Source organism: Muntiacus reevesi, chromosome 2, assembly GCF_963930625.1.
Source record: "Muntiacus reevesi chromosome 2, mMunRee1.1, whole genome shotgun sequence".
NCBI lineage: Eukaryota > Metazoa > Chordata > Mammalia > Artiodactyla > Cervidae > Muntiacus > Muntiacus reevesi.
Genome location: NC_089250.1, coordinates 218,599,025 through 218,887,382, shown reverse-complemented (window position 1 = coordinate 218,887,382; position 288,358 = coordinate 218,599,025). Strand labels below are relative to the sequence as shown.

The 288,358-nt window shown below is 45.6% G+C and overlaps 3 protein-coding genes, 1 long non-coding RNA gene and 3 other non-coding genes across 12 annotated transcripts in view; 2 read left to right on the top strand and 5 right to left on the bottom strand.

The window, feature by feature from the left end:
- The window catches only part of WWOX (WW domain containing oxidoreductase), an 883,821-nt gene extending 871,610 nt beyond the window's left edge, over nt 1–12,211 (bottom strand). For 3 of the 6 annotated variants that reach the window (XM_065925069.1, XM_065925070.1, XM_065925071.1), the window contains exons 1-4: nt 11,911–12,209; nt 5,845–5,909; nt 4,353–4,410; nt 1,699–1,877 (exon numbers count right to left, since the gene is read on the bottom strand). In XM_065925069.1, the coding sequence (XP_065781141.1) occupies nt 1,699–1,877; nt 4,353–4,410; nt 5,845–5,909; nt 11,911–12,017 (409 nt within the window). In that variant the 5' untranslated portion in view covers nt 12,018–12,209. Of the gene's footprint in view, nt 1–1,698; nt 1,878–4,352; nt 4,411–5,844; nt 5,910–11,910 lie in introns of all 6 variants that reach the window. The other 3 variants (XM_065925072.1, XM_065925068.1, XM_065925067.1) reach the window with 2 other exon arrangements.
- Nucleotides 12,212–30,251: 18,040 nt separating this feature from the next.
- TRNAW-CCA (transfer RNA tryptophan (anticodon CCA)) lies at nt 30,252–30,323 on the bottom strand. Its single transcript has one exon. It is a non-coding gene; the product is annotated as a tRNA-Trp (tRNA).
- An 8,577-nt stretch (nt 30,324–38,900) lies between these two features.
- CLEC3A (C-type lectin domain family 3 member A) lies at nt 38,901–48,536 on the bottom strand. Its single transcript, XM_065920429.1, has 3 exons — nt 48,272–48,536; nt 42,862–42,945; nt 38,901–40,385 (listed from the first exon to the last, which is right to left on the bottom strand). The coding sequence occupies exons 1-3, from the start codon at nt 48,384–48,386 to the stop codon at nt 39,991–39,993; spliced, it is 594 nt and encodes a 197-aa protein (XP_065776501.1). The 5' UTR covers nt 48,387–48,536; the 3' UTR covers nt 38,901–39,990.
- A 32,114-nt stretch (nt 48,537–80,650) lies between these two features.
- VAT1L (vesicle amine transport 1 like) lies at nt 80,651–252,872 on the bottom strand. The gene is made up of 9 exons (XM_065920430.1): nt 252,640–252,872; nt 224,012–224,141; nt 219,615–219,830; nt 180,874–181,016; nt 170,716–170,819; nt 168,427–168,482; nt 164,229–164,423; nt 83,384–83,467; nt 80,651–80,817 (listed from the first exon to the last, which is right to left on the bottom strand). Exons 1-9 carry the CDS (start codon nt 252,870–252,872, stop codon nt 80,719–80,721), a joined length of 1,260 nt encoding a protein of 419 aa, XP_065776502.1. The 3' UTR covers nt 80,651–80,718.
- On the top strand, nt 87,969–89,439 carry LOC136159050 (uncharacterized). Its single transcript, XR_010661389.1, has 3 exons — nt 87,969–88,032; nt 89,158–89,233; nt 89,351–89,439. It is a non-coding gene; the product is annotated as an uncharacterized lncRNA (long non-coding RNA).
- LOC136162256 (small nucleolar RNA SNORA15) lies at nt 220,511–220,667 on the top strand. The gene has a single exon (XR_010662064.1). It is a non-coding gene; the product is annotated as a small nucleolar RNA SNORA15 (small nucleolar RNA).
- Nucleotides 252,873–262,936: 10,064 nt separating the features above from the next.
- Nucleotides 262,937–263,071, bottom strand: LOC136162278 (small nucleolar RNA SNORA52). The gene has a single exon (XR_010662084.1). It is a non-coding gene; the product is annotated as a small nucleolar RNA SNORA52 (small nucleolar RNA).
- Nucleotides 263,072–288,358: the final 25,287 nt, after the last annotated feature.

Sequence of the window (288,358 nt, the reverse complement as noted above, 5' to 3'; positions counted from 1 at the left end):
ACTGGGTGTTACACAGATTTGACTTAAGTCCTTATTTTTTTCTTAATTATTCTACGCTGTCTTAGTCCACGCCCTCACAAAGAGTGGTCAACACAATCAACACGACACAGTGTTTCTTGGATAACTGAGGATCTAGCAATTATTTTTAATATAGCATCATCAGTTTTTTCTATCGATGACAAATATGTAGAATTGATGCCAATGCGATTCAGAAAATTGGACTGAACACATTCTCAGTCCAAGATGAGGTCCGAGAGTTGATTTTTAAATAAGTCCCTTTCAACTAAAAAAAAAAAAAAGTTTCCATTTGCTTCTTTGTCTTAATAGACACGTGACAGTCAAAAGTTCTGCTCTGAGGCGTCCCTGGTTAAGAGTTGGCCTCGGAACGCAGGGAACACCTACTTGATGCCTGGCCAGGAAGACCCCACCTGCCATAGAGTAACTGAGCCCACACGAAACTCCTGATCCCCCCATGCTGCAGAGCCGGTGCTTCACGAGAAGCGCTGCAGCGAGAGGCCTGCACACCGCAAGGAAGCGCGGCCCCTGCTCATCACAGCCAGAGACAGCCCGCGCACATGCAGCAGCAAAGACCCAGGGCAACCAAAAAGCAACTGAATGAATAAATAAAACTATAAATTAAAGGAGGATGTCCAGTCTTATTTCAAAAGGAAAAAAAAAAAAATTCTGCTCTGGGACTGTAGCTTGTTAGATTTTTGACCCTGCACTCTGAAACAACTGAAGCTCTAAGAAAATGTCACCACCTGGACTTGCCCTGATGATACCAGGAAATGTTTCTGCAAGTTCAAGAAGGGGTCACCAAAAATTATGGAAGCTGGAGAAAGAAGACCTGGAGAGGCACAGAAGGCTGAGGACCCAGAGCTGGTCAGAGGCGGCTGGGAGGAGGCAGGGCGGGAAGGGGCTGGGGCTGCGTAGGGTCAGAGGACAGAGAGCCTGCCAGAAGACAGCTGAGCACAGTTCCACGTCCTGCTCCTGTAAGCCAACCTGAGGCTGCGCGTCCTCACTCCGGGCAGCGGCTCCTACAGACTCAGACGCTCACGTCACCGGACCAAAGGGAGACGAGATCACGTGGGGAGTGACGGCGGGGCCATCTGCGCGGCCTCAGTTTCTCTTCCAGCCTGTGACACCCCCGGGAGCCCTGCCCTCGTGACAGTCACCGTGGGGCAACACAGGCCACCGAGAGGTCAAGACAAGGACGGATTCTGCCGCTCTGCAGAGAAACAAGATCCTGCTCTCCAAGGAAAGGGATATTCTCAGCAACCAGCGGCCACCCGCTGTGCCCTGTCCCGCAAGCACCACACACTGCAGCCTCCGAGAGCCCGCTACCAACCAACGTCAGGCTCAAGGGACCAGGTGACTGGACTGTCTCTGCAGAGCACGCAGACCAGGTCAGAAAATCCCAAACAGAGCCTGCCGCCTCTCTTAAGAACCAAAATAACCACTGTCTCCTATGACTGCAGCATTCAGAGAATCCAGGGTCAGCCCCTCCGTGGCCTTCCTTCCGCAGAAACGCCGGGACGGAAAAAGCACCCGGGACTTTTAATAACCCGAAGGCTGAAGAGCCTACAAGTATCTTTTAAATCAGTGAATCACTGAACAAAACTACCCCCGGCTAGAGTGGATCTCATCATGCACGCGACAGAACAGCAGCAACCATCACGACTGCCGGCTGACACCCACCAATCCCCGAGTTCGCCCCAGTCACCACGACCACTTTGCCGCTGAGGTCTCTGCCCTGGAGGATCTCCATGGCCGTGGTGCTGCCATCGTATCTCTGTCTGGTGGTCGGCTTCGTGGGATTGTCATCCACGGTGAATGCCAGTCTTGGGTCCAAGTAGGTGGTTCTTTTGTTTATGTGGCTGCAGAGGAAAGGAGAAAGCAGTGAACCCACAGCAGTGGACGGAGGCGTTTATGACCACAGGACAATCCTCCGGTGTAGGCTAGACAAACTCCATTTTTCAGGGACTAGACAGGCTCTTTCTTAACCCTGGAGAGACCTGGGGTCTGTTTGATCTATGTCCTGGGCTCCAGAAGGATTACCGTCCTGCCTAGGAAGATAGGCATCCAAGCTTTTTCTTTGGAACTGCCTGTAAAAGAGGTTGTAATGTACAATAAGCGCTGCCTTGTATCCTCAGGTCTCAAAAACACAGCAGGCTTGGGGCTCTTTAATAAAGTCACGCAAACATGGCTATAAGATCTGTCAGTCACTCTTGTCGGCATATTTCAGTTAAATCTCTTATATTCAAGGGCCTAAGCACTTTGGCCCACTCATGTGAAGAGCTGACTCATTGGAGAAGACCCTGATGCTGGGAGGGATTGGGGACACGAGGAGAAGGGGACAACAGAGGATGAGATGGCTGGATGGCATCACCGACTCGATGAACATGGGTTTGAGTAAACTCCGGGAGCTGCTGATGGACAGGGAGGCCTGGCGTGCTGAGATTCATGGGATCGCAAAGAGTCGGACACAACTGAGAGACTGAACTGAACTGAAGAAGATTCTGAGTAGGAAACTCAAAGCTACAACAATAAATATGAAAGTGGTCAACTACTAAAATTTCTAAACATTTTCATTTTAAGACTATACCTGCACATTCTAAGTTTGATTTGGAGTGGATCTAAATCTTGTAGAAACAACAATTAAATATATCGATACTGTAAACGATGTATTAAAACACACTGGTACATCCTATTCATACAGAAAGACTGGTTGCTCCCACTGAATAGGATTTCCTTTACACATTTTAAGTGTAACCTTGGGATTCGAGGTATGCCTCAACATATCTTGAAAGCTATGACAAACTCGCCAGAAAGAAAAATTTCACGACTGAAAATGTATTTGTGGGAGTTCCCTGGCGGCCCAGTGGCTAGGACCCAGGGCTTTCACTGCCCTGGCCTGGGTTTTGATCCCTGGTCTGGAAACTAAGATCCCAAAAGCCTTGCAGTGCAGCAAAAAAAAAAAAAAAAAAAATATATATATATATATATAATGTGTATGTGTGTGTAAAACTAAATAGATTAAAAATCTATACTCGTCACCCCATAAACACTAAGACCCGAGAATAACCCGACTTCCATTTGACTGTTAACCACAGTTGCCAGGTAAGCATTCTGACTCCAGCCATGCAGACGACAGAGCTCCCCAGAGACCCGGTCACCCTGGCTCACAAACATGCATCCCTCTCCCAGTCCCTCGGTAGCTCCACCCCAGTAACCAGAAATAACCTATGGTGAAGTCCTCACACCATGGAAACAAGCCTGGGCTCTTCCCACAGGGAACTGCTGCTAAGTCTATCAGCTCTCTAACAGGATCAGAGCGGGGCGATGACTGGCCAGGCAGCTGAGCGCTGGCCTGCCTTAGAGCATTTTGGGAACTGAATGAGTTAACACCACAAGTATAAGGTAATTAGAAACACACCTGGATCATGCTAGGTGCTAGACACATGGTTACTGTTGCTGTTTGTTATTGTAATTTATTCTGAAGATAATGTTACAGACAAGGATGCTCAAAACATTATAATTATGGGCACACCTTGGAGATGTTGCATAGTGGGGTCAGTTCCAGGCCAATGGAACAAAATGAATGTTGCATGCAATAAAATGAGTCATACAAATTTTGTGGTTTCCAGTGCATGTCAAAGTTACGTTTACACTACAGTCTACTAAATGTGCAATGGCATCGTGTCTAAAAAAACATACATTCCTTAATTAACAAATATTTTATTGCTAAAAAATACTAACCATCATCTGAGTCTTCAGTGAGTCATAACCTATATGCCACTGGAGGGTTTGAAATAGTGCAAAAATCACCAAAATGTGACAAAGACACTAACTGAGCAAATGTTATTGGAAAAATGGGGCCAAAAGGCACTCAGGGTAGGGTTGCCACAAATCTTCAATTTAAAAAAAGAAAAAAAGAAAAATAACATCTGTGAAGTGCAATATGACAAGGTCTGCTTGTACGGATGCCACATCACAGAAATTTAACAGCATCAATGCCCAGTAGGTAATTTGATATATTACAGTATATTTATACAAAATGATACAATATACAATACAAGAAAATAAACATCATTTTCTTGAAAACTTTCTAAGGATATGAGAAAATGCTCACAAGAATTATGTGCCAAAAACAGTTAACCAAACAGTTCACCCAATACATTATTTTTTAAGTATATATACAGAAAACATTGAAGAAAAAAATTCAAAAATTGTTAACAGTAGTTACTCTTGCTGGTAAGATTACAATTACATACTACATAATATTTTTCTACAATGTATACACTTATTATAAAAGCAAGAAGGCCAAGAATAGTTTCTTTGTAGACACTTACTCGACAAAAAACACTTGTCCATTCTCATCGGTTTCTTGTTCCCATCCGTAGGGCAAATCTGAAAAACAGGGAGACAGGTCTGCCTGGGGGAAGGGTGGGATGAACTGAAGCCCCGCCCTTTCAGCCACAGTCCCAGTCTCCCACCGGACCAGCAGGTCGCAGGTTCCAACTACGGCAGGTACTGAAGGCCTGTTACCCCAACCAGACTCCACATTTCTGTCTCTTGCTTGGAAAGTAAGACTATTTCATTCTTTTTAGTTTTATTGATGTATGCTTGAGTGACAATATTGTGTTAATTTCTACTGTACAGCAGAGTGACTTAAGTTTTATATATATATATATTCTTTTTCCTATTCTTTTCCATTGTGGTTTAATCACAGGATACTGAATACAGTTCCCTATGCTGCACAGTAGGACCTTCTTTTTCATCTATCTTATACACGGTAATGTGTATCTCTTCCTCTCAAGCTTCCCTGTGGAAGTCACAAGCCTCTTCTCCATGTCTGTGAGCCTGTTTGTTTCACAGTCCTGTTCATGTGTCGTGTTTCAGATTCCACATTTAAATCATATCACATGGTATTTGCCTCTTTCTGACTTCTTTCCTTAGCATGACAAACCCTAGGTCCACCATACTGTTGCAAATGACATTTCACTCTGTTTATGGCTGAACAGGATTCTGCTGTACACACACACCTCTGTCCATTCATCTGCTGAGGAACATGCAGGTTGCTTCCATGTTTTGACTGTCATGAATGCTGCTACAGTGAGCACAGGGGTGCATGTATCTTTTCAAAACAGAGTATTATATGGGTATATGCTCAGGACTGGGACCGCTAGGTCACATGGTAACTCTATTTTTAAGACTATTTCATTCTTCATCATTCTTCAACACTCCCTTCAGCTCCTGCTTTTCACGAAATCCTTACTGGTTGCTCTAATCAACGTGAATTCTCCCTTGAATGAATTCCCAGAATGTATCTACACTACAGGAGGCAGCCAGTACCATTTGTATGCTGACTTGTGATGACTCCTATTACAGAGCAGTTTCATTTTTTCTTCCGCGGGTACATGCTGTCTTTTCAAACAGACCCTCAACCTCCTAAAGGCAGGGACCTTCTTACGTTTCCACTCCATGGATGACACACATACTCAGAAACACCTACAAGTCACCACAAGCTTCGTGGGATTCCATGAAACACTGGTAAGTTTAATTCCTGGGTAGGAACCAATAACATTTTCACAAACAGTGCAACCACGGAAAGACCTAATGAACTGTGAGTTCAAGAGCCCTGTTATTTTAACACTTTATTTTTAAGGCCAGTAAGAAATCAGCACTCCACTCAAAACTCTCATCACTTCCTTCTACCGAATCCTACAAGCTCCCGAGAGGGAAAGTCCAGTTCCTCAGCAGACCCTCTGCCTGTGACAGTGTTCCCATGTGAACCATGCCTAACATACAAGGTTCTCTGCTTTATGACAACAACATACAAACCTCCTGCAATTCGCTTTCTTTTCCCAGTCTTTGGATGTTCCCACTGGGTCTTCTCCTCAGTGTGACTGTTTAAAAAAAAATCCAGAGAACAATAAGAAAAGTTACACTTCTAAAATTCCAAAATACACTTCTAAAATTAATCCATGGCATTAGACTTTTCTCTCCCCAACATAATTCTCTCTCAAGAGTAGTCAAGTTAGACGTTCACAAAGAAATATTCAGAATGTAACATAGCTATTTGCAACAGGTCAAATTCTCTAGGCTGCAAGCAGCAGCAGTCTGGTAAAAGCCTGCATTTATGAACCCGTGGTGAAGACAGAGGAAGAAGATGGGACCGGACCCCGGTTGTGGGTCAACTCTAGAAATCTTGCTGAATATCTCAAAATATCTAGAGAGGTATTCTGCTTTGTACTTGTTTCAGTTTTAATCCAGGATAGATTGAAAATTTTCAGTCTAGTTTATAATGCTGACATGTAGATATAATTTAGATACAACCTTAATCTTAGTGGTTTCCCTGGTGGCTCAGACAGTCAAGAATCTTCCTACAATGCAGGAGACCCAAGTCAACCCCTGGGCTGGGAAGACCCCCTGGAGAAGGGAAAGGCTACCCACTCCAGTATTCTTGCCCTAACCCTGGTGGGCTATAGTCCATGGGGTCACGAATCTTCTTCAATGTTTATTCTGTCCCTAGATTTAACTTCAAAGTGTCTTTTAAGTGCTGATTCCTAATTTCATCCAAGAGGAAATTAAGAAGTGGCAAGATAGCCCCAAAGGTCAAGTTACTTAGCTCTGGAGCCTCAACCTCCTCATTGGCAAAATGGAAATAATCTCAGTACTGATCTCAGGACAATGTTATGAGGATACTGTACAAAAAGGGTTGGACACGGTACCTGACATATAAAAAGCCCTCAAAAGGTCTACTATTTTGAACAAATCAAATATACAAGCTGGTCTGACTCCCATGCCAAACTAGCCTTTCATCTCAGGAGAGCATATACAGTTATCATTCAAATTCAAACCACAAGCCAATAACAGACTAGAGACACCTGTCAACAGGTGACCTAGTGTCAAGAAAAACATAAAATTACTTAATGCCAGAAAAAGCTGCATGCTGCAAGAAGCATTCCAAGTTCACATGCTCAGGCCAAAGTAGAAAATAACACTAAATCACTGACAACCAGATGACAGAACAGTTCTCCTGGAGTCATTATTTTAAAGAGAATAAATACAGAGAGCAAGTAAATGCTCCTGGAAGACGCTGACGTCAAAAGCAGGGTCTTTCTAGGAACTGCCGGCTTCTAGTGTTTTGCAAACTCTCAGTGGCCAGCGCAGGGACACTGTGGACTTTGAATTCAGAGGGCCACACACCCGAGTTCCCGCACTGCATACATCCAGTGAGCCAGTCTCCCCAGCAGCACAGGGAAGCTGAGAGACTGGACCCGGGACAGCGACTGGTGATGGGTCAGATCCCTGCACAGAGGGCATGGGCAGTCCTGCTAGGAGAGAGGAAGCCCCGACTCCCTAGGAAGGGTAACCCCGCTCCCGCCCCGGCTCTCCTGAACGGGGGGACCACGCTCTGCAGCAGGGACCATCCTCGGCACTAGAGGGTGATGAACGGCATCCCTGGTCTCTACCCACCAGACGCCAACACAGCTGTGGCAACGGCAAGGCTCTGCAGACACTGCCTCATCTCCCACAGACTCAGGGTCCCAGTCCTGACGCCCACATTTCCTGGTCCTCCCGCTCACCAACCTCGTGCCCTTGGAGAAGTTACTAAACCTCCCTGAGCCTCAGTTTTCCCATCAGTACAAAGAGAGTAATAACAGCCCCACTTCCTGGGGTCAGAGAAGCCTCAGTCAGTCTACATGTGTGAAGAACTAAGAACTGTGCCTTTGACAGAAAAGGATTATTTTGAAATAAATTTCATATAAAAGTTAATTAAAAGCTGTTCCCTTTCCACTGTAACCTAAAATGACTTTTTAATGAACAGAAGATTACAACATGTCCCCACTGTTATCTTATTCTCCTTCAAAAAGATGTCCTCTTTTATTTTTCTTTTCATTCAGCAAGCTTTCTCTTTTTTTTTGTCATTTAAAGAGATAATTAACACTGATCTTAATGTAAAACAAAGGGATCAAAATTAAATTCACACCACATTACATGGCTATCACTTTCAAGTATGCTCTTCTAAGGTTTTGGGGTTTTTTTGAAGCTCAACAGGGAGACCCAGAGCCTCCTGCAGACAGGGACCCACCTCCCACTGGGCAGGCCGGCCATCCTTCTTCAGGAGCAAAGGGGGACGGGGCGAAGGCCCCAAAGACCCCGGTGACTGCGCCAGGGCCCCCAGCACAGAGCCCCCACCCCCGGTTAAGGCAGAGGGACTGCCCTGGACGGTGTCAGGGCAGCGAGCAACGCCCCCAGCTCACTCTGGTGACCAGGCTGCCCTCCGCCACAATACTGGCCCTCCCTGGGGGCATGTGAGCCTTTGAGGTCTGCTAGTGGGGAGGCCGAGGGGCTGACAGATCCCACACGGGAAAGAAGGAGCAAGGCTGCTAGGGGCTTTCCCACGAGACCCCAGAGATCAGGCTGGGAGCTGCGGCCTCAGTCCTTGGCTGGGGTGGGGGGCAGCCCACAGCAGTGGGAGGAAGGCCTTGGGCAAAGGGAAGGACTCTGAGGGCAACCTTCTGAGAGACCGGCCAGGTTCCCCAAACCCCGAGGGACAAGTGACTCTCCAGAATTGGGAGTGAACAAAGGCTCGGGATGCTTGCAGGTCGGCAGAGCCCAGGGGGACTGCTGGGAATGCAGGGCCGGGGTCATTCTGGGCATCCTTCACCTCGAGCAAAGACCAGAGGGCTGGGAGGAGAGGAGAGCATCTGGAGAGAGGCACCCACCACCCCAGCTGGGAGCCTGCCAAGCTCTATCACCCCAGTCAGTGTCAACAGGGCCAACTACCACTGGGGGGCCCTGGGGTGTCTTCCAGGGACCACACAGGCACCACGGAGTCCCCCAACCCGTGGGCTCCTGGAAGCCCTCAGTGGAGCCGGCGGGAGCCTGCAGGCCTTACTGAGCGAAGGAGGTGGACACCTTCCAGGAAGGTAGCGGAGGGAGAGGTCACCCGGCAGAAGGCGAGGCGCAGGGGGTGAGAGGCAGATGGGCAGGCAAGCAGGGGTCCCCACATGGAGGGAAGAGGCTGCAAGTAGCAGACATTTTTTCTCTCTCCCTTAAGCGGCAGGAGGAAACCAACTACAAGTGTCAGATTTTTTTCTCTTAAAATTCTGTGTTGCCACATCACCACCTGGTTCCACCTGAACTTAACTTTTCTCAAACCTTGAGCTCACCAATGTGTTTTTCTTACGAAATGTCTTTCTTAAGCTAAGTTAATGAAACTATGTATTTGATTCGGAATTTGCCTTTCTTCAAAATGGTTCCACCTAAGACTTTTTTTTCTTTTCTCAAACCTTGGGCTGATAATAGTTCAACAAACCAGTATTCATATCAATTGTTTTATGGCTGGGGGATGAACACCTCATGCCATCCTATCTCAAAAATGCATATTGTGGAAGAGGGGCCTGGTGAAACTCCTTCAGCCTTGAGGTGTCTCCCTTATCTGATTGGTGATAGTTTAGTCGCTAAGTCGTATCCAACTCTTGTGACCCCATGAACTATAGCCCAACAAGCTATTCTGTCCATGAGATTCTCCAGGCAAGAATACTGGAGTAGGTTGCCATGCCCTCCTCCAGGGGATCTTCCCAACCCAGGAATCGGACCCAGGTCTCCTACACTGTAGGCAGATGATTTACTGACTGAGCTACTTACCTGATTAATAGCTTCTAACAGACATAAAATATCCGGCTAAAGACTAGCAGGGGGGCACTCTTTCTGCCCCCTTCTGATGTCTATGTCAGAAGCTTTCTCTGTCTCTTTTATACTTTAATAAAACTTTATCACACAAAAGCTCTGAGTTATCAAGCCACATCACTGGCCCCAGATTGAATTCTTCTCCTCCAAAGGCCAAGAATCCTGGCATCTTTCACGGCTCAGCAACAACCTTTCAGGGAGACAGCAGAGTGACCACAGCCACAGGAGCCTCCGGACCGAGCATGAGGCCCCAGGTGAAACCTGAAAGGGAGCTCTGGGGACAGAGGCCAGAACAGGGACAGGCCCAACCCAGAGCAGGGGAGGCCCCGGAAGCCAGGAGGCAGGCCCTGTGCATCTTCACAGCCCCGGGGCCCAGAAGGCCACCCGCCCAGGGAGGCCCAGAAGACCTTTGCTTGATGAGCTCATTTCCTTACTCCCTGTGGACTGATCTTACACCTCCGTGATGCTAAGCATGGGGGACGGAGGGGAACGAGGAACGGTCCCTGCCTTCACGACGCTGACAGTCTGGGCAGGGACAGACAGCAGGCATGGCCGAGTGGAGCACAGAGAACTACAGATAGGGGTGCACGAGATGCTGGGAGGAGAAGGCAGGGCCCGTGCACGGGGACGCCCTCGTGGGCAGAGACACTGAAGATCAGCTCCGAGGTATCAAAGAGCCCTTCAGGCAGAGGCCACAGCAACAGCCAATGCCCATCCAGGAGCCGCCCGGAGTCCCTGGCTCCCTCCGGTCCTTCAGAGCAGAAATCATCCTTCTAAAGACACACAGCCGAGCTCACTGCCTGGCCACAAGGCTTCAGTGGACCCTGGGGTCCTGACCATGGAGCCCAGCTCCTCTGAGGCACAGCAGGGCCCTTCCTCCTCACCGGGGTTCAGGTTCCTGCAGCACCACGGCACAGTCCGGGCCTCGGTCTCTTCTACCTGAGCTGCCCCTAGACCCGCCCACTTCTACCTATGCCCTAAGGCAGGGCTCAGGGGCCAACTACCCCAGGCACCTTACCACCTGCCCGCACAGGTCATGCTGGGCACACCGCCACTCATCACACACACTGTGTGAGGACCACCTTTTTTATTTTTTGGCCATAACAGGCATCTTGCAGATGTCAGTCCTAACCACTGGACCACCAAGTGTAAGTCCCATCAAGCGGTCTTATTTATCTCAGTAAAACCAGCTCTCAGCAAAGGGCCTGGCGCAGGATACCTTCCCAACGTGTCTTCAAAGAATTAAGCAAAGTGTTTTCCTCCTGCTTTTCTTTCTAGAAAGCCACCAAAGGCAGCCAGTGTGGCTCACAACCTAGGGCAGATCAGATTCACCTGGGAAAGATTTCACAAACTACCAGTAGGGACGGGAGGCGGAGCAAGCAAATGAAGGGAGAAGAATCACCTGCTGGTGGAAGCCGGGAGCAGAGCCCAGTCAGTTTCCCAAGAGTAGAAAATCACTGATTTACTTCCGTGTTTCTCAAAACCATAACCTGCCTTAGCTTGGAAGCTTAAAAAATAGAGACAGTCCCTATGTGGGGTGTCTGCTGAGACCCCAAATCTACAGTTATGACGGTCCTCAAGTGATTCTAGGGTCAGGCCGAGATGGTGCTGTCAGCTGCCAAGCGTGGGACCCGGCAGAGTTTGATCAGGCCTCAAATAAAACTCTTCAACCAACCTCTTAACAGATGAGTAACCCGTGAGAGTTATTTCCACGGCCCAAGGGCACACAGTAAGAGGCGGGAGAGAGGGCCTCCTGGGGCTTTCAAAACTTTCCCGAGAACTGCAGTAAAGCTGTATTAGCTACATTTTATATACAGCCATATACACGCACGCACGCACACACACACACACACACACCCCCACTAGGACGTTTGTCGCAAATACACACTCCCAGGTGGCCCTTCTAGACCCCTGAGAAGGAGCAGAGCGCGCTCATTTTTCCTGATGTTGGGGAAAGGAGATGCAAGCGAATGCATCCCCGCACCGCAGGGCACTGCCGCCTCCTGGGCAGCAGAGGGCGTGTCTGGGCGCCGCCAGGTGACCCCACGCTGGACAGCAGGGCCAGAAAGCAGGATGGGGCCCGTCCTCAGGAGGCCAGCAGCCCTCACTGCGCAGGCCTTCCCCGCGCGGGCAGGGGTCCGGAGGCAGCGTGCGTCCCGGGGCACGGAGTGGTCAGGGTCCTCCGCGCGACCCGGACGGCCACCTTACTTGGCATAGTAAACCCAGCCGTCCTTGGTGGTCCTCTGCTCCCAGCCCGGGGGCAGCTCGTCTTCGCTGTCGGTGTCATCCAGGCCCGCGTAGCGCAGGGCTGCCATGGCTGTGGGGGAAGCGGTCGCTTGCCCGCCGGCCGCCGGGTCTCCGCGCCCAGGAACTCACTCCGGCTTCAACCGCGCGCCGCGCGCCCGCACGCTCGCGCCTGCGCACCGCGCCGCCCGGGGCCTCTCGGCCGCCCGAGCCGCTGAATCCGGGGCCCGCACTTTCGCAGCTGCCGGAGCAAAGGAGGGCGGGGCCTCAGGTTAACGCAGTGGGAAGAGCGGAGCGACGCGCACGGCCGCTCGGCTGAAAGTAAAAGCCGGCGAGCGCCCCGTTGCTCCGGAGGCGGGGTCGAGCGCCTAACCCCGCCCCGCCCCGGCCGGGGGCGGGAGCATCCAATCTCGAGTCAGGGCTCCGCCCCCGTTGCTGGGCGACCCGTAATCACTTCCGCGTGGTTCTGGCCTATCCCGCAGGCGCTCCCGCCACTGTGCATCCTGGGAAATGTAGTCCGCGACCTGGCCGGACTAGCACACCGCGCGGGAAAGGGAGGAGGCAGATGATACTGGCTTTCTAAGGCTATGTCGCCTGTCTGGTGTTAACGGCAGGAAGTGAAGGGTCTTGCTCAGAAACCTTCCAGAGCTTTCCCAGCCTGAGTCACAGATTTTGTTATGCGTGTAAACTCAACGCTATACCACGCTATAAAAAAGCAAATTCCCACGCACCTGTTGATGCCCCAGTCCTGGAGAAGTTTCTTCCAGTTCCAGCATGGTTCTGTTGTTACAAATGCCTGCCGTTTATAGACTTTTCCAGAACATTCCCTGCTTAGAACTTGCTCCTAAGCTGAACATTACAGGAAAATCTGACTGTGATTTCTCTGGCCCTAGTTTACAGAAGAATACAAGACTCCACTTGTTTTAAAGTGAGGAAAATGGGGAGAAGAGAGTTTTATTTTTTATCTTCAAATCCTTTTATCAGGACTTTTATCTTCAAATCTTGGAACTGATGTTGCTTTGGGATTCCTGCTCTGCCTGCTCTTTAGGAGAGAGACTTGCTTTCCTGGGAAGTTACCCAACTGAAAGCTAACCTAAGGTAAGCACGTTTTAGTTTTCACAAACCCACTATCCCATCTCAGATCCATCACATCACTCTTTCCAAATCCCTGTACATTTATGTGAGCTACTATTAATCTGACAGCTTCTGCTCACCCCAGTTTAACCCCTTGCCCCTGTCATCCAAGCCAACTTATTCCTTTGATGTGAATAGGAAATTAGATTCCCAAATCCGTTAGTGGTGAGGAAGGGGATGAATAGAATCAATCTCCTTAGCCTCAGTTTCTCCAATCATCTATAGCCTCTGCTCAGCTTCTCAAGGACTTGCTGCTTAGACTTATCTCAGGTTTCCCTCATTGGATCCTCTACTGGCACCTGTTGCACATGACTTGGCATCTTCCACAGATGGTGATATAGTATGGTGTCTTCTCCAAGCTGGGTAGTACTCCCCTTGGCAGGATTCTCAACTTCTCGGTCGAACCTCTGCTCTTCCTACCACTTTAAAACTTCCTCTAGGTTTCTCTGCCACGGACACCAGGGTTCCTCAACCTCAACACTGCTGACATTTGGGGATCCCATAATTCTTTGTTGCAGGGTTCTCCTGTGCACTGTGGAATGTTTAGCAGCAGCTCTGTCCTCTACCAACTAGATCCAGTAGCATCTCCTTTCCTGCAGCTGCAACAACCAAAAATGTCTCCGGGCATTGCCAGTTGTTCCTGGAGTTAAGAATGGCTGATCTGCACTGACAGTAAATCTGGAAGTTACTAGCCTGTGAATCAAATGCTGATTTGATGATTTGATGAGATTTACTGAAGGCATTTAAGAGCCCATTTCTGGCCAGAGATTCACGAGGTGGTATCTAAAGCCTACCAGTTCTAGATTGCTGAGTTCTCTAGCATCATCTGAGGCCATTTGCCTCTCTAATTCCTGGACCATCCTTAGGTGAAAGACAGGAGCTGACAAGTCTGGCTGGGTGGCCCAGACTACCCATCATGGTCCCAAATGGTTATGATGACCTCATTTTATTCCTCTCTTCCTGCCTCTGTTGGCCTTGATCAGAGGTCAATGAAGAAAGACATTCAGGCATTTGGGGAATTGTGCAATTAAGCAAGTGAGATTTAGCATTTGGACTAAAGTCTTTGTACTATTTAAGTCTTTGGACTTGACTGAAACTAATGTTGTTTTAGTTACGCTTATTAGATTGCAAGCAGCAGAGACTCACTCAAAAGTTTATGATCAGGATATAAATGAGCTAAATTAGAATACTGTCATGACCTGCAGGAGCCCAAGGACAAACCTGATGTTTTTCTCTCATGGGTTTCACGGTCTCTTGTTCCTGCTTTGTGTTCATGGGCAAGCTTTTTTTTTTTTTTTCCGGTTTCCTTACTAGCTTTCTTTATTTATAGTTCTGCTCCCCTTGGACTTCAGCTTGGATGTGATCTTGATTTGGGATCTGTCAGAGAGTGAACCCTGTTTAGCTTGAAGGATTATTATGGGTTTGCAGAGTCTTAAGCTTGGGAATGAGCCAAGATCCTCAGCATGTGCTTAACAAAAGCCTAAAGAATGGTTTCTTAGTGTAAAGCCAGCTGAATCCATTGATTATTACATTGATTAAAAAAAAAAAAAAAATTCACTGTGTGGTTATACAACTACACACCAGATGGTGCTATTACCCACAATTTTAGGGCTAAAACCCAATTTGAGACAAGGATTTCTACATTTGAAGTTTTCTTTCTGACTTCTGCGATAACTGACAATTTACAAACAGAAGACTGGTAAGTTTTCTGCCGAAAGCAATTTGACATTACTCATACAGTGGGCACAAGTTTCATTGTAACGTTCCTGAGAGCCACATTTCTTTAGTTCATTGTTATTTCTAGGATGATGGTCATTTCCTTTCCCTTTAGACACACAAATGCCCCAACAATTCTGCAAACCTGCTATAATTAATAAGCAAGAATATTGAACAGGATTCTCAGGGAAAACTCTCCTGGTTAATGTGGACTTAGTTAGAAAGTGTTTTTGTATTTCGATTATTCATTCAAACACACAGGTAACAAAAAATTGTATTGGATCTCTTAGAAAAGTCAAGAAAAATGAAATACCTCTTGCATCCAGAAATCAGTCAGTTAGAATAAAACCAACAGACATAGAATGATGAAGGTTCTGAGAGCAGTTCCAACCAAGACCTAGAGGTATGCGGAGATGGGGGAAAGTTTTGGTGACAGGCTTTCCTATCATTTATCTTGGGAACCAAACTCAGTTACTGTCACTTGCAAGCTGTGTGTGACAGTGGCAAAGACACTTACCTGATTCCATGATTATCAGCCCAGTTTCTACAGAGGAGGCAAATGGGGCACAAAGAATTGAAGTAGCATGTCCACGGTCACTGGGTGAGCAAAAGCCAGCAAGGTCTGGAATAGAACACAAACAAGGTCACTTACCCCAAACTCATCCTCTCAACCCACCACCCCATGAGCTGCCTTTCCAGAACAGGGATCCCCAGTGCTGGTTCTCAAGTGAATGCCCAGGGGGTGTAGATCCTCCATGGGAAAGTGAGAAAAGTGTACAAAAGAAGCGAATTTTTTGTAAAGGTAAATATGTTCCAGTTAAAGTACTGGGTTTTTCTTTCTATGAGATTACTTCTGTTCTTTTATTTTTGTGGTAATCTGTTATTTTCCTTTTTTCCAACATGTTTTATAATGACACTTTTCAGACATCCAGAAATGTTGAGAGATGAGCACAATGAATATCCATACTACCCCACCCCTGACACACACACATAGGTGTAGTCACACTTAATCTTCTGCTGTATTTGTTTTAATCAGAGGGAACTTGAGTGCCTGTAACTTTAGGAGAGAGTGATTTTGTTTTATTTTGGAAGTTCTCTGGAATAGGTACGAATGGACTAAGAAAAATCTCCTGGGCCACAGGTAGGCACTCTCTCCTGGAGACCTCATCACAACCATTGCAGTGACTTCCAGAAGTTAGACCCTTACATTTGGAAACATCACTCATTTAATTTATGTGTATAGGCCCCAAGTGTCAGTGTGGCTGTACTTGCTAACTTGTCAACATTCACGAAATTCTATTTCAGCCTAACTACTTTCCTGGCTCTTTTCTGTCCTGCAGGGAGAAGGCCCCCCCCTCCTGGGGGCAGTCATGTTGCCATGAGAAGTTCATTCTGTTTAAAATCTTCCACCACCTGTTTAGAGTGTTGTGTTTTTACAGCCAGAGCTTTTCAGACGTGGCTCTGATCTGCAGCTGTCATGAACTTGCAAATAATTCTTCCAAAGACTTTGTATCCTGGAGCCCAAGATTCACCCCATATCCTGCCAGACTGTGCATGTAAATATGCCAGGGGAAAATAAAAACAAAAAATAAAATTATTGTGTGTGTGTATACATATATATACTTCCCTGGTGACTCAGATGGTAAAGAGTCTGCCTGCAATACAGGAGACCCGGGTTCAATCCCTGGGTTGGAAAGATCCCCTAGAGAAGGGAACAACTACCCAGTCCAGTATTCTTGCCTAGAGAATTCCATGGACAGAGGAGCCTTGTGGGCTATATACACACATACACACCAGGGGCAGAATGGGGGGAGAGGCATAAAGAAAAAGAAAAAAAAAAACAGAAGTGATGACTCCAAAACACTAAGCATAGCGCCAAGCACAAAGCTAGCTCTTATTATTAAATGTTATAGCATTAAATGTTTGCTACTGTCGTTGTTACTGGTAATTAAAACTGGACCATGAGAACTTCAAAATCCAACCATGAAGCACAACTCTGATTTTAGGTCTGACCTTCATCTAATGGGGCCGATAGTCCCCACTGTATAATAAGAGCTAACATTCACTGAGCATTTCCTATGTTAAAGCACTGTGCTAAGCACTTACCAGAAATTATATATAACTCTACCAGTCACACTGTACAGTAGGTGCAATTATTAACCACCTTACGGATGAGGAAATTGAGGCTCAGGGAGGTAAAACCTGCTTCCAAATCAGAGAAGCAGTGGTATTGCCATAGATGCTAGTTTTCTGACTCTTCGCCATGGTACTGTATACATCACAGGGTTCAAAAGAGATCGTGGTTATGAACTTGGCAATTGTAAAAGACTGTTTCAAACAGAGTCCTTACTGCCCTTGACCAACGTGCTATACTCCTAGGAACCCCCTCAGAGGGTGAAGGAATGACAGGAAATTGACAGTTGGGAGCCACTGATTAGAGAAGGGTCTTTCTCCTCTATTATGCTGACTAAGGAGCATAAAACAGTGCCCAAGACTAAGGAATTAAATCGCGTGGCTATGGTTCTGCACCCCATAGCCTCATTCTGAAGTCCTCACTCCTAAAAAGTCCTTAGCACAGTGTGTTTCATACTCCAAAGTTGTACTCAGGTACAGTATTTGTTTAATAAATGTCAGTTCATTTTGGCGGCGATGGTGGTTCAGTCACTGTCAGTTCATTAGACTTGATTAACCATAGAGATAGATATTAAAATAGCTTACTAAACCTAGATAACGTCTGTCTCTAATAGAGATTGCTATTGCAGGTGAAAGACATGTGATAAAAACCTGAAAGAAGTGTCTTCAAAGTGATGTGCATACCTCTTCCACCCAACTTTCCTCCTTACTGCCATCTGGAAAAAATGATGTAATGCACAGAGCTCAAGCAGTCACATTGGACCATGAGATGAGAGTCACACCCAGAGACTGGGGTTAGGGCTACAAAGTTGCTAGGTCCCTGGCAAATTTATGGAATTCTCATATTTACTCTTTACTCCCCAAATCCCATACTTACGTGCAAGAAATAGACCTCATGTGTTTAAACCATTGTTGAGTTGGCTGTTCTGCCACTTGAGTTGAACCTAATCCCAAAGGTTATGCCCTTTTTACTTTTTACTTTCTTTTTCTTTATATCTTTTTACTTTCCAGATTCCAAAATGTCCTTTCTATAAACTTTTCTCCTGTCCTCCTTGTTCTTAAGTATTTATTTACCAAATGAAATAAAAAGTACTGCTTTTTGATATTTTGAGCTTTTGGGAGAAAGTGGCTATAAATATGTGTCCAGTCTACCATCTTTATTCAGAAGTCTGCCCACTTTTTTTTCAGACAATTAAACAGCACAGTGAATAGAAAGTTCCTAGTCTAGTGCCTAATACAGGGCCAACACTCAATAAACAACAGTAATCACTGTGTCTCTCTCATCATCATTGTTATAATTGCTATTATTTTAAATGCTTTATCTAAAGGTCCCACTAAAATGCTGATTGAAAAACAAATGCTATGCCCTGTATGTATTTTGTAGGTGTGCTAATCTAAATCACACATTTATTGAACATTTTTTTCATAAATCAAGAGAATATTTGTAGTGACAGGGGATTTAAACAGCCTGATTTAGCTCCTCTAGGCAACAAAGCATGTTTTGTTGACCTAGCAGAAAGAAAATGTGTCGTAAGCCAAAAAAAAGTCGTTGCTCTGCCATCTCATTTCCTCTTGGGCTAGGTTCTTGAAACTACAATCCAATTCTTATGATAAAGTTCAGAGAGAGACAGAGGCATGCTAGGTTAGGTCTGTTCCTTATTGCTCTGTGAGTTTGTGTGCATGTGTGTGAAGGAGGAGGTGATGTGGGCCGTGAGGATGCCATGGATTCTGCTGATAGAGTTTGATGGAACAAGCAATAACTTGAACTTTCATTTCACCTCCTGTTTCCACTGGGTGCTTGGGAAAGAATCTTAACTTGGCCCTCCAGCTCTTCAGCTCAGAATATGAGGATCATTTATTGTTCCTCTTTGAATCTCCAAGTCTCTCTTTTTTTAGAATGTTCTGGTCTTACCTGATGGTTAAGAATCCGCCTGGCAATGCAGGGGAAACTGGTTTAATCCCTGGTCCAGGAAGATCCCACCTGCCCCGGGGCAACTGAGTCACAACTACTGAGCCAGTGCTCCAGAGACCCTACCCTGAAACAGGAGATACCACCGCGGTGAGAAGCCTGTGCACCACAATAAAATGTGGCTCCCACTCGCCGAAACTAGAGGATAAGCCCATGGGCACTAACGATGACCCAGCGCAGCCTCAAATTAAATAATTAGATGTTCAACCGGGACTTCCCTGGCAGTCCGGTGGTCAGGACGCCATGTTTCCACAGCAGGGGAACACGGGTTCGATCCCTGGTTGGGGAACTAAGATCCCACATGCTGCCTGACCAAATAAAAAAACCGTAAAAGAAAACAACAACAACACTGCTCTACAGCGATGGTCCCTAACCTTTTTGGCACCAAATACCGCTTTCGTGGAAGACAATTTTACCACAGACAGGAGGGGAGAGTGGGCGTTGGGGATGGTGGAGGTGGTTCCGGTGGTGAGGTGAGCTCGGGAGCCGTGGGGAGGCGTGGGGGAGCGGCAGGTGACGCCAGGCGGGCTGGCCCGCCGACCACCTCAAGAACCAGTCAGCGGTGGGGCGCTGGGGGCCCCGGCTCCGCAGCACTTTCTTCTATCCTTCGACTTTTGGATTCAATTGCTAACACACTAACTCTCGCCTAGACCATGGTTCTGTTTTCCAGCTGCGCTTACCTGCGGTCAATTGTGTCTTCTTAAAGTATTAAATGGAAAATTCCAGAAAGAAACAACCCTGGCGTTTTAAATTGCTGCACCATTTCGAATAGCGAGGCGAAATCTCGTGATATCCTGCGTCGTCCCACTCGGGACGAGAATCCCATTTGTCCTGCATATCCGGATCGACTGCCCTGGATATCCCAGTGCTCCAGTTCAGATAATCCTCATTTTACTTAAAAAAATGGCCCCAAAGTGCACGAGGAGTGATGCTGGCTATTTGAATATGATAAGGAGAAGCCATAAAGTGTTTCCTTTAAGAGAAAAGGTGGAAGTTCTCCACCTGGTGAGGGAAGAAAACAATCCTATGCTGAGGTTACTAAGATCCACGGTAAGAACAAATCTTCTATCCATGAAATTATGAAGAAAGAAATTTCTAACAGTTTTGCTGTCGCCCCTCAGGCGGCAAAAGTCACAGCCACAGTGTGTGTTAAATGCTTAGTTAAAATGGAGAAGGCATTGCATTTGTACAATAAGGTATTTTTAGAGACAGACTGCATTCTCATAACTTTTATCACAGTATATTGTTATAATTTGTCTATTTTATTATTAGTGATTGTTGTTAATCTCTGACGGTGTCAAATGTAAGTTAAGTTTTATCAGAGGGATGTATATACAGGAAAAAAAAGTGTGTATATACATGGGCCAGTACTATCCCTGGTTTCAGGCATCTGTTGGGGGCCTCGGAATGTATCTTCCATGAATAAGAGGGACAACTATATATATATTTCCACCCAGGGCTGCAGAGATGGGGTTTTAATAATGACAGCTGATAGTTATCAAACATTTAATAGGTACTGCTGCACTGGCCACGTCTTTCACACGTATTATCCAACCTAAATTTTGACACAGGTACTAATATCAGTGACGGTTACAGTGAGGGAGTTGAGAAGTGGTGGAGTAAGGTAAACAATTTGGAGTGCTTAGTATGGATCAGGAATGATTGTTCAGGAGACTTCCCTGGCCGTCCTGGGAACCTCTGCAACTAGAGAAAACCCTCGCACAGCAATGAAGGATCAGCTCAGTCAAAAATAAATAAATATTTTAAAAACCTAGAAAAAAAATTTTTAAACAGGGAAAACAACAGCTAACATTTTTGGGTATTTGCCACATGGCCAGCTCCGTCTCACCCTTTATAAGCAACGACTTTAGCTCATTTAATTCTGGCAAGAACAGTCATGAAATAGGTAGTGGGATATTGAATACACAGACAATGGCTGGACCATCTATGACAGTAGAACTCTGACCCACAACCTCTGCAGCTGCCAGTCCAAGAAGCCAAACCACAATGTCTGCAACAATTGGCCCAGACTGGCCAGGATTTGATGAATGACAGCCAAGTGCCCTGTATTTTCTTTCTACTTCCAACTCAGGACCAAACAGAAGAAGGCAAATACGAGCCCCAAACCCACAGCAAAGTATGCCCCAATTCTAGTTAGCCACACTCCCTCCACTTTCCCAGCCAATACTCTGCAATCAGGGCACACCTGATTCTCTTCTTACTAGAAAGTTAACACAAGTGGTGGTGGTTGATTCCACTGACTAGCAAGCTCTGAGTCAGTTACTCTGCTCGTTCTCACTAGGGTTGGCTCAGCTCATTTCTACAGTAGGACAGTTTAGGGCCCTTTTGCAGAAGACAAGAGGCACAGAGAGGCTAGGAAGCAGATACCTAAGTCACAAGGATGGTAATTATCGGAGCTGGGATCCCATCTCTGACTGCAGACTTCCCTGGAACTCCACCTACTGACCAAAGGCAGCCCTGGGAGCCTGAGATGGAAAGCAGGTAGGGCTCATCCAGAGCGCTGTGTGTGATTTGTGATGCGTAGATTACACCAGCACATTTACCAAAAGGCTACACTGAGCTGTTGCTGTTACTCTATTTCAGGAGTCACTATGATCCTTTAAAGAAACTACATGAAAGTCGCTAAGTCGTATCCAGCTCATTGCGACCCCATGGACTGTACAGTCCGTGGAATTCTCCAGGCCAGAATACTGGAGTGGGTAGCCTTTCCCTTCTCCAGGGGATTGACCCAACCCAGGGATCGAACCCAGGTCTCCCGCATTGCAGGTGGATTCTTTACCAGCTGAGCCACAAGGGAACCCTTAAAGAAACTAAATGGTTCCCAAATTGCTAGAGCAGAAGAATCACAATGCAGGGGGAGGGTGTACAGACTCCAGGCTCCTGCTCCACTTAGAAGGGATCAGAATCTCCCAGGTGGGTCTGAGAGGTTAAAAAAGGGCTCTTCCCCTAAGAGGAACTTAATTGAACTCTGGGAAAAGGTGAGCTCCCTGCCCTCAGGCCTAGGGTACTGAGAGGCAATTTAAAGGCAATTGTTCTATACTAGTCTAAATAGAAAGGGGGGCTCGGAGTGAGTACTTTATTGGGATGTACTACAGAAGGGATAACTTCAGGTTATTTCTGAAATCTGAGGGAGGACACCTGACTTTTGAATACTGCCAAGGAAATATACTAGCCCTCCCACCCCTTATCTGAGGGGAATGCATTCCAAGATCTCCAGTGGATGTCTGAAGCTGCATATAGTACCAAGTCCTATACAGTCTTTCTTGGTATTCATGAGCAATTGGTCAAGGACTCCCACCCCCCCAATCCCCAAATCCACCAATGCTCAAGTCCTTCATATAAAATGATGTAGTAGTTGCTTTCACATGATATGACCCTGTATACTTTACATCACCTCTAGATTACTTCTAACACCTAATACGATGTTAATACTATGTAAATATTAGCAAATACAATGTAGCAAAAAGTGTTAATCACTCAGGTGTGTCCTACTCTTTGTGACCCCATGGACTGTAGCCTTGCCAGGCTCCTCTGTCCATGGAATTCTCCAGGCAAGAATATTGGAGTGGGTTGCCATGCCCTTCTCCAGGGGAATCTTCCTGACCCAGGGATAGTACCTGGGTCTCCTGCATTGCAGGCGGATTCTTTACCATCTGAGCCACCAGGGAAGCCCAAATACAATGTAAATACTAGGTAAACAGTTGCTGGTGGGTGGCAAATTCAAGTTTTGTTTCTTTGGAATTCTCTGGAATTTCTTTTCCAGAGTATTTTGGATCTGAAGTTGGCTGAATCCAAGGATGCAGGCTCCACAGATACAAAGGACCCACTACTGCATATGCTTTTTTTCTATACTAGTGGGTGGGTAACATCTACAGCATGGATATGAGATGGCACAACTTAGATTGGGACTTGAACCCACAGGCTGGGACTCAAACCCAGACAAAACCCAGATTGAGACTTAACCCACTTTTGGGGGGGGGGGGGCTGTGCTGAGTCTTCATTGGAGATGCTCAGGCATGTCTTGCTGCAGGGCCTGAACTGTAGAGCACACGGGCTCTGTAGCCCCCACAGCATGTACCATCTTAATTCCCCAACCAGAAATCAAACCTGCCTCCCCTGCCTTGGAAGGTGGATTCTTAACCACTGGACCACCAGGGAAGTCCCGAACCCACTGTGTTTTAGTTGAAATTACACATCTGGTTTCAGGGCTTAGGGAAGCTTATACTCTTTATGTCTAACCACAGAAAGAATTCAATGAGAGACAAAGTGAAAGACAAGAAGTGGATTTATTTAGAGAGATACTCCATAGAGAGGACGTGGTCCATCGCAAAAGGCGAGCGCGGCCCTGGGAGACACATCCTCCAACAAGCAGAGTGTTGGACATCTTGGAAGGCAAGAGGCCCGGAAATATGGGGCGGTTCGGTTTCATGGGCTGGGTAATTTAATGGGCTTGGTAACCTAGGCTGATGAGTGGGAGGATTATTCCAGCTGTCTTAGAGAAGGGATAAGGATTTTCAGGAGTCGGGCCCTGCCAACCTTGCGGCCTTTTACGCTTGGTCTCCGACCCGCCCTGGCGCTGGTGGGCGTGTCCTCCAGCCCATGCTAATATATCACCACGTGCGCAAAATAAGGCTCAGGCTCCTGGAAGCCGGATCTTCCGGATCTTCCGTCAGCTCAGGCCAAGCCTGATTCCAGCCGGTGTTTGGTCTCCAGGCTCTGCCATTCCTCTCCTGTTTCACCTACGCTGAACAAAGGGGTGAGTCACCACCCAGGACGGAGGGAGGCAGCAGCAGTTTTCATCACGCTCCTCAGAATGGCACCCAATTTAACACTCAGGAATTGTTTACTTCTGGAATTTTCCGTGTAATGTTTTCTGGCTAAGTTTGACTGTGGGTAGCTGGAACCTTGGAAATCGAAGTTGAGGGTAAGAGGGGATGACTAGAATAGTGTGAAATTATGAACTCCCTGTTTACAAACAGCTCTGAGGAAATTCTGCCGCAAAAGGTAAGTATTAGTTTACAGCAGGTTAAATGAGGACAAGGAGAGCTTAGGGGACTAAAAGAGACGTGGTATTTTCTTTGCTGTTTGAACTGGTTCTTTGGTTGGTTGTTATTGGGCAAATTTGAATTTTTCTCTCTCCCCCATCAACAACTGTTACCTTTTTTTTTTTTTTTTGGCCATTTGTACAGCATGCAGGATCTTAGTTCCCTGATCAGGGATTGAACCTGGGGCCCTGATAGTGAGAGCACTGAGTTCTAACCATTGGTCTGCCAGGGAATTCCTGACTTCTGAAGTTTTAAAACTGCCCAAACTTAAAAAAATGTACCAGCTACACCTGAATTCTGAGCAGTACAAAGTTATCTGGCAGCAGCAAAAGGGTGTTGGCACAAAATTAACCAGTCAATCTAGGAAAGAATTGGTATATTTTATTCAAACCAAATTTGAGGATTATAATAACCTGAGGAGAGTATCTCAGAAATCTCTGAGAACTCTTTCACCCATTAGAAGTCAAAACACAGTTTACAAAAGTTTTGTTTCTGTTTTGTTTTTTTTTTTCTTAACAGAAGGCTGTACCTTAAATTTTACTTTGGAGATGGGGGCGCTGAGCCATGCAGCTTGCAGGATCTATCTTAGTTCCCCTACCAGAGATTGAACCCAGGCTCTCAGCAATGAAAGTGCAGGGCCTTAATTACCTGGAACTCCCAAAATGAGCTGTCTTGTTGATGCTAGAAGAATGTTGCTGTTTATGGTTGAGCAGCAGATGTTCCTGGTAATGGGGGAGGTTTTGGCCAATGCATGGTGTGGACATATGCATAGTTGGAGGAGAGATGAAACCAAAAGAGAATTTTTAAATTGTTTAAATTTTTCTTACTTTGTCATAAAATGCAAATTTTATTTCACAAAGAGAAAAGGGCACATCCTATGACCACTCCAGAAAACCAGCCAACTCCTCGTAACTTCTACTAATAAAAGATAAGGGGAAGGAATCTTGTTGGAAATGATTCCTCTGACAATGTGTTTCTTTTATGAAGGGTGCTGATTGCCTTCATTCAGTATGGTCCCAGGGATCGAACCTGGGCCTCTTGAGTCTGCAGGCAGGTTCTTTACCATCTGAGCCACCAGGGAAGCCCATTCAGTGTGGGTGGGGGAGATAATTAGAAATACAACTTCTTAGACCCCATCCCAGTAAGAATCTGAATTTTAGCAGGATGCCAGGTGATTTGTCTGAACTTTAAAGTTTGAAGACCACTGCTTTAGAAAGCCACTGCTATCTTCCAAAAAAGCAGCCCACTCTAGATATTTATAAGTAAACTTTTAATTATAGAATTGTTTTAGATTTGCAGAAAAATTACAAAAAATTTGCATACCCTGACACCCAATTAATATTTTGTATTAACATTTCCCCCATTAACATCTTAAATTAATATGGTGCATTTTATTTTATGATTAATAAATCAATATGGATATGATATTATCACTGAAAGTCCAGAGTTTATTCATATTTCCTCAGTGTTCCCCAATGTCCTTTCTCTCACCTGTGATTCCACCAAGGACAATTTAGTCCTCATGTCTCCTTAGGTCCTTTAGATTGTGACTTTTTTGTTTTAATGACCTTGATGATTTTGAGGAGTGCTGGTCAGGTATTTTGCAGGATGTCCCTCAGCTGGGATTTCTCTGCCATTTTTCTCATGATTCATCCGGGGTTACGGGTGTTTGGGAAAAAGACCACAGAGACACAGTGCCACTCTTATCACATCAAATCAAAGGTGTCTGACATCCCCATGACTTATCAGAGTTGAGGCTGACCTTGATCATCTGGCTGAGGTCCTGTTCATCAGCTTTTAATTTTTTTTAATATCCCGATTTAGTGCATATTAACTAAAATTGGTATGAGGAAGGGAACTGAAGGAGACCCCAGACAGCCGCCAGGAGCCCCAGCACGCAGGAGCTGAGTCCTTGGAGCGCCTGTTCTCTCACTGTCCCTGGAGGTGCTAGGCCAGTCCTCCCGGTCCTGGGTCCCCAGCTTCCACCTCATGAGCTTCCAGACTTTTTGAGCATGTGTTTTTCTGGCCTGGATCCAGACGCCTGCTGGAGGCTAATTGGGTCCAAGAAACTGGATCGGATCTGGAATCACACTGGGTCTGACTTAAACTGGAATGGAGTCAGTGTAATGTTGCTGGTGAATAAAATTTTTCAGGCTGAGCTAATAGGTTAAGTTACTAAAGAGAATCAGGAATTGCAGTGTCCTCAGTGGGGATACTTAACCGTCTTAGATAAGCTTATCCATCTGTGAGATGCTAGAGAAGGGGTTCTCAGCCAGGCACTCTATAACAGACAGAGGAATAATAACTTTACCTCCTCTACAGTATCTGGAGACCAGCATGGAACCCCCTGGAACACCCTACTCATGCCAGGACCCACAGACAGCATCCTGGGAAAGCTAGCAGAAGCCGACAAAGGGTGAGAATTGTTACCAAAGTCAGCTCTCGCAGATGGCAGTCCGTGGTGTCTGGTTGATCCAAATTCAGATTGGCAGGACAAACATTGGTTATCCTCCTTTCTTTCCCAGGAGAGCTACCGCCTTCTTGTCTCATTTTGTGTCCTGAGAACTTGGCTTGACAACCATCAGGTTGTGACCCCCAAAATATGGCCAAAATATGGTCTGCATTGCAGCTCTATTTGTGGTTGGGGTCCTACTGACTGTTGCCACCTCTCGGTAGAATCGTCTAAGTCTTTCTTCCTTTTGGCTGTCTTTGGGAGTGACTCTGGATCTGCAGAGGGCAGTAGCTTTTGCCCTCTCTTTGGGGACGTCTCTTGTATCCAATCAGTTGTTCGGTACTGCCAGGCGTATTTACTGCTGTCTCAGCTGAAACCTGACAACATATTTGAGAGGATTTTTTTTTTTTTTAAGTAACTCTGTGGTCATACAGGAGTGGAAAACTTCTTTTCTTCCATTCTAAGTTCTTTGACTGATCTGATAATTAAAATGACATAAGACAGATTAACAGAAGAAAAACAAATGTCGTACATCAGGATACCCCACAACAACATGAGGTTCTCTGGCAATCAGGTAGCTCAGGCTTACACACCTAGCTAAGGAGAAAGGGGTGGAAGATGGTTCACAAGAAGATAAGAAGAACAGATGTTTGGTAAACAAATATTTGCCTTGCCATGCTGATAACACTTTCTGATGTTTGAGAGTTGTGAGTTAAGCTTTATTTGGGGCAAGATGAGGACTGCAGATAGCGCTGAGAAACTGCTCTGAAGAGGCAGGAAGTGGGGTGGTACGGGGCGGCAGGGAGGTCAGTATACATGTGATTTTGGCGAAGTGGGGCTATGTGCAATCAAGCTCATATTTTTTGCAGAATATTTCTGCTAGTCATGAGGACCAGTCATCACCATGAAGGAGTTTAGTGCTTTTCTAAATATGAGGAGATACAAGAATTGGGCTCATAAAATCAGCTCCTGAAAATATCTAACTATAAGAACCTGTCCTGCCAATTTTTCCCTGGAGCACAGAGTACCTCATTTCTGTCCTCTACCCTGAACTCCTTTTGGAGATTTTGAAAATCAGCAGCTACGGAACCACGTGATTTAATCCTTATAGAGGTGGATGGCAAGTGCCAAGTTGTGATTGACACTGTGTAAAAAGTTATCTCTGGTGATAGTTCTCTTCCTGGTACCAGCCCCCTATCTAAACTCTTCAAGGCAGTTGAGAGGGAGGGGAGAAGTCCAAAGCCTTTGACTGTGTGGATCACAACAAACTGTGGAAAATTTTAAAGAGACAGGAATACCAGACCATCTGACCAAGATTCCTGAGAAATCTGTATGCAGGTCAAGAAGCAACAGTTAGAACTGGACATGGAACAACAGACTGGTTCCAAATCAGGAAAAGGGTATGTCAAGGCTGTATGTTGTCACCCTGCTTATTTGACTTATATGCAGAGTACATCATGCGAAATGTGGGGCTGGATGAAGCACAAACTGAAATCAAGGTTGTTGGGAGAAATATCAATAACCTCAGATATATAGATGACATCACCCTTATGGCAGAAACCAAAGAAGAACTAAAGAGCCTCTTGATGAAAGTGAAAGAGGAGAGTGAAAAAGTTGACTTCAAACTCAACATTCAGAAAACTAGATCATGGCATCTGGTCCCATCACTTCATGGCAAATAGATGGGGAAACAACAGAAACAGTGAGAGACCTTATTTTCTTGAGCTCCAAAATCACTGCAGATGATGACTGCAGCCATGAAATTAAAAGACGCTTGCTCCTTGGAAGGAAAGCTATGACTGACCTAGACAGCATATTAAAAAGCAGAGACATTGCCAACAAAGGTCCATCTAGTCAAAACTATGGTTTTTCCAGTAGTCATGCATGGATGTGAGAGTTGGACTATAGAGAAAGTTGAACACCAAAGAATTGATGCTTTTGAACTTTCTGTGGTGTTGGAGAAGACTCTTGAGAGCCCCTTGGACTGCAAGGAGATCCAACCAGTCCATCCTAAAGGAAATCAGTCCTGAATATTCATTGCAAGGACTGATGTTGAAGCTGAAACTCCAATACTTTGGCCACCTGATGTAAAGAACTGATTCATTGGAAAAGACCCTGATGCTAGGAAAGATTGAAGGCAGGAGGAGGAGGGGATGACAGAGGATGAACTGGTTGGATGGCATCACCAACTCGATGGACATGAGTTTGAGTAAATTCCGGAGGTTGGTGATGGACAGGGAAGCCTTGCGTGCTGCAGTCCATGGGGTCGCAAAGAGTCAGACACGATTGAGCGACTGAACTGAACTGAGGGAGGGAAAAAATTATTCTTAGATCTGCTGGATCTATTTGTTTTAGCTCAAAATAACCCTCGTGCCAAAGTGCACATACTGGGATAGCATATTCTCCTCCCCTTAGTCAGAAGTTGCCCAAATTGGAAGGTGATATTCAGAGACTCAGAAACTGTTTTTTAGTCCTTCTCTCTTACACTAAAGTGAAACTAAGACCCAGAGAAAAAGAAAAATATCCCAAAGCCTTCAGGGAAGTATTTACTAAAGGATTCTAAAGACACACAGCTCTAAGGTCTAGAATAGAGGAATTTTTTGATGTCCATCTTGGTAGAAGGTCTGGGCTTTCCTGGTGGCTCAGACTGTGTCTGCCTGCAGTGTGGGAGACTGGGGTTCGATCCCTGGGTCGGGAAGATCCCCTGGAGCAGGAAATGGCAACCCACTCCAGTATTCTTGCCTGGAAAATCCCATAGACAGAGGAGGCTGGTAGGCTACAGTCCATGGGGTCGCAAAGAGTTGGACACGACCGAGTGACTTCACTTTCACTTTCACTTGGTGGAAGGTCTACTTCCTGATAAGAAAAAATGAGGATAATGTCTTTGAATGACTGGGTTAGCTTCATGATATGGTATCATTCAGGTTGCAAACCAGTTCTTTGAAGAATTAAAAATAACTGTGTACTTGTCATGGGGCTTCCCTGGTGGCTCAGATGGTAAAAGAATCTGCCTGCAATGCAGGAGACCTGAGTTGAGTCCCTGGGTCGGGAAGATCCCCTGAAGAAGAGGATGAAAGTTGTATAGTTCCTCAATGTTTTATTGTTATAGAGACAGAAGGAAGTCTTGTTACTAAGGTGCTTTTGTTGGGGATGACGGAGACACCCAAACAGTTGTCTCAGGACTGCTATTAAGACAAGCATAGAAGTTAGACTGACACATCTCCACCCCAGTTCCCTTGGATGATGTGAACTCCTGTGATTCCTAGAAACTTGTGAGGCTATAAAAGGGAGGTTTCAAGAGGGAGATTGTTGATAAGGCAGGTAAGTTTAAGTAACTCATGTTTGGAATGAAACATTGACTTTCTTTTGGTCATGAATGGTTGTGTGCACTCTGTCTCTTATATTAGACCACTCTGGTTACTGCCTAATGTGCGTAAGATGATCAGACAGTTCCTAAAAGAGAGGGTAATGAATTCTCTGACCAATATTATTTGAGATAATCAATGTTTTGCCCAAAGACTGATTGTTGTGTTTTTTTTTTTAAATATTAGATGCTTAACTATCTATTTATTTATTTAATTGAAGTATAGTTCATCTACAGTGTGTTAGCTGAAGCAGTTTCAGGTATATAGCAAAGTGATTCAGATATATCTACATATAATGTATATACATTCTTTTCAGATTCTTTTTCTTTATGTGAAAGTGAAAGTGAAGTCGCTCAGTTGTGTCCGACTCTTTGCGACCCCGTGGACTGTAGTCTGCCAGGCTCCTCTGTCCATGGGATTCTCCAGGCAAGAATACTGGAGTGGGTTACCATTTCCTTCTGCAGGGGATCTTCCCAACCCAGGGATCGAACCCGGGTCTCCCGCATTGGAGGCAGACGCTTTAACCTCTGAGCCAGCAGGGAAGCCCTATTGCAAATATTAAGCGTAGTTCTGTGTTACACAGTAGGTCCTTGTCCGTTATCTATTTTGTATATAGTATTGTGTATGTGTTCATCCCAAACTCCTAATTTATTCCTCCCTACCCCTTCCCCTTTGGTAACCATAAGTTTGCTCTTATGTCTGTGGGCCTTATTCTGTTTTGTATGTAAGTTCATTTGATTTTTTTAAGATTCCACATATAAGCCATATCACATGATGATCATCTTTCTTGGTCCAGCTGACTTCACTTGGTGTGATACTCTCTAGGCCATCCATGTTGCAGAAAACTGCATTGTTTTATTCTCTTTATGGCTGAGTAATGTTTCACTGTAGGTATGTAGCGCATCTTTTCCGTTCACCGGTCAGTCAGCGTTTAGGTTGATCTAGGTCTCGGCCGTTGTGCATAATGCTGTACAATACACTGGGGTACATGTATCATTTTGAATTATAGTTTTTTCCCCAGATATATGCCTGGGAGTGGGACTGTGGCATCATATACTAAGCCCACTTTTAGTTTTTTTAAAGAAACCTCCATACTGTTCTCCATAATGGCTACACCAGTTTACCCCCCCATTAACAGTGTAGGAGGTAGATGGTCACTCCTTTTTCTCTACATTCTTTCCTGCATTTATTATTTGTAGACTTTCTGATGATGGCCATTGCGATTGGAATGAAATGATACCTCAAGCATTCTGGGTCTATGTCAGGTCATGTTCACTGCATCATTAGCACAAATTGACTAGAGAAGTCACAGTCCCTAACACTCCCCGTGCTGATGACCCCAGCCATGGAGTTGCCATCGTGCAGTCCAGTAGGACGGTCACTTGGACAGTGTGTCCTGGAAGCCATCCACAAGTACGCTTTGTAAACAGCTTTCCAGAGGCAGAACAGACTAGTCTGTAGACAATAAATGAGCTGATAATCAACTTTCTGGTTTAGAATGAGAGCTTCCCTGGTGGTTCAAATGGTAAAGAATCCACCTGCAATCTGGAGACATAGGTTCGATCTCTGTGTCAAGAAGATCCCCTGAAGAAGGGACTAGCTACCCACTCTAGTATTCTTGGCTGGAAAATTCCATGGACAGAGAAGTCTGGCAGGCTTCCATGGGATCACAAAGAGTCAGACATGACTGAGCTACTAACACTTTCACTTTTACTGGTTTGGACTGAAATGAGTGGGGAAAACAGAATGTAAAAGACCCTCCATGGCTTACCTGTCTCTGGTCGAGTCTTGTGATGGCAACATTAGCCCCATAAGCCTTGCAGAAGGCCACCACACAGTCTGTACTGAGCACATAGCAGGTCTCCCCAAGGGAGCTATCAACCAACACAAAGATTTTGGGCCAGACTGGTACTATCACCATTCTCATGAAGTCATCCCTAAACTAAGATTATGCTATGGGACAACTAAGCCTGTGTCCCACAACTCCTGAGCCCACAAGCTACAACTAAAGAAAGCCCAAGCACCACGACAGAGACGGCACAGCCACAATTTAAAAAATTAAAGAAGCATAATTTTATTTGTCACAATAATTTTATTCACTCTTAGGATTATAGCTACAACTTACAATAATGCTAGTTATTATCCTAGGCATTGTGCTAAAAGGTTGACATGCATTCTTACATTCAGTCTCCGAAATTCCATGAAGTAGGTATTATTACTAGGCCCATTTTATAGATGAGAAAGATGAGGATTGAAGAAGTGAAGTGACTTGTTCAGTATCAAAGGACTAGTTAAGTGTCAGAGTCATAATGGAAGCATAGGTCTCCTGCTGAAGCCAGTGCTTTTGCCTCTCCTTTGGTAGGTGCTGGAGCTGCAGAAAGGAATAAAACACAATGTTTGCCCTCAAACCTGGAAAGTTAAGGGACTCCTGTGCAGAAAGAATTGTTGAAGTAGAATGTAATCTTTTGCCCATTTTTAAATTGGATGATATTTTTATTGTTGACTTGTAAATAGGTATCTGTGTAGTCTAGATACAAATCTGTTATCAGATGCATGGCTTACAAATATTTTATCCCATTCTGTTGGTTGTCTTTTCATTTTTTTCATAGTGGACTGTGAAAAATCAGAAGCTTAAATTTTTTTTTTAATTAGTTTTAGTTTTGATGAAGGTCAACTTATCTGTTGTTTTCATTGTTGCTTGAACTGTTGTCTATTCCAAGTCACAAAGATTTGCACCTATATCTTCTTCTAAGATTTTTATTGTTTTAGCTCTTCCAATGAGGTTTTGGATCTCTTTTTTAGTTAATCTACTATACAGTGGAAGGAAATGTTCCAAATTGATTCTGACGTATGTTGACTATCCAATTGTCCTAGCATCCTTTATTGAAAAGATTATTTTCCCCCATTGAATGATCTTAGCACTCTAGTCAAAAATCACTTGCCCATAAGTATACAAGTTTATTGCTGAATTCTATTCCACTGATATTATGTCCATGCTTATACCAATATCACACTATCTGGGTTACTCCAGCTTTGTAGTAACTTTTGAGGTCAAGGTATGTAAGTTCTCCAATTTTGTTCTTTTTCCAGATTGTTTTGTATGTTCTGATTGTGGGCATTGCCATATGCATCTTAGAACCAGCTTGTCAACTTCTATATGTCTTTTTGCTTCTGCCAAGAAGCCAACTTGGATTTTGATCCTGATTGCACTGATTCTCTAGATCCATCTGGGGATTCGGGGTAAGGGGAACTCAGTCTATGTCAGACTCCAAGCTAGGCACTCTACTGGTATTATTTCATTGCATTCTCCAAGAACCCTATGATGTAGTGATTACCATGTGCATTTTACAGATGAGAATAGTGAGGCTTTTAGAGTGTCAGAAGTCAGGTTTCTCAAGAAATAAATTCAGAAATGAGATTTTCATGCTGCAGTTTTGTTGGGGGCAGGTGAAGGGGATGTCTCCAGGACCAGCACCAAGAGGGAAGAGGAAGAAGTTGAAATTGAGGAAGAAGTTGAAATTGAATGCAGTTACAACAGAGGCTTCAACTGACCCTGTGCAAAGAGCTAAAGTTGGGATGTCCCGCAAGGCCCAGAATTGAGGCAAGGGGCCAGGTCTTTGTCTCTCATCATTATGAGGTGCCCCAGGACATGGTGTAAACCTTAGTGGAGGGCAGTTGCTCAGAAGGGCTTCATCTGTGAGCAGCTGGGAGTCAACACTCCCAGCAGCTGGGGTGAGTGCCTGCATCCCAGAAGGGAGTCTGGGTGCACCGTGGCATCTACTGGAAGGCTGTTCTCTCTCATCCTAGGCCATCAAGATAGTCAGTGCCAAAGGGTAACATTGGAAGTCCACCAACCTCTCTCCAGACTGTGAACTGGAGTGGAGACTTTATTCCCACATATGTTAATTTACCCATATCATTTGCTTCCATAATCAGCCGACTTAACATATAGTTTGGACCTAAGAATATAAGTAGATCTTATAAGAAGAAATTTAACTCAAAAATTACAATAGTAATTGAAATTGTCTTTAACATCATGCTAAAAGACCGCACATGTTAAAAGTGAGTGTTCACTGTTAAAAAAGAATCTCTAGGACTGATTTTGGTTGCTTATTCTGGCTAAATCTATACCTTGGGAAAAATATTCCTGTCATTTTAACCTTCTTCTCATTGTTCTCTGAATACTCAGGAAATTTCTTTTCTCAGAGCCACCTAATATTTGAGTTTTGAATACTTACCTCTAAAAAGATGAGGGCCCACCCATCCCCAGGTCTCAGAATTCGGTTTGCAGCTGATGGTGATGCTTTTCATCTTCTGAGCATCTCCTATGAGCAACAAACTGGAGCAGTGTCCTTCTGCCTGCACTATCTCATGAAATCACCACACAACTTCAATTGAGTGGGAATATTAATTTCATTTTCTAGATGGCCTCAAATGTTATCTGCATTTTACAGATGAGAAAACCGAGTCAGCTTGTGGGTTGCTTCCTCCCTGTCAAAAAGGTGACTTGATAATCAGCTTTGCCATTACAAGGCAAGGCAATAGGACAGTCATGTCCGTCACCTGTCACTGCACCCCTGTGGTCAGCTGGTGTTGGGAGTCAAAAGGGTAAGGCAAGGAGCAGTGGATTTCCCAGACCCCTCCTCCCTCACCTTGGTGCCCAGAAGAAGGCAGAAGCCAGACCGCTGCCCTTTCCTCCCCAGGAAACAGGTGCTCCTGGAAGACTCAGACCTGGATGAAAAAGTGGCCTGGTTGTTGGGCCAGCAGCTCTCTGTCGTTGAAGTCCACTCCCAGTGGCGGGAGGTGCCGCTGACAGATGCGCGCTGCGCGGGTGTCCTGAACAATCGACTTCAGCACCCGGCCCAGGTGGACAGCGACGAGCGCAGCAGCCCGCCCCAGCCTCCCGGCGCCCACCCCTGGTAGGGCCGGTGCTCGCGCCTCCACCGCCGCCAGCAGCGTGCCCAGCGCCATGTCCAGCGCCCGCACCTTGGCGCTGTCGGGCCACGCGATCGCCTTGCACATCGCCTTGTGCCTCCTTGCCCAGGTCTGCCGGGGGCTGTGTACGCGTGTCCAGAGCTGCAGCTGCTCCCCAAAGCAGGGTTCCCTATGCGGCCCCCCTTGTCGCCCCTCTCAGGGCTTCTAGGCACGTCAGGGGGGAGGCAGCCAGAACATGTAAAAACTTCCCCAAGCGGGTGCTGATAACTATACCTCTTCACAGGCTAAGGGCTCTAGTCCCCGTTAAAGTCTGTCTTGCTTCTGGAGATTTTCTAAAACCCTACTTAGTTTTAAAATGCAGTCATCCTGGTTTGTAATTATATGTATTTCTGGTAACTTTTTATTTAATGCTGGTCTCCACTCCCAGTTTTTAGCGCAGCTTGAATTTGTGTAACTCAAATGAAGACAAAGTAAAAGTGAAAGTTACTCAGTTGCCTTCAACTCTTTGTGACCCCCACGGACTATACAGTCCATGGAATTCTCCAGGGCAGAATACTGGAGTGGGTAGCCTTTCCCTTCTCCAGGGGATCTTCCCAACCCAGGGATTGAATCCAGGTCTTTCACGTTGCAGGCAGTTCTTTACCAGCTGGGCCGCAAGGGAAGCCAAATGAATATAACAAAAACAATAATATTACCTGGTACCTGTGAAGCTTCTTCCAAGTACTTCTCTCACCTCCACCATCCCACTCTTTTTATTAACTTAACTGAATAGTTAATATATCTGAAATCAACTATTACCAACTGTTAACTCTGTGTTTATTTTTATTTATTTTTTTTTATTTTTAATTCTAACAATTTTCTAAGGGATTCTATTAAGAATCCCTTCACATTGTTTTACTTTTATTGTTTATTGATAAATTAGCAATGTATTCAGCCAGGTAGAATAATTTGTTCCAGGTCATAGAGCATTCATGCTGGTATTCAAACCCAGGACCAGCTGACTCCAAATTTAGTGGTGTTACAGGGCATGCTGCGTCTTCAGTTTGCACATCCTTTCAGAAAGCAGTTTCACACCATGATCCAAAGTGGCTAAAATTATTCCTATCCTTTGATTTAACAATTCCACTTCTGGAAGTCTGTCTTTCTTTGCTTGGTTTATTTTTATTTTGTTTTTGGCTGCTCAGCACTGCATGCAGAGATTTTAGCTCCCCAACAAGGATTGAACCCTTGCCCCTGCAGTGGAAAAGTGGAGTCTTAACTACTGGACCACCTGGAAATCTATCTTAACAAGGGAGAAAAGTCTACAGTCAAAAAGAAAAAAAATCGCCAAAAAGTATTCATTAGAGCACTACAGAAGAAAAATGAAAAGCAAAATTTCCATTTATTTACAGAAAGTTAGAACTTTAAGTGAAATTCCACTCATAAATGGCACAGTCGTAAAGAATCCACCTACCACTGCAGGAGATGCCAGAGATGTGGGTTTGATTCCTGGAGGAGGAAATGGCAACCCACTTCAGTCTTCTTGCCTGGAGAATCCCATGGACAGAGGAGGCTGGTGGGCTACAGTCCATGAGGTCTCTAAGAGTCAAACATGACTTAGCGACTGAGCCTTCGTTCATTCATGTGCTCAATTAATAACACATTGGAATATTATGGAGCCATAGAAAGTACATTATGGAAAAGCTAGGAAAATGGTTATAAGTAAAATAAAGCAGGATATAACATTGCCTAATGATGTAACCTCTACAACCTTGCATGGAAGGTGGTAAAAAGACACTGCTGGATACATGTGTTCAATAACTGTTAACTGGATAAATGAATGAAAAAGACCAAGATAAAGGATAATTTCTAAATTTTTTCCCCTACTCTTCAGATTTTTCTGTTGTGAGATGTTTTGGTTATTTAATGGAACAAAGCTCTTCATTTTTTTAAAGATGTGATATCCCGAGTGCTTGCTTGCTCAGCAATTATATTTTCAGATTTCTGTGGGTGATCTATCATTTCTATTGAGAGATGAGTAAGTGAGGACCCAAATGTTTATTCTTGCCTGAAATCACACATGTAGTGAGTGTGGAGTCTAGGTCTTCTGACTCCAGGTCCCTTGAACTTAACTGACCTTGACCTAGGCTGGCATTGGGAGACAGGAAATTGAATTCCAGTCCCTGCTTTGTCCACAGCTTGCTGGGTGATTTGGGGTTAGTCACTTCTCTTGGGGTCTCTCTTGGACTTTTGCCTGAAGATTCATGGATCACTTTCTTTTCCATCCTCTTTCAATGGGCGGGGGAGTGTATTACTCCCTCTAGTCACTCCATCTTTCATCTCCTTGTTTAATTTCCTTCCTTTGTCATTTTAATTGTGTCATTTGTTATGCCATTTTGTCATGTCAGTCCTTTGACATTTCGTCATATTTTCTGAAATGATCTTGTTTTTTTCTTTGCTTGTTTACTGTTTGTTTGCCTCTCTAAATGTAAGCTCTACAAAGTCATAACCTAGGCTATCTTGGTTGATATGCCAACTCCAGCTAGCTCAAATGCAAAAGGAAAGGGATTGTAGAGTAGCTCAGAGAATTTGCAGAAATAAAAACCAGGGCTTAAAGAATGTTAAACTCAGCATTTTGTGAAAACACACACGTTTCCTCTCTCTCCGTCTCTTCCCTTCCTGTTTTCTCTCTCCACCCTGTCATTTCTCATCACTGCTTGTCTATGTTTGGCTTCATTCTCACATTGCATCCAAATGGAAAGGAAGAATTCCATCAGAACCCTAAATTCTCTTTGTTCCTGTTTAATGTTTCTAGCAAAAATAAAATAACAAAAAGCGTTTCATGACTCCCAGTGGCATTGGCAATCACTGGGAAAGATTCTGAATGGGTTTGCCTGGAATATACATGCCTCTCTGAACCAGTAGACATGTCAGCCCTGCTTGTTGAATGTGGCCACATTTTCTCTTACTATTAGTGTATGTTCAATGTGGTGTTTCTTTCTGAGAATCTGTTTAAATCAATGCCCATTTTGTGGGTTTTAGTTTAGGTTAAACTAGATAGTAATAATCTGTAAATTCAGAATTTCCATATGTACTTGGAGCTACTAGTGTTTTTTCTTAGACTCCAGTGGCAAGTCTTGCTCTCCTCCTGTGAGCGAGTGTAGATATCATCACTTACTTCCTTTCTGTCCTTACGTTCTATGTAACATGGTGCTTTATAGTTAGTAGGTGTCCTTTAAATCTCTGACATCAGATTAAATTAATAACTTAAATAGTTAAAATTAGTGGGCTTCTTTATTTGATAGATGTACTTAATTTGGTGAGAATACGAAAGTTCTCTGTAATCAGAGAGCAGGAAAAACTTCATATCTTTATTTTTAGTGTAAGAACTTCTCTGCAGCTTAAGACTTTGAGCCTTGAGGTATGTTTTCCTTCAGATTACTAAGTTGAGTCTCAATTACTGTTTCCTTTAACTAATTGATTTTTATTTTGTAGATCATATAATGATATGGCTGGAAGCATCTGTGATGGATAGAAAAGTTGCTCTCAGTATTGTTCTTCACACAGATTAACTGTAGGTCCTACCCTTGACTTGAGTTAAAGGGGAACAGACCTGCTAGAATCAGCAGAGACTGTCTCTGGGCAAGTAGTTACAGGTTTAGACCCTTGTTCTCAGACTGCCGTGTGTGGTCTAGCCCTGTTGGCTTCGACTAGATGCTTTTAGAAGTGAAGAATCTGGGGGTCTCAGCCCAGACCTTATCAAGTTGTGATCTGCAATTTGATAAGATTCCCATGTGGAGACTGTGGTTGCCTTGGAAGAGGAAATTGATCAGGGTCAACCAAAAACAATGGCAGGTACAACTTCTTAAAAGTGCTCTTCCTCCGTCTCCACTTTACTTCTTTCTTCTCAAGTAAAACTATCCTTATAGTACATCTAAATCACCAGTTTGATCAAATCTAGTGCATTTCTCCCCCAATTTATTCAAGTCTGATTTAAACCAACATAGTTTGAATAACTACAGACGATACGCATATACATTCACATTGATCAGAATTCAGGCTTTATTATTGTTGTGCAGTGTGAAGAACTAAAGCTTAATTCCAAGCATACATAATTAAGCTTATAAAGAAGGATTTTGTTTCCAAAACATATTCAACATTTAAAGGGAAAAAAAGATGTTTATTTGAAGAACAGAATATACCTAGAATTGTTTGCTTCTAAAAAACCCATTTCCCCCAAGCTTTAACTTCATAATTTCCTATTAAGCAATGACATTACATTACACAATCTAAACAATTTAGTGGGAGCAGCACTTGGCAGAATAAAAAAATAGTATAGATGTACATGTAACTCAAAAAATATTATTTAAATCCAACTTCCAACTTTTGATTTAAATATAGATTTTTCTCCAACAGACTTAAATATATGATTGTTAATATATATATAAGTGTGTAGAATATGTTTTTTAAAAAAGGAAACAAAGATGTATAATATCCACTGTTGATTTCATAAAAGAGGGTACACTAAAGCAGGGGAAAAAGGAGACCTTAAAAAATTTCTCTTTTTCTGTACAGTCTGCTACTCTGTTCTGCCTTAGGTTTACCTATTCAAGTTGGAAACTGTAATGTAATACTGGGGTGGAAATTGACCAAATATGCTGCCTTAACATTTCCTTTCAGATCTTTACTGGGAACTTAAAAAAAAAAAAAAGATGTGTATATCACTGGGGGCAGGGGCAGGAGTGGGGTGTGTTTGAAGAAAACAGAGTTAAGCCAGAACCTATACAAGACTTCCATGTATCTACGGACGGAGCAGTTACATGTCCCACCAGGGGATGCTGCAACTCAAAGGGTGACGGGCTAATAAGATGCTATCACGAGGAGGGAGCGGACTGAGCATCAGACGGAAAAGATTTGGGATTATGTAGCACCTCATCACTCAAATACATACGAAACCTTTAACAGAAAATCTTCAGGTAGCCTACAGCTTGCTTTTCTGACTATTGTCTTTTCAATACACACCTGGTCTGTACAAGAAGAGGGACCAGAAATGAGAAAGGTCTAATAGCCCATTTTACAGAAGCTACTTGAGCAGTGTGTACATGACGGAATGGTTATTTTCCGATCCCCCATTCCCCATGGAGGGCAAAAATCACAATACAATTTGGTAGCAAACTTGGCTGTCTCGTATTCCTAGGGACATAGCCTCCCCTATGACGATTTTGACTCATTCTTGAGAACCATCAGCCTGTAAACCATGACCGATCCTTCTGGGAAGATGCACCTGAGAAGGGTCTATTGAGGGATGGTGAACTCACATATGTACCTCTTGCTGCTACGACAGTCCTCGTCACTCCACTTGCCCTGAGCTGACTGGGAGAAGAGGGCACAATTTTCCCGCTTGCCACCGTTAGGCTGTGCCTGGTCCCAGTTGAGGAAGGAGATGGCAAGCCCATTGACGTCGACAAACTTGCCTTCTGTGACCATGTCGTTGATGCCCAGCCAAAAGTCATTGACCCCCGGCAGGCTCCTTTTACCATAGTCTCGGAGGGCGTTGATTTCATCAGCACTTCTGGGGACAGCCAGGGTCCCGCCCTTGGAAATGCAGTCTTCATTGGCTTCATGGAAGTGCTTCAAGCCTTCCGCAGCAAGGAAGCACTTCTTGTGAAATTTTGTGCCTCGGAGACAGACTGTAAAGATGTGAGATTTGACATATTAACATGCTGTGGGAGTATAATAATCTAGACCTGGCCCTGGCCAATAGCAGTAAGTAGTTGTGGAAAGGACGATGCATAGAGATAATGGTGAGTCAGCGTGTAAGAAAACTCTGTGTACAGAGTCAGGCACTGTGCCAAGCATTTTACATAAATGAACCCATCTCATAATCACAACTGTCCCATGATGTGGGATTTTTATTACACCTGTCCTTACATATCAGGATAGTAAAGCCTGGGGCTTCCCTGTGGCTCAGTGGTAAAGAATCTGCCGGCCAATGCAGGAGACACGTGTTCAGTTCTTGGGTCCCGAAGGTTCCCTGGAGCAGGAAATAGCTACTCACTCCAGTATTCTTGCCTGGAGGATCCCATGGATAGAGGAGCCTGGTGGGCTACAGTCCATGGGGTCACAGAGTCAGACATGACTGAAGCAACAGAGGACAGAATATAATGAAGCTTAAAAGAGTTGTTAGTATGTAAGAAGGTGACTCACATTGCATGTAAGATCACAGCAGATAACTGAGCCCACAGCAGATAACAATGAGCTAAATATTGTTTATCTTATCCAGGGTATGAGCCAAATATAAAGATAGTTCTAAGGCATAGCATTGGAGAATCAGGCTTCAGGCTGTAGTGCCTCAGCTTGGTATCAGTTCTGATATTTACTATCTGTGTTAGCCTTGGACAAGTTATTTAATTTCCCCATGCCTCCATTTCCTCATATGTAAACTGCGAACAATTATAGCAGCATCTGTCTCATAAATTACTGAAGGAGTAATGTGTTGATGATGGACATGAGTTTGAGCAAGCTCCGGGAGTTGGTGATGGACAGGAAAGCCTGGCGTGCTGCAGTCCATGGGGTCGCAAAGAGTCAGACACGACTGAGCGACTGAACTGTGTTGATGTTTATAAAGTATTATAGCCCCCAACTGTGGCTGAAGGGTTAACCAAGCTCTTTCCCCTTCTGCAAACGCATTTGACCTTCCTTTAACTTTATAACTCTGTTCCCCGGGAAACTTGATAAAGGGCCCTGCCGGCAGTGTAACTAGGCAATATTGATTAGGGTCAAAATGGCTCAAGACTGGCAACATACAGCTGGCCTGGGAGCTATCAATGTGCCGTGCTCAATCGCTCAGGTGGTCTGACTTTTTTGTGACCCCATGGACTGGACTGCAGCCCTCCAGGATCCTCTGTCCATGGGGTTTCCTAGGCACGAAGACTGGAGTGAGTTGCTATTTCCTTCTGCAGGGAATCTTTCTGACCCAGGGACCGAACCCATGTCTTCCATGTCTCCTGCACTGTAGGTGGATTCTTTACCACTGAGCCCCCTGGGGAGCCCTGGGGGCCATAAATAGCTGATGGAAAAGCCATAACTTTGGTCTTCCTTGAAGGCATTAACTCTTGTAATTGGGCAGCTCTCTTCTGGGACCCTCGAATCTCTGCCTTTGGAGTGGCTGTGTCAGTATTCCTACCTGAGGATGTGAACCTTGCAAGCCAGGGGTGTTCCTGAGACTGCCCAGCGTGGCTCTCATATCCTCGCCCTGGGAGCTTCATAGGCTGCTGGGAGGTCTGCTCTCTGATAAAGGAACACTCACTGCTGTCCTCTGCTGGCAAGCTGTGGTTCTAACCCGGCTCTTCTCCAGAGCATCTGACCTACTCAGTGTGGCCAGAGCTGAGTCCTGTGACCCTGGGTTTAGTTCCACCTCGGCTGAGCTCTCAGTGGGTTATTTTGTTGCCGTTGTTTAGTTGCTAAGTCCTGTCCGACTCTTGTGACCCCATGGACTGTAGTCTGCCAGGCTTCTCAGTCCATGGGATCTCCCAGGCAAGAATACTGGAGTGGGTTGCCATTTCCTCCTCCAGGGGGTCTTCCTGACCCAGGGATCAAACTCAGGTCTCTTGCATTGGCAGGCAGATTCTTTACCACTGAGTCACCTGGGGACCTCAGCATCTTAGTAAACAGCTAAGGAATGCTGGTTATTGTATCTAGTTAATACTTGCTTCAATTTTCTTCCATTGCCTAATAAAGAAAGATTGTGGGGACTTCCTGGTGGTCCAGTGGTTAAGGCCCTGTGCTCCCAAAGCAGGGGGAAAGAGTTCCATCCTAGGTCAGGAAACTAAGATCAGGCATCTCGCATGTTGCACAGCACAGCCAAAAAAAAAAAAAAAAAAAAAAAAATTATGGATGGACTTCTAAAAGGTATTATTGAAATGCCTGATTTGATTTTTATTCTACTCATTGAGAGGTGAAGGAAGTGGAAAATCAAGCTGATTTCCCAAAACATTCATCCTCCCAGCTTTTGAATCCTTTGTCCTGGACACATCTCTGACTTGTCAATGTCTCTCTCTCTCTTTTTTTAATGTTACCTGGAATAACATGTACTCTCAATGTGGTTTGAATTGCTGGCTAATCACAATTTCTTTTCCTATCTTGTTGAGATAAGACGAGTCTCACCTGTCTGCAGGGCTTGCATTTCCTTCAGGGCATTGACTTCTCTCCAGAGCTTTTCCACTTGAATCTTCAAGTCTCCATCCTTTTCTGAGGATTTTTTAGAGTGGGGTGGGATAGGATGAATTAAAAAAATATGATTAAAATAAAGTAAATAAAATAAGATAAAGTTTCAGAATACAGAACGTAAGTTGAGGGTGATTTTGATGAAACTGAACCCAGAGTACATGAAAAACAGTGAATGAAAGCAAGTTGTTCAGGAAGATTTGTAAGGGTTTGGTGGGGGTAATAATACTGGAAGTTTCTTCTGAGAGGTGGGACATCTGTGTATCTCTCCAGCCCTATCCTGTGTGACTCACTCTCCATCACTAGACTGCAGACTGGTTGATTTTCCATGCATTCTAGAACAAGCTGCCTCATCTCAGGACCCTTCGAGTGTGTTCTTTCTGCCTGAAACACTCTTGGCCCAGGTCTTATCCTTTTTCTTTTTCTTAAGACTTCAGTTTTATTTTGTTTTGGCCCCACAGCGTGTGGGATCTTAGTTCCCCAACCAAGGATCAAACTCTCATGCTCTGCACTGGAGGCATGGAGTCTTAACCACTGGACTGCCAGGGAGCTCCCTATCCATCTTCTTATCAAACTTAAACATCTCTTCTTCTGAGAAGACTTGCTGATCACCCTCTCTACATCTCCCTGGCTGGTCTCTTTCCTTGAACCTTTGTTTTTCTTCCAGACACTTTCTCCAGTCTGTAATCATGTTTCTTTACTTACTTAGTTTTATCTCTCTGGTTGTCCATGGTATTCCTGATGCTTCACATGATGCTTGGCACATAATCAATTTCATAATATTTATTGAGTGAATAAACACACGATGGCATACAAAATACTTTCATGTTATTTTTACTTACTCTTCAAAGATAGTTAGGCATGGAGGAAAATGAGATTCCCATTGAAGAGTGAGAATGAACTCAATGAGCTAAATTGGCAAGTAAGTGGTGGAACTCATACTCAGACTTAAGTGGCTCTCCAAGTCCCCTGTCCTCAATACCCCTACTCAACTGATGCTCCAGGTATAATGGCTCTTAGCAGAGCTAAGTGATTTTCATGGAGAAGTATGGAAAGGCAGTGATAAAGAGCCTTATAAAAATACTTCTGTATTAAGGACTAGCAATTTACTTAGTCTTGGATGTCCCCTGATTAGGCTCATCTTCGTGGCTTTCCTTGGGTATAAGTAAGGAGTAGGAAATTAGTAACTTTGACTAATCAAAAATCCAGACCTGATGGGCAGTGTCTTAGAAACTGACAACTTGTGAGCTCTTCAAAAGCAGGAATTATAATAAATCTTAATACACATTTAAAAATATTAAAGCCACCATACACTGTGTACCAGGAGCTTAATTCTTTCAATGTTACTATGAAATAGACAATATCATTTCAGGAAAAAAGAGAGGCACAGAAAACTGAATTAACCTGTCAAAGATCACCCAGCTAGTAAGGTGCAGAGTTGGGATTTGAATCTTGCTGTCTTCAAATCTGTTCTCTTTCCACCCCTCCCGTCTGTTTCTGGACAGTGATCACCTTTACCTGCCTTGTTCCTAGTACGTAGCCTCAAGCAGCTAAGATGCTTAAAGCTTGATATGGCTGTTCGCAGCTGCCTCTTTGTGGGGATACCACATGGAGAATCTGTGTTCTGTCTTGGGTGTTTTCAGGACAGGCCAGTATCCAAGCATGGCTGATTCATTTCCCCCTTAAACATGTGCTTTTCAAGTCAGGTGTTTCCACATTCGGGTTAGGAAATGCCTTCTGGGGTATCCAGGCACGGATAGCCATTCTCAAGGCATCCAATAGCTCAGCTGAGAAGCACAATAACTCAAGGGTTTCCTCAACAGGACCATTCAATCCAGAATAAATATAGGGGTACATTCAGTATGCAAAGCCAGTGGCTGTTGGGGGTCAGACTTGCAAAGACTGCTAAGTTTTCTTCCAGGTTACAAGTTGTGAGCCAGACAAATGTCACCGCAGTTCCTCTCAGCTTCCTGCTCCACACTATTTAAGTAAATGGCCTCCACAGGGGAGTTGTAAACATTGTAATTAACATGAAGACACATGAATTAATATTAGGCTCCTGGGAGACCATTATGGAAATCGTTATCCAGGTGGCTTGGAGTCTGCTTCTATCCTTTGTGAGAAATGTGGTTGTGTTTTGTCGAAATGAATACAGGGAACAACTATTTCACTAAATAGAGATTATATTTAATTCATTACTACAACATAACTTGCATTGTTCAACCTAATTTGTTGAGGCCTGTGAAGTGAATAGCAGGAGAAACTTGTTTTTGGAGCTAAATCACTCCATTACCATTTTGAGTTTTTTGGTTTTATTTTTTAAAGGCTCCCTTTCATTTTATTATTGTTGTTCTCCAAAAATAGGTACAGGATAAGAATGCAAAAATAATTGCTGGAAGAAATGACCAGTAAATACATGAAAAAAATATCTCAACCTCGTTAATAAGCAAAGAGATGCAAATTAAGTCTTTTTGGGTTTTGTTAAGCCAACACAGCTTAAACTGGTGATGGGTCAGTTTGTCAAGGTGTGCGTTGGTGTTAGTCGCCCAGTCGCGTTTGACTCTGAGACTCTCTGAAGTGTAGCCCACCAGTGTCCTCTGCCCTTGGGATTTTCCATGCAGGAATACTGGAATGAGTTGCCATTTCCTTCTCCAGGGGGTCTTTCTGACCCGGGAATTGAACCTGGGTCTCCTGCACTGCAGGCAGATTCTTTAACTTTTGAGCCACAAGAGAAACTCGGTGGGTGTTCTCGTATACTGAAGTTGAGAACAGGAGTACATGCTACTGTTTTGAAAGACAGGTAGTGTAATTAACTTACAATTTTACTTCTAGAGAAGTATCATCATGATATTCTAGCATGGGGATCAGTATCTGTGTACAAAGCAATCCACTGAGGCACTGGATCAAAAAGAGAGAGATATGATGAACATGAAAGTTCACCAAGAAAGAACAGATTAAATAAGCCATAACCCATCCACACATGGAATGTTACACAGCTTTTAAAAGGGCTGAGGAATGCTTTATATGTAAGGTTATCCAAGAGTTAACAGATAAAATCAATTAATTTGTCTGCCAAGTACTTTAGACAGCCAACACTTACTTTGTTAAAAGTAGGGCTTCCCAGGTGGCAGAGTAGTAAAGAATCCACCTGCTAAGTGGGAGACTCGGGTTTGTTTCCTGGGTTGAGAAGATCCCCTGGAAAAGGAAATGGCAACCCACTCCAGTATTCTTGCTTGGAAAATCCCATGGACAGAGGAGGCTGGTGGGGCTACAGTCCATGGGGTCGCAAAGAGTCAGACACAACTTAAAAACTAAACAACAACAAATCAATTTTTAATTGGGCATCAAAGAAAACTCTGGGAATATTATCTCTTAGCAGTTAATCATGGTTCATTCTATGGAAAGAATTGAGAGAGAAAAAAAATGACTTTTGCTTTTGATTTTATAAGATTTGGTATTATTTTCAGGCAGTTAAAATGTATGGGGGAAAAGAACTGTTTAACAGGTTTAGGCTAATGGCTTTGCATATTGTAGAATCTACTTTCTTGGATCTCACAGCAAAAAATGAGCAAAACTGCTTTGGAAGGATGATATCTAGGATTGGACCCAGTCGGCTAAAAGGCAAACAAAAGCATGTGTGTACGCTTGTGTGTGTGTGCCTTGGAGGATAGAACATAATGCCCTGAACTGCAGTTATTTCAGGAACACACACACACATTCACATATTCATACCCCTCCCCACATCCCTGCTGGGTGGTCACCAGCTGACCACTCCTTCTTCATGGCAAAGAGATGCTGGCTACAAAACATGCCGCATCACCCAGAAGAAATGCCACATCTTTCCCCTTCTTTCCCCTGCCCTCATCTTCCACTGGATACTTCATCGCTCATGAGAAATGTTTTAATTTCTCTTTAAATGCGGTAACAGAGAAGTGTAGTATTTCATTAAGAAAAAAAAATTCCATTTAAGAGGGATGGGCTGGGGTGGGCCATTGGAGGGGAGTTAAGAAGGGAGGGGACATACGTATACCTGGCTGATTCATGGTGATGTATGGCAGAGGCCAGCACAGTGTTATAAAGCAATTATCAAAAAAAGAAAAAAAAAAAAAAAAAAAACACCTTACCTCAGACCTAAAGTAGGGCACTTCGTAATCTTAAAAACATGACCCAACAAGAGAAGCTCCCTTTTCACCAGCCAGCTATTCGTGTTGTGTTAAATCAAGACTTTAACTGTTGATATTATTGTTTGTGTTTTGTTACTAATGAAGTGAAATTGATGAGGAAATAGTGTCAATATTTATCTTGAAATATCCTATATGAGAGTAACTCAGAATGAGATACACATCACACCACGCCTTTCTTGATGATTTAGTTTTGATTTAGTTTCAGTGTGTTCCATGTACATTGCCATTATCTCTGTCCCTTGCAAGATTTTTTATCTTTCTTAAACCAATTCAGGACTTCCCTGGTGGCTTAGTGGTAAAGAATCTGCCTGCAAAGCCGGAGACCCTGGTTCAATCCCTGAGACAGGAAGATCTCCTGGAGAAGGGAATGGCAACCCACTCTAGTATTCTTGCCTGGAGAATTCCAAGGACAGAGGAACCTGGTGGGCTACAGTCCATGGGGTCATAAAGAGCTGGACACAACTGAGTGACTGACACTTTCACTTTTTCAACCCAATTCAAGCCACTGCAAATTGGGATTGCTTGGAGATTGTTTTGCATTAACATGTCTTCAAATGCTATATGACTTGTGTGCTGAAATATTTTTAAGTGAAAGACTTAAAACTCCTCTATGACATGAAGAAGCTTAAACATATAATACAGACTGTCCCTATATTCCCAGGGATACGAGAATATATCTATTGATGAAACGGAAGTCACATTACCAATAGCTCTGTCCTCTACGACACATTGGATAAGATTATAGTTATCTTGCAGATAAATTTGAACAGCTGTACAGTATCTATGAGTGAAACAGTATACTCTATTAATTGGTTTGTCCTACTCGATTCGGGTTTCCAAATAGCAGACGCTGTGTCCAGGTTGTCACACTCTAATGACATCCTCTTGCCCAAGCTCACCTGATAAAGGGCATACAGTACAGAAAGTCTTTTTGCAAAAGCCTTTCTTGTCCTACAAAACCCAAATCCTATCATATGACTCCTTTAAACGTCAAACAGCCCCAGAGAACTAAGAGGTCACTCGGTCCCCTGAAAATGCCATATCCACATGAAGCCATGGTACTGCCACCAGAAATAGTCTCCTGGGGGAGTCTGGAAATGAACATCGTCCAACTCCTCCCCACTCTGAGCAAGCCTAGAGTTCTGTGGACAGAGGCACCGTGTTACCTTTCACTCGGCGTTTGCTGTGCTTCCTGGCTTTGAACTTGGACGCGTGGCAGCTGGTCTGGTCCAGGAGCAAGGTGATAACCAGGATGTAAATTACAAGTCCATTCTTTGCCATGGCTCTGGGGCGAGTCTGACAGCCACCGTGCCAGCACCTCCGGAGTACCAAGGGCCGAGTAGACTTCACAGCCACATCTTGCCCTGAGATGCCTGGGGCCAGCTTTATAAAAGCGCGCTGTGCAGCTTGGCTGGGATCCTGCTGACGGAATGTTTGAGTGCCTCTGCTGGCTGCAACATAAGGTAGCCCCTGTTCTCATGTCTCGTTGAGGCATTTAAAAAAAAAATTTCCCGTGAAGAAAAATTTTCCTACTTGACTTGCCTTTTCAGAGCATATCAGAGTTTATGAAGGGACTAAAAGTCTTATCTTTCTTTTTTTTCCTTTTTCAATCTGAAGTCCAGAAAGCATGGGGTCTCTGTGAAGACTCTGTTATTTAAGTCTCTGGTTTGGAGCTCTGAAGTTCACTTAATATTCTGAGAAGTGCATTCAATGACATACACACATCTAGGAAAGTTACTGTGTGGGAGTATGTGTACGTTATGCCAGAGCACCGCCTGTGTGTCTACACACACTTATGTGTCTACACAGCTCATATGGAGCTTGGGAAGGGTTTAGTCACACGGAGTAATGGAGATGGTCAAAGGGCCACAAAATTAGGATTTTGTGGGATTAGCAAGAGTTCAATTCTTGGGGAAACACACCTTAGAAAGAAAAGAAAGACTGAATTTTTTCCATAAAAATTAATGTAAAATATCAACCGTCACTATCTTGCAGGTCTCTACCAACTAACACTTTATTCCTTTGAAATTATCTCAAATGCTTAAAAAACACTTTCAAAGGAAATACAGAAATAACAGAGAAATATAGTGAAAGACTTGTAATTATTCTTACCTGGACAATAAATGGGCTTTAGGAAAAGTACTGAGAACCAGGGACTTACCAGGTGGTTAAGAATCCGCCTGCCAAGCAGTAGACTTGGATGCAATCCCTGGGTTGGGAAGATCCTCTGGAGGAGGAAATGGCAACCCACTCCAGTATTCTTGCCAGGGAGATCCCATGGACAGAGGAGCCTGGTGGGCTACAAACCATGAGGTCACAGAGAGTCAGACATGACTTAGTGACTAAACAAAAGTAGCAACAGCTGAGAACCAGGTAGACTCTTAGGACAAAATAAGGACCTTCCAGAAGTGTGACCAAGTTAGACCCTGGGGAAAGACCTCCATCCTGACTAAGTGACAACACTATCTGGATGACCAGGTGCAGATGGAGGGCAGGGTTTGTAGATTTTGGAAGGTCCCAAGGATCAAACTCATTGTATCTTTTTTTTTTTTCTTTTGGAGACAATAAAGGAAGAATCAAGGGGTGATTAATTTCTTCTGATTCTTAGTGAGAAAAACCAGTGTAATTCATCTTCATTTCCCTCCTGCTGAAGCCACCTTGTAGACTGCCTACAATATTGACGTCCAAGTAAGACCAGTGACGTAGTAAAGTCTAACATAATGTAATGCATGAAATAAAATGTGTGAGTTTAAGAATAAAGATTTTACTTATAATGTAAACTTGTACTGATGTTGGCAGTCTATATATAGGCCACTGAGAGCATCTTGGAAACAAACTTGAGCTGGGTTCATATTTTACTCTCAACTGTTTAGCAGCTGTGTGATCTTAGGCAAGTTACTGAACCTCTCTGTGTCTTTTCTCATCTTAATAATGGGTTAGTTAGGGATGCTAACTTTACAGGGTTGTTGGAGAGAGTCAACAAAGTTATGACAATAAGCATTCAGTGTGATGTCCAATGCTTAATAATAATAGTGATGATGATAATAGTAATAATACCTGTAATTTCCTTAACATAATTCGTAATAGTACAGTAATGCCAGATGTTTTTAGTCTTCACAGCAAGCGTATGGTATAAACATTCTCTGCATTTTACGGATGACTGAAACTGAGTCTCAGAAAATTGAAGTGGATTTGTTCAGTGTCACTCAGGTCCCAAGAGTGGGAGTTGAATTTAAAATCTATTTCTGATTGACCCAGAAGATATTTCTTTTGATCTGGGGAACATGCGTTTTGATTTGAAAAGGGAAAAAGGATCGATGTTTTACAACTATCTTGTGATTGATCCAAAAGCTTTCTGCCAGCTTCTCAAATCCTTTACTCTGAGAAGAGATTTCACGTTACAGAACAGTGGTGGATAGCTAGTGATTCCTCTTAGGTCTTTGGTCTGTCCTGTGCTAAAGCTAGGCTTATAAGAACACATATCTTAAAAAAAAATCCATATTGTTTTAAGCTGTTTTCCCTTTTCAGGAAAGCCTCTGACACCTTCCTGATTTGTTTTTTGTTAGCCAGATCTGAAAGCCCATGCTTGCTTCTAAAATTAGCAAACTATTTTTAGAGCATTTTTTTTTGTCATAAATAAATCCAGGTTTATTTCTTATCATCCATTTTTATTTTAATTGAAGTATAGTTAATTTACAATTCTGTGTTAGTTTCAAGTGTACAGCAAGTGGTTCAGTTATACATGTTAGTTAGCGTTAGTCACTCAGTCGTGTCTGACTCTTTGTGACACCATGGATTGTAGCCCACCAGGCTCCTTTTGTCATGGAATTCTCCAGGCAAGGATACTGGCGTGGGTTGCCATTCCCTTCTCCAGGGTCTCTTCCCAACCCAGGGATCAAACCCAGGTCTCTAGCATTGCAAGCACATTCTTTACTATCTGAGTCCCAAGAGAAGCCCTCAGTAAATGTACATATATTCTTTAGCAGATTCTTTTCCATTATAGGTTATTACAAGGTTTTGAGTATATTTTCCTATGCTATACAGTAGTAATAGTAGTTATCTATTTTATATAGAGTAGTATGTATATGTTAATCCCAAAGTCCTAATTTATCTCCTTTTCCCTTTGATAACTGTAAGTTTGTTTTCTATGTCTGCGAGTCTGTTTCTGTTTTATAAATAAGTTCATTTATATCTGGAGCAGTTTTAGATTTACAGAAAAGTTGAGCAGAGACTATTGAGAATTCCCATAGATCTCCTCTTCCCACCCTGCCCCACAACCCCAGTTTCTCTTATTATTACCACCTTGCATGTGTGTGTGGTATGGTTCCTCTGTCCATGGGAGTCTCCAGGCAAGAATACTGGAGTGGGTTGCCATGCCCTCCTCTAGGGGATCTTCTCAAACCAGGGATCGAACCCATGTCTCATTATATCTCTCACTTTGGCAGACAGGTTCTTTACCACTAGCGCCAACTGGGAAGCTCATGTTATTAACTGAAGTCTGTAGTTTATATTAGGATTCACTTTTTCTCTTGGAGAGTTTGGCAGGTTTGGGTAAATAAATGTATAACATTGCAGCCACCATTACAGTAGCGTGGAGGATAGTTTCATGAAAGCACACAATTGTTGTTCTAACTAAATATTTGAGTATTCACCTCTTCCTCACTGCTATTGCCTGAGACTGCTTAGGACTCCCTCCTGTCTGCCCTGATCTCCTGCGCCCACTCCTGAGATGGCCGTGTTCCTTCTCCAGGCTTCAGGCTCTGTCTGGGACTCTCCACTCTTACCTCTCCACCTGGAACTCCTCCTTCAGCCTCACAGCTCTACTGATCATGCAGTGCTTCCAGTTGGATCTCCAAACACAGCTTAAACTCATGATGCTTTAAATGCAGTTCTGCATTCTTTCCCTATTCGTGTCCCACGGTTTTTAAATTTACTTTCATTTATTTGTTTTTCTGTGTGTGCTGCACCTCAAGGCTTGCAGGATCTTAGTTCTCAGATCAGGGATTGAACCCAGGCCACCACTATAAAACTGCCAAGTCTTCTTAACCCCTGGACCACCAGGGGATTCCCCCATGAATTTTAAAAGGTCTCATTCTTCCTGAGCCACCCGTATCAGAGTTAATGTTCCATCATGTGCCGGTTCCAAAACCTGGGTGTCGTCTTGGAGCCATTGGCACTCACTGTTGCCCTCCACACCCCTCTCCACAACCGGGTCAACAGCACGTGCTGCTGTGGTTCCTGCCTCCACATGCCTTTGTCATCTCTCCTGCCGTCATCCCTCCCCGAGTCACTAAGAGCTCCCACCCTAGCTCGTCTCATCCCTGAGATGAAGCTGGGCTCCCGCCCAACCCACAGGAACTAGCCACAGGTCACTGACATGATCATCACTCTCCTACTGAAAACCCTCCACGTCTTTCCATGGAAGCTTAGACTTCTCGCCATAGTTTCCAAGGCCCTCTTACCTGGCAAGAACTTACCTGGTTCTTCCTGCTGACTTTCTCCAGTCATCAAGACCTTTTTTCAGCCTTGACTTATTTTCAATTCCTCCATCCACCCCACCATTCCTTTCCACGTATATTTTTTCCTGTCACCCTGTCCCATCCCTAGGGCTTCCCAGGTGGCTCAGTGGGTAAAGAACCCACCTGCCAAGGCAGAGATGGGGGTTCAATCCCAGGGTTGGGAAGACCCCCTGGAGAAGGGCATGGCAACCCATGCCAGTCTTCTGGCCTGGAGATTCCCATGGACAGATGAGCCTGGCGGGCTACAGTCCATGGGGTTGCAGAGTCAGACATGAATGAAGCAGCTGAGCATGCACGTACACATGCATACCATCCCTTCCCAAACTTGGCATGTGTCCAGATCAGGGACATTTAGTGTATGGCTTCCTGTTTCCAGGTCTGAACTCCCAGACACGTCTTCTCTAACTGCACAGTCTAGGAAGGTCCTGCCCTGCTTTCTCCACCAAAGGACTCTGCTTCTTTTATAGCCCTTATCACAATTTGGGACTTATTGCTAAATATTTTTACTTCATGGATCTCCTGCAGGATGTCAGTCTCACCAGCTAGTCTGTAAACTCCCAGAGGGCTGGGGCTGGGTCGAATTGACTCGACTTTGCACGTGGTGTAGTATTTGCCCAATAAACGTTTACTCATGTTCGGCAGGACAGTTTTGCTTTGCTTCCCTGCCTTCCCGCCTCTCCTCCGAGGCTCCCATAGCAAGGCAGTTGACCCAGGAAACAGCATTTCAACTCATGGAAGAGCAAAGAGCCCGAGGCTCTTATTTGGAGGAATAACACCTGGAGTCATGCTAAGAAACCACCCGTCTCAGCACTGGGGACGTTGCAGGTGCTTGGCCTTGAGACCAGACAGGGATGGGAACTTTCCTTTCCTCCTGGAGAGACGCCCAGTCCAGGGGAAAACAGTGGAAACTCAATGTTTGCACAATTGGCTAGAAGAAGAGGGGGAGGGTGGGGGTAGGGGGAGAGTCGGATCTGAGGATATTCTCAAGGTAAGGATTTGTGTCCCTGTCCCCAGTGTGATTCACATCAGACATGGCCCACCCCTTGAGGTGGACCCCCACCCCTCAAGACTGCCAAAGGAAAAGCAGGAAGAGAGATGACAGTGATTTGGAAAGAAGCCCGTTATGAGGCACACACACATCAAAGTAACGAGGCGGGCGGGGCAGGCAGGGGCGGGGTGGACGGGGTGGGATCTGGCCCTCCCCGACCTGGCCCTTGGGAAAGACAGGCCTCGCTGAGTTTTCTTGGAGGCCGAACAATTGCTCTTTTGTGGAGCAGCATGTTGTCATCAGCTTGTCCCCTGGGCTACACCTGGGCCTCTGAAAGGACTATTTAAGAGAAAGCCGACATTTATAGCCAGGGAATAGGAGCTATAAAAATATTGCCTTTAGTCCCAAAGTGTTTGGTGAGGATTTTAAAACTGTCACCAGGGTTTTATTTTCTTTATTAAGTTGCTGTTTACAACAGGTCCCCTGGTTACCCAGTGTCACTGGTGTGTTGCTATTTTAAAGTCGCTTCAGGCTGTTTTTCCGAAGATCATATTCTAGCAAATGTCCATCTGGCCCTGTTGCTGTTTGCTGTTCATCCTCAAGGTGGAACACACGCGAGGGCTGCATTCAGAACCTGGGGCAACACTCGGGGGAAGTGATGGAATGAACACGGGAATAGCAGGAGCAAAGCTGGGCTGTGTGGGGGGACTGGTGACGGTGGGTGTGCAAGCTGCCTTCTTCCCATGCAGGGCTCCTGTCTGCAGCTGGGGCCCGTGGCCCTGGACTCTGAAGAGGAGGCTGGGGACAGCTCTGGAGACAGTAAAGGCTCCAGCGTTGAACAAAGATAAAGAGCAAGGGCACTGACAGTTTTAGGGTTAAAACTTCAGATCTGGGACTTCCCTGAGGGTCCAGCAGATAAGACTCTGTGCATCCGCTGCAAGGGTGCAAGTTTGATTCCTGGTTGGGGAACCAAGATCCCACAGGCCTCATGGCGCAACCAAAAAAAAAAAATTTTTCATATAAGTTGTTAGTTATATGACAATGGTCAGACTTTGTCAACTCTCTGACCCTTGGTTTCTTCATCTGTCTTGTGGAATGGTTGAGAAAACCAGAGCATGTGTATAAAACATACAAGCCACAACTTGTCACAACAGGTGATGGATGAAAGCGCTTCCCTCACTCATGTCCTATAGATGCTTGAGGCACCAGCCCCGTCCCAACCCCAGCCCTCCATACAGATTTGGTCCCCTTTGTTCTTGCACAGAACATACTTCTATCTGAGGACTTCTGCACACTTTATGCTTATCTTGTGTTTGTCTCCCCCACGCGTGTTATCTCGGACAAGGACCCTGTCCTGTCCCCTTCCGGTTTCCTAGACCTGCGCTGTTGATGTAAGTGTTCAGTGGCCACTTGCACCTAGTAGCTGCCAGGTGGGATAGCACAACTTTGGAGCCTCAAAACTGGCTGATGCTTCGTGGACACTTACAAGCGTGCATTGCATGAAATGATCCAACCAAGAGGGTTTGGAGTAAAGAGATGAGTGATTTATATTCCTTCAATCCTATCTAATCTCTGGGTCAGGAAGGTCCCCCGGAGAAGGCAGTGACTACCCACCCCAGTATTCTTGCCTTGAGAATCCCATGGACAGAGGAGCCTGGCAGCCCATGGGGTTGCAACAGAGTCAGGCACAACTGAGCATGCAACACACAACCTTATCTGAACTATTGGGCTAAGATTTTTTTTTCCTAAATACAGTAAGGAAGGGCCTTTTCAGGTGGGGCTAGTGGTAAAGAACCTGCCCACCATTGCAAGAGACATAAGAGATGAAGGTTCAATCCCTGGGTCGGGAAGATCCCCTGGAGGAGGGCATGGCAACCCGCTCCAGTATTCTTGCCTGGAGAATCCCATGGACAGAGGAGCCTGGCGGGCTACAGTCCACGGGGTCACAAAAAGTCCGATATGACCGAAGCGACTTAGCACACATGCACGCATGCAGTAAGGAAGGCATTGTTATCCTTGTCTTGTAGAAGATGAGACCTAGTCTTAGAGAGTGAAACGGTTTTTCTTAGCACCCTCGGTTTCTAAGCGTCCGTCAAACGGGGGTCTCCCACTCAGGAATCAGCAGGGGGTGAGGTCCACCTGGCAGTGAAGGGGGACTTTGGGCTTCACGGGCTTACCTAGGAGATCAGTGTGAAAATTTCTGGTAAAGTTGGGGTAGTGGAATCTCAAGTTTAGGAGACACTTGTAGTCATATATTTGAACTTGAGGCGTGAGTCCCAGTCCAATCTACTTTGAATGCTTCTCATGATGGAGGACTCATTACCCAGCAGGGCAGCTGGTTCTTCCGCTAGAAAGTCCTGCCTTTCCTTCCTCCATGCCTTCTCCCATCTGTTGTGGCCAGTTTTCTTTCTTGGATGCCTGCCCCAGTTTAGTTCATAAAGGACCCTGAGGTTGCTATATCTCTCCTGCCCATTTGCCACTATTCCTCCATTGCCCCAAGTTCCCGGGATTCTCCCTGATGTTGGTTGGATGGCCCCTCCTGAGGCCGAGTCCCTCTGCTCTGCCCCAGGCCTGTGGGAGTCACTCCTCTGGGCCAGTGTGTGGTGTGTGATCTCATTTCCAACCAGCTCCCTCCCCTCTTGCAGGACTGAGTGTTCTGGCTCTATCCACCCTGCCTCCGTGTGGAGCCTCTCAGATGGTGGCTGAGGCCACCGCATCCTTGGCCCCAAACAGACACCTCACTGTGTCCTTGCTTCCCACGCCAGCGTGCAGTCGTGCAAAGTGTGCAGACGATCTCACCCCAACCTGGGGATGAATCGTGGCAGCTCACTCATTTGCTCGCTCTGTGATTTGGGCCAGCTCATTAACCTCTCTGATCCTCACGTTCCTGTAATTAGGGGACCATAATGACTATATGCCAACATGATTGGAAAGATTAAAAAGATGCCCTAGAAGCAATCAACAGAGTGGCTGATACAGAAGAGAGATTTCATGTGCGGGCTTGCTATTAATAAATTATTCGTCATTATTACACTGTCCCAGCTTTTAACGACTTCACCCTGAAGTCACCCACCCTGCCCCCCGCCCTGGCCACCCCCACCGCCGTCCCATCCTCCAAGTACTCACTGTAGCAAACAGTGCACTTTTCATGGAAGCAAACATTGGTCTGTCAGTCTGTTTTTCCTAGGTATACCGATGGTCCAGATTTATTGTGAGCTGTGCCTGGCCCTGCTGCCAAGGCAGTTTGAGAACACAAATAAGTCAGTCTTCCCCTCCCGCCCACTGAGGACAAGGTGGGTCCACAGTGGGCAGAGTTTTCACAGCTCCTCTCTGTGGGTCTCCCAGGGTGGGCTCCATGGAGATCGTGCTCAGCCTTGGCGGTGGGGGCAACAGTGAGGCCCTTATCCTCCCTCGGAGTTCAGGGGCTTGTGACTCCGCCTGTGCTCCAAGCAAGATGACAGCAGGTTGCAGGGTGACCCTCTGAGAAGGCCCGCCTTTCTGGAAAATTAACTCAGTTCCCAACTTTAAATCCATGACATCTTACTGGCAGAAACTTAGTGACCGAAGTCCAGTCACCTCGTGTACCCGTTCCGTAGGCTTGAGTAAACAGTCAAGCTATTCCTGTTGGTTGAGATGACATAAAAAGGATGGCGTTTGAGGTCACTTTTCCAGCACATGCTGCCTGAGACTGAAACCCTCAGTGGGTAACCAGAGGAAACTAGGTCCATGGGATCTGATTCTCAGAAAGAATAGGAAAAGGAAAAAAACCTGGGTGGATTATAGGGGCAAGGCGTTACTTATACTTCTTTTGACTCTGAGTGATTGTGAGGAAGAGAAGCAGCAGATGGTGAAGACATGAAAGTCAGTCGTGTCCAACTCTTTGCAACCCCATGGTCTATACAGTCCAAGGAATTCACCAGGTCAGAATATTGGAGTGGGTAGCCTATCCCTTCTCCAGGGGATCTTCTCAACCCAGGGATGGAACTGGGGTCTCCTGCTTTGCAGGCGGATTCTTTACCAGCTGAGCCACCAGGGAAACAGATGGAGGGGGAGAAAACCAGTTTGATGTTGGACGAGTCAGTCTTAAGGTTTTCATGGGACACTCAGCTGCGTCTGTCTCATTGATGATTGGAAATGATAGTTGGACACTTGAATGAGGTAGAAAAAGAGAGCTCCTTGAGCGCATCAATCATTTGTTAATAGAGAATCAAAGACATGTTAATAGTGGGAAATTGATGACGGAGATGAAGCCAGGATACTCAAATGGTGAAAAGAGTAGAATCAGAGGCAAGTCCATTGGGTCCCAGATGTTGACGGGGTAAGAAGAGACAGGAAAGGGCTTCAGGGGCCAGAAAAGCCAGAGAAAACCTGCATTTCCTCTGCTGAGTCAACAGACCGCGTTTTAAAAGTCTCAGATGACGTTTCCTAGGGAAGAGAGAGAAAGAACTGGCAAATAGGTCAGAGAAGCAAAAGAGAAAAAAGACTAAAATAAACACTGGTCTTGGGAGTAAGAAAATGACTTGAAGCAATTTCTGTAATGCATTAGACATGGAAGCCAGACTGCAGCTAAGTAGAGATTAAAAAGTTAATTTTTTAAATAGACTTTTTATGAAAGAGGAGTTTTAGGTTCACAGCAAAATTGACTGAGAGGTACAGAGATTTTCCCATACACCCTGCATAGGTCTCCACTTGTGTGCTGGGTTAGATGGGGAGGATATGTTGGTGTGCAAGAGGACAGGGGGATCTGGCTCTCCATCCACAGGCTCCCACCCGGGCTGGGCTTCTCCCTCATCCCCTGCGCCACCCAGATCCAACCCCACAGTCCTGCACAGACCTCACTCCTGGTGCAGGAATGTGCTGGCCACAGGGCCACACGCATCCATGCCCACAGGCTGCTGACCAGGGGGCAGCCCCACTGCAAGCTCTGTGCTGGGAGGGACTGTGAAGGCCACAGACTCTGGAAACAAACGGCCTTGGTTTGAATCCCGGCTTTGACTTTTCACTTGTGTGTTGTTGCTGCAAGAGAAGGTAGAACAGCAGTACCTACCTCTTAGGTAGGGATTAAATTAATCACAACACAGAAAATACTTAGAACAGTGCCTGTGCACTGTTAGTGCAAGTGCTAACAGCGCTTATTAAGTAGGTGGAATGTTGACTGATTCTAACCCTGGGCTGAAGTTTTTATCTCAGAGTGAGGCTGATTGTCCATTTACTGAGTTTTCTCAGACCCTCGGCAGGAACCTGGCCTCCAGATTCTCCCCTAATATTATAGGGGCAGGAGGACGCTGGCTGACAGCTCAGAGAAACCCTGAGAAGCCTCGTGTGGGTCTGCAACAACCCGATGACTCAAGTTATTACACAGTGTTTTAATGGATACATTAAAATGCAAAGGTAGAAGTTGGGAAACACCTGGAGTAACAGGCAAATTTGACCTTGGAGTATGGAATGAAGCAGGGCAAAAGCTAATAGAGTTTTTCCAAGAGACCGCACTGGTCATAGCAAACACCCTCTTCCAACAACACAAGAGAACACTATCACCAGATGGCCAACACCGAAATCAGATTGATTATATTCTTTGCAGCTAAAGATGGAGAAGCTCTATACAGTCGGCAAAAACAAGACTGGGAGCTGACTCTGGCTCAGATCGTGAACTCCTCATTGCCAAATTCAGACTTAAATTGGAGAAAGTAGGGGAAACCACTAGACCATTCAGGTATGACCTAAATCAAATCCCTTACGATTATACAGTGGAAGTGACAAATACATTTAAGGGACTAGACCTGGTAGATGGAGTACCTGATGAACTATGGATGGAGGTTTGTGACATTGTACAGGAGACAGGGATCAAGACCATCCCCAAGAAAAAGAAATGCAAAAAAGCAAAATGGCTGCCTGAGGAGGCCTTACAAACAGCTGTGAAAAGAAAGAGAAGATAAAAGCAAAGGAGAAAAGAAAAGATATACCCATTTGAATGCAGAGTTCTAAAGAATAGCAAAGAGAGATAAGAAAGCCTTCCTCAGTGATCAGTGCAAAGAAATAGAGGGAAATAATAGAATGGGAAAGACTAGAGATCTCTTCAAGAAAATCAGAGATACCAAAGGAACATTTCATGCAAAGATGGGCTCAATAGAGGACAGAAATGGTATGAACCTAACAGAAACAGAAGATATTAAGAAGAGGTGGCAAGAATACACAGAAGAACTGTACAAAAAAGATCTTCATGACCCAGATAATCATGATGGTGTGATCACTCAGAGCCAAACACCCTGGAATTCAAAGTCAAGTGGGTCTTAGGAAGTATCACTACAAACAAAGCTAGTGGAGGTGATGGAATTCCAGTTGAGCGATTTCAAATCCTATAAGATGATGCTGTGAAAGTGCTGCACTCAATATGCCAGCAAACTTGGGAAACTCAGCAGTGGCCACAGGACTGGAAAAGGTCAGTTTTCATTCCAGTTCCTAAGAAAGGCAATCCCAAAGAATACTCAAACTACCGCACAATTGCACTTATCTCACACACTAGTAAAGTAATGCTCAAAATTCTCCAAGCCAGGCTTCAGCAATACATGAATCGTGAACTTCCAGATGTTCAAGCTGGTTTTAGAAAAAGCAGAGGAACCAGATATCAATTCTCCAACATCTGTTGGATCATCAAAAAAGCGAGAGTTCCAGAAAAACATCTATTTCTGCTTTATTGACTATGTGAAAGCCTTTGATTCTGTGGATCACAATAAACTGTGGAAAATTCTGAAAGAGATGGGAATACCAGACCACCTGACCTGCCTCTTGAGAAATCTGTAGGCAGGTCAGGAAGCAACAGTTAGAACTGGACATGGAACAACAGACTGGTTCCAAATAGGAAAAGGAGTATGTCAAGACTGTATATTGTCACCCTGGTTATTTAACTTATATGCAGAGTACATCATGAGAAACACTGGGCTGGATGAAGCGCAAGCTGGAATCAAGATTGCAGGGAGAAATATCAATAACCTCAGATATGCATATGACACCACCCTTATGGCAGAACGTGAAGAAAAACTAAAAGGCGTCTTGATGAAAGTGAAGAGGAGAGTGAAAAAGTTGGCTTAAAGCTCAACATTCAGAAAACTAAGCATCTGGTCCCATCACTTCATGGCAAATAGATAGGGAAACAGTGGCTGACTTTATTATTTTGGTCTCCAAAATCACTGCAGATGGTAACTGCAGCCATGAAATTAAAAGATGCTTACTCCTTGGAAGGAAAGTTATGACCAACCTAGACAGCATATTAAAAAGCAGAGATATTAGTTTGCCAACAAAGGTCCGTCTAGTCAAGGCTGTGGTTTTTCCAGTAGTCATGTTTGGATGTGAGAGTTGGACTATAAAGAAAGTGGAGCATTTAAGAATTGATGCTTTTGAACTGTGGTATTGGAGAAGACTGTTGAGAGTCCTTGGACTGCAAGGAATTCCAACCAGTCCATCCTAAAGGAGATCAGTCCTGGGTGTTCATTGGAAGGAGTGATGTTGAAGCTGAAACTCCATTTCTTGGGCCACCTGATATGAAGAGCTGACTCATTTGAAAAGAACCTGATGCTGGGAAAGATTGAGGGCAGGAGGAGAAGGGGATGACATAGTATGAGATGGTTGGATGGCATCACCGACTCAAAAGACATGAGTTTGAGTAAACTCTGGGAGTTGGTGATGGACAGGGAGGCCTGGCATGCTGCGGTCCATGTGGTCGCAAAGAGCCAGACACGACTGAGGGACTGAACTGAACTGAGTATTTCATGTGCCCTACTTCAGTGGAACTTCTTCACTTGTTTTAATTTCCAATTTTTCCTTTATTGTAGATAATCATGAGATGAGCATCTTTGTGTGTTAACCTTTTTTGTCTATATCCAGTCCTTGTCTTAGGACGCACAGTTCTGTCCCTGATTTACTGAAAGGCAGTAGAGTCTGCCGCTTAACAGCACAGTCTAGAGCCTGGCTGCCTGGGCTCACATCTGGGCTCCACCACCAGCTCTCCGGTCATGGGCCGTCTTCTGAGCTGTTCCACGTCTTTGTCTCCCCATCTTTAAAAAGGACGATGTGTGTTAGTCGCTCAGTCATGTCCGACTCCTCGAAACCCCATGAAATGTAGCCCGCCAGGCTCCTCTGTCCATGGGATTCTCCAGGCAAGGATACTGGAGCAGATTGCCATTCCCTTCTCAGAGGATCTTTCCAACCCAGGGATCGAATCCTGGTCTCCTGCATCTCAGGCAGATTCTTTACCATTTGAACTAAAAAGGACAATAGTAGTACTTAAAATGCAAGTTTATTGTGGAGCTTAAGTTAGTACTTTTAAAGCACTTACTTAGAATGATGTTTAGCAATACTGCTGGACTAAAGGGATTGAATACTCTAAGATTCTTAATACATATCGCTGATTATGTCCATGGGAAAGAGGAGTGGGTCTTAACTATTCTCCTTCCCAGCAGGCAGGGACAGTGATTGGATCGGGTCAGCTTCAGGACAGATCAGGCCACGTGGCTCAGCCTCAGGGTTGTTAGCTCCTGGAAGGGCCGCATAGAAATGGCTAGCTCTTTCTTTTTGCCTCTTCCTGTGAGCATTCCCTCTCATGGTCCTAAAGCCCTGAGGTGTGGATCTAGACAAACAGAGAGACAGAGGCTCTTAATTTTGGGATAGCTTTCTGTGTTCCGGCTCAGGACACTGTGGGGTGCTCTGTAGTAGAGTCTGAGCCTCCGGCTCTGTTCTAACCATTCACCACTGTCCCTCGTGCATGGGGGAGGAGGGCTGGGTGGGTCGAGGCAGGATTCAGGTATTTGTACGCTCTCTGACCATAATATCATCTAATAGTGCCCCAGTGCCGTCATTCTTAGCTCTATTTTAACAGGGCGTGTCCATTTTCCCACTAGGAAAAAATCTGTGAGAAGTGGATTTCAATTTTATATTTTTTCTTAGTGGTGCAGAGAGGTTCTTCAAGTTAGGGAGCAAGATGGCTGGGCATAATGGGGAGTGGTGCTGGCATCCAGAAAATACTGATCTTATTCTCAGAGTCAAAGATTTGGGGCTTTAGAATATGAACCAGCTTTTCTTTCCTTTCAGGAAACCACTTGCACATCCATTCTGAAAACCTGGTAAACATGAAGGAGTCAGTGTTTTATGAGTGTCTAGTGTTCATCTCGGGACATCCAGTTTGCATTGGATGCTGTTCCTTGCTGAAGGGTTCCTTCCAGTGGAAACCAGACAGGAAATGTTCCCAGAGCCTGGCCGCTTGGGTGTGGAGACAGTAAGTCCAGGGTACTGTCTGATGTTTTTCAAAGACCCACATTCACCACGCCTGCTTCCTTCTGTAATTTGTTTCTGCCCAAAGCGACCAGGCCATCCTCCAAAATATATAACAGATAGCTGGAATTGTTGAAAAACCCAGTACTTGCCTTGAGTATCCCTTATTGGAAATAAAGGATAAACAGTCTCTGGCTTGCATCTATTGACAGTAGTTTAGAAGGAATAAACAAAACAATTTTTTCTAATGCCCCAAATTGAAAGGGGAATACTCAAAGGGGAATTAGTCTACTGGACTTTTAAACCATCCTTAAAATTCTGCTATAAAAGAGTATTGATCAACATGGAAAATTCCTATAGTATATTTCTAAAAGGGAAAAGGCAGTTATAAAACAGAACTTACAGGCACTGTAATTTGGGTGGTTTGTTATTTGACAACACGTGTATGTCTTATTAGAGTTCTAGTTCGTACTCAAGGATGCAGGTTTTGGAACAAGTGATTCCACAAAGTTCATTCTTATGCCTCCTCAGTCTCTCTTGTTTCTTTCTTTCTTTCTTTTTTTTTTTTTTTTTTTTGCTATTTCTGATCAATAGAAACCACTGTAAGAAGATTATTTTTCAGTTTTCCACTGACTTTTATTTGTAAATCTGTCCCAGGGATGTTCAATTGACTTGTTGGGCATAACCACTTAATGAAACAAGATGTTGGATATTTAGCAAGTGGAATGTTCTGCTATGAATGGTAAATCCCACGACAGGGGAATTGTGCTTCTCCTTTCTTTTATTTAACTGACAGGGCTTGATTAAATATTAATTGATTCTCCTGGAAACAGGGCCAGAGTTTAGTGCTATAATTGAGGCTCATCTTCATAACTTAGGATTCATGCTCCTTACTGCTTTGTCCAGAATGATAATGCCATTTCCCCCAAGGCTTGTCGGGTCAGGGAGGATAGATAGAGCAGAGGGAGGAGGGAGATGATATGTGTCACACCTGGTTTGCTGGACCACTGATTGGTTTTGGCTGGAGTATGGTGCTGGTCTGCATACCGCTTTCAGACTTGTCTGTTTGTTAAGGTTCAGTTGAATCCTTCCAGAAGGGATTCTGGGTACAAGGGTACAAGAGGAAACACAGACAAAACCTCTGCCCACGTAGAACTTAAATTTCAATATTTCCTGATGCCGGCTATTTTGAGAATTATTATGTATTTTCTCAATGCTCACAATTACTAAATAAAATTTTTAAATACACTAGCTAGCAGCTGGCTGTATAGGCTCAGTCCTCTAATCTTGGCCTCCTGCATCCTCTTGTCCAAACAGCGGTCCAGGGGCAGCTTAATATAGCAGAAAGCAATGGGATTTGGAATCGGTCAGAACCTGGATTGGGGGTCCCGCCTTACCACTGATGAGCTATATGACCCTGGAGGATTAATCTGTTGAGTCCAGTTCCCTCCTCTGCAAGATGGAGATTATGCTTGCAGCGTGTTATGTGATGATCAAAGGCAATAATGGATTTGAAGGGAGTTTGTAAATGGTAAAGTACCACATAAACAATGATCATCATCACACGGAAAATTGGATAATAGCCTAGTGATCTAAAAATGTTTTCAACTTGGTGTGTGTACATAAGAAATAAACATCTGTGGAGCTTAAAAAAATATATTCACAATGAGGGAGCCCATCCTAGGCTCTTAGAATCTGAAACTCCAACATTGAGCCCCTCCCTGGACAGGTGAGGGCTTCCCTAGTGGCTCAGACGGCAAAGCATCCACCTGTAATATGGGAGACCTGGGTTCCAGCCCTGGGTTGGGAAGATCCCTTGAAGAAGGGAATGGCTACCCACTCCAGTTTGCTGGCCTGGAGAATTTCATGGACAGAGGAGTCTGGCAGGCAATAGTCACAGGGGTCACAAAGAGTTGGACACGACTGAGTGACTTTCACTTTCACTGGACAGGTGTGGTGTCAAAAGGCCCCATAGATGTTTCTGAGGAATATATACCCTGTATCGTGTGGAGTAAGGAATGTTTGAGATGAGCTATAAGAGGAGTTGACGTGGGATCTTGTGTAAGTCACTCCCCTGCTCCTGGGGGCTCAGTTTCACCATTGGGAATGACTTAAGAAAAGGATTGTTAGGGTTCCTTCCAGCTCTACAAGACAGAGCCCAGCAAGGTCCTGGAATCACCGTAGGAGCCTGATGTTGATGCTGGAACTGTGGATCAGAGCCAGGTGGAGGCCGAGATAGAGTGTTTGCATGTCTCTGGTGGACCACTGGGTGGCAGGAGCATGAAGGGCAAGTCCAAGCCCAGTGCGGCTGTTCTGGGGAGGGGAGGATAGGAGGGGGACTGGGGCGGGGCTCGGGGGCTGCCTGGAAGGCTTCCTTGGCTAGCCTTGAATGTCCTTCCAGGCTGAAGCTTGTTATGGGGTAATGGGTGGGGAGAAGTGGAGGGGGCCTCTTTCACAAAAGGCCTTGCACTTTGACTTTTCACCTTATCTTCAAATGCACGTATTTCCACTGTCATAGAAATTCATAGATAGGATTGGGGAAAAAAATCATACAACTACAGATCTGGAGACTCTTGAGAGTCCCTTGGACAGCAAGGAGATCAAACCAGTCAATCCTAAAGGAAATCAATCCTGAATATTCATTAGAAGGACTGATGCTGAAGCTGAAACTCCCATACTCTGGCCACCTGATATAAAGACCTGACTCATTAGAAAAGACCCTGATGCTGGAAAAAATTAATGGCAGGAGGAGAAGGGGATGACAGAGGATGAGACAGTTGGATGGCACCATCAACTCAATGGACATGGCATGAGTTTGAGCCAACTCTGGGAAATGGTGAAGGACAGGGAAGCCCGGTGTGCTGCAGTCCATGGGGTTGCAAAGAGTCAGACACAACCTAGTGACTGAACAACAGCTACAACGGATCTATGTATTTTTGTAAATGTAGCCTTTCTTACAGTCTTTAAATGTATGACTAGTCTCAAGAACAGCAGTGGCAAGCTTTCCTTTGTCTCTTCCTACACTCTCCCCAAACCACTGCACTTGAGAGGTCCTGCGCCCCTGACCTGCAGAGCCAAGTGTGGACAGGGCTTCCTGGGGGTAAGATGACACTGGACGTTCCAGCGTCAGAGCCTGCTTCCATTGCAGGAGGAGCACTGTTTGGTAACACTGAATTTCAGCCCCTTCAGGGTACTTGGGCTATCTTCGGGAGCCATTTGAAGGTTTCTGTCTCCATCTTGGGTCTACAGGTGCTAGGAAGGGGCTTTCGGGATGGCTGACAGATGGTCTCTCTTTCCATCTGAGTGTTCTGGTGTGGAGGAAACAAAACTTCTGTTGATGAGTCACTGCTGAAGCCTGCTTTAGGCAGCATTTAAGTAGGAACAGCTGGCTGTAGAAAATATTGTCACCACCCAGAAGTGAGATCTGGTTCAAAACTGTTGTCAACAAAGTGGATTTCTTACAGGCGAAACCAGGGTGTTCAGTTACGTGCACTGGTTCATCTTCTCAGTCAAGCGCTTGCAGGAAAGTCAGGCTGCCCCAGCCTCCCGCCTCCAAGGCCTCTAGCTGACGGGCAGATCAAAGCTTCTACAAACTTTTGTTTTCGGAAGGCAGGCTTCCCTGAAGTTTGGTATGCATAGCACTGGCGCGCATACATTAAAGAATGTCGGATGACACAGTGAGACAACCATTCTCTTTGCCAGCTCCCTTTCAGTCTTGATGATGGTGTCCAGAAGACAGTCTAAATTTCATGTCAGTCTGGCTTATAATTCTTCTAAGACTTGCTAATCTCTTTTTTATTGACCAGGCACTGGCCTCAAGTTCAGAGACTTAAATGGACTTTAGTTTCTTTCTTTCTTTTCTTTTTTTTTTTTTTTTTTGACCACAAGGCATGTGGAATCTTAGTCCCTGACAAAGGATCAAACCTATGTCCCCTGCAGTGGAAGCACAGAGTCTTCAACACTGAACTGCCAGGGAAGTGTCATATGGACAATAGTTTTTAACCAGATTCTACTAGTATATATTATTATATTAATCTTGTATTAGTCTTTGGGTCAATTTTTATTTTGATATAATTTCCAACTTAGAGAAAAGTTGCAAAAATAGTGTAAGGAACTCCTTTCTACCTATCACCCAGTTTCCCATACTGGTTACATTTTGCCCCACTGGCTTTGTCATTTTCTTTTTCTCAGGATGTTGTTTTGGAATTTGAGAGACATCATTCGCTTTTACACCTAAGCCTTTAAGTGTGTATTTCCTAAGAGCCAGGATGCTCTCTGACACAGACATTGTTTGCAGTGTTATTGTCTAACCTGCAGTTCACTGTTGATCTCATCCACGTTCCTGGTAGCGTCCCTTCAGGCTCTCTACTGCCCCAGTCCAGAGTCCAGCACAGGGTCACCCACCATCCTTAGCTGCTCTCTTTGTTATCTCCTTAGTCTCAGTTCGTAATAGCTCTTCAGCCTTCCTTTGACTCTCTGGACCGTTACCAAAGAATGCAGGACACTTGTTTCTTTTCTTAGAACGTTCTTCCGTTTGGGATTGTCTGCTGTCCCCTTCTGAGTAAGTTCAGTCTGCACGTTTTGGCGGGGATATCACAGAGGTGGCCCTGTGTCCTTCTCAGCACATCCTGTTAGCGTCCGTTGCCAGTCGGTCCCTTCGGGTGAGGGCGCCTTTGATCACTTGGTTAGGGTATCGCCTGCCAGGTTTCTCAACTAAAAGCTTATCACTTTTTCCCTCATTTGGGGGGAAGATATTTTGAGACTAGGTAAATAAACTGTTTCTCATCAAATTTTCACCAAGTAGCTAATTTTCTAACTCTATCATTTCTTTTGCATTCATTTGTTGGCGTTTTATTGCAGTCAGCACATTGTTTACTGATGGACTCACACAATTTTATTCATGGCTTAAATTGAATTACTATCATTATTTAGTTTGAGGTTCAAATTTCTTGATGTTTGGGCAGTGGGAGTTTGTAATCTGGCTCCATGTATTAGTGTTTATGATTGCTCTCTCTTTTCTATTCTTGGCCAGCAGTATTGATTTTCCATTAATGCTAGTAAGGGAATTTTAAAGTCCACATTTTAAATCATCAAAAGGTTGCTATGTAAATAGCTGAGATTTGGGAGATACTGCTCTCGTATTAGGAGGTATGTTGGCTCTATTTTTAAAATTTTTGAACTTTAAATATTTGATCATCGTGTCCCAATTAAGAGCTTGGAACAATTCCCAAGTGCCTACATTTGGACACTCCGTCCCTTATTGTTTATCCCCAAGTTCATCTTATCATTTACCTTTTACAGAGGGGGCAACAGAGGCCTAGAGATGATCACCTGTTCGAGGTCATGCAACTGTAAGAGTCAGGATTCCAACTCAGGGCGTCTGTCTTCAGAGTCCCTGCCTTTGGCCATCAAGATACAAGTAGGGTGGAGTAAGTTCTTGACAGGCAAAGCCTGGAGTGTGCCTTTACTTTCACTCCATGGAGACTGTCTTATCCCCAGGACAGACGCCCCCTTTCTCAGATCCGTGCCGTGCAGTCCCCGGCACCCCTCCCTCTGGGCTGCTGGCCTTTCCTGGTCAGTGGTATCCCCCTCTCACTCTGCAAGCTCTTTGCCTGGCTGTGGCCAGGCTGTATTTACCTCTGAATCCTTCAGAACACATAGAACAGGGCCATGCACTTAGGCAAAGCTTAGTAAATATTTGTAGAATTTAATTGAGTCACCTTAGTAATTTTTACCTTAGCAGAGTTAGTTTGATAGATAGATAGACAGTGATAGAGACCCTGAGTGAGAATGGGCATTCTGATGTACTCCTTTAAAAAAAGTTTTTTTATTGTGGTAAAAGTCACATAAAACATACTATTTTAACCATATTTAATTGTACAGTTCAGTGGTACTAAGTGCATTCATGTGTGTGTGTGTACATGCTAAGTTGCTTCAGCTGTGTCTGAGTCTTTGCGACTCCATGGACTGTAGCCTGTCAGGCTCCTCTGTCCGTGGGATTCTCTAGGCAAGAATACTGGAGGAGGTTGCCATGCCCTCCTCCAGGGGATCTTCCCGACCCAGGGGTCAAACCTGGGTCTCTTATATCTCCTGGTGCTAGTGGTAAAGTATGTTCACACTGTTGTACAAACCTAGTTAATAATTAAAAACTCAGTGTCGATTAGATGGTGCACTGGCTTCCTGCCTTGCTAGCCGACTAATCTCAAAGAATCGTTGGAATTTTCTGACTTCTGCTCCCAAAACAATAGACACACCAGCTCTTAACATCCGTAGTCAGCCTGAGCCAGAGCCTTGGCTCAGAAAATAGTGTTTGTGCTTGTTTTTGTCAAGGATGAAGAGATCAGCTTGACTGCCACTGTGGGATGGTCTTTCCCCTGCTTCACAGCACAGCCCTTTAACTCATCGGGGTAGCTGGGCGCCATCCTGCCGACCGTGGATAGAATGCCCCAGAGTCAGGGAGACAGCACTAATCCCTTCTTACTCCCTGGGCAGGCTTTTGAAAAGCTAAGGAGGGTTGGCCCCCAAAGTCTCTCTAATTGTCACTTGCTGTGCTTTGGAATAATTGTCTCCAACTTGTTAAGTGGTACTGTGCATTTTCAATGACTTGAGCTTTAGAGAGAGCTTAGCTTGACTTCTGGCCCAAATTCTGGAAACTCAGTTGCTATGTGTAGTTTGGGGCACTTTATTTAACTTCTCTGGCTTCATATATGTGTGCGTGTGTGTATTTATTTATTTTGTGGTGCCATGCAGCTCATTGGATCTTAGTTCTCTGACGAGGGATTGAATCTCAGCCCTTGGCAATGACAGTGCCTATTCCTAATCATTGGACCACCAGGGAATTTCCTGGCTTCATTTTCTCGTAAGTAAGGTGGGGATAGTTTCACTTACTTAGGGTTATTATGAGTATTTGGCCAAGTTAATACATGCAAAATGCTATTTTTATTTGGGTTTCCCTAAAGTAGCCCTTTGCTCCAAAGAATAGCAAGGAGAGATAAGAAAGCCTTCCTAAGTGAACAATGCAAAGAAATAGAGGAAAACAATAGAATGGGAAAGACTAGAGATCTTGTCAAGAAAATTGGAGATACCAAGGGAACATTTCATGCAAAGATGGACTCAGTAAGGGACAGAAATGGTATGGACCTAACAGAAGCTGCAGATATTAAGAAGATATGGCAAGAATACACAGAAGAATTATACAAAAAAAGATGTTAATGACTCAGATAACCACGATGGTTATCTAGATGATCACTCACCTAGAGCCAGATATCCTGGAGTGTGAAGTCAAATGGGCTTTAGGAAGCATCACTACAAACAAAGCTAATGGAGGTGATGGAATTCCAGTTGAGCTATTTCAAATCCTAAAAGATGATGTTATGAAAGTGCTACACTCAATATGCCCACAAATATGAAAAACTCAGCAGTGGCCAAGGACTGGAAAAGATCAGTTTTCACCCCAATCCCAAAGAAGTGCAATGCCAAAGAATGTTCAAACTATGGCACAATTGCACTCATTTCACATTGCTAGCAAGTAATACTCAAAATTCTCCAAGCCAGGCTTCAACAGTATGTGAACCAAGAACTTCGAGATATTCAAGCTGGATTTAGAAAAGGCAGAGGAACCAGAGATCAAATTGCCAACATCCGTTGAATCATAGAAAAAGCAAGAGAGTTCCAGAAAAATGTCTACTTTTGCTTTGTTGATTATGCTAAAGCCTTTGGCTAGTGGATCACAACAAATTGTGGAAAAATCTTAAAGAGATGGGAATGCCAGACCACCTGACCTGCCTCATGAGAACTCTGTATGCAGGTCAAGAAACAATAGTTAGAATCGTACATGGAACAACGAGCTGGCTCCAAATTGGGAAAGAAAAACTTCAAAGTTGTATGTTGTCACCCTGCTTATTTAACGTATATGCAGAGTACTTCATGCAAAATGCCAGACTGGATGAAGTACAAGCTGGAATCAAGATTGCAGGGAGAAATATCAATAACCTCAGATATACAGATGACATCACCTGTATAACCTGTATATACAGACGTATATACAGATGACATCACCTTTGCAGAAAGCGAAGAAGAACTAAAGAGCCTCTTGATGAAAGTGAAAGAGGAAAGTGAAAAAGTTGGCTTAAAACTCAACATTCAAAAAATGAAGATCATGGCATCTGGTCCCATCATTTCATGGTAAATAGATAGGGAAACAGTGGTAACAGTGACAGACTTTATTTTCTTGGACTCCAAAGTCACTGCAGATGGCAATTGCAGTCATGAAATTAAAAGACTCTTGCTTCTTGGAAGAAAAGCTATGACAAACCTAGATAGCATATTAAAAAGCAGATACTGCTTTGCTGACAAAGGTCCTGTGTATCATCAAAGCTGTGGTTTTTCCAGTAGTCATATATGGATCTGAGAGTTGGACCATAAAGAAGGCTGAACGCCAAATTAATGCTTTCGAATTGTGGTGTTGGAGAAGACTCTTGAGAGTTCCTTGGACCGCAAGGAAATCCAGCCAGTCAATCCTAAAGGAAATCAGTCCTGAATATTCTTTAGAAGGACTGATGCTGAAGCTGAAGTTCCAATACTTTGGCCACCTGATGCGAAGAACTGATTCATTAGAAAAGACCCTAATGCTGGGAAAGACTGAAGGCGAGAGGAGAAGGGGACGACAGAGGATGAGATGGTTGGATGGCATCACCGACTCAGTGGACATGGGTTAGAGCAAGCTCTGGGAGATGGTGAAGGACAGGGAAGCCTGGTGTGCTGCCGTTCATGGGGTCCCAGAGAGTTGGACATGACTGAGTGACTGAACAACAAAAGTAGCCCCCTAGGTGAGGATGTGGGTACAGTCTATTTGGTCCTGGACTCTCAAGAGGCAGGAGTGGGGGGTGTAGGGAGAGGAGATAAGGAAGGACGGAAATCCAGTTCACTTGCTAATGAGTAAGTCATAATTGTGAGCAACTTGGGGTTGACCCCCATGAGGGGACCCTTCAGACACTGTGTGGAACATGGAAAGGGAATCTGAGCACTTACCTACTGGCTGCCATTCTGCATGGCTGAGGCTGCCCCTGAGGGTGTGACTCGTCTGCCCCCAGTCCCCACCATAGTAATTCTGGGTTACCTTGGCGCACTTGTGCCCTGTGGCACTAGAGTGGAAAGAAAGCATAAAGAAGAAAGACCAAGGCAGGTGCTTGAGTGATCCGCTTGCTAGGAACTGTCCACAGGCGTAGTGGACTCTGGTGTCAGGTGAGCCAAGACAGTACAGGGGGGGAGGGGGGGTGTCAGTGGTGGGTCCCACAGGGGCTTAAAACAGAGTCCAGAAAACAAAACTAGTAAAATACCAACACAAACAAACAAAGAAACCAGTGTCTGGTATACAATAAGTGTTCAATAGACGAGCTACAAAGTAGACCCAGTTTTGACTGCCCAGCCTCCTATCCCATGAGGATCTAACTCTCTGTGACTTGAGGTGGTTCTGGTAGGACTGTCATTCGGGTTGTTTGCACCAGGTACAGGGGTGGTCCCATGACCCAGACTGACCAATCAGAATAGCCATCCCTCTGCTTTAATGATTGGTTGACGGATGGGCATGTGACCCAAGCTGGCTAATCAGAACCTTCCTCAGAGTACTTTGGTTCACACCAGAGCTAATGGAGAGGAAGTTGTCCTTCAGAGGGGGTGGTGAGGGGAGTGTGGAGGAGAATGTGCAGGGGAGGAAGGACCACCTCCCCAGGAGACTGTTAGTTTGGAACTGCTAGTCCCCATCTTCCCTAGTTTCTGGGAAGAAACCTTTCTATTACATGGAGTCCTGGACTCTAGACAGAATGGTACTCTGGGCAAGCTACCTCTCTGGAATTTAATGTCCTTGATCTGTAAGCAGGAACGATATCTACTTTTTAAGGTAATGTTTTGATTCAGTGACAGCATGTGTAAAATGCCTGGCAAAGAGCAAATCCTCAGTAAATGTTTGTTTCACTTTCATGCTTTGCCTTGATTTGATTTCGCTCTATGAAAATCTCCAAACTCTAAGGTGGGATAGTTTTTCGAAAATGATCCCAAGCGTTATGCCCATTAAGTATGGCCATTTGTGCCCAAGCTTTATGAACGTTTGTAAGTATGCCACCTGGGTCACTGTCCTATGTTGGTTTTGACTCCCAGCTCCAGTAGTGATTTATATTTGGGGGGGCACCTCTGGCCAAGTGGCCCCCCCACTTAAGGAAAAACTTACATCACCAGCCCCTCTTTGTTTCACTTCTGAAAGGAAGAGGTGTTTTTCCCCGCCCATGTTCATGCCAGTTTAGTGCTGCTGAAATTCGTGACCAAATGTGTTATGGATGGACTCTGCAGGGGACTTGCCAAAGAATAGTGATTCTGATATGACCCCTGCAATCTGATCTGCCTCCCAAAGCTAGAAGAACCTCTGTGCATGGATGCACAGTCATGTCCAACTCTTTGTGATCCCATGAACTGTAGCCCGCTAGGCTCCTCTGTCCATGGAATTCTCCAGGCAAGAATACTGAAGTGGGTTGCCATTCTCTCCGGGGATCTTCCCGACCCAGGGATTGAACCTGTGTCCCTTGAATCTCCTGCATTGGCAGGGGGATTGCTTACCACTTGAACGCCCTGGGCCATATACATAATGGTGTTCATCTGGGGGAGATTTCTCATAATCTCCTCTTACTTGAGAACATTCTCCATTAATCCCTGGGTTAATCCCTTTGCTTTTAGTACAAAATCCAGAACCTTTGAAAGGATATTAATGTATTTCTATAATTCAGCCATATTAATCATTTGTCTCTTCTCCTGATGCGTGCAGTAGCTAAATGGACCATTCCATGAACTTGGCCTGAACTTTCCCACTAATGTGCCTAAAGATAGTTCCTTCTCCTGGACCACTCTCTTCCCCTGTTCCTGATGAACATGGTTCATCAAATATAGCACTGTTGACTGCTTAGCCCACACCAGCTCTCTGTACCAAAGCAGGCTCTACAAATAGATTGCTGTTTGCACTAGAGAGAAAACTTATTTGTTGTTACATCATTCAACTGTAAACTCCTGAAGGGCTGGAAGAGACTATGTACTTCTTATTTTTCCTGCTAAAACACTAAAAATACTGTGCTGAGAGCATATTAGGTATTTAACTAGTGTTTGTTGGATGAATGAAAAAAACACCTTGTTTTGGAAGCATCTGCCATCTGATTTCCAGATTGGAACGTGTGGGTCAATGGTTTCAATCTGGTTATACAAATGCTTTACATTTCATCTTCATAACAATTCTAGGACATAGACCATATGATCATCTTCATTTCAGTAGAGGAGAGCTCAAATGCCAAGCATTTTACCCAAGTTTGATTCTTGATTTGCAGGATTCCAAGGCGTATGCGCTCGGTCGCTGCACATGTGGGAGCATATGCGTGTGGTGTGTTTGGGTTTCACTTGCTGCTTAGTCACTCCCTTGTTTGGGTGTTTGGGAGCCAATTTGAATAACTCATAGGACAAATTTCCCGGCATATTTGATTGGCTCATAATAAGAGCTTTGCTCATTCTGCTTAAGACAGAGAGGATAAAACATTTATGCCTTAGAGAATTCAAGCTGCTATAGCAAAATACCATAGACTGGGTAGCCTCTAAACAACAAAACTGTATTTTTCAGGGTGCCAGCATGGTCAAGTTTTTGAGAGAGAGTACTCTTCTGGGTTGAGGACTGCCAGTAAATGAGGGAGCAGGGGGAACCAGTTTTCTCATGACTGTTTTATCTATCTGTGTTAGGTTTCAGTCATGTCTGTTTCTTTGCAACCCCATGGACTGAGGCCTGCCAGGCTCCTCTGTCCATGGAATTCTCTAGGAAAGAATGCTGGAATGAGTAGTTATTTTCTTCTCCAGGGGATCTTCCCAACGCAGGGATGGAATCCTTCTCTCCTGCATTGCAGGCAGATTCTTTACTGTCTGAGTCACCAGACAGAAAAAGCCTCATGACCCTTATAAGGGCACTAATCCCATTCATGAGGTCCACCCTCAAGACCTCACCTAATCCTGATTACCTCCCCAAAGCCCACCTCCTAATACTATCACATGGGGAAAGGGTAGGACTTCATACTGAATTTTGGAGGGACACACTGAGTCTATAACAACTTCTTTCTTTTCCCACAAGCAAATTGGGAAGTGAAATAGTGAGATCTATGTATTATCTGTTGTTTAAGAAAAGGAAGCTACTGAGTATTTCCTAATAACCCCATTTTCCCAACCCTTGTCATGCTCACTAGGTACACTTACTCCTTGGAAGGAAAGTTATGACCAACCTAGACAGCATATTAAAAAGCAGAGACATTACTTTGCCAACAAAGGTACCATCTAGTCAAGGACATGGTTTTTCCAGTGGTCATTTATGGATGTGAGAGTTGGACTATAAAGAAAGCTGAGCACCAAAGAGTTGATGCTTTTGAACTGTGGTGTTGGAGAAGACTCTTGAGAGTCCCTTGCACTGCAAGGAGATCCAACCAGTCCATCCTAAAGGAGATGAGTCCTGAGTGTTCATTGGAAGGACTGAGGCTGAAGCTGAAGCTCCAATACTTTGGCCACCTGATGTGAAGAACTGACTCATTTGAAAAGACCCTGATGCTGGGGAAGATTGAAGGTGGGCAGAGAAGGGGACGACAGAGGATGGAGATGGTTGAATAGCATCACCGATTCAATGGACATGAGTTTGTGTGAACTCCGGGAGTTGGTGATGGACAGGGGGCCCTGGTGTGCTGCGGTTCATGGGGTCGTGAAGAGTCAGACCTGATTGAGCGACTGAACTGAACTGACCTGAAGGTACCAAGCTCTGTGCCATGTGCTTTTATACTCATGAACAACACTAAGTCAGCTTAAAAGACTGCACTCAGGACTTCCCTGGTGGTCCAGTGGTTAAGACTTTACACTGTCAATGCAGAGGGAGTGGGTCTGATCCCAGATCAAGGAACTAAGATCTCATGCTCCCTGGTACTGTCAAAAAAAAAAGAGAGAGAGAGACTAGAGACTGCACTCAGCCATCACCTCCACGTACACTTTCCTCAACATCGTCTTCCATCAGAGTCGGACCCTCTACTTTGCATCACCCTCTGCCCCGTAACATTGCCTCTTTGAATCTAATTTACGTATCTTGGTGTAACATTTCTTTTTTAAAACATTGCATTTTTTTTTAAAGTGTCTACTTGGTTGCACTGGTTCTTAGTTGTGGCCTGTGGGATCTTCAGTTGCCGCCTGTGGGATCTGGTTCCCTGACCAAGGGCTGAATGCAGGTCCTCTGCGTTGGGAGGATGGAGTCTTAGGCACCCGGCCACCAGGGAAATCCCTTGGTGTCCATTTCTGCCCTTCCTCTGGACCTGTTGCCCGAGAGGGAAGAGCATCAGGGAATCAGCACACTTGTTAGGAGTTGCTCTCATCCAGTAATACTTGGAAGTTAATGGAGAAATACATCCTCCTCCCCAGGTGAGTTAGCCGTAGGTCTCCTCCAGTAGTCACTTGCTCACAGACACGCCCGAAGTGGCATCTCCTCTTCCAGTCTTATATCCCCTCTTCCCCCATCTGTGCTTCTCGGGGTCCCCTCCCAGTTCTGCTGACTTTCAAATCCTTGTTTCAGTGTCTGATTCTGGAGGACCCAAACCAGGGTAAAGAGATCAAGGGGCTTGCTGTCTACCTCTGGTTCACCTTTAGGCTTATCTCCTATCCCTCCTCCCACTGAACCCCATGTTTACTCTTTGTAATCACCTCCCACACCCCCAGGCTTTCATGTTACCCCACTGCACACCCTTGTTCCCTCCCAGGAAATCCAGGCTTATTCATTTGGCATTCACAGACCTCTGTGACCTGTTTGGACTTCGCCTCATGCCTTTCTCCAGCCCCACACAGGGGAGCGTGTATTTCAGCTGCAGTATTGTTTCCCATCCTGCCAAAATGCCCTTCAGTGATCCCACATCCTTGCTTTTACACAGATGTTTTCCTCTGTCCCAAATGGCATGTGAGAGTTTTGCCTCCACTTCTGGTCTACCTTCATCCACGTGACTGAAGGAGTTTTGTTTCCAGTTACAGGCCCTACTCCCCACTCTCAGATTTGCAAGTGAAGACACGGGTTCTAGTTTATGTTCCAGTTTTTTGCTGAACTGTGTTTCCATGTGACAGCACACCAACACTGGCTCCATGAAGTCACGAGCCTTACATGGAGTACAGGAGCCTTCACGGAGAGCAGAATGAGAAATCCTCTGCACACTGATCTTGTAAGAACTCCACGCACAGTGTGACTAAGCTTTCTGCCTTGTTAACTCAGGTTTATGTATGTGGCATTTTACTAACATGCAACTTAGCTCTAATATTTTGGGCTTCCTACAGAGAAGGAAGGAAGAAGCCTCCCTAATCATGAACTCCTCCTTCACAAAATCTTCTTCCTTGGAGATTCACTTCTGTGCATCTCTTTGATAACCTTGAAGATATTGATTTGATCATGAAAATGAAAATGGTTGAGATGTATGAGATTTAAAATAGCACTTCACTGTATACTTGGATCATAGGCTGGACCAAAAAAAAAATGCTTCTTAATGTGCATATTATTTGTTGCAAAACAAAACAAATTGCCAAATGTATCCTTGAAATCAAAGGAAAGGGAATCCCTCAAGAGTTTCTAGTGAGAAGGGATGGTAACTTGAAGTGCATTGTATGTTACCCCTTATTTAAGCCAAGAAGCACATGGGGCAGGTAAGGGCATGGATTCTACTGTGGCTTTAAATCCTGGCTCCACTACTTCCTAGCTATGTAATCTTAGTGCACAACCTGTCTTCAGTTTTTTCACCTGTAAAATGGGCATAATGATGGACCCCACTTCTTAAGGTTGTTGGGAGGGTAAGAGAGTGTATATACGTGTGTGTGTGTGTGTGTGTGTGTGTGTGTGTGTGTGTTCAGCTTGAGGGAAGCTAAATGCCTTTTTTCAAAGCTTGTGCTTAGTTGCTCAGTCGCTCAGTCGTGTCTGACTCTTTGCAACTCTGTGGACTGGATTCTCCAGGAAAGAATACTGGAGTGGGTTGCCCTTCCCTTCTCCAGAGGATCTTTCCAACCTAGGGGTCGAACCCCAGTCTCCTGCATTGCAGGCAGATTCTTTACCATCTGAGCCACCAGGGAAGCCCCTTTAAAGGCTTGTCTCACCTCAACTCCTATTTTTTCTATGTAGCCTTTAGTTCCCTCATTGGAGGATTCTTCCCGGATGTGTTTTTTTTTTATATTTTCTTTTTTAGCCACCTGTACCTTGTGTTTTAATAGCGGGACTGTTTTTGCAACAACTATGTATGTAGAATAACTGATGTCAGGCAAGGTTAAGCTATGCTGAATACTTTTATTTATATTCTTTAATGTAAACATAATTTGCTTTGTAGGCACAATATAACAAAAGCTCTAAAGCCACAAATACATTAGACAATGTTTCAGTTCCCTCCAATCAATCTTAAATTATGGAGAAGCCTTCACAGTTCCTTTAAGGCAACCTGAGGCATTCTGTACACTTCCTTCAGGAAAATAATCATGTGACAGCAAAGATGCTTCAAGCAAGAGTGTTAAACAGTGAATTTTGGTACTTTAATTTTCCCCCCGGTCTTCATGGCATTAGTTGATCTTATTGGTCAAACACTAGTTTTCTCTTCTCATTCTGTATTTCAAGGAGACAAAAGGGTTTTCTTTAACTCATCAGCACAATTTGTGATTAAAGTTGAAAAAACAGACTTGGGGAAGAAGGTCTTCTCATGCTAATCCACTGGATGTAATGAAGGGCATTTGGCTTCTGAATGGAGAGTTCTGTCTCCCCAACCAGAGGAGAGACCTGAGATGCTCACGGGTCTGTCCTCCCCCAGCCCAAGAAAATGCCATTTCTGTCTAGCTCACCAGGAATGTCACTTGGGTAGCAGCTCTTCTTAAGACCTCATGGAACACTTGGCTGTGGGAGAAGCGGGACCAGTAGCACAGCATTTAGCAAAAGTGTTGGGAGAGGGGGGAATACAACCTCTATGTTATCTTTCTAAAGTGGCCAAGACCTGGAATACTGATGTGTCCTGGGGTAGGAAGAGAAGTTGATGTTGGCATCTTCTTTTGAGATACACGGGTCCCTTTGTTCATCAAATGGCATCACCCTTTCTCATCTTCATAGCTTACATATGTATACATACAATGAGGTGACACTTCTTTCAGATAAATATTTGGCATAAATAAGTCATCATCACAAGCTTAAGATGGGAAAAAAGCACATGCTCAGGGAGGTGACATTTGTTACACAGGGACTTAGGGAATAAAACAGGCAGTTGCTGCGATGCGTTCATTGCCATCACTTGGGGGAAGAGTGGGTTCTACCCTAAGGCTCAGTGGTGGAGAGATCGGGCAATGCGGGAGCCCTCTGGTGTCTTGCAGAAGGCAAGAGAGTCAGGGTGCTAACCATGTGGTCTCCTGTGTCTCCAGTGATGGAATCAACCCCTTAGGCCAACAGGACTGGGAGAAGGTGATGAGGAACCCTCCCCCACCCATCTCCTTGGATTCACTGACTCGCTTTCTCTTCCTCCAGAGGAATTGATCGCCTCAAGCCATGTCAAGTAGGGTGGGACTAGGGGTGGGCTCCTTAGGAATTTGGGAGCTGGAAAGTTCATCAAGGGTGTGTGATCAAGTAGTCTGGTCCCTGATTTCTGAAAAGCAGGATCTTGCAAAGAGTCTGCACCATGATTTTATATTTCAGAGGAGAGGAACACACATTTGGTATCAGATAATAAACATCAACCTTTTGTATCACTAGAGTTTGTTACATGTAGAAACATGCTTTGGCAAGAAAAAAGATACTCATTGATTTTTTTCCCCTCAAATAGGGTCCACAAAGGAGGTCTTCCCTGGGGGAAGAGGGGTATCTACCGTAAAGGTGGTTATTCAGTACCTGGAAATGAAAATAGCAAGAAGGGTAATGCCATGGCAAGTGTACAAACAGAGGCGGGTCTCAGGAATGACTTTGAAATAGCCCTACACCTGGTGCCTTTTCTTAAAATGAAATCTATAGAGTAGGGAGAGGATTTTGCTCTCGTGATGTGGTTTCAGAGGAGGAATCCCTGTGGTTGGTCATTACACTTTTGCTGTTGACTCATCTTTTGTCCTGAAAAATGCACATCTCTTCCCCTGTGTTTGTGGTTAAGAACTGGTGAAGGGATTGAGCATCAGAGGGTGGCCGGAGGATATCTCAACCTTTTGACCATGAAACACCTGAATGAAGGTGAAGAGGTTGCCTCTTCAGTGGGAAGAAGGAGAGTACGACTTGGAGAGATCCTGCAGGTAATGGGCTCGTGAAAACATCTCCCGGCCTACCCTCTTTCTGCCGGCCAAACCGGCAAGTGCTCCTGTCGGAAGCATGGGCGGCTGGCAGCAAAAAGGATCACTGGCCCGAAGAAGTCTCGGATCTGGACGGTGCTCTGTGATAACATCTTTCAACCCAAACTCGTCTTTGCCCACATCTGGCCTTTTAAGCGACGGACCCGTGGGCTCGTATCGATTTGCAAGGTTGTTCTAGAACTGTCGAGAAGGACCCAAAGATGGATGGTTTTGAAACAGAGAAGAGGGCAGAGTGTAAAATACACATGGGGGAGGGATGTAATACTGTGTGTATGAGCTTGGCACTTAATTTCAAAAACAACAGTGATCAACAACTTTTTTTTTTTTAGCTCAGCTGACAGCAGACAAACACAACACGCACTGGACTACAGCATTTGTTCACGGAAGAGTTTGGGCACAGAAGAGTTTTCTCAGCTGGATCCTCTTCTCCCAGAGCATCCCTCACATCCTCCCGCCTGGGTCACGGCTACTGGATGAAGGGCATCCTCTCCTTGTTCTCACTGTCTCCCTCGTGGTCCTCTTCCTCTTCGCCCGCCTCGCTGGTCTCCGTGCTGTCGTTGGCCATCTGTAATCCAACAGAGACAGGGGTCGGGCCCTGACTCTCAGCACCGCCCCCTCCCTCGCGGTCTAACCTGGAGCTGCACTTTCTCTCTCTGCCGCTAACAGAGGCAGGGCCTTCCCCCTGGAGCTCCTCCCCTCCACCCTCCTGCCTGCGCGATGCCTGCTTCTCCTTCAGCACACAGCCTGCCTCCTCAAGGAAGCCTTCCCAGACCTCTCTAATGGGAACAGTCCCCCTATCATGAGTGCTCCTCTGTGGCCCGGATGCATGGCTGCCGTGTCCCATTTATACACAAGGCCTGTGGACAGATGACGCCCTGCCCCGCTGTGGGAACTGCAGGCGACAGGACAGATGACCCAGTCTCCTGTTGCCTTCCATTTTCTCTTCTGCACCTAGCACAGTGCCTAACACATAGGAGGGCAATGCATGTTTTAGACCAGCGATCCCACAATGGTGAGAGTTCTTCCTTATTAGTACATATTACGTGCTCACCACCATGCCAGGCCCCTTTCTCTCTTCTCAACAGCCATGAAGTAGTGGCCAGAGCAGTAACTATTGCTGCCAGTTGTTTTGGAGTCGTGCAGAGGGAGACTCAGAGGTGACGTGTAAGCGGGAAGCCATGGGGCAGCGGAGGTCAGCAGGCTGCAGAGAAGGTCGCCAGCCCGCTCTGGGGCCGGGGGCGCCGTCTGACACCGCGGGTGTGCGGGCAGCAGCTGCATCTGGGCTCTGAACCCCTGCATGGCATCAGGTGAGCCCTGCTGCGCTCGCCCGTCCCCATCAGGAGAAGGCCCCGGCAGAGCAGATGCTCCTGCTGCTTGTCGGCCCATCTGCATCTGGAGCCGACAGCAAGGACAACCTTCTGCCAGCCTGCTGCCCCCATGCCTTGCAGCCCAGACGGTTTTGAGTGGTGGGTGTGCGCCCTGCAGTGGGTTCAGTGGGGCAGACTCAGGGCTCTGCCGGTGGCCGTTCCACCAGGAGAGCGTGCCCCTGGGAGACCCTCGCTGCCCCCCTACCCACCCACGTGCTGCGGGGCCGTGATGCGGCCCCATAGGGCCCAGACCCTGTGCTGTTTGCTCTCCCTAGAAATACCCTCACCGCTGGCTGCCTCTCCTTCAAGCCTCATCTCCATTCAGGATGGATGGGCCCCTCCCACCAAGAGATGCTCCCTGTGCCGCAGGTCTGAGTGGCCCATCTGCCGTCAGCTCAGGTCCCAGGGTGAGAGCCCCCGGAGCTCCAGCAATGAGGACAGCGACACCCACGACGGCAGGGCCTGGGCTTTTACTCGGAAAGGTGGCTCTGTAGCTCCCGCTCTGTTGAGAATCTGCCTGTGGTCAAGCAGGCCTTCCTACCAGCCCCACCGCCCAGCAGGACCTCAGGTGTGATGGGCGGGCAGGAAGCCAGGAACAACTCTGGTGCCTGAGAGCAATAGGCAGTGCAGCCGGGCGCTAGGCCCCCTGCTCTGATGGGACTGAAACAGACTTGGCCACGGGTTTAAAAACGGAATGCTGGTGCACAGAAGACTGGAGATTCTGGCCTAACTTGACCCCTATCTGCCTCCAAACACTTGCTGGTCCAGTCCTGGGACTTAGAAGGCATTTTAAAAATTATATCCAGATTGTTATCAGTCACTTACATGTTGTAAAATATCCTCTCACTAAATTGTTCTTCATTGTTTGAAATGGCCATCATACCCAAACCACATTCTGGTTACAAAAGCCAAGGAAACACTTTTTAAAGTGTACACGTTGGACTAAAACATGTCAGGATTGTAGTTCTTCCTCTTTTATCAACCATTGATGCAGCTCCAAAGCTAGACATGCGAGAAAACAAACCAAAAAACCTCCCGAGTATTTTCCTGGTTAAATTGTTCCTGGAACTTAGATTGTATGAGACGAAGTTTTATGCATGTCATTGTAACTGACTTACAAGGGCGTATTCAGCTCCAGTTTACAGACAGTGGAGTTGAAGCCAGGGTGAGAACAACTGCCCAGGTCATGCAGGGGTTCAGAGCTGGGCTCGGGATCCATGCAGTCTGCGTGTTGCCCGCCATACTGCAGAGCCCATCAAGGGACCCTTGCAAGAGGGTCTGGGATGTGTGTGTGACACTCTTCATTCCTGAGGGGCAGGGTATATGTGTGGGGGGATCCCTGCTTGTAAGGATGTTGTCCTGGTAAGGAAAAACAAAAGCCATGGGGCCAGCAGGAGGCAGCTCGGAGGCAGGTGGCATCACTCTGTTGCAGATCTGAATGTGAGTTTATGAACCTTTACCAGGAATTCCTCCCACTTGGAGCCAAGAGTGAGCTCGGGTAACAGGCATGGGCTGTGGTTTCTGTCCTCTCCCGTCTGCCCTCGGATGGCTCTGGAAATGTTCTCGCTGAAGCCTTTTCCTTTCCTTTTTGGCATTCATCCCATCTGTGACTAATCCCTCACTTGATTACCTGGGGTCTCCCCCACCAGCCCCAGCAGAGAGCTGAGAGAGCTGAGAGCAGAAAGCTCTCCTCCATCCCACGTGTGCCTGCCTCTGAAAACCCTCTCCTGCCGCAGCAAACAGATGCCTCTCCTTTGGACTCACCAGTGGAGTCGGGGTCTTTTCTACATCCAGAATTAACTTGCCGATGTTCCCTCGGTCGTGGATCCGCTGCATGGCCTCCTTCACCTAGGAGACAGGGAGAGAGAGTGATGGTGAGGTGAGAAGTCACCCAGGGGACAGGTTCAGTTCAGTAGCTCAGGCGTGTCTGACTCTTTGCGACCCCATGGACTGCAGCACGCCAGGCCTCCCTGTCCTTCACCAACTCCCGGAGCTTGCTCAGACTCATGCCCATTGAGTCGGTGATGCCATCCGGTGACAAGAGGACCTGGACAAGCCAAACCACTCGCTGTCCACCAGGGGGCGCGGCAGTCAAAGTTTAGCAGCTCAACCCGCGGTGGTACCCAACAGCGCGTGCACTTCAATTCTGGTTGTCACTCACACTCTCTGTTCTTATGCAAGCAGCTTGGTTTCCCGGGTCTAAAAAATGAGAGTGATAGCTCCAGAAATGAAAGGAGGAACGTTTCTTAAAAAAAAAAAAAAAAAGAACTGCGGTAGGAGAGTTCTGTGGAGTTCAGTGCTGCAGAAAGTGGCAGGGCCCATTAATCAGAGTAAATTTTGACCAATAAATTATAAAATTATTTTTCTAGGATCATTTGTGCCCAGCTTACTCAAATGTTACATAACCTGATTCGCAGTTTGGCTAAAATGACCCATGACCCAGGTTGAACTACATTCAGGATAAGTTTTTCCCACCCAAGTGGAGGCTTCTCCAGAACTAGCATTTTCCCCAGTGAAGGGTCTTCCCGTTTCTTCTCAAGTGATGGGAGCTTGTCAGACAAGTACATAGATGCCTCTTGGGACCCCTTCAGGCAGGTGTGTGATGGAATGTGATGGAGGCTTCCAGCGTTTCATTGTTGCTGTATGGAAAATGAACACTAGGGGGTGCTGTGGGGATTAAATAAAAGAAGGAAATGGCAACAGAAGGCCAGGGCTTGGCATGGATAAATCCTCCACATCTCTTAGTAAAATCTAAATGGAAATGCAGTATCTCTTGATTTTCTTTTTTTTAAAGAAACAACAGATCTAGTTAAAATATTTTTCCTGAAGTTTCAGTTTTAAATATCTTTGTTCATGCATTCATTCAATCCACAAACATTCACTAGTTGTTGCTTATAGGCTACATGCCATGGCATAAAAAAAAAAATTTTTTTTAAGTGAACTAGGGACTCTGCCTTTGAGGAACTCAATCTGGGGTTTATGGAGCAGTGTTTGCTTATAGAAAAACCAAAGCCAGCCTCCTATATGAATGAAAACTTGACAGAGCCACTAAAAGGTGCATATTCTAATTGCTTTTCTGGGACTTTTGTCCTAAAGACACAATTCAAATTCTGGGGAAGAAATTATCACACAAAAGATACTCAATTGCTTTCAATGACAAAACACTGGAGCAACTTATATGTCACAGAATAAGGGACAATAATCACAGAATAAGGGAATGATCAAGTAAATTGAAGTTCTGACATATATCTACCGATTGGAACTGTTTTGTAGCTGTTAAAGTGCTAATTATAAAGACTGTGCAGTAGGATTAAATGCCTTTGTAATATTGTTAAATGAGTCAAAATGGCTATTCTACCCAAAGCAATCTATAGATTCAATGCAATCCCTATCAAGTTACCAACAGTATTTTTCACAGAACTAGAACAAATAATTTCACAATTTGTATGGAAATACAAAAAACCTCGAATAGCCAGAGTAATCTTGAGAAAGAAGAATGGAACTGGAGGAATCAACCTGCCTGACTTCAGACTCTACTACAAAGCCACAGTCATCAAGACAGTATGGTACTGGCACAAAGACAGAAATATAGATCAATGGAACAGAATAGAAAGCCCAGAGATAAATCCATGAACCTATGGACACCTTATCTTTGACAAAGTAGGCAAGGATATACAATGGAAAAAAGACAATCTCTTTAACAAGTGGTGCTGGGAAAACTGGTCAACCACTTGTAAAAGAATGAAATGAGAAAGTCGAGGTGCATATCTTTACATCTCCATAAAAGCATGGGCATCCTACCATAACTGGAAATATATGATAAAACATTATGTAGGGGAAATAGGTGCCTTTCAATTCTAACGTCCAAACATTGTTATCTGGTAACCTGTTATCAAACCAGCGTTCATTATAAAGTAAATGCATCTTTAAATGCGTTCTTTGGATAAGGTAGCATTGGTTAGAATAAACCTCTTATAGACGGATAGCATCATGTGGTTGTTGCATTCCATGCCCCTCGCACGTAACCCAGGGGTCTCTCCTGTTTCTCCGATGAACACTGCTTTCCAAGTGCTTTTGTATTTCGGAGCTAACAACTACTGTTTACTGAGAATCTGTAAACATTGTGGCAGGCAGCTTCTAAAACTGCTCCCAACCCCCTCCCAGGACTCACCTCCGTGTGTATTCCCCGCCCCCATTAAATGTGAGCTGGACCCAGCAACTTGCTTCTAACAAACTGCATATAGCAGAAGTGATGGCATGCCCCTTCCTGATTAGGTTATGAAAGACTGACTTCTGTCCTGCGGTCTGTCTCTTTCTCTGACTCTTCTTGCCTCTTGAACTGATGACACAAATTGGCATGTTGTGAGCTGCCCTGTGGAGAGGTTCCCGCCTCCCCTGGCAAGGAATGGAGGGAGAGCTCCAGCCAACAGCCAATGAGAAGCTGATACCCTCCATTCAAAAGCCCCCGAGGCTCTGGATCCTGCCGACAGCCAATGAGAGGGCTTGGAAGCAGATCCTCCCTCAGTCAAGCCTTGAAATGAGACCACAGCGTTTGCTGACACCTTGACTGCAGCCAAAGGACCCAGCTAAGCCCCGCCCAGAGTCCTCACCCACAGGTACTGAGATCATGAAGTTATTTTAAGTCAGTAAGTCTTAGGGATAATTTGTCATGCAGCCACAGATAATTAATACATTGTTACCTTGAATGTATAATTCTTCCCTTGCAAGATACATATTACCCCATTCAATACCTTGGTGCTCAAAGACATAAGCAATTTGTCCAAAGATTAACATGGTTATTGGCGACAGAATCGAGTTTCTGACTTAGATTTGTCAGACTTCAAAAACCAATGCTTTTCCCTAGTACTGCCCAGAACTTGCTGCTTCCTTTGATTCTCACATAATGGTTTCCCAGAATTCAGTTGTTTATTACCCAGGCAAGTTATTAAACACCTGGAAACTCCTTGGAGATTAGGAACAGTTTTTAAACTGCTTCTCCAATAAGGCAGAGCCCAGGGAAACAGAGAAGCTGTGTTCTTACCAGTTAAAACTGATTGTGGTGCTCGGAAGAGAGCTCCCTGCGGGGCTGGCTCTAATCTGCATATTTTTTGTACATTTCTTTCTGAAATGAACTGATGCCTTGAAGTTCGTACATGGGGGATGGAGAAAGGATTAGGAATCTGATCCCCAGTCATGCTGTTTGAGTTTACAGTTCTCCTGGGCTGCTCTTGGGGGTGGGAAGAATCTTTTATGACAGCTCTCAGAGGGAAAGAAACTTGATACCATTTTTTGATCAATTCTTTATGAAGCACAGCGTGAGGCATTTTACACATGTTGCTTCATTTTATCTGCACCTCAAGCCTCTTAGATGACCATAGGCATCAGAGTTTCAACAGAGAAACCCGAAGATGAAAAATCGAAGGGGTCTGTGGCAAGTCATCCATCTGAATGGTATAGGAACCACGTGGGAATTAAGAGTGCAGCTTGCCCTTTCTAGGACTCTGGGAAAACCAGAGCAGATGGGTCTCTGGTGTGTGCACCCCAAAGCTTCCCTCCAACGACATCATCAAAAGGTAAAATCTGCAAAGAGAGATTTCGCTCCCAAGTTGCCAGTTTATGAACTGAAGCACCTGCATGGGTGACTGTGCCCAGAAGATGGAAGTGACAACATTCAGAAAGCTACTCATCTCCCCTGTGGCTGCCAAGGAGGGTTTTCTAAAGCACACCTCTGCTTAGCCCCTCTCCCCGCTGCATGCAGGAGAGAAGTCCGGCAGACGTGGCGTGGCCTGTCACAGCGACCACTCGCTGCACATGACGCTGAGCACTTGAACCATGGCCGGTCCCAGCTGTGATGCTGGGGGTGAAATACACAGCGCACTTCAGTGATTTAATCATAAGAGAAGGAGGGAAACTCTCTGTTAATGTCGGGAGGTGACCAGTGCATCTTCAGTGCATGGCAGACACCGAAAGCCGCTGCCCTGGGACAACCCAGAGGGATGGGGCGGGGAGGGAGGTGGGGGCTTCAGGATGGGGGACACATGTGTGTCCATGGCTGATTCGTGTCGCTGCATGGCAAAACCACCACAGTATTGTAAAGTAATTATCCTCCAATTAAAATAAATTAATTTAAAAATACTGAAACAATAGCATTTTAAATATCCTGGGTAAAGGAAAACATATGATTTAAATTAATTTCACCTATTTCTACATTTCTGCCTGTGAAAGTGAAAATGTTAGTTGCTCAGTCATGTCTAACTCTTTGTGATCCTATGGACTGTAGCCCACCAGGCTCCTCTGTCCATGGGACTCTCCAGGCAAGAATACTGGAGTGGGTTGCTGTGCTTTCTTCCAGGGGATCTTCCTGACCCAGGGATCGAGCCCACATCTCTTACGTCTCCTGTTTTGTTTGGCAGGTAGGTTCTTTACCACTAGCACCACCTAGGAAGCCCCAATTAAGCCCAGTAAGAAGTGTAAAAAGAAGCTGAGATTCATTTTAAAAATGTATTTTCTTTAACTAGATTATTATCTAATTATTTTATATACCTTATATCTATAATCTTGTTATCTATTATCTGTTTATTATCTATCTGAAATATTATCATTTCAATATATGCTCAATCTAATAAAGTTATGAATGAAATGTTATATATATATATATATACACACACACACATTTATATACACATATCTGTAGTGCTAAGTGTTTGGAATCCGGGGTGCATTTGACTCTTAGAGCATGTCTGAGTTCAGACCAGCTACACTTCAGTTGCTCTCGTCTGCTGTATTGGAGAGTACAGCCTGAATGGCAGGACAATGGCACCAACCTCAGGGATCCCAGTGCAGAGGAGCGTCTGGCATATGACTGCTTCCAGAACGAATGAATGAGCGAACAAGGAAGTTGATTTGTGGGGAGAGTAGGACATCACATGCTGAGCCAACCCAGAGGTTTCTGTCTGGTCCATGCCACGTCCCAGAGCCCCTGGCCCAGGCGGCCTGCTAGGCGGCCTGCCGGGGCGGCCCAGTGCAGTCTGCTCATAATCACGGCATGGTCCCCGCACCCAATCTGAGACACCCCTCCTGGCTGCGGTAGAGATGGACTGACTGGAGCCAGAATCCCAGCTGCGGGGCTGGCCAGAGCTGGTCTCAGCAGCTGGATTTTCCAGGGCTAGGGATCCTGGCTGCAGTCAGCCCATCTCTTCCAGAGCTGCTTTTCCATCCAGACGGCAGGAGGGAATCTGAGTCATGGTACTCAAACACCTCAAGAGGCCAAGATCCTGAGCACTGAGGCCATCTGAGTCTTTTCTGACACTTCTGGTCCCCGGGAGGCTACCTTGATAAACCAGCCCAAGTGGATGGTGGCAGGAGGCAGGGATGATATCCCCACTTCTCAGGCTCTGCTTTGACTAGTAACATCATTCCAGCAAGTTGCTTCACCTCTTTGCTCCCCATCTTCTTGATATGTAAAATGATAACTGTTATTCTATCCATCTGTTCGTTCAGTCTGTCACTCATCCAACAGTGCCAAATCTCCTTTCCAGGAGCTGTGTAAGGAGTAATGGTTGAAACAGACACACTTTCTGTCCAGAAGGAAACACAATTTCACTTACTAAACAGGTTAGTCATCATAAAAAGAGTTTCATGATCTAAATAACGTGCTTCTGATTTGTTTATTTCACCCCAATGGGTGACAACCCATCAGAGTTGACCCTGTACCACTGGTTTGTATTTCAGCCAAGTCCAGTAGCATTCAAGCTGGTGTTCAAGCATGACCCCTGGGGAAAATGTGATTGGCTCAGGCTGTGTTCACAGAGGAACACTAGCTGTGGTCATTCTTATTTCCTCCTGCAACGGATCTAGGAGAAGTGGTTTTCTGGAAGTTGGGGAAAATGATGATGAGCAAACCTACAAGATCCCAGCCTTCATGGTCTTACAGAGACACCGACTTAATCAAAATGACTCAAATAAATGTAGGCTTGCCACTGGGTAATTCTAAGATGGTGTCAAGAGAATGTGGATAGGGGAACTGACCTGGTTGGGAAGATCATGGAAAACTCCTCTGAAGAAGTGACAATCGAGCTGGGTTTTAAAGGATGAGTAGAACATGACTAGGAAAAGAAGGGAGAGAGGACCATCGCAAGAAGAGGGAGCCAAGTGTGAAAGCAGAGACTGCAAAGAGGCTAGCAGACAGGAGGACAGAGAACAAAAGTGAACACCGGGCAAGACGCTGGGGAAGTTGGCTGGGGATGTTGGCACTACATTCCAGAGTCTGCCAGGGTGCAGTTGTCCAGTGCAGATCACACAAATCTACAGCATCCAGTCATTTCCAGAGTGGTCAGTTCCTTCAGGCTTGAGCAATGAGGGTTAATGATGCTCCATCTTTGGGGTCTCAGTTAATGTTTCACAGTATTTCATTTCCTTTTCAGTGTTGTGAAAGGCACAAATTCATTAGAGTACAAATGATACCACTTAATAACCAAAGCATTTGGCTTGCGCTATGAATAGTAATAAGCCTAGCCATCTAAAAGAGGAAAAAAATTAAGATGGATTAGTCCATGGATCACTGTGTCTATTAGATGATAAATTAAAAGCTTTGAAAAAGAAGAAATGAGTAATACTCTAATTAAGAAGCACATCTACCCAATTCATATTTGGAAGATGACTCATATTAATGACATTCATCTTTGGGGGGGAATGAATGATTGCTTAAAATCCAAAGTGGGTGTGGAAAAGTAACACATTCATTGCAGGTAGACTTGAAATCTGGTATTTATGTTCTGTCAAGAAACTGTGAGAATCTAAAGTGAGTGAGCCCTGAGATTTTGACCTATATGGAAGAGTGACTGAAAAAGTAAAATGTCCAGAATCATGGATTGATCCACTGGGAAGGTGGAGAAAAAATTCAAACACAAGTCATGTTTGGATTAGATGCAAATGGATCTGTGCAGTGATGCAAGGCATGGGTTAGGATGGGGCATTAAGAGAGTGCTCACTCCCAGGGTCATCTGAGTGGTGGTTTAGCACCCAAGAGTGAGTGCTTCCTTAAAATTTGCACCCTAGTCACCTACCTTGACCCATTCTCGTTTTGGTACTGCATGGAAGCCAAATATTGTTAAAAGAAGGAGACAGTATGTTGTCATTTTAAAAGAAGTGTCTGCTTGGCCACAAACTAGTGTGGATGGTCCAAGAAGATTTTTAAGGGGCCATTGGTAGGAGCACTGGCTTAGAAGAGGGACAGATTATTTGGAGAGTGAGGAAGAGGGAAGACAAAAAAGCACAACAACAGAATCAGATGAAGCAACTGGTCCTTGTCTCCTTCGGAACCTGGATGACATTGACACTAATGATCAAATATGTATCGCGGTCAAGAGGAGTTCAAATGAAGTAAACATTGAGTTAAAAGCCAGAATTGTTCTTCAGAAATCTACAACCCATAATCAAGCCATACTGTATATTCTAGTCCAATTGTATTTTGAAGTAAAGCAAAAGATGAAAAAAAAATCTAGTGAATTGCCTTCAATGTTTGTTTGATTTTCTTTAACAGTGTTCCCCAGTGTCAAATTTGGATGTTGGAGTAGAATTAAACTGGACACTTCAAGGATGCTTATTCCAACATATAAGTGAAGTCTGGGGCAGGGGCAGATTAAAAAAAAAATGCGTGAAATGATTCTTGTTCCCTGCAGAAAAATATCTGCTGTACAATCTGTAAGAGAGATGTTTGAAGTGTGACGGGCACAGAAAAGGAAGCAATTGGGGTTAGGAGAAGGATGAAAATCAGGGGGAAACTCTTGGCAGGAATGAACTTACAGACTGAGACTTGAAGGTCAACTAGGAGTTTGTCACTCAGCCAAGGAGAAGGACATAGAAATATTAAGAGTTTAAGGAAATATTGCTCTACTCCAAGAATGAGTCATTGACAGCCACTAGAACTCTGAGGGCAATGGTGGTGATGATGCTTTGAAAATCCTCTTGAATTAAGATTTTCAAGTCTGCTGCAAATGGGTTACATCATTACTTGAGCTCCTGCCACTTCTGAAATCCCACACGACAGTTGCAGAACTTACAGAATATCATGTCAACTGATTCTTGCTTCAAATCCTTTAGCAAAATCCTCCAGCCAGGGAGAGAAACTCTTATTCCTGCTTGGACCTTGCCTCCAGATAATACTAGTTTTATTCATTCCCTGATGGATAATGACACCTGAAGGTTTTCCATTCCACTACACCTGAAGGATTTCCCCTGGAACAGTGCAATGGGGAAGTAATGGAAAAGGGTTAGAACTATAAGGAGGCCAAAGAAAAGACACTTCAAAATCTTGAAAGTTCTTGTTTTTCCAAAGGGATGATGGCCAGAGCTGCTGACATTTAGGAAACTACAGTTTAGAAAGCAGAGGTGACCTTTCCTTAGACTTCCAGAGAAATGGCTTGCTTGAAGGCTGTTTGGGGAGCATTTTTGTACCTAAGGGAACTGAGATAACATTGACTGTGTCATCTAGACATGGCTGTCATTTAGATAAGGGTTAGGATGTCCAGGGTGCAAAATGAGAGGTGGCTAACAGAGGCAGATATGCCTGGGACAACTGTCTGGGGATGCTCTAAAGTAAGGAATAGAAATAAAAGAGTAATTGTGTTTGTATAAGAGGCATTTGCAAGCAAAGCACTCCGGGAGAAAGCTGATCTCCACTACTTTTAAGGGGATCTGTGGATCCTCCACTAAGACAGGAAGGAAAAGAAGGTTTTAGGCTTTGGACTGCAGTAATATAACCTGCCCTCAGGTTACATTAGGAGAAGGTGAGAGTCTCAGGGAAAGAGATGAATCTAAAACTCAGGTAACTGTAAATGACAAGGCAGTGGTGGTGCATGCCCCTGGGGCTGTGGGGGACGATGCACGCTCTCATCACAGCAGCCAACACATGCAAATGCTCAGCAGGTGCTTCACCAAGCAAAGCATTTTCTACACCTGATCTCTGTGAGGTGAGCAGGAGCTTGTCCAACTGTCGATCAAGGGTACATACAAATACTCTCTTTTTTCTCCTGGAGCCCCTGTTGCTTGCGGAGGAGAGCTGAGATCACACTGAGGTTTGGCAAGGTGATGCAGCTTGTCCCAAGTCAAGCTGTGGGATGTGAAGATGTCAGCTTCAAACCGAGCCGTGCGAACCCCCAGGGGCTTGGTGCACTGTTGCCAGATGTGTGGAGCCGGGGAGGAGGCAGGAGGTGGAGAGGAGGGGCCATGGGGCACTGGGTGCTGCCCCGTGGAACCCCGTAGGATGTGTTATTTCCTCTGCACTTCCACACGCACCCTGTAGGATGTGTTATTTCCTCTGCACTTCCGCACGCACCCCGTAGGATGTGTTATTTCCTCTGCACTTCCGCACGCACCCCGTAGGATGTGTTATTTCCTCTGCACTTCCGCACGCACCCCGTAGGATGTGTTATTTCCTCTGCACTTCCGCACGCACCCCGTAGGATGTGTTATTTCCTCTGCACTTCCGCACGCACCCCGTAGGATGTGCTATTTCCTCTGCACTTCCGCACGCACCCCGTAGGATGTGCTATTTCCTCTGCACTTCCGCACACACCCCGTAGGATGTGTTATTTCCTCTGCACTTCCGCACGCACCCCGTAGGATGTGTTATTTCCTCTGCACTTCCGCACGCACCCCGTAGGATGTGCTATTTCCTCTGCACTTCCGCACGCACCCCGTAGGATGTGCTATTTCCTCTGCACTTCCGCACGCACCCCGTAGGATGTGTTATTTCCTCTGCACTTCCGCACGCACCCCGTAGGATGTGTTATTTCCTCTGCACTTCCGCACGCACCCTGTTGCTCCCGGGTTGTAACACCTAATTCCACTCTCTCTTGAAGAGTCTCTCAACCTAGGAGCACTGACTTTTGGAGGCAGAGAATTCTTGGTTGCGGGGGCTGTCCTGGGCATCACAGAGCGATGCACTGTGTGTGTGACACTCGAAAATGCACTCCCAGTGTGACAAATGAAAATGCTCCCAGGCATTTGTCAAATGTCCCCTGGAGGGAAAGAATCAGCTCTAGCTGAGACGGTGTGAGGTCTCAGTCTCCACTCCACACCTCCCATTCAAGCGCAGACGCCTGCCTCCCCCCAGCACACACAGGACGCCTTGGCCAGGGACTTGCCACCAGAGACTGGTGTCTGTTCCATCCTCAGGACTAGGAAGGGAATGTGGCACATGGCGGGTGCTGTGTGGTCTCTGACCTCAGAACACTCATTGGTTAGGTCAGGTTTTCTTAAAATGTGGACGGAAGACAGTGTTTATCAATGGGGTCACCACTAATGAACCTATGTGCAGGGAAGCAAAGGAGAGGCAGCCATAGAGAGCAGACCTGTGGACACAGTGGGGGTAGGAGAGGGAGGGGCAAACTGACAGAGTAGCATGGAAACGTACACCTTACCATGTGCAGAAATGATAACCAGTGGGTCAGGAGGAGCCAAGATGGTGGAGGAGTAGGACGGAGAAACCACTTTCTCTCCTAAAAATTCATCAAAAGAACAACTGAACGCAGAGCAAACTTCACAAAACAACTTCTGATCGCTAGCTGAGGTCATCAGGCGCCCAGAAAAGCAGCCCATTGTCTTCGAAAGGAGGTAGGACAAAATATAAAAGATAAAAAGTGAGTCAAAAGAGATAAGGACGGAGATCCGCCCCAGGAAGGGTTTTTAATAGAGGACATTTCCAGACACTGGGAAACCCTCGCACTGGCGGGCCTGGGGGAAGTGTTTGAATATCAGAGTTTGAATCTGACTGGGAGGGATACAATAAATAAAACCCACAGATTACGAGCCTAAAAGCAACTCCCAGCAGACAAGTACCCCAGACGCCCGCATCCGCAACCAGCAAGTGGGGGCGGAACGGAGAGGAGCGGGCGGCATTGCTTGGGGCAGGGTCCGGGCCTGAGTGCCCTGAGGACAATCGGAGGGAGCTTTTGTGAGTTCCCAGCTTGAACTGTGGGAGAGCAAAAGAGAGAGAGAAAATTTACCGGCCCGAACACACTGCCGGCCGTTCCAGAACAAAGGGACCGAGAAAGTCCTGAGAAGAGCTCGCAGGCTGCGGACCGGCCCAGCCCCGCCGGGGCAGGAGGCAGGGGGGAGGGGAAGGGGGCAGGCTCGGCCCCAAGGATCGCATCCCCTACCACACTGCAAACAGGCCTCCACCTTCTAATCAAAGACCTCCCGAGATTCTGGATGGTCGACATCCGCTGGGAGGGTCGTGGCTAGACACGGTACACTCGCCCAGCCCGTGCGGACAGGGATTGGGGCTGGGGACGCGGAGGGTAGAAGGCAAACGCACCCAACTGGCGTGGGCGGAAACTGAGGCTGGGATCGCGCAGGACAGAAGACGCGCCACACCCGGGGAGAGAGCGCCCGACAAGCGCCTGGCTGCCTGAGCCACTCGGGCAGCGTAGGGACTAAACACAGGCGCAGCTTTGTGTTCTGCGCTTTTGTGGATCACCCAAGGGCTGGAACCGCGCACAGCGTGGGGCGCGCTCCATGCAGAGCAGCCGGGAGCCTGAGCAGCGCAGAAGGAGAAAACAGCGCCAGCCCCTCCCCGCAGTGCGACGGAACTAGCTACCTGAATAAGAGTCCACCTCCGCCCGCCTGTGTCAGGGCGGAAATTAGGCGCGGAAGAAACCGGCAACAGAAGCCAAATAAACAAAGGGAACCGCTTCAGAAGGGACCGGTGCAACAGATTAAAATCCCTGAAGAAAACACCAACTTCACCAGAAGGGCCTGTAGATATCGAGAAGTGTAAGCTGGAACGAGGAGATATCTGAAACTGAGCCGAACCCACACTGACCGCAACAGTTCCAGAGAAATTCCTAGATGCATTTTTTTTTTTTTTAAGTAAGGAGGAAAAAAAAATTTTTTTCTTTTTTTTTCTCTTTTATTTTCCTTTAAAATTCCCTGTTACTCCCCCATTACTCCTTAACTTTCATTTTCATAGATTTTTACGATTTTTTTAATTAGGTAAAACAATTTTTTTTTCTTTTTTTCTTTTTCTTCTTCTTTTTATTTCTTTTCTTTTTTTCTTCTATTTTCTATTTTTCTTTTTCTCTTATTTCTTTTAAAGTCCTCTAGTACTCCTCTTACTACTCCTTAATTTTCATTTTCAATACACTATAACCTTACAGGAAAAAAGAAAAAAAGAAAAAAAAGAAGAAGAGAAGCCCTATTTTTAAACCAAACTTCATATATATTTCTAAACTTTTTTTTTGTATGTTTTGGTTTTTGTTTTTAATATAGTATTTTTAAGAGTCTAACCTCTACTCTAGATTTTTAATCTTTGTTTTTCAGTACATGATATAAATTGTGAACATTTAAGAATACAATATTCAGCTCCCATTTTTATTCAGGAGTGTGTTGATTATTCTCTCCCAATCTTGACTCTCTGTTTTCTACCTCAGAACACCTCTATTTCCTCCTTTCCCCTTCTCTTCCCAATCAAATTCTGTGAATCTTTGTGGGTGTCTGGGCTACGGAGAACACTCTGGGATCAGACAACTTCATAGATCTGTCTCTCTCCTCTTGAGTCCCCCTTTTTCTCCTCCTGCTCATCTCTATCTCCCTCCTCCCTCTCCCCTTCCTCATGTAACTCTGTGAACCTCTCTGGGTGTCCCTAACGGGGGAGAAACTTTTCACCATTAACCTAGAAGTTTTATTATCAGTGCTGTATGGTTGGAGAAGTCCTGAGACTACAGGAAGAATAAAACTGAAATCCAGAGGCAGGAGACTTAAGCCCAAAACCTGAGAACACCAGAAAACTCCTGAATACATGGATCTTTAAGTAATAAATGAACATCCAAAAGCCTCCATACCTACACTGAAACCAACCACCACCCAAGAGCCAATAAGTTTTAGAGCAAGACGTACCATGCAAATTCTCCAGCAACGCAGGAACATAGCCCTGAATGTCAACATAGAGACTGCCCAAGGTCACACCTAACACATAGACCCATCTCAAAACTCATTACTGGGCACTCCATTGCTCTCCAAAGAGAAGAAATCAAGATTCACGCATCAGAACACTGACGCAAGCTTCGCTAATCAGGAAACCTTGACAAGCCAATCATCTAACCCCATCCACTGGGTAAAACCTCCACAATAAAAAGGAACCACAGACCTCCAGAATACAGAAAGCCCACTCCAGACACAGCAATCTAAACAAGATGAAAAGGCAGAGAAATACCCAACAGGTAAAGGAACATGAAAAATGCCCACCAAGTCAAACAAAAGAGGAGGAGATAGGGAATCTACCTGAAAAAGAATTTAGAATAATGATAATAAAAATGATCCAAAATCTTGAAAGCAAAATGGAGTTACAGATAAATAGCCTGGAGACAAAGACTGAAAAGATGCAAGAAATGTTTAATAAAGACCTAGAAGAAATAAAAAAGAGTCAATTAAAAATGAATAATGCAATGAATGAGATCGAAAACACTCTGGAGGGAACCAAGAGTAGAATAACGGAGACAGAAGATAGGATAAGTGAGGTAGAAGATAGAATGGTGGAAATAAATGAAGCAGCGAGGAAAAAAGAAAAAAGGATCAAAAGAAATGAGGACAACCTCAGAGACCTCTGGGACAATGTGAAACGCCCCAATATTCAAATCATAGGAGTCCCAGAAGAAGACAAAAAGAAAGGCCATGAGAAAATACTTGAGGAGATAATAGCTGAAAACTTCCCTAAAATGGGGAAGGAACTAGCCACCCAAGTCCAAGAAACCCAGAGAGTCCCAAACAGGATAAACCCAAGGCGAAACACACCAAGACACATATTAATCAAATTAACAAAGATCAAACACAAAGAACAAATACTAAAAGCAGCAAGGGAGAAACAACAAATAACACACAAAGGGATTCCCATAAGGATAACAGCTGATCTATCAATAGAAACCCTCCAGGTCAGAAGGGAATGACAGGACATACTGAAAGTAATGAAAGAGAATAACCTACAACCTAGATTACTGTACCCAGCAAGGATCTCATTCAGATATGAAGGAGAATTCAAAAGCTTTACAGACAAACAAAAGCTGAGAGAATTCAGCACCACCAAACCAGCTCTTCAACAAATGCTAAAGGATCTTCTCTAGACAGGAAATGCAGAAAGGTTGTATAAACGTGAACCCAAAACAACAAAGTAAATGGCAACGGGTCCACACCTATCAATAATTACCTTAAATGTAAATGGGTTGAATGCCCCAACCAAAAGACAAAGATTGGCTGAATGGATACAAAAACATGGCCCCTATATATGCTGTCTACAACAGACCCACCTCAAAACCAGAGACACATACAGACTAAAAGTGAAGGGCTGGAAAAAAATATTTCACGCAAACGGAGACCAAAAGAAAGCAGGAGTCGCAATACTCATATCAGATAAAATAGACTTTCAAATAAAGGATGTGAAAAGAGACAAAGAAGGACACTACATAATGATCAAAGGATCAATCCAAGAAGAAGATATAACAATTATAAATATATATGCACCCAACATAGGAGCACTGCAATATGTACGGCAAACGCTAACGAGTATGAAAGAGGAAATTAATAGTAACACAATAATAGTGGGAGACTTTAATACCCCACTCACAACTATGGATAGATCAACTAAACAGAAAATCAATAAGGAAACACAAACCTTAAATGATACAATGGACCAGCTAGACCTAATTGATATCTATAGGACATTTCACCCCAAAACAATCAACTTCACCTTTTTCTCAAGTGCACAGGGAACCTTCTCCAGAATAGATCACATCCTGGGCCATAAATCTGGTCTTGGAAAATTCAAAAAAATTGAAATCATTCCAGTCAACTTTTCTGACCACAGTGCAGTAAGATTAGATCTCAATTACAGGAAAAAAATTGTTAAAAATTCCAACATATGGAGGCTAAATAAGACGCTTCTGAATAACCAACAAATCATAGAAGAAATCAAAAAATAAATCAAAATATGTATAGAAACGAATGAAAATGAAAACACAACAACCCAAAACCTATGGGACACTGTAAAAGCAGTGCTAAGGGGAAGGTTCATAGCATTACAGGCTTACATCAAGAAATAAGAAAAAAGCCAAATAAATAACCTAACTCTACACCTAAAGCAATTAGAGAAGGAAGAAATGAAGAACCCCAGGGTTAGCAGAAGGAAAGAAATCTTAAAAATTAGGGCAGAAATAAATGCAAAAAAACCTAAAGAGACCATATCAAAAATCAACAAAGCTAAAAGCTGGTTTTTTGAAAAAATAAACAAAATTGACAAACCATTAGCAAGACTCATTAAGAAACAAAGAGAGAAGAACCAAATTAACAAAATAAGAAATGAAAAGGGTGAGATCACAACAGACAACACTGAAATCCAAAGGATCATAAGAGACTACTACCAGCAGCTCTATGCCAATAAAATGGACAACTTGGATGAAATGGACAAATTCTTAGAAAAGTATAACTTTCCAAAACTGAACCAGGAAGAAATAGAAGATCTTAACAGAACCATCACAAGCAATGAAATCGAAACTATAATCAAAAATCTTCCAGCAAACAAAAGCCCAGGACCGGATGGCTTCACAGCTGAATTCTTCCAAAAATTTAGAGAAGAGCTAACACCTATCTTACTCAAACTCTTCCAGAAAATTGCAGATGTAGGTAAACTTCCAAACTCGTTCTATGAGGCCACCATCACCCTAATTCCAAAACCAGACAAAGATGCCACAAAAACATAAAACTACAGGCCAATATCACTGATGAACATAGATGCAAAAATCCTTAACAAAATTCTAGCAAACAGAATCCAACAACATATTTAAAAAGTCATACACCATGACCAAGTAGGCTTTATCCCAGGAATGCAAAGATTCTTTAATATCCGCAAATGAATCAATGTAATACACCACATTAACAAATTGGAAGATAAAAACCATATGATTCTCTCAATAGAGGCAGAGAAAGCCTTTGACAAAATTCAACACTCATTTATGATTAAAACTCTCCAGAAAGCAGGAATGGAAGGAACATACCTCAACATAATAAAAGCTATATATGACAAACCCACAGCAAGCATCACCCTCAATGGTGAAAAATTGAAAGCATTTCCTCTGAAATCAGGAACAAGACAAGGATGCCCACTCTCACCACTACTATTCAACATAGTGTTGGAAGTTTTGGCCACAGCAATCAGAGCAGAAAAAGACGTAAAAGGAATCCAGATAGGAAAAGAAGAAGTGAAACTCTCGCTGTTTGCAGATGACATGATCCTCTACATAGAAAACCCTAAAGACTCTTTCAGAAAATTACTAGAGCTAATCAATGAATATAGTAAAGTTGCAGGATATAAAATTAACACACAGAAATTCCTTGCATTCCTATATACTAACAATGAAAAAACAGAGAAATTAAGGAAACAATACCATTCACCATTGCAACAAAAAGAATAAAATACTTAGGAGTATATCTACCTAAAGAAACAAAAGACCTATACACAGAAAACTATAAAACATTGATGAAAGAAATCAAAGAGGACACAAACAGATGGAGAAACATACCGTGTTCATGGATTGGAAGAATCAATATTGTCAAAATGGCTATTCTACCCAAAGCAATCTATAGATTCAATGCAATCCCTATCAAGTTACCAACGGTATTTTTCACAGAACTAGAACAAATAATTTCACAATTTGTATGGAAAAACAAAAAGCCTCGAATAGCCAAAGTAATCTTGAGAAAGAAGAATGGAACCGGAGGAATCAACCTGCCTGACTTCAGACTCTACTACAAAGCCACAGTCATCAAGACAGTATGGTACTGGCACAAAGACAGAAACATAGATCAATGGAACAGAATAGAAAGCCCATAGATAAATCCAAGAACCTATGGACACCTTATCTTCGACAAAGTAGGCAAGGATATACAATGGAAAAATGACAATCTCTTTAATAAGTGGTGCTGGGAAAACTGGTCAGCCACTTGTAAAAGAATAAAACTAGAACAACTTTCTAACACCATACACAAAAATAAACTCAAAATGGATTAAAGATCTAAATGTAAGACCAGAAACTATAAAACTCCTAGCGGAGAACATAGGCAAAACACTCTCCGACATAAATTACAGCAAGATCTTCTATGACCCACCTCCCAGAATATTGGAAATAAAAGCAAAAATAAACAAATGGGACCTAATGAAAATTAAAAGCTTTTGCACAACAAAGGAAACTATAAGTAAGGTGAAAAGACAGCCCTCAGATTGGGAGAAAATAATAGCAAATGAGGAAACAGACAAAGGATTAATCTCAGAAATATACAAGCAACTCCTAAAGCTCAATTCCAGAAAAATAAATGACCCAATCAAAAAATGGGCCAAAGAACTAAACAGACATTTCTCCAAAGAAGACATACAAATGGGTAACAAACACATGAAAATATGCTCAACATCACTTATCATCAGAGAAGTGCAAATCAAAACCACAATGAGGTACCATTACACGCCAGTCAGGATGGCTGCTATCCAAAAGTCTACAAGCAACAAATGCTGGAGAGGGTGTGGAGAAAAGGGAACCCTCTTACACTGTTGGTGGGAATGCAAACTAGTACAGCCACTATGGAAAACAGTGTGGAGATTTCTTAAAAAACTGGAAATAGAACTGCCATATGACCCAGCAATACCACTTCTGGGCATACACACTGAGGAATCCAGATCTGAAAGAGACATGTGCACCCCAATGTTCATCGCAGCACTGTTTATAATAGCCAGGACATGGAAGCAACCTAGATGCCCATCAGCAGATGAATGGATAAGGAAGCTGTGGTACATATACACCATGGAATATTACTCAGCCGTTAAAAAGAATTCATTTGAATCAGTTCTAATGAGATGGATGAAACTGGAGCCCATTATACAGAGTGAAGTAAGCCAGAAAGATAAAGAACATCACAGTATACTAACACATATATACGGAATTTAGAAAGATGGTAACGATGGCCCTATATGCAGGGCAGAAGAAGAGATGCAGAAGTACAGAACAGACTTTTAAATTCTGTGGGAGAAGGTGAGGGTGGGTTGTTTCGAAAGAACAGCATGTATATTATCTGTGTTGAAACATACCACCAGTCCAGGTGGGATGCATGAGTCAAGTGCTCGGGCCTGGTGGGCTGGGAAGACCCAGAGGAATCGGGTGGAGAGGGAGGTGGGATGGGGGACCGGAATGGGGAATACGTGTAACTCTATGGCTGATTCATATCAATGTATGACAAAACCCACTGAAAAATTAAAAAAAAAAACAAAAACAAAAAAAACCCCAAACAAACAAAAAAAGATAACCAGTGGGAATTTGCTGTTACGACACAGAGAGTGCAAACCCTGTGCTCGGTGACAACCTAGAAGGGTGGGATGGAATGGGAGGCATGAGGGAGGTTCCAGAGGGAGGAGGGGACATGTGTATACCTACGGCTGATTCATGTTGGTGTATGGCAGGAACCAACGCAATATGGTAAATCAATTATCCTCCAATTAAATAAGTTTTTAGAAAAGTGTTGTGTTGGCTTCAGCTTAGACCTGTTTGTTGAGAATGCAGAGGCACACCACTCTGGGCGATCCTGGGGCTCTGATATTTTAGACTCTTGACCTAAGTGGTGCTTCATGTAGCAAATATCCACTGCCCACCACGGGTCTGTGCTCTGCGCTTGACTGACTCACAGCAAGAAACAAGAAAGATCAGTCCCCCCCTAGGAGTGGTAAGATCTCTCTGCGAGGGGTGGGTCTGGTGTACCATGTTTTAATATCTGGAAAGGACCTGTTTGGCACTTGGCGTCAATATTACTGCATGTCGGAAAGTAGCAGAGAGTCACAATTACAGCCCTTCTCATTCTAGGGCAAGTGAGAATGAATTTTCTCAGCTTTGATTCTGCACACCTGTGTGGACATCAAACAACCTGCTTTCTGCTCAGTACATGAAGAAAGTTTCAGGAAAGTTAAAGGCCTGAAATCAAGGTGTCAGAAGGGTGGGTTCCTGGCAAAGGCTCCAAGGAAGAATCTTTTTCCAGTTCTCTCCTAGCTTCTGGGGGTTGCTGACAATGCTTGCTGTCCTTGGCTTGTAGCCACAGCATTCCGATCTCTGCCTCCGTCATCACGTGCCCTTCTGTGTTTGTGTCTCTCCTCTTCTTACAAGGACAGCTCATATTAGATTAAGGGCTTATCCTATTCCAGGATGACCTCATCTGAACTCGACCCTCTGCAGCTCAGCTGTGTTGAAATACCTCTGCAGTGAGCCTAGTTCCACACTCACATTCTAAGGTTCAGGGAAGGACATGAAGTGAAGGACACACCTATCCAAACAGACAGGTAGTAACACCTTTAAGTTTTTCTTTTTAAACTTTTTTTTTTTTTAATTATAAAATAAAACACATACACAGACAGCCCCCATGTATAGTTTGTAAGCACGCAGGTCAAGAAACAGAACTTTGCTGGATGTCCCCAAAGCCTCTCCGTGTGTTCTGTCACAGCCCCAACTCCCTCCCCTTCTCCAGATATTACCACTGCATCCCAACTTTTAGAGCAACCACTTCCTCATATTTCTTTTGTTTTTCACCTAACTGTGCATCCCCAGGGACCAGCAATTTGTCTTGTGCCATTTGAAAAAAAATATACCTTCGGGTCCTTTTATTTTTTTTTATTTTTTAGGCTATTATTATTTTTTAAAACTTTAATTGGAGGCTAATTACTTTACAATATTGTGGTGGGTTTTGCCCATACATTCACATGAATCAGCCATGGGCACACATGTGTTCCCCATCCTGAACTCCCTTCCCCATCCTGAATCCCATCCCTCTGGGTCATCCCAGTGCACCAGCCCTGAGCACCCTGCCTCATGCATCGAACCTGGACTGGTGATCTGTTTCACATATGATAATATACACGCCTCAATGCTATTCTCTCAAATCATCCCACCCTCGCCTTCTTCCACAGAGTCCAATAGTCTGTTCTTTACATCTGTGTCTCTTTTGCTGTCTTGCATATAGGATCATTGTTATCATCTTTCTAAATTCCATCTATATGCGTTAATATACTGTATTGGTGTTTTTCTTTCTGACTTACTTTGCTCTGTATAATAGGCTCCAGTTTCATCCACCTCATTAGAACTGATTCAAGTGCATTCTTTTTAATAGCCGAGTAATATTCCATGGTGTATATGTACCACAGCTTTCTTATCCGTTCGTCAGTCGAAGGACATCTAGGTTGCTTCCATGTCCTGGCTATTGTAAACAATGCTGTGATGAACACTGGGGTACACATGTCTCTTTCAATTCTGGGTTCCTTGGTGTGTGTGCCCAGCAGTGGGATTGCTGGGTCATATGGCAGTTCTATTTCCAGTTTTTTAAGGAATCTCCACACTGTTCTCCATAGTGGCTGTACTAGTTTGCATTCCCACTGACAGTGTAAGAGGGTTCCCTTTTCTCCACACCCTCTCCAGGATTTATTGCTTGTAGACTTTTTGATAGCAGCCATTCTGACCAGCGTGAGATGGTACCTCATTGTGGTTTTGATTTGCACTTCTCTGATAATGAGTGATGTTGAGCATCTTTTCATGTGTTTGTTAGCCTTTTGTATATCTTCTTTGGAGAAATGTCTGTTTAGTTCTTTGGCCCATTTTTTATTGGGTCGCTTATTTTTCTGGGAATTGAGCTGCAGGAGCTGCTTGTATATTTTTGAGATTAATCCTTTGTCAGTTGCTTCATTTGCTATTATTTTCTCCCATTCTGAAGGCTGTCTTTTCACCTTGCTTATAGTTTCCTTTATTGTGCAAAAACTTTTAAGTTTAATTATGTCCCATTTGTTTATTTTTGCTTTTATTTCCAATATTCTGGGAGGTGGGTCATAGAGGATCTTGCTGTGATTTATGTCAGAGAGTGTTTTGCCTATGTTCTCCTCTAGGAGTTTTATAGTTTCTGGTCTTACATTTAGATCTTTAATCCATTTTGAGTTTATTTTTGTGTATGGTGTTAGAAAGTGTTCTAGTTTCATTCTTTTACAAGTGGCTGACCAGTTTTCCCAGCACCACTTGTTAAAGAGGTTGTCTTTTTTCCATTGTATATTCTTGCCTCCTTTGTCAAAGATAAGGTGTCACTAGGTGCATGGATTTATCTCTGGACTTTCTATTCTGTTCCATTGATCTATGTTTCTGTCTTTGTGACAGTACTATACTGTCTTGATGACTGTTGCTATATACTGTAGCCTGAAGTCGGGCAGCTTGATTCCTCCAGTTCCATTCTTCTTCCTCATGATTGCTTTGGCTATTCGAGGTTTTTTGTAATTCCATACAAATTGTGAAATTATTTATTCTAATTCTCTGAAAAACATTGCTGGTAGCTTGATAGGGATTGTGTTGAATCTATAGATTATTTTGGGTAGTATACTTATTTTCACTCTATTGATTCTTCTGATCCATGAACATGGTATATTTCTCCATCTATTTGTGTCATCTTTGATTTCTTTCATTAGTGTTTTATAGTTTTCTATATATAGGTCTTTTTGTTTCTTTAGGTAGATTTATTCTTAAGTATTTTATTCTTTTCTTTGCAATGGTGAATGCAATTGTTTCCTTAATTTCTCTTTGTTTTCTCAGTGTTAATGTACAGGAATGTAAGGGATTTCTGTGTTTTAATTTTATATCCTGCAACTTTACTGTATTTATTAATTAGCTCTAGTAATTTTCTGGTGGAGTCTTTAGGGTTGTCTATGTAGAGGATCATGTCATCTGCAAACAGTGAGTGTTTTACTTCTTCTTTTCCAATCTGAATTCCTTTTATTTCTTTTTCTGCTCTGATTGCTGTGGCCAAAACTTCCAAAACTGTGTTCAATAGTAGTGGTGAGAGTGGGCACTCTTGTTCCTGACTTTGGGGGAAATGCTTTCAATTTTTCACCATTGAGGATAATGTTGGCTGTGAGGTTTATCATATATGGCTTTTATTATGCTGAGGCATATTCCTTCTATGCCTGCTTTCTAGAGGGTTTTTATCATAAATGGATGTTGAATTTTGTCAAAGGCTTTCTCTGCATCTATTGTTCATGTCCTTTTAAATCTAGAGGCTCTCCCATTTTGTTATGGCTGCTGTTGTTCTTTGCAAGTGGAAAAGTCTGGCTTGCTCAGCAGTGCTTTCCCTCCTACGGTCTGGATTCTGTGATTGCAGACAACCGGTACAGTCCAGCAGGAACCCCTCTGCTCTGCATTTCCTTCCGGTTGGTAAGAGGTTTGACCAGACTGAGACCATAGGCGCTGTGTGTCCTCTGGGAGACACACAATGGCTGGTTGGCCCTCTTTTCCTGATTTTAGTGCCCAGACCCGTTAATTTAGTGGGGGCTGTGAAATTCTGATTCCAAGGCTCTGTGTTATTACCTGCCTTCATTTTATAAGGAGCCACACCCCTTCATGTATTAGTTGATTGAGTGGTGAACAGCTCCTATAGCAATGGGAAGATAAACACTTGATTCTTTCCTTGGGTTTATTGGGAGAAGCAGCCTTTTCAAAGAAGCAAAATTAAGGAACTTGAGTAAAGCTTTATGCGTAAAACATTCACTCACTGAATATTAATAAATTCTTATTTGATATTTAAAAAGAAAAAATTGGAAGCAAAACATGTCTATCAATGTCTATCAGGATGGTTAAGGGAATTATAGGATAACCCTGAAAGGTCACCTCATCCCACTTCTTATTGACATGCTAAGGAGAAAGAGTAATTATATATTCAGTGTGGTCATACCTTCATAGAATACATATTAATATAAAGAATAAATGAGAGCTTATATCAACCCAACTACCCTGGGTATATCTGTAGTAGGATTATGGCTAGTTTTTATTTTCTCCATTATACTTTTTCTGTTTTTCATTTTTAATTTTTTTTTCAATTACAATAGAGTTTATGCTGAAATACTAAGAACACAGATACAGTGTAAAAGCTACAGATCAAGCTGAAGGTAGGTTAGAGATTTGCTGTAACCACTAGAGGAGTGCCAAGACAGAGGCCATGGCTGGTGAGGAGAAGGGTTCAGAGTAACTCGGGAAGGCTTCGCAGCGGGAGGAAGACCCCGGAAGAAACGTACTATTTGGACGAGGGAAGAAAGAACCCCAGAGGTGGCGGCGTGAACACGGGCTGGGACGCAGGAATGAGGGCAGAGTGAGGCGAGGCCCCGCCCCGCCGGAGCAGCGCCCGGGCCTAGGGACGCCGCGAGCTGCGGATGCAGGGGCCCCGGGGGATGCGGCAGCGGCGGCCCAGAGCCTGGCTGCATTTCTCCTGCACAGGCTGCGCTTGCTGACGCTGGACAAGCTGCCATGGCACTTGCAGGCTTTCCCACCCACCTTACGTCCATGCAGCAGGTAGCAGAGCAGCAAGCCTCTGAGCACACAGAGGCTCGGGCAGGCCCGCAGAGGGCGTCTCCCAGACCTGCCTCAGAACTTGGGCTTTGAAAGTAAAGCCACGTGTCAGGCTTCCAGTCTGAATCCCCATCTGACATTTCGAGGCGGCATGAAGTTCTCCAAATGGAAAGAATGTGGGAGGATCCTCCCATGTAACTCAAAGTTCCTTCGGCACCAGAGGAACCACAATGGGGAGAAGCCCTTCAAGTGTAAGGAGCATGGCAAAGCTTTCAAGTCCAGTTATGCCTGTACCAGCCTTCCCTGGTGGCTCAGACACTAAAGAACCTGCCTTCAATGCAGGAGACCTGGATTCAGTCCCTGGGTTAGGAAGATCCCCTGGAGAAGGAAATGGCAACCCACTCCAGTGCTCTTGCTGGGAGAATCTCATGGATGGAGGAGCCTGGTGGGCTACAGTCCATGGAGTCATAAAGAGTCGGACACAGCTGAGCGACTTCACTTTCACTTTGACTTTTACGACTGTATGGTACACAAGAAAAATCCCCAGGGTTTCTCCTGGGTGTAGATGCACCGGTGGACGATAAAAAGTGACCTACACCGGAAACCTTTCCAACACTCCGCATTTATAGACTTTCTTCCCTGCACCTCCCGACCCTCCCCTGCCCCGTGCATAGCCTCAGGTGCTGCAGGTAGGTGGCGCTCTGACAGAAGGCCCTACCACACTCCTTGCACACATAGGGCTTCTCCCCTGTGCGGACCCTCTGATGCTGGGCCAGGGTGGTGTTGGAACTCAGACCTTCGCCATGCTCCTTACATTCATAGGGTCCTACCACCAGCTCTTCTGTCTCGATGTGGGACTTGCCACCTGTACAGTTGCCTCTCAAAACCTCTGCTTCCCAGGGATTGGGGTCCCCTGGAGCTTCCCCTCTCTCCAGGTGGGAGACCAGATCAGGTCTGGGGGAATGGAGACACTAGGGAATCTATATTTGCATAATTCCCCAGCATCACCTCCCTGCACAGGGCCCTCTGTGCAGAGTCCAGACTGGCCCACTGGTTCTGAGTAAAACACACAGCCATGTCCTCAGAGGTCACTGGCTCCTGAGGCCAAGTGGTTTGGAGCATGGCTGATGTCCATGGCTCTGTGCACTTTTCCTGGTTTGCAAAAGCAGGAACCTTAAAAGCCTCTTCCCCTCTGAGCCCCAAGAAGTGGGTCTCTCAAAGATCATGCAGAACCAAGCACTGGGGCCCAGAGCCCCTCTAGGCCTCCCATCTCGGTCTGTCTTTTTATCTTTATGTTTTAAACCACTCTATTAAAGTATAATTGCTATGTAAAAAGCTATAATAGTTAATGGTTACAACTCAATGAACTTGAGGATACGTGTACATCTGTGAAACCATCACCACCATCATGGCCATAAACATATCTGTCACCCCTCAACGTTTTCTCTCACCCTTTTTATCACAGTTATTATTTGGGGGTAAGAACAATTAGGAGATGCCGAGGATGCAGGTTTGATCCCTGAGTCGAGACGATCCCTTGGAGAAGGAAATGGCAACCCACTCCTGTATTCTTGCCGGGGAAATCCCATGGACAGAGGAGCCTGGTGGACCGCAGTCCATGGGATTGCAAGGAGTTGGACATGACTGGGCAACTGGGCACACAGACACAAGAACAATTAATATAAGCTCTACCCTTGTAACAGATGTTAAGTACACTATACAGTATTGTTAGCTATGGGCGCTACACCACATAGTAGATCTCCAAAAGTTACTTATCCTGCAGAAAACTTTGTTCCCTTTGACTATAATCTCTCCTCCCCCCGCCCCCACCAAACCCCTGGTACACACCCTTCTACTCCCTGCTTCTGTGATTTTGCCAGTTTAGATTCCACATACAAGCAAGATCACATTTTTGTGTGTGTCTTTTTTAAAAGGTTCATGGTGAGTGTGTATTCATGGAGAATAAGTTTTAAAAGTGGTGGTGGGTAAAGCACCAACTCCACTTTGATTATCAGGACAGTGAAGGGGGGTTGCAGAGCATGGGGGGAAAGGAAGCTCATGGGGGTCTGGAGCCTTTCACAGAGATGTGTAAGTGGCTTCAAAGTAAAATGAACCACCAGCTATACAAGGGAAGCCATATGCTGCCATAATCAGCAGCCTCATGTGTCACATGTCTTTCCCAGGATGTCCATCAATCAGTGCTGTAAAGACAAAGGCTCTCAGAGGAAACTTCATCATCTCACACCTTCTCCCCTCCCTTAGCTGACTCTCTTCAGGCCACCAGTATCTAAACTCAATCTTTAGTTGCAGCAAGCACCTCCCCGGAGGCCTTTGCTCTCATCTCCCTGTGAGTTCTCTCCACCTCCATCACTGTCTAGTTCAAGGCCCCATTATCTCCCTCCGGGATGATGCTTCCAGCCTCCTATTGGATATCTGAGGCTCCAGTGTCTCCATGCTCCAATCTGTTCTCCTTCAACTGCCAGAGCTATGATTAGTGGTTGATACATTTGTGTGTCTCTTGTGTCTCAAATGCTTGGGACTGGGCTGTAGATTCAGTAAGGATAATGGTAATGATGGTGATTTTAATGGTTAACACCAACCACTTAGCACACAAGCTGGGCAAATGCCAAGCATCACGTGTTTTTTTGCAGAATAGTCCATTTGCTCCTCATTATAACCCTATGATGGATGTGCCATGATTATTCTCATTTTATATACACAGAACAGGAGGATCAGGGAGGTTAATTAATCTGCCCAAGGTCACAGACAGTGTAGGTAGAAGGGGTAGGATTTTCACCTAGACAGTTGATGAAATATTGTTAGATGAAATGACATCATGTCTGGGATTTGCCTTAAAATGCTCCAGAAAAGCTGTGGGGGAGGGGAGGCAGCAAAGGAAACAAACTGACCTGGTGTTCATCACTGTGGAGGCTGCCTCCGTGGGTGCGTGGCTGGGGTGGGTCAGGATTTGCTGCTTGTTTGAAATTTCCCAAAAAATGTTCTAAAACATGAACTTTGAGTTCTGTTGCCCAAACCGCAACCCTACCAACAATCTCAGCAGCCAAATGCTCAACTGTGTATGTTGGATGCTGACGTTATGAATGAGGGGTTTGGGCTGGAGAAGGTCGAGATCTGCGCCCATTTCCCCAGATAGAATAATGTTAGTCTTTTCAGCAAACAACCCAGCTTTGTGAGGGTAATAGATTCCAGTATTGGGTACTTATCCTGCGCCAGGCAGCACTCAGCAAGATGAACACACACAGGCAGCCCCTTCCCCAGACAACACCCCCCCCCCCCCACTGGCTGCCAAGGTGGGAACTCCACCTACACACTCCATCCAGGACAGCGTGGGAAGAGCTCCTGAATGAAGAGCCCAGGGGGGTGGTAAATGATGCCACTTAGAGAAAAATGGCATTTTCCCAGGGCTTGTAAGGGTGGGAGGTGTTTTCCTGGAAGAGAAAATGCATGCAGAGTCCTGAAAGGGGAAGGTGGCTCGTGCAGGGACCTGAGAGTCAGTGACACTGTGCAGATCTGCGTCTGCGGGGCTCGGGACTCAGACCTGACTGGAAGTGAGTCTAGAGAAGACGGACCGAGAGGGATGCCCGCAGGCAAGGCAGGGGACGAGGAGAGAGGGGGAGACCAGCGGATCCTGGGAGTCAGGGCGGCTGTGAGGTGGAACTGACAAGATCCACGGTGGGATACTGCAATAGGCTGTCCATCCCACCAAACCTGTGCGATCATTTCAGGCTCTTTGGAAGTCATCTGATTCCCCAAAGGGAAGAAAGAGCCTCTAAAATGACTTATGCTTGGAAAGGTTCTCCATCAAAGCAGAGAGGAGAGCTGAGGTCATCTGATTTATCTTTGTCCATTTTAATCAGCGTCGGAAACAGATGACTCTGCTAGACCTGGAACCTTCCTTCTGTTGGAGCCTGCGTGACCCTAAAGCCAAATTTTTAATTATCTCTGCCGCTTTGCCGAGGCATGGAGGGGCATCTGGGGCTAACCTGTTCTTTCCTGCATTGTCCTGGCTTGTCTGTCAGCTGAGTTTTTTTCCTCTAAGCACCAAGGAGTATCTATTAGCCTGAGGTTGCGTTGCTATGGCAACGAGACAGAAAACAGGCTCAATACGCTGGGGGAAAAGTCTACAGATGAGGGAGGTTTTGTCTTCCAGACACTTTCCTTTCCCGCTCAGGGGCCCACCGTCTCAGCTGACAGGGCCACGCCTTGGGCTGGGGTGACCAGGTGGTCACAGGGACTGAAACCCGGGGGACAGCTTTAGGGCAACAGTCAGACCCTCGGGAGTCATGGGATGAAGAAGGTCCCATCTGGGAAGGTCCCCACAGCTAAGAGTTGGGTAGAGGTTGGGAAGGTGGGTGGTAGTTCACCCACATTTATACAAAACTGAAGTCGTATTCACACCAAGCAGCGTAGGCAATGCTTGCAGAGCCTTTACAGTCTTTAAAGCAGCTTGTAAAGTCTTTAAAATTCTCTGACCTAACTTCCACTTTTGAGAATATATCTTAAGGAAGTAGTCCTACATTTGGAATAACAAGAAGAGAAAAAAAATTTTATAGCCAAAATATTTATTGCAGTTATAACAGTAAAAATAACCTAGATATCCAGGAGTGGGGAGGGCAGTTGAATAAACCCTGACATAAACATTTGTTGGAATGATATGTGACCATGAGTTTGAGCAAACTCAGGGAGCTAGTGAAGGATGGGGAAGCCTGGCATGCTGCAGTCATGGGATCAAAAATAGCCAGACGTGATTTAGCACCTGAACAACAGTGAGGGTTAAAAATGCTGGAAGAGTCTACTAGAGGGGGAAAAAAGCAGTCAGCAAAAGTTTTTACAGTGTGATTATAATTTCTAAAAAATGTCAACCCCCTGAACAAAAGAAAATCAAAACAACCCCCTGAATGCACAAAAGAAAAATGTTGGAAGGAAAAAAAAAATAAGGTTATTTTGGATGATGGGAATTAGACAGTTTTGTCAGTGTTTCTTGTCTTGTCTTTGAAGGGGTATATTGTTAAATGTCTCCATTGAGTATGATATTTTTTGTATTGGGAGAAAACAGTTCTCCAATGGTTTTAGTGCTTTTCTTTTTTTAATTTATTTTTTATTGAAGTATAGTTGATTTACCATGTTGTGTTAGTTTCCAGTGCACAATAGTATGATTCAGCTATATATAAGGGGGGGTGGTTTATTACAGGATGTCAAATAGAGTTCCCTGTACTATCCTGGGTCCCTCTTGTTTGTATATTTTATATATGACAGCACGTATCTGTTAACCGCAAACTCCTAATTTACCCCCCTTTGCTCTCCCTTCGCAGCCACAAGCCTCCTCTCTATGTCTGTCAGTCTGTTTGTGTTTTACAGATAAGTTCATTTATGTCGTACTTTAGACTCCACAGTTAGGTGATATTATATGGTACTTGCCTTTCTCTTTCTGACTGACTTCATTTACTGTGAAAATCTCTAGGTCCGTCCCTGTAGCAGCAAATGGCATCGTGTCCTTTTTCATGGCTGAGTAGTAGTCCATTGTATATATGCACCATGTCTCCTTTATCCATTCCTCTGTCAGTGAACACCTGGGTTGTTCCATGACTTGTAAATAGTGCTGCGGTGAACACTGGGGGCATGCATTTCTTCCAGTTATGGTTGTGTCTAGATATCTTCCGGGGGGGGGGGCACTGCTGGAGCTTTATTTTTAGTTATTTTAGGGAACATCCACACTGTTCTCCATAGCAGCTGTAGCGACTTACATCCCAACCAAAGAGTAGAAGGGCTCTCTTTTCTCCACAGCCTCTCCAGTATTTGTTACTTTTGTAGGATTTTTAGTAATGGCCATTCTGACCGATGTACAGTCATTGCAGTTTGGATTTGCACTTCTCTAATAATTAGTGATGTAGAGCATCTTTTCATATGCCCATTGGCCATCTGTATGTAGAGGAAAATAACTTTTCAAAAAGGTTCTACAATCTGGAATTGGTCATGCTTCCAAGTGAATGAGTCAATAGTCTCACTGAGTACAGATCCAGAAGCCACTTATTACACTTTTTTTTAGACGCTTCTGTTGTCAACGCAATCCCAGGCATTGCTGCAAAACCAGATGATGCAGCATTTTGGCCCCCCATGGACTTGACAGAGCAGGTCTATCCACTTCCGGATGTTCTGTGATTGAGCACTCCCAACAGACCCTGACTCAGCCCAGATCCCCGGTATGAACCAGGGCAGGTGGAGTCCGTATAATCAGGCTCGTCGGTTTTCACTGCGTGGGATTCCTCACAGGTTTTAAGGAAATCATCGCGCGGAGGAAGAGAGCTTGGGAGAGGGTTCAGCTCGTGAATGCGTGTGTGCAGGTGGGACCGTGAGCAACCCGCCCCGTGGAGGACCCTTCAGCCTGGGTTGCTCTCCCCTCCTGCTGCTCAGCAGGGTACCGTCTTGGCACAAGGAAGAAGTAGGCATATGTGCCTCTCAGCCACCCACGGCTGTTTAAAACACTGAAACAGATCTAGAATAATGTGGATGAAAATAGCTACTTCAACTCTGATTATTGCAGGCAATATAATAGTAATAGATAGTCATCATTATAATGGTTATGTCTATTGAGTGCTTATAACGTGCCAGCAGTAACATGCTAACTGACATGCAGGCATCATCTCCCTTCATCTCCACATCGACTCTGTACATGGCGGGTCATTATTTCTACTTTACAGAGGACAAAACTGAGAACCCTAGGACTTAATATGCTCAAGGTGACACAGCTTAAAAAAAAAAAAGTAGAAGAGCTAGGATATAAAGATGGGAACTAGAGGACTTAAAATCTGTTCCGTCGTGACCATTTAGTCATTCAGCTTCTAACAAGTCTGGAAAATGATGCATCACTGCCATTTTAAAAGATGAGAAAACCAAAGCTAAGAGAGGTTGAATAACTTTCCCAGCATCGCACAGCTAGAAGGCCGCATAGCTGGGATTTGAACCCAGCTAGTGTCTCTGCAGTCTGCTTCCTTCCCCACTGTGACTGCATGGTGGCCCTGCCACCTAACGTGACAAATAATGTCAGGCAAATATTTCATTTCTAACACTTAACATCGGATGTAGTACAGAGCAGATGCTTAAAAAGATTTGTGGAAAGGATGAATAATGGACGTGTAGATGTCGAGATACTGAAGAAGACAAGGTGCTTCTATCCATCTCAAACCATGCAATCACCTGGCAATCACACATCTTGGAATCACTATTGAAGGAGTGTGTACATCAAAGTGTCCATCCACACCTGTGACTGCAGAGGTATAAAGAAATATGTCACCCCCTGAGTCACTGGTTTTGCTCTTCCAGAAACTGGGTGCTGCCCCATGGGGTTGCCTTGCTGGGAGGTGGCTCTGAATGTCAGATAGGAAGCAGTCACCAGGTAGGAGAAAGTGAGGTGGGAGATACAGTGGAGAGATGAAGGAAGCCCCCTTGTGACCCCAAGTAGATGGTCCCCAACCCTCCCGAGGGAGCCTGAGATTTATTTCCAACACCTGGAGGCTGTGTCGGACTTTGCTTCTCAGGATGGAAGCTGAAGGGATTTCTCTAGGATTACAGTAGAATAAAATCAGTCTCCTGAGTGGCCCAGTTCCCTAACTCCTTACAGGGGGGTTTTCAACCTCGACATTAGTGACGTTCCGGGCTGGATGACTCTCTGTTGCATGTGGGGCCGTCCTGTGTATTGCGGGACATTTAGTACCGTTCCTGCCCTCTGCTCACTCGATGCCAGCAGTGTCCTCGCAGGCATGAAGACCCAGGGTGCCTCCAGACCCTGCCAGAAGTCCCGGGAGGACAGACTCTCTCCCAGATGGGAACCCCTGCCTTGCAAGTAGGCGTTAGAAACTAGAAGCTGGAGGGGAGCCTTTCAGTCATCCTGGGCCCCCCCTTAACTTGATCCTTCTAAGCCAGGAGGTCACTAAGTGGAGAAGGGGAGGGAGAAGGCTGTGGATGCAAGGCTTCTCTTCCCCCAAGGAATTATCTCTCCTTCAAAGACTTCAAACTCCCAGATGGCTCAGCGGTAAAGAATCTGCCTGCCAATGTAGGTGGCCCAGGAGACAAGAGTTCAATTCCTGGGTTGGGAATTTCCCCTGGAGAAGGAAATGGCAACCAACTCCAATATTTTTGCCTGGAGAATCCCATGACAGAGGAGCCTGGCGGCCTGCAGTCCATGGGGTTGCAGAGTCGGACACGACTGAAGTGACTAAGGACACACACAGTTGTCACAAGTTGCCGCTGTCATTGCCACTCTGACCTCCAGAGGGCGCTGATGTTCTTCACTCTGCCGTCAACCTGCCGCTGTTCAGTTCAGCTCCTGGCAGTTCAGTCGCTGAGTCGTCTCCGACTCTCTGCGACACCATGGACTGCAGCACTCCAGGCTTCCCTGTCCTCCACTGTCTTCTGAAGCTTACTCAAACTCATGTCAGTGGAGTCGGTGATGCCATCCAACCACCCGATCGTCTGTCACCCCCTTCTCCTCCTGCCTTCAATCTTTCCCAGCATCAGGGTCTTTTTCAATGAGTCAGTTCTTCTCATCAGGTGGCCGAAGTATTGGAGTTTCAGCTTCAACATTAGTCCTTCCAAAGAATATTCATGGTTGATTTACTTTAGGATGGACTGGTTGGATCTCCTTGCAGTCCTAGGGACTCTCAAGAGTCTTCTCCAACACCACAGTTCAAAAGCATCAATTCTTCAGCGCTCAGCCTTCTTTATGGTTCACCTCTCACACCCATACATGACTACTGGAAAAATCATAGCTTTGACTAGACGGGCCTTCGTCGGCAAAGTAACGTCTCTGCTTTTTAATATGCTGTCTAGGTTGGTCAGTGCTTCCTCGGTGGCTCAGTGGTAAAGAATCCGCCTGTGATGCAGGAGACGCAGGAGACTTGCATTTGATCCCTGGATCAGGAAGATCCCCTGGAGGAGGACATGGCAACCCACTGTAGTACTCTTGCCTGGAGAATCCCAGGGACTGAAGAGTCTGGAGGGCTACCGTCGACGGGGTCACAAAGGGTTGGACACATCTGAGGCGACTGAGCACACGCATGCACACACTAGGTTTGCCATAGCTTTCCTTCCAAGGAGCAAGTGTCTTTTAATTTCATGGCTGCAATCCGAGTGCTGACTGAGACCTGGGTTTATATCTCAACTCCATCACTCGCCAGCTTTACAACCTTGGGCGTGTCCTGTAATCTCTCTGCCCCAAACCTGCTTATCTGTAGAACAGTGATAACTACCAGCAACTATAACCTTGGGGGCCAGCATGAGCTGGCATGAGAAAGCATCTTGCCTGGAAAGCATCCTTGTGACCCCAGGGACTGTAGCCCACCAGGCTCCTCTGTCCAGGGGATTCTCCAGGCCAGAATACTGGAGTGGGTTACCATGCCCTCCTCCAGGGGATCTTCCCAACCCAGGGATTGAACCCAGGTCTCCCACATTGCAGGTGGATTCTTTACCATCTGAGCCACCAGGCAAGCCCATCTTTGCCTGATGCCTTCCGTATAATCCCACAGTGACTGTAAGCGGTGGCCACAGCCAGTGTGTGCTGGAGCCACTCCTGCTGGGCCAGGGAGGCTGACTGTGTACATTTCTTTCCCAATCTCAGTTCAGTGAAGTCATGTCAGTTGCTTGAAATCAGCCACGGTGGGAATATTTACACCAGAGAAACAGGCAAACAGCAACAAATCAGCGTGTAATAGCAGATACAGCTTGAGCCTCAATCTGTGTGATTTAGATGAAGGGGGGCAGGCGCTCCCATAGACAAAGGATAACTGCTGAGGCACTCAAGCTGCCTCTGGCCCGTTCTGCCCCCAGAGGGCCCAGCAAGCAGACCCCATGAAAGGCTGGGTCTCATCTTCAAGGTGCTCAACAGCCAGTGACTTTTGCTCCATCCAGGTACCTCCTCCTAAGTACAGGGAGCATATTTAATAACACACTGAAAAGAAAACTCCGAGTTGCTTCCATAAGTGGTGTGTGTGGGGGGAGATCGGTATTGTTTGCCATTAAAAGCCAAACAGGTGGCGCAGATTCTTTACTGTCTGAGCCGCCAGGGAAGCCCTAAAGAGGTGTAAACAAGCTCAAAATAGCATGGGAGGTGTTAAGGAAGCCCCTTGCCAGTGCAGGAGACATGAGAGGAGCAGGTTCGATCCCAGGGTTGGGAAGAGCCCCTGGAGAAGAAAATGGCCACCCATTCCAGTATTCTTTGCCTGGAGAATCCCATGGACAGAGGAGCCTGCTTGGTGGTCTACAGTCCAGGGGGTCACCAAAAACTCAGACACAGCTGAGTGACTGAGCACACATGCACACACTCCTGAAAGCCAGACACAGTGAGGAAGACAAAAGGAAACATTTTATCACGTTCTAGCTTGATGCCACTGCCTCCTTGAAGAAGAGGGCCGGAGGACTGTTCTCTCTTGGTTCAAAAAGGAGAGGACACCTGTCTAGAGCCGTGGCAGCACACTGGCTCCCCGGACTGTTCTCCTGAGTAATCAGAGGACTGAGAGAGGAAACGCAAGGGTCATATTCGTCTCATTACATGATTCAGTGTGACGCTAGTTTGCGTCAAAGCCCTGCTCCACGTCATCACACATGAAAGGAGAGCTTTCTTATGGAAACACTGTGCTAGCTGATGCTAGAAGATTTGAAAACAGAAGAAAACAATCATTTAAAAAAAATGAAGCATCATTGAGCCGAGTGCAAAATTCATATTAACTTTAAAGCTAACATCAGTGGCATGTTGAAGCTGGCTTGTACTGGCTCATGGGGCTCAATGGTTAAATTTTCAGGGATTTAGCTAATCAGCTGACAGTGCATCCATTGCTTGGAATTGGCCAGGGGGGAGCTTTTACATGACAGAAATTGACAAATGCTACAAATCAGAGCTTCCCACAACCCCAAGATCTAATTATGAAAACATTCACAAGGGTGCTACTAGCTAAGGCTTTCCATGCTGTTTGAAACTTGTTTAAATCTCTTTAAGGCTTTCCTGTGGCTCAGACAGTAAAGAATCTGCCTGCAATGCAGAAGACCACCTATGATGCAGGAGACATGGGTTCAACCCCTGGGTTTGGAAAACCCCCTGGAGAAGGGAATGGCAACCCACTTCAGCATTCTTGCCTGGAGAATCCCATGGACAGAGAAACCTGGCAGGCTACAGTCCATGGGGTTGCAGTCAGATACGACTGAGTGACTAACATGCACACATACGCGCACACACACACACGCACACACCTCTTTAGGCTATAGCTTTAGACAGCCAGGAACATTCATTCCTTCTCCTACCTTAGAGAGTCTGCATGGAGCAACTTGAGATACACTGAGTAACAAACATCCTTAAAGTCTGATGAGCTCATTTCCATTATAGCATCTTAAAGAAGAGTGATAGAAACCACTGCTGAGAAATTGCCGTAATTGATTATTGTATATAAAGTACACTGACAATCCTTCTTTCCAACCCACACTCTTTAATGAGCTATTTTAGTGCTGGTTCTGCTAAATGCTTGGAATTTATAATGCCCTGGAAACTCATCAATTTCTAAGGGTGCAATCAATGACTGACTATTAGGGAAAAAACACCAACAACAAACATGCAAGATACAAGACAATAAATTGAGCGCAGAAAGCTTTCACCCTTGGCAATCCCTCATGTCACTACTATACATTTTATTCCAAGCCTTTCTGCGTATGTTTTGGTCCAGAACCTCAACTCCTTCGGTCTTTACTTGTGTGTATGCGTTTGTGCGTGTGCTCCGTCATGTCTAACTCTTTGCAACCCTGCAGACTGTATCCCGCCAGGCTCCTCTTACCATGGGATTTCCCACGCAAGGATACTGGAGTGGGTTGCCATTTCCTGCTCCAGGGGATCTTCCTGACCCAGGGATCTCTCGAGTCTCCTGAGTCCACATTGGCAGGTGGACTCTTTACCACCGTGCCATCTGGGAGGCCCAGATCTCTGTTTACCCACACACCCTGGTCACCTGATGTTAGGGGAGAGGGTTGGGCTCTGGAATGTGACTGTCTCCTTTGTAAGTGTTACCACTGCTGCGATGGTGCATGTGCAGCAACACCGTTGTTATGGATCTCACGGGTGGGGAGTGGGCGCCTGCTGATTTCTGGTGGAACTGCTCCCAACACCGCTGATCTACTCAGCACCATCACGGGGACAGAGCTGGAAGCCCTCAGGAGCCGGCAAACACAGGCTTCAGCACACACCGCCGCTAAATGCGGCTCCGAGAAATCTCTCCAACGTTTCGGAGACCGGTAGGTACTCTTTCCTTCAGAGAACTGTAGACGGTGTTGACCTCGGGAATGAACCAGCCAGTTGTTTCACCGGCAAAACGCGTTTATTCGGGAATAGCAGGGAATTGCAATGTGACGGGACAGGCGAGCTACGGTGAAATTTGCATGCGAGCTGGGAGAGACAAAGAGAAGGTTGGCTTTTCTCTGGCTTTAGGAGGAGACGGGGGAGAGTTTTGAAGGAGACGCTCACTGGAGAGAAGAGTTGGAGGCTGCGGCAGCTTCTCATTGGCTCCAAGTGGTTATTAGAGCGTTGCTGCTGGGGGCAGGGAGGGAACATCCTTTTTCTTACAAGCAGGGGATAAAATTCCACGGGTGAGAAATGTCCTTCCTTGTCAAAACAATTTCAATCTTCCTTTTCCCTGCCAGTGAGGCTGGCTGAGTGGCACTCACGTGGAAAAGCCCCCTTCAGGGTTTTCTGACTCCATTTAAAATGAGTTTTCCTTCATTTTCATGAAGGGTAGTTTGCCACTTATAAGCTTGGAAAGGTGATGGCAAAGGCCAGCCGGCAATGGACGGGTTATTCCACTGTCCAGGGTTTATTGTTCATTATTTTCCCCTCAACTCACTCACCTCCCACCTCCCCCGCATGCAGTAGAAGGTAAGCACTGAAGATTTTTTTGTGGGGGTCCATTTTGTTTACATGTAGCCAACGTGCCTAAAACAGCCTGGCAAATAAATGGAATTTCAATAAATATCTGTCAAATTAATATCCAGTAGGCAAAGATGCAAGACAGAGCTTGGAGCAGGTTCCCAGCCTGCAGTGGGCATTCGGGTCACTGGGGAGCATGATAGAATGAAAGACCCCAGACTTATCTCTAGTCTCTTCTAACTCACTGGGTTGGAGGCGGGGCCCAGGAATTGGCCCAAGGAGCGCACACCCTGGAAACCCTGCCTGTCCAAGGAGCAACTGGGGCCATTGCTGATAGGAGAAAGGCTTCTGCCCGTCGTTTAGAGGCACACTTCCCAGAGGGCGGCTCCCAGCTGGGTGGACCCACCAGTTGGTGCCTGGGCAGAGAGAAAGGAGCCAAGCTGTGTGGTCTCTGGGTGGGTCCAGACCCACTTCAATATCGGGGTTTTCCAGCACGTGGCTTCAGCATCCGGTAGACTTGGTGATGGCACCAGCACCCATCCCAGCTGCCGAGAGTCATGCTGATGTTTGGAGCTGCACGCTTTCCCAGTCCCTAAGCTTTCAGGGACTTTGCGTCGTCCTTCATGAGACTGGAGTTCCATCTCACATCTCTGGGCATGCTTTCTCGGGTGACTGTCGATTCTATACCACGGGCTTAACAGCCTCTCTGGGATTTTCACCTGGTAGGTGCGTTGGCGTGTCTCCTCAATTTGTGTGAATCTAGAGACCCAGCTCGCCTGGTCCGAGAAGCTTTCTCCTGGTGTCAGAGCTTGGCTCCTTCCCTGTGCTGCTGGATTTTACCTGAAGGTGGTAGGGGGGCTGGTGTAACGTGGTAGGAAGAGCTGCTTACGTGGTGATTTGGGAAGATTCAGGCTCTTCTCACTGGACTTTGTAATCCTGGGCGTATCATGATGCCACTCTGAGCCTCTGTTTCTTCAGCCTGAACATGGGCAATACATTGCTTCAGAGCTATAGAGGGAATTTGGCTACAGAAGTACAAGTTTTCTTTAACCTTAAGTCTCAGGATATTATGTAACCAGGAAGATCCAGTTTGGAAGCACCAACTGTACCGTGAGGTCTTTCCCCCATCAGTCTGGGGAGTTTATAAGATAAGTCATTGGTGCTATGATCTCTTTACAACCTTATCTTGCCTCCCACCTTCTTCCTACCTGCCTCCCCCCTCCACCCCCCAGACCTATGTCACTGACATTTGGAGGAGGAAGTCACGAAGTGTCAAAAAGAAGAGAGGGAGGCGGGAGGCTCTGGAGAATGAAATGGTTATTCATGAAGTAACTAGTATGCTTTAGACAGTGCAGAGCGCTCTAGATACACCATTACACCACAGGTCTAAGAGTCCTGCAAACAGGTGTTATCACTTCACTCTGATGGAGAGAAACGCTGAAGCTCAGAGGGAATGGACATCCTATCCAGGGTCCCACAGGTAGTTTATGCCAGAGATGGGCTTCAGATTCTGGTCAGCTTAACTTTATGACCAAGTATTGATTTTACTGAGCAATCCTGTCTCTGGCAATAATGACTGGAGACACAACCCAGAAGTCTAAACCTCTTTCTCATGCTTTCCACTTTTTTTTTAAAAAAACTTTTTAACTAATTTTGTTGATTCATTTCTTCTGGCTGTGCTGGGTCTTCGTTGCTCCTGCTCGGGCTTTTCTCTAGTTGCGGCGAGTGGGGGCTACTCTCTGGCCATGGCGCGTGGGCTTCTCACTGCAGGGGCTTCTCGAGGGCGCTCGGACTTCAGGGGCTGAGGCTCCCGAGCTGTAGGGTGCGCGCCCAGCAGCGGTGGCACAGGGTTTAGTTGCTCTGGGGCATGTGGGGTCCTCCCAGACCAGGCATCGAACCCATGTCTTCTGCATTGGAGGGGGCACTCTTTACCACCGAGCCACCAGGGAAGCCCTTTTCTTCTTTAAAAGTTATTTTATTTACTAATTTTGATTTAATCTTATTTATTAATTTTTAAATTGAAGTGTAGTTGGTGTACAATGCTGAATTAGTTTCAGGTGGGCAGCACAGTGGTATATACACACACACATATTGTGTGTTTCAGATTCTCTTCCCTTACAGGTTATTGTTGAGTATAGTTCTCCTGTGCTACACAGTAGGTCCTTGCTGTTTATTTTACATACTGTAGAGTGTATATGTTAATCTCAAATTTCTAATTTACCCCTCCCCCAGCCCTCTTTGGTAACCATAAGTGTCTTTTCTATGTCTGTGGGTCTATTTCTGTTTTGTAAATAAGTTCATTTGTATTATTTCCCACTCCCCTTTCTGATCTTCATTCTCCCCCACCCCTTCTCATTCACTCTCTCTCTCTGTCTCTGAGATTTGGGTAAGGTGAAGGTTTTCTCTTAAACATTACTGAATGGTCAGCAAGGAAGGACAGGGGACAAGGTTTCTTCTGATTGGCAAGTGTTAAAAAAAAATTCTTGATGCCCTGAAGAGGTGGCTTTCCCCTGGTTTCCCAAAGAGTTGTAATTCTGTAGTTCTGTTACCTGCACTGCCAATTTATTTCATTATCTGTAATAAGCAGTAATGACATTTCTTAATTGCATTCCATAAAAATCTCAATTATCACTTTAGAATTACATCAGATTAGATGAAGCGACATCTCCCACAACCGGAAAGAAATTTCACTCTTCAAATGAAACTTTGATTATTTTTTTCAGAGATGCCCTATGCTCTAGAATCAGTTGGCTGGTTTCAATTCAAAGGAAGAGCCAAGTGAAATAAACTACTTTGGTGAGGCAAAAGTAAGAGAGAAAACAAAAATTGCCTGAAGAAATGTTCTTCGGGACCATATGGAAACAGAGCATCTTGATGCATTTTTCTCTCACTCAGAAATGAGGACTAGATCAGAGTCCCTTTTGCTGGTAGTGCGAGAGGCAGGTCCATTAAGCTTCCATGAAATTGTTCCCCAGCCTGTGTTTCTCCACAAGACCTGGCCCTGCTTCCTTATACTTCCATCGCCTTATGCAGGACTTGCCATAATTGGCACCTCCTGCTTGACTTCGAAGCTCTAAGAAGCACCCAACTGCGTACTTTTCATCTTACAGTTGAACCATAAACCACCCTGTCTCTCTTTGTCCTCTCTGCTGTCATCCCTAGTTTTTCATGGTGGTTATTGTTCAGTGTTTTCAAAAGATTGTTCCACATACCATCTTAGTTCCTCTTGCTGCTGTAACCAATTACCACAAACTTAGTGGCCAAAATCAATACAGACTTATTATCTTACGGTCCTGGAGATCGGAAGTCCATGATGGCTTTCACTGGGGTAAAATTACAGTGTCCGAAGGGCAGTGTTCCTTCTGGATATCTAGGAGATCTGTTTCTTTGGATTCCACCTGCATCCCTTGGCTTGTGGCCCCTTCCTCTATCTTCAAAGCCAGTAGCATCTTCAAACCTCTCTGACCCTCATGCTCCATCTTCCAAGTACCCTTGTGATTACAACAGACCACCCTGGACAATCCAGGAAAATCTCCCCATCTCAAGATTTATACCTGAGTCACCTCTGTAAGTCTCTCTTGTCACATAACATACTCACAAGTCCCAGGAGTTAGGACGTGGACATATTTGGGGGTCATTATTCTACCTACAGGGCTTCCTCGGTGGCTCAGTGGTAAAGACTCTGCCTGCAATTTGGGAGACACAGAAGATGTGGGTTCGGTCCCTGAGCTACAGTTTCCCCATTAAAAGAGGAACTGAGACATATTGCAGGTTTGTTATAAGTTCAGATGAGACAGAGTCATGAAACCACAGGATGTGATACCTGAAGTAAGCTATCAAGTAAATTTCCATTTCTTCTTCTCCCCACTGAAATTAGCAAGAATTTAGGGGCCTGGGGTAAAGACACTTGTGCTACCCACATCTGGTTTCCCTCCCTTCCTGGACACCAAGGAAGACTACATTTCCCAGGCTCCTTGCAGTGAGGGGGGCCACATGACCAGGTTTAGCCAATGAGATTTGCTTAGGAGGAATGCCCAAGTCCTTGGAATCTCACTGACTCATCAACCATGTGGAGACTTAGCATGCGCCCGTCCTAACATTCCTTCTCCTGTGGGCCAGCTCAGTCAGCATCCCTGGTTAAGAAAGGCCCCCTTTGTCTTTCCCTTTTGGATTTCTGTGAATTCATGGAGGCAAACAAGAATGCGGGTTTGTGGGCAGAGCAAAGAGAGGAGCCTGGGGGTTCACAAGCCATGAGCTGTGACATCTCAGCCATTGCTTCACTGGTAGGAGACTACGTCCTTCTCCCTGACGCTCCCTGTCTCTTCTGTGGGCCCCAGATGATGAAGCACCGTAGTGTTCTTCCCCTCAAGTCAGAATCATTGCATCACTAGGATCTGATAGTCTGGTGGCAGAGACAGAGCTATCTGTTTGTAAAGAAATTAGTTTTCCAAGCTGTGTTCCAGGGAACACTTGTGCCTTAGGAAATTGCATTAAGTGAGCTACAAAGAAAAAGGATTCCACAGTCAAATAAGGACAGTGCAGTACATTCTCTGATCAAGGAGTCCTGTGGGAAAGAAACCTGTTGAACTTTGTTTCACCTAGCATTTTTTAAACTTTATTTCAAACTCACAGAATACATTCCCTGATTTCTCGTCCCCACCTTGCAATAAAAGAATAAGAATCCCAAAATTGCCTTACACTAAATGTCCAGGTATGGATGAATAATGAGAACCCAAGGCAAAATAATATATTGGTAACTCCATTAGTGGTGAAACAGGCAACCTAAAACATCACAGTCATGATACATTCCGCACCTCCCCCCACCACATTCAATCAGAAACTTTCTTATCAAAAATAGCAAGTTAAAATAAACATAGCTGCTTAAGTGTAGAGTTGGGTTTTCTCCCTATATTTTAAATTTAAACACATGACTACTAAGCCTGCCAGGTGCCCGCATTCACATAGCTATGTGATTTCCATGCCCTTCAGGGCTTTGTAAGGTGTAACTACATAGCTAGACTTGGCAATTTCCAACTAGGATTCCACTATACAAACACTAGAATGTATAGTTTTTTTGCATGTGTAATTTTTATCCCTCTGTGAAGTCACTTTCTAAAAAGTATAGTTAAAACTGTGATTTTGCACAAAATTTATGGCATTGCATAGCAGTTCAGTTGCTCAGACGTGTCTGACTCTTTGCAACCCCATGGACACCAGACCAGGCCTCCCTGTCCATCACCAACTCCCAGAGCTTGCTCAAACTCATGTCCATCAAGTCGGTGATGCCATCCAACCATCTCATCCTCTGTCGTCCCCCTCTCCTCCTTCCTTCAATCTTTTCCAGCATCAGGGTCTTTTCCAATGAGTCGGTTCTTCCCATCAGGTGGCCAAAGTACTGGAACTTTAGTTTCATTATCAGTCCTTCCAAAGAATATTCAGGACTGATTTCCTTTAGGATGGACTGGTTGGATCTCCTTGCAGTCCAAGGGACTCTCAAGAGTCTTCTCCAACACCACAGTTCAAAAGCATCCATTCTTTGGTGCTCAGCTTTCTTTATGGTCCAACTCTCACATCCATGCATGACTACTGGAGAAACCATAGCTTTGACTTTGGAGTCTCCAGCAGAGGCGTGGGTCGGCGGTGGCCTGCTGCAGGGTCGGGGCCCTGAGTGCAGCACTGCATGCCTGAGACCTTTTGGAGGCGGTCACCATGACCTTCATCACCTCCACCATAGTCTGGTTTCAGCTCAAACAACAGGGAGGGAACACAGCCCCGCCCATCAACAGAAAATTGGATTAAAGATTTACTGAGCATGGCCCGCCCATCAGAACAAGACCCAGTTTCCCATTCAGTCAGACTCTCCCACCAGGAAGCTTCCATAAGCCTCTTATTCTTCTCCATCAGAGCATGGACAGAGTGAAAACCACAATCACAGAAAATGAATCAAACTGATCACATGGACCACAGCCTTGTCTAAATCAATGAAACCATGAGCCATGCCATGTAGGGCCACCCAAGACAGACGGGTCATGGTGGAGAGTTCTGACAAAACATGGTCCACTGGAGAAGGGAATGGCAAACCGCTTCAGTATTCTTGCCTTGAGAACCCCATGAACAGAATAAAAATGGCATTGCATAGGTCTCATATAACTAACTGGTGAATTTTGCATAACAGCAAATATAGTATTTGACCCCAGAACCCTTTTCTTTCCCTCTGCTGAGTTACTTTTTAACATTTCCCAGGCCGTACTCTTCCATGGAACGCATGTCAGAAAATCTGATGTAAAAATTAATTCTATGTAAACTGTTGTCAGTTGTTTCACAGAAAAATGTGTGATTTTGGCAGAATTACTTCCTCCCTCTGGGCCTCAGTTAGCTTCTGTATAAAAAAGGTAGCTGTTGAAATAGTGAAAGCCCAGAATCTTCCAGCATCCTGTCGTCAGTGTTCAAGAGCATCATTTTGTATGCAGCTTAGGAATGGAGGCTTCCCTGGTGGCTCAGTGGTAAAGAACCCACCGGCCAATGCAGGAGACGTGGGTTCGATCCCTGGGTCGAGAAGATCCCCAGGAGAAGGACATGGCAACCCACTCCAGTATTCTTGCCTGGGAACTTCCATGGACAGAGGAGCCTGGTGGGTCGAGTCCATGGGGTCCCAGAGAGTTGGACACAGCTTAGCGGCTGGACAGCAACTGGACATGACTGGTCAAGGTGTCCTCCCTGTGATCCCCCAACCCCACATCTGTCTCACGGCCATGGCAGAGAGGCAGTCAGAGGACAAGATCAGACTCAAGTCCCGTGGCCCTCCTCACTGTGATGAGAGACGGCCCAGTGGACGGGGCAAGAGGAGGTGGCCCCTGTGCAGGGAAGCGCCGACCCCAATGTCCCTAAGAACACCAGTAGTGGTATTAGTGGGGGATACCTAGCGGCTGCCACTGAACAGGAAACAGAAGGAGTACAGGCTCGGGGTCGAATTTGCTGGTTCATCCCAAGAATGATGAGTATGGGCATGGGGGTGGCTGAGTGATTCACCCCAGGAAGTACGAGGAATACGGGTTGGGGGTACTGGTGATCCATGCCAAGCGCGATCAGAAATCAGGCTTGTGGGTGGAGGTGTCAATGGCTCCTGCCAAGAAGGATAAGGGGTGTGGGCAGGAGGAGGGGCTGGGCTGGTGGTTCATTCCCGAAAGGGTATAAGAGCATGGGCTCTGGACGTGGGTTGGAGGCTCATTTGGAAATACGGGGCTTTCTTCTGGAAGGACACGCAGGAAGCAGAGCGCCTTGTGCCGGGTGGGAGAGTGGCTCGGAGGGCAGCTTTTGGGTTCATTCTGCTGGCTTCAAGTCCCAGTCCTATCACTTACCAGCTGAGTCTTCTCGGATAATCTGCATAACCTCTATTTCCTCAACTACACCACGGCGTTAATTGCAGCCCCCTACCCTACGTCATCTTATGAGGATGAAAGCACTTGGGGGGGATGACGGTGGCCTTGACGTCATTCCGTTAGGGATCTCCATCCCACCAAAGAGTTCCCTTCTGATCCCCTATCTCCCACCCTTCCCGCTCTGCAGACATCAGTGGTTTGAGATAATGTGGACTGCTTGGGAAAATGGGGCTCTTTTCTTCCATTTGAAATTTACTTTTATATTTTAAATGTTCTCTGGAACACATCCACAATCTGCTAGAGCTGAGAATTGCTGCCAAGGCTTGATTTATGAAGTATTAAACACCAAAAGAAATTCAGCATGCCTTGAAACTCCTTAGGGAATAATACAAATAGATGGCCTTAAAAACACATGTATGGAGCAATCGTATAACTCCGGTTTCTATCAAAGCAGAAAAAAATGTTGCTGATCCTTCCCTCACTAAAGACTCCCATCTGGAAGAGAGCGCCCCACTGCTGAGGTGGCCCTGAGTCTAGCAAATGATTATTGACAGAGAGGGAGGAGGTTTTCTGGAAACGGAAGGATGTCATATTCCATCCATCCAGAGAAGTCAGAGCTCAAATAAGGAGCAGAGTATGTCAGTACCATGCAGCTTAAAAATAACAAGGGTATCCTGGTACAACAACTGTTGTAGAACATTGCAGACACTCATTTAAAAAAATAAACAAACTTACATTTCTGACTGCACTATTAATCAACTCTTCTTAATCAAGATAAGATGTTTTGTGCAACTGGTTTTATAACTGATTTTAGTGAATAATATCAAACTTTCACATCTTACTTCCTTGACCATAACTGTGCTTTTTTCACATGTCACCGTGGTGGAGAGAGTGAGGGACAGATGATTTAAGGGGAAAAGGTTGGATGTAAAACCCAAGATTTTCCAGGTTTCCGAGATGTCAGCGAGGGAACATTTGTACATGACTTTTGTCTCACACAAAATGTGGTGTTATAGAAAGGCTGAACACTTGATGGATGAGCTTCTAGAAGCTAAGGGACAACCTCCCTCCATCCCTGAGTCCTGCCCCATCCATGTTGGAATAATTGTTGTTCAGTCACAAAATTGTGTCTGACTCTTTGTGACCCCATGGACTGCAGCACGTCAGCCTCTTCTGTCCTTCACTATCTCCCATAGTTTGCTCAAATTCATGTCAATTGAGTTAGTGATGCCATCCACCCATCTCATCCTCTGTCACCCCCTTCTCCTTTTGCCCTCAATCTTTCCCAGCATTAGGGTCTTTTCCAATGAGTTCAAATAATAGTAAGAGAGAAATACTAGCAGTAGCAATAGTGGAATGACTGAACAATGAATGAGCTTTCATAAGTGCTCGGCACTGTGCTAGGTTATTATATAGCTTTTCTCATTGAAAATTATCTGATGCTCATTTGTCAGAAAGGAGGCTGGTGATCAGAGAAATGATGATTTCCCTGGCATCTCAAAGGTAACAAATGGTCCAGAGTCAGGTCTCACAGTCCTCAAACTTTCACAGAGGGAGGCCAACTCTGGGGTCTTTGATTGGGCTCAACATTAAAATGGCTTTGCCAATAAGTTCTGCTGTGACAATGTTCTGCTTGAGCCAAACAGACACCAAAGATATGAAATTTTGCTCTATTATTCTGATGGTGCAAAGAGGAGGCATCTCATTGTAAAGGGAAGGATTGAACTGGAGGTCAAAAGACTTGATTTTCATGAACAAAGAGAATCAGAACCAGGGGTCAGAAATGCTAAGAATTTGAAAAGAATTTTGAAAACTTGATGGCTATGGCAATTTTAATTTCTAAACTGCAGATCAGGACAGCTGACCTGATGCGAATAAGTGGGTGACCAGAGGGAGACAGCACAGGTTTGTGGCTAAGAGTGTAGCCTCTGGAGATGGACTCACTGGTTTTGATCCTGGTTCTACCTCTTACTAGCTGTTCGACCTTCATCATATGACTGAAACTTACTGGGCCTCAGTTTCTCTACTGTAAAACAGGCACAATAGCAAAACTCCTATATGCAAAGCCCACTGAACCATGCAATGGGTACTATGTTCTGCTCTCAATAAATAAATAAGACATTCCTGACTAGCAGACAGGGCTTCCCTGCTGGCTCAGCGGTAAAGAACCCACCAGCCAATGCAGAAGACTCAGGTTCAATCCCTGAGTTGGGAAGACCCCCTGGAAAAGGAAATGGCAGCCCACTCCAGTATTCTTGCCTGGGAACTTCCATGAATAGGGGAGCCTGGCAGCCTACAGTCCGTGGAGTTGCAAAAGACTCAGACACGACTTAGTAACCGAACACTCGGGAACTAGGCAGACAGCTGAAATATGTAAATATGTAGAGGACTTTGAAACTCCAGAGGAAGTGGTTGACTGATCTCTAACTTTAGGGGCAGCCAGGTTGGCGTGACCTACGGAGACAAATTCCAGGTTACACGGAGAGGGAGAGGTACCCTGCAGAAGAGACTGCAGGAAGAATGAGACAGGGTCGAGTCTCTGGGCCGAAAGCAAAGGCTCAGTCAGACCTGTAGGTTGGGAAATTGCTTAGTCAGAAAAGCCACTGGGTGTGGGAGGAAGAGGGGCTGGGGAGGGCTGTGGAGCCAACTTTATTTCTATTCTGAGATACATAAGAAAAAATCTGGCCGCATTTCCATGCGCTTAATCAACCACCGCATCTCTGAGTGTTCTATTTTTTTTTCCATTACTTTTTAATGATGGAAGGAAAGGATCAAATGAACACATACCATTGATCATCAAAGGACCAAATAAAGCATCTAGTCAATTTCATGGTCAAGGACTTTCAAAGCAAGAGGTGGGGGAGGGAATTAACGAAAGATGATGCTTCCGGCGTCTTATGTTGTTTTAAAGATTTCTCAAAGGGCACCCATCTTGTGATCTAGCAATGACTTCCTAAGTCCACGATCTATTTTATTCTTTCAATTTCCTTTACTCTCCCCTCTAGACTTTACATCATTTGCAATGCTGGGGAAAAAGCAAAATTGATTTCAGGAAGGGAAACTGTGAAAAATGGTATGGGTTAGTCTCATCTCCTGCTGAGTTCATTTTATTAAACGAAGCAGAAAAAACACCGGAGCCTGGGAAGCTGAAATGGTCCCTTTTTCTTAGATTAGTTCTGGGCAGAGACGAGCAGCATTTACTGAATGAAGAATTCTGCATCTATGGACCCCTTTCATCCCCTCAACAAACCTTTACCTTAAGGGGGTCTGAGCCTGATTTTCTATAGAGTTTAAGCAACTTGGTCGAGTTCAAATAATAACTATTTGGTTAAGCTGAGATCAGACTCAAATCAACATAAGGGACAGAGAGTGCTGTAACCAGGGCCAGAACCAGGATGAGGCGAGATGTAAGGAGGCTCTCAGAGGCTCGAGGCTGTACCTGAACCAGGAGAAAGGAAGCGTCTCTGTGCGTTACCGCGCCAACCCAGCCCGTCCATCCACCCTGCTCACCCATCCACCCAGCTGTCAGCATTGATTGATGGTGGGGGGCAGGGGAGGGCACATGAGCCTCCTGTGAGTGGGATGCTGCTGGGAACTTTATGCACACAAAGGACCGCCTGTCCTCTTAGATGCCTTACCTGCAGTGTACACACGCTTGTGAAAAAGTGCAAATGTTAGGCGCTCAGATGTATCTGACTCTGTGCGACCCGTGGACTGTAGCCCACCAGGCTCCTCTGTCCATGGGATTCTTCAGGCAAGAATCCTGGAGTGGGTAGCCATTCCCTTCTCCAGGGGATCTTCCTGAACCAGGGGTTGAACCCGGGTCTCCTGCATCGCAGGCGGATTCTTTACCGTCCGAGCCACCTGGGAAGCATGCTTAGGTACGACTGTATGCACCATAATGCCTCTTCCAGCAAGAGCGCCGTATATTTGCAAAGACATCCTTTAATTAAAAGAAACAGGACAGAGAATGAGCTGGCCTTCCCTCGGTCCAGAGCTTAGGTGTTTGCTAAGACCAAGTCTAAAGGGAGAAAAAGAAATTACTCTGTCAGCCAGAGGGAGAGGAATGGATAGTCTGGGTGGTAGGTTGAGAGGAAATAGAAACAAGAGGGATTGTGTGGCAGCTCAAAGACTGGGGCTTCTTGCCCCTTGATGTCAAATGCTCCCAAATTGCCAGCAAGTTTACCAAGGTTCAAAATGTGTGTGTGTGTATGTGTGTGTGTGTGCACACACGTGTGCAGTGGGGGCGGGGCAGCAGGTGCATTACAGGACTCAGCGAAGGTGCTGCATTGGTGCCTGTGTGATCCCAGGTGAAACAGAGACCTTGCCCATAGACACAGGGAAGACCACCAGATCCTAAGCCCCAGGAAATAGCAAATATGGAAGGAAGAGTTTCAGGCTGAGTCAATGTGGCTCTTTAAGGGGAAGTGGAGGTGCTCGACAGACATCTGAATTATGTATAAATGGAGACAGTGAGGTTCAAAGAGGCTGAGTCAAGTGCTCGGTACCCCAGAGCCAGTTGGAGGTGGGCTGCAGCCTCTGGTGGGTCCGTTTCACAGCTGCAGATATGGGCATCGTCACCCATGCTGGGCAAAGGGGAAGGGGGGCCAGGCCCAAACCTGGAGGGGACAGCAGGGCTGGCGGTGAGGGGCCAGCCTGCCACACAGGCCCAGCATGGGCCAGCGTGTGCCTGGGAAGCTCATAGCAGCTGCCCTGGACAGCTTTCTCCATGGTCACTTTTTTTTCCAGTGAAGACCGTGTGTTTTCAGAAGCTGCACCCCCAACTTGGGTAGAATCTTTGGGCCAAAAGGAGGCCTTGGTAGGTGTCCTGGCCCATCTGCTTTGTTTTACATGTCAAGAAATCGAGGCCCAGAGGAGGAAGCCCCGGTTCCAGGTGGGAGGCTGGCTTCTGAAAAATGCCAAAGGGATTCTACAGAACGGAGCAGAAAAAGCCCGGCAAGTGAGGAAGCCTGCTTAACCTGATAAAATTAACCCCACAGGGACAGGGATTTGAAGACCTGATTCCGGGCCCTGCGGTCGCTCCCTTGGGTGGGTGCTCTTGGCCGCCCAGCGGGTCCCCGACTGCCGCTCCTACTGCTGCCTGAGAACCACCCCCAGCTGCCCCCTGGCCATGGAGCTGCCCTCTGGAAGCTGAAGACCTGGGGGTCTTCAAGCTCCGCTGTGGCGGAGGGCATGGTGAGCTCGAGCTTGGGGAGCTTTCCAAAGCCCACCTCTGTGACAGGACAGTGCTGCCTTTGAGAGGCCACCAGGGCTGGTGGCGGAGTTCTCAACATGGAGCGCATGTAGAGGCTGCCCAAGATTCTGAATTGAATAGATCTGGGCTGGGCCCCCCGAATCTGCATTACAAAGCTCCCAGAAATTCCCCCTGGGTGGTTCCCAGGCCACACTTGGGCTGGGAGCCCCGTGGCTGCGTGGAGGTGGGGTAGGGGCTTGCTCCCCTCTGTGCTCTGTGAAGCGTCTCCTGCGGCTGCTGCTGCACCTTCCTCCTCTTTTTCTGCCTCTCCTCCTCCCCTCCCCTCCTCTTCCTGTTCCTCTCCTTCTCCTCCCCCACCTTTATGATCCAACTGGAAGTCCAAAATTCATTAACAGAATTTCTACTACAAAAAGTAAAATAGAAGGCTACTGACTGTCCTTAAGCTTCCTCTCTCATCACATGGGAAGTGGTTCAGGAAGTCGAGTGAGACTTAAGGAAAAGGGCCCAATAGGGCCTGGCACAGAGTAGGGAGGCACTTGGAAACACACAGACCCTTCTCCCTCTTGGCCCCTATTTTAGGGCTGAATCCTTTCCTGCTTCTCCCACGTATGACCCTTCCCTGCCAGCAAAGGCCACATCACTGCTCTTTCCATGGTGTCCCAGCCGTGATGAGCCGCCAGCAGCCGCCCGTCTTTTCATCCTAAGGAATGAATCGCCTATCCTTCTGAGGCCGAAGTGGAAGAACGTTCACTTGCAGCCATCAGTAGGCAGTGCATTTCTAACAAAGGTCCAGGCTCTCTTTGTTCAGTTGAAATCTGTCTTAGCTCGGCTGCCTTGAAGGAACTGGCCTTGGTAATTACTGTAATTTTGTGGCTCTGAATAGCTCAGCTTGAAGGTGATGCCTTTTAATTCCCAGACATTTAGAGCCACATATATTTCTTACGCACACACAGAGTTATTCTTTTTAGCAAATGCAATGTTCCACACGCTTGAATTTTCCAGGTAGTCACAACTTGTCTCAATAGATGCTAATCTGAAAAAAGTTCCTCTAAGTGTCCACAGTTCCCTAATCATTATTTATTTCATTAGGATTTGGGGGGGACTGAGGAAAATGCATATGCTCAAAGTGATCACATTAGGACAAACGAGCGGTATTAATAGAAAGATAAAATTAAGTCAGGGGTGGGATGAGCAGGTAAAACACATAGAGCTGGCCCTGTGAGGTTTACAGGGCCACCTGCGTCCAGTTCTCACCACCACTGTGAAAGGCAGACCCAGCTCATCACCGGATGTGTGGTCCCCCGATGACCAGGCCAGCCAGCCTCTTAGGAGAATCACGGTTCCGTCTCCCGCTGGATGGTTTTCTCCCCTGTGTCCTCATAACTGGGAATCTCTAGAATGGACAAGTCCTTAACACCCATAGGAGATACACAATGGAATTTCTTCTTGCTGCTATACCTCTGGCTACAGGATAGGAAAAAATGTCAGCACAGCTGAATACAAGCATTCCACGAGGACTTGGAGCAATAGGGTTTTGATTTATAACCGTGTTCTTGGGCTCTGACGTGCTCGCCAGAAAAGAGTAGAAAGACTCTCACCACTTGCTTCCCTCCCAAGTCCCATGACACACGTTATCACCTCTAAGAAGGAGCTTTTTGCTTTCTAAGGTAAGTTTTGGTCTCAGAATCCTTCCTAGCAGATTTTCAGGTAGCTACTAGCAACCTACTGACATTGGTATATGAGGTAAAATTTATGTTAAAATTTTGTGTTAACTTCTGATGGATTCACTCTGTGTGTGTGTGTATACACATTATATATATGTACATTCATATATACACATATTATATACATATAATATATAAACAGGCTTTCCAGGTGGCTCAGTGGGAAAGAATCTGCCTACCAAGCAGGAGATTCAAGTTTGATCCCTGGGCTGGGAAGATTCCCTGAAGAAGGAAATGGCAACCTGCTCCAGCATTCTTGCCTGGAAAATCCCATGAACAGAGGAGCCTGGTTGGCTGTAGTCCATGGGGTTGCAAAAGAGTTGAACACAACTTAGTGACGAAAGAACGTCAATACATATGCAGACATATTATATATACACACATATAGTTAGACACTCAGTCTTCTGAGAATCGAATTTGGATCCATTTGGACATAGCACTCAGTCTTCTGAGAAGATACAACACAAGGTCATCATTATGATGGTCAGGTTATGTCTTCAATTCTAATAAGTTAGTGGAGATTTTTCGAGCACTAATTAGGTGCATGGAATGAGTGTCAGTCACTCAGTCGTGTCCGACTCTTTGCGACCCCATGGACTGCAGCCAGCCAGGCTCCTCTATCCATGGGATTCTTCAGGCAAGAATACCGGCACGAGTAGCCATTCCCTTCTCCAGGGAATCTTCCTGACCCAGGGATCGAACCCAGGTCTCCGGCGTTGGAGGCAGATTCTTCACCACTGAGCCGCCAGGGCAGCCCTGTGGAGTTACTCTGTGCTTACTGTAAACGGCAGCTGTGTTTGGGGGTGGGCTTTGGGCAGCTTCTGGGAGGTCTACTCTGCTCTTCCCTCCCCCGTTGCCGGGCTACTGGCTATCGCTCTGGACCTGCCTCCATCTGTTTCCTCTACCTTTTGAAACTTCGGATACCACAGCAGACCAAGATGCGCAGCAGTTAGAACTGCGTGAAAAGGACACGTCCCCCGGAGCCGAGCTGGGTCCCCCTGACGAGGCAGATGCTTTCGGCCCCTCTCTGTGGTCCCAGCAGCAATCACTCTGCCATTCCATCTGGACTTCTGGCTGCGTTATTCAGATACAGTTTGCCTTTTAGATAAATGACATATATTTGGCCTGTCTTAATAGTTCCAGGTATTTCTTCTTTCTGAACTCCTGCCCTGCACACCCAAGAGCCAAGGAGATTTAGTTAGTAAGGGATATCTTATAATGCTCCTCCCTTTCCCTGTCCCAGTGCTCTTTCCTCTTTCCCGCAGAGAGATTCACTTTAGCTCGTGCTACCTAAGAGCCATCACTTGAAGAAATGAGATCTTAGCGGGCAGCTCAGACTCCCCCAAGAACCCTCACATAGCCCCACATCGTGTTCCCAAACCCCAGCTCTGCAAAGCAGGGAAGGGGGGTGTTCTGGGGGCCACATATTTGCATCTCAGATTCATTTTAAACCCTTTGCCTGGCAACACTGTTGCTGTTCCCATCCCAGCTCCAGACTCTTATTTCTGTTAATTAGAGTGTTTTGTTTCCACTTATCATCCGAGCATCCTTTCCAATCAAAACAGCATCCTGGTCCGGGTCCAACACCCATCACCGAGGGGCCTCGTCGGGTTTACCAATCAGGAAGCACAAGCAGCTTTGTGTTTCTCTCTGGGTGCCCAGGTTGTTGGCAAAGCATCTGGACACACACAGGCACGCACACACATGCTTTTCTAGAAGCTCTGAGAGGACTCTTCATTGGTGGTTGATTGGTTTCAATGCTCCTTCCCTTCCCCATTGGCATAGCCTCTACTATAAAAGAAGATACAGATGCCTGAGCATCACTTATGTAGCCAAGTCTCTCTTAAATAAACAAGAAGCTAGAGAGAGAGAGATAAACACACGTATTCCAAACATTTACTCGGACCCTGTCCTGGCCAAACATTCTGTTATGCATTCTGAACCCAGAGATGATTAAAGGAAGGTTCCCCCTCCAAGGAGCTCAAAATTGAAGGTGAAGTAGGAACTATGTCGACTGTGGTAAGAGGTAAGACAAAGTAAATCAGGGGTCCCGGGAACATGGTGGAAGGACAGTTGACTCTTGTCAGAGAGTAAACAAGGAAAGCTCCCTGGAGGAGGTGATGTTTTGTTTGAGTCTGAAAGAATTCCTGGTAGAACAAGATTTTCTTTCTCTCCTTGATCCCTTCCTCCCTACCCCTCCTCATCCATGGTGTGTGTGTGTGTGTGTGTGTGTGTGTGTGTGTGTGTGTGTGTGTGTGTGTGTGGTGGTGGGGCTAGCCTCTGGGTAAGAGACTAGCAAGAAACAGGCACCTTAGTAGAACAGTAACATACTGCAGTTGTATTCTATGGCAGGCATCAGCGTCAGTAAGAAGAAATGTGGGTGCCGTTTTGTAGTGCGCACAGGGCAACATGCCTCTCTGACTACACAGCAGGATGAAGACTGGAGTGATATGCAGCTGTGCTACTCCAGGGTGGAGCCAGGGCCCTACAGGGTGTCAGGGGAGGAGAAGGACTCAGGAGACAGTGGGGTGGACAGAAGACGAGGAGCCCCTAGGGCTCATAACTACTAGACCATCTCAGTTCGGTCGCTCAGTCGTGTCCGACTCTTTGCAACCCCATGGACTGCAGCATACCAGGCCTCCCTGTCCATCACCAACTCCCAGAGCTTACTCAAACTCATGTCCATTGAGTCAGTGATGCCATCCAACCATCTCATCCTCTGTCGTCCCCTCCTCCTCCCGCCTTCAATCTTTCCCAGCATCAGAGTCTTTTCAAATGAGTCAGTTCTTCGCAACAGGTGGCCAAAGTATTGGAGCTTCAGCTACAACATCAGTCCTTACAATGAATATTCAGAACTGATTTCCTTTAGGATGGACTGGTTGGATCTCCTTGCAGTCCAAGGGACTCTCAAGAGTCTTCTCCAACACCACAGTTCAAAAGCATCAATTCTTCAGTGCTCAGCCTTCCTTATAGTCCAACTCTCACATCCATACATGACCACTGGAAAAACCATAGCTTTGACTAGACCATTTACGGACTGGAAACTCAAGGTGCCTTGTTAGCTGTCCTGTGGGAGGCATGCTCATGGTCAGCTTATGGGGGTGGGGAAGGTAGCAGTGCAGATACACTTTCTTCCCCTTTTAAGCCTGTATTTTCAGGGATGGAGCTGGATGTTGAGGAATTATTGGAAGAGGAAGCTTCCCATCCACCCCACAGCTCTGGTTGCCCAAGTGCACCATGGGTAGCACCTAGACTCCCAGCATGCATCTGGCCCTGATGTTCTCAGGTTGGCCAGGGGAGACTGGGAGTCCAGGAACAGAGGCAGCGAGAGAGACAGCCAGTGAAAGCATCCAACTAAGGGAAAATGACAGGGGTGATGATAGCAGTGGCTGTAGGAGTGAAGAGAAAGTACTGGATTCAAGAGAAACATAGAGGGAAGAATGGGCCAAATAGTATTTGCATAGGTGTGTGCGGTGGTAGAGACATTTCTTCTGCGGCCGCTTGCGTGGACGGCAGTACCATTAAGCGGGATATAATGGGAAAAACATTTCCCAGCTTCTTGGACCCACTATATCACCTTTTCCTGATCTCTGAGACAACACAGAATAAACAGCTTGCTGGGCCAGCTGCTGTGGGGTCAGTGAGAGAACCTTCCAGCTTCTTCAGCCAATTAGTGAAGTCGTCAATGCTTCCACCTTGCATTCCCATAACTTCCCTGTTCACATGCTTACTGGGCCATGAAAGTCTTCAGAGTGTATCTTTGCATAGAAAAGATTTGGGCTTCTATCTCTGCCCTTTATTTTCCTGCCTCATTGGGGGACAAATAAATGATCATTTCCTAGGATGATGGCAGGGGGCTGCCTAGGTTCTAGAGAGTCAAATTGGTTGATTTCTCCATTCCCAAGGCTCCCTCAAGTATGAAGATGGGGAGACTGGAAATTTAGAATCCTTGCAACCCATGAGTCTCCCACTTAAAGGCAGAGCAAATCAGATGGCTTCCTCATCACTCTTTAGTGTAGTTCTGTAATAATAATGTCTCATGTGTGCTCAGTCGTGTCCGACTCTGTGTGACTCCATGGACTGTAGCCCGCCAGGCTCCTCTGTCCATGGGATTTCCCAGGCAAGAGTAGTGGAGCAGGTTGCTGTTTCCTCTTCCAGGGGATCTTCCCGACCCAGGGATCAAACCCTCATCCCTTTCGTCTCCAACACTGGCAGTCAGATTCCTAACCATTGTGCCACCTGGGAAGCCCGTTCCCAGAAACTCACTGGAACCAAAACGCAAGGCAACAGAGTAGAAAGACCTTCAGATTAGACAGAAAGGACCCGAATCGCCCTGCACGCCATCTCAGCCTTTTAGAGCCTCAGTGCTCTCCTATCCAGCCTTGTAAACAGCCTATTAATAGAAACTACAAACAAAACATAAAGAAAATGTGGTTAAGACTCTGAGCTGCACTGAAAAGTGCCTTCTTCTTCAATTCAATGATTTGAAGTTGAACAGGGGGGTCTTTGGGACTGCTTTGGGATGAATTTCATTATCTCTGTTAAATCTGGAGTGGGATCCAGCCGAGTCCCTTTAGCAATTTTTATTACCCAGTATTAAAGGTGATACGGTTAAAGGAAGTACTTTAATAAAAGGTAATATCACTGAAATTATAAAGTACAGATATGCCTTTCCCCTGTAATAGCTGTATCTTAGCACTCAAGGTAGATCACCCCTCCCTTTTTCATCTTATTCAATTCTCCTCCCCTTCTCATTCTACCTCCCATTTTAATACTTACTAGCAGATGAGCCTAGATTTCCTCTAACCTCTTCCTTCATTTTCCTCTCATCCTTTTTCCAAATTGGCTCTCAATTAATGAACTGAGTCTTCCAAGATGACTCTGAGAATCAGGTTATTTTTCAGAGGCTCCATTAGGCCAAGGAGTCGAACCACTCCTGAGTATCTCTTATCTAAATCCTTCAACTGCTGGTGGATGAATAATAAACTGTGATTCACTGGAGTAATACACAGAGTTTTGTTTTTTTTTTAAATCAAAGCAGCATCTGTTAGAGCCACTGCTTGCCTGGCTATAACAGTGAGAGTGACTAATGTCACCAGAGTGCCATCACCATGAATCAGGGGTCACTCTCTGCACAGGATGCCCACGACAAAGTGGAGGAAAGGCTGGGGTCAGTTTGGACGTATGCCTGCCTTAAAAAAAAAAAAAGAACAAAATTCAGTATGTCCTAAGAAAGATCCTCATAGGTGTAGGTTTAAAAAAAGGAAAATCTCTGCTATAGAGTCTTTTGCAAACCTCATTCTTTCTTTGAAATTTTGACAAGTGATAACAGTATCAAAATGCTAGTCTATAAAACTCCCTCACATGTATTCTTTTCACTTATTTAAATCACCTTATTTATGGACATTTGGGGCCCAAACAACAAAAATATTATTTAGAGGAAACTCTTGCAGTATTTTTAAAATCATTTTTAAAACTTTAATTGGAGGATAATTGCTTTACAACGTTGTGTTGGTTTCTGACATACAACAGCATGAATCAGCCGTAAGTATACATGCGTGCATGCTAAGTCGCTTCAGTTGTGTCCAACTCTTTTCGAATCTATGGAGTGTAGCCCGCCAGGCTCCTCTGTCCATGGGATTCTCCAGGCAAGAATACTGGAGTGGGTTGCCATGCCCTCCTCCAGGGGATCTTCCAGACACAGGGATTGAACCCGCATCCGTTATGTCTCCTGCATTGACAGGCAAGTTCTTTACCACTAGTGCAGCCTAGGAAGCCTCCTATATTTACATACATATGCTTACTAGAAACATTACTGACATAAAAAATGTATAATCCCCAATTTTCAGTTCAGTTCAGTCGCTCAGTCATGTCCGACTCTTTGCGACCCCATGAATCGCAGCACACCAGGCCTCCCAGTCCATCACCAACTCCCGGAATTTACTCAAACTCATGCCCATCAAGTTGGTGATGCCATCCAGCCATCTCATCCTCTGTCGTCCCCTTCTCCTCCTGCCCCCAATCCCTCCCAGCATCAGGGTCTTTTCCAATGAGTCAACTCTTTGCATGAGAAAAATATGTAATATATGCTTTATGAAATCTACATAATGAATTGAACCCCATAGAATGCTCTCATTGATTTTTGCCCACCCATGGTGGCCCATCTGTAGGCAACCTGTGGCCACAATTCAATCAGGATTTTACAAATTGATTTTTTGCCCTACCCTAATCCAATTACTCGCTACCCAGTAGATTTGTTGTTGTTGATCCTAATATGTGATTGATCTCTGATCTGCTGCTGAACTATTTCTTACGCTCCTATAAATTTGTACACACTCCCCTGTAACCTCTTTCCTACTCAGCACTAGACATGACACATTTTAAAAGTTTAACCTGCACTATTCACATTTTCTCTATTCCTTTCCGAAGTTTGAACAGTCGACAAAATGACCAATGAAGAATCAAGCCCTGATTTCTGTGCTGTATATGATCCCAACCAGGCTATTTTACAAGCTTCCCCAGTGATGTCACCGCAGGCAATGAGGAAGCAGTGGGCACAGCAGGTCACCGTGCAGCGCTTTCCCCGAGCAGATGAAATAAACGTAAGGAGCCCCGAGAGCACACACGGTCAAAGGCAGTAAAGTAATTAAGAAGTGATGAGTCTTAAGTATTTGTGACCTTTGTCTGCAACAGAATTTTTATTGTAAGTTTATATACTTCAGTATTTCGTATAACAGTTGTGTTGATTGATCGGCTCACCAATTTCCTGAACGTCTGACAATAGGCTCTTGTGAGCAGGTAGGAGCCAGCTCTGGCGCACCACAGCCTCAGTGTTGTAATTCCGAGTGCTGAGCATGGTCTGGGCAGCAGTCAGAGTTCTCAGTGCTTGCTGCGTGAGTGGCTTTTTAGCTCTCAAAAGGGTGGATGACCAAAGAGCTTGAGAAAATAAAGCCACCATCAGACATTTTCTCACTGAACTGCTCCAGGCAACAAGCCAGAGGAGGGGAGGGGGTGGCCCCTGGGCTGATAGTGGAGAGAAGAGTCAAGTCATGGAGGCTGTCCATCGCCTCTTGGTTCCTTGCTTATTGTATATAACCAAGGATCTTGGCTGATTAGCAGTTGGATTCCCCTGTTTTCTCCTCAACAGAGACAGGGGCCAACCAGAGCTATTGTGTATCTGAGACTGAGGTTATGTTTCTCACGGTCAGTTAACAAACTGGCATTCTGGTTTGGACACTGGTCTTACTGGGTGGTGCAGGCTGAGTTAGACGCTGGCTGGCCATTGCAAACTAGCTCGGGAGTCCTGTCCTATTGGATGATAGTAAATGTGCACATATAACTGTTACCAGCAAGGCTTCAGAGTCACACTGCTTGAGTTCAGATGCTAGTGGCTAGCCATGTGCCCCAAGGAAAGTTATTCAATTTCTCTAAGACCCTGCCTCACCATCTATAACATGGGGCAGTCACTGTACCTTATAATCTTGTAAAGATTCAATGTGAAATTGTACATTAAAGCTCTTTGCACAGTGCCGTGCAGATAGTACGAGCTCAAATGATGTAAAATGATGATAATAACAGTACTATAGTAGTATCCTAACAATTTTGGAAAATGGTAGTTCAACTACTATTAATGAGGTGTCTTTAATATAGGACTCCAAAAAGTGTTTAAGATCTAAGAATGCCTACTGTCATACTAAGAAGCGATATTGCATGCTTGTTTCCAAAACTACTTATGTTGGCATTTCTGAAACACTCCCTGAGATGCCCGTTTTCAACATTTGTTGAAATTTCCCTTCAGGAGAAAAGAGGGGCTGCTGTTCCCCAGCTTTTAATTTTCCCCTCCCTCAAGGCAGAATTCTTATCGGTACCTACATTCCAGAAGAAGGGAGTCAAGTAGAGTTATAGGGACCCTCATATTTCCTATTGAAAGGATTCACATGTCTGCAAAGAGTACTCCAACCCAGACTGAACCCAGACTGAACCCAACCCATACCCAACCCAGACTGAATTTCACCTTGTTGGTCCTCTCTTAAGACTGCCCGCTCTAGCAGTTGGGTTGTTGACATAGTTTTGACATGGCTTCCATTTGTTTTCTTCCAGAAGCCTGAGATGTTCCTGCAGGACTGCACTCAGGACAAAGGAGGGGAGGGTGAGCTGGAGGCTGGACTGACAGGCAGAAGTAGCATGCAGGCATGGGAAGAGTTAGAGTCCTGTGGTTGGGTTCACACCCACCTCCTCCACCATGCAGATGGGTAGTCTTACACCAGAGGCTGACTCTTTCTAAGCCTTCATCTCCTGAACTGCCACAGCTTGACTGGTTGTGAGTGGAATGCACAAGAAAATACAGGTAGAGTGCTCTTAGCACTTAGCTAAGAGCTTAGCAGCTTAGCACCTCAGAAGTCTTACGAGTCTTACTGCAGAGAAGTGGGGAAAAGAAGGGCAGAAGGGGATGTCCTTGGTGGTCTAATGGTTAAGAATTCACCTGCCAAAGCAGGGGTCATGGGTTCAACCCCTGGTCAGGGAAGATTCTACATGCCGCAGGACGACAAAGCCCATGCTCCACAACTACTGAGCTCGCATGCCCTAGAGCCTGTGCTCTTCAATGAAGAGTAGCCCCCCACTTGCCGCAACTAGAAAAGCCAGTGTGTACTAACCAAGACCCAATGCAGCCAAAAATAAATAAGTAAATACTTTTTAAAAAGAAATGCAGAAGGAGGCAAGGATTGGAGAAAACAGGCAACTTCATAAAGAGCTGTCATCACCTAATTTTAAAAAAAGCCTCTCTAAAAAGAAGTGATTCATCTTATCTTTCATATCTTACTGTGCGACCTTGGGCAAGTTACTTACCTCCTCTGTGTCTCATTTTCTATCCAGTTGAATATCAATAAATAATAGCGTCTACTTCCTGTGGTTATTGGTAGGATGAAATGAGGTACAGAGCATACAAAGGGGGTAGGATGGTGTCGAGTTTGTAGCAAATGTTCAAAGTGTGTTCCCACCAGCATCATCATTATTATCATTATCAGCATCCATTGCCCGGCTCCTCTTGTTTGCCCTTTCTTCTCCCTCAGCTCTACTTTCCTTTTCATTGGTTAAGCCATTAACAGAGCATCACTGTCAGAAGATGAACACCCATCCTCCTGCAGGTTCCGCAAGTGTTCTTGACTTTTTCCAAGCTCTGACAGCTCCTGTTATCTGGGCTTTCACCTGGTGATTAATCACAGAGAGCCTTCTGATGGCTCCTCTGTTGCTGTCTGAGCTGTCATCCCAGTCTTTCACTGAAACTCTATGCTTTTATTACCATTCTCTCTACACAAGCACTAAGCAATGATTTCAGGCCCTCACTCTAATTATCGATGGTGAGAAACAGCTTTCTACAGACCTAAACTGCCCAGCTCAAGGGCAAAGAGCATGTACTCTCCTGAGCACTCTTCCTCAAGGGAGAAGAGAGGAGAGGAGAGGAACAGACAGGTTCCAAATCGGGAAAGGAGTACATCAAGGCTGTATATCATCACCCTGCTTATATGCACCCTGCTTATATGCAGAATACATCATGCGAAATGCCAGGCTGAATGAAGCACAAGCTGGAATCAAGATTGCCAGGAGAAATATCAATAACCTCAGATATGCAGATGACACCACCCTTGTGGCAGAAAGTGAAGAAGAACTAATGAGCCTCTTAATGAAAGTGAAAAAGGAGACTGAAAAAGTTGAGTTAAAACTCACCATTCAGAAAACTAAGATCATGGCATCTGGTTCCATCACTTCATGGTAAGTAGAGGGAAAACAATGGAAACAGTGACAGACTTCATTTTCTTGGGTTCCAAAATCACCGCAGATGGTGACTGCAGCCATGAAATTAAAAGATGCTTGCTCCTTGAAAGAAAAGTTATGACCAACCTAGACAGCATATTAAAAAGCAAAGACATTACTTTGCCAACAAAGGTCCGTCTAGTTAAGGCTATGGTTTTTCCAGTAGTCATGTATGGATGTGAGAGTTGGACCATAAAGAAAGCTGAGCACTGAAGACTTGATGCTTTTGAACTGTGGTGTTGGAGAAGACTCTTGAGAGTCCCTTGGACTGCAAGGAGATCCAACCAGTCCATCCTAAAGGAAATCAGTCCTGAATATTCATTGGGAGGACTGATGCTGAAGCTGAAACTCCAATACTTTGGCCACCTGATGTGAAGAACTGACTCATTAGAAAAGACCCTGATGCTGGGAAAGATTGAAGGCAGGAGGAGAGAGGGCGACAGAGGATGAGATGGTTGGATGGCATTACCGACTTGGTGGACATGAGTTTGAGTAAGCTCCGGGAGTTGGTGATGGACAGGGAGGCCTGGTGTGCTGCAGTCCATGGTGCCGCAAAGAGTGGGACACGACTGAGCGACGGAACTGAACTGAGAAAAGATTAAGGAAGTTTCAGGTCCTGTGCCTGAAATCCAATGCCAGGAACATCGACTTAACACAATGTCCGCCCCGGCCTTTAGGAAGCGTAGGGTTTGGTGGGGAAACCAGACAATAAGAAGACAATGTATCTCAGTGCTGGAAGCACAGGATGTGTACAGGAGCTGGAGGTGAGAGTCTGAGTAAAGAGAGCTTAGCAGAGGCCTGAAGAACAAGGCAGAAGCAGACCCAAGGCCTGCACTGCTAAGGGAGGGAGCTTCTGCCTGGATATTGATTTTTAAAATATTTATTTGATTTCCAATATTTGTTAGTTTCAGATGTACAGCACAGTGATTCAGTTACACCAGGTATACATATGAAGTACACATGAAGTGAAAGTCACTCAGTCTTGTCCGACTGTTTGTGACCCAGTGGACTGTACAGTCCATGGAATTCTCCAGGCCAGAATCCTGGAGAGGGTAGTTGTTCCCTTCTTCAGGGGATCTTCCCAACCCAGGAACTGAACTTTGGTCCCCCATATTGCAGGCATATTCTTTACCAGCTCAGCTGGGTTGGGAAGATCCCTTGGAGAAGGGAACAACTACCCACTCCAGTGTTCTGGCCTGGAGAATTCCATGGATAGAGAGAACCTGGTGGGCTATCGTCCATAGGGTCAGAAAGAGTCAGACACAACTGAAGCGACTTAGCACCCACATATATATATTGTGAGACTTCCCTGGTAGTTCAGCAGTAAAGAACCTGCCTGCCAATGCAGAAGATGCAAGAGACGCAGTTTCCATCCCTGGGTTGAGAAGATCCCCTGAAAAAGGAAATGGCAGCCTGCTCCAGTAGTCTTGCTTGGGAAATTCTGTGGGCAGAGGAGCCTGGCAGGCTACAGTCCACAGGGTCGCAATGGAGTCAGGCATGGCTTAATAACTGAACAACAACAATACCTATCTTCTTTTACAAATTCTTTTCCCTTGGAGGGTGTGGCAGAATATTGAGTATACTTCCCTGTGCTATCCAGTAGCTGGCTGAATGTTAATTTTTTTATACAGTCTCCTAGTAAACATTCTGGAATGTTCTGAGATGGTTTTCCCAGTTGCACTGCACAAGGTGGGCAAGCCGGCACAGAGTCAGGGTTTCTCCACACAGGAGACCAGCAGAAGTGAGCTCTCTGCCTGATGGTGCTTGAGGGACCCCACCCTCCAAGCGCTATTCTATCACTGGCCAACCTGGGGGCCTTGGTACCAGGGATGTGCTTCGGGGGAGTCAGCTCTGGCAGCTGATGGCGTGCATCTCTCCCAAACTGTGCACTCATGATGGTAACTCGATCCTGGTCCTGATGGAGAGCATTTGCAACAGGGAAATTGGCAAATTCTCCCCATCAAGGAGTTCTTTTCCAAGGGGAGCTGTTAAACAGCTTCCAGTGCCCCACTGTGAGCACCTTGCACTCGAGTGCTGCCTTTTGCAAGACCTACTGCTTTCCAGGTCTCCAGATCTTATTCAGCTAAAGAAACTTTCCATCCGTTGGATTGGACCCGTCATGCACAGCACTTGAAATCTTCTGGATCCCCCTCATTCTCCAGCTACTGCTGCTGGGACCCGCACCATGCGGTGTTGACCAGCTTCACGGGGGTGCAGCTGACAGTGCTCTGGGCCCTGCCTGTACCTGGCCTTCACCTGCAGTGTACCCGATGTGTGAGCAGGGGAACCCATCCTCATACCCGCACAGTCCTGGGGGCCTGTGGGGCCACCTGGACTGATGGGGAGTGACAGTCAGTGAACACCCTGTGGTTTCCCGGGAGACAGTTCTGTGATGCATTTCCTAGGTCTCCCCAAGAACTGGGCCTTCTTCCTGTGTCTTCTCATGCCATCTACCCATCGCAGCCAGTCTGACTAAGGCAGGTAAGGAGAGGAAGGCTCGGAGAGTCAGGGACTTGTTTAAGATCACCATTCTTGGTGGTGGAGGAGGTGGGATTTGAACCCACTTCCCGGGGACAGTGTCTCTCCACGCCTGCACATTGCCTCTGCCTGTCAAGTCAGTCTTGCCAGTTGAGCCTCCCTTTCTTCCTCTTGAGAGTGGCTCCTAGGGGAATACCCAGGCTCTAGGAATTATGCTCTTGGAAACCACTATAGCAATAGCTGCCTCTGATAAGTCTTTCCCTCATGTCCTGAATGCTCTCCACTGCTTTCATTTTCCTCCCTGTGATCGCTTCTCACATAAATTCTTGCACCCAAGCCTGTACCCCAGGCTCTGCATTGAAGGGATCTCAGCCTAAGACATCGTCTGAGTCTGTTGATGCCTGTCCGTCACTCACAGGACTCTCCCCGTGTGACAGCAGTGATAAGCAGGAAGTGGTGATGGAGAACCAGGTCAAGGTGACTGACCTCCTCTTTGAAGGAAGTCTTGCCTGCTACCCCCCAAGACCTGGTCACGCTTTGTTCCCATGGGAACCACACTGCACTGGAATGGAGCGATTTATACATCAGACCTCTCCCTAGAGACTCTGGAAGATGAAACATTTTCCATTATTGTCTTCATTTACAACATCCCCTAGCACAGAGTAGGTATCAATAAATGTTTGGGGAACTTCCCTGGTCATCCAGTGGCTAAAAGTCTGTGCTCTCAATGCAGGGGGCTTGGGTTCAGTCCCCTGTTGGGGAACGAGATCCCACTTGCTGCAACTGAGAGTTTGGATGACACAGCAGAAGATCCTGCATGCTGCAGTGAAGGGGGAAGACTTCATGTGCCACAGCTAAGACCTCGCTCTGCCAAATAAATGTTTAAAAATAAATAAATAAACTTTTTGAAGAGTGAATGCAGACAGCATTCCTCTCCCCACCCCGCCCCCTGCAAAAAAAAAAAAAAAAAAAGCTTACTGTTGAGCACAAGTAAGAAAAGTCATTCATTTGACACTCATTGTTGATAGAAGGTGGGGAAGAGCATTCCTGGTGTGAACCAAGGCCATCCAAGCACCATAGAGCGATGGTGAGCAGAAACTCAAACTACAGGCAAGGAAAGGTACAAAATTAAGCCTGCAGCAAACAAGAAAATATTCAGCCAGCACCTCCTAGAGCCAATAAAATGCTCGGAATGTCAGCACGAGAAGCAGTCATCAACTAGTTTTTGTAAGTATTTTTTTAAATGTGTGACTGCCTTGGGTCTTCACTGCTGTGCGGGCTCCTCTTAGTTGCCGGGAGACGTGGCTACTCTGTCGCTGTGGTGGTTGCGCTTCTCATTGCAGTGGCTTCTCTTGTGGCTCCGGGCGCAGGCTCGGTAGCTGTGGCCCAGGGATGTAGTTTCTCTATGGCAGGTGGGATCTTCCCGGACCAGGGACTGAGCCTGCGCCTCCTTCACTGGCAGGAGGATTCTTTACCGCTGAGCACCAGGGGCAAACTATAACCACTTTTTTAGAGGCATCTTTCTCAACACTGCAGGTGTGTGATAAGTTTATAAACACTTAGGGGGAAGTGCAAACATAGGTGATGAAAGTTACAGCGAGCGAGTCCTATTTGCAGCGCTTTGAGGATGATCCCATCACACCACAAACCTAAATTGCAGCTAATGATATAAACAGAGAATAATGATGTGGGGAAGCCTGCCAGCCTAGGAACGAGAAGAAAGAAAGTCAACTGGTGGGTAAATAATAAGGCAGCGGAGGACACTGGAAAATGGCAGCCACCTGGAAACCAGGGAAACAACTTAAAAATGGATCCAAACAGGAAAACCATCCCAGCAGGGGCAGCAGAGGCTACTCCATACTTGCTCTTAGCAGCATCCTCCAAGGAGGAGCTGAAGAAATCGCCTCATCACATTTTTAAACACAAAAAATAAACATCTTGACCAAAAAAAAAAGGACAGCGTAATTTCAAGGTATCTCCTTTTAGCTCTTACTTATTCTGTCTTGACTTGCCTTAGGTTTTTTTTTTTTTCTTCCTTTTTTAAAGACAATGAAGATCTACCAACATATTAAATGCACCTTTCTTTAAAAAAAAAAAATTGGAAAATTATTTCAAGATTGAGAGCACCAAAATCTTCAGCTGTCTAACAAGTTGTCAACAAGAGGTGGATAAATGAAGACTGCAACCCTGATGGGGAGGATGTGGTTTATAAAGGGTCTCACCACCATGAGACCACTCAAGCAGAGTTGAATTCCTGCCGTTTGCCACCAGTGTTCCTCATGAATGTTCCCATCAGTGAGCTTGCAACACAATATTGTAATTGTCTGTTTACATGTCTGCCACCGGCTGGCGTTTGCTCCTCAAGGACACCTTGCTTTTCTGTCTCTTCAGGGCCTAACTCTGGGCTTTGGTAAATAGTAAGTGCTCAATAAATGCAAGCTGGCTTGAAAAACTATCATGTGCAACTCTACGGAAACTGGAAAAAAGAAACAAACACCTTAAATGAAAAACAAGTCAAGGAAGGAATCCAAAGGCACCTAAACAGTATTGGAGGCACACTTCTTTACCCCATTTTTATATTAGAAAGAAAAGAAGGATTAAACTAAATCTCTAGGTAATTTAGGGAGTGTTATGAACTGAATGCTTGTGTCCCTGCAAAATTCCTATGTGGACGCCCTAACCCTTCAATGGCCCAGAGCAAAGACCTCCATTTCGTTGTGGTTTCATGCCCCTCCTTAGACAAGCATCATAACACCCTCCTAACGTGCTCACACAGGCTCAGGAGGGAATCTGGACCGCTTACAACTGTCAGGGTGGAGGGGAAGAAGGTGTATAGAATAAAACCGAGAATGGCGCACATTAGGACAAGAGTAGCAGTTTCGTTTGTGGTTGTTTAGTTGCTCAGTTGTGCCCAACTCTTTTGTGACCCCATGGACCGTAGTCTGCCAGGCTCTTCTGTCCATGAGATTTCCATGGGATTTCCACTGGAGTGGTTCGCAATTTCCTTCTCCAGGGGATCTTCCCAACCCAGAGATCAAACCTGCATCTCCTGCATTGGCAGGTGGGTTCTTTACCGCTGGACCACCAGGGAAGCCTTAGGGTAGCACAATTATGGGTGATCTTTTTTCTTTCTCTTCTGTTTTCTAACTGGGTGTTGCGGTCATATGATATTTATATCATTTAATCTTTTAATTGCAAGAAAAAATTATGCTAGGGAAATAGGCAAAACACACATAATCACAGCACACACACAAATACACAAACATACACCTTACACACAAAGACACATATATTCACAAACACACAAACGTATACATACCAATGCACACACAAAGACACACACATCACACACACACACACACACACACACACACACACACACATAAACAAACACATACTCATGAACACACAAAGACACACGAACTCCAAAGTAAGAAACCTTGCTTGGGTTCCTGGTTCTGCTGCTTTGTACCATTTATCTTCCTCAGTCCCTCTTTATAAAAATCTGTATTATGGGCACAACTCCTGACCTGCCTATCTCTGTGGGATAACTGTGGGGCTCAGTGCCCACAAGGCAAGTAAAATGCTGTGTAGATAGAAGGGGTATGGTGGGTGCAACCTTTGTGTAGCGTCATCTTTACTTCCCACCACACCCTTGGACACAGTGACTGACCTGGATGGTAAAGAGGATCATTTGGAACATGTACACTTGCCAAGAATAAAAGTGAAATCAGCCCAAATAGCTCATAAGTCACAGCCACTGGGGCAGGGCAGAGAGGGAGCTGGTGAGACCCAAGTACTGGCCTGGGAGTCACGGGAATTTGTGCTGTCACTCAAGTCTCACGTCTCAGAGGAGAGTCAGCACCCCTCACCTGAGTCTTCTCACCTGAGACGTGGGCAGAGCAACACCCACCCCAGAAGGCTGAGGCGAGCATCATGTGCCTGAGGCTGGTTCACCACGGCCTCATCCTCACCCAAGAGCTGTTTGACAACGCGTGTGAGTGTGCCAGGGGCTGGTGTAAATGACACATGTTTGGGAGGAGACAGGGACAGGAAGAAATGAATGGAAAGTTACATGAAGCACCCACCCGAAGCATCTACATAGCACATGGTTTACTGCTGCCACATGGCTTCCCCAGACTTTAACCCTGGCAGGAAGGGTGAGGGTCATCAGCCCCATTTTACAGAGGAAGAAAACCAAGGCTCACGGTTCAGAGTCAACTGTCTGCACTCTCATAAGTTCAGGATGGATGCACAAGGGCTTTGAAAACCAGTCTCACCCCTGACTCAGGAAACATCCAACTGGGGAGTCGGGGCTACAGGACATAGGGCTGGGAAAGTCCCCCCCTTCCAGGAGGGGCTGAGATCAGACGAAGGACAGAGCCAGCCCGAGAGTGGAGGTTCATCTCCAGGGCTTCTCTGCTGTGTGACCTCGTCTGGGCCACGTAGCCCTCTCTCCATGCCTCGGTCTCCGCATCTGTGAGATGGGCGACATAATGTCTCTTTCTAGGACAGTCGGGAGTCTAGGTGAGTGACATGCTCCGTGTCGACAGCCACCTTCAGCCACCGCTCCTACTGTCCCTTGTCCAGGACTCGCAGCTGCGCATTTAGTTTATTAAATGGCCAACCAGAGCACGGCGCTCTCCTGGCAGAGCCACCCCCAACAAGCTGACAGTCTAGAAACCCGAGACGGGATGGGCGGAGGCTCCGAGGATGCCGACAGCAGCTTGTGTTTCCCGTCAGTGCTGCTCTGAGCAGCTGTTCCACGAAGCGGCTCCCGTGGGAATGAAGGGGAAGCATAAGGCCAGGGCCGTGGTTAGCCTGTCTGCATCACGCAGTGGCAAATGGAGGGGGGAATCAGCCCGGGGGTTCACCTGCGGAGGGAAAGATGGGACCCCCCCCATCCCACCCCTTGGATATGGTGACAGAGGCTGACTTTTACTCAGGGCCGGGCACTGCTCCCCTGCGTTGCCCCGACAATGACCCCACAGAGGAGGCCCTGCTATTACCCCATCTCACAGATGCAGAAAGCGAGGCCTCAGGAAGTGAAACACCTTTCTCACAAACTCACAGTTACCACTGGAGGACCTGAATGATTCAGGAATCTGTCCTTTTAAGCCTAATGTGAAATTTTGCGTCTTCAGCCCTTCATAGTTCACAAAATATTTTTCCGTTTGATCTTATCTGACTCACCATTTGTTATGGATTGAATTGTGTCCCATCCTCTCCCACCCCCTGCAAATTCCCATGCGTGCTAAGTTGCTTCAGTCGTGTCTGACTCTTGGAAACCCCACAGACTTGTAGCCCACCAGGCTCCTCTGTCCATGGGGCTCTCCAGGCAAGAACCCTGGAGTGAAGACCTCCTCCAGGGGATCTTCCTGGCCCAGGGATTGAACCCACATCTCTTACATCTCCTGCAATTAGCAGGTGGGTTCTTTACCACTAACGCCACCTGGGAAGCCCTCAACGTCCTAACTCCCCAGAACCTCAGGATGTGACCTTGTTTGGAAACAGGGTCTCTGAAGACGAAATTAGTAGGGTTCACCCTGGAGCAGGGTGGGCCTCCATCCAATATGACTGATGTCCTTCGAAGAAGGGGAAATGTGGACACACACACACACAAAGAGAACATCATGCGGAAAGGGAGGCAGAGAGGAAGGCTGCTTCTACAAGCCAAGAAATACCAAAGACAGCCAGCAAACCGCCAGACGTGGGGTGAGAGGCCCGGGACAGTCTCCCCAACAACCCTCAGATGAAACTAATTCTGTTGACACGTGGACTTCCGACTTTTGGCCCCCAGACCCGGGAGACAGTAAATGTCTGTTGTTGTTCAGTTTGGGATACTTTGTTATGCCAGCTCCAGGAAACAAACGTATAACTCTTCTGAGAAATAGGATCAGTTGTTCCTATTTTATTTTATTAAAAAATTTTTTTTAATTAAAAAAATTTTCTTGGCTGCACCTCGCAGCATGAAGGATCTTAGTTTCTTGGCCAGGGATCAAGCCTGTGCTCCATGCAGTGAAAGCAGGGCATCTTAACCACCGGATCACCAGGGAAGCCCCCAGTTGCTCCTATGTTACAGGTGAGGAAAAGGAAACTCAGAGAAAAGAAGCGTTACAGGCCAAACAGCCAAGAAGTGAGAGGGTCGGGAAACCCAACATGTTTGTTTCCTGTCTGAAAGCTTATCCCATCTGATTGGTGCTGCTCTCACATGTTATAATATGAAATTAAAAGGTGCTTGCTCCTTGGAAGAAAAGCATATGACCAACCTAGACAAACCTCGTATCAAAGAGCAGAGACATTACTTTGCCAGCAAAGGTCTGTATAGTCAAAGCTATGGTTTTTCCAGTAGTCATGTATGGATGTGAGATTTGGACTATAAAGAAAGCTGAACACGGAAGAATTGATGCTTTTGAATTGTTGTGTTGGAGGAGACTCTTGAGAGTCCCTTGGACTGCACGGAGATCCAACCAATCAATCCTAAAGGAAATCAGTCCTGAATATTCTTTGGAAGGACTGATGCTGAAGCTGAAGCTCCAATACTTTGGGTACCTGATGCAAAGAACTGACTCATAAGAAAAGACACTGATGCTGGGAAAGATTGAAGGCAGGAGGAGAAGGGGTTAACAGAGGGTGAGATGGTTGGATGGCATCACTGACTCAATGGACATGAGTTTGAGCAAGCTCTGGGAGATGGTGAAGGACAGGGAGGCCTGGCGTGCTACAGTCGATGGGATCACAGAGTAGGACATGACTGAGTAGCTGAACAACACATTGGCAGACTGCTTTACAGTTTGCAAGGTTTCAACATACATCCATTGATGGCACAAGAACCACAAAATCCTTTGCAATTACAGGGAACATGGTAGCAGCCCCATTTCCAGTGAAGGAAAAGGGTGCTTAGGAAGGAGGATGGATTTCAGAAGGTGAAATTGAAATCAACATCCACAGTGTGTTCACCTGCTGCGGTGTGACCTTTATTCCTGCATTCCCTGATTTAAATGTCTGTTCTCCTGCTCACATGATCCTGGTCTGAAGAACAGTTATTTATCCCTCTTCTCTGGTCTAGCGAATAGGCCAGAGTCTGTGATGAACACATCAGCACAGGTACCTCGAAAAATATTTGAAAACAGTCCTTTGATGCCACTTTGCAAGTAAGACATGTACCCTGATTCCCCCACCTCCTAGGAAGGCAAGCAGAAGCAAACAGCCGTGTTCCTGTCCAGTCTCTGGAAGCAGCAGAATCTCGTCCGGGTCTTGGAAGAACACAGCAAAGAGCAGCCTACACTGACTCCATCCCCGGCTCATGAGGAAATCCAGTTCTGTGACTCATGTTTTCAGCTAGACAACAGGTATGAAGGCGAGAGCAATCATTTCTTTCACAACAGACATGTTTTCGGAGCTGAGCTCCCAGATCTCTTAACAGGGAGCACCGGACTGCAAATAAACCTAATCCTGCAACACACCGGGGACTCTGGCAGAGATAAATTTATGTGGCTAGGGCCTGAGTGGCAGGGGAGGCCACTGGTGGATGCCAACCTGCCCTGAGACCCCAGGCACCTTCTGCACAGAGCATCCTTGCTTGGTACCTTGTCTGAGAGTCCCTGACCGCAAAGACCATGACCCCACCCCACGGGGAACGCACTTGTGACGGTGCTATACTAACAGCTTGCCAACTCTTGCTCCCTATCCAGCTTTGGGTGCAGTGCCTTTCAATTCCTCCAAACTGACGGAAGGTACCATTATCTTCACAGCTGACTGTCCGTGAGCGTGTCAGTGAGGGCGGCTAACCCCTGGGATCTGAAAGCAGGGATTCCTATGTGGGGGTTGGGGTCAGGACAAGGTTAGGGGGTGTTGGGGGTGTTTTTACAGAGGAGTGAACACTGCCCCTGAGTCTTGACAGGTGAGCAGGAATTTTGCAGAAGGACAAAGATGAGGGGAGGACGTGGCAGCTGGAGATAAGAGGATGGATAAAGCAAGGAGGCAGCAGAGACTCGGGTCTCTGAAGAGCACCATGGTGCGGGAGGCTGGAGTGATGGGGGTGCTGGGCGGTTGGTGGGGATTTCTCCCTACCCCGCCTCCTCCCGAGGCCGGGCTTCCTGGCCTCCCCATCTCTGCGTTCCGCCCAATGCACTCTTTTCAAGGCTTGGATGCTCCCACCTCCGTCTCACTCTAGCTTCCAGGCCCTTCTCCGGGCCAAGGTGCACACCTGGTCACGCTTCCATCCAGCTCCACCCCTCCAGGGCTCACCTCCCGCTCGTGTAATTATCTGACTGCTCCTCGAGTGTGGACCCAGCCCCTCTCAGCTCTCAGAGCCCGGCCCCTATTAAGTATCTGTTGAACGGATGGCGTGCTGATTTCCAATTGTTGCTATGGTGCATCACCGCAAACTCACAGCTTAACACAACGCAAATGTACTCTTCTACGGCTCTGCAGGTCAGAAGCTTGAACTTGGCCGAATGCATAGAAACCAAGGTGTCCACAGGACTGCTCTCTTCCGGAGATCTGGGCTTCCCTGTTTTTGCCGGTTTCCAGAGACCACCTGCCCTCCCTGGCTTGTGTCCCCTCATCACATGGCCTCGCCCCGCTCCACTTCCTTGCTCACGTCTCCTCCGACTCCCCTGACTCCCTCGTGAGGACTCTTTGGGATGGGATCAGTCTCTCCCAAAAAGTCCAGGGAAGTCTCCTCATCACATGAGCAGGGTCCCCTTGCTACATAAGGGCGCATACTCAAAGACTTCGGGGATTAGGATGTGGACATCTTGAAGGGGCTGTTATTCATCTTGCCATGGATGAGGATGCTAACTCAGGGGGCTTGATCTGCTGGACAACTAGAGTGGGGTGACAGCGGGTGCATGGCAGCGCTGGGGGCATGACGGTGCTGACACGTGTGAGGTGCACAAAACCTGTGAGGTAGGACTTCCCTGGTGGCTCAGACGGTAAAGCGTCTGCCTACAATGCAGGAGACCTGGTTTCAAGCCCTGGGTCGGGAAGATCTCTTGGAGAAGGAAATGGCAGCCCACTCCGGTACTCTTGCCTGGAAAATCCCATGGACAGAGGTAGGCTCCTCCATCCATGGAGTCGCAGAGTCGGACATGACTGAGCAACTTCACTTTCACTTTCAAACCTGTGAATAGGGCATGCCGGGAGAATGTGTGTGGAAATTAGAAAGTTGTGCGTGGGGGACTGATTATGTTAAACTGAACAGTCTAGGGTTTCACTTGAAAGAAAGGGGAACATGCTGCCAAAAAAAAAAAAAAAAAGTAAGGGACATAAAACAAACATAATGTTACTTCTGTGGCCCTGGTTTCCTCATCTAAAAACTGGGAGGATGGGCTAGGCTGAATGTCTGGTTCCATCAGGCCATGAAGCTAGGATATCAGTCAGGATGGAGACCAGGGATCTGACTCCCCAGACTGTACCTCTTTCCCTTCTCTCTTGTTCTCTTATCCCATCCTTAAATAGCCCTGCTCTCTCTCCCTCCTTCTGTGTGTGTCTGTACTGAGACACACTTTAAACACCACACGATTCCTCAGAGGGTGCAGAGCAATGGTTTTTAGTGTCTTCACAGAGCTGTACAACCGTCATTAACTTTAGAACATGTTTATCTCTCTAAACAGAAATGCCCCTGAGCCCGTGGCAACCCATGACCTACATTCTCAGCAGCCCTTCCGTGGGTCTTGCTCCTCCTGGCCATCTGCCAGTCTTTATTCTGCTCGGTGCCAAATGGGAGGCTTACGCTGGCTGTCAGCTTGTCCTACCCACGCGTTCACTTCTTGACCCTCTGCCTTCAGACTTCTGCCCACATCATTCTATTGAAAAGCTTTCTGAAAGGTCAACAGTGACCCCCGGGCCAGATTCAAAGGCTTCTCCTTGGTCCCTCCCGACTGGTCAGCAGTCTGGACACTAAGGACCTGCTGATGGTCATGGTGGTCCCTTTTACCAGCCCCCACGCCCTCCCCTGCCTGGGATGCCTCATCTTTTACAGGCAGTGTGAAGGGTGGGGATGGGGTTCTGGCCTTACCCTCTTCCTTCTTCAGTTTAAGCTAATGCCTGTGATCTGAATGCCAACTTCACCACACCCCAGCCGTGTGAGCCTGGGCAGCTTACTTCATCTAAGCCCCCTTCCCTAATTATTGGTGTCTCAGGACGAGTAACAATACCTACCCCTTGGGGTTGTCGTGAGGATTAAATGGGTTAATTCATGGAAAGTGTTTGCTTGGAGAACTCCTAGGGACATTTGTTGTTGTTTAGTCGCTCAGTTGTGTCTGACTCTTTGTGACTGACCCCCTGGACTGTAGCCCGCCGGGCTCCTGACTGTCCATGGGATTTCCCAGGCCACTGGGCACATACAAACATGCTATGCTACGTGTTTGCTAATATTATTTTGCTCCTTCTTTTATTCAATGAGTATATTCATAGCCATTTTCTTTTTCAATAACTTCTATGCATTGGACTTCCCTGGGGTTCAAATTTCCATTAAATTCAATTGTAAGCAAGGACTTTGGGCATGGGTAACTCCCCCCAAAGCCTCACTTTTGCAACCTATAAGATGAGGATCATAGTAGCTGGGTCTTAGGCTTGTTGCGTGCACAGTCTCCTGCTTAGTTTTGCAACCCCATGAACTGTAGCCCACCAGGCTCCTCTGTCACAGGATTTTCCCGGCAAGAATACTGAAGTGAGTTGCCATTTCCTTCTCCAGGGGATATTCCCTATCCAGGGATCCAGGGACATGTCTTCTGCATTGGTAGGAGGATTCTTTACCACTGTGCCACCTGGGAAGCCTTAGGATTTTTGGAGAATTTAAATAAGTTAATCCATGCAAAACCCCAAGGAGTATACAGTCCATGGAATTCTTCAGGCCAGAATACTGGCGTTAGCCTATCCCTCTCCAGGGGATCTTCCCAACCCAGGGATTGAACCCAAGTCTCCCACATTGCAGGCGGATTCTTTACCAGCTGAGCCACCAGGGAAGCTCCAGAACAATGCCCGGAATGTAGTAAATCCTCTAGAAATGTCAGTAGTAGTGGTAGTTGCAATTATCCAGGCTTCACCTCTCACGTTCAGGTGCATTTGACTTGCCCCTGGACATCACTTGCTGTTTTACCATCACTTTAAACCAAACCCACATCTGAGCTTGTTAATTTTTTCACAGCAGCTTCCATCACTGCTAACTCAAATCACACTGCTAGCAAGCTCAGTCCTGGTTTCCCAGACTGACTGATCATTGGTCATCTTGCGTCTCCTTTGTTCTTTATATTGGATTTCCATCCTTCCCAATGACTCAGATTCACTCATTCTCTCCCATTCCACAGCTTCCACTTTTGTCTGGGGCTTGTCTACCCAGGTGTAAATATTTGCAATGACCTCCTGTCTGCCCCCAGTCCATCCTCCAAACCAGTGTGTACATGACATTACATACCTAAATTAACTGCTTCAAGATGATGCTTCTAAGTACTCTCCCTACACCCAACTGTGCCTCTGAAGGGGCTCCTAAATCTTTTTATTTGTTTTTGGCTGTGTGCGGTCTTTGTCGCTGCATGCGGGCTTTCTCGAGTTGCGGCGAGCGGGGGCTCCTCTGTAGTGGAGCAAGGGCTTATTGTGGTGGCTTCTCTTGTTGCAGAGCACAGGCTCTAGGGCACTCGGGCATCAGTAGTTTCAGCACACGGACTCAGCTGCCTTACACACGTGGGACTTCCAAGACCAGGGGTCAAACCCACGTCCCCTGCATTGACAGGAGGATTCTTAACTACTGGACAACCAGGAAAGTCCCAAGAGCTTGTAAATCTTTAAAAGAGGCCTCTACCAGCCAACTGCCGTCTGCCATAATTAAGTGGGACTTTCCGTGGTTTCTTCTTCAGTCTTTACCTCTTGGTTTTGGCTTGGGTATCTGTTTCAGATAATTGGCTTCATCTTTTCTTACCTTCCCAGTCTGGTGTTGGAGCTGAAGTCTGGGACTTCTTTAAAAGTGACAACCACACCCTCACTCATCCTGTTCTCTTGAGCCATTCCACCCTCCCTATCACTGGTTCAACAGTAATCTCCCTTTTATCATGTCAACCTCTTGCTCTGTGTCAGATAAGGGTCCCTAATCAAACTCAGCATCACATTATTTGTCCTTCATTTATTCTTTTAGGCAGACCTCTATCTTTGTAGGTTTCGTGATGTCACAGAATGAAAGACACATGTATAATTAAGCCACAGCTAATAACATGAAGGGGATAATGCAGGGGACCCATAATGAGAGATTGGAGCACTTAAATCAAATAAACGACTGCATTTGGGCAGTGAACTTCACTAAAGCCAAGGCAAAGAGAGATATACAAGGAAGGGCATAATTAACTTAATTTACTAAGGGTAATCATACCAGATTGCTGGAGAAACAAATTCCTTTCCTACCTTCAAACAGGAGGATGACATCATCTCATAGAGCAGCTCCAGGAGAATTTCTGCAGTGATGGGAATGTCCTTCCACCTCTGCATGGTCCAACATGGTAGCCACTAGCCACATGCAATTACCGACCACTTGAAATGTGGCCAAGGAACTGAATTTTTCATTTGACTTAATTAAATTAAATTTGGATAGCTACCTGTGGCTAATGGTACCATAATTAGAGCATAATCACAGACTTACATGCAAATAATGTTATAAAATATCTTTAATGGAATATCATAAAATTGTCAAGACCCTCCTGCATCCTGAATCTGTTTGCTAGGGCTGCCATAACAAAATATTGCAGACTTGGAGATGGTATTAAATAACAGAAATGTATTTTCTCAAATCCTGGAGGCTGGAAGTCCAACATCAAGGCATTGGTGGGGTTGGGTTCACTCTGGGCCTCTTCCCTGGGCTTGCAGATGGCTGTCTTTTTCATGAGACCATCTCCTCACTTAGTCTGTATGCAAACATCCCCAATATCTCTCTTCAACCTAATCTCTCTTCTTATAAGGATAGCAGTTGGATGGATTCATTTTAGTTATCTCTTTAAAGGCCTATCTCTAAATACAGTCATATTCTGTGGTACTGGGGTTTGGGGCTTTAACATGTGAATTTCATGGAGTACACAATTCAGCTCATAACAGTTTTCTCTGTGTGCTATTAAACAGCAGAAAGGAAAAGGCATTTGTGATCAGAAGCCATAGCTATATACTCCAGGCGTGTATCTTTCTAGTGCCATACTTGGGGCCAAGATGTGCTTCCGGGAATTGACAGATGAAATGATGTCATATTCTTTAGGCCACAGTCTCTAAATAACAATCTTCTCACCCAGAATGTCAACTCATTCTCCTTTAAAGTGAAGTCTCTCAGTTGTGTCTGACTCTTTGCGACCCCCTGGACTGTAGCCTACCAGGCTTCTCCATCCATGGGATTTTCCAGGCAAGAATACTGGAGTGGGTTGCCATTTCTTTCTCCAGGAGATCTTCCCAACCCAGGGATTGAACCTGGGTCTCCCGCATTGCAGGCAGACGCTTTACTGTCTGAGCCTGGCAGCAAAGGCAAGGCAAGTTCAAACCCAAGATTTGAACCCCATTGACCGGATCAGCCTTATTTCCTCTCCTCCTTTGTTCCTGTTCCTCTGCTTTGTTCAGACTTCTCTACCCCAGGTACCCCATACTCACTCCCATTTCTCTGATTTTGTTCACACTGTCCCTCCTGCTGGCAATACCCTGTTTTTGTTAACCCCAACATCATCCTAAGAATCTATATTCTGCTAATCTCAGCCAAGACCTAACTCATCCTCAGAACCATCTCTGAACATTCATTCTTCCTTAACACTATTCTCTTCTGTTTTCAAATCCAGTCACACTTGAAACTGACATCCCAAAATTGAAAATGCAGTTCTTCTGTTTCATAGGTCTTAGGGATTGTTTCAGCAAAGAAATCATAAAAGTAAGGGTCAGGGAACAAGTGACCTATCCCTTCTGTAGATGTGACATCTTAATATAGTGGGAGCACACAGTAGGTGCCCAATAATGTCTCTGCTGCTTGACTGACAGATGTATTTTGTTCTCCCTTTCCCACCTCTGAACTGTTTTTCCAATTTTATGTACAGCTGCACATTTAGTATCTGGAGCCAAACCTGAGGCTGCAGCATATCACCCAAGCTATGTACAACATTTACAATAAAGTTGAAGATACATGGCTAAAAAGGAACCCTAATCATCTCTGATATTATTAAATCCTCTAGTTTGAGTTCTCAGAGAGCCCAAGAAAATTTTCTTTTAATCTCTATGGGCTTTCTGTTCCATAGATGAAGTTATAGAGCTGGCCTGAGAAGTAATTTTGTGAACTCATTTACCAAAGGGGATGGGGGAGACTCCTTGCAGTCATCCTTCAGAGGTTTGCAAGTAATAAGCATGCTCTGTTCTCTTCAAGCCCAGAAGAGCTGTGTGGGCTTGATAAATAGCCAAGCTTGGCCCGAGTGCAGCTTCTAAAACGCTGTCTGTAAATACTGCTGAAGAGAACCATCAAAAAGTTGGTGGGTGTCGCTGATGAGTGTCTGTGGGTGCTTTTGTTAGCAAACAGGGCAGCAGCCGTCTCTCTCCACTCCGTGAATGACTAGCCTGCTACAGGGACTATAATTCCTTTGCTTTCCTGGTGACTGTCTTAACTAATATGACGTCTTTGACTTTTTTTAATCAAATCAAATTAATTAGTTATTTTTGGCTATGCTGGTTCTTCACTGTGGCACGGGTTTTCTCTAACTGTGGTGCTCAGGCTTCTCATTGCAGTGGCTTCTCTTGTTGTGGAGCACAGACTCTAGGGCACACAGGCTTCAGTAGTTGCAGCTCCTGGACTCTGGAGCACAGGTTCACCAGTTGTGGTGCAAGGGCTTATTTGCTCCGAGGCATATGGGATCTTCAAGCAGGGTTTGAACCTGAATCTCCTGCACTGACAGGTGAATTCTTTACCACTGAGCCACTGGGGAAACCTCAATACACCTTTTTATGTGAGTGGTCGTTCTCAACTAGGGAAGGTTTTGCCTTCTCCTCATCCCTCCTGGGGAACATTTGACAATGGCAGGAAACAGTTTTTATTGTCATAGTTGGCAGTGGGGGCGGGGTACTATTGGTTTAGTGGGAGCAAAACCACCCCCAAAGGGGTGAAAATTGGTTCTCGGAGGATTTTTTTTTTAAGTCTTACACTTTTAATATGTGTAAAGCACAAATATACATACAGGACATAGATAGATGATAGGTGGGTAGGTAGGTAGATGGTATATCTGTGGGACTGAAGTTTCATAGAGGAGGTTAATTAAGAAAAAAGTATTTTAAAAAAACTCCATATGGGACAAAAATTTTAAACTGTTGAAAAGACTACTTTGTAGAAACTTCTCCCCCTCTCACTTACTTGCCAACATATATCCTAATTAATTCCTTCCAGAACTTACTGCAGTTGGAGAATACTCTACTTACTTTTGTTCACTTGAGTTTTTCTTTTTTTTGGGGGGGGGGTTAATTTTAAAAATTATGACAGTATGATAACACATTTACAGGAGACTTAGAAAATATGGAGTAAGGTTACATATAGTTCTGCTATATATTACAATTATTTTTTAAGTAGATAAATTAATATTTTTAGTTGGAGTTTTGATATCAAACTCTCAAAAATTAATAGAATGAATATATAGAAAAGTAGAAGGATATAGCAGACCTGAAAAGCACTATGAACCAATTCAACATGACTCAGATTTATATAATTTCACACAACAGTAGGACAACATATTCTATTCAAGTTCCCATAGACTATAAACTAGGAGACACTGGAACATATCCAGGAACATAAAACAAGGTGCAGACATTCATGTCTCAAGGTGTCCCTTGAGCTTTTCTGCCCCACCCCTCTGAACGTGAGCTTGACCCTGAGAGACCTTGGCCAGCTGCTTGCCACTGTGACCCCAGCAATGCATAGCGTTGGGCATGCAGTTGTTATTCAGCCCACATTTGGTGATTCGAGTGCACTGTAACCAAGGAATGATTTCCAACACCAGACCAAGGACCCACTGGATCAACCAGACCCCTCTTCAACTTTAAGCCTCACTTCAGTGCTACCAGATTTGTTGGATCCCTTTTGGAAATTAAGTTGAAGTCCCCTTCTTTGCTCCACGGTCAAGTTACTCTCTTATACTTGGTCTCAACTAGCCCAAGTTTACTCTTCTCCCTGACCTCTGAGACCAGTCATTCTACAGTCTAGCCCTTTTCTCTTCCAATGAGAGACCACAGTGAATACCATACAGATGTCTGACCCATTAAATTAAGACATTTTCAAGAAAAATATAACCATAGGCTAACCATCTTGGAAATTACACAGCAGAGGAAATGTATGCTTATCTGATTTGACTTAGCAATCAATAGAATTACAGTGAACATGGGCAGAAGAAAAAAGACTGGAAGTAATCCAAAATATTAACAGTGTTACCCATCTCTGGAATGTGGATTTTCAGTTTATTTTTTCCTGTGTTTTTGGCTAATTTAGGAATTTCTTATAATAAGCACACATTTCTTTTACCACAGAGAAGGGGTTTTGGTGGCTGGGTTTTTAAAGCACCATTTATGATATTGCCATGTCAAGGAGGCATATATAGGCTTGATCCACAGATCTAGGACTGATCCTATTTGATTACATGGGGACTCCCACAAAAATATTTTGGGTGGGAGGGATTTCTGTGCTCAGGAAAGCCATTGGATTTTGGCCAACCTAGTCCATTAGGCAAACAGCACCAAGTTTCATGCCAGGATGATGACTACTATTTGTCCCAAGAATATTTTATATTTGTTAGATTTTTCATAAGTGTCCATGATTCCCCAAAATACAAGACATTCATTCATGCTAAATGCAAAAACTGACCAACCAAACAAAAGAACACAAGCCTACATCTTTTACAGTATTTTCTAAGGGCTTCTTGGCTGCCTGAAGTCAAGCTCATGACATCCGGACCAAGGAAGATTTCCTAATGAAATGTCTCTTGAAACCTAGACCACATTTCTTCATTTCTTCCTCACGGGTAGCTTCCATGACTGACTTCCCAAATATCCAAAACCACTCCTGTCCTGAAAAATTTTCTAGGTACTCCCTCCTCCTAGCCCATCTCCCCTGAACCATCGCAGCCAGTTCACACTTCAGTATTTGAGGAGTTCTTGTTTTGTGTGATCAAGGAATGCTTTCAAATACTAGAACTTTGGCAGATCAGTTAATAAAAAGACTCAAACACTAGATCAGGCAATTCATGAATAATTACAGTGCCCAGGGTGAAGCTAACAATGTCTGGAAGGGGATCCAAGCACCCAGGCTTGGCACACAAATTGTTTCAGCTCTGAGTCATTGTCTGCTCTGACCTTGGTCTCATATACCCGCAAGTGAGGATGTAATTAATGCTGCAACAATGTACACGCTCTCTTGTAGTTAAGGCAAATCATACATACCCATCAAAATTTGGTGACCTACTGGGAAGGGTTCATGGCATTCATGGCACAAGAGGCATATTGACACACGTGGTTTAAGAACCACTACAAAATTTAAAGTATATCTTATATTCATAGCACTTCATACTCTAGGACAATGACTTTTAGGATCCTCTTTTAAAACAAACAAACCTGGGGGGTAAGAATCCCTTAAGAAAAGATTAGATCTGGCTACCCAAATCTGCCAGAATTAAAAGGAAGAGACTATCTGCTGGGGGAAACATCATCCTTACCTCCTCCAGGGCCCACAGAGAGTCCACCACGGGCTTGATCTTCTTCTGATTGTAGAGTGCGATGAGCTTGTCCACCACTCCCCGAATGAGGCCAGCACGGCCCTGTTTGAAGAGCAGGTTTAGAAGGGAAAACCCAGCGATGACTTTGTTCTCTTCGTATAGCTTGATGGGGTTCACCTTCTCGACTTGCCACCACTGGAAAGAGAGCAGGTGTGGGTGACAAGGAGTCAGTGCTGGGCAGGCTGGGGGGATTCCAGTGGGCCGGGAGGTACCTCTGGCTGGTGTATTTTTGTAAGTGCCTCCTAGGCTCGGCGCTGCCATGAATGCAAAGCGATGCTTCTAAGATGCCCAGGATCTAGGTTGCGGGGAGCCCTTTACGAAGACAGCCCCTAGGCCACATGTGACCAGAATGCTGAGTCACACAGTTGGAATTGTGATCTGGAGCTGGATCCCGCCTGACAATCTGCTCCCAGTCACTCTCCAGGCTTCATTTTCCTCAGTGATGGACTGTGGCAGGATACTGCCTCTGAGGTTTCTTGGGAGAATTTAGCCTAAAGCACTTGGCTTAGTGGATGCTGATGGTGCTGGTGATGGGCTGGTGAAGGGAGCAGGGGGCAGAGAAGTCCAAGCAAGATGGGGGTGGGGTGGGGTGGGGTGCCTGTGAAAGCAGCTTTCCTTACGGGGGACGGCAGCAGGGCTGGGGAGGTGGGTTGGAAAACACAAGATAAAGAAGAGAAGAGAAGCGTAACAGAGGAAGAAGGAACAGCATGGCGGAGTGATGAGGCCAGAGGGTTGGGACTAAATTGGCAGCTCTCAGCTAGGGGCAGTTTTACCCTCCCCCCTCCCAAAGGGCGTTTGGTAAATGTTTGGGGATGTTTTTTTGTTGTGATAACTCAAGGCAGGGAATGAACTGGCATCTACTGGGTAGAAGCCAGTGTGTGTGTGCTCACTCGGATCTAACTCTTTACTACCCCTTGGACTATAGCCTGCCAGCCTCCTCTGTCCATGAAATTTTCTAGCAAGAATGCTGGAGTGGGTTCCTGGAGTATTTCCTACTCCAGGAATCTTCCCAACCCAGGGGTAAAACCCATCTCTTGCATCTCCTGCATTGGCAGGTGGACTCTTTACCACTGCACCACCTGGGAATTGGGAAAAAGCCAGGGATGTTGCTAAATATCCTGCAATACACAGGGCAAGTCCTTGAGACAAAATCATCCATCCCCAAATGTCACTAGCACTAAGGTCCTAAGTGGGGAACCCACACCTGACAAGTACAGCTGCCTTATTTCCTGTCTCTCGTCTTCCACTTTAGGCATGAAAAATAAGTGAAAGTGAAAGTCGCTCAGTCGTGTCCAACTCTTTGCAGCCCCATGGACTATACAGTCCATGGAATTCTCCAGGCCAGAATACTGGAGTGGGTAGCCTTTCCCTTCTCCAGGGGATCTTCTCAACCCAGGGTTTGAACCCAGGTCTCCTGCATTGCAGGTGGATTCTTTACCAGCTGAGCTATCAGGGAAGCCATAAGTAAGAAAAAATAAGTAGATAACCCATAACAAAACACAGAAATGGTTATCCAACTGCTTTGTTCTGACTTAATTATGTCCCCTTTGGTGCTGGTTAGACTTTAGAAATTTGAAGTTCTAGTTTCCGGAGGACTCTAAGAGATTAAAATGGTTACTAGTTTAATACAGAAGGCAAAGTGCCATGTGATGGACACTTAGGAACATTTATAATTTAACGTTTTTGTTATGGTTTGTTTCCTTTACATCCTGCCCCCTTCCAGGATTGAGGAAGCTCAAAAAAGTAAAATACCTTGGCTTTTTTTTTAAAGTGGGGACATGACAAGGTTGGAAAATAAGTCTAAGAAAGACAGGTTGTCAACAGGGATAAGGTTCACGCACAACATTTTCACCAAAATACAGCCCCCAGGGGCCCAGGGCCGGCTCTAGAAGAGACATGTATTTGGCCTGGCTGCTTGCCGCAGAAGCAGAGGTGGAGAAATGATTAATAACTTGATTCATGGTGTATGCACACTGCTTCCAGCAGTGTTTGTGAAACGAAAGCTCACTGAGTCTGTAATGCTGCCCAGTCGTGGTTAAGTGAGTTCCAGAGTCCAATGCCTGGTTTTGAATCCCAGTTCTGTCACGGACTAGGTGTGCAACTGTAAGCAGATTGCTTAACCTGTCTGTGTTCAGTTTCCCTACCACACTTCGCAGGGTCGTCATGGGGAATAAGTGTGTTAATACATACAAATGACTTAGCTCAGCATCTGTAGTATGTGGTCTATAAGTATGAAATCTTTTTATCATCAGAAGCTGGAGAGATATTTTGGATTGAGTGAATAAGAGTTTGGGATCTGGAGTCAGACTGCTCTTGAAATGTTGACTTCAATTGTTATTATCATTACCCTTATGATCTAAAAACAAATGCCATGTGAACACAAACTCTGTAAGAATTTTAAGTGGGAACATCATTAAGATAGCTGCGTGAGAAATTCCTGTATGATTCCGACTGTGCCTTCGATTTCTAAGCTTTTCTCCAATGTACAGAAGAAAATGCCTTTCTAGAGCCTTCCATAGCAAAGCCATCAGTCCACTCCCTCAGCATGCCCTACCTTCAGTTTGCTTTTAACCGACCTACTAATACTGAACCCAGCCTCTGAAAGGGAATGGACTTTGTTCTTGACCTCCAACTATAAACTCTTCTGGTAATCAGGAGCCTTGTTCTGGGCAGGAGAATCTTACCCTCCATCCTGGCGCCTTCATTGAACCTGGGCACACTGCAATTATTTCATTAGCACTGTGTGTTGTGATTGTGCATGTAGGGGAGAAAGGGAAAACACTTCTTACAATTGTATGTAATTTGGGAGCAATTTGGTTCCCCACAGCAGGCCGTCAGCATCACATTAATTACAGCCACAGCAATGAAACAGCTGCCAGGGACACAAAGCCTGTCTTCAGGGGACATGATCCAGACAGCATCCTTCATTAGGCTCCATTCTTGCTCCCCTGTTTATCCTGTAGCTGCATAATCCTTGACCTGAACTTTGAAGTTCAAACGCAAGCAGAGGCCCTTTCATTCCACTCTCAGGGCAGGGAGTATTGATCATTCCGGAATCAGAGGGTGTTTGGGGATAAAGCCTTTGGCAATCAGAGTTGGCACTTTGAGGGCATCTGGATACCTCTACAGCGTCACGCTGAGAGTAAATTCTAAACCCCTTGCCCCGGCTTTGTCTGACCACCATATTCATAATGCCTCCACCCCATCCTGCTCTTCTCTGTTGCAACACCCTATCATCCCTTTCAGAGATGTTCTGAAAAGCATCTTATTAATATGTGTTATTTATTTCAGCTTGTCTCCCTCCCTCCCAAGGACATCAAATGCACCAGCCTCATTCACTGCGGTACCCAGTGCTTGGCACAGCGCCACAAACAGTAGGCGCTCAGAAGATGCTCACAGAGCGAGTGAGTCCCTTAACACCTCACTGGCTGCTGGGGAGGGTAGAGGAGAGAGGACAAAGGCAAGCTCTGATGAGACAAAGCGACTCCTTGTTGTAGGTGTGGGGGTAAAAATGCAGGTTCGAGTCCAGATTAGTTTAATTCTAGCAACTGTAGCTCTAGGTGGGAATGCAGACCTGAGTAGGTTCGTGATGCAGTGAATGTACCAGGAATGCAGCTTCTCAACTGCAGACACAGTTACCACTGTATTCAGGACATGAGCATGTAAGTTAGTGGTTCAAACACTTGCCCCTATAAAAAAAATTGCCCCAGAAGCTTGTGAAAATTTGAGGTCCCATTGTATCTCCAAGTCAGTAGAATTAGGATAAGGAGAAATGTCAGGCAGCTCTGGAGACCCGGTTCGAAAGTAGCCAAACTGAAAGACTGGTCTCTCCATGGACCAAACAGAATTCACTAATGCTAGGTTTATTTTTGACCAATGATTAAGAACACCAACAATCTCTGTTGAAACCAAAATAAAGCTTTCTGGAGTTTCTCTGACTCTCTCACCTCTCTGCTTCATTTGAACAAAAGTGCCCCAAGTCACAGTTCTGACCATGTGTAACGAGCAGGGTGGCAACACAGGCTGTCTTGCAAATGAACGATGCAGATGAAAGACAAGATTTCCATGTCCTTAGAAGAGCTTACAGCATGCCAGGCAGCACCCCACCCTCGTACGTTAGACGTGCATGGACACTTACTGATTTTGCAAAGCTGAAGAAGCTCTTGGTCTCTCCAGTCACCATGTTGGATGAACCTGCAAAAGGAAGACTCCCAAGTCAAGCTCAGGAAAATCAATCTCTTGATTCACATGGAAGAATGGCAGTTTTTGGCCCTGAACTGTCAAGAGCTTGAAAAGAAATTTAATTCAGCCTTGGAAAAATGAGGGAAATGGAGGGGGTGGGTAGTGTCAAGTTGACAATTTTAACTAAGTATCATTGGATCAAAGAGGAAGTAACATTTCTCAAGGTGACCATTTTCATCACTTGGGAAAATTGGTCCTGTGGCAAAATGTGATTTAAGCCAACATTCTAACAAAGTGATGGGCTGCCAAAATGTCTTGCTGGTTCCATTCTTGGAGACTGAGAAATGAACTCATTTGTGAGCTTCCTTTATGGTTTTAATTTGATTACTCGGTGAGTGAGAGGCTTGGGGAGATGACATTGACTGGGCGTTTAAGTGGTGGGGAGAGGTGGGGCTGGGCTAGAATTTAAATGGATGAAAATATAGGGTACAGAGCAACAGATGAGGGTGAAAACAGGCTCAGAAATCAAGGAAATGGTGTGAGTCATATGTTAGCTCCAAAGAGGTCTGGGCAGAAAGGGGAAAACCATTTGAGACCAAAGGTGTAGGTAACCAAGCTTTGCTAGTGAACTAGTGATATTCAGAGGGAAGACAGGGAGCTGAGTTAGGGAAGATTCCCTAAGATGCTCGTGCAAAAAGAAAAGACCCCTTTCTGGGTTCTGGGTTGGGTGGAGTGTGAGAGATTCTATACAATACTGGTGCCTTTTCAACAACTTCTCTGCTTTGCCCCCACAGGGACTAAGATCTTCTCAGAGAATCATTAAATGAAAAAACAATGTCTATCTTAAACTCACTTTTTTGGCATTGGTGAACTTGCTTCTTCTTTCATGGCATGGCTTTTATGAGATACAAACATCACAGCACTAGGCTTTCATTACTTAGTAGTCAATTAATTGCTATAATGAATTAGATACTTGTGATACTTGTGATATGATCAAGTTGTATTATACCAGAATCACATTGTAAAAGTAAGGCAAAAAAACAGAACTAGTACATGAGCAATGATGCATAAAGTGTTCATCTGCATTTGACTCACATGTCAGTCATAGCCAATATCTGTATGTTGTACATTGACATTCATAGCTTCTCTTATCAATAGTAATAATTTTTAAATTATGCATCCACCTCCAAAAACTTTCACTATTAATACATGGCCACTATAGATAATGCCAGAATACTCCAGCAATGAAAGCTTTTTCCTGCTGTTTCTGTCACAATGATCTGATGATGACAAGATGATGCATGACCACTTATATCTTTCACGTATCTCTTTTATAAACTTCTCAGCTAATAGTACAGAACTGAGTATTTTTTCCCTGAGTTATACAGAAGTAAGGCTTAATTTTCTACTCTATTGCCATGGAACAGAGTGCCAAAAATCTCACACACTGGAGAAGCCCAAGATCATATGGCTTTGGAATGTGACATCTGGCTTCAGATATGTTTTTTTCTTTATGGAGACTAGTGTTTAAATTGCTTTCTATGCCTGTAACAAAGAGGAGAAGAAGGGGAAGGAGGAGGAGGTGGTGTTGGAGGAGGAAGACAAGGAGGCAAGGAAGAAGAAGAGGGAGGAAAGAGAAAGAGGAGGCTCCAGGGTCTCACTTTGCTGGAGGAAATCACTCCAAGATGTCCTTCATAAATCCCCCAGACCCAAGAGCATATAAGTGAATGTACAGGCAGGCATGGACTCCGTCCCTTCAGAGCTTCTGTCTTGATTGGGACATACAGAGTAGTTTAGAGGAAGGAAATTCTGTACTTTGCAATTTCATCTTCAGTAATGAAGATCTCCCCATTTATCCCCAGCACCCCCACCACTGCCTGCATCCTATCCACTCCTCTCCATCCGCCTGTGGGTCCTTTATTGCTTCCTTTTTGGAACTCCCTATGAAGCTGTTAGTGTTTCCCTCCTGTGCCACCTACTGTGGCCGGATTTCATCTCATCACTGCCTTGGCTTGGCCTTGCTTTATTTCTTCTAGAATGAGACATGCTCATAGGATAATAGTGCAGTAGGCACTTTTATAATCGAAAATAATGAACAGCGATAGCAATATTATAGAAAACATGAAAAAACTGAGACCGCCCCCATCTTATCCTGCCAACATTTCAGCACAGCTCATCTTTCTGAGCCTTTGTAAGCACCCGTGCGGTGCTCCCTGCCCCCCCCCCACTTCTGTTGAGCACTCACCATATAAGATGTAGGTCCCCAGTGGTTTGAGAAGGCTGAGGCCTTTCCCGGTGTTGTCCCCACAGAGGCAATCCAAAACAATGTCCACTCCTTCAGCAGAGATTCTAAATGGCAAGACGACAAAGTGAAATATTATAAGCTGTCAGGGAACAAACTGTCAGGCCCTCTCCCCTCCCATGTCATACTGTTGACTCTCAGGAACACAGAGAGCTCTGAGAGCATCAAGACATACAGCAGAAGCCTGGAGGCAGAGGTATCCTCCTGAGTCTACCTCAAAGAATTGCACAAAGCTGGAGGATGCTAAGAACCCAGCTGGTGGTGCCAGCATGGAAAGTCACAGTCTGTCTAGCCACCTCAGTCAACGTCTCTGAGCCTCAGCTTTCTTCTTTGGAAAGTGAACCCAGCATGTCTTTTTGTGCTAGGAGTGAAGTGAGATGACAAATGTGATGCTTGGCCCATTGCTCACCACAAAACAGTCACTTTGTAAGTCAATCAACAACTCATATTTGTGGAGCTTGGGTCATGTGACCGACTCTGTCCAAGGTGCTGAAGACAGAGTGCTACAACCAAACAAGCTCTCTGTCTTCATGGGGCTTCCAGTTTCGCAAGGTTTGGCCTTTTCCTTCTCCACCTCCCTCCTCAGTGAATCTATAAAGGCACACTAATGTAACTTGCAAACTTCTGTTTGTCCAATCTCCAGGTTCAATGTATAAATCCACTCTCAGAGGAAGAGGGTTAAATAGAGGGGATCTTCCTACAGTGATGGAGGGTTCCAGCAAAGAGGGAATCCACATACATCCTCTATTAGGAAGATTCCTTCATCTGTTTATTTATTTAACACTTAGTAATTCACTTACTCATGCACTTAATAAACATGTACGGGCCTTCCTGGGTTAAAAGAGATTATGCAGGAGGGGCTGTAGGACTGGAACTCTCTGGGGACGTGTAGGGAAAATATTCCTGCCCACAGTGTTACCTGTTGTGGCTGGACCCTGCTCTGGTCAGACAAGAAAGGCATTTCCTCAGATTTGTCAGTTTGCAGGTGTTATCTTGTCTCAGCACATCACTCAATTTTTCTACCCCCACTCCCATCCCTCAGTGAAGTTCAGGCACTAGCTAATGTCACCAGCTAATGTCCACAGTATCACCAGCTAGGAAATTACACATGCACCTACTGGGTTCAGACGAGAAGTTGATCTTCTCATGCCCCCAAGAGCTGAGTCTTAACAAGAGTGTGCCCTTTAAAAGTCCTTGGGTCTTATCCAAAACCCAGCCCATTATAGAGGCTCTTCCAAAGTGATCAGCTTTGTTTTCTACCCAATAGAGGGCTTATCTCATAGGTGTGTCTGTTCAAGTTCCATCTGTAAATTAGCTGAGCATTGAACAATTGATGCTTTTGAACTGTGGTGTTGGAGAGGACTCTTGAGAGTCCCTTGGACTGCAAGGAGATCCAACCAGTCCATCCTAAAGGAAATCAGTCCTGAATATTCATTGGAAGGACTGATGTTGAAGCTGAAACTCCAATACTTTGGCAACCTGATTCGAAGAGCTGACTCATTTGAAAAGACCCCAATGTTGGGAAAGATTGAGGGCAAGAGAAGAGGATGACAGAGGATAAGATGATTGGATGGCATCACTGACTCGATGGACATGAGTTTGAGTAAACTCTGGGAGTTGGTGATGGACAGGGAGGCCTGGTGTGCTGCAGTCCACGGGGTCCCAGAGAGTCAGACACGACTAAGTGACTGAACTGAACTGAGAGAATTAGGCCAGTGGATCTCAAACCTGAGTGGGCCCAAGGATTTGCATTTCTAAGAAGTTCCCAGCTGCTGCTGCCGCTGCTGCTGATTTCAGATGCACACTGTGAAAGCCCCTGGTTTAAGGTCAAGGCAGCACTGTTTAATTAGTAATTGATTTGCTCATTGAATATTGAGCACTGGTACCGCCCTAGGCAGGGGGGATGTCATGGTGAACCCAAACAGATTTGATTTCTCCCCCTTTTTTTGGAGCTTACTTTAGGCAGATATAAATCAATCATTATACAAATAAAAATTAAATTGAAATCGAATGGGGTCCAGTGCCACAAAGGTGCCATGAGACCATTTACACTGAGGGTCTGCCCGATCAAGGCTGCCAGAGAACACATCCTTGGGGAAGTGATGACTGGCAGGTGGAGGAGATATGTGGGTGAAGAGAGGTGGTAACAGGGTCCCAGGCAGAGGGGACAGCATGTAGACAGGGTGCTCAGGGCTGGTGCACTGGGATGACCCTGAGGGATGGGATGGGGAGGGAGGTGAGGGCGGTGTTCAGGATGGGATGACACATGTACACTCATGGCTGATTCATATCAGTTCAGTCACTCAGTCGTGTCCAACTCTTTGTGACCCCACAAATCGCAGCACGCCAGGCCTCCCTGTCCATCACCAACTCCCGGAGTTTACTCAAACTCATGCCCATCGAGTCGGTGATGCCATCCAGCCATCTCATCCTGTCGTCCCCTTCTCCTCCTGCCCCCAATCCCTCCCAGCATCAGGGTCTTTTCTATTGAGTCAACTCTTTGCATGAGGTGGCCAAAGTACTGGAGTTTCAGCTTCAGCATCAGTCCTTCCAATGAACACCCAGGACTGATCTCCCCTAGGATGGACTGGTTGGATCTCCTTGCAGTCCAAGGGACTCTAAAGAGTCTTCTCCAACACCACAGTTCAAAAGCATCAATTCTTTGGTGCTCAGCTTTCTTCACAGTCCAACTCTCACATCCACACATGACTACTGGAAAAACCATAGTCTTGACTAGACAGACCTTTGTCGGCAAAGTAATGTCTCTGCTTTTTAATATGCTATCTAGGTTGGTCATGACTTTCCATCCAAGGAGTAAGTGTCTTTTAATTTCATGACTGCAATCACCATCTGCAGTGATTTTGCAGCCCAAAAAAATAAAGTCTGACACTGTTTCCACTGTTTCCCTTGATTCATATCAATGTACGGCAAAAACCACTACAATATTATAAAGTAATTAGCTTCCAATTAAAATAAATAAATTCATTTTTAAAATCTTTTAAAAAATTAACTCTCCATAATGATCAAAATTGATTGCTTCACGTGAAAAAAAAATGCTCAATGTTGCTAATTATTAGAGAAATGCAAATCAAAACTACAATGAGGTATCACTTCACAGCAGTCAGAATGGTCATCATTAAAACGTCTACAAACAATAAACTCCAGAGAGGGTGTGGAAAAAAAGGGAGCCCTCCTACACTTTTGGTGGCAATGTAAATTGGTGCAGCCACTGTGGAAAAACAATATGGAGGTTTCTTAAAAAACTAAAAATAGAACTACCATATGATCCAGTAATCCCACTCCTGAGCATGTATCTGGAAAAAACACAATTCAAAAGATACGTGCATCCCAATGTTCACTGCAGCACTATTTACAACAGCCAAGACATGGAAGCAAAATGTAAATGTCCACTGACAGGAATGGACAAAGAGGATGCAGTGTACACAAACAGACACACAATGCAATACTGCGCAGCCATGGAAAAGCATGCAGTGATGCCATCTGCAGCAACGTGGACGGGCCTAGAGAGTATCATGCCAACTGAGGTAAATCAGAAAGAGAAAGACAAACACCATATGATGTCACTTATATGTGGAATTTTAAAAAATGGTACAAATGAATTTATTCACAAAACAGAAACAGACTCACAGACTTATAAAACAGACTGTGGCTATCAAAGGGGAAAGGTTGGAGGAGGGATAATGGAGGAGATTGGGATTAAAAAAAAATAACAAACTGTAGTAAGGACATTTCATTTCACCAAACTTTCATTTCCATCTATGTATTTTTAAAATATGAGGGTGTGTGAGTTTATATAAACATGCAGAAGTATATGTGCATGAAACAAGTGTGTATGTAAATAAGTACTGAGTCTGAACCACTATAAGATGAATTTTTCATGGTGTGTAGTAATAGAAAAAAGGGGTTACAAACTTTCCTTGGTAAATGTTCTTTTCTTCTGGTTTGCACACTAATTGAAATAAAGCGATTTAGAATGTTAGAAAATAAAAAAATGGGAGGGAGCCTGGGGCAGGCTGGAGGGGCGGCGGGAGGCGGAGCACAGACGCTGTGAGGCCGGCTGAGCCTGCCCTGCTGGGGAGCTGCACACCTTCCTTCCTCACGTCCACCGGTCAGTTTTGCGCCCTCCCGTGGAAGTGAGAGCCTGCCCTGCCTCTCCTAGCCAGCCCTCCCGGACCAAGTCCTCCCCGTGAACTTCACTTCCCTGAGGCCCTTCCCTCGGCCTGCAGGATGCCACCCAGGGGCAGGAGTGGCCTCCCTGACACAGGCTGTGGACACCTTCTGGGGCATCCCTGCTGGCCCTGCCTGTCCTCTGCTCCCCACTTCCTGTCCGGGGCTCCTCACACCCACGTTCTGCTCATGGGCCCACAACCTCCCCTCTGCCCATCCCAGTTCCTTGCACTGGCTGCCTGGCCTCGGCCTGTGGCTCTAGCCTCTGGTCTGTGGTTCTGCAGAAATGCAGGGCATGCCCACAGAAACACGTGGCCATATGCTCTGCCCACTTCCCCATCCTCACCTCTGACTCACCACCCTAGACACCCTGACTTTCTAGCTATTCCTAAAGCCCCAAGTTCAAGGGCACCTACTGTGTGCCAGGCATAGCACAAGTCTCATCTCACGAGGCCTCGTGCCAATCCCAAGACTCAGAGCCATTTGATGGATGAGGAAACAGGCTCAGTGGGGAATAGGAGGGACTTGGTTTGAGCCGGACGCCAAGTGAGAGTCCCAGAGATGGAGTAGTTTTGTAGGGTGGATTGTGGCCAAGCTGGGGGTGACTACCACTGCCACTTATAGTTCCGTGGAGGCTGAGCAGAGAGTCAGGCAAGACAGGGTTTGCCTGTGCACAAAGCTCGAAATAAGCCACAAATTCGCTGCACGTTGCTGACATCACATCCTTTTGAAGGTCACTGGTGAAGTGGGGCTGAAGGGATGGGAGGAGATGGATTCTGAGGATGAGAAGCTGGGTAGAGGCTGGTGCCATTCCTGGGGGCCCTGAGGGTAAGAACACTCCACTGACTCAATTTGGTTGTAGAAGTCAAACCTGCGAGCAGACATTGCTCCTTTCAGGGCCAGCAATGTTCCTTCAGGTGAGAGCTGCAAAATGGAAAAGCGCTCCATCCCCTGTTTAGTCATTAGAAGCCCAGTCAGTGGATCAGACTGAACTGAACACTGGGTCTAGTTAAAATGCTCAGGCCCCGCAAGTAGGGACCTCCCTGGTGGCTCAAATGGTAAAGAATCTGCCGCAATGCAGGAGACCCAGGTTCGACTCCTGGGTCAGGAAGATCCCCTGGAGAAGGAAATGGCAACCCACTCCAGCATTCTTGCCTGGAGAATCCCATGGACAGAGGAGCCTGGCAGCCTGCAGTCCATGGGGTCACAAAGCGTCGGATATGACTGAACAACGAACACTTTCACTGCCTTTCCACAAGGAGGCTTGGGTCAGGTCCTCCCTTGCTCATCCTTCCATTGACAAGCACCTTAGCAGCATCTTTTAATGGAACAATCATGACTCTCACAAGCAGAGCTACACAGCCCGTCAGAGGCACAGAGACCATCCTCATTTCTGAGCCGCCCCCAGGGCCCCAGTTTCTTGAGTGGCCACCTTGCCTGCATAATCACATAAACACAGAGGGGGCAGAGAGTTAAAGGCAGCAGTTCCTACTTTGCTTTCTCCTGCTGTCATAAATCTCTGCAGACTTAAGAAGCAAACAGAAATAGCCCCAGCTCAGAGATCCTCTGCCAAATTCAGCAGCAAGATATTTGGGGATTGCTGACCCGAGATTTTCCTGTCTGTCTGTCCTTGGTCCCCAACCCCTGGCTCCTTTCCAGAAAGTGCCGCCTCTTTGCTTCTCGCCCACTTGGACCAGCAGGGAATTTCTCCTGAGTGGTGGCCTTTGCCATTGGGTCATTACTGGGCAAGCGGCCCTTTGACTTTGTCAATCAAGAAATCAATTCCCCTTTATCATCGTAACTTCCGTTTCCAGTTGGGCCCTTGGCTCTCCTGCACGTCTTCTCGTTCAGAATCCCCTCGTCTCTGAGAACTCATTCCTGCCATGGTTTAACCACCACCACTGAACTCGTGACAGAGGGATGAGGCGATTTCATCGAGCCCAGCACACAGTAGGCTGCTTAGTAAAGGTTCACTACCGACGCCTCCCACTGGCACTTAGCAAAACCACCTCTAGGAAGGAACCCTTTCTCTATTGTTTTCTCTCTGCTCTCTCCTGCTGGTTAGGCGTTTGTTAATTTCCACTTGGCCTCAGTTTCTTTATCTGTAAGATGTGGCATTTCCATCTTGCTGGATACACATCAAATGGTCTCACTAAGATGCTCTAAAGAGGATAGGACAGATGCACACCTGGCGTGGGATTCACTCCCCGCCCCTCTCTACGGACTAAAATACTTCCCAGTCTTCGAGCTCCCACGTGGGGGCTGGGGGGCCGTCCACCTTGGTGCTCCCTCTGGTCTTTTCTCTCCTCTTTATTTTTAAAGCCCTTACAGTCAGACACACACAATTCAAAGCTTCGAACTCATCCACTTTGTTTCCTCTCCTGAAACAAAGAGCATACTCATCTGTCTCCTCCTGAAAAGAGAAGGGGGGAGTGACATAAAGGCTATGTCTGTATTATAAATATTTTTCCCCCATTCTCTTTAAAATGTCTGGTTCTGGGCTGCAGACATGTTCAAAAGAAGCAGACTGACTGGTTGATAAAAGAATTTCCGTCCCAAGAAATTTTACGCTATTATTTTTCCTAGTTGATTACACACAGCATTGTGTAACAAATAATATCCATGGATCAGAAAAGAAGGAAAAGTCACTCTGCATTCCACTCCTGTTGCATCTTAGTGGGTGGGTCTTTTTCCCTTTCATTTTATGTCCTCACACGCCAAGGATTTATACAAAGCTGTGATCACAGTGTAGCTGGAATTTGGCATACTGCTTTTTTCACTCAATATGCTACTACAGATATTTTTTTCATTTTCTGACAGAGTCTTCATAACTAGTATGTGTTTTTTTAGGGGCTGCATAATACTCAAGTGTGTGGGTGTAGTGTAATCTACCGAGCCATTTCCCTTCTCTTGCTGCTGGGGGCTGGTTCTGAATTTTCGCTATTACAGACGATGCTGTAATTCACCCTGTCGGTCCTGGGCGCCTACAGTGAGGCAGAAACAGCTCTTGGCTCTGCAAACAGGCAACATGGACCTGTGGCTTTTATCTTCTTTTGGATTATTTCCTGAGGGTAGGATTCATGGGACAGAGAGTATAAATATACCTGTGACTTCTCAAGTCATTTTTAGGCTAATCCTAGGACCTCTACTTAAAAACTCAAGGAAGTGTTGGAGGTCATGTTTGCAGGATTGTGGTCGGAGGAGATGACCCTCAGATGCTGTTATCTTTTGCTTTTCTGACATCAGCAGAAATCGTCGATTCCGGGCTAATGGAGCAGGTCAAGTGCAGTGAGGGGATGAGGGGATGGTGCAGCTCCTGGGGCGTGGGGACCACGGAGGCTCCCTGGTATGGACTGGCACCTCGTCAGAAGAGCTGCCATCCCCTGCTTCTCTCCTACCACCTCCCAAATCCTCTGACCACGTCCTCCAGCCGCACTGGTCTCCTTGCAGATTCTGGAACTGACCAAGTCTCTCCCGACCCCGGGCCTTAGCACACGCCATTCCCCTTGGTCAGAAACGCTCTTCCTTTGGCCTAAGTCTCATCCCTCAGTTCTCAGTCCGAATCTCACCCTTTGATGGTGACACGTCTGATTTCCCCATGTGCCTGTGCTGATTTCACTAGCACCTTGCATTTCTCCACCGGAGTGCACACCAAAGTGTAAAGCAATGAACCTTTCAGTATCTTCTGTCCTGTCTTCCCCACTGAGACTCTCCGCTCCATGAAGACAGTGATTCTCACGGTGGTTTCTGCTGGACCTGCTGCCCTAGCAGAGTACCCGGCCCACCATACATAGACACTTGGTACTGACTGAGCTGGTCAGGGCAGGAACAGAGGAGAGGATGCTTGCGAAAATATCGCTTCAGAGGATGAAAGAAAAGAGGACGGGGGATCAGATGACAGCTTGAAAGATGTGAGTTAAAGAAAGGAAGTAACTTCCCTGGTGGCTACTCTCCTACCAAAGCAGGAGACTCGGGTTCAATTCCTGCTCCGGGAAGATCCTAGATGCCACAGAGCAACTAAGCCCATGCCCACAACCACTGTGCCTGAGTGCTGCAACTCCTGAAGCCTGTGCCTCACAACAAGAGAAGCCACCACGAGATGCCCGAGCACCGCAACCAGAGAGGGTCACTCCCACTCGCTGCAGCTAGAGAAAGCCTGCGAACAGCAGCATCGAAGACCCAGCGAGCTAAAAAAATAAAGAAAGAACCACCTGAGGTGTATAAAAACAGGCAAAAGTATATTCTGAAAGTCTTTCAGACTACTATACATAAAATAGATAAGCAACAAGGATTCACTGTATAGCACAGGGAATTCTATTCAATATCCTGTAAAACTATACTGGAAAATATAATCATCTATACTTAATTTTTTTACAAAATGCCTGCGATCTCTGGACATCTGAGAAATGGATGGTGAAGTTCTAATATCTAGCTTTAAAGCTCTCTTTTCACACCTCATGGGAAATACTGGGGCAACCTTAAATAGCATGTAGATCTCCCCATTCAAAATCTAAAAACAAATGGGAGAATTCAGACCATTAGAAGGCTTTCTTTTCCAAGAAACTTCCCAAGTTTCACCTAATCTGCTCCAAATCTATCACTTCAAGCAACCAGATCTCCCGTCTTGCAGCCCTTCAATTTATCATCTTAATCAGGGATGTGGAAAAAAATGGTTTCTTTGTTATGATGCTAGCTGGACAACCTAATCCTGTGTAGCTTACAGTTTTGTGCTGGAGACTGAAAATACATAAACAGTGGCTCTGGGATGTGGCTGAATCCTCCCAGGGGCTGTGGGTGGAGCAGAGCCTGGGAATCAGCCTTGAATGCTGAGAATCAGCAGGGCGGAGACCCACAGATCATCTGCAAGTGTGGCGGCAGCTGGGTGTGCCATCTGATTCCCTGTGATGGCGTGCACATGACCATGATCAATAGCTTCAGGATCACAGGTGGAATACGGATCCAATTATAAACGAAAGTCTCCCCGTGGAAACCGCAACAGCCAGCAGACTGACACCTCTGCCTTCAGGCTCCCGTCTCCTATTCATTCTCCCTGCAGCACCAGTGACTGTTGCAAACCCGTGTCCCATTTGTCCCCACCGTGGTCCTTTGGTGGCTCTCAGTCACACCCAGGTTGGAGTCCACGTTCCCTGGGGCTGTTATGTGAATGAATGAGAAACAAACTTCTCTGTGTTATGGTAGTGTTGCAGCAGTTCTCACAATTCAGCTTGGTGAGTTACTTAACTTCTCAGTTCCTTGGGTTTATCCTCTCCAAAATGGGGATAATAATAAGGCTGTTGAGAGGATTAGATGAGCGAATTACATGTGAAATAGCCCAGAGCTAGTAATATGCATGTTCATCATTATGGCATTGTGACACTGAAAGAGTGTGTGCATGCTCAGCTGCTGAGTCGTGTCTGACTCTGACCCCACGGGCTGTAGCTTGCCAGGCTCCTCTGTCCATGGGATTTCCCAGGCAAGAACACTGGAGTAGGTTGCTGCTTCCTTCTCTGGAGGATCTTCCCAACCTAGGGATCAAGCCGGAGTCTCCTGCGTTGGCAGGCAGGTTCTTTACCACTGAGCTGATGACTATTATTAGCCCTCCTCTAAATGATGCTCCTGTTCTTTAAGAGGGGGCTTCCCTGATGGCTCAGTTGGTAAAGAATCCACCAGCAATGCAGGAGACCCCGGTCTGATTCCTGGGTCAGGAAGATCCCCTGGAGGAGGGATAGGCTACCCACTCTCCAGTATTCTTGGGCTTCCCTGGGGGCTCAGCTGGTGGAGAATCCACCTGCAATGTGGGAGACCTGGGCCTATACAGTCCATGGGGTCTCGAAGAGTCAGACACGACTGAGAGAAATTCTCTAAGAGAGAAGTGCAGGGACCATTCTAGTACCTTTAGAACAAGCATCTTACCGCTTCACGTCCTGCACATAGTCTGCATTTCTGTCCAAGAGGTGGGTCACGGAGTCCTTGATGGCTTCATGCTTGAAAGTAGAAGCCGTTCCAAAGACAGTCACGCTGGGGACAGTGGAGCACAGCTGAGCCACAGCTTGGCCCTAGAAGTGAAATATCACAGACAAGTCACACAGGAGAGCCACCACCCGACAGCTAGTCTTGCTGGGCAAAAAGCAGGATTTCTCAGCCTTGGCGCTATTGACCTTTTTTTGGCTGGATTGGTCTTCATTGCAGGGGGCTGAACTGTGCATTGTGAGGTGTTTAGCAGGGTCCCTGGCCTCCACCTACTCGGTACCAGCAGCAAGCCCCCAGCTGTGACACCCAAAAATATCTCCAGTCAACATCGCTCACTATTAGAGAGATGCAAATCAAAACTACCTCACACTGGTCAAAACAGCCATCATCAAAAAATGCACAAACAATAAATTCTGGAGAGGGTGTGGAGAAAAGGGAACCCTCTTGCACTGTTGGTGGGAATGTAAATTGAAACAGCCACTATGGAGATTCCTTAAAAAAAAGTCTGGGCTGTTTCAAAACCCACTGCAATGTTGTGAAGTGACTGGCCTCCAACTAATAAAAATAAATGAAGAAAAAAAAAAACCCTACATTGAAAAATAGAAAAAAATAAATAAATAAAGTAGTCTTTGAATGACAAAAAAAAAAAAAAAAAAAAAAAACCTAGGAATAAAACTACCATAGGACCCAGCAAGTCCTACTACTGGGCATATACCCTGAGGAAACCAAACTGAAAAAGACACAGATGCCCCACTGTTCATTGCAGCACTATTTACAATAGCTAGGACATGGAAGCATCCTAGATGTCTATCAACAGATGAATGGGTAAAGAAGCTGTGGTGCATATACACAATGAGACATTACTCAGCCATAAGAAGGAACACATTTGAGTCAGTTCCAATGAGGCGGATGAACCTAGAGCCTATTACACAAAGTGAAGTAAGTCAGAAAGAGAAAAACAAGTATTGTATATTAACGCACATATATGGAATCTAGAAAGAGGTACTGATGAACCTCTGTGCGGGGCAGCAGTGGAGATGCAGACAGAGAAAGCAGACTTATGGACACAGGGGTAGGGAGGAAGGAGAAGATGGGACAAGTGGAAACATAGACATTACCGTATGAAAAATAGCCCACAGGAATTTGCCGTATGACTCAGGGAGCTCAAACTGGGGCTCTGTAACAACCTAGAAGGTTGGGATGGGGTGGGAGGTGGGGCGGAGGTTCAGAGGGAGGGGACATGTGTATATCTATGGCTGATTCATGTTGGTGTATGGCAGAAACCAATACTGCGGAGCAATTACCTTGCAGTTAAAGAATAAATGAATTAAAAAAATATCTCCAAACATTTCAAAATGTCCCCTGGGAAACACAGTCTCCCCTGGTTGAGAATCACTGGTACAGAGGAAGGAGAGCCAGCAAAACCCTGGTACCAAGACAGAACAACGATCATTTAACCATCTGGGCTTCAGGTTCTCCATCTATAAATCAGCACTAATATTACCTACACCCCAGGGATCTTGGAGGATGTCCTAGTTTGGATTCCCCAGAAGCAGATCCTGAGGCAAGGATTTTGAGAGCAAGTCCTTTATCTGGAATAGGATCACAGGAAATACCAGGGTATTGTAAGACAGAAATAGAAGGCAGTCAATAAACAAATCAACCCTGAATATTCATTGGAAGGATTGTTGCTGAAGCTTTAATACTTTGGCCACTTGATGCACAGAGTTGACTCACTGGAAAAGACCCTGATGCTGGGAAACATTGGGGGAAGGAGGAGAAGGGGGCAACAGAGGATGAGATTGTTGGATGGCATCACTGACTCAATGGACATGACTTTGAGCAAACTCCGGGAGATGGTGAAGTTCAGGGGAGCCTGGTGTGCTGCTGTCCATGGGGTCACAAAGAGTCCGACATGACTTAGTGGCTGAACAACAAACAACAACAGCCTTTGTCTGGAATAGGACTGCAGGAAACACCAGGATATCAAGACAGAAATAGGAGGCAGTCAATAAAGGGTGTGTTTATCAAGTCAACGTCCACCATGGTAACTGGAACTGGGTCCCTCTGAGGAACTTCATGAGCAAATGTAGATTACACCTGGGATTATCCGAACCAAGTGGTGAGGAAGCTGGAGTATCTGTCCACCAAATTTCCATCTGATATGGGTTCAGGGCTGCTTCTGCAGCAGTAGGCATATCTGGTTTGCCCTTAGAGACCAAACGTGCTTCCACAGCCAGTTAGGAGCCCTGAGTGAGCAAACTGCAGCACGCTGAGTGCTGAGAAGGTATGATGTGCCTGATAGCATCTGCTCCGGGGGCGTGAAATGAGGTGATGTGTAACACAGGTCAGCGCCTGGCACAAAACATGGTACTCAGTCAATGTTAACCATCCATGCCCCATAGTGGCTTATTACACCCAGAGCTGAGCTGTCCAAACATATGAAGAAAAAGCCAGTACGTGAGGTTTAAATATCAAATGGTTCAAGAGAAATCACAAAAGTAGTTAGGAATGGGTAATCTCCCCATGTCCTTTTTCAGTATGGTCAGAAGTTTGAGTCAGTGGGCAAAATACTACAATCGCATGCATTCACAAACCTTCCAGTAAAACCCAATTTGCTAATTAATTTGCATCCTAAAACCAAATGCTATCTTTTCCCAGTGTTCCATCAACCATCTTCATGAGGCAGAAACTATTAAGTAGGGAAATTATTCCACCAAAGGCATCTGTGATATGAATTACCGCCTCTCATTTTATTTACATTTTCATGTTGCTGGACTCAATCAGGCTGGCAGGTCAGTTTGTGGAAATACGATTCTTCCCAACATTTGCAATGAAAGGCAACATTGAGAGCATCAGAAAATGTCAGATTTATAAGCTCATCCAGTTACCCCCTCCTCCTCATTGTTTTACAGAGCAGGGACAGGGGACTCTGAAAGGTTAGGGTGACCCAGTTCTTCTGAGGCAGACCTGAGATGCAAAGCAAGGTCTCTTGACTCCCAGCAACTGCCATTTTCTATTATGCCATGCTGTCTACTTATTTTGACATTTCGAGCTAAGTGGACTTTTAAGTTGCCGTCTAAAATAGACACATTACTGACATGCCCGCCTGGAGGTCAACATTTTAGACCATGGCCATGAACCTGAGACTCTAGATGGGCTGTTGTTCTCTGCTCTAAGACTAGCCTTGGTATTTTGGTTAATTTCTTTAAAAATTTATTTATTTATTTATTTTTGGCTGCGTTGGGTCTTTGTTGCTGCATTTGGGCTTTCTCTAGCTGTGGCTAGCGGGGGCTACCCTCCAGCTGCAGTGTGAGGGCTTCTCATTGGGGCGGCCTCCCTGGGTGCAGAGCCGGGGCTCCCGGGCGTGCAGGATTCAGCAGTCGCACCTGTGGGCGCAGCAGTTTCGGCAGGTGGGCTCCAGAGTGCGGACTCAGTGGCTGTGGCGCACGGGCTCAGTAGCCCCGAGGCCGCTTGGTTTCCCCTTAGCTGCCCCAACCAGCGGCCGAACCCATGTCCCCTGCACTGGCAGGCAGATTCTTAATTACTCAACTACCAGGGAAGTCTGGCTCATTTCTGTATCTCCTCATTTTAGAGAACAAAAAAGGGGTTATCCTTCCTCTGTGTGCGTCCTGAGCTGCTTCAGTCGCATCCGACTGTGTGTGACCCTGTGGGCTATAGCCCATCAGAGTGTAAATGTCAGCAACCAATGTGACGATCCTTGAAAATTCGACAGGTACTGTTGGTACTGCTGGGGTGGGAGCTTAGAGCTGGTGCTCATAGCTGTGTAGTCCCTCCTGCCTTCCGTCCTTAAACAAGTGAGCGAAAGTCACTCAGTCATGTCCGACTCTTTACAACCCCATGGACTATAGCCTGCCAGGCTCCTCTGTCTACGGAATTCTCCAGGCCAGAATAGTGAAGTGGGTAGCCATTCCCTTCTCCAGGGGATCTTCCACAGATCTCCCACACTGCAGGCAGATTCTTTACCATCTGAGCCACCAGGGAAGCCCTTAAGCAAATCTGACATTTATCCACTCAACTCCGTTGCAGATTCCTACTATACGCTACCTCGTCACACTGTGTAATAGATGCTGGAGAGGCAGATTCCTGATACACCTTCATATCTCTAGTCCCACCGAGGCCCACAGTTGTGTACTGAACTACATCTTACCAGCCGTCTTCACCCGGCTCTCCAGAAACCACACATCAGACTCAAGTGATCCAAAACATAACTCATGGCTCTCTCCAAATGAGTTACTCCTTGTATGAGCTTGCGAGGGCTGCCATCACGAAATGCCACAGACTGGGTGGCTTAACCAACAGGACTTCGCTGTTTCACGGTTCTGAGGATGGAGGTCTGAACTCAGAGTGTCAGCTCCTTCCAATGACCGTGAGGGAGGGAGTGGACCCAGGCCTCCCTCCCCGCTTGCAGATGGCCGTCTTCTCCCTGGGTCTCCTCACACTGGTCTTCTCTCTCTGTGCCCGTCTGTGCCCACAGACCCCCTTCTTGTAAGGATAGCAGTCTTGTGGGTTTTACAGCTTACCCTCATGACCCTATTGTAACTCGATGACCTCTGTGAAGATCCTGCCTCCAAACAGGGGCACATTTTGAGGTGCTGGGCTTTAGGATTTTAATTTATGAACTGGATGATGGCAGAGGGACATGATCCAACCCCAAACACTCCTCCCACTGCATTTCCGGCCTCAGTGGATGGAGCGGCACCATTCACGCATTGCTAAAGACAGGAAGCGTGGAGTCGTGCTGAACCCCTCTTCCAGTTGGCACACATGTTGCTTCCACTCACCATCCCTTGTGACCGCCACTTCCTCCCCTGGACTATGACATCACCCCTCTCACCAGCCTGGCTGTTTCCACGTGGACTTTACAGTGTGAAGGGTGATTTTCCTCAAACACACCATTGAACATTTCCTCATGGGTTGCAAGGCTGCCCAACGCCTGTCCCGCCTTCCGGATGAAATGCACACCGTTTACCTGACTGCACAAGGCCAGCCCCCTGGGATCTGACCCAGTCACCTCACTAAGAGACACCCGCCGCCTTGCCAATATCCACTCCCTAGCTACACACACTTGAGCCATCACTGACAGTGGCCCTGACCCCCATCCCAGGTGTTCTGAGAACAAGCCTTCAACCTTCTTTTACTGAGGAAGGAGCTGAGGTTCCCGGGGGTCAGGAGCCTGGGCCAAGGCCACCAGGGTGCGATGTGGCAGAGCTTGACGTGCTGTGTTCACCGGCTGAGGGATCCTGAGTAACCGTTCACTCCTCTGCATTTTATAGCATGTACATCACATGGCATACTATATAAATTCTAAGATTGCTGTAGGGCATAATGCACCCACAGGCTTAGCACAGGGAACACTCAATAAGCATCTGCACTCATTACCACTAGGACTCCTATTGCCATTTTTCTCCATGTTATTATGGTTATACGGGCAGTGGGAGTAGACCCACGATCTACCCTGCAGCCCCACATGCTGTTTGCAACAGTGCTGGTTTCCCCAAATGCTTCCCCTCTCCTGTCATGACCTGGCTGTCCACTCCCTTCTGCAGCTCACAGTACTTGCTCTGAGGCTGCCCGTCTCCCCAGCATCCCAGGCAGAACCTCTGCCCTCTTCCAGGGCCGCCACTGAATGTCCTCCAGGACAGCAGCCACCACTTTCTGTGGCTGCTCGCTGACCCATCCATGCACCTCAAGGGGTCCGAGATGGTGCCTCGTGGGCTCCCTACCCCAGCGCCCAAGGCAGAGCCTGGCACGGAGCAGGTGTTTGGTAAAATGTGTTGAATCGATGCACGAGAAATAACAGGGGTTTGACGTAATGGGGAAGCCCCTTGTCACTTTGCAAATTTCTTTGTTCTTTAGCTTTGCAGAGCGGGAATAAAGCAGAGATTTAACACTCAGCATAACTAGTCTCTGGCCCAAGCAGAAATTTACCATTTCCATTTTAAAGAGAAAGATACATGTGGTAATAAAATGAAGTGACAGAAGTAACTGAGTTACCTACATATTTATATTATTATGTAATATATGTGAGCATTACATATAATATATAATACATAAATATATAATATAATTACAGTCAGCCCTCATGGATACTGATTCTGCATCTGTGGAGGCAACAATCGGTGATTTGAAAATATTCTGGAAAAATAAATTCCAGAAGGTTCCAGAAAATAAAACTTGAATTCACCTCATGCTGGCAACTATTTACATAGAATTTATCTTGTGTTAGGGCTTATAAGTAATCTTGAGATGATTTAACGTACATGAAGGATGTGCATAGGTTATATGCAAACACTACCCCATTTTATATAAAAGACTTGAGCACCCTTGGATTTTGATTTCTGTTGGGGGAGGGGTATGGCCCTGTTGATACCAAGGGACAACTGTGTATATATAATTATATATACAATCTAAAACTAGTATTATATGTATGTATGTACAGGCTTCCCAGATGGTGCTAGTGGTAAAGAACCTGCCTAATAACGCAGGAGACAGGAGAGATGTGAGTTCGATCCCTGGGTTGGGAAGAGCCCCTGGAGGAGGGCATGGCAACCCATGCCCAATATTCTTGCCTGTAGCACCCCACGGACAGGGGAGCCTTGTGGGCTACAGTCCCTGGGGTTGCAAAGAATCAGACACAACTGAGCACACATGCATGTATATAATATAAATGCACATATAGTTAGCACAGTATACAAGTAGTACATGTAGTATTATGTCTATTATTATATAAATAGTGATGGGTAGTAAACACAAGCTCAGTACACCTCTATCTGCAGCACTCCCACCCCGTCTTTTAGCTCTTAATTAATTCACTCAGGCAATGAGAGGCCCTGCAAGATCCTCAGTGATTGTCTAAAATAAATAATGCTCAGCATTCTGTATTTAAGAATAAAAGTGCTCTCCCTCACATTTATAGAAAATCTGTACCCTCCCTTCTCCAACTCCCAAGGTGAATGCAAGATCAGCATCTAATTTATCCTCGGTTTCTCCTACGTGCCTAGCAAACAGCATGGACTCAATAAACATTTGTGGAAGACGGAGTGAATTTTCAATAAAAGGATTTTGCAATTTACCTGCAGACCCAGAACATAAAATGAACAAGACAATCCAGTCTCCCAGCAACAGCAGTAAATGGAGATTTGCATGTACTTGTTTCTAATTGATTCCCCTTCCCTCTGTAGGATGTAAGAGCTCGAAGCAAGCCTCTGCCTCCCTTCCCTGCAGCTGACCGTGCAGCGGTAACAGCGGCCGTGGTTCCTGCCTCCCACCTTGTGCCAGGTACCGGGCTGAAGAGCTTCCTTAAATCCTTACATCACGTGTGGAACACTTTGTTTCTCTCTTATACCTGAAAATGGGGATTCAGAGAGGAAAAGGAACCCGTCCAGGGTTATGGCGCTTGTGCGTGGTTAGGCTGGGGTCAGACTCAGCTGTCCCCGACTCCTTGGCCGCTCTGCTCTTAGTCTTTTTGTCCATCCTGCTAAGCACTGTGAGAAGGAAATGGCAACCCACCCCAGTACTCTTGCCTAGAGAATTCCGTGGACAGAGGAGCCTGGTGGGCTGCTGCCTGTGGGGTCGCAGAGAGTCAGACACGACTGAAGCAGCTTAGCAGCAGCAGCAGCTAAACACTCAAGTTGCTGACATGGAAATCTTAGAGAAAGCCATGGGTCCTTGACATCAGTCTGGCAGGCTTCATTGATCCACTCTGGATAGCTCTGTCTCAGGTTAAGATAGGTGAACGGATTTCAACCAGTTCAGTCCTAATCCCAGGGCTGTTGAGGTCTCCTCAAGCAGAGCACAGACAGTGGGAAATCCAAGGCCAATAATTATGAGGGAGTTGTTTGGGGAGGGGGGTGGTTCCTGAAATTCAACTCTTATCAACAGACGGCAGCTCAAAGCAAGATCTTATTCCAGAAAACCTGGGCACAGAAGATGAACAATCTGAGGAGCAGGTGGTTGTTTTAGTTGCTAAGCTGTGTCCCACTCTTTGCAACCCGATGGACTGTAGCCCTCGGGGCTCCTCTGTCCATGGGATTCTCCAGGCGAGAATACTGGAGTGGGCTGACATTTCCTTCTCCAGGTGATCTTTCCACGGTTCAAACCTCCATCTCCTGCTTGGCAGGCAGGCTCTTTACCACTGTGCCACCTGGGAAGGTCAGAGGAGCAGGTACATCTGTACAAAAGGCTTCGCACATGCCTGAGACTATTCAGTATGTTAAATGACAATTTCTAACACAGCTGTCCTGGAATCAGGACTGAGCCTGGTTGAAATTCTGGTTACCCACTCCACCGGAGTTTAGAATAGATGCTCTCCCTTATATGTGGAATCTAAAAAGACATGATACAAATGAACTTATTTACAAAACAGAAGCAGATTCACAGACTTAGAGAGGGACTTATGGTTGCTGGGGAGGAGGGGGAATGAGGGAAGAGATAGTTAGGGGGTTTGGGATGGACATGTACATACTGCTATATTTAAACTGGATAACCACAAGGACCTACTGTATACCACAGGGGACTCTGCTCAATGTTATGTGGCAGCCTGGATGGGAGGGGGGTTGGGGGAGAATGGAAACATGGCTGAGTCCCTATGCTGTCCTCCGGAAACTATCACACCACTGTTAACTGGTCACGCTCCAGTACAAAGCTAAAAGTTTAATTTAAAAAAATCTAAAAAAAATAACAGACTGTTGGACTCAGTAGGGGAAGGAGAGGGTGGGATGATTTGAGAGAAAAGCATTGAAATATATGCATTACTGTACGTGAAATAGATAGCCAGTGGGAGTTTGATGGATGACACAGGGAACGCAAAGTTGGTGCTCTATGACAACTGAGAAGGGTGGGATGAGGAGGGAGGTGGGGGGGATTCAAGAGGGAGGGGACCTATGTATACCTAGGGCCGATTCATGTTGATGTATGGCAAAAACCATGACAATATTGTAAACAATTATCCTCTAATTAAAAAAAAAACCAAAAAATCTTTGATTATGGAATAGGCACTCCTGTCAGGGCACTGAGATTCAGGATGCGGCATCAGATTCTCAAGGAAGTAGGAGACAATGGAAAGATGGCTTCAAAGGGCCTCTCTGATACAGAGGTTCTCTACATCCTCATCATATACCACAACTCTAGCTTTGGACAGACCGAGCATATGGAGAAATGCCAAGTCTTTCCTAAGCACCACACCCTCTCACCACAGGACCTTTGCACATACAGGTTCCACTGCCTGTAGGCCTCTCTCCTGTCTTTTCTCTTGGCTGATTCCCAGTCATCCCTTGAACCTCAGCCGTCACTTCTTTGTCGCTCATTCCATCATTAGAGGGCTATTTCATGACTGCCTCTAGTACGTTAGACCCTAACCCTAACCCTACGGGAGTTCCTGGAAAGATAAAGGTGAACAAGTTATAAATGGTTCCTATCACTTTGGAGCTTGCATTCCTCTAAAGGCAACAGATATTAATAAAATAAAGATACTATTAAAGGTACAGTCATACACTTAAACCAATGGAGTGAGAATGCCAATTCCAACCACTGAACCTGGGATGAGACCACGTTGGCACACTGCACTCTTGCAAATGTGTGGGAAATAAGGGACATGCACTTAACTGCACGTAGACATACGAAGGGAAAGACTAGACAAACTGGGAACTTGAACTTGATCCCCGTGGTCTCTCCAGTGCCATGATTTCTAGGTCACACGGACTGGTTCTTAGCTGGTCTATAAAAAATCTATTTGAAAAGCCTCCCAAAGAGAATGAGACTTTACACAGTATCCTACATTTAGTGAAAAATGGAATTTTCTACTGCTAACTTGACATTTCTGAGATCACTTATAAAAGAGAATTAGGGTTATCTCTTCCACAAGTTGTTTTCACTTTTGAAACAGCTCCCGGAAACCACCAATCATTCTTGTGGTCAAAGAATGGAAAAGAACAAGCTTGGCGGGTATATAGAGGCGATGCCTGGAGGAAACAGTGAGGGTGGATTGTTCTGTTCTCAAGAACCATCAGTTTACTTTTTCATCTTCATCAAGGCAGAAAGGCACTTGGACCAGGAGAGATAAATGAATGTTATCACAAAATTTAGTACATTGGAGACCTGAGCCCTCGTTATGCTTTTCATATGACAATACTGACTCCCACACTGGGATTCAGACACAGGTTTAGAAACTCTTCTTTCTTCCCAGATCAGTGCTGTCATTTGCCTGTTCAACAATTCACTTGACTCAATTGTTGTAAGAAGAGCAAATTCACATCCCACTGCGTGGGCTGATCCATGTGACCCGCCATCAAAGGCAGCAAAGAACATTCTATATTTTCCCCCAGTATGTTTTCAGAATCAGCTCCTCTTTATCTTGTCCATTGCTTCAAAACTCTTGAACTACACATGACACTCCCTGTAACATGTATGTGCTGAGCATATCAACAGCAAGAAGTTCCAGGACACAATGGCTGAGGGAGAAGAGAGAGAAGGAGGAAAAAAGTGAAGATCAGTGGAGACAGGCATTTTTCAATTGCTCAAGGTCTCATGGTACTGGAGAGACAATAGAGGATGAACCGGTTGGATGGCATCACCGACTTGATGGACATGAGTTTGATCCTGCTCTGGGAGTTGGTGATGGACAGGGAGGCCTGTCGTGCTGTAGTCCATTGGATTGCAAAGAGTCAGACACGACTGAGTGACTGAACTGAACTGAAAGTCTAAATATGGATTTTTTTTTTTAATCCAAAAAAGCAGTAGACACATTTCTCTGGGAAGACCTGGTGGATGATACCTTTGATTGATGATTGATTTTATCTATTATACAGCTCAGAAGCTCACTTCACAGCTTCTCCTTGTGAGGTGCTAGTGGCGCATCACTTCATCTGGAGACTTGTTAGAAACGCAGGTTCTCAGGCCCACCCCCAGACCTGCAGAATCAGAATCCCAAGGGGGTGGAGCCTGGCACTCGGAGGTTTAACAAGTCTCCCAGGAGATCCTGATGCCACTCATCCTTCACGGCACCATTCCACTTGGCTAAGGCCCCCAGGATGCTCTGAATACCTTAATAGCGCATGTTTTCTTTCAAGCCAGGGTGGTGCCTAGTTATTTGTCTGTATTTTATGAGTTCCAGAGGGTAATTCTAATGTGTAGAGTCTGCTGAGATCCAGTGCACTATAAAGTTTCCTTCTTCTAATTTCGTCAGTTACAGCCTTGACTATGCACCTCCCGATGGCTCAGGGTGTAAAGAATCCACCTGCAAAGCAGGAGACACAGGAGACGCGGGTTCAATTCCTGGGGTGTGAAGATCCCCCAGAGGAGGAAATAAATGGCAACCCACTCCAGTATCCTTGCCTGGAGAATCCCATGGACAGAGGAGCCTTGTGGGCTACAGTCCATGAGATCGCAAAGAGTCAGACACGACTGATGACCAAGCACAGCACAGCCTTGACTACAATCCACTTCCTCCTTTCCAAGTCGAGGTTGACATCGAAGTCTGTGGGTTTAGCCTGTGAGATCCTGTAGGTGAGGATATGACTAACAGTCTTCTGTGAGTCAGAGACGCAGGAAGAGAAAACAGTCGCCCCTCCGTCAGCAGAGTCTGAAGCTCTGGAGGCCCGGAAACGCTCAGCCTCCCTGCTCCTGGGGCCTCAGTGAGGCTGCTAAACAGCCCCGGCCACCCACAGCTCTGCCCATCCATGACGGCAAGGTGAATATTTACACTTTTCCTCTGCTCAGGCTGCACTGAGCTCACGGCACAGGCTCTCAGGTGAGAAGCAGCGGGGCAAAGTGGGGAAGAGTCTAGATTTATTTATCCAGTGTCATTTGCTCAGAGCTTCCTGTGTACCGGGCAGGGTTCTCGGCTCTCTGCAAACACCAGCTCATTCCATCCATATCCCGTCCTCCATGAGGAGGGTACCACTTCATCCTCATCTTTCAGAAGAAAGAACTGAGGCGCAGAGAAGGGATGTAACCACCCAAAGGCATACAGCAACAACAGATACTAGATCTGAACCCTCGTCACCTGGCTCCAGCATCCACAGTCTTAGCCACTGCCCTGTGCTGCAGGACAGTAGTGGGCCTGGGGGCTACGAGGAGAGAAGGAAGGGGAAGCATCTCTCACTGGCCGGGTGCCCTTTGCCAAGCACTGTGCCAGGACCTTCCACACACATCTCATTTGACCCTCCCAGCAAAATACTCCCAACATGAAGACAGACTCCAAAGGATCAAGGTTATCCTGCTAGTCACGGGAAACCGAGGCTCAGAGAGGCTAATACTAATAGCAGGAAGTGATGAGATCTAAACTCAAGCCTCATTGTCACTAAACCCAAGTTCTTTGTTCTGATACCAAGACAATTGCATAGAAACGAGATCCATCCATGGTTGCAGAGCAAGCTAGGGCTCTCGGACCCCAGACTCACTTCTGTCCTGGAGCTGCTGTGTAAGTTGGTTGACCCCTAGATTCTTCTCTAATTCAGGGATGATAACATTTACTCAATGAGGTCAACTGTGGGTCAAAGGAGGCAACATGTGTGATGTGATTCACTACAGAAGACTCACAGCAGGTGGTCAATAATCAGGCTTCCAAAGTCGCCATCCTGGAGATCCCTAGTGGAGTTAATATCTCCTCATTGCTCAGTTGTGTCCACTCTTTGTGACCTCATGGACTGCAGCACGCCAGGCTTCCCTGTCCTTCACTATCTCCTGGAGTTTGCTCAAATTCATGCCCACTTAGTCAGTGATGCCATCTGTCGCCCCCTTCTCTTTCTGCCTTCAATCTTTCCCAGCATCAGGGTCTTTTCCAATGAGTCAGCTCTTCCCATCAGGTAGCCAGAGTACTGGAGCTTCAGCTTTAGCATCAGTCCTTTCAGTGAATATTCAGGGTTGATTTCCTTTAGGATTGACTGGTTTATTTCCTTGCTGTACAAGGGGCTCACAAGAGTCTTCTCCAATACCATAGTTTGAAAGCATCAAACATCTCTTGCTTTGCCCTAAAACTCATACACATCAGTCTTCAACCATCTTCCACTCTGGCTGTGAATCTCCTTCCCACCTTCTGCCTCCTCTTCCTCTTTCTTTTGAAAAATCTTTCTCTTGTGTCTCCCACTAGCCCATCAGCTCCTTTAGGGGAGGACCATGTCTTATTTACCTTTATCCACAGCAGTGAGTTGCACAGGTCTCAGTAGCTGCATGTTGAATGGGTAAAGTAGCAGAAGAGATGGAAGTTTGGTGGCAAAGAGCAAGGGGTCAAAGAGGACCCACAATGTCAGAGGGCGACTGAGGGCTGAGACTGCACATGTGTGCCCTTTCTAGACGAGGAGGCTTGGAAGGATGGTCCTAGCTGCTGCCCAGTAGGCTTCCTTGCTTTCTCCCTTGCTTGGATGTTGCTCTGTCCCACATGCCTTGGGCGGTTCTGACTTTACATTAATGATGGGAAATGGGCTGGAAAGGTATGTGCTCACTCTATGGATGGGTTGTGTGACTGTGGAAAGTTATTTCATTTCTTGGCGTCTCCATGGTCTCATCTATAAAACAGAGAAAGGGCTATCGACTCCAAATGTTGGTCTGAGATTCACACACAGACAGATGAGTACTCAGGCCAGTGCCAGGCAGAGAGCAGAAGCCCAGTACATGTTTAGTGCCCTTGTGCAATCCTTACGTGCATGCCCTGTTATCTTGCCTCTGGTTAAGCCCCAGGTGCTCTCGGACTGCAAGGCAGCAAGCTGAGCTGGAAGGGTTCAATTTAGGGCCACCACTCCCCGCTCCTCCACCTCCAAACAGACAGCTGCAAGCCTTGGCAACTGAAGTGTGGGCATCTGTATTGTAAATGTTTAAAGTTTTCTGTGTATCATGTGATGTTTTGACATGTTCAGAACCTCACTGGCTGGGGAGAGGCAGGCCCCTCCTGGGCACTCTAATTCAATAACAAAGGGCTCCCCTGGGGGCCGAGGGCACTCTTTGATATGCAAACTAATCAACCCTCTCTTCCTTCATACACCCCAGGCAACTCTCTTCTGCCTTATCTATCCCTCAGCCAGACAGGAGGCCTGTAATTGTTGTTGTTCAGTAGCTAGGTTGTGTCCCACTATTTGCGATCCCATGGACTGCCGCACGCCAGGCTTCCCTGTCGTTCACTATCTCCCGGAGTTTCCTCAAACTCATGTCCACTGAGTTGATGATGCCATCCAACCATCTCATCCTCTGTCGCCCCCTTCTCCTGCCCTCAATCTTTCCCAGCATCAGGGTCTTTTCCAATGAGTCCACTCTGCATCAGGTGGCCAAAGTACTGGGAGTTTCAGCTTCAGCATCAGTCCTTCCAAAGAATACTCAGGTTGATTAGTGACCGGCCCTATAGCCCAATTCCTGCCAAAATGATTCAAAATAGCCAGTCCTTGACTGTCCACCCAGCCCAGCCTGGCCTTTCCCACAGAAACCCCAGTAAAATCACAGCCAGTATCTGCCCCGCTCCCTCCTTCTGCCTCCTGAGCACCCTGGTGTCTTTCCTTTTCCTTGTGCGCATGCTATGCTGCTGTCTCTAGGACTAGAGAGTATAATGACCTTCGTCTTCCTGAGCCTTCCTCTGTCTCCGCCTGCAGTTGCATCAGACTGACCATCTCATAAAAGAATACAAAACAGCATCCCTCACTGTTGCCCCACGGGTTGAGCGTTTTTGTGCCTGTCCAACTGCACATGGTAACTCTGCTAACCAGCCCTCCTGGGGATACGTATCTTTCGTTGGGACTATTTTCCCATAGACACCCAGGTACCCATAGGACAATCCAGAGCCCACACTGCCTGAGAACTGGACTCTGGGAACCATGTGGCTGGAATCCTGGCCAGGGAGCCAGTCCAGGCTGCCAGATGGCAAAGACCCCTTCACAGGGCTCTAAATCGTGGTGGGTCAGAGCCACTTCCAGGCTGGCTGCCTTCCACGCGGTGCATCTGGATACATTTCCTGGATGATTACTGTTGCACAGTGGGATGCCGGATTCACGGTTCTCAGCCAAATTATAGTTTGTACTCACATTTCGGAGCTGTGGTTTTGATAAATGTGTCTGTTTCAACCCAAAACTTGTTAGGTAGGGTGAGCATATAATGCATCATCCAAAATGGGATACTCTTGGAGAGCAGGGGATGAGTGGGATGCTGTTACTAACTTTGCTCACTCAACAGGCAGAAAGTGGAAGTGCCCTAGGTAAACGGGGTGGCCACACCTATTCCTGGGCTTCCCTAGTGGCTCAGATAGTAAAGCATGTGCCTGCAATGCAGGAGACCTGGGTTCTATCCCCGAGATCCCATCCTAGTATTCTTGCCTGGAAAACGCCATGGACAGAGGAGCCTTCTGGGCTACAGTCCATGGGGTCACAAGAGTTGGACACGACTTAGCGACTAAAACACACACACACACCCCTATTGTTGTGTGAGTGCCCTAATATCACGTCAAGGACCGGAAGGAACAGGGTGGCCAGAGCGAAGGGCAAAGGTGTAGGCATTCGTTAAGACTTGGACTTTGACCCTTGATCGATGACTTACCACCCGGGGGCTATGGCCCAATGATTCTCAACTGACAGCTTGATCTCTCGAGTTGGGATGATAATACCTACCTCTCTGTGCTAAATAGGGGTTCCCAGGTGGTACTAGTGGTAAAGAACCCATGTGCTGATGCAGGAGATGCTGCAGACAAGGGTTCGATCCCTGGGTGGGGAAGATACCCTGGAAGAGAGCCTGGCAACCCACTCCAGTATTCTTGCCTGGAGAATCCCATGGACAGAGGAGCCTGGAGGGCTACAGTCCATGGGGTCAAAAAAGAAGAACATGACTGAAGCGATTTAGCACACACGCACGTGCTAAACAGACATACAGACAGGAGCGCTGCCCGCGTTCAAGCACAAGGCGGGGGCTTAGGCAGTAAAAGCTCACTTCCCGGCCCAGCGACTACACTGTCTGCCGTAACCCCGGGGTTTGTGAAGCCAACGCGTGACGGCACTTGGGATGACGGTGTCCACAGCTCAGTGCTCTGGCTCTGTGCCTTTTTCTGAGCATCCCCGCTTGTTGAAGGCACCTCATTAGTCAGGCCTCTGGGCAGGACCAAGAGCCGGACCTCGGTTTCCGCTCCTGTCAGATCTGAGGACAAGTTCACAGCAAAGCCCCCGCCCCAGGCATGAAATACTCAGACCCTCAAACCCCTGCTCCCCCCGCCAGCTCTCCTGGATCAGACGTCTGGGCCCTTTCTGTGACTGCCAATCCCCGGACTGAGATTCCGAACTCGGTGTGGGTGTAGAGCCCGTGACACCTGGAAGGTGGCATCAGACGCTTCCGGGTGAGAGTGCTTCAGGGTCAGTCCCACAGGGAAGAGAAGCGCCATCTCCAGAGAGGAACTCCCCGGGGTGTTTAGCCCTGTCCTATCCACCTTTGCTCCGTCTCCATCCCCTCGTGACCTGTTCTCTTTAAAGAGCAACTCACTTCCCAAAGCTTCATCCTGCTGTTTCATATGAACAAAAAACTTTCAAAGTTCACTGACTTTCTTTATAAATGCAATAAATGTACAGTTATTTAACTCTTAATATTGTTTATCAATCCATCTCCTTTGGGTAAACATTAATATCACCAGTTCCTACATCATGTCTTGAATCACCTCTTTATCTGGGGCCCCTGGCACAGCAATAGGCATGCAGAAGGCATTCATAAAACGTGGGAATGAATGAATGAATGAATGAATGAAAATCTCTTTGCATTTTTTCCTTCTCTGACACATCTTGAGATCAAATTGCCAACATCCATTGGATCATCAAAAAAGCAAGAGAGTTCCAGAAAAACATCTACTTCTGCTTTACTGACTATGCCAAAGACTTTGACTGTGTGGATTGCAACAAACTATGGAAAATTCTTAAAGAAATGGCCACCAGACCACCTGACTGCCTCCTGAGAAACCTGTATGCAGGTCAAGAAGCAACAGTTAGAACTGGACATGGAAAAACAGACTGGTTCCAAATAGGAAAAGGAGTACGTCAAGGTTGTATATTGTCACCCTGCTTATTTAACTTACATGCATAGTACATTATGTGAAATGCTGGGCTGGATGAAGCACAAGCTGGAATCAAGATTGTCAGGAGAAATATCAGTAACCTCAGATATGCAGATGACACCACCCTTATGGCAGAAAGTAAAGAAGAACTAAAGGGCCTCTTGATGAAGGTGAAAGAGGAGAGTGAAAAAGTTGGCTTTAAACTTAATATTCAGAAAATTAAGATCATGGCATCCAGTCCCATCACTTCATGGCAAATAGATGGGGAAACAATGGAAGCAGTGACAGACTTTATTTTCTTGGGCTCCAAAATCACTGCAGATGGTGACTGCAGCCATGAATTAAAAGATGCTTATTCCTTGGAAGAAAAGTTATGACCAACCTAGACAGCATATTAAAAAACAGAGAGACATTACTTTGCCAACAAAGGTCTGCCTAAGTCAAAGCTATGGTTTTTCCAGTAGTCATGTATGGATGTGAGAGTTGGACTATAAAGAAAGCTGAGTTCCAAAGAATTGATGCTTTTGAACTGTGGTGTTGGAGGAGACCCTTGAGAACCCCTTGGACTGCAAAGAGATTCAACCAGTCCATCCTAAAGGAAATCAGTCCTGAATATTTATTGGAAGGACTGATGCTGAAGCTGAAACTCCAATACTTTGGTCACCTGATGTGAAGAATTGACTCTTTAGAAAAGACCCTGATGCTGGGAAAGATTGAAGATAAGAGGAGAAGGGTATGACAGAGAATGAGATGGTTGGATGGCATCACTGACTCAATGGACATGAGTTTGGGTAAACTCCGGGAGTTGGTGATGGACAGGGAGGCCTGGCCTGCTGCAGTTCATGGGGTCGCAAAGAGTTGGACATGACTGAGCGACTCAACTGCACTGAACTGACACATCTTAGTAAGGGAATACCTTGTTTCTTTCCTGGTATCCTTTTCACTGCCCCATAAATTTTTCTTGTTTATTTATTGCTCTATTCAGTGGAAATGCATGTGCTGTGGACATAAATCAATGTTATGCATAGAAATCAAGCTGGTTTGTACACATTTCCTTTGTGCCACATGCCACGTTGGGCTCTAGGAATCCTTAGTGGGAGGTTCTGACCTTTGGGGTACCCTTTACCACACTCACCAGCCATCTGGAAATGGACAAGTCCTGTGCGTACTCAGAACCCTCAGCTCGTGCCCTCCTTAAGGTGGGTGTGAGGAGAGGAGCCTGTGACCCCACGGAGGGCTGGGCATCCTGCCTGGCACCAGGCAATATGACAGTTAAGGATTTCTGCACCTGTTTCTCCAGCACGATCTCCGACCAGGCAGAGATGCGGCGCTCAGGGGCTGCGGGTTCACCTGTGAGCAGCCTGGGGGACCGAGGGGGTAGGGGACAGCTGGGTTTTTGTCTCCTCCCTCCTCCCCCACACCTGCTGCTTTCGGCCACTAAGCATTTATAGACTGCAGTCAATGACAGCGCTGACAAAGGTACACAACTCTCACGGCTCCAGAGTTTCCTAAGTGCTTCTTTATTCTCTGAAAGCTCTGGGTAAGACTGAAGCTATTATTTCCCCAAGCACAGTATAAACTGATCATATTAGTAAATTCTCCTGGGAGGTGAGAGAACGCAACGGCATGTTTGGCAGAATCTATGCTGATCTCTACTAAGTTCTTTAAAAAAAACAGTATTTGAAAGCAGCACATGTTTGTGTTCCTCATAAAGAATGAAATTGGGAAAATACAGAAAACAATAAAAATATCAACCATCATGCCAGATGTCAGAGATAAATATGCTACATGATTTGACTTTTTTGTTCTAGTAGTTGTCCGACACGTACAGATTAATATCTGGTTGTCTACAGCATTGAAATCACACTGAATATACCACTGTGTAGTGTACCCTGATTATTTTTTTCTAAGCTTATATCATGAGTACATTCTTGGGTCATGAAACATTCTTTAACATCATTATGTTGACTACTTAGGGAATACTCTATTGTGTGATATACTATAATTCCTTATAACCCATCCATATCTTAGAGGAAATTATAATGCCATATTTCAGTGAATATCTTAGAATGTACATCTTTGAGGGTAAGTTTCAGATGGCACAGTCTATATCTGTTTTATCTGCCACTGCATACTTTGTGTTCATCTCAATGTTGGATAGACTGTAGATAGTCAATGTTTGAATACAGATTTGCCACTCATTTGACTAACTCCTTGAGTATTTCTTTATTAGACATTGTCAGTAGATAGGGTTCCATCCTATAGTTTATATGGCAACTCACCCAGTATAAATTATAAATTATGAGGTCCACCAGCTTAGTATAGTTCTAAAGAGGAGATGTGGGAGGCAAGGCAGGGATTCCAAACTCTGGAGTCCACAGACTGATACAGCAGAGCAAGTGGACGGACTGATAAACGAGCCCAAGCTGGCAGCCGTCTCTGCTTTGAAGATACATTTAGGGACTGGGAAATGCAATGTGGTTCCTGACTTAACAGCTGACAAGCTAGTTTAAGCCATGAAACAGCGTCTACATGTAGTTCACATTTTGACAACATAGTCATTTGTTAATTCCACATACTTAATAAATGTATCCTTCTCTGTGCAATTAGGAATCTCATTATCATTGCACAGATGCTGTCTGCCTGGAACAGGTGAAGTTAATGAATTTAATTAGATCAAACAATTAAAAATGGCCAAGCACCCACTCACTCCAACTGGACCCTACACTACATGCCAGAAGCAGAGGGATGCCTCAGACTCACTGTGAACCTCATGATCTGGACGAGAAGACTGCAGAACAATTGCAGTACCTGATACATGAAGGTCGGTGATGGGTAGATGGATGGGTAAATGGATAGATGAGGTCTGGTGAAGGCATTATCCATAATACAATTGTGAAACATTCTTTAACATCATTATTTTGAATGGCTGGGAATATTCAAACTGTTGAGGCTGTAGAAATGGAAAAGCAGGGAAGGCTTCCATGGGGAAGTGATTTTTAAATGATGAACAGGAATTTGTCAGAGAAGTAAGGGGAGCTGGCAAAGGCTGTCGGGAGTGAAAAGGCATGGTTGCAAGGGGAAGATGGACAGATGAGCATGGCTAGAGATGAACAAGTTGGTGGCAGATGATGGTGAGAGGCGCTTGAGTTCATCTTTGGCTGATCATGACTTGTTCAAAGGTTTTGGGCTTCCCCCTAAGGACACCCTAGAATGAAGATATGTGTGAGCACGTGTTTTATTTGGCAATTGATCCCAGGAAGTAAGATGAAGGAGTATGGCAGTGCGGCAGGAGAGAAAGGAAAACCTATAAACCTATAAAACGGCTTACCCCGGTGACTAGTTGGAGTGCATTTCTAGTGGGGAATCTTCTAAACCTTGTAGGACACAGGGGTAATTGTCCCAGTTCAGGTATTTATTTGCCAACTCCCATCATGCACTTGAGGACACTCCTGGGGGCATTAACTCCTAGACACTTACACCTTGCATCAAGCCAGGGCCAAGTTGCAAACCAGAAAACAACCTCAGGCAGAGAACTACAGGAATCTGAAGGCATGAGCTGGGGCCATGCAATTACCTCAGGGGGGTTGGCTGGGCAACTGGGGCATCTATGGCAAAGCCTAGTGGGTAACAAGCTAGACCTGGGAAAGACAATGCTATGATTCAGTTCAGTTCAGTTCACTCGCTCAGTCGTGTCCGGCTCTTTGTGATCCCATGGACTACAACACATCAGGCTTCCCTGTCCATCACCAACTCCCAGAGCTTACTCAAACTCATGTCCATTCACTCAGTGATGCCATCCAACCATCTCATGCTCTGTTGTCCCCTTCTCCTCCCGCCTTCAATCTTTCCCAGCATCAGGGTCTTTTCCAATGAGTCAGTTCTTCTCATCAAGTGACTAAAGTATTGGTTTCAGCTTCAGCATCAGTCCTTCCAATGAACACTCAGGACTGATTTCCTTAAGGATGGACTGGTTTATCTTCTTGCAGTCCAAGGGACTCTCAAGAGTCTTCTCCAACACCACAGTTCAAAAGCATCAATTCTTTGGCACTCAGCTTTCTTTATAGTCCAACTCTCACATCTATACACGACTACTGGAAAAACCATAGCCTTAACTAGATGGACCTTTGTTGGCAAAGTAATGTCTTTGCTTTTTAATATGCTGTCTAGGTTGGTCATAGCTTTTCTTCCAAGGAGTAAGCGTCTTTTAATTTCATGGCTGCAGTCACCATCTGCAGTGATTTTGGAGCCCAAGAAAATAAAGTCTGTCACTGTTTCCATTGTTTCCCCTTCTATTTGCCATGAAGTGATGGGACTGGATGCCATGATCTTAATTTTCTGAATGTTGAGTTTTAAGCCAACTTTTTCACTTTCCTCTTTCACTTGCGTCAAGAGGCTCTTTAGTTCTTCTTTACTTTCTGCCATAAGGGTGGTGTCATCTGCATATCTGAGTTTACTGATATTTCTCCCAACAATCATGATTAGACAAGAATAATCTTCTTCCAGCGACTTAATACTGTCAGTAATTCCTGCCTCAGGTATCCACTGTTTCCTAAAGCCTGCAATGGACTTCTTTCTTGCTTTTCATGTAATTGCAACCTGTCTCTGCTTAAATGTCACCCACTCAGTGAGGTCATCTTTGATGATTCAATCTGCAGCGCAGCTTCCTCCCTGATTATTCTATAACAGCACCTTGATCCTTTCCAGGTGTATATCATGTAATATACATGCATGTACGCATATATGCATATGCATGTTTGTGTATACATAAAGTGTGTCCACATGTGCATATATTTGTTTGATCTTTGGCTGTGTGCCCATCTCCCTTATTTGCCATTGCATTCTAGACACCTAGCGTGTTGCCTGGCACATAGTGAGTGATCAGTGAAGGTCTGCTGGGTAAAGGCGTAGGGTCAGCAACCTGCCTCCTGTACCTTCTGGCAGAGGACGTCTTCTCCACTGTCCTGGGGCTGGGGGATGGGGAAGAGCCCTGAGCAGTGGAGGGTTGCTGGGGGGATGGAGGGGAGGTCCTGGTCTCGGCACTGCACGGAGTCACTTTAGGGGATGGACTCTAGAGAACAGGGCTCCTTTCAGTTGCATCTCTTGGGGCTTAAAATATTTGCCCTCCTTAATGCATTCCTGCCTGGATGCATCCCTTAATCACCTCAAATCCAGGATTTCAGCCTCACTGGTGTAATTAGCTTCTTGGAAGGTTTAGGAGTTTTTGTGTGAGAGCTTGGGGGCCCCTGGGAGGGAAGGATTGCCAGATCAAATCTGAATTTTGCTAAATCTGGCAACCCTACTGGGATTGACCTTCTGCTGGGGCCCCAGAGAGTGGGGGGGAAAGTGCCCGCCCCTCCAAGCTGACTTGGTGCGTACCACCACCCCCTTCCCACTACCCCCGCCCTATGGACTTCACTCCTGCCCCCCACTGCCCACCTGGCTTCTCAGAGGCCAAAGTGACCCCAAACACCATCAAAAAAGACAGCTTGTGGCAAGGTCCCCTCAGTGTGCCAGAAATAGGCAGGTACGCAGCAATCCTGAGCAGATGGCTGGACCTTACCTGCTGTCTCCTTCCTCATTTTCGAACCTGCCTTAGAGGTTTAAAACACAGGCTTTGAGAAAGACCCCTCTGAGTGTGAATCCTGTTTCTGTCTTTGCCACTCATGTGGCTTTGGCTAAGGAACTTCACTTTCACACGCTGTAGTATCCTGAACCTCAAAATGGGTTGATGATAACAGTAAATACCATATAGGGTGGTTGTCAGTCAGCACACCTAAAATAATGAGTGCAAGGTACTTGGCAGCATGTGTTTTAAAAAATCAAGCAACACATACATTCCTGTGCTTAAATTTATACATGAAAATGAAGTTGCTCAGTCGTGTCTGACTCTTTGCTTGCCTGGCTCCTCTGTCCATGGGATTTTCCAGGCAAGAATACCAGAGTGGGTTGCCATTATAATTCACAAAATTTGAAAAATTGAAATTTTATAATTAAATTTAAAAACTGCTACTAGGTATTATCCTGGATCTCATTTATCCATCAGTTTGTCTATTCAAAGAGTTATGAATAAAACTCAAATAGTGGTGCTGAGAGTACGGAGTCAGGGATGATATTGCAAAGCCAACAGGACAGGCAGTTCAGGGCCCCTGTGATGGAGACTTGTCTTCCTTCCTCACTCATCACTGCCCACCCACCACGTGCAGCTCCATGCTTCCCCTGACCCTCTATGCCATGTTTTCTGGCAGCCTGGAAAACTCACCTTTGTCTGTAAGAATTCTGCTGACATAGCATCCCTCCCACATAGAGACTTAACCCATCTTTCTCCCAAGTGCTTCCACTGGTGCAGACTCCACATTCTAGTTCATGCATGCAGTTGCTTGTCCGTGTCCTCACGAGGCAGGAACTGCCTTATGCATCTTTGTCTCTGTAGGGGCCTCTCCTGGACCAAGCACAGACGGGGCACCTGTCTATATCGCTCTATTTCAATGGACCCTCAGGTTTATTCAGGCCCAGGAAAGAGTTCTCGTTCCTTAGAAAAGTGTGAGTAGCCTGATTTTGAAAGCCTTTGACAGCATCCCCTGATGGACAGTCTTGGGTATCACTTGTTATTGCTGTTGTTATTTGCTTGCTAAGTTGTGTCCGACTCTTAGCAATCACATAGGCTGCAGCACGCCAGGCTCCTCTGTCCTCCACTATCTCCTGGAGCTTGCTCAACTTCATGTCCATTGAGCGGTGATGCCATCCAACCATGTCATTCTCTGTCGTCCCCTTCTCCTCCTGCCCTCAATCTTTCCCAGCATCGGGGTCTTTTCCAATGAGTCGGCTCTTCACATCAGGTGGCCAAAGTATTGCAGCTTCAGCTTCAGCATCAGTCCTTCCAATGGATATTCAGGGTTGATTTCCTTTAGGGTGGACTGGTTGGATCTCCTTGCTGTCCCAGGGACTCTCAAGGTACCCACTGCTGCTTTCCACAAAAGCCAAGCCCAGACCTGACCTTGCATTAGCTGGACTCTTATTTTGACACCACATCCCAACCCCAGGCTGAGCCCAGCACCATCACCTCCCAAGGAAGAAGCCTCCAGGCTCCTCCCATCACCAAGGTCCCCTGCTTCTGTCTTCTTGTCAGAACAGTGAAGCCCCAGCTCGAAAAGCCTGGGTGTTCAGGACAGGCTGACAGCCCAATGGAGCTTTCTGTCAGCTCGTTGACATGCCTGGCATCCCCATATCCCTGACTCAGCCTGACCATGGCCTGGCATTTATAGTGGAGAACAGGGGGACATTAGGTGACCCTCCACTGCCCCCAAGACCACCACTGTTGGTGGGGGTGATGGTCCACAGTCAGCAAGGAGGGACTAAGAGGGCCACTACCAACTGTTGTCAGAGCTACACATGAGCAATTAGAGATGCTTGGGGAAACATGTCATGGTCATGCAAGAGGGCTTTGAGTTGATGGTTAACTTTTAAAAAAATTATTTTTAATTGAAGAATAATTAATTGCTTTACAGTATTGTGTTGGTTTCTGCCATACATCAATGTGAATCCATATAGCTCACTCCTGGTTTGAAAGTGAAGTTATCATAACCCCGATTTAGCCTGAGAATAACAAGGCAGGAAAAAAAAGTGCAAAAACAAGCATGCTTATGTAATTTGAATATCTGTCTCCTTAAATCCATGCTGGATGGTCTAACACCATTTCCAATAGTACAATTAAAAATAGCTAAGTGGGCGTCATGTGCTGTGTTGACTACTTGCATAAATACTGAATGAGTTTTCTCATTTTACAAATGGGAAAAAATGAGATTGGTAAAAGTTAGGAGATGATACATAATCAGCAAGTAGCAGGGCTGGGGTTTGAACCCATGTCCGGACGCCAAGGCCAGAGCCCTAACCTCATGAGTAGACATATTCCTTCCTTAGTGGCTGAGTATTTGGTCAGAACCTCTATTTGGTCTGCACTTCTTCTGCCAGCTCATAAAAATGAATGCCCGCTCCAGGTGGAGGAACAGGACAGGAACGCCAGACAGATTTTATGGATACAAAGTAAGCAATGAAACCACGGAGGATAAAAGCCTCCTTAGCGTCCAAATATTCCTTATGGGCTATTTTTCTTGTCATTTTACACTGAAGTTTTTCCTGATGCTCTCAAACCACAAACTTCCTCCTCTATCAAGATGTCAGTCCTTCCACTAGGCGGGCACGCAGCCCAACAAGGTGGGCATGAGAAAAGCTCAAAAATGGAAGAGTTCACAGCTTTGAGATTTTGAAAATAACCATTCATTCCGCTGTGACACAGATGGGTACCATTTCATGAGGACTTCTCTCCTCCCTACACAACAAGCTGGGTCCACGTCTGCTTTTATGAGCAAACATGGAAAAGTTACAGGATAATTATGCCATTACATCTTCTCTCTGACATAGGGCATGACTTGGAGAGAATCACAGTCGCTATTTACTGTGCTCTCACTTGGCACTGGCATTGTATGAAGGATTTCATCCTCTCCTTAACTGCATAACAATCTCAGGAGGGTTGTGCTATGATGTGAATTTTACACATGGGAATATTGAGACTTCAATTAAGCACCTTGGTTAAGACCATCCAGTAAATTATTGAAGTTGGGATGCAAATACAGTTGGCTGAGTCTAAACCTCTGAGTCCTAGTGAACCTAAACTAGTGTACACTAATACAGAAGACTGAAATGAATACTAATTCGCTCTTTAATGCATGACATTTCATGTGCATTACCCACTACAATGCACGACCACCCAAATGACAGGGATACCTAATTCCTAGTGAATTCTTCTGCGTGTCAGGCTCTATTAGAAGCCCCCTGTATCACCGCTTCTCAAACCTGACCTTGCACTGGAGTCCCTGGTGGGCTTGTTAAAACCAGGTTGCTGGCTTCCACCCCAGAGTCTCAGACTCCGTCGTTGGTCTGGGATAAGATCCAAGGATTTGCCTTTCTAACAACTTCCAGGTGATGCCAATGGTCCAGAACCATGCTGTGGAAAACCACAGCTCTATATGAATTTACTCACTGATTACTCACATCTCCACTTTCATCCTCATTGTGAAGATGAAGAAACCAAGGTCCTCGGGGTTAAGTAGCTCGCCCAAATAAAGAGAAATACACCTTTAACCTGAGCTTCTCTTCTTTAAGCCAAGCCCAGAATAGCTTTATTTCTCTCTTCTTGATACTGAAAGCAAACCCTATACCTTAAGAGATGAAAGCCCAGGGCCCAGTTTACCCAGCTCAGGGCCATGTTGCGAAGTTATTCTGATGTTTTGTCTGGTGTATATCCTGGGTTTAGTAATATCAAATGGAGCCCAAATGGTTTAGGAAAAAGAAAGTATGCACCAGCTCCGTTCTCTTCACACTTATTCAACCCATCAGCACTTATGAGCTTCTTCTGGGCACTCAGCAGCATTCTAGACAACAGGAAGGATTCTCAGAAAGGAGAGAAGATAAACTTCCAGAACTAAGCACAGGGTGGGGAAGCAAGGTCTAAAGGACAATCATCATTGAGAATTCAATCAAGGAACCAGGCAGGCAAGCAGGGGTATGATGATATGATGATAATAACTCATAATGCTCATCACAGTAACTGTCAAGAGCCAGGTTCTCTGAAAAAGGACTCTGAGTGGAGACCTGCATGCAGAGTGCTTAATGGGAAGTGCTCTTGGGAACAGCATCTGCAAAGGAGTGAGGGAAGCAGAACTGGGCAGAGAGAGAAGTTGAGCTGTGGCGCGCCTGCAAAAGATGATCAGGCCAGTCCCATCACTTTCAAAGATGGGTGAGTCCTTCAGAGTTGTCTCCATGGACGCACGGGGACCGGGTTTCTGTAGCCCTGTGTCCAACAGTGACTAGACAGGGGCTGCCCCAGTAAGGGGCAGAAACCTTGAGCAAGGCAGCTCCCTCCCCCTGACAGCTATTACTGGGGAGGGGATACAGGCATGAGTCATCAGTAGCCAAAGCTTCTGGCAGCTCGGGGAAATGCGAACCTCAGTTCTGAAGGGTGTTCTAGATGGCACAGCACAGCATCCCCTACAGTTTCATTAGGTAACGTTTGAGTACTTACTAGGTTTGGGCACTGTTTACATGTTTTACATATATTGACTTATTCAAGCCTCCCAGTACTATGAGATAAGTATAATAACTCTATTACCCACAAGGGAACTAACAAACAGCTAAGTGGTAAGTCATAGAAATCAGGACTCAAACCCAGGAAGTCTGTTCCAAAGACTGAACGTTTAACAACTGTTAACTGTTTCTCTGACTCTTACGAATTTAAAGAAGGGAATCACGGTGTGGGTGGATGAATAGGGAGGCGAGCTGGTGCTGGTGAGGAGAGTGATAGGTAAAGAAGTTTTCATCTAGGAGGTAAAGACTGGCCACATCACAAGAGAGTATGGCATCACCAATGAAGGTGGACAGGGCCTTAGAAACCATTGAGTCTAGCTCAGTTTACAGGAGAAACATCTGGTCTACCTTATTTTACAGAAGCAGCATTGCAATTACCTCATTTTACAGGAAAACCTAAGGCACGAGATGGGAAAAGCCTTACCGAGGGCTACACTGTGATGCTGTCAGACCAAAGGATAGAGCCCTGGATGCCTGAACCTCTGGCATTCAGGCATCCAGAGCTCTAATTGCTCTAAAGAGAAGCTGAAGGACACTCTGGCCATCCCTCAATCACTCAGCTTCCACCCTGACCCACTCAAATCTATTCACCCTTCAGCAATACAGAATCTTATAAAACTGTCAACCACAAGTTAAATCTGCTCAAAACCCTCCCCTGACCCCAATGGCTTTTAGGATAAGGATAAAATGGTCATCATGCTGCCCCGAGGTCATGCACCTGCCAATCACTCACTGTCCCTTCTTTCTCTCTTCTTCTCCTCTCTGGCCACACTCTGGTCAGTTTCCGGAACATACGCAGATTCCACATTGTTGATCATTCTTTTAACCGCCTAACCTCCTCCCTTCACTCTTCGCGCCTCCCCAGCTCCTCGTCATCCTTAAATAGCAGTCCTAAGTTTGGTTCCTAAGTATAGTCATCTCTGGTTCCCTAGACCAGGTGCTTAGACCTCGTATCCTACAGTCACAGCACCATTTACTCCCCGCTTGGCTCCTATCACCACTCACCGATGATTGATGTGTCCCTGGTAAAGATGTATTATATGCATGAGGCTGCAGGCTTCAGGATGGAGGCATCGGGCTTATGTTGCTCACTCTGTAACACCCAGAGACTGACACAGTTACCTATCCTCAGGGCTTGTACTAGATAGATGAAGAAAGAGAGAGGGAGGGAGGAAAAGAGAAAGAGAGAAGGGAGGAAAGATGGAAGGCAGGACAGAAAGAAGAGAGAAAGGAAGGGGAGAGAGAAAAAGACAAAGGAAAGAAAAAAGGAAGGAATGAGAAAAAGATAAAAGCAAGGAGGGAAGGCAAGAAAGAAATGGAGAGGGAAGGAGACCGAAAGATACAGAAAAAGAAAAAAAGCAAGAGATAGAGATGCAGAGAAAGGCAGATGCAAATAGAAACAAAGCCAGGCAAAGAGAGAGGAGAGAGACGGGGGCTGGCGGGGGGAGGGAAGGGAATTATGAGCAAGTGTGGGGGGTGGGTAGGAAGACCGCGGGGCGGGGTGCCAGGAGGACTCAGGCTTGTGTGAGCAAAGGTGAGGCTGAGAGTTCATCTCTCTCTCCAGTCATACAGTTGAGGAACCCAAGTGAGGTTTGAACAGGGGCTGCGTGGGGGATTCTCTGGAGTTTCTCATGGAGCAAGTCGCAGGATGGACACCATCAGAGGGACCAGTGGCCAGCCGGGGATGGGTAGAGGGCTGGGACCATGGCTGACAGCCTGGTGGGTGCCCATGAGAACAGGCAAGGCTGCTTCGTGCTGCACATCTCACACTTTCCCAGCTGAACAGTTTTTTTCTTTTCATCTTAATATGGGCAATAATATTCTGAAAAGCAAGTGTGGCCTTTCAAGTATGTTGCTGGGGAAGTGGATGGGTCCCTGGGGTTATATAAACTCAGCAAGACTAGTCTGTGTGTTTGGAGTTCTCGGCGCGTGTCCAAGGATTAGAACTACGGAGGTACATTTTTCTTCACGTCTAATTATGTCTTATGTGTTTGAGGAAAGTGATGCTTCAAAAGGGGCTTGTGTGACAGCCCAGCTAATTGATGAGATCATTGTGCAGACACCTGTCAGGCAGGATGAACAAAGGATGCTGAGATCGGCTTTACCTGCCCCTCACTCCATGTTCCAACAGCCAGCTGCCCGCTGACTGTCCGATTTGTTGCTCTCTTGCTTCTGCCCCACAGGGGCACTGAGTAGTATTTTCTAACCAGAGAGTGATAATAATAACACGAGGATAATAGTAATAATAGCAGCTGACACTTGACTTTCCTGTATGCCAGCTAGCTTGCAAAGCCCACTACATAATCCTCTTTTAAAATGCTGTACAAAAACTGAGATTGCTATTACACCCATTTTTACAGATGAAGAAATAAGATCCAAGGAAGTTAAAGCACTTATTCAAGGTCTCTCACCTGGAAAACAGAGAAGCCAGGATGAAAACCAGCTCAGACTTTGGAATTTGAGCACTTGAAGTTCTGTACTGTCTCTATAACTAATGTAAACGCTGCCTTTTCTCTCTTCATTCCTTCTGCCCCTTTCTTCCTTCATTCCATCTACAAATACTCATTAAGTAACCCCAGTGTATTGGGCACTGGGCTCTGTGCTCAGGATATAGTGTTGAGGAGTTCACACCATCCCTGCCTTCAGGGACACGACAACCTAGAGTTTATTTCCAGCTGGGAAATTAACATGAAGAGAAGCTCCAGCACTAAATCTGCCTTCCTCTTGAAAGGCTGGTTGTATCAACAGAAGATGGCCCCCTCCTCCTCCTGAAGATAGCTCAACTCTCCTGAGTAACCCCAGACTGTCCTCAGCTCCTAGGGGTGGAAGTCCACCAAGAAAACCCATAGAGAGGAATCCATTCCACTTCATTGTAAGCAGAAGCAGGGTTTCTCTGCACGTGGCCTCCCAGTACTTAAAAAACATGAGCTCTATATTCAAAGAGACCCAAGTACACATGCAAGCCCATCCTCTCTATGGCTGCTGCCGCTGTTGCTGCTAAGTCACTTCAGTAGTGTCCGACTCTGTGCAATCCCATGGATGGCAGCCCACCAGGCTCCTCTGTCCATGGGATTCTCCAGGCAAGTACACTAGAGTGGGTTGCCATTGCCTTCTCCTCTCTATGGCTGGGTGACCTGAAAGAGGTAACTCAACCTCTCTGTGTCTCAATTTCCTCTGTTATAATGGGGATGAAATACTATCTACCTCACAGCCGCTGTATGGAAATTACTGAACTCTATTTCAGCTCTTATTCCCTCGTGATATGATATATACATTCAACGAATATTGAATGAACGAAGCCTCTGTCTCAGAGGCCAAATTTAACCTTTATAATGTTTATAATAAAGATAGTTTCTTTGGTTCACTCATGACTTACTGTAAAGGAGTTAAAAGCAACTAAAAATAAAGATCAAGTGAGGCTTATCCAGACATAGACCTAGCTTGGAAGAAGTGTTTTTAGATACATTTTTCTTAATCTAAGGTATATTGCTGACTTGTGAAGAGTCAGGCAGTGGCAGCCAGCATCAGAGGTTTCCAGAAGCAGGGAGGTGGGGCCTGGTGCCACAACACATCTCTGCAGCATCTTTGACATTTAGGAGAGTGAGGGCCTGTTTCTTGGGGTCAGCGGTTACAGAATGAGGGTCTTACACATCCCAGGGGGTCCCCAGGCCACAGCCCTTCCTGCTGATGGCTGAGATACAGTTAATCCTTGTCTCTTCTATTATTCATGTATATGACATGGATATTCAAGGATATGACAGAGGCACTTTATCCTCTTAAAATTTTCAGAGATTCCATTTCCAAGTGTTGCAGGCCCCTGGGGACTTGGAGGTCTTGCTATGGTGTAGACCCTCTTATCCAGGGCCTAGGGTAGGGGGCAGACAGAAGACAGGGGCAGTGCAGACAGTTCTGAGGCCGCCTCTGTGGGGCAATCTCAAGAGCGATGGATGGGAGAGTTCCTGGCCCTGGAATTTCTAGTTCAAATTTGATCCTTCCATCTAATGAATGGTTGTGGGCTTGGAAACAACTCTGAAACTCTGGATCTGGGAAATTACAATGGCTCATTTTTACTGGGTGTTTATCATGTGCAAGTATACTGCTTCAAGTTCACAGGTACCGCCTGAGGCTGGCCATAATGCCACCCCACTTCACAAATGAGAAAGTCAACTCTCCAAAGGGCTGGAAGATGGAGCTGGTACTAAGCCCAGGGAGTCCGACTCTAGAACTCATGGTCTGAAGTCTTCACTACTACATACTCTCCCTCCCGGATGGTTGTTACAAGGGCTACATGAATTCTGTTTACAATGACTCCGGTACACAGCTGGTGTGGGACACAACCTGGTGTCTTCATCTCCTTCTGGCTCTTGAGATCTCACACATGCACCCTCTAGTTGGGGTGCTGAAGAGTACAGACAGCATAGCTGGACCGTGGCTGATGGAGGGGGATATGGGTGAAACAGTCACAGGGCCTTGAAAAGGGGGCTTCATTCAACTAATAATGCACACCAGATGCAGAGAGGAAACTCGGAACAATATCACAATGTGGGATGGCATGAGCTAGACCGCCAAAGATGGCTTACGAGACTGAAATTGACAAGATCCCTAGGAATGATTTTTTTTTTTTTGAGATTAAATCATGGATGGGACTCTTGTTAGCTCAGCAAATAACTTTTCCAGGACAGAAAAAATGGCTTGCAACAGACTTTTGTTTCACAAGTTTTTACTGCATTTATGATGTAGCAGTAACAAATCAGTGGTAAAGAACACACCTGCAGATGCAGGAGATACAGGTTTGATCCCTGGGTTAGGAAGATCCCCTGGAGAAGGAGATGGCAACCCGCTCCAGTATTCTTGCCTGGGAAATCCCATGGAGGGAAGAACCTGGTAGGTTATAGTCCATGGGGTCACAAAGAGTCAGACATGACTGAGCGACTAACAAAGATTTGGTTGGAGCTTCCCCGGTGGCACTAGTGGTAAAGAATCCAACACAGGAGATGCAAGAGACAGTGGCTCAGTCCCTGAGTCAGGAAGATCCCCTGGGGTAGGAAGTGGGCAACCCACTCCAGTATTCTTGTCTGAATTCCATGGACAGAGGAGCCTGGTGGGCTGGAGTCCATGGGGCTGCAAGGACTTGGATGTGACTGAGCACTCACAGAGATTTGGTTAGGGGCGTTACCTTCTCAGACCATCTGACTCTGCTACTGTCAGAGGAAACCAACAGCATCTTCAGAGGTGTGACTGAGCAGCGGAGGCTCAGGCAATTTCGATGAGGAAGTGACTGGCTCTGGATTGAATTATTTCCCTATATGATATTAAAGTTGCCTTCCAAATCACGTTTAGGTTGGCATTTTTCACTTCCTGCCTGCAAATTCTGCTTCATAGTCTCTGATAAAGTCAGACAGAAGAAGTCTTGGTACCACGAGGACTGCACACTTTATATGAACTCAGTTTAGGAAACTTTTTCCTAATTAGGTTGAACCTGCTTTGTCATCTGATCATCATCAAGTTAGAAACCATATACCCAGGCCACAGCCTTTCTGGTTCTTAGAAATGTCTATAGCTGGCACTAAAGTAGAAGATGAACAAATATGTGTTGAATGAATGAATAAATGAATGAATGAATGATTGAGTTGTTAAGTGGAAAGAGAAGCGTGTTTGAATCAGTCAGAGGACGATGTGAATCCTAATTTTGCAACTTATTACTGGCTTTTCACCGTGAAAAGGGAAGCAACCCAGAGAAAGAGGCTCTATGAATTCATTTCCTATTGTTGCTACAAAAAATTACCATCAAGTTCCATGGCTAAAAACAAATAAAACCAATTTATTCTGCCAGAGTTTTATCTTGTAATAGGATATATAACAATGCAGTCTGTATTACATTATATACAGAGGTGTTAGATTGCAGTTCTGGAGATCAGAAATGCAAAATGGGTTGCCCGAGGCTAAAATCAAGGTTTCAGCAGAGTTGTGTTCCTTCTGGAAGCTCCAGGGGAGTCCCTTTCTCTGTCTCTTTCAGCATCGAGGGGCTGCCCACATCCCTTGGCTTATGGTCTCTTCCTCCATCCTTGAGGCCAGCAGTGTAACATCTCTGAATCTCCTTCTGACTCTTTTTATCAGACCCACCTGGATAATCCAGAAGGGTCTCCCCATCTCGGGGTCCTTTCCTTAATCCCATCTGCACAATCCCTTTTGCTGTATAAGGGATTATGACGTGGATGTCTGGGGTGGGGTGGGGGGAGTCAGGGATGGAGAGAGAATCACCCTGCCTATCACAGCTGGGCTGTGCGCTAAGTCGCTTCAGTCACATCCGACTCTTTGCGACCCTATGGACCATAGCCCACCAGGCTCCTCTGTCCATGGGATTCTCCAGGCAAGAACACTGGAGTGAGTTGTCATGCCCTCCTCCAGGGCGTCTTCCCAACCTACGGATCGAACCTGTGTCTCTTGTCTGCTGCATGGGCAGGCAGGTTCTTTATCACTGGTGCCACCTGGGAAGCTCCCATGCCACATACCACCCATTAAATCTTGATTGGGAAAAATGCTATTTAGAGACCCATGCACCTGAGAGCTGGGCAGCCCAACCCCAACCTTCAAGTGCCCACAGATTTAGCCAAACCACATCCTTTTGGCCCCACGCTATTCACTTTCACTAAACTTTGCTTTACTTTAGTGCTATTAGACTATGTGACAAGCACATCATAAGAAACAGCATCACAGAAGAAGTTGCATTTATTGTAACTGTTTTGTGAGTGGATGTACATTACATGTCAGCATACATTTCTTATGAGAAATGACAGATAATTATCCCTGGTCTTAAAATCCAGCACTGGGATTTCCCTGATGGCTCGGTGGTTAAGACTCTGGGCTTTCACTGCAGGGGTAGGGGTTTGATACCTGGTGGAGGAACTGAGATCCCACAACCTGCATGGCCTGGCCAAAAACAAAGTAACTAACAAACAACACCCCACTACTGGCTATGGTTTCCCTAGTGACTGGTTTATTTCCATCAAATGAACACTAGTGCACATGGCTGATCATTTTTCTCCCTTTGCACAACCCACTATTCGGAAGCCAAGAACCTCAACAAAGCTACAATACATCAAAGCCTGCATTATATGCACCATTAGTTACCCACCCTCGTTGTCCCTTTTCTCCAGTTCCTTCCTGTTTCACATTTTATTTCTTCTAGGTCTTTGTTAAACATTTCTTGCATCTTCTCTATCTTTGTCTCCAGGCTATTTATCTGTAACTCCATTTTGTTTTCAAGATTTTGGATCATTTTTATTATCATTATTCTAAATTCTTTTTCAGGTAGATTCCCTATCTCCTCCTCTTTTGTTTGACTTGGTGGGCATTTTTCATGTTCCTTTACCTGTTGGGTATTTCTCTGCCTTTTCATCTTGTTTAGATTGCTGTGTCTGGAGTGGGCTTTCTGTATTCTGGAGGTCTGTGGTTCCTTTTTATTGTGGAGGTTTCACCCAGTGGGTGGGGTTGGACGATTGACTTGTCAAGGTTCCCTGGTTAGGGAAGCTTGTGTCGGTGTTCTGGTGCGTGGAACTGGATTTCTTCTCTCTGGAGAGCAATGGAGTGCCCAGTAATGAGTTTTGAGATGGGTCTATGTGTTAGGTGTGACTATGGCAGCCTGTAAGTTGACGTTCAGGGCTATGTTCCTGTGTTGCTGGAGAATTTGCGTGGTATGTCTTGCTCTGAAACTTACTGGCTCTTGGGTGGTGGTTGGTTTCAGTGTAGGTATGGAGGCTTTTGGATGGTCTCTTATTACTTAATGTTCCACGTAGTCAGTTTTCTGGTGTTCTCAGGTTTTGGGCTTAAGTCTCCTGCCTCTGGATTTCAGTTTTATTCTTCCAGTAGTCTCAAGACTTGTCCAACTATACAGCACTGATAATAAAACTTCTAGGTTAATGGTGAAAATATTCTCCACCATGAGGGACACCCAGAGAGGTTTACAGAGTTACATGAAGAAGAGGAGAGGGAGGAGGGAGATAGAGATGAGCAGGAGGAGAAAAAGGGGGACTCAAGAGGAGAGAGACCGATCCACGCAGTTCTCTATTCCCAAAGTGTTCTCCATAGCCCAGACACCCACAGAGATTCACAGAATTGGATTGGGAAGAGAAGGGGAAAGGAGGAAATAGAGGTGTTCTGAGGTAGAAAACGGACAGTCAAAAGTGGGAGAGAGTAATCAACACACTCCTGAGTAAAAATGGGAACTGAATATTGGACTCTTAAATGTCCAAAGTTTATATCACATACTGAAAAACAAAGATTAAAAATCTAGAGTAGAAGTTAGACTCTTAAAAATACAATATTAAAAATAAAAACAAAAACAAAAAATTTTAGAAATATATATGAAGTTCAGTTTAAAAATAGGGCTTCTCTCTTTTTTTTTGCAAGGTTATAGTGAAATGAAAATGAAAATTAAGGAGTAGTAGAGGAGTAATAAAGGACTTTAAAAGAAAATAAGAGAAAAAGAAAACAACAACAAAAAAAAAACAAGAAAAAAATTTTTTTCCTAATTAAGAAAATCGTAAAAATCTATGAAAATGAAAGTTAAGGAGTAATAGGGGAGTAATAGGGAATTTTAAAAGAAAATAAAAGAGAAAAAATAAAAAAGAAAAGAAAAGGGAAAAAAAAGTAAAAATATATCTAGGGATTTCTCTAGAGCTGTTGCGGTCAGTGTGGGTTCGGCTCAGTTTCAGATAGCTCCTCGTTCCAGCTTACACTTCTCGATATCTACAGGCCCCTTCCGGTGTAGTCAGTGTTACCTACAGGGATTTCAATCAGTTGCACTGGTCCCTTCTGAAGTGGTTCCCTTTGTTTATTTGGCTTCTGTTTGCTGGTCTCTTCAGGGCCTCATTTCCGCCCTGACACAGGCGGGTGGAGGTGGTCTCTTATTCAGGTTGCTAGTTCAGTCGCGCTGCGGGGAGGGACGAGCGCTGTTTTCCCCGTCTGCCCTGCTCAGGCTCCGGGCTGCTCTATATGGAGCGGGCCCTGCGTTGCGTGCAATTCCAGTTTTCGGGTACTCCACAAAAGCGCGGACTCGGCTGCGCCTGCGTTTTGTGCCTTCCCCGCCCGAGCAGCTCAGGCAGCCAGGAGCTTGACGGGCGCTCTCTCCCCGGGTGCGATGTGCCTTCTCCCCTCCGCGATCCCAGGCTCAGTTTCAGCTCGCGCCGGTCAGGTGCGTGTGCCCTGTGTTTAGCCACGACCCTCCCAACGGATGTCAACCATCCAGAATCTCAGGAAGTCTTTATTAGAAACTGGAGGCCTGTTTGCAGTGTGGTAGGGGGTGCCATCTCTGGGGCCGAGTTTGCCCCTTTCCCCTCCCCCCTGCCTCCTGCCTCTGGCGGGGCTGGGCCGGTCCACAGCCGGCTAGCTCTTCTCTGGACTTGCTCAGACCCTTTGTTCTGCAAACAGCCGGCAGCATGTTCAGGCCGGTTAATTTTCTCTCTCTTTTGCAGTCCCACAATTTAAGTTGGTTTCTCACAAAAGCTCCCTCCGATTGCCCTCAGGGCACTCAGGCCTGGTCCTTACCCTAAGCAATGCCTCCCGCTCCTCTCCGTTCTGCCCTCACTTGCTGGTGGCGGATGCGGATGTCTGGGGTACTTTTCTGCTGGGAGTTGCTTTTAGGTACGTAATCTGTGGGTTTTATTTATTTTCCTCCCAGTTAGGTTGCCCTCCGAGATTCGAAAACTTCCCCCAGACCCGCCAGTGCGAGGGTTTCCTGGTGTTTGGAAACTTCCTCTATTAAGACTCCCTTCCTGGGATGGGTCTCTGTCCCTAACTCTTTTGTCTCTCTTTTTATCTTTTATACTTTGTCCTACCTCCTTTCAAAGACAGTGGGCTGCTTTTCTGGGCGCCTGATGTCCTGTCCTTTAGTTTAGTTCAGAGTTTAGTCCTTCAGTGTCTGTGAGCCCAGAATAAGGCATGGTAAGAACTTTTGTTATTTCCCAAGACATTTTTTTCTCTTTTGTGAGACCCAGGTCCCTGATACATTTCTCTTGGTTCCAAGAAGAACAAACTCAAATGAAAAACAAAAAATCAAAACATAAAACCAAACAACGTCAATGCCAATATTTCAACCCAGACTCTCAGCAGAACTGAATCTAGCTCACTGTAGAGCCTGGCACTGAGGCTGATAAAAGGAAAACAGGTCTCTCACACTTTACATGCTGAGCACATCGAGCTCATAGATGCCAGCATTCTAAATGGCTCACTTGCTGTTAATAGATTCACTGGCACTGAAATCCATTTCTTTTCTGGGGGATATTTAACTTTTATTGTATCTTTACTCATGGTCAAAAGACATTGGCAAATTTGCTAAAGTGATCGAAGATACTCTTCTTAAAGGCATTCCTGAAGTTTTGCCTTCATATCTTTGTATTTGAGCTTGTCTTCTTGGAAAGGAAAACCAGAAATGAGCTTTATAGGATATAAGGTTTTAGTAGTTGTAGAAAGCCAAGGTTAAAAAAAAAAACCAAAAACCAACCTTAGTAGAACCACCAATGAAAAAACCTTTAAGATATACGCAACCTAAGAGTTCATCTCTGAGTGCATAAAACGACAGAATCTTTAACACTAAGAACCTGTCATATCCTACTAGATAGTGTATCCAGACCTTCTCTTTTTAATCTCTATCCCCATAGAGCCCAAGATGTAGCATGTATTCAATGCACAGTCGCTGAATTAATGAGTAACATCTCTCACTCTCTGTCCATGGAATTTCCCAGTCAAGGCCTGACTTAGTGACTGACCACAAGCACCTCTCATTCTGAAAGGTTAGAGTTCTCCTCCAACCCCAAGACACCCAGGGGAACACAGTGCTTGCTGTGGGACAGGCGGGCATTACCTGTGATGTGACTGGTACTGAGATCCATCCAAACCATGAAAGAAATCTCTGCCATTCCTCAGCTCCAGGGCAGCAATTTTAATTTCCTTTATTTCTTCCCTTGTCAAAACACACCTTACAGATGACATTCCTACAAGCAACCACTCTCATGGGTAGACTTAGATTAAAGTGTCATTCCCACTGTGCTAGTACAATCTCCGTCTACCTCTCTGCCACTCAAGAAAATATATCAGAACACAAATGAACGAGGATGCCATTACTTTGGGAAGTATCATGAATTCGTGGCAACTTATTGAAAAGAGTAAATCATCCGCCATTTTGGTTTCAGATAATATTGGTTGTACATGACCTATGAAGGATCTCACAGTGATGGACGTGAAAGTTCACCGGGATGCCAAGAATGAGAGAGTGCTTCTCTACAGAATCCACCACTGAGACACACCATCTAGGAGATCTTCCCAAACCATCTCTGAGGCTCACATTAACCCCAACACACTGGTCTGTATGAACTCTGCCATGCACGTGAGATTCAGGAGAACCACAGTGATCATCTCTACAAATGGGGACAGCTCACATGGAAACATCCGCAAACGCATGCCACGCCACTCTCTGCGCCCTGACCCCGGGGAGGAGGACGCACAGAAGCCCACTCACCACGCCGCCGCCAGCCGAGTGTATGAGCACAGACATCCCTTCTCGGAGGTTGGCGACTTCGAAGAGCATCATGTAGGCGGTGACGAAGTTCATGGGGAAAGCAGCAGCCTCAGAGAAGCTCATGTCCTCGGGGATCTTGTAGACAAATTCCACAGGTGTGCACACCACCTCTGCCCAGGCGTTGTAATTGACAAATGCCATGACACGGTCCCCGATCTGGCAAGAGGGAAGCACGGGGTTAGTGGAGGTTTCTTGGTCTTTTTTTGAGAGATTTCTCAAATACACTTAACGATCTAGCAAAAATTATAGAGTTCTTCCCAGGAAAAAAAAAAAAAAGAAACCTTAAACCCTCAAATATGCACACCTTCACCTCACCTGCCTTCTGAGGCATTTGTGGATGCTCTGAAACCAATCTCTGCAAGCTTCCCAGAGGCCATGGAAGCCAGGGTCTCTATCCCTCTTCCCGAGCATAAATATACGATGTGCACCACATCGCATGCTTTGGAATGTTAGTGTCAGAAGCTCACATTACTGATCCGACCTCTCATCTAATCTCTCTGTTTCGGGACGTGGAGGGTCAAGGGGGCAGGACTGGGAGTCAGTCTGCTCTCTTTGGCTCTCTCCCACCCCATTCTGATTCCCTGCCAGGCTAGTTCATGCAGGATTTGCATCAAAGGTTAGCACCGGACTACTGATGGCATTAGATGTGAAACGTGATGCGTCAGAAAAGTCACCTAAATGTGATTGCAGGGAATTGAATAAAAGCAACCAGGTTCAGAGAGAAATGGGAGAATGCCAGTGGGTGTGAGGAGTGACAACCAGCCTTTATTGCCCCCGTGTTATATGGCAGACGTTATCCTAAAGGTGCCACATGTTCCACCTCCTGATTAGAAGAGGCAGGGCTGAATACTGCCATCTTTTTAAAATCAGTGGTTTACATAGCCAGACACCAGGCAGAAAAGAAAAGAGTGGTCTTCCCTTTAAAGTGGTTATAATCGTGTGCTAAGTTTTTTTTTTCCCCATAGCATATCATTATTCAAGGGAAATACAAAGTAAATCATCATGAACAGCTTAGAGTTGCCAAGTACTAGTTCAATGGAACCATTCTGCTACCTGATGTTAGGCTTATACTGTGACTCTTCAATGCAATATTCAAATTGTTACAGTCATAGTGATTTCTCAGTAAACTAATGGCTTTCATATATCTGTGTTTTAGTTTACTTTTTTTTTTTAGTAATTGATTCTACTGTTTTCTTCTAGTTTAGCCTTTCTCTTTTACTTCTGTTCAACAAACAACAACAAAAGCCTCCCGTGAGACTGATTTTTTTATAGTTCCATATTACAGATGAATGATGAGAGGTTTTTGCAGACACTTAAACTGAAGCAAAACGAAGGTCACATCACTGATCTGACCCAAGAGTCATGCAGTTAGAGAGTAGCTGAACCTGGATGTGAACATAGCTAGGCTGACTCCAGATACAAATAGCTAATTCATTACACCTATGTGCTACAAAGAAGACACAGACTTATATAAGGGTGTGCAACAGGGGAAACCTATCAAGTCTGGGAATATTAGTTTAAGGTCTTTAAGTTTCAGTTTCCTTGGCTCTTACATGAGTTTAATATTAGGAACGGGTCCTTATGAGATTAAATAACACAATAGGCAAGCAGCCTATGTGGCATGGTGCATGTAAACTGAGGAAAGAACAATCAATGCTAACTCTTAAAAAGACTGGTTCCTGATCTCCCATGGAATTCACAGTTTAACGATCAAAAGCTAAATATCGACCCACTGAGTTTCATGAAGCAGAGGAAGAGCTATCTAATGAGGAAACTGATGGATAGGAGAGGCTGTCTCATGGGCAGTGAGCGCCAATCCTTGGAAGCGTTGAGAATCAAATGATGATGTCAGGAATATCATGGCCGATGCGAGGGCTTGGACCAGAGGATCGCTCAGGTCTAATATTGGCATCCTCCTTTTACAGAGTCATGCAAATCTAAAGCTCTATCATAACACCACAGAGTAGCTGATGACCTGCAGTGTGAACAGAGTGGGAAAAGAGTATCTCAACCGCCTTGACGGTGATGGTTGTGTCTGCTCCAGGCCTCTCATTTCATTATCAAGATGGCAAAAAGGGGGTCAGCCATCAGATAAACCCTAATCTCAGAGTCCAGAGGTGGTAAACTTTTAAAAATATATCTAATTCACCTCATTATTTGCTTCTGTTAGGGAAAAGAAATTAGTCCTTGGCAACGAAGCCCAAGTGATTCCTTTTCTGCAGTGCTCCCAGCAATAATTTTTCAAGGCTTCCTTGTAATCGATCAAGCCAAGAGAGCTAGCTGTTCCGTGTGTTGCTGTGTGGAATTCTATCTCCAACATGATTGAAAATCTCAAGTCAGACTTATAGAGGGCATATTAGTATTGGTTTTTCTCCCCAATCATGCCCTGACTGGAAACCTGTAGGTGGCTTCTTTTGTTTGTGCAGCTGAAAGTACTGGAGGAGGGGTGGAAGAGATGATGGATCAATCTGACAATAAGCAAGCCAGGGCTAACTAGCAAAAGAAAGATCAAACATAAGGGAAAATATATATAATCAAGCACAGTGATTCCTCCCTATAAACCAAGGTCAACCCATCCCTAAAATGATGGGTTGTTTATCCAGTGCTCAGGATTGATAGAGCAAATGGTATGATCTTTTCCTTTGGGACAATGTGGAGGAATGAAGAACAGATTGTATTTCTTATACACAGCATTTTCAGGGAGAGACGGTGCTGCCTCTGGCTATATTGCCTACCTGGGGACAGAAAATGTAAAGTCATAGAGAAGAAAAGAAAAAGCACATTTACTTCTCTCTGAACGTTTTTTTGCCGTGTTATCTGGAAACCACTGACAAAAAGACAGATGAGCTGGTTGAGGTGTTCAGACATTCATCATAATGAATTTGGAGCATATTGATATTTTCAAAGTATACTGAAGCTCCGAGCTACTGAGACCAACCAGCAGGCTCAAAATTGATTCCAAGGGGGTTTTCGCATTGCCTTTTACAGGATTTTTCTTCCTGTATTAACCATCCAATGCAGCATTTGCAGGTGGGGAGGAGGGGTAAAGATTGTAGGACTGTAGGAAGAGTCAAAATTCTCTAGTGGTTTGAATTCAGGTTCACCTTCTACTTGCTCTCATTCTGACCTCATGGAAAATTACCAAACCCTTCTGAACTTCATGTCTAAGGGGATAAGAATCTTCACCTTGCAGGGTTGTGATGGGGCTGAAAAACAGTAACTTGCCCATGTTTCCGGTTATGGTGGATTCTCAAGTGTGAGGTCTCTTTGTCTCTCCATGGGGAAGCATTAAAGTTGAGTGAGAGCTCTTATGCCTGATTTCCAACGGTTTTTCTTGCTCTCAACTATCACAGTTTTGTGTAGTTGATTTGCCCATAGGTTTTTAGTTTTTATAGACCAGATCCTATCTGATTTGCATGGTAATGGTAAAAAGGATCTTTTCAGTGATTAAAAATTTTGTTATTGGGAGTTATGTACACATACAAAAAACAGAATTATATAATAACCCTTTGTAGACTTGTCTTACTCCCTGTTCGCTTCGGCAGCACACATACTGTCTCATTGTCAGACACCTCTACCCTTGGTCTTTAAATGCCCTTTCTCAATGTCTGAAATAATAACTTATAAGTGATCACTTAAATGCATTGGTTAAATAGATACTTAAAGGCACCAAACTATAAAACACAGAGGCTATTTCTCACCAACCTTTGCATTTTGTAATTAACTTCTGAGCCTGATGTGATGGTGAAATGGGAGCCACGGGTAGAGAGAGGAGGGGTATACGCTTGGTTAATCCACGGCCAAATCCAAAATTGCATTCGTTTTAATCTTTTTAAAAAATATTTTTCTTTTTAAAAATCTTTTTAATAACTATAAAGTGAATAAAGAGGATGCTAAAGTTTCCCCTGGCCACTTCACCAGACTGTTGCCAGGAGCTGTAACAAGATGGTCCCTGAGAAAGGCATGATACATTCGGAAAGTTCTATCACTTATAAACATGTGTGAAATAGATAGCTAAGGGCAGTTGCTGATAGCACAGGGGGCTCCAGGCCACTCTGTGAAAACCTAGAGGGGTGGGGCGGGCTGGGGTGGGGGGAGGTTCAAGAGCGAGGGGACTTATGTATACCTATGACTGATTCACTCATTGTATGGCAGAAACCAACACACTACTATAAGGCAATTATCCTTCAATTGAAATAAATTTTAAAAAGCAAATAACAAGAAGACACGTTATAGATGATTTCAAACGCATTTTGCATAATATTTTGTTTAATCTTGTATTATTTCCATAGATTCCAGATAAATATCACCCTTTCAGTCAGAAGTCAAAACATTACCTCAAATCCTTTAACGCTGTCCCCCAGGGCTTCAACAATCCCAGAGCACTCAAATCCTGGCACCAGGGGGGTCTTGGGAGGGTTGTCAATGTTCCCCTGGCGCACCATCAAGTCAATGAAGTTTAAACCACTGTAAATAGCAAACGTGAAAAGAGAGAAATTCACAATGAGATGGAAAGAAAGCACTGACTTGACTCTTCTTTCCTTCCCATCCCCTCCCTCCCCTTCCTCCCCCAGTTCCTCTCTTCTTTCTTTTTTAACTTTCTGGCAAAATGTGTCTAATAGTAATGTTACTTAGACATTGTTAGACATTGTTAACATTGTTAGACAATGTTAATGTTTGGTGACTTTAGATGTCACCAAAAAAGCAAAACAACCATCACTCTAGACAACTTATGCTTTCTCAGCCCTTCAAATGGCATCTGCAGCATTCACGCTCTAATTCAAGAGAGAGCCTCTTTGTCCCCACTCACAGCCTCCTTACTCCTACTCTAAAAATGTATTGACCAGCCTGGTCATCAGCCCTTCTAGCACTTAATTCAGGGTAAAAAAATACTAGGAAGAGTTTATAAGAAGAAACATAGAAAGCAGCCAGACATAATGGCCACCCACCAATCTATGAAAAAGAAAGAGAAAAAAAGATCTAACTTAAAAGGTCTCAAAAAGACTGTCACCAGTAGCTCAGCTGGTAGACAATCCACCTGCAATGCAGGAGACCCTGGTTTGATTCCTGGGTTGGGAAGATCCCCTGGGGAAGGGAATGGCAACCCACTCCAGTATTCTGGACTGGAGAATTCCAGGGTCGCAAAGAGTCAGACATGATTGAATAACTTTCACCGTCAACCATCTCACAGACTTACACCAGCACCATGCCATTAAGGGCAGCCGTAATGGTGGCCGAGCCATTCAGAGGCCACGCTGGGTGCACCGCAGCACGGTGACTCGAAAGACAGAGGTCAAAGGGACAGGCCGGTGGTGTGGGAAGACTGGAAGGTTCGCTTCAAAAACCTGAGTTGTCTCTGGCTGAGAGAAGCCATTTGGTATTTTCTATAGACATATTACTTTTGAAATAAGGAAGTTATCACTAAACCATGTCAAAGTCATTGCCTTGGAAAACCACATACTTGATTCTAATGATGCTACCAGTGTTACAAACTATTGGTTTTGTTTTGTTTCTTAAGAGCTACAGTTGAAAATTGCGTTTAACACCCATGAAGGAATGGGGTGAGAAAGCATGTATGTGAAACATGTGAACGTGGATTTTTTTCGCACCACATGTGGCTCTAACATACTTCCTGTTTTCTCAAGCTGCCATCTAAGGAAGACGTGGGTTGGAGAAACCAAACTCCTCGGTCTGGCCCAAGGCCTATTATTCTCTGACTACAGCTTCTTTCCCAAGCAGAAGACTTGAACTCTCTCTTAAACGCAGCTTGTCTGTTTCCTCCTGGGCCTCTTTGGAGCCAAGGACACGTGGACGTCTACCTACCACCTCTGCTCTCTGCTTGCCAGTCTCGCCATAAGCAACGGATAAGGGCAAGGAGGGTAACTTCCTTGAAAGGTGGATTTGAGAGTCACCCCTTTCTCAAGGTTTTTCTAGCCACAAATGAGGTAAGATTCCCATATTCCCCCCACTGACGTATCTCTGACGTGTGCCCTTTCTGAAGACAGCTGCATGCCTCACACTTCTGGGCTCCCAGAATACCTAGCATCCCTCATACCCACAGCAACATAGTAGGTACTCAAGCAACATACACTGAATGAAGGAATATTCATGAATATTCAAAAACATGTACTGCCAGCTTGAGTACTAACTCCTTTTAGGAAACAGCCAAGGGATGCTCAGAGTCATGGACAACTTTCTGAAATATGTGTGCAGACTTCCAAAGATCCTGTTTTGGTGTTTAATAGTTTTTAGGGCCACTTATTAACCAAAATGTTCTCCAATAATGTGACTCAATAAAGTCTCAATTCCACGACTTCTCTCTGGAGAACCTTGGGTCAGTTCCTCAACCTCTCTAAGCCTCAGTTTCTTCATCTGTGAAATGGGGGTTATGAGAGCACCCATATCACAGGGTTGTTGGGAAAACTGATGAGAGTTAAGCATTGTGCCAAGTAAAAAGTATGTATTCAATAATAACAATATCTATTAAGAAGGCTGAAGTGTGAGACACATTTTGGGAAGATTCCCATTAAATGAGAGTGAAAGATCGTTTCAGAGCTGAAATGGGAAAACTTGAGCTATCTGTAAGCTTCACTTCTGTGAAATAGTCCATTTTCTGACACAATCAAATAAATAAAGCATCACTGTATAACAATAAAAAAAAAAAAATTTCTACATCCCAAATCAAACATTCCATCTCACTTCACACGTATTTCAGCTCACTGTGTTATATCCCCCATGTGAAAACTTATGATTTCCCAAGACTCTGATGGAGAAATGGCAGAAGAGATGACTTGACAGATCTGTAAACGTGCCAGCCCCTTGGATAAGGCTTCAGCCTAGGTGCTGTTGCACTGCTCCGTAGGGCAGCCTTCAATTTCCATCCGGCACGAAGCGGGTGCAATGATTATAAATGAGGAGCCAGCTACTCGACGCCAGAGAGAAGGGCTAAGACTGACCTTATAGAGCCAGTAGCACCGTTTTCTCAGTGAGGCATGCAGTGATCCCGTCAGGACGGAAACAGGAAGGAGCTGTGTCCCACGTGAGGGGGTCAGTGTTGTTTATCTCAACACAGAGGAGCTGAAGAGGCGCTTACATCAGACCTGCCGCATGATGCCTGCCCATGCGCCTCCTCCTCATACGGACCTAGCCAGCATTTACTGAGGGCTCCATTTGTGGCAGAAACTGTGATAAACACTTTCCTTCCATTGCTTAAGTCTCAACAACAATGGACTATCATACCCACTTTTCAGATGAGGAAACTTAGACTCAACAAGTTACTTGTATAAAGTCTCACCTTTGGAAACTGTCAAAGTCAGGATCCAAATCCAAGCCAAGTCCAGACCCCAGGACCTCACAGATGACACCTTATTCCCTCTTTATAGGGACTTCATCCACTGCCCTTGATGAAGGGGGCACATTCAGGGGCCATATTTATAACTTCCTATCTCTTTGCCAGCTGAATGTACCAGTGGTTGGACCCAGTGCTGGAGGAGTGGCCATTCCTAGTTTAAGCAGGAGCCCATTCAGCATAAAGTAAACGAGCTGGTCCAAGAACTGGATCTCAAAAACTATGAATTGGGAAACATGCATCAAGAGAACAATTTGGTACCAGAGAGGATGTCAAAAAACAGAACTGAGCTGGGTCGCGGAGCCAACCCAACAGCTTCCACCAGGGTTAGCTATACACACCTCACTGTGGAGTTATCAAGGATGGAAGAGACCCCTCTCTACCATCTGTGGTACCACCTAGCCCCATGTGCCTTCTCCCGTCAGATATCTAAGGGGTCCTTGGATACTTCACATGTGTGTTTATAACAGAGCCTGTCATTGGGTTACAGGTGTGGTTTCTGCCTCATGAACCCAAAATACAAATGAAAACAAATACCATAGTCAATATCCGTAAATCACCCACTGGACAACCATTAATGACCTCATTTATTTTCTTTTTCAAGCAAAACCAGTAACATTGTTTAGAGATAATAAGTTCCTTGCCCAAGATCACACAGGCAGTGAATGGTGAAGGCAGGGAATTAAACTTGGGTCTGTCAAACATGTTTTTCTTCCCACCCCCTCTGGAAAAAAAACAGGGGCATATCAAGCCATACATCGTCATTATAATAGTTTCCAATTTTCTCTAAGATTTTATTTTCAGCTGGAAATTCTGAGGGGGTGGCCATGACTATGCCTGGTGATTCAGGCCCACACCAGGGGTAACTGCCAGGGGTCTTTCTTGCTGACTTTTTATGTGGCTCTCTTAAACAGCTGAGAGCGCTGCAAAAAGAAATACTGCTGCGAGGTGCTTGATGCAAAAATGCAATCCTGTGTTTCTCCAAGACTGATATAGTTATAAACGTAAGGCTTTTTCTCCCTCCCACACTAAATTATTAGTCAAATAAGAGGCTTAAAGTGTTATGACTGAGATTTACAGGGTTTCAGGCATACAGCAAAGTGATTCAGCTTTTTATATATGTATATATACATATACATCATGTATATAGATATACACTTTTTCAGATTCTTTCCCATCATAGATTATTAAAATATATTAAACATAGCTCCTTCGCTATAGTAGGTCCTTTTTAAAATCTATTTTATAGACAGTAGTGTATATCGGCTAATCCTCAATTCCTGAATTTATCCCTCCACCCCCCCTCCCCTTTGGTAACCATATGTTCGTTTTCTTTGTGAGTCTATTTTTGTTTTTTAAATAAGCTCAACTGTATCATTTTTTAGATTCAACAGATAAATGATATTGTATGATACTTGTCTTTCTCTGTCTTGCTTACGTCACTTAGTATGATAATCTGTGATTTCATCCATGTTGTTGCAAATGGCATCATTTCATTCTTTTTTATGGCTGGGTGATCTTCCATCATACGCATGTATGTATCAGGTGTGTGTGGGTGCTCAGTCGCTTCAGTCCCGTCTGACTGTGACCCCATGGACTCTAGCCTGCCAGGCTCCTCTGTCCATGGGATACTCCAGGCAAGAATACTGGAGTGGGTTGCCATGTCCGTCTCTGGGGGATCTTTCTGACCCAGGGATCGAACCCATGACTCAAGTCTCGCAGTGGCAGGCGGGTTCTTTACCACTAGCACCACCCGGGAAGCCCATGTATGCACCACATCTTCTTTATCCATTCATCTGTCGATGGACATTTAGGTCGTTCCCATGTCTTGACTATTGAAAACAGCACTGCAATGAACATAGGGGCGCATATCTTCTCAAATTATAGTTCTATGCCCAGGAGTGGCATTGCAGGGATTTTAGGTTTTTAAGGAACCCCCCTAATGTTCTCCACAGTGGCTGTACCAGCTTACATCCCCACCAACAATGTAGGCGGCTCCCTTTTCTGTATACCCTCTCCAGCACTGATTATTTGCAGGCTTTTCAGTGATGCCATTCTGATACTTCATTGTGGGCTTGAGTTACATTTCATTACTAACTAGCAACGTTAGGCATCTTTTCATGTGCCTGTTGCCCATTTGTATGTCTTCTCTGGAGAAATGTCTGTTTAAGTCTTCTGCCCACTTTTTGATTGGATTACTTGGTTTTTTGACATTGGATTGTATAAGCTGTTTGTATTATTTGGAAATCTGTCACTTGTCAGTCGCATCATTTGCAAATATTTTTTCCAAACCTGTAGGTTGTCTTTTCACTTTGTTTATGGTTTCCTTTGCCGGGCAAAAAAGCTTCTGAGTTATTTCTTAAAGGACACCAGTAAGTGGATGACTGAAAAATCAACCCAGCTATAGTTTATTCATTTTCCAGTTTGAGAGAAAATTGGCTCAAAGAGGGATTTAGCAAAGAAGAGCAAGTAGATGTGGAGAAAGTCCCCTTTTATTTTCCAGGTGAGGGCAAGGTGAAGGCTGCTCATGGGAAAGGGTTTTGGATCTCCTGCCATCTTGTTCTTCCCAGAGGTCATCAGTGTCCTGGGCACTGACCGCAGGAACCCGACCACACAGATCACTAGACAAAGGACAGCGTGATGAAAATCTTGAAAATCTTCCAGAACCCTACTTCTCTACTAATGCAGCTCAATGGAGCCCAACCATATATTTTGATCTTGCACTCAGTAGGAATCGCTAATCTTGCCCCATCTTTGGTTCAATTGAGAGACACATGGCCACAGAAACCACATTCAGAAACACCCCCCCCCCCCCCGTTTTACTTTCTGAGGGATACTGTTGAACATATCATTTGTTACAAGATACATTCTCTTCTTTATGAAGACTGGGAATTTTCCCTCAAATTTCAACACAGAGGTTTAGTTTACCTGGGTCTCACAGGTCCAGTACAGTGTAGAAACTGATCATATTTCTTTCTTTGCATTTGCTACCAGGAAGCTCTGGGCCAAATGTGTAGCACTCCTCCCTGAAAACAGCAGCTTTCTGGAATTCATTCTCTATGTCATTCTAACACTCACCATCACCTTAACTTTCTGAATGCTTTGGAGTTTCCATTTTAAAAAATCTTAGGCTCTGTTATCTTGGATCTCAGACTTGATTGTACACCAGAATTCTGAGGAGTTCTTATTAAAACAGATGGCTGGGTCCCACTCCTGCACTGTTGACTAAGCTGGTCTGGGGGAGGGTCAAGAACCTGCATTTCTAACAAGCTTCCAGCTGCTGCTGCTGCTGCTGCTCTGGGAAGCACACTTAGAGAACTGCTGCTGTATCATTTCTTTTAAAGCTATATCAAGTTGTCTTTGGGATAAGACAAGGTAAAAATTAATAGATGATGATTAAGTAGATAAGAAAATGAAAAGCTCTCTCATAGTCCTCTAAGGCAGCTGAATTTTTTTGACCCTAGTCCAAAGAATTATATTACTTTTGTTAAATGTGGTCTTATTAGATTAGGTTCATCATTCTGATTTGTCTGGCTCTTTCCTGGATCCTAATTCTTTCATCCAAAAAATTGACTCTTCCTTTTGGACATGTAGCCTCTGAGAATGCAGTTATCAAGCCATTGACTTTTCTGTCCAAATTGCTGATAAAAATTTTGGATTGGCTGTCATACTCCTGGTTACTAAGGGTATTTGTGAAGATCACAAAGAGATGTCATGGAGGAAATTCAAGATATAGAACCAGCTGACATGTTTTAAGTTTCTTCATTTCATGAACTCTATGATTCTCTGAAAAATCTCCAAGATACTGGCTTGGCCAGTAAGTTCCTCCAGGTTTTTCCAGAGCGAACTTCTTGGCCAACCCAATATTTTGAATTCACGTTTAACAAGATCTGTGTAAGACAGTCTCACTCTTTGTGAGACTCCCCCCACAGCAGGAGTTGCTGACCATGTGGGCACAGTCTGAGTGAGTGTCAGGTACAGTAATTTTCTGGATGCATATCATCACCATCATAGCTCCCCCCTCACACACACTATATATATATATATTTATCCACCCCCCACTGGCCCACAAATCCCCGAATGTGCACACTCTGGTCCTAGCTCTGAGACCCTGTTTTACCCAGGCACACATTCTCATGTGTGATCAGCATTGAGAAAAATTGCTCTAAGTAGCCTTAAATCAGCTATTCCCACAAAGCAGACTTTTCAAGAAGAGATGGGTCCTTTCTGTGATGGGTTCTCATGTAGGGCTTTGTGATGGTTGGAGGAGCCCCCAAGAAACTAGTAGATCTCTAGAAACCCCCATTCTAATTCCTCAGATGATAGGGATGGGGAGAAAAGGAATTATTTGAGGCTAAGTCATTGTAATAGATAACATTTATGGGGTACATACTTTGTATCAGGCATGGTGTTAAATGTCTGTAAGTGTGATACTTAATTTTTACAGCAACCATAACAAGGCTAAGAGATACACATTACCCACATTTTACAGAGAACAACACGGAGGCACATCAAGGTTTATAAAGTCAAGAGGTGAAGGCAAGTGATGTCTCCAGAAGCTACTGCCCTTTGCTTTCCTTTTGAGAGACCACCACTCAATTTCTCCAGTTACAGAGAGGGGCTTTCTCAACTCACAAGTCACACTGAGCACTTACTGTATCCTGAGCGGAGACTGAGTACTGGATGTCTGCAGTTCACAGGGGGCCCGTTTCTCATGGGGAAACAGAATCGTGAAAGCTGATTACAACACAGTGGGATGAGTGGTTCAACAGAAGTGTAGCCAGAGAGCTCACCTGGCCATCAGGAGACGGACTCACAGACAAGATAACCATGGAGTTAAAACAAGGACCCTCAACAAGGGTTTCTCAAAGAACTCTTAGCTTTGGTGACACCCTTTGTGAAAGTGATGGCTTCCCTGATAGCTCAGTGGGTAAAGAATCCGCATGCAATGCAGGAGACCCCGCTTTGATTCCTGGGTTGGGAAGATCCCTGGTCTGTATAGAGTCAGACATGGGATCACAAAGAGTCAGACATGACTGAGCAACTTCCACAAGAAAGTGAAAGTGAAAGTCACTCAGTTGTGTCCGACTCTTTGTGACTCCATGGAGTTCTCCAGGCCAGAATACTGGAGGGGCTAGCCTTTCCATCCTCCAGGGGATCTTCCCAACCCAAGGATCGAACCCAGGTCTCCCACACTGCTGGTGGATTCTTCACCATCTGAGCCACCGGGGAAGCTCTATAGTCAAAGCTAAACTTAAACCCTTAGCTATTGCTTTCTGACTTTTCCACGAGGGGGTTGCTTCATCTCCCTGAACCTTAGTTTTCTCATCTCAGAAACGCACTAGGAACAGCCTCACGCTGTTGGGGTTGGCGTGGATCGCATGTGACAGGACACTGTCCTCACACAGGGATGCCTCACACACCGTAAGTGCTCAGGAAGCGCGAGCTGCTATCGTCAGCAGTACCACAAGCACCATCACCATCATCATCACACGGAGAAGCCACCATGGGTCAGGCTCCCTGGGAAGCAGACTCTGAGACTCAACTCTGCATGCAGGAGGGTCGATAGGAGGTACCCCAGAGAACAACACCTACCTGGGGGTGAGGGAAGCTGGGCTGAGTGGATGGACAGGTTGAACACTGACGTGGTAGTAAAAAAGGACACAATTTATCCGTGGAGAGTTCTAGAGCTAGGATGAGACCTCAAGTCATGATGAATCCAGGCAAGGGGACTGGACCTTTTCACCTCGTGTCAACTGCTCATTGGATGAGAGCTGTCCCTTGGAGGAGCTCTGATCTCAGGCAAGGGTACTTCCTTCTGCTGAGGGCAACTCCTCAGCAGGGACGTAGCTGCAGCTCGCAGCAGCCTGCACTCGCTATAGCTGGGGGAAGGAGCTCTTCAGTCCTAAAAGGGGGCCCTGGGTGGTGTACCCAAGCACCCACCATAAGAGGGGTGTTCCTTTGCAGGGTTTTATCTCCCTGCTGGCCCAGAGCAGCGGTGATGGTGCTCACTGATGGTGAGAATTTACAGAGGTGTCCTCTGCATGGTGGTTTCTGAGAAGGAAAGGTCTAGGATCCTCATGACCAATGCTGGGAAGGAAGGAGAGGATGATATCTTTAAACTTGGATCTAAAGGATGAGAGGGAAAGAGGCAAGAGAAAGCGACGACTTGAAGAGATCAAAGCGTCAAGGACACAACAAACTAAGAAAAAAAGAGAAGGGGAAAGGCAGACAAACTATCAACACACGTGCAGCAGTTGATCTTAAATGTTCTTACCATAGAAAAGAAACAGTGACTTCCTGAGAGCATGGAGGAGGCTAATGGGACTGGTGGTAATCATTTTGCAGTTTACAAGTGTATCAAATTAACTTTAAACTTACACAATGTTATATATCAGTCCTATCTCAGTGATGCTGGGGGAAAGAAAAAAAAAGTCTTTTACAGGGTTTGATAGATAATTTTCAGCTATGAAAAATATACATGCAGGGTTAGTAAACTGCTTGGAGAAATCCATGAAATAGTAGCTCGGGGCTTTCTCTGTGTCTGTGGGAAGGTGGGGATCACAGGATGCTGGTGGAGACCCAGACACCAGAGGAAACACAGCCAGACAGCATGCGGGGAGTCTGGAATTCCCTCTGCTTGGTGAACATCACTGCCCAGCAGCCATCACAGCCTGGATCAGAGGCTCCCAACATTTGCGTTGAGCCACCGCAGCCCGAAAGCTGTGCCCTTCCTTTTTTTTTTTTTTTTTCACATTCTAAATATTTATTTATTTGGTGGTTACCTCAAACTGCTTTGCCCTTCATTCAGCTCTCCTCTGGCTGCTGTGATGTTCATCAAAGCACTGAATTCCAAACCCAAGGGGGAGGGGCCAAAGAAACACAGGTTTGAGTCATTCCCTCATTTCCCCAGAATGAAGATTTGGTTTTGTTTCTTAATCACAGTTGATAGCTTAAAAACATCTAGGACTGTAATAACTGATCTCAGAAAATCTTGCTCCCAATTCTTCTTCTTCTTTTTTTCTCCTACATTTTGGCTTTGTTTAAGCAAAATGGCTGTCTGAGGAGGCCTTACAAATAGCTGTGAAAAGAAGAGAAGCGAAAAGCAAAGGAGAAAAGGAAAGATACACCCATTTGAATGCAGAGTTCCAAAGAATAGCCAGGAGAGATAAGAAAGCCTTCCTCAGTGAACAGTGCACAAAAATAGAGGAAAATAGAATGAGAAAGACTTGAGAGCCCTTCAAGAAAATTAGAGATACCAAGGGAACATTTCATGCAAAGATGGGCTCAATAAAGGACAGAAATGGTATGGACCTAACAGAAGCAGAAGATATTAAGAAGAGGTGACAAGAATACAGAAGAACTGTACAAAAAAGATCTTCATGACTCAGATAATCACGATGGTCTGATCACTCACCTACAGCCAGACATCCTGGAATGTGGCGTCAAGTGGGCCTTAGGAAGTATTGCTACAAACAAAGCTAGTGGAGGTGATGGAATTCCAGTTGAGCTATTTCAAATCCTAAAAGATGATACTGTGAAAGTGCTGCATTCAATATGCCAGCAAATTTGGGAAACTCAGCAGTGGCCACAGGACTGGAAAAGGTCAGTTTTCATTCCAATCCCAAAGAAAGGCAATGCCAAAGAATGCTCAAACTACTGCACAATTGCTCTCATCTCATAACACTAGTAAAGTAACGCTCAAAATTCTCCAAGCCAGGCTTCAACAATACATGAACCATGAACTTCCATATGTTCAAGCTGGTTTTAGAAAAGGCAGAGGAACCAGAAATCAAATTGCCAACATCTGCTGGATCATCAAAAAAGCAAGAGAGTTCCAGAAAAACATCTATTTCTGCTTTATTGACTATGCCAAAGCCTTTGACTGTGTGGATCACAATAAACTGTGGCAAATTCTGAAGGAGATGGGAATACCAGACCACCTGACCTGCCTCTTGAGAAACCTGTGTGCAGGTCAGGAAGCAACAGTTAGAACTGAACATAGAACAACAGACTGGTTCCAAACAGGAAAAGGAGTACGTCAAGGCTGTATATTGTCACCCTGCTTATTTAACTTATATGCAGAGTACATCATGAGAAACACTGGACTGGAAGAAGCACAAGCTGGAATCAAGATTGCCAGGAGAAATATCAATAACCTCAGATATGCAAATGACACCACCTTTATGGCGGAAACTGAAGAACTAAAGAGCCTCTTGATGAAAGTGAAAGAGAAGAGTGAAAAAGTTGGTTTAAAGCTCAACATTCAGAAAACTAAGATCATGGCATCTGGTTCCAACACTTCATGGCAAATAGATGGGGAAACAGTGGAAACAGTGTCAGACTTTATTTTTTTGGCTCCAAAATCACTGCAGATGGTGACTGCAGCCATGAAATTAAAAGACGTTTACTCCTTGAAAGGAAAGTTATGACCAACCTAGATAGCATGTTAAAAAGCAGAGACATTACTTTGCCAACAAAGGTCCGTCTAGTCAAGGCTATGGTTTTTCCAGTAGTCATGTGTGGATGTGAGAGTTGGACTATAAAGAAAGTTGAGCACCAAATAATTGATGCTTTTGAACTGTGGTGTTGGAGAAGACTCTTGAGAGTCCCTTGGACTGCAAGGAGATCCAACCAGTCCATCCTAAAGGAGATCAGTCCTGGGTGTTCATTGGAAGGACTGATGCTGAAGCTGAAACTCCAATACTTTGACCCCCTGATGCAAAGAGCTGACTCATTTGAAAAGACCCTGATGCTGGGAGGGATTGGGGGCAGGAGGAGAAGGGGACGACAGAGGATGAGATGGTTGGATGGCATCATTGACTCCATGGACATGGGTTTGGGTGGACTCCGGGAGTTGGTGATGGACAGGGAGGCCTGGCGTGCTGCAGTTCATGGGATCGCAAAGAGTCGGACATGACTGAGCGACTGAACTGAACTGAAGCACCCATTTTGTGATCTCAAGACTATGAAAACAGATTGATACAAATCTGCTATGGAAGGAAAAAGACTCTTGTCTAAAGCAAGGAGAACTTTTATGCACATCTCAAATGGCACCTTTTACTGGAGAACAGACAGAATTGTCCTGGGTGGACCTCAGCAGAGAGAAACCACCTGAGCTCCATCTGAAGTTGGAAAGAGTGTTAGGACAGATGCAGAGAACAATCTAGTGGTTATCAGTGGGGAGAGAAATGGGGAAGGGCAAGAAAGGGGTAGAGAGTAAAGAGGTAAAAACTACCATGTATGAAACAAATGGGCTTCCCAGGTGGTGCTACTGGTAAAGAATCCATCTTCCAATGCAGCAGACAAAGAAGACATGAGTTTGATTCCTGGGTTAGGAAGGTTTCCTGGAGGAGGGCATGGCAACCCTCTCCAATATTCTTGCCTGGAGAATCCCTATGGACAGAGGAGCCTGTCAGGCTATGCTTCATAGGGTCGCAGATAGTTGGAAATGACTAAAGTAACTTAGCACACACAGCACATAAAATAAATGAGCTATAAGTACATACTCTACAACACATGGAACACAGCCAATAGTTTACAGTAAGTATAAATGGAGTATACTTTTTAAAACTGTGAATCACTATGCTATATACCTGAAACATACATAATATTTACATCAACTATACCTAAATAATGCAAAAATAAAAAATTATAGAAAAGAGGGAGTAAACTCCAAACAAATAGTTTTGCTTCTGCTAAGATCTTCACCAGTGAGCATGCAGTCTACTCTTCAAATCCTTCAACCAAGAATAAACAACTAAAGTGTGACATTCAAATTGACTAAATAATTTAAGGTGATATGTAAGCAAAAGAGACAGAAGGGAAATTTTCAATTAAAAAAATATTAAAAAAAATATTCAATTCCACCATATTTTCTAAACAGACTGTCATCTTTGATACTAAAACATGGCACGGGATAGTGTTAAGAGTCCAAATTCTAAAATGAACTCCCTGGTTTAAAAATCTAACTCCTCTACTTAAAAACAACAACGCAACAAAACGCACAGAACCAGAAAACTTCAGTTACGACTCCACCATTTGCCTTCTGTCTGCAGAGGAAATAAAATATGAAGAAGAATATTTTTAAGTGTGTTATGGATGCTCAGGCTACCTTCTTCCCACCCCTGGCCATGGCTCCTGACAGCGGTCTCCTCCATGTCTGTCTCCACATATTCCTGCCTGCCTTTTTGTTTAACCATTATTTTTAGATGTGAGACCTGAAGTTCTTGGACACACCGATGTGTTTTGCGATCGACCACTTATTAAGTCAACGGTGCTGTTTCTGCCCAACCCAGATGCCTGAATCTATAACACAGAGACTGATGGTGTGGGTGACGCCGCTTGAGCTATAGTTGTACGGGTCTCTTGTTCCTCAGATAGGAAATATGTTCCCATCATAGGTCCACATTAGTATTCGAAACACCTGTCGGTTTAATATTTCAAACACAGAACAAAATGGCCAAGGAGCTACACTGAGAATCTAAATGTCAACAGCCATTCTCAACAGAAGCAGAAGAGCATGGCATGAATGCGTCCAGGAAAAATTCTCCCTGATGCCAAGACGGACGCCTCGATTTCTGGACCTGGAGGACCTTATTTACCCTCAACCTGTCCTGGGAACACAGCAGGTGTTTATTCCCAAGGAGATTCCCAGAAAGGTTAGCATTTCTGCGGTCCGGGTTAGATGCTGATGGAGTCACTGACTTCAAACAGGTGCCTGGCAAAGACTGGTTGTGCAGAGCATTCGAATGAATTTAATTTAAATTCAACAGACCTTTCACGATGTGGGGCTTGGCTCGGGACTAATGTGACAACAGTGACACTGACACCTCTGCTTCCCAAGAGTTCGGAGATCAACAAAATAAATGAGTTCACAGTACGACAGTTCCCCAGCAGGCCGTGGGACACGGGTCACAGCGAGCACAGGGCGGGCAGTTACACCTCACCACGCAGCGGTCATGAAGGTCCTACAGCCAAGTGCCACTCAAGTGTGACTGCGCCCTCTGCTCCCATTCTCCCGAGCTCTCCAGCGTCATCCCGCCTCCCCATGGAAGGAAGACGGTATCACCAGATAGCGCAAAGTGCTTCCTGCCTGACCTCTCACTGGAACCCCAGAGGTGAGGAGGACTCCCCCAGAGAAACACTCCATTTTTGCCACAACGTGACGGTTATCTCCTGTCATTGCTGCTGATAAAAGCTTTGCTCCATAAAACAGTTATGTCAGTAGGAAAACAAGCAGGTTGAAGACTAGAACAACCCAGTGCAATGGGACAGTCTACAATGGCAAAAGTATTCTGTGTGTGTTCTGTTCAGTACGGCAGCCACTGACCACATGTGATTACTGAATGCTTGAAATGTGGATAATGTGGGTGAGGAACTGGATTTTTAATTTTCCTTAATCAGTATTTAAATTTAATTAACCTTTATTAGAGACGTGCAAATCAAAGTGACCGTGAGGTACCACCTCACGCCTGTCGGAGTGGCCATGGTTAAAAGATAAGAAGCTCTGGAGAGGGTGTCGAGAAAGGGAACCTCTTACGCTGATGCTGGGAATGGAAAGTGGTGCAGACACCATGGAAAACAGTCTGAAAGGGCCCTCAAAATCTAAAAATAGAACTACCATATGATCCAGCAGTCCTACTCCTGGGCATAGAAATGGGAAAGATGAAAACTCTAATTTAAGAAGATGCGTGTACCATAGTGCTCACTGCAATTCACAATAGCAAAGCCATGGAAGCAACAGAAATGTCCACCAGCAGAAGAATGGACAAAGCGGATACATACATATAGTAGAATATCACTCAGTCATAAAAAAGAATGAAATAATGGCATTTGCAGCAACACCATGGGCTTAGAGATTATCATACCAAGTGATGTAAGTCAGACAAAGACCAATACCATATGAGATCACTTATATGTGGACTTTAAAATACTACACAAATCAACTCATGAACAGAAGTGGCCTCACAGACACAGAAACCAAACTTGTGGGTACCCCAGGGGAAAGGGGGTGAGGGAGGGACAGGTCAGGAGTTTGGAATTAGCAGATACAAACTACTGTTTACGAAATAGATAAGTGACAAGAGCCTACTCTAGAGCAAAGGGAGTATTATTCAATATCCTGTAGTGAACCGAAATGAAAGGATTTCTCTGGTAGTTCAGTAGCTAAGAATCCGCCTGCCAATGCAGGGAACGTGGATTCAATCCCTGGCCCGGGAAGATCCCATGTGCTCCTGGCAAATAAGCCTGTGTGCCGCAACTCCTGATTCTGTGCTCTGGAGCCAGAGGGCTGCAGCTACTGATCCCATGTGCAACTACCAAAGTCCGTGCGCCTAGAGCCCGCGCTCCACAGCCAGAGAGGCCTCTGCAGTGAGAAGCCCGGGCTCCACAACCAGGGAGGAGCCCCCCTCGGTGCAACTAGAGAAAGTCTGCACGTAGCTACAAAGATCCAGTGCAGCCAAAAATAAAATAAAATCTAAAACCATAATGGAAAAAATGTGAAAAATAACATATGTATATATGCAAAACTGAATTGTTGTGCTGTATATCAGAAACTAATAACATGGTAAATCAACTAAACGTCAGTAAAAAAAAAAAACTTAATTAGCTTAAGAAAGAGACAGTAGCAACATCACTACCCTGCTGTCTTCCTGGTGGACTATGCACAATTCGAAGGGGGAGTCTCCCTTAAAATCCATCTTTCGATGTTCACTGCTTAGCCCAGGGCACATTCGAGCCTTGCCAACAAGGATTCCTCCCCTGAAGGTGTTAAGTAGGAAAATACCGAGGTGTGATTCAAGCTCTTCCCTTCCTCCTGCTAAAGCGAGTTACTGGTTGGCAGCCTTGTCAGTAGTCAGGGGAAAACTGAGAAGATCAAAGACCTGCTTGATTGATGTGCTTTGGGAAGAGCAAATATTTATCCTGGAAGATAAAAGAAGAGATGTGAAAGGTGAGCAAAGATAGATGCAAAAGACAAGAGAGAATGAGGGCAGGGTTTGAGAGTCTGGGAGAGTTTAAAGAGCACAGGGAGAGAGTTTGGAGGGAAAGGAGGCATCGGGGGGATGTCTAAATGAGAAGAGAAATTTTCGAGATGTTTCCTCTGCAGCACAAATAGTTCCAGCTTTGGCATTTTCTAAAGGACTCAATAGAATTTGATAGTGCTTCTCAGTTATATTGAAAAATTGGGTTTCTATTCAAGAGTGAATCATCCCAGCTAAATCTGGGCTATAAAAGGGAAAACAGAATGGGAACAGAAATGAAAAATGTTAAAAGAGCAAAAGGAAGAGTGTCCTGTAAGCGCCATAGACTGAAGGCAGAGATGGTGACTCCAAGCCAGTGAGAGGGTGAAATTTTGCCTCTGCTATTTATTTGCTAGGAAGGAGCAGTCCCAGGGCATGGACCATCTCCTCTGTGATCAGAGAGAACAGTTCTCCAGGATCTGAAAGCGGATAAACCTGAACAGAATGTTTTGGGAAGGGGGGCACGTTTTTAGCTATATTACACATCCCGGGTTCTGGCTGCAGAAACACTGAGTCACAGCTTATTACAAGGTCCCCAGTCAGAACAATTTTAGTCAGTTTAGCTGGAGGATAAAGAGAATCCAATTACGAAATCATTGAGGCCAGTCATAGGAATGGTGGATTTAATAGCTCCCCATTAGCTGATTGAACTAGGGATAGCATAGATAAATGAAAAGCAATTCTTTCTGATCTTAGGGATTTTTTTTTTAAGTCTGTTACTTGATGGATAGTCTGTTTTAAGAAGGAGATGTGTCTGCATTGGGAGGACGGGGAGAGGGCTTTGCAGTTTGCAAGCTTCATCTGAGTTTACTGTAGAAATTAGACTGTTTGAGCTGGTGGGGTTGCCCCACTATGTGTCTATTTGTATGAAGAGCAGATAAGCCTGGGAAAGAAGAGAAACACTCCTGCTAAGGGAAATGTGAGTTGGAGAATAGGAGCCTAGATGAAGAAGCAGAAAGCTTGACTCTGAATGTGGGCTTTGGTACCACTCAGATTACCTTTCAACTTCAAGGGCTCGTGATGAGTGGGTATAAAGTGAGTGAAGAAAACCCTGGCTCAAATCCTAGCTCTTTGTCTTATGAGTTTCATCATCTTTAACAAGTTCTTTATTTCTCTGATCCTTTCCCTTCATCAGAAAATGTTTGGCATCATGCTAAGTACATGTGTGCATGCTAAATCACTTCAGTTGTGTCAGACTCTTTGTGACCCCATGGACTGCAACCCACCAGGCTCCTCCATCCATGGGATTCTCCAAGCAAGAATACTGGAGTGGGTTGCCATGCCCTCCTCCAGGGGATCTTCCTGACCCAGGGATTGAACCGGCATCTCTTGCGTCTCCTGCATTGGCAGACGGGTTCTTTACCACTAGCACCACCTGGGAAATTTCTATAAAACCCTTAACATGGTGCTGTGAGAAATCACTCAGTAAAGGTCATTGTGATAATAAAGATGATAGATAATTAATGACAAGAGTGTCTTCATTATTAGCTCCAAACAGCAGAAACAATGATAAGGAAGATGGCACATGCTGCTTTGGAACCTGCTGTAGAAAGGGGGCTGCATTCTTAGCAGAAGGCCAGGCTCCACCCGGGATGGAGAAGAAAGGGGGAAACATACTGGGTGGCTTCAGTGTACGGGAGGAGCAGAACAGAGCAACAGGAGATGGTTTCAATCCACGGGGAACCAGAACTATGTTCTGAGAGCCCAGGCCACAGCAAGTAAGATGCCCTGGCAACTATGTGGGAGGCACGGAAGATGGGGGTCCTGATACCTACAAAGGAAGGTCAGAACAGAGTCAAGGACATACCACTTGTTCTAAAAGGTTATTTCCCCCAATAGTTTGAAATATTTATTCATTTATTTTCCAGTTGTACTGAGCTGTATTTGACACATTTAATTTAAGGTGTACAGCATAATGTGTGCGTATCTTACACAAGGATTGTGACAACACTCTTTACTTTAGTGAAACGTTTGACCAGCCAGGCTGGTGGAGCCTCGGGTCCCCAGGCGTACAAGCATCGCGGGAACACTGGAGCAAGTGCTCTTGGAGTAACCGGCGCCAGAGGTAGCACCCTGGGCTCTCTCCAAGAAGCCCGGCCTGCAGCCCCCAGTGGAGCCGGATGACGGTGAGGAGGAAACCACAGAACATCTTGAGAAGTTAGAGACCCACATCTCCCAGCCTCGGGAGAGCAGTTATTAGAGGGTTCAGGAAGCAATCTTCTGGTTGCAAGAGAACAAACTGTGTCAAGGAGAAGTAAAACTCCCTGAAAACGTAGCTCCTTTGGTATTCTTTCAAATCCCTATTCAAAGACCTGCATGCTGGAGGGAGATAGACTCAAAGAAAACTAAGATGACACAGGAGAGTGCAAAGGAAGATGGGCTTGGACGGGCCTCTGTTTGTACTAGGAAAGTCACAGTTACAAGTGACACGGCCACCTCTGCCGAAAGGTACCCCCAACTCTGGGTGATATATTCGCTCACTCCCCCAGACACGGATTGCACGCCTACTGTTACAGGAGCACCGGGGATGTGTTCATCAGTTAGAGGAGAAGAGAGAGCGCTTCTGGAAAGTCCAAGATGACCAGAGATTCAAAAGACAATGGGCCTCAAAGTTGAAAACATTATATATGTTATTTAATATGATTCGATGACTCCGTGCTGAGGGACGTCAAGTCCCAAGAGGCAGCATGGAGCTGCCCTCCCCAGTGCCCCCTCTGATTCTCCACTTTTTCTGGACAAAGAAGCATCTCCCGTCAGCCATGATGGTTACCCTTTGGATCAGTCCAGTGTGTTTCTTACCTACCTGCATCATCTAATAACTGCCCTCCATTCCATTTAGAGTATCTACCCCACATTCACCACACACACAGACACACACACAGACACACACAGACACACACACATGCACACGCATACTTCATGAGTTCCTGGCCGGGCTGTCGATCACAGAGCTCCCTTCTTTTAGGTCAGAACAGGAGGGCGTGAGACACCAATATGGCCAATCATTACGCCTTACCCGCTCAGGCCAGACAGACAGAGAGACCCAAGGGCTGATATGTGATTTATGAGGGGTCAATTAGATCCCTTCCCTGGTGTATGAAAACTGGGAGAAGAAAGTTCTGTTTGCATCGGGACTTGCTAAACTCTCAGGAGGCAGCTGGGGTGAAAGGCCTCCATCTCTCCAGATCTCAGGAAGGCAGCTGAGCGCAGTGACCCCCGAGGAGGGAGAAGACAAGAGAGGGAAGGGGAGCGCCTAGGAGTCCAGGGATTGGTCCACCAAGGTGGTCGGCATGGCTGAAAGGAAGGACAGAAAGGTCGCGGCAGAAGCGACGGGCCTTCCTTCTGAAGGTCCCTGAGCTTGGCCCAGCCCCTGGAGCGGAGTAGGAGCACTGTACGTTTTGGTTCCACTCACACCCTTGTTCCCTCGGGAATGCACCTGGATGCTGGTGTTTACGCCATGCCATGGTGGCACAGCCTGTCCAGGCTGCTAGGTTTCTTTTAATCTGATGGCATTTAGTCTCAATTGCGCTGGGATCTCCTAGTTATGGCACATGGATCTCAAGTTACTTTGCAATCTAGTTCCCTGACCAGGGATCAAACCCAGGCCACCTGCATTGGAAGCTCAGAGGCTTGGCCACCTGGACCTCCAGGGAAGTCCCCCAGCTACTTTTGATTTTAGGGTCTTATACCCTTTAGGGGAGACACGTGGAATCTGAATAGGGACTCCATTCAGAAAACTTTATGGCTTAAGGAGAACTTTCTAATGTCCTACTTTTTTTTCATCTCCTTCCCACCATTAATATAGATTAAACATATACTATACAACAAGGACTTCATTCATTCAATGGATATGAAATGTGCCAACACCATTGCTAAATACTTTAGACACGATCTAAAATTACCCCATAAGGACTATAATTATACCCATATTACAGCTTAGCAAACTGAGGTTTCAAAAGAGGAAGTCATTTTCCCAAGTCATTTTCCCATTGAAAGACGTTGCTAAAATATGATCCAATTCAGCACTTGACCACATCTGTTTCACTTCAAACATTAACCCTTTTATAACCCCAAAGCATCCTGCCTCCCATCCAATTTGGATGTTTAGTCAGTGCCAGCCCCCAAAATGAATCATTATCAGTCTTTTCACAGAAGAGAATTATCCTACAATGGGCTCTGGAGGAGGGGAGAAGTCAGGATTAAGAGGACCAGCGCTTTAATTTGCAGAGGGGGTTCTGTTCGGGAAAGCAGTGGCTCGAATGTTCCTGCCCCCAGGACAGTGCTGGGGAAGGGGCTAAGGCTGAGGGGTCAAGGAGCTGGAGAACAGAATTCCCCCCGCAGGCTCTCATCTAGAAAAATATCACGTTCAAAGATGAAACAGCTCCTTTCACTGGAGTGTCTATTTTGTCTCTTGGGCCTTCAAACATTAAACATTAAATTTACTCGTTTTAATACCGTGGCTGCAACTGATGTTCTGTGTGAGATCACATACAGAGGAATCAAACTAATTTGAGATTACATGCCTGCTGCCCTTTCCTAGGAAGAGCCTCTTCTTGTTTCTAATTAAACTTTTTCTTCTATGACAAATGCCAAGATGCCAAGAAAGACCTGTATGAAGAATAAGTAGTGGCAGGAACTTGGGGTCACCAGGGTGTTCTTACCCATGCCTGGGTGAGTTTTGTTGTTGGCATGAATGTCAGCGATCTGCCCAAAGGTCATGGGATTTTGGTTCCGCTGGATGGGTGCAAACCAGACTCCAGAGGTTGGGCGGTTTTGCACACCCAGCTATCGGAGAAATCTGTGTTGTCACCCATGGATGGGTGTGCACAGAGTTGGTGTCAGGGTAGCATACATTCATCCTCGTCCATTCCCAACCCTGGGCATAAGAGTCAAAAGCCAGCACCCTACTCCAGCTGTGCATGTTGCTGGATGGGAGATGATCAGGACAGGGCACCGGAGGCGGGGATCAAGGAAAGGAGGAAGGAAAGTAACTGAGCACCCACTCATTGTGTGCAAGAAGCAGTGAGGCTGGTCAGAGACTCTCAGCCAGTCTTCATGGTAATACCAAAGGGAGGGTGTCATTCTTACCAAGGGGAGGCTGTGGGCAAGCTGTCAGTGCTATCTGCTCACCGTCAGCCTCAGTGAGGCAGGATTAGAGTCTGAACTCAGAGGTGTTGTAGTTCCTTCCTCTTCCCATTTCATCTGAGTCCCTTTTTCCTTACCTAGAAAGTAAAGATGACAGCCTCATGGGTGTGGGTAGGTGGGAAATGACAAGGATGGTAGGCTTTGTTGCTGCAAAGATGCCTCCAGTGGAGGGGAGGGTGAGCCTGAGTGTCCGTCCTCACTCCCGTTGCCCACTGTGAGACACCGCCTTTGGCTTCTGTCTAATGAAGCTCAGGCTGCTGTTTACAGAACCTGCTCTATGTCAGACATCCGATAAGATGGTCTGCGTCTCTTCTTTCTATGGAGTAGAAGAAACTCCAATCCTGGGCTTCCTTTCTTCCTCAAAGTGCTGGGGAGACAGGAAGTCCATTCCGTTATCGGATCAGAGCAGACACTGTCACCATCACCAGCCCTCCCCGGGGAGGACACAGTTAATGGAAAAATGCAAACTCGGATGGACAACAGAGACCCCTGAAGCAGCGCCTCCATCTTCTCATTCCCAAACGAGGCTCAGTGTGACTCTGGAGAGTCATCCTTTCCCGTCAAATCCTGATGACCCCGTCCAACACAGAGCACTGTGTTCCAATCTCTGTGCCAAGTGGCTTCCAGCTCGGGTACTAGGACCCTCCAAACAATTTCTCAGTTTTATAAACATCTGTGTCGCTTAACCTCATACACTCCATTTATTTATTTCAATAAACACAGAGAAGAGCATTGTTGTTGTTCAGTCGCTCAGTCGTGTCCGACTCTTTATGACCCCATTGACTACAGCATGCCAGGATCCCCTGTCCTCCACTATCTCCCAGAGCTTGCTCAAACTCATTCCATCCAGTGGGTGATGCCATCCAACCATCTCATCCTCTGTCGCCCACCCCACCCCCCCAGCCTCCTTCTCCTGCCTTCAATCTTTCCCAGCATCAGGCTCTTTTACAAAGAATTGGCTCTTTGCAACTTAACCTCATACACTCCACTTATTGATTCAAACAGACACAGGGAAGAGCACATTGGCCATATTTCCCTGGATTGACCTTTCATGCTGTGTTGTTTGGCATATCTTGCACTCAAGTTGCTGGTGTAGCCATAGCCCAGTGGAGGAGATGAGGCAGAGGAAGGAAGCGTCTTGAGTGGTGATCATGTTTAATCAGCATGGGTATTCTGGGTCAACCATAGCAATGTGATTCTAAGTGGATCCCAAAAGCATTCCAGACCCCAAAAATGGTGAGGAAGTGGATGTGGCTCAGAACCACGATGGCTGCTTTGGGAGGCAAGATGACAGCAGGCAACTTAAATAAATATATTTATTTACTTTCAATTATCTTTGGCCCGCTGGGTCTCTGTGGTTGCGCGCAGGCTTTCTCTAGCCGTGGCTCCGGGCTCTTCATTGCAGTGGCTTCTCATGGGCTTAGTTGCTCTGCCGCATGTAGGATCTTCCCGAACCAGAGATTGCACTGGTGTTCCCTGCATTGCAACATGCATTCTCAATCACTGGACCACCAGGGAAGCCCCATCATGCAGTTTTGAGTTTGATCAGTTATGCTTCAAGTCAGTCCAGTGCATCCACGGTTCTTTCCCTGTATTTTCAATTCCAGTCTTTGTGCCTGTCTGCCTCTCTGTGTCTCCTGGTTGTTCATTGCCTCTGTCCATTCTCTCTCTCTGCTCTGTGCGTTTGTCACTGTGTCCCTCAGATCATAGAGTGCAGAACAGGAAGACTTGGATTTTTATGCCGCTTGTCCACCTAAAAATTCACAATCTTAACATATCTCTGAATGCCAGTTCCCCCATTTTTAAAATGGAGAGTGTAACACTGATGTTGAATGGCCATTAGGATAAAATGAAGCAAAGTATACAGCGGGCAGCTCAGTGGCTGCCTCATCACCAGCACCTGACCCTCACGATGTATCAGGATCCCACCAATCTCTTGGTTTTCCTCTAGCGTGGCCCACCCTCAGCCCATTTTCAGATCAGCCAATGGAGCCATGACTGGCTGCAACTATTTTTCATCCAGTTGGTCTCATTCCAGCAGTTTCACGTGGCCTCTTGCTGTAAATCAGTCTGGGAAAATAAATGTCCCCAGTCCATTAGTGCCTTTCCACCACAAGCCAATCTGGGCTGCAAAACAGACAGACTTGTTAATGGCCACTTAAGTAGGCTCCTGCAGCCCAGTCTGGGGACCCTCAGCCTCAAATCCTCCCAGCTCCTGTCCAAGAGAAGCACCACTGTGGCAAGACCCCCGGCAGCAAAGGCATAGACAGGACCCTGAACAATTGCTGGGGACTGGGGGAGGGGAGACCACAAACCCTGGTTTGCCCAGAGTAGTCCAAGTTTGTCCCTACTGCCCCAGAGTAGTTATTAGCAGAGTCCCTTTCATTCTCCTAAGGGTGCTGGTATGACAACCTGTAAGGGGAACCTGTGGAAATCAAGAATAACAGTTTGAACAATACCATCTAGCATTTGTTGACCTCTTGCTCTGTGTCAGGCATCACCACAAAGGTCCTGATGCAGCGTGTCGCATTGAGACCCCCTTACAACACTCTACAGTTGTTGTTGTTCAGTTGTTAAGTTGCGTCTGACTCTTCAAAACCCCGTGGACTACGGCATGCCAGGCTCCTCTGTCCTTCATCAACTCCTGGAGTTTGCTCAAATTCATGTTCATCAAGTCAGTGATGCCATCGAACCACCTCATCCTTTGCCACCCTCCTCTCCTTTTGCCTTCAGTCTTTCCCAGCATCAGGGTTTTTGCCAACAAGTCGGCTCTTCGCATCAGGTGGTCAAAGTATTGGAGCTTCAGTACCAGTCCTTCCAGTGAATATTCAGGGTTGATCTCCTCGAGGATTGACTGGGTTGGCTCTGAAGGGCGGTGCTATTATTAATTCCATTCTATAGACCGGGAAGCCCACGTTTAGTGTGGTAAGCGACGGGGTCAAGGTCAGCCAGTGTAGAGGGCACTGTTGGCGTCTCACCCAGACCTCTGTCACCGGCAGTGCACCCGTCCCCCAGTGGCTGGGACAGCTGGCTGTCGGAGCTCAGAGCAGCCCTGATCCCCCTTCCATGAGTTACAGAGTCTCCATACCCCCACTCAGGAAGCAGCCCAGAGCCCATAACCCACCAATGACAGGGTGGGGGGCCCAGAAGGCTCCCCCACTGCTACAAGGTCAGATTGACTCTGGTACCACTCATGCTCTAGAGCTCCTGGAGGGGTCCAGCTGAGACCCAACCCTTGCTTCACTCCTTCCCCTGCCCTATCCTACTCCTGGGCTGCCCTTTTCCTGAAAGGACCCCCCTCCCATCAACCTTTTCAAACAGCATTCCTGTCTCAGGTTGTGCCTCCAGGGGATCAGTCCTAGGATAGCTGGTTAGCAGGGGGCTGAGCTAGGCTCACGTCTAGGAAGGTCTCACTCGTCATCACTAAGCAGATGTGATGTAACATTTCCTGTGTTATTACATACATGATTAAAATGATGGCCTCCAAGTCATCAAGTTGCCAGCAAATATGTTGTACAGGCATCAATGTGACAACAATCACAACAACTAATGTTTGTTGTTGTTATTATTCAGTTGCTGAGTCGTGTCTCTTTGCAACCCCATGGACTACAACACGCCAGGATTCCCTGTCCTTCACTATGTCCCAGAGTTTCCTCAGACTCATGTCCATTGAGTCAGTGATGCCATCCAACCATCTCACCCTCTGTCTCAGCCCCCTTTCTCCCCTTGCCCTCAATACTTCCCAGCATCAGGATCTTTACCCATGAGTTGGCTCATTGCATCAAGTGGCCAAAGGATTGGAGCTTCACCTTTAGCATCAATCCTTCCAATGAATATTCAGCATTGATTTCCTTTAGGATTGATTGGTTTGATCTCCTCAGTGTCCAAGGGACTCTCAAGAGTCTTCTCCAGCACCACAATTCTTGGTGCTAACCTTGAGCCCATCTCTTTCTTAAAAGATGAACACTATAATGTTCATCTTATTATCTCCATTTTGCAGTCGAGGCAAGAAAAGCTTAGAGAAGTTAAGAAAGATGTTCACCAAGATTACACAGATCTATCTTTCTCCAAAGGCCACATGCTTTTTCCACTTGACCAGTTAAATCACTTGCTATGTAAATTGTTCACTAAATGGCTGATGAAATCTGTCCCCTATCAAATATGATGTTGTGGTAACAATTCAAATGGAAAACTGGGCTACCCTTCCCACCCCATACAGCCCACAGTGGTTCTTTCTGAGCCATATTTAACCATCAAGCCTCTACTTTAGGGAGAGTGCTGGATTACTCTGGGGACAGCCAAAGAATGTTTCCTTAAGCCAGACACAAACAGATGAAAAGGGCTTCCCAGGTGGCACATAAAGAACCCGCCTGCCAATGCAGGAGACACAAGAGATTCGGGCTCCATCCCTGGGTCAGGGAGGTCCCCTGGAGGAGGGTGTGGCAACCCACTCCAGTATTCTTGCCTGGAGAATCCCACTGACAGAGAAGCCTGGCGAGCTACAGTCCATGGGGTTGCAAAGAGTCAGACACAACTGAAGTGACCGAGCACCCAGATCAAAGCCACATTCACTGAAGAAAGGGAAGAAAACAAGGCTATGTGTCAAAGGTCCGGAGGAGTAAACTACATCCCTCCTGGCTTTGCAACAGAGGGAGACAAAATAAGAGGAAAAGAGCAGAGCTTTAAGGAGAAATAAACTAGGATTCAAATCCTAGCTTCATTACCTGTGTGGTGTTTTTAGCAAATTACTCAACATCTCCAAGCCTCAGTTTGCTTTACCATAATACCTACTGTGTTAGACCAGATATGAGAGCGGGGGAAATGAGATAAAATATGTATCTCCCCCTGCCTTCTCTCTTCCATTTCCACAAAATTTATACGGTAACCAACTCGTACCCTCATTCCAGGTCTGAATGATACTAGTTCAGATGGACTGTGCTTTATTTTCCAGCAAAAAGCATATCCTATTTGATGATAAAAGGTTTCCATTAAAAATAGAGAACCGAGAGAGAATGGATAAGAGGGGAACCTTCATCCAAGAGGCCATCAGCTGATTCATAAAACTACAGAATGAGTCATCCTGGCTCCCAAGACTAATCTTACAATCAATGGGCATCTCTGCCCAGCCAATCCTAGCCCAGTGGAGAAAGAAGGGCCCAGCAGGCAATCCTCACAAACCTATTCCAATCCCTCCCTGCAAAACCGATTAACTGCTTCCAGCTTGGGTGAAATGAAAATCAACCTGGACCCTTTGCAGTACTGTTTCCCCTCCCCCATCCAGCATCATCTCCCACCCCTCGTGGCTTGTTGGCTTTCTAAACAACTGGGGCAGGGGGATCTGTGATGATTCTACTCAATGTGTGTGTGTGTGTGCCTGTGTGTGTCTGTGTGTGTCTGTGTGTGTGCGGCTCCAACGAAAAACAGGCTTCTTCTGTGTCTGGCTTTGAAAATCAATCTCCCAGCCTTCATCCTGACATTTATTATTTCCAAACCCTTCAGGTCCTCTTGGCATTTATGCAGTAAGCAAAAGGCTGGAGAATCCAGGTCTATTTGACCCGCAGATGATGATCTTTTAACAAAAAAGTAGCTTCAACATTTTTACTCTCTATATATACACTCTGACAAAGAGTCCTAGAACCCAGTCCTCAATTTGAATGGAGGGTCATAAATCATACACACACACACACACCCACACACACGTAATATTTTTGATTGGTGGTTGAGGAAGGAAAGTGAATCAATACATGGTTTTAATTTTACTAGGTAGACATACTTCCACCAGCAAGTGAAGAAAAAGAATGACTCAACAATCTCCCTCCAGGCACCTTTCCCCCATCCTTCCATCCAGCAATAACTGAGTCATTCAGCAATAGCATATTCAAGATACACTGGGTGCCAAGCTCTGGGCTGGACATTGGGAATTTATCAGTGAGCATGTATCAGAGGCACGCTCTGCCTTCTGGATCAGCCAGCTTGGTTCAGCAAGAGTTAACAAGATAGAACTGTATAGGATCCCCCAATTGGCCAAAGCCACCTCTGCCACCTGAATTCCCCTGGGAGAGGCCCCTGTGTTCAGAGTTAAACGCACCCAGCCCCATATGTGAGAAGTGAGCTGGAGACCAGTGCCTGCCTCTCTCCAGCCACCTTCCAGTCTGAAGAATGAAACCCACACCTGCTTTCAAAGTGGCGAAGCGGAGGGGAAGCCCCTCTGCACTCTTCTTGCCTCTAGACTGTTCCCAGATGCTGATTTTGGGGGTCTAAGTGGTGAGCTGGCTGCTACTTTTAGGGAGCTGGGTCTGTTGAGGGCTTTAAAGAACGGTGATGGGAAGGGAAGGGCCCATCTCAGGGTGCTAACAGAGAGTTCCCCGGAAAAGCTTTCCACACTGCAGCACACAACTCACAGCGCTGGTCCAGTGAGCCCTGGGGGGTGAGTCCTTTCCCTGGAACTCCAGGGAAATGACCATACAGTGATAGACAGCACAAGCGATGTTTGTACACTCCAGGAGGAATCCCAGCCTGGTGAGGGTCTGACGTTCCCCAGGGAGGGGTGGGGACAGGAAAGGGACTCAGGAGATGGAAGCTGGAGTTAGCAGATTCAGCTGTTTTGTTCGCTTGTGTTTTTCCTCTTCAGAGAAACACAGAAGGCGCTGGTGGGCAAGAGGGGGATGAAGTAGCAGCCTTGGCCTCACCTCTCGGGGGACTTAAATGCTGGGTCCCTAAAATGTGTCCCAGTTCCTCTCCCAGTATGAGACCACAAGGAGGGAGTGTACAGCGGTGAGCAAGAGGGACGCATTTCCCCAACCCTGCTCTCTGACCCCAGCCCCAAAGGGACAACTGCCTAGAGGTCGAAAAAGATGCCATATCAAATCCTGGCCATGCCGCTTAGCGGCAGCCGGCTGATCTTGGGCAAACCACTCTCTGAGCCCCGGTTGCCGCACCTGTGACAAGGGGACAACGATGATGCCTAACTCTCTGGGTCCCAGGAACTATTAAATAAGATCGCACACGTAAAACTCTTTAAGAACCGATGGCAGGCACGCAGTGAGTCGACGGTTATGATTTTCTAACCATGTTCCCACCAAACCTTCCTCTCCTGGCCCCTGGGTGGTCCTACTCCACGGAGAGCTCCCGTGGCGCGATCTTCCAGACCCTGAGCGCTGGGCGCCACCGGTCACTCTTCCCCTCCCCGGGACTCACAGTGTCCTCCGAACACCCCCAGATCCGGCTTGGGGAGAGCGAGGGCTTGCCTGCCAGCCTCCTCCCCAGCATCGGCAGGCCAAGGGGCGGCGGGGGAGGCTCGGAGAGCCGGCGAGGGCGCACGGGGGGCCGCCCAGGGAGGCTCTTCCCCTCGGGTAGCGTGCCCGCCGAGGCTCTGCCAGCCGCTCCCCCGGAGCTCTGAGAGCGCGCAAAGAGAGAGAGAAAGAAAGAGAGAAAGGCGCGGATACTGGACCAGGCTTTGACGCGGATCTTGAGCTCGCCGTCCTGCGGCTCGGGCATGGCCTTCCTGGTGACCCGCAGTTTGTTGAGCCCCCCGAAGCCGGCCAGCACCACGGCGCGCATCTCCTGGGCGTCCCCGAGGCGGTGAGAGCCGCCGCCGCCGCCGCCCTCGGCCGGCTCCTTGCCTGCCTCCTTTTCGATCATCTGCTCCGTCTCCTCCGCCTTCTCCACGCCTTCCTTGGCCATGGCGCGCGGGGGCGCGGGGCGCACGGGCTGCGGCGGCTGCGGCGCTGGGGGGCTCGGGGACCCTTGCTCGCGGGTTCCTCCTGTTGAATGCGGGATGCTCGGCGGCGCAATGGCTGCAGCCTCTGCGAGCCGCGCCGCGGTCCACGGCCTCTGCCGTAATCCTCCCAAGAGCCGCGCGCCCCGCCTCGCTGCCCTCCTCTCTCCTGCCCAAGCAAAGCCTCAGCTCCCGCTTCTCAGCCAGTTTCACACCAAGCTCTTGATCGTAAAACCCAGAGCCCAGATCTGCCAAAAAAAAAAACTCGTGAATAAAACACATAGAGAGGACGCCTTGTCCTCCGCCGTGGACGCAATATTTCATTATATACGGCGCGGGCTGGGCGCCTTGAAATGGACAGAGATGAATGTCTGGGCCTGGAGGACGCCTCCCGCCCCAAGGTGGCCTCCTCTCCCACCGACGTGTGGGGGCCGGGGGACTGACGCGAAACGCGGCTGCTTCCCAAACCACCGGTCCGGGTTAGAAGGACCCAGAGGTACAGGAAACTGGAAACTGGAAGTCCCACTGGCTGCCCTGAGGAGTCCAGATCCAGGTCTTTGCACTTGGGACCTCCAGAGATGCTGCTTACCCAGGATCGCGAGGAGCATTGCATGATGGCTAACTCTCACCACCCGACCCGTTTGGGGCCGTGGAAGAGGCTCCAAAATAGAGTTCAGTACCAGAAAGGGGTTGATCTGACTTAACAGAAGATCAGATCACTGCGTGCGCGCGCACGCGCGCGCACACACACACACACACACACACACACACACACACACCTGCAACGTGTGTACACACACACAAACACGCAGGGCAATACCTGGCTTCTTGTCTTCTGTTAGCGAGCCCTTTTGAAAAGAGCTCATAGAAGCACTTAGTTGTTTTTTTTTTTAAGGAACAAAGATGGGGTATTCCCTTGCAGCAGTTTAAAGAAATATGCAGTTGAGGAGTGATAGGTGTATATTCTAGTTATGAGCCAAAAAACCTAGGTCTTTGAAGAAGATCTCAGGGAGCAGGGGCCTTGAGCCAGACCTTGAAGGTGAACCAGGTTCTTCAGATAGGTGATCTCAAGCACCTTCAAACATATAGCAAGGTGGCAGGTGAAAGGGCTATTGGAGAGACACTGATTTGTTCTGATCAGCCAATGAGCTGATCATTGGCTGTGTTTGACAGTTGCTGGAGACTAGGCTTGAAAGGTTGGTTGGAACCAGCTTTTGAGGATTTTTACTTATTGTGTTATAAAAGTTAAGACATAATCATAGAGGCAGTGGGCCCCACTGGAGGCTTAAAAAAGGCGGGGGGGTGGCATCACCAGATTGTGCTTCAGGATAACAGGTTTGGAGGTAAAGTGGTGACGGTTTGGACGATAGAGTTACTGGAAGCATGGAGACCCGTTAGAGACGAGTTTGCAGACAAAAATCAATCAATCGACAAATCAGTCAGTATATAAGAGCCTCAGCTGAGGCAATGGTTGTAGGATGGAAGAGAGAGATTAGAAGGAGGCTGAATAGACAAGACTTGGCTAGTGAATTGAACATTTGATTGTAAACCAAATTGCCCAAATCATTAAGTCTGTTGACATTGTAGGGTATAATGCTTAGGCTGGATTCTATCCTGAAACGAGAATTGGAATGCCTGTTCTTTATTTGGGAGGTGTTCCCAGGAAGCCCCCCATCAGGAAGTCAGGAAGTGGGTGGGAAGCAACTGAAGCCAACGCAAGGAGCGTGACCACAGGGACGCGTGGGGCCCAAGCCCAGAGACAGTGTGGGACAAGCTCAGCGCTGTCTCGTCCAAGCTGGAAGGACATGGATGCTTTAAACTAAGCTTTCTGCTGATCTGCCGAGGGCTGTCCTGGAAGTGTTAACTCCCTGGTGCTTTCAGCCTGCCCCTCGTACCCGTGCTGAGATGCTCCAGGCAGGATGCTCTCCATAGGAAGCTGTTATCTTAGACAGGGAATGATGAGTTCAAAGGGGCTATGGGACTGGCACTGATAACGTCTTCAAGGTGCAGTCTTGATTTGCGGGTATCTACTCTTCAAGACCCTTTATGTATCTTTTGCAATTTGATTTGCAGAATATTCCTTATTAGGTAAGCATCATTATTCCCACTTTACAGAAGAGAAAAGAAGTCTTAACATGGTGACTTATCCTGCTTAAAGGAACACAGTGACTGTGGTGGGATACATAACCAGCTCCAAATGGATGCTCTTAGCTACTCACCATGCATGCTCATTTGGATGGACCAAGTGAGTTCTTCCCCTGATGGATAACACTTCATGGCATTTTATGTTCTCTGCCACTTTGTTGGCCTCCTAATGTTTCTGTCCCATTAGGACCTCTTGCCTTGATTCTGAGGGCTTTCCTTTAAGAACAGAAAGTTAATCTACTTTGCACTCAGCACACAGCATGTTTAAGAGAAGTGTTTGCCTTATAATATGTTAAAAGGAATATAATTACTCCCTCCAAGGGAATCTTCTAGCTGTTTATAAACACCAGATTATAATTGGTTTGCAGCTGATTGTCACAGCAACTAAGAGGAAACACACCACAGTCTGCTGCTGTTGGAGGAATACCTTCTTCTGAGTCCTGAGCTTTACCTGGATGGTTAAGTATTCTCAAATCTTCTCCTCTCTGGTGGAATGTGGCAAAAGCCATGCGGCAAGGCATCTGTCCAAATAAACACAATAAACCTGTTTTCAATTTATAAAATTGATTCCTTGGGCATTGGCTTTAGAACTTCAGTTGCGAAATACCTTACTGTGTAGCGCAATGTCACCACAGCGGCCACTGCTGGTGAAATGCAGTATTACAACTCAGCTCTACTAACTTGTATACGAGGTAGGAACAGGTGTGTGTACCATGGGAGGGGTGTAGGGGGTCTAAATAGGAACCCCTCACAATATAAGCCATCCTAGGGGAGTGCCACACAAAAGAAGTGAGATCTTTGGGCAATAATATACGGGAAACAATCTTAGTACGAGTTCCAAATGGTTTTTAAATAACTTGAAAAGGTTCAGTAACTTTCCAGAGAGACAGGTTACCTGGGGGCGAATAGTCAATGTCTTCAACTATATCCTCTTAATAAGATTTCTTCTATTGTATTTTCCTCAACACAATTAGAGTCGTTTATTATAATACAGTGTTTAATCTAAAAAATAACCCTGTGCCGAAGGTACAGTGTGTATACGTGAGTGTGCTCAGTCGCTCGGTCATATCTGACACTTTAAGGCCCCAGAGGCTGTAGACTGCCAGACTCCTCCATCCATGGAATTTTCCAGGCAAGAATACTGGAGTGGGTTCCAGTATTTCCTACTTCAGGGGATCTTCCCAGCCCACAAACATAGGTACTATTATCCTCATTTTACCCAGGAAAAGACTTAATAGAAGCTGAGTAGCTTTCCTAAGGTCACCGACTTTGTCTGGCAGAGCTGGGATTTGAAGTGGGAGGCATTTGACTTTAAAGTGTGGATGCTTAACCACCATGCATAATAGTTATGGTTTTATAAGCTGTTAATGGGTTTCAAAAACACCATAGAATAGATTGAGGAAGAAGACAAATTTAGAAGGTCAGCAATGAAGAACAGTTAATGGTTGATGGCCATTGAAGATCTTAGTAATATCCAAGAGCTCATATTAAAGGATGTATGCCTAATTTCTTATAGTTTGTATTGATGTAATTTAAAAATCAACGAAGCATGATTGCCACAAGGACAGCATTATCTTCAGAGAAGTACTGAATAAATGTGCAGCCCATCCTGAAGGAGGTAGGATAAACTTCCTATTTATATCTCATAGAAATAGTCACAGAGGGTTAACTCTAGACATGTCAGAGGGGAAAAGTGAGCTGATATTCTTCATCACTTTTTGAGTGCTGACCTTGTACTATTACTAAGTAGTGGAGATAGGATGGGGAATAAGACAAACATATTCTCAGTACTGGGATTCCCAGGCGGCTCCAGTGGCAAAGAATGTGCCTGCAATGTAGGAGGTTCAGGAGAGCAAGGTCTGAGCCTGGGTTGAGAAGATCCCCTGGAGGAGGAAATGGCAACCCACTCCAGTATTCTTGCCTGGAGAATTCCATGGACAGAGAAGCCTGGCAGGCTACAGTCCATATGGTCGCAAAGAGTCAGACACAACTGAAGCTACTTAGCATGCACACATTCTCAGCAGCAATGGGACTAATAGAGGAGAAATATATTGGTTTAGGTTGAGCTCCCCAGAAGCAAACCTTTTATAATTCAAATATTTGAGTGTAAATGGCTTATTTGAGTGATGATTCTGGGAAGTAGGCGTCTGTGGAGTTGATATAGGGAATGGAAAGAAGTCAGTACATGGTACATCATCTAGCAGGTTACCTCTGTCATTGACTCAGGTTCAATCGTGCTGGAGAACTGTACATGACACTATAGAACACATCTCAAAGGTATCACAGTCGAGAGGTAAGGTAAATGGACTCTCACCTCCTGTCAGTCCTTGGCCAAGGGCTGTTTCTCTGGGGTGTTAACCACCTATCCTTTCCTGGTCTGCCCTGCACATGGACTGTTTTGGAACCAAGCTATTCTGAAAGAGTTGCAGGTGTTTCAGTTTAAACCCATTGGATCACTGTGCATGGCAGTGGGGAGTTCTCAGAGGGTGTTTGTGGAACAAAGCAATCTCTCCTATTGATATGCCTCCCCTTAAAAAACACAGATAATCAGTCGTCCCTATAAGCACTGTAAAGAATAAATAGAATGTTCTCTCTGGAAGATTGGGGAAGGCTGTACTATGAAAGTGATGATAAAATATATTCAGCTATGAATAACAAAAGCCTCAAAATAAAAAGTGGCTTAAAGAAGACAGAATACACATAAGGATGGTATGGAGTCTCCCCGAAGTCATCAAGGATCAGTGTACTTTCCAGTTCTGTACTTCACCTAGCTGAGGGATTGACCCTCATTCTCATGATTCAAAATACACCCCTCACATCCATGTTCCAGGTAGCGGGAGCAAGACTTGTGGGAGGAGGGAGAAAGATCCACATGCTTCTTTTTAAAGAAATGAGGAGTCAGTTGAAATACATCTGAAAGTAAAAGTCACTCAGTTGTGTCCAACTCTTTGCGACCCCATGGACTGTAGCCCGCCAGGCTCCTCTGTCCATGCAATTCTCCAGGCCATAAAACTGAAGTGGGTAGCCATTCCCTCTCCAAGGGGTCTTCTCAACCCAGGAATCAAGCCCGGGTCTCCCACATTGCAGGCAGATTCTTTACCATCTGAGTCACCAAAGAAGCCCAAGGATACTGGAGTGGGTAGCCTAGCCCTTCTCCAGGGGATTTTACCGACCCAGGAATCAAATCAGAATCTCTTGCATTGCAGGCAGATTCTTTACCAGCTGAGCTACTAGAGAAGGCTTAACTCTTATTAACTAGAGCATAGTCACATGGCCATGCCCTGCTGCAAAGGAACCCAGGAAATGCAGGCTTTTTTCTTAAGTGACAACACTGGAGGTAAAAGTCAAAGTTCTAGTATTGATAGGGAAGAGGAGAGATTCTATTGGGAGGTATAGCTGGGGTATATAGAGATGCCACTGAAAGGCCTTCAAGAAATGAATGATAAGGAGAATACAGGTTAATTTTCATAACTTCTGAAAAGGCAACATTATCCAAGGATCTCAATTCTGTGACTCAGTCTTGCTCTCCCAACAACTCCATTTAGAGAGGTTTTCACCCTCTTGGATGTTTCTCTTCAAAGGAACTTGTCTGTAATTTTATAATGAAAGTTAATAGAACATTCAATTCTCTTCCCATAACCAAAAGATGCTGCTCCTGAGAGCATTTTAGCTCTTTATGAGCCCAATCACGTATGAATATAATTAGAAGTGTTTCACCTGCTCTTACTCATTTATCCATAAGTTGCTGCTATCCACGGAGACATGATCTTATCAGTTGTTTAGTAATATCTGGTAAACACAATCAGCTAAGTGAGGAGAACAATACACCGCACGGGACTGAGTATACTACCATAATGAGTAAGGAATCTCAATCAAGTACCTTGTGTTCCTGAAGCCTTGTTCACCCTAAAACATTTATGAGTGATTTCTTTTACCCCTCCCCCTGAATTTTATCGAGGGCTTTCCCCCTAGTGTGAGACTTTATGATTTCTTGTATGTATCATCACCAAAATGATGCTGTCTGCTTCTTTCAAGTGCTGCAGAGAGCTGTGTTTTCCCCAAAGTCCTTTGCTATAGATCATTGTGAATAATGGTAATGAGATGGGGATGTAAAATTTAGGTTCAGAAGTAAACAAAGCATTTACTCCTCAGATGGAGTCCAAGAGAAACTCAGAAGAGGGAGTATTCCCTCCCCTACTCCAATCTCACCATTTTTCTGCTTACAAGCTGAAAGCATCATACTACAAATCTGCTATGAAGTCACCCTCCAGCCAACCCAATCTCTATTTCCCTAATGTCTCTGGTTTGGGCTAAAAGCTGATTTTCCTGAGAGTTTGTTTTCATTGTTGTTGGATTGGCCCATATCCAGTTGGTTGGAGCTTTCTCAGAGCAATGACTGTGTGAAACTACAGGATCTCCATGTAAACTGAAAATACGAAATGTGACAAGGGCACATTTTGCCTTTTCTTTTCTGAGATTAGAAGGATCAAACCCCAGGAAATAGGGAAAGCTCTCTAGGAGCAAGCATCCTACCCTGTTCCTTTTAGCATGCCTCTCCACAGAATTTAGTAGGGTGCCTTACACAAAGTAAGTGGGCAAGAAATCATATTCATTCATCATCAATCCAGCCTTACATCAACCATCCATCATTCATATATACATCCATCCGTCTATCCATCAATTATCCATCACCCATCAATCACCCACCCGTTTATCCATCCATCCGCCCATCATCTCTCCAGCTCCTATATTCTCACTATACAATAAGCAAAGTGGAAGGAACACATCCCTTGTTTCCAGAACTTGTTCACATTCCAGTTTCCCGTTCACTAACTATTTGGCTTCTAGGCTCCAAGAGGTTGAGAAAATTGCCCAAATTGGATGAGAGTCAGAAGACCTAATTTTCAGGCATGATGTGATGAACCACGTGACATTCTATGTCAAATTCTTCCAAGCATTATTTAAGCACTTGATGACTGGGTAGTAGTTTCCTCTCTGCTTCCTTCATGGGTGAGGCCTGGTACGTATCCCGAGAGGGAAGCAGACACACAAACAGCATGGTACAATGTCCCGGGGAGGCAGGACAGTGTAGCCAGAGAATAAGGGCTTGGGCTGTATCCCAATCCTGGCTGGAACTCTTCCCAGCTGGGTAACCATGGGCTAACTCCTTTTCCGTTGCTTTATTGTCTATTCTGTAAGGGATGGATATTAATCACACCTATTTTACATTTTTGTAGGGGAAATTTTAAAGAAGTAATCCAAATAAATGTCTGTGCTTAGAAAAATTACTCTTTATAGGTTAGCGCTTTGTAGCTGCCTCTGTCATATGTTGCTGTTATTCCCTCACTAAGTCGTGTCCGGCTCTTTGAGATCCCATGGACTGGGCTCTTCTGCCTTTGTTGCAGCACTTAATATTTCAATGACTGTTTAATTCATAGAGTATAAAGTTCCAATATGGGCCTTGTCAAAGTATATTCTATAGAACAGTAGTTTCTTGGGTTACTGGTTGGTGCCAGGGTAAAAGAAAGTTCTGAGACCAAATCGTCTTGAGTCACTCTAGGTCAAGTGTAGTTCAGCAGCTTTCTTCAATGCAGGGCCTTTTAGATTCTCTTTAAATGGAGATACAGAATGCAGCTTCACCCCAAATTTCTTGACTTCCAGCCTTTTTACCTTGAAGACTCGCATTCTGCCAGATGTCTTTTGGGAAAAGATGCTCTAGACAAATCAACGGATAACTATTTTTGAATGTCTGCTCAGGGATAGCAGAAAATAGCAGGATCTGCCCTCAATGAGCTGAGCCATATTTGAGGGAAAAGATTTAAAACACCCAGCTGGGGTCCAGAAAGGCTATGAAATCAATACAGCGGGTCTGGTGGGGGAAACAGTAGGGAGCGGTGGGGACCGTGGCAAAGAGGGATACAGGTGGTCATCCTAAAGGCCATCAGCTCAACTTCAGTCTCGTATTGCCACATGAGGGGGTGTGCTCCATGTTGGCAGATCTTCTAAATGTTCAAAAGAAGCCAGAAGTCTGGGTTTTTATGTGAAATTACCCCAGTTTTTAAAATCCTGACAAATATTACATAGGATGAACAAAATATACCTGTGAACCAAATTTAGCCCATGCAGCACCAATTTGCTATTTTTGCTCTAAGCTCTGAGTTCGTAGCCTGGGGTGATTTTGGCCTCCTTGGGAACAACTTGACAATATCTAGAGACATTGGTGGTTGTCACAAGCGGTGCTACAGACGTCTAAGGGGCAGAGGGTAGGTATGCTGCTAAACATCCTACAAGGCACAGAACTGCCCCCAAAATAAAGAATTATTCAGCCCCACGGGTCAATCATGTGAAAGTTGACAAAGCTTGCTCTGAATCATGAATCCTTAGACCCTGGGAGCGAGGCAGCCCATGGTTTTGACTTGCTGCCTGTGTGACTTTGGAAATGTCCTTGTTCCTGTTGGTAAAAGAAGATACTCAGACTAACTGATGCTCAAGGGACTTTCCAGCTCAGGGGCTGAGGTTGCATCAGTCATCAGTGTTGGCAGTGGCCTGGCACACGGGCTCTCTCTGCAGAGACGACATTGATCAGAAATGATAGCTCCCAAAATGACACATACTGGCAGACTGTTCCCAGGCTGGGATACTGTTTGTCCTTTTGATGAGTTCAGAAGTCCGTTTCCTGCAGGTCTCACCCCAGACACTTGAGTAAATTGGAAGCTGATTTTAGAAGGCTGCTAAATCATCCTGGGCAATTTTGTTGTAGAGACCGCTCATATTTTATTGAAGGGAAAAAAATCAAAGGACACATTTTAATTTAATATACCACTGCCTTTCCAAATAAAGATAGCCCAGTGGATATTGATTGGGGGTTTTGGCGTCGCGTGAGTCTGCTTATCTAGTTGGTCATCAAGAGCAAAGTTTTTTGGTTCTTTGTTTTTATCTTGAGGGTTTAATTCAATCAAGCCCGCAGTGGAATTGAGGCAGGCTGCAGGATGAGGTTCTGGGTGCGGGGGTTGGATGCTTTGACCAGGATAACCAGTGACGGGTGGGGGATGGGACAGTGTCAATGAAGGTAATGAAGGCTGGAGTCTCCAACAATACACTCAGCACACTAATGCTAATGTCCGCTCTGACCCCATGTCCAGACTCTTGAGTCAGCCACTGCGCAGGCTGCCTGGTGTGACGTCATCCCTCCTTCCCACAAGGCACTGCGGGGTTTCTCAAAGATAAATTGCTAGGGAGAAAGGGCTTTCTGCGTCCCTGGAGAGGTAGAGGCTGGGATATAGTTTAGGACCTCCTGGACCCTGACCCTGTTTCCCATGATCCTGAGAGAGGAAGCTGTGACCTTTGATGCTACTGAACTTCAGAAACCAGGGGAGCCAAGTGTTTGCAACATTTTCTTTAACAACAATGCATGGAGATTGTTAGAGTAGGTTCCTTTTTTTTTTTTCCCCAAGGGGAGGTGAGCCCAGAGCAGGTGTTCCACCTGAACGTCATCTCAAAGTGAAGAGACACTGTCCAGCTTGTTAGGGTCCATGTAAGATTCCCATTTTCCCAGACACTGGAACCCCCCAGCACACCTGTAGGTCCACAGCGCCCTAACCGGGAGGTAAGCTGGACAAACATGCTTACGAGCAGGCAGATAAAACCCACCGTCCCAGTGTCCAGATCCTCAGCCCCAGCAGTGAGCTCACAGACAAGGCTGCCTTTGCCCTGTCATGGACCCACGGACAAAAACAGCTCCCCAAAAGCTCAACTTCCAATCAAGTCAAGCTCCAGCTGGAAAGGGCAGGGGCCTGTGGTCAGTCCTAGCCCCCCACAAAAGACTGGTGAGGCTTGTTTACAGAATCCCACCGAGAGCACAGGCGCCCTGCTGCCCTGCCTGGGAGGTTGTCTAGAAGCGCCCATGGCAGGAGCCCATAGCAACCCTGCTCACTCTTCTGGGTAAGGCTTCTAGGGTGCTCTGGTCCACAAGCGAAGCCTGGCAGGTCACAGGCTGACCAGCAGGGATTAGAATGGACCGTAGAGTAGGTTCTTATGGAAGGATGATACGAGCTTGAGGATACAAGAGCAGTGGCAAAGCCAACCCCCACCCTGCCCCCAGCTCCTTGCTGTACGGATGGTGTCATCTGCAGCCCTGCTCCTGTTAGGGGTTCTGGGGGACAGGAACTGCACCAAACATGCTCCCTCTGCCCCTTCTCTGGGTATCAATCACTCTTCCAATAACTGCCTGTCTCCTTAGCCTATTTCCTATAGGAAATCAATCTAATTGTATAGCAGGCATAAGAGTGAATGCGAAGAACCCTGGCCCATCCTAACAGACTTGATGTGCAGGTCAAGGTACAGTGCTGACTGCTGTGCAGGTGTGTTGGTTATGCTTTTCCCAACACCGACTTTTGACACTAGGATTTGATCCAAGCCGTTTATTTGGGGGAAGAACCCAGGAAACACTTGTAATGGAGTTGGGAGGGTTAGGGATTGATAACAAACAGGAAAATGGGTGCATTTTCAATCAAGTGATACCTGGGACTCATCCCCAAGGGGGAGTTACAGAAAACAGTGTAGAATATGCTTTTGAGTTGTTCTAAATGGGCATTGAGGGAGCTGGGGCATCTATCCACCAAGAGTTTGTTGCGAGCCTCTTTCAGAAGCATTGACTTTTCAGAACGGCTGGCCTGCCCTGCTTTCAGACAAGGCAGGCTCCGAGAGCAAAAGCCCTCGGGCAGAGAGTAGCAGGTGTTCACTGCTAGCAGCTTTAGGAGTGCAGAGCTAAGTGTTGAGGGCAGAGGGTGGGCAGGGCTGGCAGCTGCTGTAGCATATTGATTTAAATTATTATTATCATTCTACTACTTATATGAATGCAAGCCAACTGTAATATCCTTATGCCTACAGCTCTTATAAACAACTCCATAAAAGCCAAATATGCTTACATATTATATCTTTAAGCAGTAAAAAGCAATATAAATCAAAATGATGACAGTAACTCTGTGTGATGGGTGGTGGTGTTTGGTCAACTAAAGTCAAGCTTTGCAATACAAATGTGATCCTGACTTCCAAAGCAGCAGGTTGTTTTGAATCCAGAATTCCAGTTCAGTACAGTTCAGTTGCTCAGTCATATCTGACTCTTTGCAACCCCATGAACTACAGCACACCAGGTTTCCCTGTCCATCACCAACTCCCAGAGCTTGCTCAGACTCATGTCCATCGAGTTGGTGATGCCATCCAACCATCTCATCCTCTGTCATCCCCTACTCCTCCTGCCTTCAATCTTTCCCAGCATCAGGGTCTTTTCCAATAAGTCAGTTTTTCACATCAGGTGGCCAAAGTATTGGAGCTTCAGCTTCAGCATCAGTCTTTCCAGTGAATATTCAGGACTGATTTCCTTTGGGGTTGACTGGTTTGATCTCCTTGCAGTCCAAAGGACTCTAAACTCCAGTTACATCTTGCAATAACTGGAGTTTCCCTCCAACTTTTCTAAATTCTAGTTGCTACAAAAAGTCAGCCCTGCAGCGATGAGGTCATCTGGCCTCCATAGGACATGAGTGTATTATTTTATGTTGTCTTTTTATCAGTCAAGTATAAAACTGAAAGTGATTTAACAGAGAAAGGAAAGGAATTATTTGGAGGGTGTTGGGAAGCTCACGGGGTCCCTGGGGAGGCTGTAGAACCATGCAGGATGGTAGGCAGCCAGGACTCCAGCTGACAACAGGCCACAGACTCTGTCTGGTGAGGGCACTGCTGTAGCTATTTCTGATAAATGTGGGACCCCTTTGCTTGTGCCAACATTACCACCAACAGATGTTGGGTACCACTGCCACTCCATCATGCTGTTGCCACTGAAATCTTGACCTTGCTGCCACTGCTCCAGCCAGCCATCATCTGAATCAAACCTCCACTACCTTGCTTCAAAGCCCAGGTTGGGTGTGAGTCTGGTTGGTGGAGCTTGGACCATGAGTGTGCACCCTCACTGGGAAGGCACCCGACAAAGCAAACATCTTGAGTCATCAGGTTCTAGAGTGGGACTCAAGGTTTGCCTACCCCCAGGTTCAAGGTGGGGGTATGCCCCAGACATAGGAAGAAAGTTCAGATGCTATGGAGCCAAAAAAGAATGACTAGCGCCCACCTGGACTTCCCAGGTGGCTCAGTGGTAAAGAATCTGCCTGCCAATGCAGGAGACAAAGGAGATGCCATTTCGATCCCTAGGTCGGGAAGATCTCCTGGAATAGGAAATAGCAACCCACTCTAGTATTCTTGCTGGGAAAATGCCAGGGACAGAGGAGCCTGGTGGGCTGCAGCCCATGGGGTTGCATAGAGTCAGACATGACTGAGCCCCTGAGCAGTGTCCACTACAGTTTTTTCTTTTCCTAATTTTCTAATTTGTTGTTCAGTCACCCAGTCATGTCCAACTCTTTGTGACCCCGTGGACTGCAGCACACCAGGCCTCAGTGTCCGTCACCATCTCCCAAAATCTGCCCAAGTTCATGTTCATTGCATCGGTGATGCCATCCAACCATCTCATCCTCTGATGCCCTCTTCTTCTGCCCTCCACCTTTCCCAGCATCAGGGACTTTTACAATGAGTCGTCTGTTTGCATCAGATGACCAAAAGATTGGAGTTTCAGCTTCAGCATCAGTCCTTCCAACGAGAATTCAGGGTCGATTTCTCTTAAGATTGACTGACTTGACAGCAAGGAGATCAAACCTGTCAGTCTTAAAATTAGCATGTCACAATTAGAGAGGCTGAAGAAAAGCTTGGTGACCTGGTCACAGTCCACTGAAAGTATTCCAAAAGATTATCAAAGTGGTCAAACTTTTAAAGACTGTTTTAATGTTCCCAAAATAGAGAAATGCAAAGTGCTCAGTACATAACGGCAATGTAGTCTCAACTCTGCACCTGTTACTATAGATCATCCTAGAAGGAAAGGGTCATGTCTTATTCTTTTCTCTGTGGATAAGGATAGACATTGGCTATATTCACTCAAACCTTAGATATAGTTTCATGTATTTTGGTATCTACTATTACTGCTAAAAGTTTAGGACGTTTATTATCTTAGTGATTTAAAAAATGTTTTTTGAATTAGGTATGAAACTTCTAATCCAATTCTGAGAATATAATGAAATACTCTGTTGTAAAAAAAAAACAAAAAACAGGAAATTGACATGTGATACAGCATTACTAACTTAATTACATAGTTTGTTTAAATTTCACAAAATGTTATGCTAGTGTCCATTATTTGTCTTCATACCTTACTCAAGACTCCACATTGTATTTAATTGGTTTAAGCAGCTTCAAATTCTGGTATGCAACAAATTTGCTGCATGCAACAATTTCTGGTAAATTCTCTTTTCATTTTTATTCTATTACAAATATTTTCTAATTTTCCTTGTTATGCCTCCTTAGATACACTCATCATTTAAAAGTGGACATTCAATTTCCAAATACATGGGATTTTTTAAAAGTATCTTTTATATTAATTTCTCATTTAAATGCTTTCTTCTCGCAATCACACTAACACACACACACACAGAAGAATAGGCATTGACTAAAAGAGGGAAAGGGGTGGCAAGAGAAAGGGTAAGGAAACAGCTTGCATTAGGTTTTAAGCTCTCAAACATGAGTAGCTTGGGGCATTGAGTTAGTAGGCGCCATTTGGCTCTTTCTGTTTTGAGAAGTGCAGTTTCTAGGACAGAACAGAAGAGAATCCCACTTGATGTGGGAAAAGGGACTAAGAAAAGGTATTTTGAAGCTCAGCTATGGTTTGAAGAAAGATCCACGAGTGTAAAACCAAAGTACTTATAAGAATACCAAATATTCTAGAGAAAAACGTGATGAAGGGAACACTCAAGGGTAACTTGGCTTTCCACAGTCTTTGCCCTGGAAATGAAACTCAAAGGAAATCTCCTCATCAAGACCGCTTGAGAAGAAGTTTTGGATGAGTTCAGTTAACACCTTAGATGTTCTGCAGAGTAGCGGGGATAAAGTTTTGTTATTTTTGATAAAACATCCTAGGGTCCCAGGTAAATTTACTTCACCAACTTTCTCTAATTATGTAAAAATAAAATTATTCCCATGGCAAGAGTTATGGAAACAGATGGGCTGCATAATCTATCCAAGATTTTTCCATCTGTGTTTTTAGGCATCTGGGCATTCACTTGGGATTTCACGGAAAGGCATATGCTCAGAAATGAAAGTCATTTTCAGATAAACACAGCTCACATGAGAAGACCATTCCTACTCATGGAAAAGGCCCAAGACAGACAATCTGGACAGGGCAGTGATTTATTTAAGATTATTCCAATTGGTAAGCCAGAAGCATTTAATTTTAAATACAAATTTACATGCTGACATCCTTTCTTTGGTCAGTAAACTTGAAAAGTGTGCTTGTGGGTGTGTCTGTCTTTGAATGCTACACAAGTCAGTGTGCCTTGGGAATAAGAGGACCCTCTGGATGTGACAGGACCATGACTAACCCACACGCCAAGTGCAGACACCACGGACAGGCCCTGGGTTAGGGTGGGGCAAGCGGGGCTGGGCTTTGCAAAGGCGGGGATGGGTCTGGTCTTTACCAAGATATCGACATTCCAGTTATTGTGGACTTTTGTGTTCATCGTGATGTCTAGAGATGATGCATTAGAATATTCTTTTCCTTGATTACTTTGTCATTGCCTGAAATTTCACATCTGAGGTGGGTGCCTCCCTCACTAGACCCTAGTGGTGGTGTACCTACAGCAAGTTTTCCCGAGGTTTATGTAGGTCACACACAATGTCATTTTAGGTAGTCCATTGCCATGACATTAAATAATACTAGCCTTTCATGAGAAAGGGATTTTTTTTTTTCTTTTCTCATTTTTCCCCAAACCTTTTGACCAAGTTAAGCGGAAAGTAAAAGGTCAGGTGCCAGCAAATATTTGATACTTTTCTAACATTTGCTAATCTTTTAACAGTAAGCAATTAGACTCTGGGCTCAAATAACTGGAGGTGTGCTAGTATCTTCTATTTGCCCTGCGTGTCCACTCTCCTTTTCTTTCTACCAAAGCTCTGTGCCCCGGGAGGCTGATCTTCATGGAAACCATTGGAAGACATAACAGGCTCACTTGATTGTTAGTTTCTAATAATGGGAAATGCCAATGGGTGATGGAAAGCCTGGAGGAGGAAAGACATCCCGGATCCTTGCTCCCTAGCCCCTCCGCTGCCCCGTCTGTCGCTCAGAAGCCACAGCTCTCTCCAGGCAGCCTTCCTTCTGCAGACTGCGCTCTCCCTGTGTGTTTCGGCAACCGCTTCTCCTCTCTCCCTCCTAACGGGGGGGGTGGGGGGTGGGGGGGGGTGTGTGCAAGAAAAATACAGGATGTCCAGGTAATTTGAATTTCAGAGAGCAACAAACAGTTTCAGTGCAACTAGATAGCAAATATTGCCTTAGGTGGAGTTATATTAAAAGATATTTGCTATTTTCTGGAAATTGCTGTTGTTCAGTTGCTAAGTTGTGTCAACTCTTTACGACCCCATGGACTGCAACCTGCCAGGCTTCCTTGTCCTTCACTATCTTCCAGAGTTTGCTCAAATTCTAGTCCATTGAGTCAATGATGCCGTCCAACCATTTCATCCTCTGTCATCCCCTTCTCCTGCCCTCAGTCTTTCCCAGCATCAGGATCTTTTCCAATGAGTCGGCTCTTCACATCAGGTGGCCAAAGTATTGGAGCTTCAGCTTCAGTAGTAGTCCTTCCAATGAGTAGTCAAAGTTGATTTCCTTTAGGATTGACTGGTTGGATCTCCTTGCAGTCCAAGGGACTCACAAGAGTCTCCTCCAGCACCATAGTTCAAAAGCATCAATTCTTTGGTGCTCAGCCTTCTTTATGGTCCAACTTTCACATCCATACGTGACTACTGGAAAAACTATAGCTTTGACCATACGGACCTTTGTCATCAAATTATTTGTTGTTTTAACTGGACATTCTATATTTTTATTGGCTAAATACACTAAACCTACCCTAGACAGTCCTTGCTCTCAACTCTTGCAGCCCTTGTTAGTTTCCCATAACCCTGCGCACATCTTCGTTAGTCGTTTTTCCAGTGAACTCTCCTCAGTATCCCCATCTGAGGGTGACCCCTGTTTTCTGATGCGCCCTGGACTCAGCCTAGGAAACACTGCTCTGGCTGGAATTTTATACCACTGTTTTGTCTCTCGCTTTGACTTTACCTTCTCTCGGCGGCCAGTGATTGGTATTCCTTTCTTGGCAGTGAAATATGCTTTCCCTTTAAGATTTCAGTTTGCAAATGGGACACAGCAAGGATAAAACCACACAGAGCTGGTACACAAGCAGGCTGGCTTTAGAGAAAACACTCAGGGCTGAAAAGCCAGGCGTCTGGACTCAGACCACTCTAGTTGGAATTCCAGCAACCCGAGGCTGTTGAGAAGATGAGATGAGACCAGGAATGCGAAGGACCGGGCTGGCTGTGGGGGCCTCTGTTCACAGCAGTGCCGTATTTACATACAAGGAAGGTGCACACTGTCTCCTCCCAGAGACGTCAAGTGACTCACCCACGGGCACAGAGCAAGTGGAGGGACGTCTGAGAGCAGAGGGCAGGCACCTGGCCCCCTGCCCAGTGTTTTTCCACTGGACCATGGGCCCGGCTGTGCTGTGTGCGGAGGAAACGCCGCATCAGCTCTGACCCTGCTCATCACTCTGCAGTCTGTCTGGCGAGAGCAGTCTGACTTCATGACTCTGGGTTTTTGGACGGCTGGAGTGAAGGCCTTCAAGTCTGGCCAAGCTGCTATTTCAGAGGGAGGTGTTGAAGACCCAATTTTCCCCCGTTGGGTTTAAAGAAGGAAAGCATGACCTCATTCAGTAGTGAATGAATGAATGGTGGATGGATGGATGGATGGACGAATTTAGAGAAATGAGAGGGCAGTTTCAATCTGCCAAACTGTTTGTAGCGCCCTGTGCTCCCATCTCCTGAACATTCCCCAACCAGCTTTAGCTGAAACTCTGTGGCATCTGCTCCCCTCCTGGAACCTACCTTAGGAGGCTAGACCTGGCCTGGTCTTGGTTTGCCTGGGCTTCTCTCATGCCTCAGTTGGTAAGGAATCCGCCTGCAATGTGAGAGACCTGGGTTTGATCCCTGGATTGGGGAGATCCCCTAGAGGAGGACGTGGCAACCCACTCCAGTGTCCTTGCCTGGAGAATCCCATGGACAGAGGAGCCTGGCGGGCTACAGCCATGGTGTCGCAAAGAGTCAGACGTGACTGAGCGCAGCACAGCGCGGATTCCAGCCAGGCGCCTACTGGGCGCAAAGCGCATCGTAAGGCAGAGAGAGACGGAGTCCCCAAGAATGGACAGGAAATAATGAGGGCTTCCCTTCTCCCCAGCCCCGGACAGGGAGAGCAGCTATAAGCCGCTCCTCGTACCTGGCAGCGCTAGGGACTCCCACACCTCCTCTCCTTCCACCCTTACCATCTTCAGAGCCCTGAGATGCTGGGAAAGCCTCAGATGGTGCGAGCATCATCACGCGTGTACTGTGAAAGCCTCCACCTGCACCGTTGGCAGGGGCTAGTGTTGCCTTCACGTCCGCCTGTGGAGGCTGAGACGTAGTTGGTGTCTTGCTCACACGTGCCACAGGCAATGCGCTGGGACTTGCTCCAATCAGGATTAAAACCCCAACCCCAGGTTGTGTCCCATCAGAGCCATGTGGCATGGTGGTAAAGGGATTTGCTCATAGAGCTGGAAAGAGGCAGAGTGAGATTTGAATCCACATATTGTTTCTTACACAACTGTGTTTCTTAAGGAATGTAGGGTGTTAAAATCTGGGCACCTATGTTTCTGTTGCACTGAGTTAAAGTACCCAAGAAGTGCTATGCGAGCACAAGAGAGAAAGGGGGAGAATGAGAGAGAAAGAGAGAATGACAGAAGGATCACCGAGGTAAGGCAACCGTGAGGCCGACCAGGAGCAGGGCGAGGCGGTTGCTTGGAGCCGACATCGCGGGGGAGAGACATTTCAGGGGACAAGGCTGGCGGCCAGCGGACAGTGCGGGACATGGTCGTGTCTGGCGCGTCCTCTGCACGCCACTCTCACCTGGCCCTGCTGGCAGACTTTCTGGTGTGTGTCCATCTGGGGCACAAGAATCTTCAGGATTCTGCAGAGATCTCCCTTCTGCTACTGGACTGTGATATTCCTCAAGTCACAGCCACCTGCCACACGTGTCTTCTGCTCCTCTGTCCTTCACTTTGCAAGGCACAGAGCTGACTGGGTGAGCCGAGAACGGGTAGATGTCACATGAACAGAGGGACAAACAGCTCCCGGCCAGGAAACACTTAGTATCTAATATTCTTTCAATCTTTCCTGATGAGTGGTGATGGGAATGGAGGCCCAGGGCCCAGTGTGGACATCCCCTGTGGCCCTGGAAGGACAAGTCCCTCCTTGCAGGGCATGGGTCAGCCAGGTGACCAGACAGCTCTATTTCCTTTATTGGAAAGAAACAAGATTATTATTATTATTATTATTTTTATTTTTTTTTTTTGCAAAATCTGTTGTATCAGACCACCTTTTTTGAAGCTAAGAACATCCTGACTTTCCTATTTGCCTTCTTTGATGAAAGGACAAAGCTAAAAGCTTTGCATTTTTCCATCTTCTTTGCAGCATGGGCCTTTCAAAAATGGGAAATAAGAAGTAATATTTGCACAGTTTACAAAGGGACTTAGCACTTTTGATCCCTCATGTAACTAATCGGAGGGATAGATGTTCACTAGCACCAAGCGAGTCACTGAGCCTCAGGTACAGCTGAGTGATCTGAGGCTGGAGTTGGTTAGGAGTCGGGGATGAGGGTTGAGCAAATGCAGAACTTCCTGTGTTTGAGTCAGCACATGTCCCATTATATCCTGTTGTCTTTGGTGCTATTTTTCCCTCACTTAAATTGTTGTTCAGTCACTAAATCATGTCTGACTCTTTGCTCTTCACCGTCTCCTGGAGCTTGCTCAAACTCGTGCCCATTGAGTCAGTGATGCCATCCAACCACCTCATCCACTGTCACCCCCTCTCCTCTTGCCCTCAATCTTTCCCAGCATCAGGGTCTTTTCCAGTGAGCTGACTTTTCACATCAGGTGGCCGAAGTATTAAATTAGAAAGCACATAACCCTTCCACTTTGTGCAATGGTGACCATGTCATTGGGGCTTAAAAGGTATTGGCTAGTGATGCTGGCTAGCGACTTCCCTGGTGGTCCAGTGGTTAAGACTTTGCCTTCCAGTGCAGGGGGTGTGGGTTTGATCCTGGTTGGGGAGCTTGAGGCCCAAAACCCAAAACATAAAACAGAAGCAACATTATAACAAATTCAATTAAGGCTTAAAAAGTGATCCACATCAAAAAGATCTTCAAGAAAACAAAAAACATGTTGGCTATATAATTTCTTAATTGCTGCCGTTGTCATCATCACTTCTCTACTGCACTCGGGCATTCGTCCCAGTGGCAGAGGCTCTGTGACTTGGGATGCGGGATGACATAATGGAAGGACATGGGGTTTGCCGCTGACTGGGGTTCATGTTGCCTTGGGTGTATACCTTAAGTCACTTCACTCTTGATCGTTTTGCTAGAATGATGGGACAACCAGACTCTCCATCTAGTCTTAAACTGCAGATTGCTAAATCAATCTAGAGCATGATGACCAACATTTTAAAAATGAAATAAAGTAGAATAGAACGGAACAGAAAACGCTTTGGCGCTCTACACTCAGTGTGTGCTGTGACGGGACGGCCCCCCCGCATATATGCATACCCCACACTGCAACATAAAATGAATTTCTTATTGTGGGTGAAACTCAGAAGTCTCAGAAACACTGTTGTAAGGATTAGATATAGTTAAGATAAAGCAAGCACTACCGATGTAGTAAGTGGTCAAATGATTGTTGTGACCAACTGCCTCTTCGTACCCTCCATGTCCAGGGAAGCCAGAAAAATCCATGGGCTGTCCATCTACATTGACCCAACAGTCCATTGATCTCAGAGTACTAGAGGACAGCTCACATGGTTGAGGCTGTGCTCCTTAATGCTGCTGACTGTCAGAACTGCCTGGAGACGCCCATTCGAAAGGCAGATGACTAAGATCTGCATGAACCTTCTGAATCTGAGATGCACCAGGCTTGTCTTGAAGGAGTCAAGCCTTCCAGGCATGCTGTGCCCAGAGCTCTCTTTGCCATTCACACCTGGCATCCCCTCCCTGGTTAAAAAGGATTGAAACAGCAGCTGGTGTGTTGATGATCACTCAACAGCTGTGCCCCAGCTCAGACCAGAGTGGTATCTGATTGGAATAAAACACCTTGGTTTCTGGGTCCCTTTTTCTCCAGCAGCTCAAGCGTGAAGCTGCATGAGGGGGATGATGAGTGGAAATATACTGAAACACCTGCAATGAACTGAGAAGTTAATTTAATTGTGCTGAGCTTTTGTAAAATAGACTCAACAACTGTTGCCAGAATGGCATTTCTTCAATGATGCTCTGATCTTCTCAGTCCCGATTTTTAATGCTTTAACAATTGCCTGCACCCTACAGGAAGGACACCCATTTTCTTGGTGAGACACTCAAAACCCTTCCTGATGCGATCCTCATCAACTGCCTTTGCTTCAGCTTCTGGTCACCTGGTTTCAGACTTAGACTCTAGTTCTCCTAACACTGACAGCTCCTCGAATAGGTTTTGTTGTTTTATGTCCCCAAGCCTGTTCAGATACTGTTCCCTCTGGTTAGAAAGTCTCTCCCTGTCTCAGTCACCCACTGAATTTGAGTTTCTATTCAGTTTTCTTACTGTGGACTCATTTACCTCTTTTGTGAAAATTTCAAGGTTAATTACCTGTTCCACTGAAAACATGTGAACCTGAGGGATATATCTGTATATACTCAGTTATAATAAATTATAGTCTGTTTCTTTGCCCCCATCTACTAATGGGGGCATCTACTAATTATGTTATTCACTATAGGAATAAAAATGTTAACCAAATTTTATTATTAAAGACCTATTAAGTGCCAAATTAGAGACTCAGGTATAGTAGCCTGCATTCTGAGCCTCCCAAATATCCACACCCTAACCCCTGCAACCTGCGAATATCACCTTATATGGCAAAAGGAACTTTGCATACATGAGTATGTGACAGGTCTTCAGATTATAATCCAGAGAATCCTGAACTGTATGACTGGGTCTCAAATGTAAACAAAGGCCCTTACAAAGAGGCAGTGGAGAGAGAGACACGAGGCTTCATGAAGCTGAAGCAAGGTGCTGCTGATAGTCCTGGAGAGGGAGGAGGACGCCACAGGCTGAGGAATGCAGCTCTAGAAGCTGGGAAAGGTGACAGAACAGAGTCTCCCTTGTTGGCCTTGGCCCTGCCAGCACTCTGGTTTCTGCCCTGGAGAAACTACTTTCCGACTTCTCACTTGCAGAAGCTCTAGAGAATAAATTGGTGCACTTTAAGCCACTGAATTTGTGATAACTTGTTCCAGCAGCAATAAGAGTCTCATCCATCATCTACCATGTTTTATGGGACAGAAATTACAGATGGTAATTACAGGGGAAGAGTAAAACAGTGCTGCTCAAACTTTAGTCTGTACGAGAATCACTGGGAATGGCTACAATGCAGACTCATTCACTGAGTCTGGGCATGGGTCTGAAATTCCACACTTCTCACAAGCTCCAGAGTGAGGAGCATGGTGCTTATCCAGGGACCACATTTTGAGTAACAGTGGGCTAGAGAGCAGTGGGGTGAACACAGATCAGGCCGATCAGAATGAAGAGTCTTAGCTAGCCAGCTGTGGGCACAGAGTTCTGGAGATAGGAATCTGTTGGGCACGAGTCTGTGCTAAGATGGCCCCAAATGGGTATGAGACCTACCATTACCACTGAGTGCCCTCTTGGTGGAAAGTCTGGAGACCGCTCCCTTTCAGTACCTCTCTTACTTCCAACCACCTTGCAGAACAGACACGGTAATGCTCCTCCGACAAATGAGTGCCTGGAGGATTATAGGATTAAGGACTTCGGTCACACCCACCAGGGATGAGAGGTGATGGCTCCAGAAGTCTCTAACTCCCAAATGAGTAGGGTTTTTCTCTACTTTTCTCCCCCACTTTTTCTCAATAGTGGATAATAAACAGATGTGATGGAGAGCCTCAAATCCCCCGAGGAAATATGCTCATGTTACGGGGATTGATATTGGATTTGCCAGGATCCAGGCTGTAATGGAACCAGAGCTTCTGCCAGGGCAGCCTCTTAGGTAAGGAGGCCATTCAAGTGCTGAGTGGGCGGAGTCCTTCACAAGGCAGGGGGTAAGGGGTGAGAAAATAGAAGGCCTGCTCCTCCATGTGGTGGGTGGAGGAGAAACTGCAGGGCTGGGTCTGGGCCCGCCCTTAAAGAGGGCTGTCCCCAGAGGTCAGGTCAGAGAAGCCAAGGGCGTTCAGCAAACTCGAGAAGCAGGGAACAGGGCTGAAACGTGAAGAGAAAGTGCAGATCCAGAGCCAGAATGGAACAGAAATGGTATCAGGAGCCAAGCTGGAGTCACAGAGGGAAACTGTGTCCTTCACCCCTCATCAGGCCTGTGGCTGGCTTGGGTGGGTCTCCTAACCTGTACATAGGAAAACAGTTATATCAACGCTGTAGCTGTGGTGATAATCAGAACTAAGTTACATGAAGCTCCATCATTCTCAAGCCATCACGAAAATGACTGATTCCTTCAGTCAAGATGTCTGTGGCTGGTCTTGATGTGCTGTTGATTTTATAGTCCCAGATGGAAAAGAATGACCTAACATGTGAGTTTCCCACAAGTTCTGGATAGCCAAGTCCTGTATTAGCAAGTTTTTCTTGCCATTGTTTTTGTATTTTTCTATGGCACAAAACATATGGAAATTCTTGAATTTTTCCCAAATTACTCAAGATCATCAGAGGCTCAGAGTAGAAAGGAGAGAGTACATCAGAATAAAGAAGTTTTAATTTTGTGGTGACACCATTTACTCCTGGCTGGTATTTATGTAATGCACAACACAAAAGGGCCTTCCTAGTTCCCCCTGCACCTACCTCCTTAGTCTACGGTCTAGGCCTTGTGTCTTAATCCCAAAGGCTACCTTTTCTTGCCTGGGCAGCAGATTTCATAGATTCTAGAAGGCACTAGTGGAGGTTAATTGTATTGTTGGCATTAGGGAGACAGTATTGTGGATGGCAATCCATACCAGTATTTCTTGCCTGGAGCATCCCATGGGCAGAGTAGCTGGTGGGCTACAGCCCATAGGGTTGCAAAGAGTCAAACATGACTGAAGCAACTTGGCACACACGCATGCACATGGTGGATTTCTAAAAAAATATGTTCTACAAATAGCAGTGGATCGAGCTCCAGCTTTACTTGAAGAACTGGTTGATCTTCTCTGGGTTTGTTGTAAATCTGTAAAGTGGGGCTGGAAATAGCATCAATCTACCTCCTAGTCTTTCTGAGGGCTTTATAGGAAAATGCTAGAAGAGCATTTAGATCAGGTTCAGTAAACTTTTTTCTATAGAGGGCCAGAGAGTAAATATTTTGTAGACCATAGGTGTCTGTGCCAATACTCAGCTCTATCAACGTAGAGTCAAAGTGGCCAGAGGCAATATGTAAATAAATGGGCATGGCTGGTGTTCTAATAAAACTTTATTGACAAAAATAGGCCTTGGGCCATAGTTTGTAATTCTCTGCTTTAGAACAATACCAGTAAGCCTTCCAAAGTGGTAATAGCAATTAGGATTCTTTGCTATCACTGTTAGGAGCATCATTATATGGATCTAATCCTTACTCTTTCAGCTACCAGTTCTCCAAAATTGGGGCTGGTCTCATTCATTTTTATCCTCTTTGGAGTAGTTGTTTTAATAGAAGTGCTAGGAGGGAGAGGGGTCATTCTTTCCTTTGGGCTTTAAATTTGACAACAGAACCCTATAATCCAACTGTTTTGTGTATTGTATGTATGTTAGTCTCTTAGTCATGTCTGACTCTTTGCAAATCCATGGACTGTAGCCAGCCAGGCTCCTCTGTCCGTGGAATTCTCCAGGCAAGAATACTGGAGTGGGTTGACATTTCCTTCTCCAGGGATCTTCCTGACCCAGGGATCAAACCCAGGTATCCTGCATTGCAGGTAGTAGCTTTACTGTCTGAGCTACTAGGGAAGCTGGTTTTGTGTATTGCTTTTTAAAAATATGTTGGCCCCTTAATGATTTCATTTTTAGTGATTAAATCTTAGAGAAACTGAGAATAAATTGAGAAATAAATAACAGACAGCATAGTTCATTTCTCATAATAGCACAGCCAAGAATCAATGGAGAGCTGGAGAAGGGAAACTTTATACAGAACAATTTACTGCAAAGTGTGAGCAGATCAAGATAATCTAATTGTTTACTTTTGATTGTCCCTGAGGGCCGAGTACTTACAGCCAAGAGAATTTATCTGATGAGTTTAGTCCTAGAAACACAACTTTTTTTGGGCTACTAGCAGAGCACATTAATTTTGGGCCTACTAGCAGAGTAGCATTAATTTCACAGTGTCGTATGCCCTCTGAACATCAATGGCCTTATGTTCCAAAGAAAAAGTTCATCAGGGAGCTTATCTGCTGATATGTTATTAGCTGGAAGTCAAAATTAATGAATTTTGTCAGATTGCCTTGAGTAGAGATAGGAAAGGATAGAATTTTTTGGCAGTCAATTTCCACTCTGTCATCTGCTTAGCATTTTTTTCTTAATGTTACTCCTAGGGATCTTCTGAACTTAACACTGCCTGGAATTCTCAGGGCACACAATTGAACAGTATTGTATTTCCCCCTACTTCCATAATATCCTTTAAAATATCTAAAAATTTGCTGCCCAAACAAGAAAAACAATACTGGGATCTGTGACAGGAACCTCAAAAGAAGTAATTGGGGCAAGGCAAAGACATTGGTCATTAATGCATTTGATGTTAGGGTTCCTTTGGTTATAAGACATGGGGCCCCAATTCAGACTAGCTTAAGCAAAAATAATTATATGGACAGATGTAACTGGGACACTCAGTAATGGCTGATGGCCAAGGGTGATAGGAACTCATGCTGGGCAGATCACAAGTTCAGCTACTGCAGAGCCTGACCATGATAAACACAATTTCTCTCCCCTTGGTCTTTCATGAGAAATTTGATGGAGAACAGGGAATCACTTCTGCCATGGAGATCCTCATTTAAATAGCCATGGATTCTTAGAAAAGCATTAAACATCACCAAATATCCTGACTCCTGCGGTACAATATGGATAAATGGCCCAGTGTTGCATACAGGATTCTTGTTGTTGTGTGTTCAGTTGCTAACTTGTGTCCAACTCCTTGCAACCCCATGGATTGCAACACACCAGGCTTCCCTGTCTTTCACTATGTCCCAGAGTTTGCTCAAACTCATGGCCATTGAGTTGGTGATGCCATCCAACCATCTCATCCTCTGTTGCCCTTTTCTCCTTCTGCCTTCAGTCTTTCCCAGCATCAGGGTCTTTTCCAATGAGTCAGCTCTTGGCATCAGGTGGCCAAAGTATTGCAGCTTCGACTTTGGCATCAGTCCTTCCAATGAATATTCAGGGTTGATTTCCTTCAGGATTGACTGGTTTGATCTCCTTGCTTCCCAAGGGACTCTCAAGAGTCTTCTCCAGCACCACTATTCGAAAACATCAGTTCTTTGGCACTCAGCCTTCTTTATGGTCCAACTCTCACATCCATACATGACTACTGGAAGAACCATAGCTTTGACTATACAGATCTTTGCCAACAAAGTGATGTCTCTGCTTTTTAATATGATGTCTAGGTTTGTCATAGCTTTCTTTCCAAGGAGCAAGTATCTTTTAATTTCATGGCTGTAGTCACTGTCTCTAGTGACTTTGGAGCCCAAGAAAATAAAATCTGTCATTGCTTCCACTTTTCCCCCATCTATTTGCCATAAAGTGATGGGACTGGATACCATGATCTTAGTTTTTTCAATGCTGAGTTTCAAGTCAGCTTGAAACAATACAGGATTTTAAGGGCAACTAAACAAGAAGCAGTGTGAAAGCACTGTAAAGACACGCAGGACTCATGTGCTGTTTGTGTCCTCTTAGACCCTCCTTCCAGGAGGAGTGCACGGACGAGAAGGCCACGGGGAAACAGCTGACTAACCCCTGTGGGCAGAGGATTGAAGGTTTTCAAAAATCTATGATCCCATGAAAGGATTTGATCTTAGTTTTATATTAAGAATGTGTGGAAAGAGAAGCAAGCGTCTTCTGCACGTGAAGTAGCAGACTTTTTTAGTTACTATGCATATATTTTTTTCTCAAATAATTACACACATCTGGCCCTAATTTAAATCCAGATCTTCAGTTCAGGAAGCTCGTGATTGTCACGTGGCCTTGAAATTTTGCATGATTACAAACTTTATTTCCCTGATCTTGGTGGACAAGTTTAGGGTTATGTTTTTTTAAATTGGAGTGTGATTGCTTTACAATGTTGTGTTAGTTTCTGTCGTACAATGAAGTGATTCAACTATACGTATACATATATCCCCCCCACTCTGGGACCTCCCTTCCCTTCCCCACCCCCCATCTAGGTCATCACAGGGCACCAAACTGAGTCGGCTGTGCTTTATAGCAGGTTCCTACTCAGTTCAGTTCAGTTCAGTCGCTCAGTCATGTCTGACTCGTTGCGACCCCATGGACTGTAGCATGCCAGGCCTCCCTGTCCATCACCAACTCCCAGAGTTTACTCAAACTTTTCCTGTCCATTGAGTCAGTGATGCCATCCAACTATCTCATCCTCTGGTTCCTACTAGCTACCTGAATACAATGGAATATTACTCAGCCATAAAGAGGAACAGAATTGGGTCACTTGTAGAGATGTGGATGGGCCTAGAGACTGTTGTACAGGGTGAAGAAAGTTAGAAAGAGCAAAACAAATATTGTATAATAGTGCCCATATGTGGAATCTAGAAAAAAGGTACAGATGAGCCTATTTCCAGGGCAGGAATAGGGACAAAGATGTAGAGAACAGACAAAGGGAATAGTTTTGTAACAGGGATACAGCAACATCGCTTAGGACAAGTAAGTGGCAAGAACCTCGGAGCCCTTCTATGGAGGCATGCTCACAGGCACTACTGAAGTGGCAGAAGGATTAGAAGACATCACTGTTCATTTTACTTGATGGTTTCCCTTTTCAAAAATTCCAAAGAAACCTCTGGTTCTTTGTCCAAGCTCAGTCTGTTGTTCTAGACTCTTTCTCTCACAGGTTGATTTTCTCCTAGGGCCCTGAGGTTCTCCTGGCAACTTGGGTCTATTCCATCAAGCTCCGACATGCGTGTGCATAGCTGTATCCCATTGCTGGCGCATTTCAATGTGCTTTCCCAGGACAGGGTTCAGACCCCTTGTGAATCAGTAGACGAGAACAGATGCCCAAGAGAGGGAGCAGTCACAGCTCCACATACAGAAAAACTTCTTCAACTTCTCTGAGTGTTTTGTCACTGTTTAGTTGGTAAGTCATGCCTGACACTTCTGTGACCCCCATGGATGGCAGCCTGCCAACCTCCTTTGTCTGTGAGATTTTCCAGGCAAGAATTCTGGAGTGGATTGCATTCCCTTCTCCAGGTGATCTCCCTGACCCAGGGGTTGAACCCATGTTTCCTGATTGACAGGCAGATTCTTTACCTCCGAGCTACCAGGGAAGCCTCTGTGTGTGTTATACATGACCAATATGTAATGCAGGTACATAATTATAGCACACTATTGGGAAGTAGACAGATGATGTTGTAGGATATGTGAGGGATTGAGTAGGAGAGAGAACAAAAGGGAAGTGGTCTCAGAGCCATCACCATTCTGTCGTGGTGTTGTCTGTTCAGCTAAGCCAATGCCTGCAAAAATGTACCATGGATTACTGTTACCTGAGTACCCCAGCTGAATTCACCAGCAGAAAATCTTGGTTTCAGAATTTGAATTTTTTACTTCTTTTTTTTTTTCTACTTAGGGATTGGTACTTTTTAAATTAAAAAACTCTCCCCTCCAACAAAAACATTCTAAGTCCATATATTTTACAGTCTTTCAAAGTTTTTCTGTTAAAGGATAGTCATAATCCCAACCACCCTTTCTGAGAAGACCATTTTTAAACACTTGGATGAATATCCTCCTAAACAGAGAGGTATGGGTTAAATTATTTGACAAAAATGGAGTCATATATTTTTCTGTAATTCATCATAGTTTATTTAAACAGTTCACAAGTTGTGTGTCTAGATTGCCCTCATTTTTTCCCCCTAATACAAATGTAGAGCTGGGCTACTTAGCTAGAGTAAAGTAGATATTTTTTAAAAAGAAAAAACCATTAGCTATTTTAAAAGATAATTAAGGACACATAAATGATTACAAAATTGTCCTACAGTGAAGCAAATTATCAGTATTGAATAGTACCAAAAATAAAAACTGAAGTGCTTCGGCAAATTTTTTACCTAATCACTGATCTGATTTCATTATTGTGCTGACCTACTTCTTTGTGGCAACATGACTTGACCATTAGTTTTCAACAAAATTAATTTGCTCATCTATGCAAGATACATTTATTGAGTTCCTGGCAGGAAGTAAAATATAATAAAAAAAAAAGGTCCCCATACTGTCAGAGTTTATGCTCTGAAGAGAAGGAGAGAGGGGGAAAAACCAAATAAATAAGTAAATATACAAAAATATCAGACACAGAAATTGTGTGCAGAAAGTTAAAACACGAGTCTGTCACAGGGAGGGGTTCAGGGTAAGACTCTCCAGGAAAGAAAGAGTATATTGAGAATTGATGATAAACTTGTGCCAATCATGCAGAGAGCCTGGGAAGACCACTCCAGGGACAAGGACCGCTGATGCAAAAACCCTGTGGTGGGAGCAAGCTTGCTGTTTCAGGAAGACAAGGAAGGTCAGATATATTTTAGTTCACCAAGAAAGTTGGAGAGGTGGACCAGGATGAGAAGTGTCAGAGGTAGGGAGGGTCCAGGTTGTGCCAGTTTTGTTAACCAGGAACGAAGTTTGCAATTTATTGTAGGCAACGTTGGAAGGTACTAGAAGGTCTTAAGCCAAGAAGTGACAAAGATGTTATTCATGTTTTCAGATGATCACTCTAGATGCTGCATGAAGGATGGAGTGCAGGGGGCAAAAACAGACTAATTAGGAGACTGTTGTAGGTCCAGGTGGGAGGTCATGATGGCTGGACCACCTGCCACGGAGAAGGTGGGAGAACTGGATGAACCTGGAATGTGAATTGAACACAGAATGAACAAGACTTGCTGATGGAATGCAAATGAGGGATATAGGGGATAAAAGAGCCAATGAAACTATGGAGAATATTTACTGTGTCTGTTAAGCATTTTCCGTATAACCAAAGCTGTGGTTTTTCCAGTAGTCATGCATGGTTGTGAGTGCTGAACCATAAAGAAGACTGAGCAATGAAGAATTGATGCTTTTGAACTGTGGTGCTGGAGAAGACTCTTGAGAGTCCCTTGGATAGCAAGGAGATCAAACCAGTGAATCTTAAAGGAAATCAACCTTGAATACTCATTGGAAGGACTGATGCTAAAGCTGAGGCTCCAATACTTTGGCTACCTGATGTGAAGAACTGACTCATTGGAAAAGACCCTGATGCTGGGAAAGATTGAGGGAAGGAGGCGAAGGGGGTGACAGAGAAGGAGATGGCTGGATGGCATCACCGACTCATTCGACATGAGTTTGAGCAAACTCCGGGAGATGGTGAGGGACAAAGGAACTAGGTGTGCTGCAGTATATGGGGTCACAGAGTCAGACATGACTTAGTGACTGAACAACAACAACAAACATTTTCCTGAAAAATAGCATGTTTGGACATTTATTATAATATAATGCACAGGATGATTTTTTTTCTCATAATAAAGAATGCATTCCTTTTGTTAAGTACCTACCATGTGCTGGCCACTCTTTTTTACTGTGTGTGTAGAGGGAATGTAAAGATAGCCATTGAATTAAATTCTCTTCCTTTCACCTCACTTAATAAATTACAAAATAGCCCCTATTTTCCATATGGCCTCTGCCCCTCTGAGGATTGCATTGCCAAGGAAACAGATTGCTAAGCAGAGGCACTGTAGCTAAATCCTATTAAACATGCAATAATTCAAACTAAATGCATAAAGCCAACAAGCACTTGGGTTTGGAATATTGGCTTCCAAATGTGCCCCTCCTAACGCTTGACTATATACGTAATAAGGTGCAATGTTTAGATGCCTAATTCTACCCAGAGCTCTAGACTTGTACATTCCTGCCCCAAATCCCTGCTCTGAATGTCAGAATTTTTTAATTAATCTCCCCAAATGGTATTTTCACATAATGAACTCTCTGCATGCTGCTAACTTCAAACAGTAGACAAAAAGCGATTCTTTTCTTTTCCTCAGTCACATTTTTCTTTTGAAAAACATTCAGCAAAACTGTTTAATTACCTTTATGGCTTCAAATAGAGTTGGAGAGAGTCCAGAGTTCAAGATTTCAGAAGTAGACATTGTTTAGAGACCAACTAGTGCAAATATGCTTTACACATAAGAAAATTGAGACTTGGAAAGATTGATTTATGTGTCCAAGGTCACACAGAATATGAATGGGCAGTGACAGGGCCAGTGTCCACTTCCCCTGGCTGGTGACCCAGTGGGATCTCTGTTTCAAGGCTGTTCTCACCACCTCTCTCCTAAAAGTCATCCTGACTACTCCTTTAATATAAATTCCTCATGTCCAACTCTCACCTACAGCCTTTGCAACCCAGCCTTGCTCACTCATCTTTATTTTCATTCCTACCTTCCCTCTGTCCAAGCCTCAAATGCAGCTTCTTGCTCCAAGTCCTTCTGATCTTATCATTCACTCCCATCACCATTTCTCAGGCTCATCTATCTCCTTACACAATCAATGCATTTACACATCAAATGGGTTTTGCACGAATAGATTTTTAAAATCCACAGTGCCCGTGAACCTTGGCTATAAAGGCTGTCCTCACTTCACTCTGTCACTTCATTAAAAAAAGAAAGAAAGATCCAGTACAGTGAGAAAAAGGTGTTACTGGAGTTAATGTACCATGTATAGATAAATTCTTTATTTGGGAAAATTCACTGCTCGGCCTATTGAATATACAAGATGAGTCCCAGTGGGCAGGAGATACAAGGAATCAAATAGGTAGATTCAGCCTTCCTGCAAAAGAAGTAAGTATCTTGCTGGTGGTGTGAGCAAATAGAGAAGACCAAGGCTAGGGCAAAAGTATTGAGAAATACAACATCAACCTGGAACCTAGTTTGACATAAATGGACAGGACATTTTAAGAATAAGAAAACATAATATTCAAATATAAGTTCCTCAATTTACATTTACCTGGCTGATACCCCTATATCTCCAACTAAAGTCACTCAGAGATTTATGTAAAAGGCAACACTGGGGAAAACAAGGCGTGGTCGTCGTCCTGGATTAGGGTTGACACTACAGTAAAAGAGACGTTGAAGAACTGCAAGGCGCAGGATGCAGAAATAAGGTTCACAGAAGCTGGAAACTGAACCAGAGATGATCAGAGAATGTGAGCCTGTAAGGGTGTGAACAAGTCACAGGAGACCACTGAGCTTTGCACTTGAATTACCATGGGGACTCCAGACAAGTTTACCTGGATCTGGAGGAGGTGAGCCCCACATACATCCAAGCATTGGGAACAGAAGGAAGAAGAGGATCGAATTCTTATCTTCTGGTAGCTCTTAGGAGGGTACATCAGGACAGCTAGGTGTGGAAATGGCTACAAGGCAAAAACTGGTTAAAGATAGGAGCTATTCTCTCCTGTTGACTCTTGGTAGGGCACTTAATATACTTCATCTAGTAAACAGGAGATGACTTGCAATGATAGTAGGCCACCTTACATTAACTTTTATCAGGTTGACTGTTGGGGAGAGACTGATTTTTTTCTTTGGCCTACTGAACTGGCTATTTGATTAGAAATATATTTATTAGAAATATATTTATTCAGTTTTATTCTTTCATTGAATACATATCTATGGAGAATCTCTTTTTTTTGCCAAGAATTGCAGGAAGAGTTTGGAGTACAGTGATGGACCACACTTGAGGCATGATCTGTCTTTATTGAGCTCAGAATCTAGAAGAGGAGAGAAGCATCAATCATAGGATCAGACAAAGGGGTATAATATTGTGACTGTGATAGGACTTGGAGGAGAGGTATATGGTACCAAGAGAACACAGAACCAGTGGAAGGGGACAGAGAGAAGCTTCCCTAAGAAGCTGAGATCTGAACAACCAGTAGGAGTTAACAATAGGCAAAGGCAGATGGGAAATCATTCCAGATTGAAGGGTTAGCATATGCAAGAGTCCTGTGGTGTCCATGAGCTGAAGCTAGGCCAGTGTCGTAGGAGCAGGTGAGCAGGTGAGTAGGCAGGTGCCACATGAAACATGGACAGCTGGAGAGGCAGGCAGGGACCAGAACACAGGGCTCACAAGCTCCACTCCTCTTTCTCATAAAAACAACGAAAAACCATCAGGATGTCTCAAGGAAAATATGATCATATTTAGAGGCTGAATAAACAATGGGTTATAGAGGAAAATGGTAATTACCGCATGGATATTTTGCACAAGTCTGTAAGCTACTGTCAGCAGAGATAGGAAGAACCAGATTCGACAAATATTCTGAAAGTAAATTCAATAGAGTTCAGCAGAAGTTTGAATACAGGAGGGTCTTAGTTTGGGTTTACTTAGAAATAAACTCTGAGACTTGGACTCAATTTAATGGAATATACAAGGCACATTGGTATGGGGGTGGGGAAGAGAGGCAAGGGAAGGAAGGCAACCACTAAAAGGGGAGGTATTAAGCCAGTTACTGTGGGCTTCCCTCGTGGCTCAGCAGGTGAAGACTCCGCCTGCGGTGCAGAAGATGCAGGAGATGGGGGTGCAATCCCTGGGTCGGGAAGATACCTTAGAGGAGGGCATGGCAACCCGCTCTGGGATTCTGGCCTAGAAAATCTCATGGACAGAAGAGCCTGGCAGGCTGCAGTCCATGGGGTCACAAGAGTCAGACACGACTTAGCAACTGAGCACGCACGCAAGCCAGTTATTGTGGTCAGTGACTGCAGTAGGGCTGGGCTCATTCTGAGATCCAGGGAAGAAGCATGCTTCAGAATCATCCGGCTCAAGAGGTGAAGAAACTGGGCTTTTTAAATTTTTAAATAGCTCTTCTAGGGCTTTAAAAAAAATGTATTTATTCATTAGCTGCTCGGAGTCTTCCTTGCTGCAGGTGGCCTTTTCTCTAGTTGTGCCACGCTGGGCCTACTAGTTGCCGTGTGAGGGCTTCCCACTGCAGGGGCTTTTATTGTTGCAGAGCAGACTCTACAGCCATAGAGCTGTAGTAGTGGCTGTTAGGCTTCATTGTTCCATGGCACATGGGATCTTTGCGGACCAGAGATCGAACCCATGTCCCCTGCATTGGCAGGCAAATTCTTAACCACTGGACCACCAGGCAAGTCCAAAGCTGGGCTATTGATACACCAAATTCTACCGGTCATTGGTTGAAGGCTGGTATGAGGGCCCTTATTTTCTGGCACTTCCCGGCCACCTGCTGTGGGTTTAGTAAAAGCCTTCAGGAACAGAGATGTAAGAACTGACTGTTAGGAGTGGTCTGCAGCTCACAACAATGGTAGGACCCAAGGGATATATGGGTGGGACCCAGACTGTGTCTGTTGGAGCGGGTAAGGGTGAGTCAAAGGCAACTTAGGGGACTTCCTTGGTGGTCCAGTGGCTGGGACTCTGCACTCACAATGCAAGGGGCCCAGGCTCAATCCCTGGTCAGGGAGCTAGAACCCACATGCTGCAACTAAGACCCTGAACAGCCAAAAAAAAAAGGCAACTTAGATTTCTGGGTTGAGCTGCTGAGATACGAAACATTGGGAAATGTTGCATGCCAGGTACTGCCAGGCCCCAGGAAGGCCAACAAGCTACAGCCCCTACCTTCACGGCGTCTCCAGTCTGGCAACTGAGCTAGTTCATGAGAACATTGCAAGGGTGCTCTCCAGGGAACAGGCACACAAACTCTGCCTGCCTGGTCCTAATCTCAAGGGACTTACCGAGGGGACAAATCTGATTAACCGAGTTTGGGCTGGGTGCCAATTCAGAGCAGTCAGCAGGGGACTGTTTCCACCTTACTCCTGAGATGGAGTGGAGAGCTAGGAGGTGGTTATAGAAACTGCAGCTTTTAGCTTTCTAGGGCTGGTATAATGAATGGCCATGAACTTGGTGGCTTTAAACAACAGAAATACCTTCTGCCACAGTTCTGGAGGCCAGAAATTCAAAATCAAGGTACAGTTAGGGCCACGCTTCTCCTGAAGGCTCTAGGAAAGGAGACCCTGTCTGGTCTCTCCAACTTCTCCCGGCTGCCGATGTTCCTTGGCATGTGGTAGCATCACTCCATCTCTGGCTCCATCTTCAACCTCCCTCTCCTTTCATTTATAAGGACACGAGTCATTGGACTTAAGAGTCCATCCTAAGTTCAGGATGGTCTCCTTTCAAGATCGTTAACTTAATTACATCTGCCAAGACTCTATTTCCAGTTAAAGTCACCTTCCCAGGTACCGGTGGGTAGGACTTGGATGTCTTCTTGGGTCTTCTCAAGTGGCTCTGGTAAAAGAACATGCCTGACAATGCAGGAGATGTGGGTTTGATCCCCGGGTCATAAAGATCCCCTGGAGTAGCAAATAGCAACACATTCCAGTATTCTTGCCTGGAAAACTCCATGGACAGAGGAGCCTGGTGGGTTACAGTCCATGGGACCACAAAGAATCAGATAAGACTTAGCAACTGAGCAGGCATGCATTCCATTCAGTACAGAGGGCTAAAATCAGTTTATGTTCACAATAGGTTAGGGGTTCTAGCAAATCTTCAATTTATCACCCGGTCTGATGTTAAGCCATATGGATTTATAGTCAGGAAAAAAAAAAAAAAAAAAAAAAACAGCTGATTTCTCATAATGCTTTTATGAGCTCCATGGGATGTAGTAGATTTAGAAGAAAAACCCAGGCTGGTGGAAGGAGATGAAATGAACCCAGAGCAGAATCTGTTCACAAACTAAAAACGAAATGCAAATGAATTAGGAAGGTAGAACAAAACAACCAGAAGAGAAACTTCAAGTTTCCTGTGGAAAATAAGTCAAAAAGCGAAAAAGTGGAAACAGGGGTACCACTGACAATCATGATGAAATAATGGATAAAAGTTCAAAGATATAAAATGAAAAATGAGAAAAGCTACAGTCAAGGAAATATCAAACCAAGGGTACATCTATACAA

Coding starts and splice junctions, on each gene's coding strand:
- CLEC3A (XM_065920429.1), bottom strand. CDS start 48,386: ATGGCAAAGAATGGACTTGTAATTTACATCCTGGTTATCACCTTGCTC. Junction 42,946..48,271: donor CAGCAAACGCCGAGTGAAAG/GTAACACGGTGC, acceptor AAAAATCCTCAG/AAAAGGATGGAGACTTGAAG. Junction 40,386..42,861: donor AATGCAAGCCCTGCAGACAG/GTGAGACTCGTC, acceptor ACATCTTTACAG/TCTGTCTCCGAGGCACAAAA.
- VAT1L (XM_065920430.1), bottom strand. CDS start 252,872: ATGGCCAAGGAAGGCGTGGAGAAGGCGGAGGAGACGGAGCAGATGATC. Junction 219,831..224,011: donor ACAGCGTTAAAGGATTTGAG/GTAATGTTTTGA, acceptor CCCTCTTGCCAG/ATCGGGGACCGTGTCATGGC. Junction 181,017..219,614: donor ACTCGGCTGGCGGCGGCGTG/GTGAGTGGGCTT, acceptor TTTCACTTCTAG/GGCCAAGCTGTGGCTCAGCT.